The sequence below is a fragment of the Phyllobates terribilis genome, unplaced genomic scaffold (genome assembly GCF_046119375.1).
Source record: "Phyllobates terribilis strain yellow unplaced genomic scaffold, ASM4611937v1 Scaffold_3__8_contigs__length_932513732, whole genome shotgun sequence".
In the NCBI taxonomy this organism is placed as follows: domain Eukaryota; kingdom Metazoa; phylum Chordata; class Amphibia; order Anura; family Dendrobatidae; genus Phyllobates; species Phyllobates terribilis.
The window spans coordinates 172,040,195-172,328,552 of NW_027362763.1; the positions used below are offsets into that span (position 1 = coordinate 172,040,195).

The following is a 288,358-nucleotide window of genomic DNA, read 5'->3' on the forward strand; positions in this document are numbered from 1 at the left end:
AGCCTGGGCCGACACCTCTGGAATAGCATCAGAAGGGAGTATAATTGTTATTATTTTACTGGACGGAAACACAGGGATTCAGAAGGGTTTGTCTAAGTAGTGGACAACCTCTTTAAGACCTTTGTGCCAGTTCTGAACTATTATGAAGTACTGGCATAAGCCCAAAACATCTGTTTCCATTACGCTGGCTAAAATGATCAGTATTGGTTCCTGAAGACCACCGAATTACAGGTTTCTCCCATGAAATAATGCATATGTATCACCTAGGTCTTACTATACTCACATTAATTAAAAGTAAAAAAAAATAAAACTCCAACCCCTCTTAACCAGGTAGGCAGTAGTTTGTCTACTAAGTGTATGTGCACACGTTAACTATTTGCTGCATTTTTGTCTCTCAGATTTGTCACAATAACTGAAGGATTTCCTAGTCCCAGCAAAGTGCATGAGATTCCTGAAGTCTCATGCACACAATGCTTAGTTTTCTTTCTTGCGGATTTGAAGCAGTTTCAAATCCTTCGCCTGTCAATTCTTCAGTGGTTTTACAGCGATTTTCACCTATTTGAATGACTGGGAAAAACTCATCAAAAAGCGTATTTTAAGCTGTATTTTTCCAGATTTTTCTGCTGCAAGTACAGAACGTGTGCACATATCCTTAATATCATTCACTGTCTAGTAATCAACTGCTTCTCGAAATGTGCAGCCGAAGTGGCGGTCTGGAGTCCGTGCCAGACTGTAATGAACGTTCAGCCAAGAAAAGCCTCCGTCTGCAGGTGCCCATGCATCTGACATAACTGGTGGCCAAGTGGTCTCTTGACCAACAGCTCTCTCTCCCGACTTCCCTATATACATTTCCAATTTATGATGGAACGGGCTAGCCTGCTGCCAAACATTTCTTGCAACGCCTTATCTACCTGGATACCAAAATGGTCAGGCATTTGAATACTTACTACCCAATCCTCCTCCTTAAATTTGATGGGGAAGATTCAGGAGACACCCCCATCCACATTAGATGGTCTGCAGGTTTGACCAACTTTAATCTAAAGTGTAAGGGTAAGTGCTTATCAAAACGTACAACTTTGCAATTTACTTCTTAATAAATATCCTCTCCATTTTCAAGAATGGGGGATCTTTTTAATTCTATAGTTAACTGCCTGTGGCCAAGGTTGCCAGTCACCTCTGCAGTTTATCATAGGTGGAAGGCTTCCTATTAAAGCAGCGAGCGATTGTAAACTCTGTGCTTTAGAACTTGCTAGTGTTGCTCAGAAGCTTGGCGCACCCACCCAACTTCTGTGTCCCTGAGATTTTCAGATGCTACAGAGGTAAATTTGCCTCTGCTTTCAAAATGGGAGCATGCACAGTTCAGGCAAGCAGCTCAGCCATGCCACCTAGGCCAGCAGCGAGCGATTGTAAAAGCTTTGCTTTAGAACTTGCTAGCGTTGCTCAGAAGCTTGGCGCACCCACCCTACTTCTGTGTCCCTGTGATTTTCAGATGCTGCAGAGGTAAAGTTACCTCTCCTTTCAAAATGGGAGCGTGCACAGTTCAGACAAGTAGCTCAGCTATGCCAGTGGCCAAAACTGTTACTTAAGAGCAAATCACTCCATGACCAGCAGGAAGCCGGGAGGCTGGGGAGCATTGTGCTCCTGAACACAGGATTCTGAGGCGACCATTTTTAAATATGTCCTGTTAAAACTTTTATTTATTTCAGAATTCCTTCTAATTAAGTATGTAATGATTTATAAGTGCATTAAAATACTTACCAGAGTCTCGTGAGCGCTCCTCTTTATCGGCTCATACAGGGACTTTTGAGAGGATCGGAGCTACGTCAATCAATGTTGGCCTATGGGGCCTAAGACCGGGCTTTCATTGAGACGGGGTCTCCCAGTTCACACAGAAAACCTCTGTGTGAGCCGGTTTGTCTTGTTTTCAGGTCACGTGGGCCAGAAGAGGACCTGGAAACTGGGGAAGATAGTGATTGGTAAGTATTTTAATGCTCTTACATATCATTACATGCGTAATTTGGAGGGATTACAAAATTATAACTTTGATGGGACATCTTCTTTGAAGGTCAACGTTTCACCAGGTTTGTGCCATATAATCTGAGAGCAGCATAATGCAGGGGCAGAGACACTGATTCCAGCGATGTCACTTAATGGGCTGCTTGCTGATGTTTTAATAAAATTAGTTTTTTTTCTGCTGCTGATCTAGCAGTTCTCTGAATGCTGAGCTCTGTATGACCCCGCCTAAACCACGGATTAGCTTTGTGTACACTGTGCCTAGGCAGAAACTGTGTATGTGGGGGTTACACAGAACAGGAGAACTACATGGCACAAGACAACTAGTCCTCTTGTGATAATCTCCTATTGATAAAACACTGATTTTATTGAAACTACAGCAAGCAGAACAGTAAGTGACACTTAACTGGAATCAGGATAAACAATGCAGAAAGGCAGTAGGGTTTTATCCAAGTATTAAAGAGAAAATAAACGGGTAGGGGGTGCTCACCTTAAGGGGTTGTGTGAGACAGAACACCTAGAAATGCATCAATCACAGCTGCTGCAGCTTCCAAAGGATATATGATCAATTGTGCCAAGGGCGATGAAAGTATCCTGCGCTGCTGATAAATGACAAGCCATGATGAAATAAAGAATTATTGGTTTAATGTCAATGCGTTTTGGACTCACTCCGACTCCTTCAGGACAAACCACAAATAATGGCTTGTCATTTATCTGCAGAGCAGGATACTTTCATCACCCTTGGCACAATTGTATATATATCACTGGAATTAGGGTCTCTGTTCCTACATCATGTAGCTCTTAAATTACATAGCAAATACCTGCTGACAGATTTCCTTTCTGAACAGATTCCAGGTTTCATTAGATACACCTGATTGTTGGCCTGCAATTTCCTTTGTATGCTTCAGAGTTCAATATCCTGGAGAATAAGTTCCCTTTAACAAGTAAATAGTATATAAATCCTTGTTTTTACCCTTGATACTTTGTATGATGTAAAGGACCCGGTGGTAGGATGGTAATCTGACAGTTAATGCATGTCAACATGTTGTGTCATTCTGTTCCAGAAGAATACTTTTGGGAGTTAAAAGCTATTTAGGCCTCATGCACCTTACTATAGATCCATGTAGCATGAATATGAATCCGTGTATATATTTTTTTATTTCTGTGTTACAGCCTTGATACTTCTTTACACCTTGTGTAAACTTTCCCTTAAATTGGTTGCCTTTCTGGAGACTGTATATACTTTTACGTAGTACAAGACACGCACCACTTGACATTGATAGAATTTGGCCATCACTTTATAAAATATTTCTCTATAAACTTTCCATACTCCAAGTTTCACTATCTCTACATCTCCACTTTGTCCAAACGATAGCCAGCACTCACATTTGATTAAAAGAATTGCTTTATTAGTCCAGTAGTATAAGAGGCACAAAAAATGGTTGAACACAACAGCAAAAAAAGTTAAAAAGGCAGAAAGGAAATATCTTCTGTGCTCCGAGGCAACATGTTTCAGACCTGCACGGTCCTTTGTCAAACCTGGCCTGAAAAAGGATCATGCAAGTCTGAAACATGTTGCCTGGGAGCGTAGGTGATATTTCTTTTCTGCCTGTTTAATTTTTGTGCTGTTATGTTCAACCATTTTTTGCGCCTTTTTATAATACTGGACTATTAAATCAATTATTTTTGGCTATTGTTTGGACTGTTGCTGGTAAACCAGATTTCTGCATTTTCGATGTCTGTATTCCCTACTTGCTTTTATTTTGTTCCGTACTCTAGTATAGGGCCAGTTTTGGTCCGTACACAAATCCATAGGATTTTAAGTCCGTATTTTCACCCATATTTTTACATAACTGAATATTCCGCATAATCCAATGGATCCTCTTTATTGAGGTCATTAAAGCCTGAAAGAAACATGGTCCATCTATTCTGTGGATCATCATCATCAACAACAATATGGCAGACAAAAATATAAGGAAAATGTGAATACTACAAAAATAACAGCATTTTTATTTCATGCCCTATCTTCTTTATTTTAGTATTTCCTAATGGTGGTTTTGCATGAGGCCCAATATATTGAAGAAAAACACATGGAAAGATATGGAGAACCTGAGATTGTGTATTGTTTTTGAACATATGTATGTATAAAATGATAATGTATTGTTGTCTATGTAATTTAGTGACTTTGAACTTCGTATATGAAAAAAAGCAACAAACGCCAATACAAAAGTTTTTAATTTGAATTTTGAATGAACCCTATACAGTAAAATCGAGAATCCCACTTTAAGTCGACTCAAACCCCTCCCTAATACAGACACCTTTACCTTACTGAAGATCCCCCGAGCATATTACTGTTTCTGCTGTACCTGACCTCGCTGTTACATTGTCTTCTGCGTTTATGAAATCATTTCTAATTCCCCAACATCGACGGAGATCTATAAAGTCTGCAATTTCGAGAAAAGAAGGACCGACCGACCATTGAGAATTAAAGTAATCTTTGTTAATTTGGCATCATGCAATGACTATTGTAGATGTACCAATGGGATAAAAAAAGGCATATATTGGAAACCCGAAAATTATGTGAGACTGTCGTTTTCAGACACAATAAAATTGTTTAGAATTTTACCAAGCCTTTTACCATGTGCTGTATATATATTTTTCGACCCTCCACGCTCCCTTTTCTAGACCAGTTTTGAAATATTTCTCAATGTAATTCTGATGTGAGCAAGATAAAAAGTATAACTTAGAGCGGACCTGTCGCTAGGTTAAGTGTCGCCAGTTCTTATTGTTTCCTGCTACACTCCTGAGTATTTAGTTTTTGTGTTTTGTGTTTTTTTCCCTTTTTTTTTAAATTCGGTATATAATTCCAGAGATGAGGGCCTTTTGGTTTACTGAATCCAATAAGGACATTTTTATGGTCTTTAGAAGGGGGGCGTAGCTTACAGGGTAATAATGCAGAGCCGCTTTAAGACACGCCTCTGAGAATTCCATAAGCCACGCCCTCTTGGTAAAAGATTACCACTATATAAAAACTAAAACATCTCTAGAACAATATGGCGGATTTAACAAAGAAAAAAAACTGAATACTCTGGAGCAGCAGGAATAAAATTAGGGCAAAAACACATGGTGACAGGTCCTTTTTCAGACAGATTTCAACAATGGTAAATGTTGGCCAGGGTTATAAGAGGATGGGCCCAAAATGGATATTTCCATGACAAATACTATGTTGACTAAAATAGACACGTCCGAAGAACTTGTAGGTCCTCTTTTGAGACTGTACATAACTATTACACAATGGCTCTTTTCGGGAATTTTATATTGGATTAAATCCAATCTCAAAGGGGTTTTCCGTTTTTGGGGTTGGGCAACCCCCAGGCTGCTTTTATATTAAAGGGAACCTGTTGCGTGTAAAAAAAAACCTGCAGATATGGGGTAAATCTGCAGGTTAATAGCGTTCTGAACCTGCCCAGCGCCGACACGTAGACTCCCGCTGATGGGAGGAAATTAATTTTATTCCTCCCGGCAGCGTTCGGGTTTCAGTCACGGGGGTTGTGCCGGCACAAGGTTCAGTCACTGCTCTGTATAGAGAGCGGCAGCTCGTCCCCAGGACTGACTGGTAGCAGCTTAGCATTAGGGTCAGCTGTCAGTCAATGCTGGAGATGCGGTTACAGCCACTGCTTCCTATACCCAGTGGTGAGTGAAATTGCGCCGGCCCCAGCCCTGAGACTGAAACCTGAACACTGCCTGGATAAATAAAGTTAATTTCCTCCTCGCAGCAAGGGTCTAAGTGCCGGCGCCGGGTAGGTTCAGAACGCTATTAACCACATATCTGCAGGTTAATTGCATTTTTTTTTTTTCATGTGACCGATTCCCTTTAACAAACTGTGCTGTACACTCCCTCCACTGGTCCAGTGGTGGAGTCTATGCCGCTTCTCCTGGTTCAAGTTACTCTGCTCAGTTATTGGCTGCCGACGTGACATCCGTGCTATAAACAAACTGCATCCAGGGACATGGGTGTGGCAAAACCAAAAGATTATTTTAAGGCCTGCCATACATATTGGACTAAGTTGGCCGAGCCCGCCACTAGGCTAATCTATATGGGGACATCCTCATTTTCTCTCGAGAGATGGTCAGGGGAAAGAAGAAAGAAAGATCCCTTTGTTCTTGGTGAAAAAAGCCAACGCCATAAAAGTCTGGCAGCAACTCTCAAAGATCACAGGAGCGCTTAACAGAACCTAGCGCTTCTGTATATAGAGGAGCCCGGAGAGCGAGAGATCAGCCGAACCATAGTCAATCCTCCAGCATCTATTGTGTATGGGGGCTTTTGTCTGTGAGATCAGAAAAGCCTTTCCCAAATATCCCTCAGACAGTAGTGAAGACTTTTTTTTTTGCACATAATGGTCTTGATTCATTATTTGCGGTTTTCTTTTAAGTCACTTTCCTTTTTTGTCTTGTGGTATTAGTTACCGTTTTTGGCACCAAATAAAACAGTACATGCGATTTATGAATTTGGTGCTAAGTAAAAAACTGACTTTTTTTTTTTCCTGTCTTGAACTGTTTTTTTTGCGACTTTTGTGCCATAATTGCGACAGATATACACCAGGATGGGACTGGAGTGAATTTGCTCCAAATTTGAATCAGTTGAAAACATCTGCAATCTCTAAACTCTCCTCACAGTGGGAAGAAAATAAAACCTGCGAGCAAATATAAAGTAGACCTGAAAAAAGCTGCAAACAGAATAATGAATCAGGTGCAAACAAAAAAAGTATAAAACTAGTCAAAAAACAAGTGCAACGGCGATGGTGAATCTGGGTCATTGTGTAATGGGGGGGGGGGATATATATATTTTTTTAGTAAAATACAAAAATTTCAAATCTATAATCACTTCCATTAGTTAGTGAATGCGCAGTGATCACCCCTAGGAGGGAAGTCGTCAGTTACAGTAAAAACAAAGCTCCGTTCCTGGTCTTTTCGGCCACCCATTAATTCTGATTGAAGTGCTGACAAAGGGAGCGGCTGCTTTTGTGAAGTTACTTTCAGCCCAGGCGTGATGGCGGAGCTGACAGTTTTCTGGTGACATCATGCTATCGCAGCAAGGAAGCTTAATATTCATTATGTAATTGTTATCCAGCGCAGCCATTTGTACAGAGTTTGCAAATTTCTCCTAGTCCTTATAACATGATGTGATTGTGTGCGGTGAAAGCTGCTATGAAGTAATGGACCTAACAAAAATCTCCCCCCCCCTTTATTACTCTGCACAATTGAATGTCTGGCTGATTTAGCTGATGTTACAATTTAATTCCAAAGTGGCCTCTTTTAAACACTCTGCATCCTAATCCCTTAAAGGGGTGGTCCCCTTTTAGAAAACATTTTTCTTAGGCCACGCTAGTCTCCTCAGGTCCAGCTCTGGCTCTCCACCGCTGCCGCAATCTCTCTGCCTGCAACACTTATGTTAGGTGAACGATTAGTGAGTTCTGCCTATGTAGACAGCACAAGCCGCTGATTCAGAGCTGTAGACAAACCGCAGAGGCCAGGCAGCGGCAGGGAGGCGGCACTAGACCCAGGGAGGGTAAGGAATACTCCACTTTTTTTTTTTTTTTTTTGTATAGCTATCTAGACTGTATTCCCATATTGTGGCCTCTGTGTGTTTTTTGTTGACCATGAATTTCCAAAATTGTGGCAAAAATGTAGTTATGCTACAATTGCGGCAAGAAAGCTTTAAGAGGTTGTCCACTACTAGGACAACCCCTTCTCAATTTGAATGTTAGCCCTCATTAAAATAATAACACATACTTCCCTCCGTTGCTGTTCCAGCGGCATCGGAGTCTTATCTCCCTGTGATCGCGTGACATTGGCTGCAGGGATGGTGTGACGTAACAATCAGCAGCCGCTTCACTCTCCATCAGACAAATTGTTTACATTGTAACATCACACAGGGATGGTGTGACGTAACATTGTCACGCCATAACAGGCGGGAAGGTGAAGCTGGGACCGCGTCTGCACTGGAGGGAAGTATAGGAGTTATTTTAATGGGGGAAATCAGGTTGTCCTAGTAGTCATATTTTTATTTTTACCGAGTCATAATCTTTTTATAGTTTCATTGACATTTTTTTTAGTGCTGTTTAGGGGTTACATATAAATTACTTTCCAATTAATATCTTTTTTGTGACGCAAAAACAGGAAAGAAAATTTGGTTTGAAATGTAGTTTTTTATATTTAGTCATGTTACTCACTAAAAAAATCTAGTTAATTATCCAAGTTATAAAAGTCATATGGATACCTAACATGTAGATTTTTGTTTTATATACTTGAAATGCATTTTTTATGAAAAAAAATCCAGATTTTTTTTTCATTTTTTTTTGTGGGAACCTTTTTTTTCCCAGATTTTTTTTTTTTATATATATAATATTATACATATACAGTACAGACCAAAAGTTTGGACACACCTTCTTATTTAAAGATTTTCTGTATTTTCATGACTTTGAAAATTGTACATTCACACTGAAGGCACCAAAACTATGAATTAACACATGTGGAATTATATACTTAACAAAAAAGTGTGAAACAACTGAAAATATGTCTTATATTCTAGGTTCTTCAAAGTAGCCACCTTTAGCTTTGATGACTGCTTTGCACACTCTTGGCATTCTCTTGATGAGCTTCAAGAGGTAGTCACCGGAAATGGTTTTCATTTCACAGGTGTGCCCTGTCAGGTTTAATAAGTGGGATTTCTTGCCTTATAAATGGGGTTGGGACCATCAGTTGTGTTGTGCAGAAGTCAGGTGGATACACAGCTGATAGTCCTACTGAATAGACTGTTAGCTGCTTTTTTCTTGCCATAATACAAATTCTAAGTAAAGAAAAACGAGTGGCCATCATTACTTTAAGAAATGAAGGTCAGATAGTCCGAAAAATTGGGCATACTTTGAATGTGTCCCCCAGTGCAGTTGCAAAAACCATCAACGTTACAAAGCAACTGGCTCACATGCGGACCGCCCCAGGAAAGGAAGACCAAGAGTCGCCTCTGCTTCTGAGGATAAGTTTATCCGAGTCACCAGCCTCAGAAATCGCAGGTTAACAGCAGCTCAGATTAGAAATCAGGTCAATGTCACACAGAGTTCTAGCAGCAGAGACATCTCTGCAACAACTGTTAATAGGAGACTTTGTGCAGCAGGCCTTCATGGTAAAATAGCTGCTAGGAAACCACTGCTAAGGACAGGCAACAAGCAGAAGAGACTTGTTTGGGCTAAAGAACACAAGCAATGGACATTAGACCAGTGGAAATCTGTGCTTTGGTCTGATGAGTCCAAATATGAGTTTTTTGTTTCCAACCACCGTGTCTTTGTGCGACGCGGAAAAGGTGAACGGATGGACTCTACATGCCTGGTTCCCACCGTGAAGCATGGAGGAGGAGGTGTGATGGTGTGGGGGTGCTTTGCTGGTGACTCTGTTGGGGATTTATTCAAAATTGAAGGCATACTGAACCAGCATGGCTACCACAGCATCTTACAGCGGCATGCTATTCCATCCGTTTTGAGTTTAGTTGGACCATTATTTATTTTTCAACAGGAAAATGACCCCAAACACACCTCCAGGCTGTGTAAGGGCTATTTGATCAAGGAGTAGAGTGATGGGGTGCTACGCCAGATGACCTGGCCTCCACAGTCACCAGACCTGAACCCAATCGAGATGGTTTGGGGTGAGCTGGACCGCAGAGTGAAGGCAAAAGGGCCAACAAGTGCTAAGCATCTCTGGGAACTCCTTCAAGATTGTTGGAAGACCATTTCCGGTGACTACCTCTTGAAGCTCATCAAGAGAATGCCAAAAGTGTGCAAAGCAGTCATCAAAGCAAAATGTGGCTACTTTGAAGAACCTAGAATATAAGACATATTTTCAGTTGTTTCACACTTTTTTGTTATGTATATAATTCCACATGTGTTAATTCATAGTTTTGATGCCTTCAGTGTGAATGTACAATTTTCACAGTCATGAAAATACAGAAAGATCTTTAAATGAGAAGGTGTGTCCAAACTTTTGGTCTGTACTGTATATATAATTTTCTCCCCAAGGGATCGTAAAAAAAGAGTTTATGGGAAACATATTTTTTCATTATTGCTAATTATTTCCACCATAGGAGCCACAGTTATAGGGGAAACCTGTCCTCTGCTTTTCCACACACCACTGGCTGAGCTGATCTGGGTCTACTGGGACCCAGCAAATCTGCGATGCCAACAAACTCCAAGCAATACTTCCGTTCACTAAGTTCAATGTAGCCATGAAAATAGAAGACAGATGCGGTAATAAACTGCTTCTGTGTTCTCCCCAGAGTGTCCAGCTACATCTGACAACTGGGGACTGAAGTGTGCTCCTGATAGATTGCATGAATGTGTAGCGTCCCTGCGGGTCCAGTCCCCACAGAGATGCTGCATCTCACCCAGAGGTGTGGTATCTCACGCTCAGGTAAGGAAGGAGTACTGCCTGGGACCCTTACACCTGCATCCAACACTACACTACTACAGACCAGCAGGAGGGGCAAGATGCGTCGCTTCCCTGCTGAGCCCTGTACCTGGCTGGAGTGGGGGGAACCAAAGTAGGGGGAACCATGTAGTGGGTGTGGGTGGAGGAAGAAGTTCAGGGGAGCACTTGTTAGAGATAGGATATAGAGAGAAGCCATCTTGGGAGAGTGGGGGAGTCTGAAAAGAGAAGTAGAGGGAGCAGGAGCTCTGCTCAGGAGGAGGGCCTAGCCAGAGAGGCCCAAGACTGAAGAGAGAGAGGAGCAGGAAAGGCTCCAGGAACGTGGAAGGGACCCCAGGGGTACGCCCGAATCTACCAGGAGGTGGAGGTGTCAGGTCCCACAGAGGGGACCGATCCCTAAACTAGCAGAGTTCTTTAAGCCTCGACTAGGAAACCGGAGGCTGCAGTATTTCAGGTACTGCAGCCACAAGCCACATCTAATCACCAGAAAGGTGGCCATAGAGGACCCAGGGGACAGAAAAGACGTCGCCCGGCAAGGTCTGCGGCCACTGGCCTGAGACACTGGGTGTGAGGTGCAGGGAGACGGCCAGAAGGAACACACAGAAGCAGGTCCCGTTACGTACTCCAGAGAGGCCTGGGAGTTTGCTGAACCCCTCCTTGAGTGAGCACAGAACGCCGTGGGAAGTTACTCTAGTACTGGAAACTGGAAGTCTAAGAAACCGTGAGTAAACCCTGCGGACTGCACCTTACTGTCTCTGTGATCATTATCTGCACCATCCTCTGCACTACACCATAACAGCAACATCTACACTGCCTTGGAGCTAAGGTCTACCTGTGGCGAGCTAAACCAACTCAGCTGCATTCACACCAGCCGCATACCACAGGTGCCATCACGTCCTATATATAAAAACTATAAATCCCCTGTAAATTCCCCTTTTGATTGACCGCCCTGGGTCACGGACAGGATCACCGCCACTGTGACATCTCCCCTAGCAACGACTGGCCCGGCACCGAGTACCTCATGGCCCAGGGGGCGCGTCATCTTTGGCGTCACAAACAGGATATGAACCCACCTGTTATCGCCGGGTATTGTGCGCCTAGATACTGTGTTGTATACTGAATGCGGCGCCCGCCCCAGAAGAACGGGCGCCATTATGTGCGAGACCAAAGACAACAAGAAACCACCTCCCATCGTGGGCCGGGTTCCAGAATGGCGCCAAAAGCGAGGCCTGCCCCGAGCAGCAGTGGCCATGTATGTAGATGTGTCCATCAAGATGGGGGGGCCACCCCTAGGTGTGGCTGACAGCAAGCTGCCGTGGAACCGCCCCCGAAAGGGGAGAGGAGAGAAGAAACCTAGGAGACCGGGCGGAGTCTCGAGCAGTCTAGACAAACCGCACCCGGCAGGCAACATGGAGGAGAGTCCGGAGCAAGCTCCCGTCCATGGCCTGCAGCGACCAGGAATGCCTCTCACCCTGGAGGAGGCAATGGCGAAGTTATCCATGGAGGATACTGAGTTCCTCCATGCCGAAATCCAGGAGCTATGCCGGAGGATGGAGGGGGCCCAGCAGGATGCCATCGCCAGCTGGAAGGAGGAGCTGCTGGGGAAGATTGTGACCCGGCAGCAGCCAGCGCTGTGTTCCACCAGCAGCGCCCCAGCCCCGGAGGAGCCTGAACAGAGCCAGGAGGCAGAGAACGGCACAGGCGCGGCCGCGGGAGCAGGTAAGAGGAGACTCCCTGTCCCGGGCGCTGAGAGTGCTGACCTGCTCCTGGGCCCCCTGGCGGAACCTCCGATCCTAGGCGCCTGCTCCGCCGACCTGCTCCTAGGCCCCCTACCAGAGCCACCTGTCCCCGCACCCGAGTGGGTGTACGGAAGCCCCGTCTACGACTGGTCCGCCAAGTTCTAGGACCAGCAGGGACTCCCCTTGACTCCCACACCTGCACCCCCGGTTACCTGCCAAGGAGGAGAGGAGTTTCGGTGGGACAACCGGGAGGGAGACCTCATGGAGACCCAGGCCCTCAGGAGGGAGGAGTACTGCAGACGGGAGCTCCTGCAGCTGGAGAAGGAGCGTCACGACCGGCAGGTGCGGTGGGAGCAGATGGAGGCCCGGAACATGGCGGCCAAAACCTGGGCCCGCAAGGCGAGATCTACCACACCCACTCCCCGTCTGGAGGGGATAGTGGTGAAGTTTGACCTGGACGCCGCAGACGGATTGGGACATCTTTGTAAATCGGCGGGACGTCGAGCCCCATCTCCAACAGGGGCATCCCGGCCGAGACCTCTACCCAGGTGACCGTGTCACCTTTACCCGACGCAAGGGAGAGCGGGGGTGGTATGCCCTCCAGGTGTACAGAGTGGTGAAGGAGAGAAAGGACATGTCCCCGCAGTGCGAGGCTGATGACCCGGCTGGGTCAGCCTGCAGAAATCAGGTGTTTCCCCGGAGGGAGCACCACTGTTGAACTGTTTAGTTAACAGACTGTATATAGTTACCCGGGAGGGTACAACACTGCTCAAGTTCAAGTTTAAAAATGTATGCTTATTTGCCTAGTATACCCGGTTAAGGCACAAAGAACTAACAGACTGAGGACTGTGAGCATCCAAGAACTTAACTGTAAATAGTTGCACTTCTTAAAGTGCCCCTTATTGGTTTTATATGACAAGACTGACCTCAGAACAAAATCCCGTTTGGCGTGGCCGAAGACGTGGTCCAACACCTGGATCACCTATGCCCTGCAGCCACGCCCAGGGCCTACGTTGAGGGTTTTCGGATGGGTCCCTCATGTTGCTCAAATTGCACCTTACCAGTGGAAAGGACATTCGGCAGTAAATTTCACTGTATTTGATTGAAAATGTTTGATATGAGAAGTGTTTTATCTGCTTGAAAAATGTTTTATATGTGTGAAAAAGAAAAAAAAATGTGTTCTTTAAAAAGTTTTATATAGTAACCTGCAACATTCAAGAAATGTGCCTCCCATAAAGGGAAGAAAAGTTATGATTCTTATATGTGAATGCATTCTAAAAAATTGTGTAAGTCTGAAATACCTTGCTTTTACTCTGTTCCAGCCCGCGGACGTGCAGTGTTTTACCAAGGGGGTATGTGGCGCCCCTGCAGGCTCAGTCCCCACAGAGGTACTGCATCTCACCCAGAGGTGTGGTATCTCATGCTCAGGTAAGGAAGGAGTACTGCCCGGAACTCTAACACGTGCATCCAACACTACACTACTCCAGACCAGCAGGAGGGGCAAGATGCATTGCTTCCCTTCAGAGCCCTGTACCTGGCTGGAGTGGGGGGAACCAAAGTAGGGGGAACCATGTAGTGGGTGTGGGTGGAGGAAGAAGTTCAGGGGAGCACTTGTTAGGGATAGGATATAGAGAAAAGCCATCTTGGGAGAGTGGGGAGTCTGAGAGGAGAAGTAGAGGGAGCAGGAGCTCTGTAGGAGCTTTGCTCAGGAGGAGGGCCTAGCCAGAGAGGCCCAAGACTGAAGAGAGAGAGAGAGAGGAGCAGGAAAGGCTCCAGGAACGTGGAAGGGACCCCAGTGGTATGGGAAGTGCTGGAGGCCACCCATATGCCCGAATCTACCAGGAGGTGGAGGGGTCAGGTCGCACAGAGGGGACCGGTCCCTAAACTAGCAGAGCTCTTTAAGCCTCAACTAGGAAACCGGAGGCTGCAGTATTTCAGGTACTGCAGCCACAAGCCACATCTAATCACCAGAAAGGTGGCCATAGAGGACCCAGGGGACAGAAAAGACGTCGCCCGGCAAGGTCTGCGGCCACTGGCCTGAGACACTAGGTGTGAGGTGCAGGGAGACGGCCAGAAGGAACACACAGAAGGGGGTTCCGTTACGTACTTCAGAGAGGCCTGGGAGTTTGCTGAACCCCTCCTTGAGTGAGCACAGAACGTCGTGGGAAGTTACTCTAGTACTGGTAACTGGAAGTCTAAGAAACCGTGAGTAAACCCTGCGGACTGCACCTTACTGTCTCTGTGATCATTATCCGCGCCATCCTTTGCACTACACCATAACAGCAACATCTACACTGCCCTGGAGCTAAGCTCTACCTGTGGAGAGCTAAACCAACTCTGCTGCATTCACACCAGCTCCAGAGGACCTGCTCCACAGCGGCGGCTCCCTTTAGCCGCATACCACAAGTGGCGTCACGAACTGTATATAAAAACTATAAATCCCCTGTATATATTCCCTTTTATTTACCGCCCTGGGTCACGGACCAGGTCACCGCCACTGTGACATCTCCCCTAGCAACGACCGGCCCGGCACCGAGTACCCCACGGCCCAGGGGACGCGTCAAATGTACAATAGCGTTAGATGAAAGTGCAGGACCAAGCTCCATAAACTTACAATGCTTGGCTGTTAATTTTTTGTAGCCAAAATACTCCATCTATCATCTATACTAAGCACAGGTGATAACTTTTTGTAAGAGGTATGACCTTTGAATTTGTTAGTGTGCCTTAATTTCTGAGTATGTATAACGGGCGCTGAGGCAGTGGGAATGCGAGTACTTTTTGGCCGAAAATGGGTAGTAACAAATTGTATAGTTTATTGGTACGAGTGGTGTTCATTAAAGATTTCCCCTGACCCATAAGTCTCTATAGGTTACGTGCCAATTTGCAACTCAGAACTGATAACGGTCTTGATTTTACAGGTGCTGAAGTGGTGTAAGGTTTGATAATGGACTCAGTGGAATACAGAGCAGTCATCAAGTTCCTTTACTTGAAAGGCTGCACACCAAAGGAGACGTTCGATGAGATTAAAGAGGTTTATGGTGATGATTCCCCATCATATGATGTAGTCAAGAACTGGCATCGTCAATTGAAATGTGGTCGGACTTCAGTGCAAACAGCTCCAATTCCAGGGCGACCCTACTCTGCTATTGATGAACACACCATCCAGCAAGTGGAGGTCTCCATTTTAGAAAATCGCCACGTAACCATTCGCCTTCTAGCCCAAAATGTCAAGATTAGTGTGGGGTCCGTGCAAAAAAATCATCCAAGACATGCATAAGGTATCTGTTTGCTTGGTTTCCCGGGTGCTCACACCTTTCCAGAAGCAGCAACGACTCGAATGCTCTCAGGCTCTATTGATGATGTGCCATGGAAACCAGGAGGACTTTTTCGACAGACTGATCACACAGGATGAAAGCTGGGTCCATCACTATGATCCTGAGACTAAAGTCCAGTCGATGCAATGGAAGCATCATGACTCACCGCCTCCAAAGAGGGCATGTGCCGAACCCTCGGCAGGCAGGTCATGCTCACAGTATTTTGGTACCAGCACAGAGTAGTATTGATGGATTTCCTAGCAAAGGGTACCATGGTCACTAGGGCATACTATGCGTCACTGCTGCGGAAATTTGTGGGAGACCATCAAAACCAAGAGACGTGGCCTGCTCACCAAAGGTGTCCGCCTTCTGCAAAACAATGCACCAGTTCACAACGCACATGTTGCCCAAATGGAAGCATGCTCCTGTGGCTTTGAAATTCTACCACATCCCCCTTATTCACCTGACCTCGCACCATCGGACTTCCACCTCTTTCCAAAAATGAAGTTATTTTCGAAGGGCAAGCATTTTCCAGACAATGAGACTTTGATTTCCGAAGTCACAACGTAGCTTTTGAAACAACCTGTCGACTTCTACAAGCGAGGCGTTTACAGTTGCTTAAAGAAATCGGAGAAGTGTGTGTCCCTAGGTGGCACCTATGTAGAGAAGGACTAATAACTGTGCCAAGTTTCATTGCTCTCACTCCACAGGAAGTGGATCAGGGGAAATCTTTAATGAACGCCCCTCGTAGTTTTCATCTTTGCATGTTAAAGGGAATCTGTTAGGTCACTTTTATTGATCGACGTTGCCCCGTTGTGTTGCTGCAAGCCCCTGAAAATTTATAGTCACGCGCCGGCTAGTCAAACGTACAGTACAGACCAAAAGTTTGGACACACCTTCTCATTTAAAGATTTTTCTGTATTTTCATGACTTTGAAAATTGTACATTCACACTGAAGGCATCAAAACTATGAATTAACACATGTGGAATTATATACTTAACAAAAAAGTGTGAAACAACTGAAAATATGTCTTATATTCTAGGTTCTTCAAAGTAGCCACCTTTTTCTTTGATGACTGCTTTGCACACTCTTGGCATTCTCTTGATGAGCTTCAAGAGGTAGTCACCGGAAATGGTCTTCCAACAATCTTGAAGGAGTTCCCAGAGATGCTTAGCACTTGTTGGCCCTTTTGCCTTCACTCTGCGGTCCAGCTCATAACATACATAAATATTCAGGGGCTTACAGCAACACAACAGGGTAACATACATCAATAAAAATTACATTTCCTGAAAGGGCTGCCCATGCCTTATTTTTCAGCATACTGTTAGCAGGATACACAAAAATTACCTGACAGATTTCCTTTAAGGCCTTATGCACAGGGGCATGCCATGGAAGTTGTAATACAGGCTTTTATGGTACTGTATGGCCCTACTGTGCCTTCTTATACATTTACAGTTATCTGAAAAAGTTTGGGCACCCCTATTAATCTTAAGCTTAATGTTTTATAAAAACTGGTGTTTTTGCAACAGCTATTTCAGTTTGATATATGTAATAACTGTTGGACACAGTAATGTTTCTTCCTTGAAATGAGGTTTATTGTACTAACAGAAAATGTGCAATCTGCATTCAAACAAAATTTGACAGGTGCATAAGTATGGGCACCCTTATCATTTTCTTGTTTTAAATACTCCTACCTACTTTTTACTGACTTACTAAAGCACTTTTTTTGGTTTTGTAACCTCATTGAGCTTTGAACTTCATAGCCAGGTGTATGCAATCATGAGAAAAGTTACTTAAAGTGGCCACTTGCAAGTTGTTCTCCTGTTTGAATCTCCTCTGAAGAGTGGCATCATGGGCTCCTCAAAACAATTGTCAAATGATCTGAAAACAAAGATTATTCAACATAGTTGTTCAGGGGAAGGATACAAAAAGCTGTCTCAGAGATTTAACCTGTCAGTTTCCACTGTGAGGAACATAGCAAGGAAATGGAAGAACACAGGGACAGTTCTTGTTAAGGCCAGAAGTGGCAGGCCAAGAAAAACATCAGAAAGGCAGAGAAGAAGAATGGTGAGATCAGTCAAGAACAATCCTCAGACCACCTCCAGAGAGCTGCAGCATCAACTTGCTGCAGATGGTGTCACTGTGCATCGGTCAACTATACAACGCACTTTGCACAAGGAGAAGCTGTATGGGAGAGTGATGCGAAAGAAGCTGTTTCTGCAAGCACGCCACAAACAGAGTCGGCTGAGGTATGCAAAAGCACATTTGGGGAAGCCAATTTCTTTTTGGAAGAAGGTCCTGTGGACTGATGAAACCAAGATTGAGTTGTTTGGTCATACAAAAAGGTGTTATGCATGGTGGCAAAAAAACACAGCATTCCAAGAAAAACACTTGCTACCCACAGTAAAATTTGGTGGAGGTTCCATCATGCTTTGGGGCTGTGTGGCCAATGCCGGCACCGGGAATCTTGTTAAAGTTGAGGGACGCATGGATTCCACTCAGTATCAGCAGATTCTTGACAATAATGTTCAAGAATCAGTGATAAAGTTGAAGTTACGCAGGGGATGGATCTTTCAGCAAGACAATGATCCAAAACACCGCTCCAAATCTACTCAGGCATTCATGCAGAGGAACAATTACAATGTTCTGGAATGGCCATCCCAGTCCCCAGACCTGAATATCATTGAACATCTGTGGGATCATTTGAAGAGGGCTGTCCATGCTCGGCGACCATCAAACTTAACTTAACTGGAATTGTTTTGTAAAGAGGAATGGTCAAAAATACCTTCATCCAGGATCCAGGAATTCATTAAAAGCTACAGGAAGCGACTAGAGGCTGTTATTTTTGCAAAAGGAGGATCTACTAAATATTAATGTCACTTTTCTGGTGAGGTGCCCATACTTATGCACCTGTCCAATTTTGTTTGAATGCAGATTGCACATTTTCTGTTAGTACAATAAACCTCATTTCAAGGCAGAAACATTACTGTGTCCAACAGTTATTACATATATCAAACTGAAATAGCTGTTGCAAAAACACCAATTTTTATAAAACATTAAGCTTAAGATTAATAGGGGTGCCCAAACTTTTTCATATAACTGTATTTATATTGTGGGCGATTGTCCTAGAGGCACCTTATACAATGGAGAACAAGGCAGGTTTCACATCTGTTTTTTTTAAGGTCAGTGTCTCTTTTTCATATGCAGGAAAACACATATTCGTCTATTTGCATTTGTTCAGCTGCAGGCAGCAGTCATGCTATTCCATAGCCATCCTCTTACATTTTACTGTTATTCATATTGTGTATAGTCTCATTACTCTATTCTTTTGATCATGCAAGTTAACTCTTTCTTTTCATTTATTTATCTTTTTTATTTTTACCATAGACAATCTGTCTGTGCCACCTAGTGGGTTGTTATTTTTTTTCTGTGTGTAATTTTCTGTTGTGTTACGCCTCATAACATCCTAAGTGGGCATGTAAATATTTCCATGTATTCAATTACATAACCGTGTCTTAGCCAGGATTCTGTGCTTTATTTTTTTATTATTTGTGCATACACTTCTACTATTTTTTATTTTAGACAAAAAGCATAAAAGACATTTTTTTTAACAAAACATTAAAAACGAAGGTTTACTCATGTATCATTTTTATTCTGTATACTTTTTTTCGTTACAATTTATTTATTTATTTATTTTACTCACTTATAAATAAACGCCATTAATTCCACAGCGTTTTACAGACTTTGTCATCGCTGTCCTCATAAGGAATCTAGATTGTGAGACCCTATCAGTATGTGTTTGAAGTGTGGGAGGAAACTGGAGAACCCGGAGGAAACCCACACAAACATGGGGAGAACATACAAACTCCTCGCAGACACAATGTACAATTGCAACAAGAAATGATAGTCTGTTGTGTGTATGGTTCTCTTTCAGTCTCAGGTGGTTAAACGAGAAGAACAAAAAAACATCTCTAATCTTTTAAGAGCTGAAAACAATCACGAATACTTAAAAGAAAAAAAAAAAAAAAAATTGCGCCCAACGTGGGGCTCGAACCCACGACCCTGAGATTAAGAGTCTCATGCTCTACCGACTGAGCTAGCCGGGCTTCTGAGCTTCTGGTTTTCATACCATCCTGTGTGTGTACAGGAGAACTGGGCGTGTGCAGATGGGAAAGCAGCTGTTTGAGACGTCAGGAGTAAACACAACCAGACAAGCATTGGTGGTTCAGTGGTAGAATTCTCGCCTGCCACGCGGGAGGCCCGGGTTCGATTCCCGGCCAATGCAGTCAGCATTTTTTTTTCTTTCATTTGTACAAATCTAAGAGGAATTCTTACTGCATGTGAATTGTTATTTTGTACATATGCAGTTCAGGTAATAAAATGTACTTACCAGTTACCAGTGTGCTTTGTACAGGGGTGAGGCTATGTGTACTTGCCAAACCTGCAGGCTGGGGCCGATGATTTTGTTCTTGGCACATAGGCAGCACTGCATCATTTATAATACGTTAGGTAAAATTAAAATTTCCTAAATGAGCCAGAAAACCAGGCGTGGGTATAGGATGATGATTTGGCAGAGCTTATGTACATGTAGTTATAAGGATAGAGAGAAAGGAATGGGACAGAAAACGTGCAGTGTAGCAGCTGTCCCTATATGTCCCAATTGTGGATAGCTGAACTTGATTCCTAAAACTGTTTTTTGTCTGCGTTCACACATTGTGATTTTTTTTTTTCATGAAGCACAGATGTAATAGTTTAACCCCTTGGAGGCAATTTTCCTTTTTTTTGCGCTTTCATCCTGTTCTTTCTTTCTTCCACGAATCATAACTTTTTAAATTTTATTTTTGAATGCCACCGTGTGTATTACAGTGCAGTTTACTGAAAAAATGGCAAAATATCTAAGTGGACTGAAAAATAAACACAATCCTGTGATTCAATGATTTTACCAAAACTACAGCAAGCAGCCCAGTAAGTGACATATCGCTGGAATGTCTCTACATTATGCTGCTCTCAAATCTGTTGACAAATTCCCTTTAAACAAAAAATTCCATACTTTTAGTTTGTGTTGCCATTTTCTGAGGCTCGTAACATTTTAATTTTTTTTCTTGATGCAGTTGTATTAGGACATCTATCTTTGTGTTCTGAGCAGAGGTTTTAATGGATATCACTTGGGGTATATACAATTTTTTTAAATCACTTTTTTTTAACATTTTTGGTGGAAGTAAAACAATAAAAATCAAAAGCATCTAAATGGTTAAACTGCAGCAATCGGAGCTTGCTTCAGTCACTGCCGTTAGTAATAGGTGCCAGCAGTATATCACAGCCGGCACCTGCCAGGTATGATGCGGGCTCACTCCCTGAGCCTGCTCATTACACTCGACGCAGGATGTACTATTATGTCCTATGTTAGGAAGGGGTTAAAGATATTATCAAAGGTCCATATGCGCATTTATCCTGTTCCTCCCACCCCCCCAAAAAAGTAAGAAATCAGACTGCATGGCATTTGCAATCTTTATTATTTTTCTGCCCCGAATTGTCATGAGACTATGTCATCCAATGGATGATGTGCAGCTATGGGTTGAGTTTCATTGTAGTCTACAACGATTGCATGATGTGGTCTGGTGACGGTATATCTGAATATCTCTATAGATTTGAATGTCACCATAGGTTTTGGAAAAATCTATTAATTCAGGTATTAAAATAAATCAGGAATTGGCTGCATCCTAATGGGATTAAATTATTGAAATATAAATTAATAGGAATAAATCCTGGCATTTTATTTTCCGTGCACCATACTATAGAATTATGACGTTTATACACCGCGGTCACTGTTCACCTGTCAGAAATAAATGCCAATATTCATTTTTAGTGTTTACAACTCTACGGACTACGAGCATCGTCTGTCAATACACTGAGTCAACACTAGGGGGAGACATTGACCTAATAATGCAAAAAAAAAAAGAACATGAATTGTGAGCGCTGAATCAGGGGCTTCTAACTAGTATCCCTGCATTTTCCCCAAAGACCCAGACTCACTTGGGTAATCAACCAGACAGGGATACAAGGTAACATCACATGTACGCCAAAGTCTATATAGTCAGGTTGATTTTTAACATCTTTCACACATAAAATATTATCTCTGCCGGAAAGATATTCTGTTTAGACGGACAGGCAAAATCCAGAAAAATATCAGTGTAGGGAAAATCCAATCTAATCAATCTGTTCTTCCAATAATAGCAGCTAAGCTTCAGCCTTACGGTCCCCACAGCTGTAAGTTTATTTGCCAAAATTGCAGTGATCCATTAAAAACTTTATATTTTTCTTTTTATTTACTTCTATCTATGGCACTTACAGGCTCATTTCCAAATGATGGTAATCAATTAAGGCTGCATTTTTGCCACTTTTTTCAGCATGTTTTTGTTTTGCTTCTGAAGAGAATGCAGCGTTTTACAGAACCACCAAAATGAATGAGATTTCTGAAATCTCATGCACAAGCTGCTTATTTTTTTTCTTGCAGATATGAACCTTAAGTCTACGTTCCCACGATGATTTTTTTTTACGCTGAGTATTTTTGAAAAAATTGCAAGAAACCTATTTGACTTAATGAGTGCAGAAATGGTGCAAAAAAAATCTGCAACTTCAAAATTATGGAAACGTTGCCTTAAAGCTTTTTTTTAAATCTTGTTTCTTCTTTCGGTCTTTTTCACCCATTCAAACAAATGGGGGAAAAAATGCATCAGAAATGTGTAAAAAAAAAAAAAAACGCCTGTATTTTACACAACTTTTTTTTGCCAACACTTTGGTCTTTACTGCAGAAAAATTTGCTGCAAATACTCGACATGTGTACATAGCCTTACTGTTACATGCCTCAAGTAGAGATGAGCAGATTGATTCTAAACAAATCCTATTCCCTAGTGAAGTTTCCCCAAATTTTGGATTTTAATTAATCCAAACTTTTGGGGATTTGATTTGCACAAATAGAGCAGGGATGGGTTAAAGAAAAAACAAACACAACTTTTAATCAGCTTTCCCATACCTCTCCCGCTGCCCCCTGTCCTTCAATCGCTTCTCTTTGACGTATCATTAACATCAATGATGTGAATGTTGGCATGGAGCCCGGAACAAGAAGATAGAAGAAAGAGAAGCCGACTAACCGGAGGACAGGCTGGGGCAAGAGAAGGAAAGGGGAGAGCTAGGAGAGGTGAGTACAAGATTTTATCTTCTTTAACCCCTTCCTACAGCTTTGATTTTTATCAAATGTATTTGATGCAAATCGAATTTTCAAGCCAAATTGGAGGAAATCTGTTGAATTCAGATTTTGGCAGATTGTTTCATCTCTATCCTCAAGGGTCTCCTTGTTTTTTTTTTGCTGTTAATACTATTGTAGTGTCAACCTATTCCACAGCGTTGTTCACAGATTATAGTTTAATTTAGCCTCAATATCCCCATGAAAAACTATGGGGGCAATTCATCTAAGCTTTTTTTTTCTGGCAAAAAAATGCTTTGAAATGTTAATTTTTTTTTAGCACAACGTGAAGATGCGCAAACGAATTCATGACGAGCAAATTAATGACGAGCAACGGCGCTCGCTACACCTTAAATCTTACTGTAGCAGATGCTGGAGTCAGATTTGTGGCGCGGCGCACGCCAATGCACACCTCGCCAGCATAGCATGCGCCTTTTAATGAATTGGGAGTGTCCTCTCCAACACACCCTACAATCAAAACTGACAAGAGAATTGCCTGTCTTGATGAATTGCCCCAAAAGTGAGAACATAACCTTTGAATACTTTTTTATGTGGATTTTGAAGCAGACCCTCAATTGCAGTTCAGCAGAACAATTATAAGAACCACTTTCAGATCCGGTCCTAAATTGTATTCACATGCTTATATTTTACCTGTGCAAGTTCTATCCATGACAGACAGAACTCGTACCTATTATAGTCTATGGGGCTGTTCACGTGTCCGTGTATTTTTGTGGACTGAGTGGTCTGCGCAAAATCATGGAGATATGTCTGATTTTGATCTGAGTCTCGGATCAAACTTACCAATGCAAGTATATGGGTCTGGGAAAAAATTGACCATCTGTGTGCTTTACATTTATCACTAAGTAAAATGAGAGGCTGAACAAAGCTCCATCAGCTTTTTTTCATCTGAGAAAAACTGATGAAACTAACAAGACTCTGATGATACAGGCTTACGCACTGACCAGACTCTGATGGTACAGGCTTACGCACTGACCAGACTCTGATGATACAGGCTTACGCACTGACCAGACTCTGATGGTACAGGCTTACGCACTGACCAGACTCTGATGGTACAGGCTTACGCACTGACCAGACTCTGATGGTACAGGTTTACGCACTGACCAGACTCTGGTGGTACAGGCGTACACACTGACTAGACTCTGATGGTACAGGCTTACCCACTGACCGGACTCTGATGGTACAGGTGTACACACTGACTAGACTCTGATGGTACAAGCGTACACACTGACCTGACTCTGATGGTACAGGCTTACGCACTGACCTGGCTCTGATGGTACAGGCTTACGCACTGACCTGTCTCTGATGGTACAGGCTTACGCACTGACCTGGCTCTGATGGTACAGGCTTACGCACTGACCTGGCTCTGATGGTACAGGCTTACGCACTGACCTGGCTCTGATGGTACAGGCTTACGCACTGACCACACTCTGATGAAACTGTGGTCAAAGACACTGTTGAAACTTACTGCTTTTTGAGTATGAGAAAAAGTACTAATGTGTGAATGCGCTCTAACGTGTGTTTTTTTTTTTACGTAGTAGCATATGAAGTTATTAGATGTATCACCATGCACAAGGTCATAGGTGATAATGGATAATAGTTGCATACATTATCGGGATACTTTTGAATACTATTGCATAACTTTAATGGCTCATTCACACGCCAGTGATTTTTCTTGCACTGCAAAAAATGGTCTGAGTTTCATCAGCGTTTTTGATCAGAGTGTCATCAGAGTTTGGCCAGTGCCAGTTTTTTACCATCAGAGTTTGCCCAGAGTTTCATCAGTGTTTCTTATATGCCAAAAAGAAGAATGGTGTAGCTTTCTCAAACTTCTATCAGTTAGTGAATAAAAGACAGCAACCGATGGCATCTGAGTGCTGTCTGATTTTTTCACAGATCCATAGACTTGCATTGGTGAGTTTTATAAATATTGGACATGTCTCCTTGCTTTTGTGCGAACCACAAAAAATTAGATATGTAGACTACGCCATAGACTATCATAGGTATGAGAGTGGTACAACAATAAAAACATGGACATCACTCATGAATGAGTCCTAAATCTTTCCCCGATCAGCGAGAGATGCCAAAATAAGCGCTACACTGTGTTTTCACTACTCTAGCGTACATTGATCAGAAGTGTCTGTGCTCAGAACTTTCTGCTTCCCCTTGGGTTGCCTCTCACCGCACTCATTTCCTCCCTACACAGGAAGATTACAAGGTACATGATTGGTCTGGCGAGAGCAAAACAATATTCTTTGTGGTTGTACCTGCAGTAGTTGTCTGCCACACCTCCGGAGAGAAATTTGTAGATGAAGAACAGGATTTCCAGGTCTCGGAGTGGTGTCAGATATGAGTGTGACCAGTATCTCTGTGCGGTGCTTCCACTGATCAGAGTATGGATACAGAACTCCATCTTACAACTTGTCATGTAACTATATGGCACATCGGTGATGAGAACGGACAATGGGCATGCTCCAAGGATACGTACTTCAAGTGACACTGGTAGTCTTGATTTCTGGCTCCCTCGCAGGTAGGATTGTACACAGAATGTCTTTGTGTGAGATGTGGAGCAGATAGACTAGTTCTCGTTACCTACAAGTCATATTCAGGACTCTCCAAGGTGCTGTGCATGTTCTCAGCTGGTAATACTTATCTCCTGTGTCTAGATCATGACAGTACAACATACCAAAAGGGGAGAACCCCCACTAAATATCCCTCACTAACAGGACCTAGTGTCTTTGTCCCTTCCCCTGATGACGCCGTGTAAACGGGGAAACATGTAGGGGGGACAATATTTTAATAGTTTGTCCTGTTTTGCTACTCTGAAGAACCTAGAATATAAGACATATTTTCAGTTGTTTCACACTTTTTTGTTAAGTATATAGTTCCACATGTGTTAATTCATAGTTTTGATGCCTTCCGTGTGAATGTACAATTTTCATAGTCATGAAAATACAGAAAAATCTTTAAATGAGAAGGTGTCTCCAAACTTTTGGTCTGTACTGTATATATGAAAAAAAAGTTTTAGTTCCTGTTAGTGAGGGATATTTAGTAGGAGTTTTTCCCTTTTGGTATGTACTGTAGAATCCCTCCCAGAACTGTATATACCCCACTGTTTTTTTACATCATGACAGTGACTGCATGTCTGATAATGTGAATAAAATGGAAGGGGGAGAATTGGACCTTTAGCATACACACATGGTGGTACATTTTTTAGTGTATTTTTAATTTGGCCCACCTGTTCACCATATGTATTATTATGTATAGCATTGTACTGTACGATAAGAGGCTGATTCTGGGGCCGGGGTCACACCAGTGACAGAGAATAAGATCTCAGCCAAGAGAATTGGGTCGAATATGCAAATCACCCTCTGATCACAGTGTGATCCAATTCTCTCGGAGGGGGAGAAGATGCAGAACAAAATTTCTCCATTATGTCAGTCCATGAAAATCGGAGTGCATCCAAGTGCAGTCCTATGTTTTCCGCGCACTGGTTGACTTGCATGGCCCGGTGCACTCCGAATATTGGATCAAACTCGTGCATGCTGCAAATTTTTCCCCCCATACTGGCTCTGTTAGAGGAAATAATCGTACGTGTCCACAACCTCATAGAATAACATTGGTCGAGTGTGACCTGATGCTTTGTCGGATTGCACTTGGACCGAAAATACGTTCATGTGCACAAGCCCTAAGACTAACAACCTTCTAGTCAGCTCCAGGATCCTACAGCCATTGATGACCACAGGTAGTTGAAGAGAAATATCATAGTGTCAGAGGGAGCAGAAATTTATATGTTAAAAGAAAGGCACACATTTTGTAAAGTGTAACAAAATTGGGCTTATGGTATGTTAGTTAATGCAGGTCACTGGGCGTGTTAGACACACTTATCCCTGAGCACCGTGTGAGGCCACCTGTGGTTTCTGGTAATTTGTTCCAGCGCTGCTGCGGACCTCTGAGGCAGTTGATAGGAAGCTGGGATGGAACGACTCCCCACAGGTGGAGCGAGCCTCAGGGCAGTGTAGAGTTTGATGGTGGGTAGTAATGCTGGGACTTGTGGTGCAGGAGGGATGGCGCAGCTTGAAATAACTGACGGAGGCAGTGGAGTGCAGTCATCCGAGTTTTACTCACAGTTCTTATTCTAGGTTCTCAGGTACACTGTACGGGTGTCTGCCTCCGCGTCGCACTGCGTCTACCAGACCAGGGGTTCAGCTCTTCCTCAGATGTGTCAGTAGCGCTTGACAGAACACCGCTTTCTTTATGTTCCTAACTAGACCGACTTCCCGCGCTGGGTCTTCTCCCTCCTGCCCTGCGCTTCCCACACACAGTCCCAATCGGGTGCTCTGAAGTCCCTCTGGGCAACCTGCAGTTCCCGGACCTACTTGACCCTCATGGTGACTAGGATGAGACTGTGGCGACTTCACCATGGAAGTGCAGAAGCCTCCGGTTTTTCCAGCTGAGACCTGGAGTAACACGGCTGGTCCAGGGGCTGGTCCCCTTCTTGCGGCCTGATCTCTCTGACACCTGGCAGATTCGGGACGTACGGGTGCCGTCCTGCACTCACTGTACCCCCTGGGATCCCTTCTGTAGAACGGAGCCTTCCTCCTCTGCTCCCCTCCTGGGCCTCTATCGCTAGACCCCACTTATGGAGCAGAGTTCCTAACGAGACTCTGCTCCCTGACTGACTGTCCTCACTGTCTAAACTGCTTCTCCTGCCACCCTAAGATGGCTTCCCTTTATATACCTCCTACAATGGTGCTCCCCTACTCTACATCCTCCACCCACACCCACTATTGGTTCCCCCTACCTTTGGTTCCCCCCACTCCAGCCAGGGACAGGGCTCAGCAGGAGACACAGTGCATCTTGCCCTTCCAGCCGGCCTGGAGCAGTGTAGTGTTGAATGTGGGTGTTGGGGTTCCAGGCAACACTCCGTCCTTACCTGAGAGAAGGAGACACCACACCTCTGGGAGAGGTGCAGTACCTCTGTGGCGACTGAACCCTCAGGGGCGCCACAACCGCACGGCTGGTGAACAGTTAAACCAATGTCTTGGAACAACAATGGTGCACACCTTTTATAAATTACACACATTGCCATTAGCCCAGATTTTATTTTAGACCATTTTCTAAAGTGACAATGCAGCTGAAGAAAGAGTCAATGGCTGGTTTCACAAGTCCCACATTCAGGGACTGAGTACAGACTGTGATGTCCGGACCGGCTTTGGTGCTCTTACATAAACTCAACAGAATCCTATACATCTGTCAGGCCGGATTCACACATCTGTGTTCCATGGTCTGAGTACAGGTATCTGACGCGAACGTGACAGCTTCCTATAGATCGTGTAAAGAGACCAATGTCCAGGACCGTGCGTCAGGATCCGTACTCAGACGGATGTATGAATCCGGCCTAAGACTGTCGAATTAAAGTTGGGTGACCCGCAGCCGGTCTGGACTTAAAGCTCTATGCTCGTAGTGTAAATGTTGAATATGTGAAACCAGCCTAAAGCGCATGAAGCTTTTGTAGCTACGTATATAGGTTGAAAAAAGACAAAAGTTCAACCTTTCTTCATCAATTGTACAATATCCAATCCTTCACCAGCTATAATCATTAAATAAGCCCTTTGCTGATATAGTATCTACCATTAGCACCTCTTGCAGTTGTGTACTCCACATTTTAACGCTCTAACTGTAAAGAACCCTTTCCCACGCTGGTGTCTAACTTTCCTTTCCTTTGCCAGTTCTTTGTATCACACACATATTACTGAATATAAACATATTTTTTTCCAAGCTGAACAAGTTTTCATAAGGCCATATTGAAACGCAGATATTTTCAGTCTGTGTGCAGGATGGACAGCACACTGACCAATGCTAGTCAATAGGCATGTGCATATGAGAAATTTTGCACATGGACCCAAGGTCACTATAGAAAAAAAAATAGAAAATACACTAGTCTAGTCCATTTAGTGAACGAGAGGGCGCCATTTTCAGTGGCAGGCAGCTCATGATCCTCCCTGCGTTAAGCACATGAACCCAGCCTTGTCTCCAATTTTGGATGTGATTGTCATATATGCTTTATTTTTTACAATGTAGAATAATTGATGTACAAAGGTTGAACTTGATGGACCTAGGACTTTTTTCAACCTGTGCAACTATATATGTAACCTAAAAATCTAAAAATGAATCTTATTTTTGAGAAGTGACCTTACAAGTAATTTATAGAGCAGTAATATTACAGAGGGGTAACAGAATTATTATCTCTATTTTTATTGCTTCTAAAATGTCAGATGCTTTTGCAGCTGCTGCTTGGCATTGAGTACTGCTGCTTAACTGACTTGTAGCCAGAATAACAAAGTCCTTCTCAAGTTATGCAGTCCCAAGTAAATTTCCACTCAATGAATATGCGGCAATACGATTACTCTGGCCGGGGTGCATTACCCCACATTTATGAGCGTTAAGCTTCCTCTGCTCTTGCCCATGCAGCCAGCTTGGGTACTTCTATCATACTTCACAGAAATACATTGTACTCCACCTCTTCAGCACAACTTGCTTAGTAACCTTTTTTCTTTCTTATTTTCTACCCTCTGAAAACTTTCTCCAATATTTCACAATATTTGCTTTGTAGTTTGCTTATTATGTCTTATGCTACATTTTATCTAGTTTCTGTCACCTTCACATATCTCCCAGTGATCTGACACCTGCACTATCTCCATGGGACATCAGTCAGGTTTATTTTTTACCTGAGAGTCAAAAACAATACCAAGTTGTGTTTTTCTAAAAGCAGCAGATACCAGATGAAATGAAGGCTTACTGAAGCCAAATGATGGCATTTACCATCAGAAAAAAAGAGCAATAAAATCATTAGGGATGTGAACAGAAGTATTTTTCAGTACATAGACTTAAACTACATTCACACTGGCAGATTGTGATGAATTCCTAGAATTGCTTATTTCAATCACCCGACGAACAAGCAAAACACTTGTTCGTTGGGTGAAATGAATTTTAAGCTTGCTTAAAAAAAATCACCGTTCTCGGTAGCACATTGTCCTATGTAAAGACTTTTACTTCAAGAACAATTACAGATTAGTCACACAGAGCGATCTATTACTGATGGCTCTGTGCACAAAAGAAATACAGTCTCCTGGGTAAGTTAAACAACCAGTGATCAGCTAACAAGTAGCTGATTGGCGTTTGTTTGGCGGTTTAATGCAGAAAGATGGGTGGTGTAAGGAGTCCTCACTTTTCTTTTCTCTACAAAGGCATTGAAGGGTCTGTTCATCATGTACCAATAGTTTTGCCGTCAAAATGACAGAAATCATGAGAGAGCTGCATTGAATCCCATCAAAGGTCAAGGAGCACCTTTCAGATTGTCAGAATTCCTGTTGTCCTTCTACAGTTTGACCACTAGTAGCTGCTATTGTTCACCTTAATAATTGTGCTGCAGTCCCACTTCTTACCACTGGAGGCTGGTGTTGTGCTCTGCAATTGCCCTTTACTATGATGGCAGATTCTGAACCTGTGGGATCCATCTTGTTTCCTGTTTGGGCCTACTTAAAGCCACATGGATCCCTCACTCATTGCTTGAGTATTGTGTCTAGCTGTTAAACTAGTTCCAGTCTCCAGCTCCTGAACATTCTTACCCAGACTGTTCTCACCTATCTATGGATTGTTTCCTACAACTCCTTTTGCTAACTCCAAGAACCTCTACTACCGCTTGCTGTTCCTGCTCGTGCTCCTTCCGCCACTGGTTTCCAGCAGTACTACGTCAGTACCGTAACAGGGATCTGCCTTATGACATCATCATATATGAGAAAGCCATGTCAAAAATGTGATCGTGGCCTTAAAATAAAAATTGTATATTTTATGTGCTTCCCTTTCGATTTGAAGGCTTCATTTGGCACCTACCTTGCAGGTGCTGCCAAAAATATCTGTTCATTTTTTTTTCTCTTATCTCAAAAAAATAGACAATAGTAAAAACGGACAGCACGTGGATGGCGTGTGTGTGTTTTTTTTCTTTGATTTGAATGGAGGAGTTTCATCCGGGATTTGGATCAAAAACAGATATTTCTCTTTTTTTTTTTTTATTTGTGGAGACTGGATCAGCAAAAAAAACAGACTTGTTAACAGCCCAATGTGAAAAACTGAATGTCATAATGTGGTGTTACTATTTTCAAGTATTTTTCATGGAATAAATGAATTTCTATGATCTGCAGAGTGATGTAAACCCTCATCAGTTTACACCAAGGTTCATTGTTCTGTTAATATTACTTTTTCCAGGTTCCATCATGATCAGTTTTCGTTTTACCATGCGGATCAATAGTTTAGAAATTGAAAATGAATTTACTTTTATTCACTTTTTTAATCAATTGATTATTTTTCTCAAGTGTGGCTGTAACCAACGCTAAAGCTACTCCAGTGGTGTGGTTTCGGGACTCAGAGGTATAAATGTACATACTTTCTCAAGATGATATTTCCAGATTAGTAGGAACTAAATTTAACTGTCACGATAATTTGTGATCCCTCACATACAATCTGTATGTGACAATATCCAGCCTGTTGATTTGCTCCATACATTACACATGATTTGGGTGGGAGTTTTACCAGCTTGGCAGGTTTGCCTAGAGAGAACACTAAGCAAAGAATGACAAGGAATTTGGAAAAAACAACTGCCTAACATAAACTATGTGGAGCATAAAGGGCTGACATGTTGCTATACTGGAAAATGGTATGTCATCAAGCAAAATAACCTGAAGGTGAACTTGTTGCAAAACGCACATCGTGTAACTAATATGGCTTGTGGCTGTATGTGAGAAAGTAATATGAGCTAAGGAATAAAGAATGGAAGCCATCTATTCATTGGAGCAGCCATTATTGCAATTAGGCCACGGCCCCACTATCAGTATTGGGTCAGTATTCGGTTAGTATCTTTTCCGATGCTCAGAACCAGCAGTGCCACAGAGGTCCAACAGGAAAAAGGAATGTTCCAATGTCATGATAAAGTTAAAAAAACTTTAGGTTTATTCTAGAAAAATCAATAAAAACATCACCATAGGTCACAAACCAAACAAGAAAATTATTATTTAGAAACACGTGTAAAAATTGCGTATTTAACCACTGCATGATGATTGCATACAATGATTAAAGACGCAAGTCTAAAACGCGTTTGCAAATAATAATTTTCGCGTTAGTAAGGCCGTACTGGGCCCTGCCATTAAAGGGAGGCCAGCATGACAGGGTTTAGGCTGGGAATTAAGTTAGGGATTTGCACTGAGGTGCAGGTGGGGTTAAGAAGTATGTGGGTGAGTTGGGACATAGGGATTGGTGGGACTGAATTGGTGGGAGGAGAGTTTTGGAAGGGGAAGGGGGGGGGCTTATAAAGTCCTAACCAGGAAGGACAGGCAGGCATTTTAGGTTGCCCTACTGAGAAAAGCATTCTCCCACCCACCCTCCCTTGTTGGTTCTATGGTTTTACGGTGTACACCCCCTCCCCCCATTTTTTTTTTTTTGTTTTTAATCAAGGTTTTAGGAAGCAGAGGCTAGGGATACATTTCTGTTGCCATTGTCACTTTCTATTGTTTTTAATAATGATACAATTTCTTTGTCATAGCAACATGGCGTAATGGGGAATGGTCCTCGAAGTTGGTGGTTGGTGAAAAATAATAATCGGTGGGGGGGGGGACACATAAGGTTCTGGACCCCCCAAGTGGACATAAATAAGTGGTGGCGGGTAGTGGAATTCCTACCTTAAGGCTGGCGGGGCCAGCCTTAGTGGACTATGGGTAAAAGCCGGGTTGTTTACCAGGTGCCTCTGAGTTGGTGATATACGGCTAGAGGTAGACGTCAACCCTGAGCAGTTGTGGATAGGCATATATGGACACTGCCCATTGCAGGGCTGAGGCTTCAAGGACCATCCTCCAATGTCAATAGGTTTTATTTGTTTGCTAAATAAATGGCTGCTATGGCCAATTTAATCCACTTCTGGTGTCAGCCTATTATTTCGGGTAAGGGGGGCGGGACGGTATAGGTTTAAGGTAACCCAGCGTATGACTCGCCAATACCCATTGTCATGGTTTGTGACATATGGTTGGTGATGTTTTTATTGATTTTTCTACAATAAACCTATTTTTTTTAACTTCATCCTGACACTGGAACATTCCTTTTTCCTGTTGGACCTCTGCTGCACTGCTGGTTCCGTGCATCTGATTGCCATGAGGGTGAGCGGACATTGTTACTTCGTTTTCTCTACAACCCCCTTAATGTGTCCCATTTGTACACTATAGAATTCTATAAATGTTGCAGACATTAGATATAGATTTATTTTTTCTCTTTATTTTGGATCTTTCATGTGGGTTCATACCTGCACTCTGTACAGATTCTCAGACTGCCATATTTTACTATACATTTCTGTATGGCATTCCATTCAGGTACTGTACAAGTTCCAATCTGTTTCCATGAGTATTTTATCAGTTCGTAAATACACTCCTCAACATTAGGAGGTGTGGAGTAATGTACGGTAGCTGGACCCCTCTAATCTACATCACATTGATTTGGAGGTGGAAGGAATGGTACGGCCATTTCCCCAAAGTGTCCAATAAGTAGTTTTTCAACACTACAACACCAGGCTGCATGTTGCTCGCGCTACTGTGAGCAGCCTGCGGGGTCTAAACGTGCTACCATGGTCTGCAGCGTTTCCGGAGTTGTCTCCTGTCAAGCACAACTGGGACATCACTGGTCAACAATTGAAAGGGAGCTGCCAGCAGTGGATCATGATGATTTGCCCAAGTGCATTCAGCGAGGCAGAACATTCCTCAGACAACCAAATTTTGTTTCCATTTTTCATCATTTCCAAGTCATTAACATGTCTATCCAACCTATGATCTTCATAATTTAGCAACATTTCCTTCCTCCTCTGCAATTTCAATGTTTAGGGAGTGCAAATTGTCTCTTCAGAGAGGAAGAGGACTTGAACTCTATGGCGCCGCCTATTGGAAGCATCAATTCTACAAGTCATTATTGACCCTTTAACGAGCCTTGACATACAGTTATATGAAAAAGTTTGGGCACCCCTATTAATCTTAAGCTTAATGTTTTATAAAAATTGGTGTTTTTGCAACAGCTATTTCAGTTTGATATATGTAAGAACTGTTGGACACAGTAATGTTTCTGCCTTGAAATGAGGTTTATTGTACTAACAGAAAATGTGCAATCTGCATTCAAACAAAATTGGACAGGTGCATAAGTATGGGCACCTCACCAGAAAAGTGACATTAATATTTAGTAGATCCTCCTTTTGCAAAAATAGCAGCCTCTAGTCGCTTCCTGTAGCTTTTAATGATTTCCTGGATCCTGGATAAAGGTATTTTTGACCATTCCTCTTTACAAAACAATTCCAGTTCAGTTAAGTTTGATGGTCGCCGAGCATGGACAGCCCTCTTCAAATGATCCCACAGATGTTCAATGATATTCAGGTCTAGGGACTGGGATGGCCATTCCAGAACATTTTAATTGTTCCTCTGCATGAATGCCTGAGTAGATTTGGAGCGGTGTTTTGGATCATTGTCTTGCTGAAAGATCCATCCCCTGTGTAACTTCAACTTTGTCACTGATTCTTGAACATTATTGTCAAGAATCTGCTGATACTGAGTGGAATCCATGCGTCCCTCAACTTTAACAAGATTCCCGGTGCCGGCATTGGCCACACAGCCCCAAAGCATGATGGAACCTCCACCAAATTTTACTGTGGGTAGCAAGTGTTTTTCTTGGAATGCCGTGTTTTTTTGCCGCCATGCATAACGCCTTTTTGTATGACCAAACAACTCAATCTTGGTTTCATCAGTCCACAGGACCTTCTTCCAAAAAGAAATTGGCTTCTCCAAATGTGCTTTTGCATACCTCAGCTGACTCTGTTTGTGACATGCTTGCAGAAACGGCTTCTTTCGCATCACTCTCCCATACAGCTTCTCCTTGTGCAAAGTGCGTTGTATAGTTGACCGATGCACAGTGACATCATCTGCAGCAAGTTGATGCTGCAGCTCTGTGGAGGTGGTCTGAGGATTGTCCTTGACTGATCTCACCATTCTTCTTCTCTGCCTTTCTGATATTTTTCTTGGCCTGCCACTTCTGGCCTTAACAAGAACTGTCCCTGTGTTCTTCCATTTCCTTACTATGTTCCTCACACTGGAAACTGACAGGTTAAATCTCTGAGACAGCTTTTTGTATCCTTCCGCTGAACAACTATGTTGAATAATCTTTGTTTTCAGATCATTTGACAGTTGTTTTGAGGAGCCCATGATGCCACTCTTCGGAGGAGATTCAAACAGGAGAACAACTTGCAAGTGGCCACTTTAAGTAGCTTTTCTCATGATTGCATACATCTGGCTATGAAGTTCAAAGCTCAATGAGGTTACAAAACCAAAAAAAGTGCTTTAGTAAGTCAGTAAAAAGTAGGTAGGAGTATTTAAAACAAGAAAATGATAAGGGTGCCCATACTTATGCACCTGTCAAATTTTGTTTGAATGCAGATTGCACATTTTCTGTTAGTACAATAAACCTCATTTCAAGGCAGAAACATTACTGTGTCCAACAGTTATTACATATATCAAACTGAAATAGCTGTTGCAAAAACACCAATTTTTATAAAACATTAAGCTTAAGATTAATAGGGGTGCCCAAACTTTTTCATATAACTGTATGATGTAGGATAAAAGTCAAATCAGAAATGCAGGGCATATGTAGAGGCTTTTGTACAGATTACTTTACTTGGATACAAACATGGTGACATATTGAGATGTAGAAATCATACTAGGAGAACATTACTGCTGTAATAAAGCTAGAACTACACAGAAGCGCTCGTTTGGTATGGATCCATAATACTCAGTCCCTACTTAGTATAAAGCTATTACACCTAATATCTATGGTAATGAATTAGGATATATTTTTTACATGCATAAGAAGGCATTGATAGAAAAAACATATCCAGTGCTTGTTCTATTCTATGATAATGTCTGTGAAGCGCTGCAGAATATGATGGCGCTATATAAGAAACACATAATAAATAAATATGCTAACTACTCCAGCCAAGTCATTTAATCACTGCCAGCATGACTCTGGTCAATTATAAAGGGGTTTGAGATGACAATAGTATGACAACAAAAGAAGTAATACCTACCTTACCAGCCTCCTGCTTTCCTGTGCAGACTCTCCACTGTTCTGCCACCTGACTTTTTACACTGTAAGGCTATGTGCCCACGTAGCAGATTTGATGCAGTGCGTTTTTGCCTCTCTCTGGCAGAAACAAATGCATGCGTTTTTTCAGAGTTTTAACATGCGTTTTCGCAAGCACTTTTCCAAGCGATTTTGAGCATCACTTGGAAAGTGCTTGACAAGTTTGTGACACAATATAAATCCATGCAACCGGCATGGATTTATAATGTGTGAACAACTTAGATGCTTTAAATGCGGCATCAATAGTAAAAACAAAAGAATTAAAAAGTTAAAAAAAAAAACAAAAAACTGTATACTCACCTCTCCGGTCTCCTCCCGGCGATGATCCTCTCTCGTCGGCGTCCCGCGGTGTACTGGCAGGACATGCGGTGACGTCATTTAGTCAGCTGATGGTCACGCAACCATCACTTGACCCCCGGGAGGAGACCTGAGAGGTGAGTATACAGGTTTTTTTTATTTTTAACTTTTTTATTTCTTTTTTTCACTGCGTGGTAGCCGGGATGAAGAGGAGTTGTAGTCTCCTCTTCATCCTGGGTACCACACGCACCGCGATTACGCTGCAAATTCGCGGCCATTGAATTTAATTTAAATGCACAAATCCACATATACCTGCGCGTTTGCTGCGTTTCAATGTTCCTCAATGGCCGCGAATTTGCGGTGTAATCGCGGTAGAAATGGTCATGCTGCGTTTTGCAACACAATGCGAATTCGGCGCGCAAATTAGCGTATCATGTGCACAGCACATCCGAATTCACATTGCTTTGCATGGCAGACGGTTTTACAAGCGTTTTCGCGACCTTAAAAACTCTGCAAAAACGCTACGTGGGCACATAGCCTAAGCTGTTTGAAAAAGACTACATGCAGTTGAAAAACCCTTTGACCTCAAAAAATGTCTTTCCAGCTTCTTTGTATGTATTGGGGACAATTCATCAAAGTTTTTATATTACAATGGTGACGTAAAAGCTTTGAAAAGTTGCAAAATATTTACGCAAGGTGGAGTTGCAGAAAAATTTTACAACTTATGTTGTGTTCAGCCACTTTTGGCTCAACTCTGCTAAAATGGGTGAGCTGGTTCGCGATTGGGCATGGCCACGCCATGAAAAGTGCTGGCGTTTTTGAAGCAAGAAATGTTACTCTGTTGTGGATTGGAGTAACATTTCTGGTGTGGCGCACGGAGCCACATGTCACTCAGAAGTGCCAAATTCGTTAAGTGACATGTGGCTCTCAATGGATTTGGCACCTTTTATACTCAGCCAAGATTGGAGTAGCGCGAATGTGCACTATGTCAGTCTTGATGAATCGACTCCATTGTGTCCACACAGGGGCTGAAAGGGCTGAAATGAGGTTTAAAATCAGCCCTTTGGAGTTTTAGCTTTCAGACCATGTGCAGCTGCCAGTGTTGGACGGGGTGCATCGGGCACACCTTTGAGCTATATAAAGATATTGTGGGACATTTATAGAATCTCATTGCTTCTTATATTTTACAATGAGCTTCTAAACTTTTTCTCTGCACTTGTTATTGATCTCTCACATTTTACATTGATGCCCACGCTCCATGATGTGACGGCTTCATTTTAGGCTGCACAGACATTTTTAAAATATTAATAAATTTTAACAAATTGCTAAATGAGACCAACATGCAGTGACCTGAATGAGGAGTATATAGTGGATATACATGAACAGTATCTGACTGTCCATTATTAAATGCTTGTACAAATCGGTAGAAAGGTAAAAGGATGATGACGGGGACCTACTGGTGCTGAGACAATGGTGAGGAGTCTGAGGACACTTGGAAGTGAAATAGCCTCAAAGTTTAGTTTGCTTTAAGAAATAAAATATTTCAGAAATATTAAGAATATACACTCTGTGTGCAGCAAATTCATTACATACCACATGGATCCATAACATATCTCCTTTTTACCTTTCACGGAAATTTTGTTCAGTAAGGATAAATAGGATATTAGTGTAATTATTGGGTGGATAAATAAATATTTTGGTAATCTTTACTACTAAACTTTATCATATTCTTTATAATACCATTATATGCATTCGTACAAACAAGTTAAATTAAAATTAACTAGCGCTGGACCCAGGCGTGAAATTAATACGAAATGCAGTAAAAGGTATAAAATAAAATTCTTTATTAATAAAATTGATTAAAACCAGATTGTAAAAATGAAGTAAAAACAGAGTAATTTATGTTAGATATAGGGTTTAGTAGTAGTGGTAAAAGACTGGTGGTCCTCTGTAGATCTTCTTGAGGCAGGTCCACTAGGAATTGGCTTTTAGATCAGGGTGATTTTCCTGATGGGGAGGAGAAGAAGTGAATCAGAGGAGTCCAAGAAGGTTGTGGGTGACCCAGAGGGATGGTTCACTCTGAAGAGAGGTGTACAAAGTTTAGGAGTTAAAGAGGGAATTGCTGATCATCGATAAGAATAAGTATTTAAGGTGTACCTGCTAGGTTGTCCCAAGATGGGTGGGTAGATGTCCTGGTGGGATAGAGAATTAAATGTGGTCTTTGCAGAAGAGGTACAGCTGGCTCAGACGTATGTTTTGGTTGTTGATTGGTAAGAGGATCAATCTTAGAGAGAGTCTTTTTAAGAAGTATAAGGTGGTACAAGGTAAGTTCCCTGGACTCGATATGTACCTGGTGTTATTGATCCTAAGTCTCTCTGTTAGAGGTAGATGTCCACATAAGTTTGGAGAGGTCCAATGAAGACCTGAACGGAATAATCAATACAGAGTAAGTACCGTGGGGGAACCTTATTTAGGGGTTGCCAATGTGATTTAATGGCTCTATGGCCTATTTACCTCTTTTGTATAGCTTTATTATATAGGAGGCTAGTAAGGGTCTTTTGGATCACGGCATGCCTTTATAGGAGTATTGTCTGTCTCCTAGAGTGCCTCAGATTGAAAGTTGGTAATTGTGTTGTGAAAAAATGTACTGGTCAATTTGAAACTGGTCACCTCACGACGTGAGATGCTGGAATGCAAAATAGGAAAAATGTCGGTGATAGAGGCAAGGTCCGAGGTGTGTACTCTGAGGAGAAAGAGCAGTGATACTCACAAGGACATTGGGTCAATACAAAGAGTCTGCGTGTAGCAGGTCACGATGATTCCTGCGGTATGCAGCTGACGGCAGAGCGGTACAGGAGTAGTGGTGAAGATGGCGGAAGGATGTCCGTGGCTCCGATCCCAGAGTGCCACGTGCCAGGTAGTAGGAAAGTGCCCCGCTGCATCGCGCCGATTAAAGGTCTGTACTTACAGGTCTATACTTACAGATCCGGGTGTGTTTTCAGAGATACTGGTTAAGGTGATTGCAGGGTGCCGTGCTGTGTTTCCGGAGGATGTAGTCCTTAGGTGGGTCATTGCAGACGCTCAGAGGGGAGCGGTCTTTGTGGATAGAGGGGAGGAAGCGAGAGTGGAGTCCCGGCCGGTCACTCAACACTCGGGGAGCTTCTCCTGAGTGTGTGGTAGAAGGATGAAGGAAACAGTCCTCAGTTTCCGACACGCATAGGATTTTGGTCCAACTAGGTACCCGTACTAGCTTGTACCACGTGACTGTCACGTGTCAGTATTCCCTGCAGGTCCTCCTGACGTGCTTCTACCACATGCTCTCTCTGGTAATCTATAATGTAAGATAGGTAGTGTAATGTGTGCAAATGTAAATAGTTGAGTATAGGGTAAGATAGTTAATGTTTGAGACTAGCCCACAGTGGAAGGAGTTAGTGTTGCCGACGAGACAGAGTGGTCTTCCGGAGACAAGTCATTGGAGAGGACTCCTAGCCACGAGACAGTGAACTTGCAACACAGAAGGTAACAGACCTGAGCAGGACTGAGAGATGGGGACTAGTGAAGGGTCTCGAGTGGTAGATCCAAGGTGCCAGTAGTGGAAGAAATTGGACACGGAACTGCTGAGCAAGTAAGGAGACTTGTTGATCAGGGTTGTAGTATTAAAGCAGAGTTGTGGCAAAGTAGGGAGAACAGTGTGCCTTGAAAGCCCAGGAGTAAACTGCACAGGAAAGATGCTGTGTGGAATAATGCTTCATACTGTACCTGCTATCCCTTTTATACAACCCTTACCAACTTACCGTTCAGTAAAGAGTTTATTGTGGAATGACGTGCCCCCTGGGCCGTGTGTGCACGTGTGTGGGATACCCGGAGCCGGGTCTCAGGGGGTTGTAGTCTCCGTGGCGGCGACCCGGTCCCGTGGCTCAGGGTGGTCAAACCATAGGCAGTCTTTATAGGGTTTTTGTGGTTTTAATGTCCAACTACGCCACCCGTCCCGTGGATTGCGGTCAATGCGAACCGCCGCTGCAAGGCAGACCGCTGGGGCTGATGGTGTATGCAGCTGAGGTAGTGTAACTCCCCACGGGAAGAGTGCGGCCCCAGGGCAGTGTAGTAGATGGTGGGGGTGATGGTGCGCGGGCGTCCCAGTACTAGTAGTGCTGTATGCGGTGAGAAAGCAGGAACGACTCAGAGTCTTTGCGGTGCAGTTCAGGGTCTTTACTGATGATATTAAGGCAGACCCTCCCGGGAGTACTGGCTAGCATAAGGGGCCTGGTCAGTCTGCGAGCAAGCAGGAGTTCCCCTGGCCCTGAGTATACTGTGTGGTGCTCACCCGTATGGCTGGTGACTTGGGGCCTTCTGATAGCCTCCACTCCTCGATGGCGGTGCTGGTCACTTCCTTGTGACTGAGCCTCCGTGCTTCTATGGCCAGAGGACCTGGAATCCCCTGCCGGCTGGGTTCTGCTGCTGGACTTAGAGGTTCCCACAGCCTCGGACTCCATTGTCCGGTAGTAGTCTCTTCAGCCAGGATGAGCAATATATCTGCTTCCAGTCCCTGGCACTCAGCTCCTGCTCCTACAGAGCTCCTGCTGCTTCTTGCCCTGTGTCTGGAACTTCACTCCAGGCTCTGACTGAACTAACCCCGCCCCAGACCCAGTTTATATAGGGCAGGTTCCTCCCCTATCTGGTCTGTTACAGGAGGTGTTGCATGTTTAAGGGCTCCTGACCAGGAAACCTCCCACTTGCTCTCAGACGTGATATTTCTATTACTGTGGTGCCACATTCCCCCCTAGTAAATTTTAGTACTCCGGGACTAAACACATTTTTAAGAAAACACAAATAAAGGGTATAACAATAACATAACATATGTACAAGGACATTTTGTCTTTAAGGTCACGGCGCTTCCGTAACCGGGTGTCCATATCACCCAAGGTGAAGTTTTAGAACAGAGTAGGGGACCTGTCCAAAGCAAACCCCAAACGTTGGCCCTGGGCGTGGCTGCAAGGCGAAGCGAACTACATTGGACCACACGGGCCACGCCAGACAGGGTTTTCTTCCGTGGCCGTCTTCGCAAGAGGCACCAAGGTGCAACTATCTACAATTTAGTTCCGGTTACTCAGCTTCCATAACCTGTCAGTCCAAATAAACCTGCAGGGTAACTAGAGAAACATAATCAATGAACAGGCAACAAAAACATAAACCTTTTTCAGCATTTACGTATGTACAGGTAAATATATACTTGGCATTAGACTCTCCAGCGAGCGGGCATCTGTCCTCTAGTGCTCCTGGTGGACCTACGTAACCCACTACCTGGTTCTGCACTACAGGGTGTAGGAGGTGTTGTGGGTAGGCCTGGCAGCTTTCTGCGTACTTTTTGGCTTACTAGGGGCACGGCAGGCTCACTACTAGCAGAGGGTTGATTCTCCTAGGCTGCTGGTATGGATTCTTCTGCCTCCTGGGCCAGCTGCTCTTCTGACACTACCTGTTCTTCTGTAGGCCCTAGAGGGGCTGGCTGGAGAAAGGTGAGGACGGGTACCACGACTGCATTGTTGACTTAGTTCCAGGACCGGAGAAAGTCTCCGAGTACGGTACTGATCATTTCTTCCCTTTCCTCTGCGTGTTGAGGGTTCTCTTGATCTTCGTCAGGGCTTTTCAGCTGCTCGGGACACTTTTTCAGGTGGTCTCTGAAGACAATGGCTGTTGTCTCTCCTCCATCCTTACTGATTACACAGACTTTTGGGTTATCATGACTTGAAGGCAGTACTGTGTACGGGTCTTTCTCCCACTGGTCGTCCAACTTGTGGAGCCGCCTTTTTCTCTTCAAGACCTGCTCTCCAGGTACCAGGGGAACAGCGGGAGCATGCTGGTTATAAGTCTTCTCTTGCCTTTCTCTTGCTTGAGACAGACTTCGCTCGACGCTCTCCTGTACCTTCCGATACTGCTGCTGCCGTTCTCTATCCCAGACTGCCTCTGGCGAGGTGTCCTCAGGTGTCAGGACTCCCATATCCAGGTCAATAGGCAGCTTACCAGGTCTTGCTCTCATTAAGTAAGCCGGGGTACAGTTGGTGGAACCTACAGGGATGTGATTATATAAGTCCACCAGATCAGGCAGTTTTTCAGGCCACAGACTGCGTTCCTCCAGGGGCAACGTTTTTAGCAAGTCTATCACCACCTGGTTCATTTTCTCACATAGTCCATTGGTCTGAGGGTGATAGGGCGTTGTTCTTATCTTCCTGCAGCCATACAGGTTGCAGAACTCTTGGAAGACCTCCGCTTCGAAGGCTGGTCCTTGGTCCGTCAGCACTTGCTCCGGATACTCGTGTGGACGGCAGAAGTGCTGCTGGAAGGCTCTAGCTGCTGTTTGAGCCGTTAAGTCCTTGACAGGGACCACCACCAGGAACCGGGAGTAGTGATCTACGATTGTGAGGGCGTAGACGTACCCAGATTTGCTTGGAGCCAGTTTCACATGGTCCAGGGCTACCAGTTCCAGTGGCTGTCTGGTGATGATGGGCTGCAGGGGAGTCTTCTGGCTGGCACGGTCCTTCCTTCTTAGGTTGCATGGGCCACAGTCTCGGCACCATCTCTCGATGGCTCCTCTCATGCCTACCCAGTAGAACCGTTCACGCAACAGAAACTCCAGCTTCTTCCATCCGAAGTGTCCTGCTCCGTCGTGGTATGCCTCCAGAACCATAGCCGCATCTCGTCTTGGGACCACTACCTGCCAGGTCAGCTCATGTGTTCGAGAGTTGACCATTCTCCGGCACAGCTTCTCCTTGTAAAGAAACAGCTTACTTTTCTCTTTCCACAGTTGCTTGGTCTCCTCCGGAGCGTCTGGGTCAAGACGGGCATCAGCCTGTGTCAGCATTTCCTTCACCAGACGGACTGCGGGATCACTCTCTTGTGTCTCCGCCCAGCTGTAGTGGGGTAAGGGATTGAACGTAGCAGAGCGCCTGTCCCTTACACGGTGGGAATACAGGGTAATCCCATGACAGTGGAACGCAGGGAGCTCGACTTCTTCCAGTTCTTCTGGATCTTCCCCTACGTCCGGTAAGTTTGGCATTCTGGACGGGGCATCCGCATTGGCATTTGAGCGTCCCGCCCGGTATTTGATAGTGAATTCATAGTTGGACAGGTGGGCCATCCATCTCTGCTCCAGGGCACCAAGTCTTGCAGTGTCCAGGTGTGTCAACGGGTTGTTATCCGTGTACACGGTGAACTTGGAAGAGGCAAGGTAATTCTTGAAACGTTCGGTCACTGCCCACACCACTGCCAGGAACTCTAGCTTGAATGAGCTATAATTCTCAGGGTTTCTCTCTGTGGGCCGTACTTTTTGGCTGGCGTAAGCGATTACCCGTTCTTTCCCCTGCTGGTTCTGGGACAGTATGGCTCCTAGCCCAATGTTGCTCGCGTCTGTGTGGAGGATAAAGGGCTGGCTGTAGTCAGGATACGCCAGGATTTCATCCCCCATGAGGGCCATCTTCAGCTGGCGGAAGGACTCCTCTTCCAGCTTTTCCCACCTGAAGGGCGGCTTCTGGTTTTTGGCCTTCCTGGATTGACCTATCAGGAGGTCCTGCATAGGAGCTGCCATTTTGGTGAAACCGGGAATGAATCTTCGGTGGTAGCCTACCAACCCGAGGAACTGCCGCACTTCCTTTATGCTGGAGGGTCTTGGCCAGTCTTTAATCACGGTGATCTTATCGGGGTCGGGAGCCACTCCGTCAGCACTCACCACGTGTCCCAGGTACTGCACTTTTGGTTTCAGCAGGTGACACTTGGAGGGTTTCACCTTTAGGCCGTAGCTTGCCAGGGCGTCAAACACTTCTGCCAGGTGTTTCAGATGGTCTTCGTAGGTTTTGGAATAAATGATGACATCGTCCAGATATAACAGGACTGTCTCGAAATTCCGGTGTCCCAGACAGCATTCCATCAATCGCTGGAAGGTTCCTGGTGCGTTGCAGAGCCCGAACGGCATACAGTTGAATTCGCTGAGACCCATAGGGGTGGTGAATGCAGTCTTCTCCTTGTCTGCCTCTGCTACAGGAACCTGCCAGTACCTGCTAGTAAGATCCAAAGTGGAGAAGAAGTTAGCAGATTTTAATGCAGCTAAAGATTCTTCTATTCTAGGTAACGGGTATGCATCTTTGTGTGTGATACGGTTGACCTTTCTGTAGTCCACACACTTTCTCATTGTGTTGTCCTTCTATTTCACTAGAACTAGTGGAGCTGCCCAGGGGCTACAGCTGTCCCTGATTACCCCAGCCTCCTTCATGTCCCGCAACATCCCCTTTGCATGCTGATAGTGTGCAGGGGGTACAGGTTGGTATCTTTCCTTTATGGGTGGATGGTCTCCTGTGGGGATGTGATGCTCTACCCCCTTTATTCGCCCGGAGTCTAGCGGGTGTTTACTAAAGACTCTTTCGTACTCCTGAACTACCCGGTAGACTCCCTGTTTTTGGTGTGAGGGAGTGGAGTCAGTACCCAAATGCAGTTGCTGACACCAGTCCTCCATTTGTTTCTTAGAGCCGTTACCTTCCTCTGGTTGAGATGGAGGCAAAGGTTCTATGGCCTTTACAGAATTTTGGTTTATGGTGAACAATTTGGCTAGCGTGGCATACCGGGGCAGGTGTACTTCTCTCTCCCCGATATTTACGATGCGGACAGGTACCCTCCCATGGCGTACATCGACCACTCCCCGTGCTGTCAAAATGGTGGGCCTACTGTCTGAGTAGACGGGCTCTACCATTGCTTGGTAGTCTCTACCTCTCAGACCAATAGCTGCCCGGCACCAGATCATCATCTCACTTTTCAGGGGGCATGGCAATAGGGAACGGGTCACACATTCTCACGCTACCAATCTCACCACCAGATAATTCCACCTGTTGCCGTTTCATCAGTGCCCGGATCTCTTTTTGGAGGACACGCTGCTGGCTGGAACTGGTGTTCTTGGCAACCTGCTGTAAAATGAGAATCACCTCTGCAAGACAATTTTCAATCGCGTTAGTTCCCAAGGTTATTCTAGGGTGACTCTCATGACGGTCAATGTCCACAACAATCAGGCCTTGTGCCGCCAGTTCGACCTTACCGACCTTAATGGTCACCTCTTTGAACCCCACCTGCGGCACGGGCTGACCATTGCTGGCGATGATACTCAGGTCGTCATCTGGGTAGCGGGTTATGTCCGAGTCATTCCAGTACCGCTTAAAGAGCACGTACGGGATGGTAGTCACCTGTGACCCAGTGTCTAGTAGGGCACTCATAGGAATGCCATCCAGTACCACAGGCAAGACCGGACGTCCCGCTACTAGTGTTGAGCATTCCGATACTGAAATATCGGGTATCGGCCGATATTCGCGGTATCGGAATTCCGATACTTAATTCCGATACTTTTACAATATCGAATACCGGAATCGGAAGTTCCCATAATGCCTGTGCTCTGCAGTCTCTCTGAAGTATGACAAGCTGGATGGCAGCGCTCAGCTGAGATCCAGCCTGTCATCAGAATGCCATCCCAGCGTGGGAGAATTCTCCTGATCGTTTAAAAGCCGGCGGGCGGTAAAAAGCCGCCGGCTTTTAAACAATCACACAGCCCCATACTGCTTCCCCGCAGCCTCCCACCCCGATCCTCCGCTCCCCTCGCCACCTCCCATCCTGATCGTAAGTTAGGACCGGGCGGGGAGCGCAGCACCAAGGAGCGGGGAGCGAAGGACCCGGGCGGGGAAGCCGGCAGTGAAAAGACTTCACCGCCGGCTTTCCAGTTCTGTGCTGCGCTTTCCCGCCGGTTATTTCAAGTGAACAGCTGAGGTATCAGGTGATGCCGATCAGCTGTTCATTTGAAGTCGCCGCGGTGCCCTCAGAGGGTTCATGTGAGTTCATGCTTGACTGCATTGCATGAACTCACATGAACTTTCCCACGGTCGCACAGGTCAGCCACATCTCCCAGACCATCAGCCCGTCATGATTGGTGTGTGCGGGTGTCTGTGCGTGTGTCTGCGAGTGTGTGTGCGGTGTCTGTGCGATGTCTGCGGGTGTGTGCGGTGTCTGTGCGATGTCAGCGAGTGTGTGCAGTGTCTGTGCGATGTCTGCGGGTGTGCGCGGTGTCTGTGCGGTGTCTGTGCGATGTCTGCGGGTGTGTGCGTGCAGGCAGACATAGGCCGATGTGACACTACTACTCCCATCGGCCTATGTCTGTCCCCCGTCCTCTCGTGCCAGCAGGATCAGCTTGATGGGAGCAGTAGTTCCCATCAGCCTGATCCTGCTATATAAATTGCCCTACTGTGTCCCCAATAAATTTTAAATACATGTCATTGGTGGCCAGTGGTTGCCTACAATAAATTAGTTTATACATTACCTGTCCCCGCCGATCGCCACCTAAAATAAAGTAAAAAATAAAAAACTACACCTATACTCACCTAGACACCTAATTCCCCGAAGCCATCGATCTCCTGTAATAAAATATAAAATAATAAACCACAACCTTATCCTTACCCCTCCGTAGTAGTCCACGAGTGTCCCACGATGATCTCCAGTTCAGAGCAGCCACATAGAATGTGACCGCTCTGAACCGCTGCCGCCGCTAGAATGACGGGGCCGTAAAGCAGCCCCGTCACTGCATAAGCGGGTTCGCCAGAGTTCAGGCAGCGCTGCTCCGGTCAGCTCCTTTACGGCTCTGCTGTATCGTGAGAAATTCCCACGGTACAGCAGTGCCGTAAAGGAGGTCTCCGGAGCTGCGCTGCCTGAATGCACTCCGGTGACCTCAGTCAGTGGCTCCCGCTGCCAGGAGCGGACGTGTTCCCGGCAGTGTGAGCTTACAGCAGCCATGCACAGCTGTCACCATCTCCAGATGTGACAGCTGTGCATGGGAGATCAGCGCAGGAACGTGGACAGGTAACTATTTTTTTTTAGTAAACTAAGAATTAAATAAAATGGTGTGTTTTATTTCCAATAAATTATTTTTTTCTGGGTGTAGTGTGTTTTTTCTTTTTAACACTTTGTAGGTTAGTAATGGGGGTGTCTTATAGATGCCCATCATTACTAACCTGGGCTTCATGGCAGCTGGCGCTGACATGAACCCCAGCCCTATTACCCCCTGCCACCGCACCAGGGCAGAGCGAGGCTAAGTGCCAGAATTGGCGCATCCTATGGATGCGCCATTTCTGGGGCGGCTGACGGCTGGTGTTTCTAGCCTGGGAGGGGGCCAATATTCATGGCACCCTTCCTGGGCTATTAATATCAGCCCCCAGCTGTCTGCCTAGCCTTTGCTAGCTATTAAAATAGGGGGGACCCCACGTCATTTTTTTGGGGGGTCCCCCATTTTAATAGCTAGTAAAGGCTAGGTATTCAGCTGGGGGCTGATATTAGTAGTCTGGGAAGCTCCGTGGGTATTACCCCCTTCCCAGGCTTCAAACATCTGCCCCAGCCGTCTGCTTAACCTCCGCTAGAGACTAAAATTATGGGGGATCCCATGCCAATTTTTTTTTTAAATAAATCCTTTATTTTAACACTAAATGACATTTGAGGAGTTAATAAAGATGCAGTCCCTAAATTATTATTTATTTTTTAATTAATTTTTCCCAAAAATTTTGACGTGGGCTTTGCCATATTTTTGTATGCCAGCCAGGTACAGCATCCAGCTTCTATGAACGCGCCATTTTCCGGGGTGGCTGCGGACTGCAATTTGCAGCTGGGGGGGGGGGGGGGCAGAAAGCTTGGGCCTCCCTGCGCTGCAGATTCCATCCCCCAGCTGCCTAGCTGTACCTGGCTGGACACAAAAATAGGGAGAAGCCACACGTATTTTTTTTTTTAATTATTTCATGAAATTCATGAAATAATAAAGAAAAAAAGGGCTTCCCTATATTGTTGTGACGGCCAGGTACAAATAGGCAGCTGGTGGTTGGGGGCAGCCCGTTCCTGCCTGCTGTACCTGGCTGGACACAAATATAGTGCGAAGCCCTACGTCAATTTTTTTTTAATCATTTCAGGAAATTCATGAAATAATTAAAAAAAAATTGATGTGGGGCTTCGCCCTATATTTGTGTCCAGCCAGGTACAGCAGGCAGGAAAGGGCTGCCCCCAACCACCAGCTGCCTATTTGTACCTAGCCGGACACAACAATATAGGGAAGCCCTTTTTTAAAAAAATTATTTCATGAAATAATTAAAAAAAAATTGATGTGGAGCTTCGCACTATATTTGTGTCCAGCCAGGTACAGCAGGCAGGAACGGGCTGCCCCCAACCACCAGCTGCCTATTTGTACCTGGTTGGACATAACAATATAGGGAAGCCCTTTTTTTCTTAATTATTTCATGAATTTCATGAAATAATTAAAAAAAAAAATACGTGGAGCTTCGCCCTATTTTTGTGTCCAGCCAGGTACAACTAGGCAGCTGGGGGCTGGAATCCGCAGCGCAGGGAGGCCCAAGCTTTCTGGGCCCCACCCGCTGCAAATTGCAGTCCGCAGCCGCCCCGGAAAATGGCGCGTTCATAGAAGCACCATCTTCTGGCGCTGTACCCAACTCATCCAGGGCCCTGGTGCGGTGGCTCACTGGGTAATAAAGGGGATAGGGCCAGCTTGGCATTATCAGCTGGCCCTAAGCTCGAAATTCATGGGGTCATGCCAATATTAGACATGACCACCATGAATTTCTAGTAAAGTATTTAAAAAAAACACAACACCCAGAATAAAGTCCTTTAATTGAAATAAAGACACAATTCTTTATTGTTCTAAATTAAACTATACTTACCATCACGCCCATTCCAGCTGAAGCCAACGATCTCCTGCAATAAAAGAAAAATAATAAACCAACCTCATCCTTACCTTCCCATGGATCCCACGACAGCTTCAGCTCTGCTACATCGAGATGACAGGTTGGACCGCAGCAGAACGCTGCCATCCAGCCTGTCATCCCGCAGACACTGAGAAGCGCAGGCATGCTTGCGCTCCTCAGTGTCTCTCTGTGACGGCATCCAGATGAGCCGACAATGAACTCGGCTCACCTCATGCACGTCACTGACAGCGTGGGAGAATTCTCCTGCACTCAGCGCTTCAGCGTGAGAATTTTCCCACGCTGTCAGTGACATGAATGAGGTGAGGTCATGTCCAATGAACTCAGCTCACCTCATGCACGTCACTGACAGCGTGGGAAAATTCTCCTGCACTCAGCGCTTCAGCGTGAGAATTCTCCCACGCTGTCAGTGACGTGCATGAGGTGAGCTGAGTTCATTGGACATGACCTCACCTCACGTACGTCACTGACAGTGTGGGAAAATTCTCACGTTGAAGCGCTGAGTGCAGGAGAATTCTTCCACGCTGTCAGTGACGTGCATGAGGTGAGCTGAGTTCATTGGACATGACCTCACCTCATTCATGTCACTGACAGCGTGGGAAAATTCTCACGCTGAAGCGCTGAGTGCAGGAGAATTCTCCCACGCTGTCAGTGACGTGCATGAGGTGAGCCGAGTTCATTGTCGGCTCATCTGGATGCCGTCACAGAGAGACACTGAAGAGCGCAAGCATGCCTGCGCTTCTCAGTGTCTGCGGGATGACAGGCTGGATGGCAGCGTTCTGCTGCGGTCCAGCCTGTCATCTCGATGTAGCAGAGCTGAAGCTGTCGTGGGAACCATGGAAAGGTAAGGATGAGGTTGCTTTATTATTTTACTTTTATTGCAGGAGATCGTTGGCTTCAGCTGGAATGGGTGTGATGGTAAGTATGGTTTAATTTAGAACAATAAAGAATTGTGTGTTTATTTCAATTAAAGGACTTTATTCTGGGTGTTTGTGTTTTTTTTTTAACTTTGACTATGGGGTTAGTAATGGGGGTGTCTTATAGACGCCTCTCCATTACTAACCTGGGCTTGATGTCAGCTGGCATTATAAGCTGACATCAACCCCAACCCTATTACCCCACTGCCACCGCTACAGGGCAGTGGGAAGAGCGAGGCTAAGTGCCAGAATTGGCGCATCCTATGGATGCACCATTTCTGGGGCGGCTGACGGCTGGTGTTTCTAGCCTGGGAGGGGGCCAATATTCATGGCTCCCTTCCTGGGCTATTAATATCAGCCCCCAGCTGTCTGCCTAGCCTTTGCTAGCTATTAAATTAGGGGGGACCCCACGTCATTTTTTTTGGGGGGTCCTCCATTTTAATAGCTAGTAAAGGCTAGGTATTCAGCTGGGGGCTGATATTAGTAGCCTGGGAAGCTCCGTGGGTATTACCCCCTTCCCAGGCTTCAAACATCTGCCCCAGCTGTCTGCTTAACCTCCACTAGTGACTAAAATTAAGGGGAACCCCACGCCAATTTTTTTTTAAATAAATCCTTTATTTTAACACTAAATGACAAGTACAGTAATCAACACTGTCACTGTACTTCATATATATGTGACTGACATGTTTCTATCTATCTAATCTATGTATGATTCTCTATTCCTTCTATTCTAAATTGTCGGGTACCACTGCTGAATTGCCGGCCGGCTTTCTTAAAGAGACGGTGCATGAAAACACTATTATTTTTTTAAATAAATCCTTTACACTAAATGACAAGTACAGTAAGCAACACTGTCACTGTACTTCATATATATGTGACTGACATGTTTCTATCTATCTAATCTATGTGTGAAGCTCTATTCTGTCTGTTATAAATTGTCGGGTACCGCTGCTGAATTGCCGGCCGGCTTTTTTAAAGAGACGGTGCATGAAAACACTATTATTTTTTTTAATAAATCCTTTACACTAAATGACAAGTACAGTAAGCAACACTGTCACTGTACTTCATATATATGTGACTGACATGTTTCTATCTATCTAATCTATGTGTGAAGCTCTATTCTTTCTGTTATAAATTGTCGGGTACCGGTGTATGCGCTGATGAATTGCCGGCTTTTCGCATAATACATTCTACATTATTCTTAGTTGTTTTACTTCATGTAGAATTAACCTACAAGGAAAGAAAGGGTTTATTTTCATTCCGATATTAGTGTCCCATTGACTTGCATTGGTTTCCGGTATTGGAATCGGCGATATCCGATACTTTTTGAGTATCGGTCCGATCCAATCCGATACAATATTTCCTGATATCGGAAGGTATCGCTCAACACTACCCGCTACGTATTTATCTCGCCAGTTCGATGGGCCTCAGGATCTTATGCCTGGGGGTTGGCCCTCTGCCCCAGGTTGTGCCCGTTTAAATGACAGTACCTTGCCATATGTCCGGGTTGATTGCAGCGGCGGCAGATGGGTTGTCCGTCCTCGTATCTGTCTCTGGGTCTTCCTCTAGACGATGGGATCCTCCTCTGTCGGTGCCACAGGACGTCCTCCGGACTGGTGGCCAGCTTGATCCTTCCTGGAGGAGAGACCTGTAAAGACTGCACAGTTCGGGTTAGCGCGGCTACGCTTTTAGTTAGCTCTTGGACCTGATGGTGCAGGTCTGTAGCAGGGTTGTTGTCCAAAGCCTGGGCACCAGCTCCTATAGGCTCTGCAGACAAGGGCGCCGCCTCCTGATGATAGGTAATAGCAGGGCGCCGGTGGGTTACAGCGCTACCCGGTGCCGGTTCTTGGAGCACCCGGATGGCCCTGTCTTTGAACTTTGCAAAGTCTAAACCAGGGTTCTGCAAGGCCATTGCACGCAACTGGGTTCGGTGGGCGTTGGACAGCAGACCCTCAATGAATTGCTCAGTTAACAGTTCATCTGCATTCCGCACACTGTCAGGGTCTGCCTGTTTAATGGCTCCCAGGGCCTCTTGCAAACTCAAAGCATAGTCTCTTATACTGTCTTGGGCCCGCTGCTTGCACCCATAAAATCTCATTTTGATCTCGGCTGAGGTGCGGGTATCAAAAGTGTCCTTCAGATGGGCCAAGATCTCCTTTACGGTCTCCTTATCCCGGACTGACCAGGACTTTACTTCACGCTGGGCTGCGCCGGTTAGCTGACCTATCAATATGCTCACTTTCTGGCCCTCCATCAGGGGGTATACCTTAAATAGGCTGTACAGTCTCTCTTTAAAGTCGCTTAGGGTATGCGACTCCCCTGAGTATTGGGGCAGCCAGGCCGCTCCGGGGATGTATGGCATTGTGAACGGCCTTACTGCGGAAGTGGCCGCGCTGGTGGTAGAGGGTCCCTCCGTGTCCGTCATCTTCCTCCCCCCTAGTTAAGTGTGGCCTACCTTCAGACGATTCTGTAGGCTGCGGCTCCGCTGGTGCTGCTCCAGACGAGGATGGCGGGAAAACGACTGCGAGTGGTGGGAAAACAGCTGCGGATGGCGGGAAACTTCTGAAGATGGCGGGGAACGGCTCCGGATGGCGGGAACCTTCTCCACGGCAGGTATGACAGTCTTTTGAAGCCACGTAGTACCCGGTGGTTGCGGGCACGAAATCCTGCCGACTACGCCAAAGTTGACGCGCCCCCTGGGCCGTGTGTGCACGTGTGTGGGATACCCGGAGCCGGGTCTCTGGGGGTTGTAGTCTCCGTGGCGGCGACCCGGTCCCGTGGCTCAGGGTGGTCAAACCAGTGGCAGTCTTTATAGGGTTTTTGTGATTTTAATGTCAGACTACGCCACCCGTGGATTGCGGTCAGTGCAAACCGCCGCTGCAAGGCAGACCGCTGGGGCTGATGGTGTATGCAACTGAGGTAGTGTAACTCCCCACGGGAAGAGTGAAGCCCCAGGGCAGTGTAGTAGATGGTGGGGGTGATGGTGCGCGGGCGTCCCAGTACTAGTAGTGCTGTATGCGGTGAGAAAGCAGGAACGACTTAGTCTTTGCAGTGCAGTTCAGGGTCTTTACTGATGATATTAAGGCAGACCCTCCCGGGAGTACTGGCTAGCATAAGGGGCCTGGTCAGTCTGCGAGCAAGCCGGAGTTCCCCTGGCCAGGTGGAGTTGTAGGCCTCCTCGTCTATCTGCACTCTTCCTGGCTACCTTGCTGTAAGCGAGTGGAAGTAGCCCACGTCCCTGAGTATACCGTGTGGTGCTCACCTGTATGGCTGGTGACTTGGGGCCTTCTGATAGCCTCCGCTCCTCGATTGCTGTGCTGGTCCCTTCCTTGTGACTGAGCCTCCGGGCTTCTATGGCCAGAGGACCTGGAATCCCCTGCCGGCTGGATTCTGCTGCTGGACTTAGAGGTTCCCACAGCCTCGGACTCCGTTGTCCGGTAGTAGTCCCTTCAGCCAGGACGAGCAATATATCTGCTTCCAGTCCCTGGCACTCAGCTCCTGCTCCTACAGAGCTCCTGCTGTTTCTTGCCCTGTGTCTGGAACTTCACTCCAGGCTCTGACTGAACTATCCCCGCCCCAGACCCAGTTTATATAGGGCAGGTTCCTCCCCTATCTGGTCTGGGACAGGAGGTGTTGCATGTTTAAGGGCTCCTGACCAGGAAACCTCCCACTTGCTCTCAGACGTGATATTTCTATTACTGTGGTAACCAGACCCCTGGGGTGCCACAGGAACAGAAGTCTTTCTCATTGAACTGTGAAACACCTGTTCCTGCCCAGCACACAACACTGGCTACATGCGGCCTTCACGGGAGTAAGACCCTCACAGCACAGGTTCACATGCCCAGCCTGGACCCACACTTTCATGTAATGTGCCGGGGTGCTACCGGGACTACCGGGGCGTGCCATGTTACACTTCAAGCACTTCCTTCCCTAATCAAGCAATTTGTGGATGCAGGCTGTTAAAGGGGTTGTCCGTTCATATGATATTAATATCAGATTGAGGGTGGTCTGACAATCATCACCCCCCTACACGATCAGCTCTTATTATCTCTAGTGGCAGCTGGATATAAACACTGAATGGAACTCAACAGCACGGCTCAATTTAATGTGTTGTGGCCGCTGCCAAGTACTGAGCACCAGCATCTATCTACGGTGGACGTTTTATATTGAACTGAGCTTTTTTTTTTTTTTTAAAACTCCATTCAGGGCACGCTGATCATCATGCGGTGTTGTCAATTTGTTACATTGGATTTCATTGCATTTTTTAAAGTCCGCACAAATCTGCAGCTAAGCCCAATATTGCCTGGCATACTGCGGCTTTTCTTTAAATTTGTTGCCAAATTGGAACAGGTTTTTTTCTCCTATGTTTATATATCACTTTAGTAACCAATTAATATAACAATTGATGAGTGTCTGCATCTAATTTAATACATTATTTTCAAATTTTTCATTTTAGACCAACAATCTCTTCCAATTCCAGAAAATATCTCCATCGTCTCTGTCAACTTGAAGCATTTTCTACACTGGGATCCAGTAACAATTCCTGGAAATGTGACTTACTCTGTTGAATCACAAGGGTAATGACTGATTTACATATTGTTATTTACTGACTTCTGATTTCTTTGGGCGGTAAGGAAGTGTCTCTGAAGATCTTCTATGAGTCAGGCTTGTTATTTGAGATGACACAGCCTGCATCCAGATATCTTGTTGTTCATAAACTGAATATGACTTTCCAGTGCTGAATTTTTGAGGATACGGTATAACGCCATAGACATAAATTGTTATATAACCCCCTGACTCTCCCAGTATAGCCCCCAAAAACCTCTTGAAGTTCTCCCGTGCTGTATGTCAATCCTGTCGGTTTGGTTCAATAGGCGTCCTTTCTGCGTTCTATATCCCTCTTTCCTTCTGCTGATTGCCATCCTCCTGCTTTGATTTACATGGGTGACGCCTCCTGCGTCATTCAGAAGCCGGGTGAAATCTTACGCTGCACAGAGAAATCACCGGCTCGAGCCTGCACACCATGCTCTGCCCTACTGCCAGCAGAGCAGAATACTTAAATGCGCATGCGCCGGCACGCAAAATAGTTCCGGTTCTGGAAAGACGTGTGCGGACACATGCGCACTTAGATTTTTGGCTCAGCCCGCAGTGGGGCAGAGCATAGTGCGCAGGCGCAAGTTGGTCATTTCTATGCACAGGCGCGAGATTTCACCCGGCTATGTAGATGACGCAGGAGGCGTCATCCATGTCAATCAAAGCAGGAGGACGTCGATCAGCAGAAGGGAGGAGGGATAGAGAGGACGCCTATCAGACCGGACAGACAGGATTAACATACAGAGTGGGAGAACTTCAAAAGGTTTTTGGGGGCTATACAGGGGGAGTCAGGGGGTTATATAAGCATTTATGGAGTGCAGCACAGGCGCTGATTAAGATCATAGTTTTAGTTGACACATGACGAAACTGGTGACAAGTTCCCTTTAAAGTCAGTAAGGGACATGCAGTGTTTAAAGGTATCACTTGCTTAAACAATCAGGAAAAACAACTTAATGTAGGCCGGAGAGTTGTGAAGCAGCGCAGGTGAGGCAGGCGTTCCACAGCAGGGTGAGGGTCAGTTAGACCAGCATTGAGAAGACTGAGGAGGCAGCAGCAGAATACGGGCAGGCAAAGGAAACAGTGATGACCACACATCCCTGCTCTAGGACATACACATGTGGACAAAGTTTTTGGTTCCGTTCTGACAAAGAAAGAAAAACTCACAATGTTCACTGAAATTACTTGAAACTGACAGAAGTAAATTTCAACTTAAATTTACTGAATATCATCTAATGAGAATCAGACATTGCTTCTCAATTGTGGTTCAACAGACAAAAAACTAATTAAAATAGCCTGGACAAAAATTACATTACTCCTAGAAAAGATTGAAAATAACTTGACCATAGGGGTATATACAAAATCTAAGAACATCATGTTCGAAACGCGTCTGGTAACCCATTAGCACTATACCCCCTGTGCCCCCTCCCAGAGTTAGAAGAACATTTTTTGAATTACAATGTGTTTTGGATCTGCATCTATTTTTATCCAGGAATCAAATAAAAGCTGGATTTTAACTATTCTGGTCTCCGGTGAGCTGAGTCAATCCTTTGTCCAGTCTATTATGGTGTGTACCACACTGAACATAGACCTAAGAAAGCTGAGGAGAGAGTTGTCTCAGGAGATTCGCAAGAAAATTATAGACAAACGTGTTAAAAGTAAAGGCTATAGTTCCATCTACAAACAGCTTGTATTACTGCAGTTGCCCATATTACTCAGAAGTTTAAGGTCTATGGGACTGTAGCCGACCACCCTGGATGTGGCCACATGAGGAAAATTAATGACAAATGAAAAGATGGATAATCTGAATGTTAATCAAAGAGCCCACAATAACTTCCAAAGAGATAAGAGGTGAACATCAAGGTCAAGGTCCGTCAGTGTCAGATCGCACCATCCATCCCTGTCTTGGCCAAAGTGGACGTCATGAAAGATGACCGAGGAGAGAACCATGGTTGGAAGCAAATCATAAAAAAGCAAGACTGAAATTTACCAAAATACCCGCGGACAAGTGCAGAAGTTTCATTGAGAATTCCAGAAATCGTCTGTTTGCAGTGATTGCCTCTAAAGGTTGTGCAACAAAATTTTAAGTTAAGGGTACTATAATTTTTTTCCAGGCCATTTTCATTACTTTTGTTTTTTCTTTATTTTTCTGTTGAACCAAAATTCAAACGCAATGTCTGATTTTCAGTAAATTTAAATTGAAAGTTACTTTTGTCAGTTTCCAGTGATATCTGTGACCATTGTGGGTTTTTCTTACTTTACCAATAGGGTATTAACAATTTCGTCCACGTGTGTTTGTGGTAGAGAAGAGCCTGGAGGGCAGTCAGAACTTCTACTATGAATTATCTTGTAAGTGCTCCGCCAGTGACCAGTTCAGCAGCCCAATTCTCAACATCTCAACACCAGCAACATTCCAATTAGTCTCCAAAACAGCTGATTGCCATTCTCTTACTAGCTATAATAAATGATGTTTCTTTTATTTACATAGACACTGAGTTTTTCCATTTTTTTTGCCTGCTACAGGGCATACAACTGCCCTGTGGCTTCATTGTGCACCCTTAGTCAATGTGTGGTCCCATTTTCTCAATAATTCTATTCCGTACAGCCTGGAGTTTCGCAGGAAGGAAAGGGCAAATTTTTATTAGTTAACTATGGTCACAATTCGCTCATTCTAGATCTGAATGATCGTCGGCCAATGTAAATGCAGAATCATTGATTTTCTTCAGCCATCGTTATTAAATATACAGTATTGTTTTACAATTAATTTGAAGACACCAAGCGAAAAAGGATTCACAAATGGCTAAATTAAATAATAATGGTAGATACATAAGAGTGAATACAAAAAAAATATAAGATATCAAAAGATGTATAAAACATAAAAAATGTTAGCAACAGCTAACAAGACAATAACATTAAATATGTATTATAATCAGCCTCCATATCTGGGGGAGCCCCCATCCCTACTATACAGCAGAGGCCCAGATAGATGAGCGCAGACTTCTTACTGCATCTTCCAGTCTTATTTGGACTCAACTCTTCTTTATCTAATAGCGCTATACCCTTCTCCTAGCATCTCTGATGTATACGTTCAGAAAATTAAGATAGGCAGAGACTAGAGCTAAGCAAATTGATTCAATATGTATTGAATTCATGTCAACATTTTTAGAAATTCGCTGAACCTGGTGAATTTAAACAAATTGGAATTGATTTGCAAATCGCCTTCATTTTATACATTGCAGATGATTGCATCACCCAGAGAAAGCTGAAATGATGTTAGGAGCAGCTTGGATTTCCCTTAATGACTTGCAACTTTCACATCACATGATATAGCACAGCCAATCGTGAGGCACTATCATAGCCTGTATAAAAGCCGAGGCAGGGAATGCAGCAGCAATTTTGTGATGAATCTGGATGAATGCATGTCACAGCTCACAGCTTTGCAATAGAACACTGAAGAAACAGTACAAACAGCGTGTGACAGCACAGAAGTGAAGAGCAGTTAGCATCCATTTATCCATAGCCAAATATGTTGAGGTCACTTCAAGATTACTAAGTTTGTGTTGGCAGTAAAGAGCTTGAAATGAGTTGGTACAGACATAGGAGACTGAAGGGCAATTGAAGTACTTTTGATTTGCAGCAAATTAATTTGCTGCAAATCAATTTTTTGGGAAAAAGTCAGAGAAGCTGGTGAATTCATATTTCAAAGTATTTGCTCATCTCTAGTGCTCATCTCTAACATAGAATAAATGATGTTACAAAGCAAGCTTTCAAGACTTCTTAGGTCTCGTCTCATTCTCAGGCATGGAATAACAAAATATCTGAAGGAACACAAATATATGCACAAAAAAAGCAGAAGCATCTACTATATAATTGTCTTATCCCGTCTGCCTGTCTGTCTTTCTGTCTGTCTGTCCTGGAAATCCCGGGTCGCTGACTGGTCCGCCGCGGCCAATCAGCGATGCGGCATTTCTGAAAAACATAGCGGCCGTTAGCGGCTCATGTGCGGCACGGAGGTCAGCGGCGATGCAGCCGGGAGATGCAGCCGGCTACTCGCAGCATAAGTCCCCCGACCGCAGGCGCCGCTGACCTACATGCGGCTATCGTCGGGAGATCAGCGGCTACGGCCGCTTATCTACCGAGGACAAGTGTGACGCCCCTCCCCTCCTCTCCCCTCCTCTCCTCTCCTCTCCCCTCCCCTCTCCTCCCGTCCCTCCCCCCGCTCGATCAGGACCCCGGCACCCGGCGTCATACTTACCCCTCCCCTCCTCTCCCCTCCCCTCTCCTCTCCTCCCGTCCCTCTCCCCGCTCGATCAGGACCCCGGCACCCGGCGTCATACTTACCCCTCCCCTCTCCTCTCCTCCCGTCCCTCCCCTCTCCTCCCGTCCCTCCCCCCGCTCGATCAGGACCCGGCACCGGCATCATACTTACCCCTCCCCGTGCCTCCGCAACAGCTCCTGTGTCTTCCGCTGATGCTCTGTGACGTCTCAGGTCAGAGGGCGCGGTGACGTCTGTACACCGCGCTCTCTCCTGACCGGTCACAGCGCACAGCGTCAACATGCCGGCTACGCTGGAGTCCAGAGGAGCAGCTGAGAAGGGAGGTCAGTATTGGATTTTTTTTTTTGTATGGGGCCATAGGGGACCTGCATGGGGCACTATGGGGGGATGGATATACAGGGGATATGACGTCCTGCATGGGGCATTATATGAGGGGGAGAGGTGACATCCTACATGGGGCATTATATGGGGGGGGAGAGGTGACATCCTACATGGAGCATTATATGGGGGAGAGGTGACATCCTGCATGGGGCATTATATGGGGGGAGAGGTCACATCCTACATGGGGCATTATATGGGGGGAGAGGTCACATCCTACATGGGGCATTATATGGGGGGAGAGGTCACATCCTACATGGGGCATTATATGGGGGAGAGGTGACATCCTGCATGGGGCATTATATACGGGGGATGTGACTTCCTGCATGGGGTATTATATACGGGGGATGTGACTTCCTGCATGGGGCATTATATGCGGGGGATGTGACTTCCTGCATGGGGTATTATATACGGGGGATGTGACTTCCTGCATGGGGCATTACACTGTGTTCCAAATTATTATGCAATTAACATTTTCTCAGATTTTCCCAAATTACCTATATGAATTGCAGTCATTGCAATTTTCCAGTCAAATAACTATTAGAGTACAATTGAAAGGTTTTTGTACAAACTGCCTATGATAACAGTATATTTTTAAAAAAATAAAAAACTCAAACTGCACTCAAAATGCATGTTCCAAATTATTATGCATAGCAGAGTTTTCAACCTTTTCATTTTAATAAAGAACAAAAAAATGGTCATTTTTGAAATTATAAGCATTAGCAGGTTATTACAAACTGAAATTAAACAGTTTTCATCTCAAAACTTTATTCTAGGTGGTTACATTTGCACATAGGACCCCTTGTTCGAAAGGAGCTTCTGAACTCTCTCGTCCATTGAATTTGTCAGGTTTTGGATGGTTTCTGCTTTAATTGTTTTGCATGAGGACAGAATACCCTCCCAGAGCTGTTGCTTAGATGTGAACTGCCTCCCGCCATCATAGACACTCCTTTTGATGATGCTCCAGAGGTTCTCAATGGGGTTGAGGTCAGGGGAGCATGGGTGCCACACCATAAGTTTGTCCCCTTTTATGCCCATAGCAGCCAGAGATGCAGATGTGTTATGTGCAGCATGAGACGGGGCATTATCATGCATGAAAATGATCTTGCTGCGGAATACACGGTTCTTCTTCTTGAACCATGGAAGGAAGTGCTGTTTGGGAAACTCAACATACATTATGGAGTTCATCTTTACCCCTTCAGGGATCCTAAAAGGGCTGACAATCTCTCTCCCAATGATTCCAGCCCAAAACATTACTCCACCTCCTCCTTGTTAGCGCCGTAGCCGTGTTTGCATGGGGTGTCCATCAACCAGCCATCCTCCACTCCATCCATCTGGACCATCGAGATTATTTCATGCATGATAATGCCCCGTCTCATGCTGCACATAACACATCTGCATCTCTGGCTGCTATGGGCATTAAAGGGGACAAACTTATGGTGTGGCACCCATGCTCCCCTGACCTCAACCCCATTGAGAACCTCTGGAGCATCATCAAAAGGAGTGTCAATGATGGTGGGAGGCAGTTCACATCTAAGCAACAGCTCTGGGAGGGTATTCTGTCCTCATGCAAAACAATTAAAGCAGAAACCATCCAAAACCTGACAAATTCAATGGACGAGAGAGTTCAGAAGCTCCTTTCGAACAAGGGGTCCTATGTGCAAATGTAACATCACCTAGAATAAAGTTTTGAGTTGAAAACTGTTTGATTTCAGTTTGTAATAACCTGCTAATGCTTATAATTTCAAAAATGACCATTTTTTTGTTCTTTATTAAAATGAAAAGGTTGAAAACTCTGCTGTGCATAATAATTTGGAACATGCATTTTGAGTGCAGTTTGAGTTTTTTATTTTTTTTAAAAATATACTGTTATCATAGGCAGTTTGTACAAAAACCTTTCAATTGTACTCTAATAGTTATTTGACTGGAAAATTACAATGACTGCAATTCATATAGGTAATTTGGGAAAATGTGAGAAAATATTATTTGCATAATAATTTGGAACGCAGTGTATATGCGGGGGATGTGACTTCCTGCATGGGGTATTATATACGGGGGATGTGACTTCCTGCATGGGGTATTATATATACGGGGGATGTGACTTCCTGCATGGGGCATTATATGCGGGGGATGTGACTTCCTGCATGGGGTATTATATACGGGGGATGTGACTTCCTGCATGGGGTATTATATACGGGGGATGTGACTTCCTGCATGGGGCATTATATGCGGGGGATGTGACTTCCTGCATGGGGTATTATATATGGGGGATGTGACTTCCTGCATGGGGTATTATATATGGGGGATCTGACTTCCTGCATGGGGCATTATATGCGGGGGATGTGACTTCCTGCATGGGGTATTATATACAGGGGATGTGACTTCCTGCATGGGGCATTATATGCGGGGGATGTGACATCCTGCATGGGGTATTATATACGGGTGATGTGACTTCCTGCATGGGGCATTATAAAGGAGGGTCAGGAGACATATGCTAGAATACCCGATGCGTTAGAATCGGGCCACCATCTAGTGGCATAATAAATGTCAAAATTGTCCATTTATTATGCCATGCCTCTGCTTTTTTGTGCATATATTTTGTTATACCATGCCTGAGGAAGAGACCTAAGAAGTCTTGAAAGCTTTCTTTGTAACATCATTTATTTTATTTTTGTTAGCCATTAAAAGGTATCATCATAACTACAAGATTATCTTGTTTTTCCCACTGACAGCAATCTTTTTTCAACTGGCTAACATGGTACCAAACCCTTCTTTTCTTTTAGCATAGAATAGTAACAAGTATCTGTGTAGTGAGCATGTCCTAAAGTAATTACCGTATATTCCGGCGTATAAGACGACTTTTGAAGACTGAAAAATCTTCTGTCTAGTCTGGGGTCGTCTAAAACGCCGGTAATGTTTTTGAACTTTCAGAAATTGACATGCGGGGATACTCTGGGGGTGTTAATAAGCTGCCGTGGCCGTATCCCTGCCATGTGGGAGTTAATATAAGGTGGAGGGAGTTAAAATACGGCGGCGGTAGGTCCAGACAGTCAGCGCTTCTGTGCTGAAACTGACACATCGCTGCGCTGTGTCTTCTCAGGCCTGGGACACAGCGCAGCGTATTCCCAGCAGCGGAGACAGACAGAACCTACCGAACTTTTCTGACACATCGCAGTGTCTTCCCAGCTCCGGACACAGCGCAGGGCTTCTGTGCCGACAGCTTTCACTTGTCACAGAAGCGCTGCGCTGTGTCCGGAGCTGGGAAGTTCGCATCGCTTCTGTGACAAGTAGTGTTGAGCATTCCGATACTGTAATATCGGGTATCGGCCGATATTCGCGGTATCGGAATTCCGATACTTAATTCCGATACTTTTACAATATCGAATACCGGAATCGGAAGTTCCCATAATGCCTGCGCTCTGCAGTGTCTCTGAAGGATGACAAGCTGGATGGCAGAGCTCAGCTGAGATCCAGCCTGTCATCAGAATGCCATCCCAGCGTGGGAGAATTCTCCTGATTGTTTAAAAGCCGGCGGGCGGTAAAAAGCCGCCAGCTTTTAAACAATCACACAGCCCCATACTGCTTCCCCGCAGCCTCCCACCCCGATCCTCCGCTCCTCTCGCCACCTCCCATCCCGATCGTAAGTTAGGACCGGGCGGGGAGTGCAGCACAAAGGAGCGGGGAGCGAAGGACCCGGGCGGGGAAGCCGGCAGTGAAAAGACTTCACCGCCGGCTTTCCCGTTCTGTGCTGCGCTTTCCCGCCGGTTATTTCAAATGAACAGCTGAGGTATCAGGTGATGCCGATCAGCTGTTCATTTGAAGTCGCCGCGGTGCCCTCAGAGGGTTCATGTGAGTTCATGCTTGACTGCATTGCATGAACTCACATGAACTTTCCCACGGTCTCACAGGTCAGCCTCACCTCCCAGACCCGTCATGATTGGTGTGTGCGGGTGTCTGTGCGTGTGTCTGCGAGTGTGTGTGGGGTGTCTGTGCGATGTCTGCGGGTGTGTGCGGTGTCTGTGAGATGTCTGCGAGTGTGTGCGGGTGTGCGCGGTGTCTGTGCGATGTGTCTGTGCGATGTCTGCGAGTGTGTGCGGGTGTGCGCGGTGTCTGTGCGATGTCTGGGGGTGTGTGCGTGCAGGCAGACATAGGCCGATGTGACACTACTACTCCCATCGGCCTATGTCTGTCCCCCGTCCACTCCTGCCAGCAGGATCAGCTCGATGGGAGCAGTAGTTCCCATCAGCCTGATCCTGCTATATAAATTGCCCTACTGTGTCCCCAATAAATGTTAAATACATGTCATTGGTGGCCAGTGGTTACCTACAATAAATTAGTTCATACATTACCTGTCCCCGCCGATCGCCACCTAAAATAAAGTAAAAAATAAAAAACTACACCTATACTCACCTAGACACCTAATTCCCCGAAGCCATCGATCTCCTGTAATAAAATATAAAATAATAAACCACAACCTTATCCTTACCCCTCTGTAGTAGTCCACGAGTGTCCCACGATGATCTCCAGTTCAGAGCAGCCACATAGAATGTGACCGCTCTGAACCGCTGCCGCCGCTAGAATGACGGGGCCGTAAAGCAGCCCCGTCATTGCATAAGCGGGTTCGCCGGAGTTCAGGCAGCGCTGCTCCGGTTAGCTGCTTTACGGCCCTGCTGTATCGTGAGAAATTCCCACGGTACAGCAGTGCCGTAAAGGAGGTCTCCGGAGCTGCGCTGCCTGAATGCACTCCTGTGACCTCAGTCAGTGGCTCCCGTTGCCGGGAGCGGACGTGTTCCCGGCAGCGTGAGCTTACAGCAGCCATGCACAGCTGTCACCATCTCCAGATGTGACAGCTGTGCATGGGAGATCAGCGCAGGAACGTGGACAGGTAACTATTTTTTTTTTAGTAAACTAAGAATTAAATAAAATGGTGTGGTTTATTTCAAATAAATTATTTTTTTCTGGGTGTAGTGTGTGTTTTTTCTTTTTAACACTTTGTAGGTTAGTAATGGGGGTGTCTTATAGACGCCCATCATTACTAACCTGGGCTTCATGGCAGCTGGCGCTGACATGAACCCCAGCCCTATTACCCCCTGCCACCGCACCAGGGCAGCGTGGAAGAGCGAGGCTAAGTGCCAGAATTGGCGCATCCTATGGATGCGCCATTTCTGGGGCGGCTGACGGCTGGTGTTTCTAGCCTGGGAGGGGGCCAATATTCATGGCACCCTTCGTGGGCTATTAATATCAGCCCCCAGCTGTCTGCCTAGCCTTTGCTAGCTATTAAAATAGGGGGGACCCCACGTAATTTTTTTGGGGGTGTCCCCCATTTTAATAGCTAGTAAAGGTTAGGTATTCAGCTGGGGGCTGATATTAGTAGTCTGGGAAGCTCCGTGGGTATTACCCCCTTCCCAGGCTTCAAACATCTGCCCCAGCCGTCTGCTTAACCTCCGCTAGAGACTAAAATTAAGGGGAACCTCACGCCAATTTTTTTTAAAATAAATTCTTTATTTTAACACTAAATGACAAGTACAGTAATCAACACTGTCACTGTACTTCATATATATGTGACTGACATGTTTCTATCTATCTAATCTATGTATGATTCTCTATTCCTTCTATTCTAAATTGTCGGGTACAGATGCTGAATTGCCGGCCGGCTTTTTTAAAGAGACGGTGCATGAAAACACTATTATTTTTTTTAATAAATCCTTTACACTAAATGACAAGTACAGTAAGCAACACTGTCACTGTACTTCATATATATGTGACTGACATGTTTCTATCTATCTAATCTATGTATGATTCTCTATTCCTTCTATTCTAAATTGTCGGGTACCGATGCTGAATTGCCGGCCGGCTTTTTTAAAGAGACGGTGCACGAAAACACTATTATTTTTTTTAATAAATCCTTTACACTAAATGACAAGTACAGTAAGCAACAATGTCACTGTACTTCATATATATGTGACTGACATATTTCTATCTATCTAATCTATGTGTGAAGCTCTATTCTTTCTGTTGTAAATTGTCGGGTACCGGTGTATGCCGCTGATGAAAATGGATGATAGTAATGTTGTTGCTGTATGCCTTATGTTTATGAGTGACAGTTTTCCTGCTATATACCTGCATGTCATAAGAATTTAAATTAAAAAAGGACCATGTTAAATTCAAATCTGTTTTTTTTTTATTTTTACCGGTGTTTGGTATGCGTTGGAAAAGGGGTAGTCTTATACAGTGAATATATCCTAAACTCTATATTTTAACAGGAAAGTAGGGGGGTCGTCTTATACACCAGGTCGTCTTATACGCCGGAATATACGGTAGTTAGGAATGTGACCTTGTACCTGACGTTCCCTGATGCCTGCCTTCCCGAAGGCTTAGCCAAACCTGAAAATAAGAAAGTAGTAGAATCAAACAGCATTATCAAATGAACCTTTCCTGGTACAAGTGTCAAACTGGGGTTTCTTGGGCCCATTAAATTGATATTAGTGCAAATTGCATAGCAGGATCTTCCATTTAAAACAGTAAAACACTATCAAGATATTTTTTTAGTTTTTGGATTACTCTAAACATTACATTGTTTTTAAAAAAAGCAAATGGCTGATACAGTGTATCTGATAACTTGTTCATTATCCTGAATCTGAGTGATACTTTTCACTGATTTTGTGGTTATAATGTTCTTTCATTCTTGGTGTTGCTTTAGCCCGGATGTACTCCGTAAACACTTTCCCCTCCTGGAAGAATTATGTGTAAATTTTGTAACAGGTCAGGATTTGTACTAAAACAGCTCCAAGAAATTGCAAAACTGCTTCCATACTGAGAAAATGATGTAGACAATTTGTTTCAGCAGTTACATTATCAGTCTCACAGCAAGAAACAACCCACTTGTCATTATGTCATTGGAAAAAGTCTGGTGCATTGGAGCAGACGCTCTTCAAGCTCCGAATAAGTGGTTGGTTCTTTAAACAAAAGTGTATCCAGAAGAACGAGGGTGAGGCAGTCATACATATCCTGCAAGATGTCTCCTATTTGCATGCGGAAAAAGGTGTCTGCACCGCGAACACTGCATTTGGCAGGAGCAGACCCTTTATATATATTTTTTTAATAGTGAAATATCCTACCATGATAGAATCTAATTAAATCTAATTTAAGATGTCCTACATGGGAGTTGTGAAAACTCTATCTAGTGATTTCTACCATGTGGCACCAGCCAGAATTTAACATTCTTTACTCTGGCTCCATATACTGAGCTTCTTAGGCAACCTCCATCTTTAGGCTAGGCCTCTGACAGTAGCACCTCCTTCACTGTAATGATGGTGGTTCTGTCCTTGATGGCCCATTGTGTACATCCATACACACCACAGATTTGAAGACTATAGATTTGGACATATTTTTTTATCTCCATGCATGTATTGTCAGCTAAAAATTTTTGCAATAAGGCTTTTTTGAACCATTTTGTTTCTACAGCCTCTATTTGTTACGGTACATAGCAGACTGAGGAATGAATGAAATCCATCACTAAGCTTGTCTGACAGCTCAGGTCAAGAACCTTTATCTCTCTACCCTGAACAATCTTCTAAGCTGATTTATTACTATCTGATAGTTGAACTCTGATGATAATCTTTTGATAAATCAGGTTAGAAGATTTTTCATGACAAGAGAAGGGTTACAAACCCTGCTGACAAATGGAGGAGCTCACTGACCGACTCAGTTTACTCATTCTATGCACTACTAGGATATATAGAGTTTGTAGAAGCCAATCTGCCCAAAGCTGGTAAGAAATTGTTTTAAAAAATACATCCATTTGTTTAACAAAGTGCCACTTAAAGACCACGGCCCCACTATCAGTATTCGGTCAGTATTTTTTCTCAGGAGTGGGAGCCAAAACCAGGTGAGGAACAATCAGAGAAAAGGTATAATAGAAACAAGTCACCAATTCTGCATTTATCACCCACTCCTGGTTTTGGCTCCCACTCCTGAGAAAAAAATTACTGACCGAATACTGACCAAATACTGATAGTGGGGTCGTGGCCAAAGGGCAGGGGCGGACCTACCGCCCGTGCAGCCCATTCATTGAATGGGGGCCCCGAGGGAGAGAGGGCCCCTCCAGCCTCCAGCAGGGCCGCCATCAGGGCATGGCTGTCCTGACTCCAGTATGGGGCCCGGCCAGTCGGGGCCCACTCGGAGCCCTGTTGGGGCCCCCCTTTTGTGCGTCTCCTCATGGGGCCCCCCACAGGGCCGGCGTCAGCACCCGGGCAAATGCCGGGGCCCTGAACAGGCGGGGGGCCCTCACCATCGGGCACCCCACGCGCTATGGGACCCGTGAGCGGAGGAGAGCGGTGTCTGCGCCGCTCCTCCCCCCTCGCTTGCTCAGGACCCCGGCACCCGGCACAATACTTACCCCTCCCCGTGCCTCCGCAGAAGCTCCTGCATCCTCCGCGGCTGCTGCACTGTGACGTCTCAGGTCAGAGGGCATGGTGACATCTTTATACCGCGCTCTCTCCTGAGCATTCACAGGCAGCGCAGAGCGGGATGAGGCCGGCGACTCTGGAGTCCGGAGCAGCAGCAGCAGGTGAGACGTAAGGTGAGTATTTGATTTTTTTTTTTATTGTATGGAGGCCTGTGGCAGTATAAGGGAGGGGGATGAGGTGGGGGTGTGTGACATCCTGCATGGGGCATTATATGGGAGGGGAGGTGTGTGACATCCTGCATGGGGCAGTATAAGGGAGGGGGGTGTGTGTGACATCCTGCATGGGGCATTATAAGGGGGGGTGTGTGTGACATCCTGCATGGGGCATTATAAGGGAGGGTGGTGTGTGACATCCTGCATGGGATATTATAAGGGAGGGCGGTGTGTGACATCCTGCATGGGGCATTATAAGGGAGGGTGTGTGTGACATCCTGCATCGGGCATTATAAGGGGGGGGGTGTGTGACATCCTGCATGGGGCATTATAAGGGAGGGGTGTGTGACATCCTGCATGGGACATTATAAGGGAGGGGGGTGTGACATCCTGCATGGGGCATTATAAGGGAGGGGGTGTGTGACATACTGCATGGAGCATTATAAGGGAGGGGGGGGTGTTTGACATCCTGCATGGGGCATTATAAGGGAGGGGGGGTGACATCCTGCATGGGGCATTATAAGGGAGAGGGGTGTGTGACATCCTGCATGGGGCATTATAAGGGAGGGGGGTGTGTGACATCCTGCATGGGGCATTATAAGACAGGGGGGGGTGACATCCTGCATGGGGCATTATAAGGGAGGGTGTGTGTGTGACATCCTGCATGGGGCATTATAAGGAAGGGGGTGTGTGTGTCATCCTGCATGGGGCATTATAGGGGGGGTGACATCCTATATGGGGGGAACAGCCTGCATGGGGCATTATGTGGGGGGAACAGCCTGCGTGGGGCATTATGTGGGGGGAACAGCCTGCGTGGGGCATTATGTGGGGGGAACAGCCTGCATGGAGTATTATATGGGGGCCAGTATTCCGTATGGAGCGTTATATGGGGGCCAGTATTCTGTATGGAGAATTTTATGGGGGCCAGTATTCTGTATGGAACATTATATGGGGGCAGTATCCTTTATGGAGCGTTATATGGGGGCCAGTATTCTGTATGGAGCATTATATGGGGGCCAGTATTCTGTATGGAGCGTTATATGGGGGCCAGTATTCTGTATGGAGCATTATATGGGGGCCAGTATTCTGTATGGAGCGTTATATGGGGGCCAGTATCCTGTATGGAGCATTATATGGGGACCAGTATCCTGTATGAAGCATTTTATGGGGGCCAGTATTCTGTATGGAGCATTTTATGGGGGCCAGTCTCCTCTATGGAGCATTTTATGGGGGCCAGTATACTGTGTGGAGCGATTCGCTGGTTTCTGAGCTATTGTGGAATTTACAATAGATATAAGTCATGTAATGTAAGAAGTGAAATCTTTGCATTGTATTATATATATATTTCTCTTCGGTATCTGTGCATCATGAATTGTGGTATGTGTTAAAGGGGCCCACTAAGACTCTTTCGCCCGGGGCCCACAAAACCTGGAGCCGACCCTGGGTCCCCGGCCCCATGCTGAGCACTAAGCACCGGGACATCTCAGCGCTGCTTTCCTCTGTCACATGGCCGGAAGTCAGGAGAACCTCGTGGCAGCGACGTGGACGAGCGCCAGGATTCTGCAGGGATCGCATGGGGGTAAGTATAACAAGTTTTATTTATTTTTAAATACAATTAATTAACTAGGAGTGGGGGGAATCAGAGATGCACAGGGGGATGAGAGATGCACGGGGGAATGAAATGCACGGGGGGGGGATGAGATGCACTGGTGGGGTGAGATGCACGGGGGGATGAGATGTACGGGGGGGATGAGATGCACGGTGGGGTGAGAGCTGCACATGGGGGGGATGAGAGCTGCCCATGGGGGGTTTATGTTTACATAACTTTGTTGCCCTATGAAGGGCAGGGGGGCGGGGGGGCAAAAATTTCTTGCACAGGGGCCCACTACAGTCTGTGTCCGCCCCCGCCAAAGGGATATTGTTAAGTTGTCTTTTTAGTAGCTCAGAGCTATGCAGTCTCTCCTTACTTCCTGGTAGAATGGGGGGCAGCTGCTACTCCATGAGTGACAGTTCTGGTGAGCAGCTTTATCAGCTTTATTCTTCTACTAAATATTAACAGTGTTTGTTCTGACTGTAAACAGCAATCACTATATTTATACATAGAGATAACTGGGTATTTGAACAAAGACACAGCTCAGGAAAGTGAGAGCTGTGATTAGGAGAACTGCTGTGGAAACTGCCAATGCAAGTTACGGGATTGTAATTCTACAGGACTGATAACAGCTCTGTCAGGAGCTGAGAGGAAGGAAGAGGGAGGTGAGCAGCCAACTGCTGTATTGAAATCATTTGGCTGGACAGAGCTGACTGGTATGTTAGGAGTAAACTCCTCTCCTGGAATGTAACTGCTGTGCACTCTTCACCAGGGTCTGAGCAGGCACTAGTGGAAACCAGCTGAAAGATATGAAAAATAAAAGCTCTCACAGTAGGAGAATGACAGCAGATAGAAATAGCAAGTCATTTGCAAACTTGCTTATTTTCATGCTGTCTAATAAGCTCTCCTGTATTATGAATTAATATGCATATTAGCTAACTGCTTCTAGAATATACCCAAGTATATGTCAGATGTTCGATATTTTCCCCCACATTGTAAGACAAAACAACTTCTAAGAAGTCTGATTATAAATGCTTCTAACTAACTCTAAGGTCTGTGACACAGTCACTAGTGTCATATGCGAGGGGAGGTATGTGTCACTACAGCTGCTAGCCTGTGTGAACTGAACCTACAACTTTTCCCCAGCATGTTATATGTTGGGGGTGTAATCACCATTGTGAAGGGAGTGGTTTTGTGTGAATGGCATAGAGATTGGGTGGGAAGTCATTCACCCTACCTCCCCTCAGGGTGTGACTGATCGACCTTAAATGGTCAGGCACTATTTTTTTGTCGGTGGTATGATCTGGAGAGTGAAGTCACCAGGCTGTGTGTGGAAGCTAGAGAGCTCCACAAAAGGACTTTTGCCTGAACGGCTTGTGATACCGATAGCGGGCGGAAACCGGTTACTTATGGACTGTGCTAAACTTGATATTTTTGCTTTGCCATTACGCCGGAAAGGCCATGTTTATTTTGACGAATCTGCAGCGCTTATGCCGCTACAATAAACCTGCAGAGGAAACCGTGTCCTGAGTCTATTTCTGGAAGCAGCCAAGTGAATCGTCTTGCCACAGGCCTCATCCCACATCAGTATGTTTGATCAGTATTTCATCAGTATTTGTATGTCAAAACCAGGTGTGTCTCCAAAACACAGAACAGGTGTCAATTTTTCAATTACAGTTTTTAGCAATTAAGTGTTATTTGGATTTGGCATAAAAACACTCATGAAAAAAATACTGACGCGTGAATGATGACTAAGAAAGGGCATTCAAGGACACATGCAACCCAGGAGACGTTTTATAGAAGTAACTGAAACCTGATTTTACAACTGAAATTAGTGGTAAGGTCTCATCACACATCAGTATTTCATCAGTATTTGTATGCCAAAACCAGGAGGGAACTTACAGAGTAAAACTATAATTGAAAGATCGATACCTGTTCCATGTTTTGGGCATACAAATACTGATGAAATACTGATCAAAAATACTGATGTGTGAATAAAGCCTTAAGCTGTATATATCCCAGACCCCAATGCACTTTTGCATGTGGATTCAAAGCTTGATGTCTCAGCACTCACACACTAGGCTACTAGAACAGTTATCGAGACAGGTTCCATTTAAATATATCTGTTGGATAACTCCATCTCTCAGAATATTTATAAATACTTACCTGACTTGCACTCATTTGTTCACCACAGCTTTACTTAAAGGGGTATTCCCATCTCCAAGATCCTATCCCAGTATGTAGTAGATGTAATAATAATAATATTAGCAAATGCCTCCAATTACAAATGTAGCATAGTTCTCCTGATTAGCTATGTCGCTTATCTCATGTGCAGGGCATTGCAGTAGCTTAGATATCCATTGCTATGACCACTATTATCTACCTAACTAACTGTCACTATATGAGCGGTCATAACCATGGGTACCTAAGCTACTGCAATGCCCTGAACATAGGGTAAGTGACATAGTGAATCAAAAATCAGAAGAACTATACTAAATTTCTCATTGGAGGTATTTGCTAATATTATTATTATTATAAATACTGCATATTGGGATAGGTTCTTGGAGATGGGAATAACCCTTTAGTTCCAGATGACAGTTCGGACTAGCAGTATTGTTGCATCACTGGCCAGTACTGTGTGCTCGCCCATATTGTAAGCAGAACCAGCTTTACTCCTGCAACATTAGATGAGTACAGGAGCACTGATGCTGGTCATATCCAGCAATTTGGCCAGCTTCAGAGCAGCGCACACAAGCTGTACAGCTGTAAGAGCGTGTAAGTACTGTTTACCTTGTATGCGTAAAACGATCCATCTGTGATAGACTGCAGCAGTGGTCGGTGCCCTTGCCAATAAGCAGTAAACAATAAAGTGTAATATTCTCTTCATATGAATGGAGGAGAATTTAAAAAACAAGTAAATTGCAAAGTTGACTGGTTTTCCAGCACTCTGCAGTTCTGACCATTTAAAGGGAATCTGTTACCAGAGTTTTACTATCTAATCTGAGAGCAGCATGATGTAATGTTTGAGACCCTGGTTCCAGTGATGTCTCACTTGCTGATCTGCATGCTTTCATTTTGATACAATCACAGTTTTCTCTACTGTAGATCTAACAGTACTCAGAATGCTGAGCTCTGTATAACCCCACCCACACCACTAATTGACAGCTTTCTGTGTACACTGCACCTTGACAAAAAGCTGATAATCAGTGGTGGGGGCGGGGTTACACAGAACAAGTTGACTAGGAGGCTCAAGATACCTAGTCCTGTAGTGATAATCTCCTGCTGATAAAATACTGATTTTATTGAAACAACACACAGACTAGTAAATGACACATCACTGGAATCAGGGTCTCAGGCAGGGCCGGCTCCAGGTTCTTGTGGGCCCTGGGCGAAACAGTCTCAGTGGGCCCCTTTAACACATACCATGATTCATGATGCACAGATACCGCAGAGAAATATAGATATAGTACAATGCTGAAGAGAAACCGGCAAATCCTCGCAGCGCACAGTGCAGACAGTATAGTCCTCCATACAGTATTATGGGCACCATATGTTGATCCATGCTGAACACTGGTCCCCATATAACGCTTCATACAGGATACTGGTCCCCATATAACGCTCAATACAGGATACTGGTCCCCATATAGCGCTCCATACAGGATACTGGTCCCCATATAATGCTCCATACAGGATACTGGTCCCCATATAACGCTCCATACAGGATACTGGTCCCCATATAACGCTCCATACAGGATACTGGTCCCCATATAACGCTCCATATAGGATACTGGTCCCAATATAACGCTCCATACAGGATACTGGTCCCCATATAATACTCCATACAGGATATTGGCCCCCATATAACGCTCCATAGAGGATACTGGCCCCCTTATAACGCTCCATACAGAATACTGGCTCCCACACAATGCCCCATGCAGGATGTCTCCCCCCCTTATAATTCCCCATGCAGGATGTCACCTCCCCCCCATATAATGCCCCATGCAGGATGTCACCTCTCCCCCCCATATAATGCCCCATGCAGGATGTCGCCTCTCTCCCCATATAATACACTATGCAGGATGTCACCTCTCCCCCCCATATAATGCCCTATGCAGGATGTCACCTCTCCCCCCATATAATGCCCCATGCAGGATGTCACCTCTCCCCCCCATATAATGCCCTATGCAGGATGTCACCTCCCCCCATATAATGCCCCATGCAGGATGTCACTTGTTTCCCCCCCATATAATGCCCCATGCAGGATGTCACTTGTTCCTCCCCCCATATAATGCCCCATGCAGGATGTCACTTGTTGCCCCCCAACATATAATGCCCCATGCCTCCATACATATAAAAAAAAATCAAACACTGACCTCACTTCTCACCTGCTGCTGCTGATCCGGACCCCTCACTGGCGTCTTCCTGCTCTGCGCTGCCTGTGACGGCCCAGGAGAGAGCCCGCGCCCTCTGACCTGGGACGTCACAGTGCAGCAGCCGCGGAAGAGACCGGAGCTGCTGCGGAGGCACAGGGAGAGGTAAGTATTGTGCCGGGGCCCTGAGCAAGCGGGGGGGGGAGCGGGTGCTAACACTGGCACTGCACCGCTCACGGGTCCCATGGCGCTCCGGGGTGCCCGACGGTGAGTGGGCCCCCCTGCCTGCTCAGGGCGACGGCACTTGCCCGGGTACTGATGCCGGCCCTGGTCTCAGCCCCTGCATCATGTAGCTCTCGGAATACATAGTGGAAACTTGCTGACAGATTCCCTTTAAGATGTTGAAAAAATCCTTTTACGAGGCATTCCAGCCAAGAATACATATAACGTTTCCACTGGATAGGTGATGAATATTGCATCATTGGGCATCCAACCAATCAAACCCCATCCTATTTTTAGAATAGGTAAACTTAATCCCCATCTTTCTCAATCACAGATATGCCAAAAGGAGGGGTTTAAATTAAAAAATGGTTTAGCATAAGTGATGACACTTTGATTAAACCCTATGGGAATGATAGTAACAGCCCAATGCAGGGATTAAATATTGTGCAAGGGTAACATGGAAGAAGGAATGTGCAACCATGAGTTCTCAGTAAGTCCAAAAAGTAGAGTATTGTATTTAATTTTACCAAAAGTCAAAGCTAAATATACCCACGCCTAGACCATTGGGTACTATATTCTATTTATCGCTTGTGTGGACCCATTGGAAGATAATTAACTATGAGGCTTTGTGTTTAATAGTTGTATATAGTGAAGGTTGACTAAAGCCATGTAAGTAGAACGAACACACATGGATAGTGTATCGCCTAATAATCATAGCATTATATCCCTAAATAATATGAATCCTGGTGAGAACTAATGGATTTGTCATATGGTTTTGTTTTATTAGGGAATTTGAAAGTTTATATATGAACCATTATTGGCACAAGACTGAGAATTGTCAGAAAATCTCCGTTCTCCGGTGCAATGTGACTGCTGATGTGTCTGCCAGTGTCTTGTATAAATTTCGGGTTCGGTCAGAATTAGGAAACCTGGAATCTTCTTGGGCAGAACTTGAGCCACCATTCCACAGAAATACAAGCAAGTACTATTTCTACTGGTTAATTGTTTCCTATATGTTATTTAATTCACACGGAAGAACCGACAAATACTGTATGTTTTATAGTTAATAGAAAAGCTGTACATAGAGTATATACGGTAGGTGATATTTAATATGCAGACCCCTGAAGATTTTCACAAAGTAAAACATCTCATGAAGAAAAATTTAAAGTAGAAATGTTACAAAACAAGACATACAAAGCAGCTTTAAAATGGATTAATAGATTACTGGAAAATGAAATTATCAAAGGCTGGGAAGTAGCGATTGTGACTACACGCAGCCCGTGTTTTAGGTGGGCGCAAAGTCCTCTGTGCGACATAAGAAGAGAACTCCACTATAAATGGCACATGATGGTTGAGGGGCCTTGAAGCACCTGTGATGGTTGAAGTTACCATTCTTTCATGGAAAGTTCACCTGAGTTAGTCTACAACTACAGGTTGGTTCAGCATAGTTTAGTACAGAAAAAAAAGTTTGAGGTGTCAGTTATTTTGTAAAATATAGATTTTTTTTATTTTATTCATGGAGGACCAGTCATCAGGTCAAAAGTGGTCATGTTTTGATGTTATTTTATTTCCGCTCCGCTGCTCTCCTAAGGATTTTTTTTTTCACCCGAGTTCACTCAGTTCATCACTTGAACTCTTCTTCTGTTAAGCAATGCTAAAACAAACTGAATGGTTCTTTGTCACCATTTTGACCAGAATGTACTGTATAAGCCAATGTGGTTGTGACGCTCGCAAGCCCTGCCCTGGGAAGATGGGGGTACTCGGAGCCGGGTCAGATGTTGAGGGGGATGCAGTCGTGGCCTGGACCCGTTCCGTGCCCAGGGCCGTCACATTAAAAAGGATGTAAGGGCTTTCCGGGTTGAGTGGTAATTGTCGACTACGCCACTTGTGGTGTCTGGTGATGCGCCACCAGCGCCGCTACAGTCCGCTGAGGCCCGGTGTCATGGCGGCTAAAGTTCTCGTTGCTCCCCACAGGGCGGAGCGCGGCCTCAGGGCAGGCAAGACAGGATGGAGGGGGAGTAGTAGTGTGGGAGTGCGGGCACCGCGTCGCGTGGTATGGCGCGTAATGAACAGTCCGGAGGCCATAGGGATGAATTTCCAAGGCTTTACTCACAGTTCTCATAAGCAGCGCAAGGCTTCTCCCTGCTCCTCGCGGAGTCCTGCGGCCACCAGGGACGGGGGTCCGACTACCTCCGAGGAAGTCCAGTGTGAGGTAGCATCCCTACACCAGAGTGTTCCTGCACTACAGACTTTACCCCTTCCCGTCTGTGCGTGTGTAGATAGGCCGGGTCTCCCTCTGAGCTCCTCTCAAGTGTATGGCTCGGGTGGCAATTCCTCTCCATCCCAAGCCCGGCGGGATCCTCAGGGCCTAACCGGGCTTTCCCATCCTGGACATAGAGTACGAGGTCGGGTGTCGGGGGCCGGTTCCCCTTTTGCAGCCGGAATCCCTCTGAATAGATCAGGTAGGCGAGGACAGGTGGCGTGCTCCGCTCCGTCTGCATCCTCCCCGGGACCCATTTGCTAGGGAGCCACACTCTAAATTTCCCGGGCCTTCTTGATCCTGGTCCTTGGCCGGGTTGAGACATTCCTTGTCTGCAACCTCCCTCTCGTCCCATAGATCGGGGTACGAGGGCTGTGTCCCATACCGGAGCAGGCCCACACAGGATCTGCGCTCCCGGAGGGAAGTCACATTACACACAGTAGTTTAGACCGCTTTGACAGCCCAAGAACAACGAAGAACCAAGATCAAAGATGGCATTCTATTAAATATGAAATGAGAAGCGTCACTAACTAACTGTTCCTCCACCCACACCCACTAACTGGTTCCTACCACTTTGTGTTCCCCAGTCTCCCTGTAACCAGGGGAGCAGCACCTAGTGCATACTAGCTCCCTCTGGTGGAAATGTGGTGTTGGATGCAAGAGGCTAGGTAACTACCATCACACCGAACTTACCTCAGAGGAGGAACACCACACTCCATTGGAGAAGTGCAGCATTCCTGTGGCGGTCGAACCCTCAGGGGCGCCACATTCCCCCCTGGTAAAACACAGCACGTCCGCGGGCTGCAAAGGAATAGCACCCAGGAAAATTTCTTTTTTTTATATAAACAAGTAGAACTATCATCCCTTTATGGGAGGCACATTTCTTGTAACGTTGCATAACAGTTATAAAAGTACAAAAGTGCAAGAGTATAAAATTATAAAAACACAGAGATACAAAAGTGCAAAATTATAAATTAAGACAAGAGACTTTTTGATCAAGACAGCGGACTGCTTAAAGGTGACGACGGTCAGTTCAGTAGCAAGATCGCAAGAAGGACCTGCCCTAAACCCTCTACGTGGGCCCTGGGGTGGCTGCAGGGCATAAAGATCCGGAGCTGGACCCCCACACAAGCCACTCCAGACAGGTTTTGCTTCTGAGGTCTGAGGTAGAAAGTAGGCACGGTTTTGTATAAAACCAATAGGGAGCACCTAAATAGATGCATAACTCTTTACAATGCAGTCCGCCGCCTGCCATAGTCCGCAGGGACCAAAGTCTCTATAAATGAAGGAACACACAAAAATAGCAGCAATAGTCAAACTTCAAACAATAACTACAGCAGCCGGGGCTACTTTAGGCTTGGGGCTCGCGAGGAGGGAAGGGCTCATTCCTCCCGACAGAGGCTAGCCGGTCACCTGAAGTTGAGGACGTGGTGGCGTCACTCCCAGACACTTTGCGAACGTCCAGGGCGTACCACCCACGCTCCCCCTGGTGGCGAGCGAATGTCACAGTATCGCCCGGGAAGAGGTTCCGGCCGGGGTGTCCCTTCTTAAGGCGCGGCTCGACGTCCCGCCTGCTGACAAACACATCGTCTCTGAAGAGGGGACACCTGATAAACCCCCACCTCTCCTCGTGGTGAAACCGAACGACCTTGCCTTCATATCGGGGACTGGGACGGGTGGCCTCCTCCAGTCGCGCGCGAGTCTTTGTAGCCTTGGTCCTGACTTCGAGGCGCTCGCAGCGTTGCTCCCGCCGACGTTGCTCCCGTGCCAACTGGAGGACCTGATCGCTACACCATTGGCTCCTCCTCTGCGCTTCAGATCTGGTCTCCCTCGGGAAGCCCATAAGGTCGCCCCCCTGGTTTTCCCAGGCCCACTCCTCAGCCTCGGGCCAGGTTACCGCCGGTGCAGGTAGCGGGGTCAGGACGGGTTGCTGCAAGTCCTCGGAAGATGCGGACCAGTCCGGGTTGGAGCCGGTAGCCTCCTCCGCAGTTCCAGGCACCTCCGTTACCGAGCTCTCGTGACAGCGTAAGTCCCCACCAATAGCTGCCGTTTGCAGCTCAGAAGCTAGTGCTTGCTCCCAGGTGACTGCGTAGGGGACTATGTACTCCGCCATGAGGTCCAGGATCGTCTCTGATGGCTCCGCAGCTGGGGCAGGGGTTGCACTCTCACCTGCCTCTAGGTCACTCTCGACTTCGACCTCCGGGCCGACTGGTCCTGGAACCTCCTCTCCTCGACGGCGGTCTCGGATCCGCTGCAGCATCTCCGCTTTCCACGCAGCCGTCACCGCCTCCTGGGCCTCGTTCTGCCTCCTTGCAAGTCCCGGAGCTTCCGAGTGGAGAAACTCAATATCTCCCGGTGTTAATACGCCGCCACTTCGCTCTCTGCCGGGTGAAGGGCCTGGACCGGGTTCAGTGGTCACGTGGTCTCGCTCCCCAGAGTCATCCATGTCCGCCTCCGTTGACTGCCAAGCTCCGACTGACATGGCCGCACCTTGTTGCTTTCCTTCTTCTTCCTCCTCTTTCGGGGCGGTTTCTGGGCAGCATGCTGACAGGCCCACCTTCGTTCAGCCCATCCTGTTTGACGGGCATTACCCTGCGGACAGTCTCTGATGGAAGGGGCAGTCCACATTTTTGGCGCCAAGTGGGAGCCCAGCCCACGATGGGAGGTGTACAAGGACAGTCTTTTCACAGCATTATGGCGCCTGTTCTTCTTGGGCGGGCACCATTTTTAAGTGCAAAACAACAGTCCAAGGTGTAAGGCAAACAGTACCCGATAGCAATGGGCACTTTTCTCCGTTGCTGCGGGCACGATATCTTGCCGACTACGCCAGTGATGTGACGCTCGCAAGCCCTGCCCTGGGAAGATGGGGGTACTCGGAGCCGGGTCAGATGTTGAGGGGGATGCAGTCGTGGCCTGGACCTGTTCCGTGCCCAGGGCCGTCACATTAAAAAGGATGTAAGGGCTTTCTGGGTTGAGTGGTAATTGTCGACTACGCCACCTGTGGTGTCTGGTGATGCGCCACCAGCGCCGCTACAGTCCACTGAGGCCCGGTGTCATGGCGGCTAAAGTTCTCGTTGCTCCGCACAGGCGGAGCGCGGCCTCAGGGCAGGCAAGACAGGATGGAGGGGGAGTAGTAGTGTGGGAGTGCGGGCACCGCGTCGCATGGTATGGCGCGTAATGAACAGTCCGGAGGCCATAGGGATGAATTTCCAAGGCTTTACTCACAGTTCTCATAAGCAGCGCAAGGCTTCTCCCTGCTCCTCGTGGAGTCCTGCGGCCACCAGGGACGGGGGTCCGACTACCTCCGAGGAAGTCCAGTGTGAGGTAGCATCCCTACACCAGAGTGTTCCTGCACTACAGACTTTACCCCTTCCCGTCTGTGCGTGTGTAGATAGGCCAGGTCTCCCTCTGAGCTCCTCTCAAGTGTATGGCTTGGGTGGCAATTCCTCTCCATCCCAAGCCCGGCGGGATCCTCAGGGCCTAACCGGGCTTTCCCATCCTGGACATAGAGTACGAGGTCGGGTGTCGGGGGCCGGTTCCCCTTTTGCAGCCGGAATCCCTCTGAATAGATCAGGTAGGCGAGGACAGGTGGCGTGCTCCGCTCCGTCTGCATCCTCCCCGGGACCCATTTGCTAGGGAGCCACACTCTAAATTTCCCGGGCCTTCTTGATCCTGGTCCTTGGCCGGGTTGAGACATTCCTTGTCTGCAACCTCCCTCTCGTCCCATAGATCGGGGTACGAGGGCTGTGTCCCATACCGGAGCAGGCCCACACAGGATCTGCGCTCCCGGAGGGAAGTCACATTACACACAGTAGTTTAGACCGCTTTGACAGCCCAAGAACAACGAAGAACCAAGATCAAAGATGGCATTCTATTAAATATGAAATGAGAAGCGTCACTAACTAACTGTTCCTCCACCCACACCCACTAACTGGTTCCTACCACTTTGTGTTCCCCAGTCTCCCTGTAACCAGGGGAGCAGCACCTAGTGCATACTAGCTCCCTCTGGTGGAAATGTGGTGTTGGATGCAAGAGGCTAGGTAACTACCATCACACCGAACTTACCTCAGAGGAGGAACACCACACTCCATTGGAGAAGTGCAGCATTCCTGTGGCGGTCGAACCCTCAGGGGCGCCACATTCCCCCCTGGTAAAACACAGCACGTCCGCGGGCTGCAAAGGAATAGCACCCAGGAAAATTTCTTTTTTTTATATAAACAAGTAGAACTATCATCCCTTTATGGGAGGCACATTTCTTGTAACGTTGCATAACAGTTATAAAAGTACAAAAGTGCAAGAGTATAAAATTATAAAAACACAGAGATACAAAAGTGCAAAATTATAAATTAAGACAAGAGACTTTTTGATCAAGACAGCGGACTGCTTAAAGGTGACGACGGTCAGTTCAGTAGCAAGATAGCAAGAAGGACCTGCCCTAAACCCTCTACGTGGGCCCTGGGGTGGCTGCAGGGCATAAAGATCCGGAGCTGGACCCCCACACAAGCCACTCCAGACAGGTTTTGCTTCTGAGGTCTGAGGTAGAAAGTAGGCACGGTTTTGTATAAAACCAATAGGGAGCACCTAAATAGATGCATAACTCTTTACAATGCAGTCCGCCGCCTGCCATAGTCCGCAGGGACCAAAGTCTCTATAAATGAAGGAACACACAAAAATAGCAGCAATAGTCAAACTTCAAACAATAACTACAGCAGCCGGGGCTACTTTAGGCTTGGGGCTCGCGAGGAGGGAAGGGCTCATTCCTCCCGACAGAGGCTAGCCGGTCACCTGAAGTTGAGGATGTGGTGGCGTCACTCCCAGACACTTTGCGAACGTCCAGGGCGTACCACCCACGCTCCCCCTGGTGGCGAGCGAATGTCACAGTATCGCCCGGGAAGAGGTTCCGGCCGGGGTGTCCCTTCTTAAGGCGCGGCTCGACGTCCCGCCTGCTGACAAACACATCGTCTCTGAAGAGGGGACACCTGATAAACCCCCACCTCTCCTCGTGGTGAAACCGAACGACCTTGCCTTCATATCGGGGACTGGGACGGGTGGCCTCCTCCAGTCGCGCGCGAGTCTTTGTAGCCTTGGTCCTGACTTCGAGGCGCTCGCAGCGTTGCTCCCGCCGACGTTGCTCCCGTGCCAACTGGAGGACCTGATCGCTACACCATTGGCTCCTCCTCTGCGCTTCAGATCTGGTCTCCCTCGGGAAGCCCATAAGGTCGCCCCCCTGGTTTTCCCAGGCCCACTCCTCAGCCTCGGGCCAGGTTACCGCCGGTGCAGGTAGCGGGGTCAGGACGGGTTGCTGCAAGTCCTCGGAAGATGCGGACCAGTCCGGGTTGGAGCCGGTAGCCTCCTCCGCAGTTCCAGGCACCTCCGTTACCGAGCTCTCGTGACAGCGTAAGTCCCCACCAATAGCTGCCGTTTGCAGCTCAGAAGCTAGTGCTTGCTCCCAGGTGACTGCGTAGGGGACTATGTACTCCGCCATGAGGTCCAGGATCGTCTCTGATGGCTCCGCAGCTGGGGCAGGGGTTGCACTCTCACCTGCCTCTAGGTCACTCTCGACTTCGACCTCCGGGCCGACTGGTCCTGGAACCTCCTCTCCTCGACGGCGGTCTCGGATCCGCTGCAGCATCTCCGCTTTCCACGCAGCCGTCACCGCCTCCTGGGCCTCGTTCTGCCTCCTTGCAAGTCCCGGAGCTTCCGAGTGGAGAAACTCAATATCTCCCGGTGTTAATACGCCGCCACTTCGCTCTCTGCCGGGTGAAGGGCCTGGACCGGGTTCAGTGGTCACGTGGTCTCGCTCCGCAGAGGCATCCATGTCCGCCTCCGTTGACTGCCAAGCTCCGACTGACATGGCCGCACCTTGTTGCTTTCCTTCTTCTTCCTCCTCTTTCGGGGCGGTTTCTGGGCAGCATGCTGACAGGCCCACCTTCGTTCAGCCCATCCTGTTTGACGGGCATTACCCTGCGGACAGTCTCTGATGGAAGGGGCAGTCCACATTTTTGGCGCCAAGTGGGAGCCCAGCCCACGATGGGAGGTGTACAAGGACAGTCTTTTCACAGCATTATGGCGCCTGTTCTTCTTGGGCGGGCACCATTTTTAAGTGCAAAACAACAGTCCAAGGTGTAAGGCAAACAGTACCCGATAGCAATGGGCACTTTTCTCCGTTGCTGCGGGCACGATATCTTGCCGACTACGCCAGTGATGTGACGCTCGCAAGCCCTGCCCTGGGAAGATGGGGGTACTCGGAGCCGGGTCAGATGTTGAGGGGGATGCAGTCGTGGCCTGGACCTGTTCCGTGCCCAGGGCCGTCACATTAAAAAGGATGTAAGGGCTTTCTGGGTTGAGTGGTAATTGTCGACTACGCCACCTGTGGTGTCTGGTGATGCGCCACCAGCGCCGCTACAGTCCACTGAGGCCCGGTGTCATGGCGGCTAAAGTTCTCGTTGCTCCGCACAGGCGGAGCGCGGCCTCAGGGCAGGCAAGACAGGATGGAGGGGGAGTAGTAGTGTGGGAGTGCGGGCACCGCGTCGCATGGTATGGCGCGTAATGAACAGTCCGGAGGCCATAGGGATGAATTTCCAAGGCTTTACTCACAGTTCTCATAAGCAGCGCAAGGCTTCTCCCTGCTCCTCGTGGAGTCCTGCGGCCACCAGGGACGGGGGTCCGACTACCTCCGAGGAAGTCCAGTGTGAGGTAGCATCCCTACACCAGAGTGTTCCTGCACTACAGACTTTACCCCTTCCCGTCTGTGCGTGTGTAGATAGGCCAGGTCTCCCTCTGAGCTCCTCTCAAGTGTATGGCTTGGGTGGCAATTCCTCTCCATCCCAAGCCCGGCGGGATCCTCAGGGCCTAACCGGGCTTTCCCGTCCTGGACATAGAGTACGAAGTCGGGTGTCGGGGGCCGGTATCCCTCTTGCAGCCGGAATCCCTCTGAATAGATCAGGTAGGCGAGGACAGGTGGCGTGCTCCGCTCCGTCTGCATCCTCCCCGGTTCCCATTTGCTAGGGAGCCACACTCTAAAGCTCCCGGGCCTTCTTGATCCTGGTCCTTGGCCGGGTTGAGACATTCCTTGTCTGCAACCTCCCTCTCGTTCCATAGATCGGGGTACGAGGGCTGTGTCCCATACCGGAGCAGGCCCACACAGGATCTGCGCTCCCGGAGGGAAGTCACATTACACACAGTAGTTTAGACCGCTTTGACAGCCCAAGAACAACGAAGAACCAAGATCAAAGATGGCATTCTATTAAATATGAAATTAGAAGTGTCACTAACTAACTGTTCCTCCACCCACACCCACTAACTGGTTCCTACCACTTTGTGTTCCCCAGTCTACCTGTAACCAGGGGAGCAGCACCTAGTGCATACTAGCTCCCTCTGGTGGAATTGTGGTGTTGGATGCAAGAGGCTAGGTAACTACCATCACACCGGACTTACCTCAGAGGAGGAACACCACACTCCATTAAAGAAGTGCAGCATTCCTGTGGCGGTCGAACCCTCAGGGGGACCACATGGTCATTGTCACCACAGAGCACTTTGCCTGACAAGTTAGGGACTCACTAAAAAATTTGCCGTGATGTGACAGTGGGCTTATACTTTTTGATCAAAATGTTAACTAAGAACCTTGTGTTCAGTTTTCTAAATTTTGTTCAGCCACAGTTATTTTAAACATTATGTACTATACTGTACAAATACACAATGTATTACACTTTAGAAGAGGGGTGGGGAACTTCTGGCCCACAAAAGGGACCGCAGTGCTTGGGCCGGCAGCCCCTTTTGCTGGCCCTTTAATACCTTCCTGCACCACGAATACACGCACACAGTGTTCACTACTGAACACTGCGACACATGCAATGAAGGATTACGTCTTGATACTGGACGTAGTTTGTGGATGGAGTTAGCACGATGCGCGCCAGCCCCACGGATGATGGCAGCACGGGCAGCTTCAGTGTCTCCTGTAATGTATGTGCTCTAACCCAAATGTCTCCTTTTGTATATACTCAGGTCCTAATTTTAACTCTGATGTATATGCTGCAGCTCCAGCGTCTCCTGTTGTATATATTCCAGCTCCAGTGTCTCCTATTGTATAAGCTCCAGCTCCAGTGTTTTCTATTGCTAATACTCCAGCCTCAGTGTCTACTATTGTATGTGTTCTAACCCCAGAGTATCCTATATGATGTATATGCTGCAGCCCCAGTGTCTCTTATGTGATGTATATGCTCCAGCCTTAGTGTATCCTACAGTGCCTTGAAAAACTATTCATACCACGTGAACTTTTCCACATTTTGTCATGTTAAACCCATAAACTTAAATGTATTTTATTTGGTATAACAACATGAAGTAACAAGTATTTGTAAAGTGTAAGGGAAATATTTTAAAAATATAAATCTGAAAATTGTTACATGCATTTGTAGAGTGGTATTGGGTGGCAGTCGTGGGTGAGGGGAACATTATTCATGCCCTGCAATGCTACATGAAAATGGGTGTCCTGGCTAGGTGTGTGTGCTGATGTTACCTTGTCAATATGCATCTGCAGACCTCATGCTGCCGTTTGACTTGGCAGGCCAGGACCAGATGAGGTCGAGATGAATGAGGGAGACCAAAGTGCAAAAATAAACTTTACTTTATTTAACAAGAACTTGATGAGAAGTACCGTATTTTTTGGATTATAAGACCCATTTTTTCTCACCAAATTTGGGAGGAAAATGGGGGTGCATTTTAAAATCTGAATATAGCTTACCGTCTATGGTGGAGTGGGGTCACAGGAGGCAGGGTCGCTGCTGCAGGAGGCCAGCAGAGGCATGAATGGGGTGATCCTGTGGGCCACAGGCTGGAAGGAGTGGGTGTCCCAGTGAGTCCCACCCCTGCCACCCCTGCCAGCTTTTTGCAGCTGTGACTCTGCCTCCTGTGACCCCGCTCCACCGCAGCCAACCCCCGGGTAAGCTACCATAAAATTGGACTATAAGATGCACGACCATTTTATTAAAAAAAAATATATTTTTCCCTATTTTCTTCCCCAAAATTTGGGGTGCGTCTTATAGTCCGGTGCATCATATAGTCCGCAAAATACATTGATGAGCAAAAGTGCAACAATGTTTTGAATAGAGATGAGCGTTGTTCTACTCGAACTGTTCGCCAATCTCAAATTCGAGCTGTTTTGGGCGGTGTTCGAGCCGTTCGGCGAACACGAACAATTTGAGAAAAATTTGGCTGTTCGAGGTTATGTTCGATAACTGTTCGTGCACCAAAATCATAACTGGATTTTTTCTCAGTAATGATGAAAATTAATGTTAATACGCAGTTTGAGTGTACAGCGGGGTGGGGGGAGGGGCAGGGGATGGATCTCTGCAGGAATAATGAAGATCTCCATTTTTTTTTCTCTTTCCCGCATTTACAGTGGGGAGGTGCAATCTGTCAGCCTATCAGCAGCGCACACACGGAGCGAAGTGCTTTTTTTCACACAAGCAAGGGCATGTGTTATTGGCAGTGTATGTCACATGTCCTTGCCCTATAAGACCAAGCCATTTTCCCCGTCGCCACCATTTTCTCACTGCTGCAGCTGCGTGTTAGACGGCACCGCTGTTGCTGTGTGCGCTATACCTTGTTAATTTCAAGCCAATTTTCGCACAAATCTACAGATAGCTTGGGAGTAGGGAATAGTTGTGATTGCAGTCCTTTTAAGGACTAGGTTACAGCATTTCCTACGACTTTTATCAGGCAGGTCTGTGCTCTTAAATAGATAGATTGTGGGAGTAAAGACTAATTGTAATTGGAGTCCTTTTCAGGACTAGGTTACATCAGTTCCTATCAGTTTTTGCCAGGCAGGTCTGTGCCAGTGCTGTGCAAGTTTTTTTCACAGCATTTGGCTGAATCTAGCAAAGCTAATCCTTTTTGGCCTATTGCAGAGTGTGTTAGTCAGTGGAGTAGCCTATCTGTGTTGCAAGATATACCACCTGTGTATAGAATACCAATTTTTTTACTGCACCTAGTGAAGTAAAATCTTTTGGGCATAGCATCATTCTATTAGTCCATCTATACTGACCTCCATCAGGTTGCAAATTGAATATAATTTTTATCTGCATCTAGCTCTGAAAAAATATTGGGCTTCTAGCTGTGTGTGGGACTTGTTGTATTAGTCCATCTATACTGACCTCCATCAGGTTGCAAACTGAATATATTTTTTCTGCATCTACCTCTGAAAAAATATTGGGCTTCTAGCTGTGTGTGGGACTTGTTGTATTAGTCTATCTATACTGACCTCCATCAGGTTGCAAACTGAATATATTTTTTTCTGCATCTACCTCTGAAAAAATATTGGGCTTCTAGCTGTGTGTGGGACTTGTTCTATTAATCCATCTATACAGACCTCCATCAGGTTGCAAACTGAATATATTTTTTTCTGCATCTACCTCTGAAAAAATATTGGGCTTCTAGCTGTGTGTGGGACTTGTTGTATTAGTCCATCTATACTGACCTCCATCAGGTTGCAAACTGAATATATTTTTTTCTGCATCTACCTCTGAAAAAATATTGGGCTTCTAGCTGTGTGTGGGACTTGTTCTATTAATCCATCTATACAGACCTCCATCAGGTTGCAAACTGAATATATTTTTTTCTGCATCTACCTCTGAAAAAATATGTGGCCTTCTAGCAGTGTGTGGGACTTTCTCTATTAGTCCATCTATACTGACCTCCATCAGGTTGCAAACTGAATATAATTTTTTTCTGCATCTAGCTCTGAAAAAATATTTGGCCTTCTAGCAGTGTGTGGGACTTTCTCTATTAGTCCATCTATACTGACCTCCATCAGGTTGCAAATTAAAAATAATTTTTATCTGCATCTACAGTACCTCTGAAAAAAATATTTGGGCTTCTAGCTGTGTGTGGGACTTGTTCTATTAGTCCATCTATACTGACCTCCATCAGGTTGCAAATTGAATATAATTTTTATCTGCATCTAGCTCTGAAAAAATATTTGGCCTTCTAGCAGTGTGTGGGACTTTCTCTATTAGTCCATCTATACTGACCTCCATCAGGTTGCAAATTAAATATAATTTTTATCTGCATCTAGCTCTGAAAAAATATTTGGCCTTCTAGCAGTGTGTGGGACTTTCTCTATTAGTCCATCTATACTGACCTCCATCAGGTTGCAAATTGAATATAATTTTTATCTGCATCTACCTCTGAAAAAATATTTGGGCTTCTAGCTGTGTGTGGGACTTGTTCTATTACTCCATCTATACTGACCTCCATCAGGTTGCAAACTGAATATATTTTTTTCTGCATCTACCTCTGAAAAAATATTGGGCTTCTAGCTGTGTGTGGGACTTGTTGTATTAGTCCATCTATACTGACCTCCATCAGGTTGCAAATTAAAAATAATTTTTATCTGCATCTACAGTACCTCTGAAAAAATATTTGGGCTTCTAGCTGTGTGTGGGACTTGTTCTATTAGTCCATCTATACTGACCTCCATCAGGTTGCAAATTGAATTTAATTTTTATCTGCATCTAGCTCTGAAAAAATATTTGGCCTTCTAGCAGTGTGTGGGACTTTCTCTATAAGTCCATCTATACTGACCTCCATCAGGTTGCAAATTAAAAATAATTTTTATCTGCATCTACAGTACCTCTGAAAAAATATTTGGCCTTCTAGCAGTGTGTGGGACTTGTTCTATTAGTCCATCTATACTGACCTCCATCAGGTTGCAAATTGAATATAATTTTTATCTGCATCTAGCTCTGAAAAAATATTTGGCCTTCTAGCAGTGTGTGGGACTTTCTCTATTAGTCCATCTATACTGACCTCCATCAGGTTGCAAATTGAATATAATTTTTATCTGCATCTAGCTCTGAAAAAATATTTGGCCTTCTAGCAGTGTGTGGGACTTTCTCTATTAGTCCATCTATACTGACCTCCATCAGGTTGCAAATTAAAAATAATTTTTATCTGCATCTACCTCTGAAAAAATATTTGGGCTTCTAGCTGTGTGTGGGACTTGTTCTATTACTCCATCTATACTGACCTCCATCAGGTTGCAAACTGAATATATTTTTTTCTGCATCTACCTCTGAAAAAATATTTGGGCTTCTAGCTGTGTGTGGGACTTGTTCTATTAATCCATCTATACTGACCTCCATCAGGTTGCAAACTGAATATAATTTTTTTCTGCATCTAGCTCTGAAAAAATATTTGGCCTTCTAGCAGTGTGTGGGACTTGTTCTATTAGTCCATCTATACTGACCTCCATCAGGTTGCAAATTGAATATAATTTTTATCTGCATCTAGCTCTGAAAAAATATTGGGCTTCTAGCTGTGTGTGGGACTTGTTGTATTAGTCCATCTATACTGACCTCCATCAGGTTGCAAATTAAAAATAATTTTTATCTGCATCTAGCTCTGAAAAAATATTTGGCCTTCTAGCAGTGTGTGGGACTTTCTCTATTAGTCCATCTATACTAACCTCCATCAGGTTGCAAATTAAAAATAATTTTTAACTGCATCTAGCTCTGAAAAAATATTTGGCCTTCTAGGAGTGTGTGGGACTTTCTCTATTAGTCCATTTATACTGAACTCCATCAGGTTGCAAACTGAATATATTTTTTTTCTGCATCTACCTCTGAAAAAATATTGGGCTTGTAGCTGTGTGTGGGACTTGTTCTATTAATCCATCTATACAGACCTCCATCAGGTTGCAAACTGAATAAATTTTTTTTCTGCATCTACCTCTGAAAAAATATTTGGGCTTCTAGCTGTGTGTGGGACTTGGTCTATTAGTCCATCTATACTGACCTCCATCAGGTTGCAAATTGAATATAATTTTTTTCTGCATCTAACCCAGCCAATAGTTTTGGCCTAATACCACAGTTTGGCCACTCAGCTCTGCTCGGTTCCCATCCATTGTTTTTTTGTGCAAACAACTCCAGAGTTGTGAATTAGTTAACCACCAAAATGAGTGGAAAAAGGCCTGCTGCTGGTGGAAAGGGGAATAGGCGTGTTGGGAAGGGGAAAAAAGGTTGTGTCCGTGGGGTAGGTGTTAAAGCAACAGTAACATCTGCAGAAGAAAGACCATCTTCCAGCCAAACTAAAATGTCTACTTCTTTTAGCGGACAATGTGATAAGATCCCTTTCTTACGGCCACGCCAATCGCTACAAATTCCAGATGAGGCACAAAAACAGCAGGTGCTTCAACGGATATCAAGTGCTCCTTTAAGTGGGCTCTCCTCCACATCAACTTCAACATCACAAATACTCCAGTCCTCAAAGGTGTCACCCCAATCGCACTTGCCTCCTCACAGCTCCCAAATCTCCAGCTGCCCGTCTGAGTATGAGGTAGAACAGATGGTTGAGTCTGCAGAGCTGTTTACTCATACTATAGCCTGGGAATCAGAGGTCGACTCCAGCGCTTCTGTGAATCCAGACGAGGAAATGATCTGCACTGATGCCCAGAATCTTTATGAGTCAGATCCAGGACCAGACGCAGAAGGTTCTGACCGTAATGTAGACCCTCATTCCCAAACTGTAACTCCTGTTGGTGGAGACAATGAGGAAGACGATGATAAGACTCAAATACCTGATTGGAGCGACAACTTTAGTTTTTTGTCAGGGCAGGAACAGGTTGGCTCTGAGGACGACGGGTGTGATGACGCACATGGTGATGATGATGAGGTTGGAGATCCCACTTACTTTCAACCCACAGTCAGCCAAGAGATGAGGTCAGCAGAGGAGGTGGAGGAAGATGCTAGTGACGACGAGGTCAGGTTGCGCCTTTCTGGACAGAGACGTAGTACTGGAAGCACGTCAACAACTGCATCCTCAAACACAACTCTGCCTCTCACCACAAGTCGTGGTGGCTCTTCAGGTCGCATGGGTGCTAAGCCTTGCATAGCCTGGGCATTTTTTCAGATCGATAAAGATGACCCAACTCGTGTTATCTGTAACATTTGTCAGCAAAAGCTAAGTAGAGGCCAAAAAATACATAGTTTGAGTACTTCATGCATGAACCGGCACATGGACATGAAGCATAAGTTGCAGTGGGAAGCTCAGTGTGCTACAATGCGGCCTAGCCGGCCGGGCCAACCACCGTCTGCCATATCTTGTGCATCCGCGGCCTCTTCATCCTCTGTGACTGGGGGGACAGCAGTCACACCTGTTTTGGGGCGCAGACCTGCCACCTCTTTACCCGCAACAGCCAGCGTGATTGGCTGGTCATCATTTTCTTTGGAGGTGGTAACACCAGCTGGTGTTGAGTGCTGTCCGACATCGATAGCACCACCTTTGGATCAAGGCAACCTAACATGTCCGCCTGCATCTTCCTCACAGACCGGCAGTTTGCCGGGGACACCCTTATCAACCCCGTCTAAGCACAATAGCCAGCCCTCGGTCCCTCAGATGTGGACAAGTAAAAGACCATTTCCTCCTAGCCATGAGAAAGCTAAGAGGTTGAATTTCACCATCTGCAAGCTCTTGGCTACAGAAATGCTGCCTTTCCGCCTGGTGGACACAGAGGATTTTCGAGACCTTATGTCCGTCGCAGTGCCCCAGTACCAGATGCCCAGTCGGCACTACTTCTCAAAGAAAGGTGTGCCTGCGCTCCACCAGCATGTCGCACACAACATCACCGCTTCTTTGAGAAACTCTGTGTGTGACAGGGTGCATTTCACCACAGACACTTGGACGAGTAGGCATGGACAGGGGCGTTACATGTCGCTGACTGGGCACTGGGTAACTATGGTGACAGCAGGACAAGGGGCTGCTGTCCAAGTCTTGCCGTCCCCACGAGTTGTGCGTCAATCCTCTTTATGTCAAAGTTCCTCCACTGCTTCTGCCTCCTCAACCTCCTCTCGGTCTTCCACCTGCACCCAAAGCCTGTCTGGTCATGCCACAAGCTTTCTAACTGCGCAGAAGGGATCCTGCACACCTCCTTACTATGCTGGCAGTAGGGCTCAACGTCATCAGGCGGTTTTTACATTGAAATGTCTGGGAAATGTGAGTCACACAGCTGAGGAGTTGTGGTCAGCTCTGGAGAACCAATTTCATGAATGGTTGTCTCCACTGGACCTGAAACCAGGGAAGGCCGTGTGCGACAATGCTGCAAACCTGGGTGCGGCCCTTCGCCGGGGCAATGTCACACACGTGCCTTGTATGGCTCACGTGTTGAACCTGGTTGTCCAGCAATTTTTAGCCCACTATCCCAGACTAGATGGCCTTCTGCAGAGGGCACGGTCGCTGTGTGCTCACTTCCGCCGTTCGCATCTCGCAGCTCAGCGACTTACATCTCTACAGAAGTCGTTGGGCCTGCCACTTCACCGGCTAAAATGCGATGTGCCTACCCGGTGGAATTCAACTCTGCACATGTTGCAGCGACTGTGGCAGCACCGACAAGCCCTGGTGCAATACGTTCTGACGTATAGCCTGGGGCAACGAGATCCAGAGGTGGGGCAAATCACGCTGGAGGAGTGGTCTCAGATCAGGGACCTATGCACCCTTCTGCACAGTTTTGAAATGGCGACGAAGATGTTTAGTGCTGACGATGCCATTATCAGCATGACTATTCCGGTGATTTACATGCTGGAGCACATGTTAAACAGAATTCGGAGTCAGGTGGTGGCACAAGAGGAGGTGGAGGAAGTAGAGGAGGAGGAGTTGTATGCGGAAGGGCTAACATCTGCAAGGTCCAGACGGTCGGCAGCACCAAGGCGGCAGGCATGTGAGGGTGGGGGAGATGGTTTTACCAGGGCGCATGGTAGCAGCCAAACTAGTGAGGAAGGTGCAGGAGCCCAGGAAGAAGTGGAGGACGAACTGATGGAAGACTCATCAGATGAGGGAGACCTTGATCACATTTCTGTTGTGCGAGGTTGGGGGGAGAGGACAGAGGAAGGAAGCATGATTGTTACCTCGCCACCAACACAACAGGGACTTGGTGCTCCTGGATGCGCAAGACACACGAGTGCCTTCTTGCTGCACTACCTGCAACATGACCCTCGAATTGTGAGAATTAGAAATAATCCTGACTACTGGGTTGCCACACTGTTAGATCCCCGGTACAAAAGTAAATTTGCAGAAATTATTCCTGCCATAGAAAGGGATGCACGCATGCACGAGTATCAGCAGAGACTGTTGCAGAATCTTACATGTGCTTTTCCACAAAATACCAGTGGTGCACGTAGTGAATCTCACAGTTCCAACTTGCCAACCGTGGGACCGTCAAGTGTTCAGCACTCAAACCGTAACAGAACCACAGTATCTGCTGGTAACATCAATTTTGCGGAATCATTTCACCACTTTTTTAGCCCATCCTTTGCAAGGCCACAGGAGACAAGAAGTCTGACACATAGTCAACGCCTAGAGACGATGGTACAGGAGTATCTCCAAGTAAACATTGAAGCCATGACTGTCACTGGACCCTTGCTCTTTTTGGGCTTCCAATCTGGATAAATGGCCGGAGCTAGCCACTTACGCCTTGGAGATCTTGTCATGCCCCGCAGCCAGCGTTCTGTCTGAACGTGTGTTCAGCGCTGCTGGTGGTGTGCTGACAGATAAGCGCACGCGGCTCTCCACTGATAATGTAGACAGACTCACGTTCATAAAGATGAACAAATCATGGATCCGAAACGACTTTTCTACCCCTGTGTCATCCTGGGGAGAGTAAAAGCTTGATGATTGGTTAAAATCACCCTACCAACCGTTTTAAGCTTTCAAATTACTAATCATGTTTATCTGTATCTTGGCTGGAAAATAATTTGGGCTTTGTAGCAGTGTGCAGCACTGATTCTATTAGGCCATCTATAATAAGCTCCACCAGATTTAAAATTACTAATCATGTTTATGACTTGCCCCCTGGGCCGTGGGGCACTCGGATCCGGGCAATAGGGGGAACGATGGGAGTAGTAGTGGCAACCCGGTTCCGTGGCTCAGGGTGGTCAGGCCAGTGGTAGTCCGTTATGTGTTGTTGATTATGTCCGACTACGCCACCCGTGGATTTGCGGTCATTAGGAACCGCCGCTGCATGCAGACCGCCGGGGATGATGAGGTGTGCAGCTATGGTAGTGTGACTCCCCACGGGAAGAGTGCGGCCCCAGGGCAGTATAATGGATGTTGGGAGTGATGGTAGTGAGAGTCCCGGTGCTGATAGTGCTGGAGGAGCAAGGAGCACGCAGACAACAAGTTGCAGTCCAGGGTCTTTACTGAAACAGGCAAACTGACCCATAAACAGTCCCAGCTAGGAGGGGACCTGGATGTCTGAGAGCAACGGGGAAATTGGCCCTGGTCAGGGTGAGGGTGTAGGCCTACCGGGCTTTCTACGCTCCCTCTGGCTATCTCCTCCTGATAGGGTAACAGCCCACGTTTCCGAGCATCCGTGCTTTCTCGCCTGTATGGCCTGCGACGTGGGTTCCTTTCTGCTCCCAGCCTTGTACGGCTTTACTGGTCCCTTCGGTTGTGGCAGGGCCTCCAGGCTTCTTAGGCCAAGGAATGTACAGTCCCTTGCGGACTGGTTCTCTGCTGGGGGATGTGGAATCCTTCCAGCCTCAGACACCAAAGTCTGGTAAAGTTAAGTCTTTTCTCTGCCAAGACAGGCTCTCTTCGCCTCTTGTCTCTGGCTTGTGGCTCTCCTCCTGCCACACTTCCTCTTAGGTGCAATCAACTTTCTGTCCCTGCTCCACTCTGGGACACGTCTCAGTGCTGAGACAGGCTTTCCAGTTCTCTCTAACCCTGTCCCCAGTACCAGCTTTTATAGGGGCAGCCTGCTCCCCCTACTGGCCTGAGACAGGAGGCATTGCATGCTAATGTTCCCCTAACCAGAGAACCTCCCCCTTGCTCTCAGACACAGCTTTATTACACTTGTGGCATCCAGGTAGGGTGACACATTCCCCCCTAGTGAAATTTAGTACTCCGGGACTAAACAATAAACAAAGACAATATGCACAACAATAACACATTAATAGACAGACGACGCACAAATTGAGTTCTTTAGGTCACAGTGTGGCCTGTGACCGGGTGTCCATATCACCAATACAACGGGGAGCCTTAACCAGGTGGGGGTCTGTCCTACCCCAAGTCCTTCACAGTCTTAGTTCATTCCTGGGTTAGGCTCAGAATGCAGTCCATACAAGGTCCCGGTTATAAAAAAGTCCATAACCTTTGAGTCCTTACGGTAGCTGCAAGAAACCGAAACACACTATTAATAAACATGCAGGTAACTTGGCAAACATTTCAACATTTGACAACAGGTTATTTACACTTTTAGTACACTCTATATTCTCCAGCGAGCGGGTATCTGCCCCTTTGTGCTCCTGGTTGACCTCCTTAACCCACTGTCTGGTGGTGGACTAACCTGGCTTTCCCCACTAGCGTTAGGGGTACAGCTACCAGCTGGGTGTACAGGTAGGGCAGGCAGCTGTCTGCGGGTCCTTTGGCTTACCGCAGGCATGGCAGGCTCACTGTCAGCAGAGGGTTGACTCTCCTGGGCTGCTGGTACAGGCTCTTCTGCCTCTGGAACCGCTTGCTCCTCTTCACCTTCCGGCTCTGGTGTTGGTTGTTGCTGTGCCGGTTGCAGGAAATGCAGGACGGGTACCACTATGGCATCATTTATGTGAGTCCAGGACTGAGGGAACTCTCCGAGAACGGTGCTGATCATTTCTTCCTTGTCCTCTGCGGGTTCAAGGTCACTCTCATCCTCTTCTGCACTGCGGAGTTGCTCGGGGCACCTTTTGAGGTGGTCTCTGGAGACGACACTAGTGGTTTCTCCTCCGTCCTTGGTGATCACGCACACCTTTGGGTTGTCGTGGTCAGACTGCAGTACGGTGTAGGGTTCCCTTTCCCACTGGTCGTCCAACTTATGTAGCCTTCTTTTTCGCTTTAGGACTTGCTCACCAGGTTCTAGGGGACTAGCAGGGGCGTGTTGATTGAAGAGTCTTTCTTGCTTCTCTCTCACCTGGGCCAGGCTCTTCTCCACACTCTCCTGTACCTTCTTGTACTGCAGTTGCCTTTCCGTATCCCAGTCCGCATCCGGGGAGGTGTCCTCAGGTATTAGGACTCCCATCTCCAGGTCTACGGGCAGCTTACCCGGTCTGGCTCGCATCAGGTAAGCCGGGGTGTAGTTTGTAGCGTTCACCGGGATATTGTTGTACATGTCTACCAGGTACGGCAGTTTTTCTGGCCACAGGCTGCGTTCCTCCAGGGACAACGTCTTCAGGAGATCAATGACTATATTGTTCATCTTCTCACACATCCCGTTGGTTTGGGGGTGGTAAGGCGTTGTCCGAATCTTCTTACAGCCATAGAGGGGACAGAACTCCTGGAAGATTTCAGCTTCAAACGCTGGACCCTGGTCTGTCAGGACCTGTTCTGGATACCCGTGTGGACGGCAGAAGTATTGCTGGAAGGCTCGGGCCGCTGTTTGGGCTGTCAAGTCCTTTACCGGGACCACCACTAGAAAACGGGAATAGTGGTCCACGATTGTCAGGGCGTAGATGTATCCGGACCGGCTTGGAGCCAATTTGACGTGGTACAGAGCTACCAGCTCAAGAGGCTGCGTGGTGACGATGGGCCTCAAGGGTGTCTTCTGGCTGGTGCGGTCCTTCCTCCTCAGGTGACAAGGGCCACAGTCTCTGCACCACTTTCTACTGCTCCTCTCATGCCGACCCAAAAGAACCTTCCTCTTAGTAGGAACTCCAGTTTCTTCCAACCGAAGTGTCCCGCTCTGTCATGGTAAGCTCCCAGGACCATAGCTGCATCTCGCCTTGGGACCACGACTTGCCAGGTCAGCTCGTGCGTCCGGTGGTTGACAATCCTTCTGCACAACTTGCCTTCGTAGAGGAACAGCTTGCTCTTCTCCTTCCATAGCTGCTTGGCTTCCTCTGGGGCATCTGGAACTAGGCGGGCGTCTTCCCGGGTCAGCAGATCTTTCACCAGGCGGACAGCAGGGTCACTATCTTGGGTTTCGGCCCAGCTGTGGTGAGGTAGGGGATTTATCATCACAGTTGTTAGATCCTCCTCCTTCACACGGTGAGAGTGTTGAGCGGCTCCATACCGGTGAAACGCGGGGAGTTCTACCTCTTCCAGCTCTTCTGGGTCTTCGTCACCTTCAGGTAAGTGAGGCATTCTTGATAGGGCGTCCGCGTTGGCGTTGGTTTTGCCTGCCCGGTACTTGATCACGAAGTCATAGTTGGAGAGACGGGCCATCCACCTCTGTTCCAGGGCACCCAGTCTTGCATTGTCCAGGTGTGTCAACGGGTTGTTGTCCGTGTACACGGTGAACTTTGCGGAGGCCAGGTAATGCTTGAAGCGTTCCGTCACGGCCCACACCACCGCCAAGAATTCTAGCTTGAAGGAGCTGTAATTCTCCGGGTTCCTTTCGGTGGGCCTCAGCTTCCGGCTGGCGTATGCGATCACCCATTCTCTGCCCTGTTGGTTTTGGGACAGTACGGCTCCCAGTCCCACATTACTGGCATCTGTGTGGAGAATGAAAGGCTGGCCATAATCAGGGTAGGCCAGGATCTCATCCCCAGTGAGGGCCAACTTTAGCTGGCGGAAGGACTCCTCTTCCGGTTTATCCCACTTGAAGGGTGGCTTTTGACTTCTGGACTTGGACTGTCCGATCAGGAGGTCCTGCATAGGAGCTGCCATCTTAGTGAACCCGGGGATGAACCTTAGGTAGTAGCCTACCAACCAGAGAAACTGTCTCACCTCTTTGATGTTCGAGGGGCTTGGCCAGCTCTTGATTGCCGTGACCTTGTCAGGGTCGGGGGCCACTCCTTCCGCGCTTACCACGTGCCCTAGGTACTGGACCTTTGGTTTCAGCAGGTGACACTTCGATGGTTTTACCTTCAGGCCATAGCCTGCCAGGGCTTCGAACACCTCGGCCAGGTGCTTTAGATGGTCCTCGTAGGTTTTCGAATAGACGATCACGTCGTCCAGGTAAAGGAGGACCGTCTCGAAGTTTCGGTGCCCTAGACAGCATTCCATCAGCCGCTGGAAGGTCCCTGGTGCGTTGCAGAGCCCGAAAGGCATACAGTTGAATTCGCTCAGTCCCATCGGGGTGGTGAAGGCGGTCTTCTCCTTGTCAGCCTCTGCCACAGGAACCTGCCAGTACCCGCTAGTAAGGTCCAAAGTAGAAAAGAAGTTAGCAGATTTTAGTGCGGCTAAAGACTCTTCTATTCTAGGCAGCGGATATGCGTCTTTGTGGGTGATACGGTTGATTTGTCTATAGTCCACGCACATTCTCATGGTGCCGTCTTTCTTTTTCACCAGAACCAAGGGGGCTGCCCAGGGGCTACAGCTATCTCTAATGACCCCAGCTTCTTTCATTTCCCGCAGCATACCCTTGGCGTTCTGATAATGTGCAGGGGGTACAGGTCTGTGCCTCTCTTTTATTGGTGGGTGGCTCCCTGTGGGGATGTGGTGTTCTATCCCTTTTACTCTGCCGAAGTCTAGCGGGTGCTTACTAAAGACTCTCTCGTACTCCTGTACCACCCGGTAGACTCCTTGTTTTTGGTGCAGGGGAGTGGAGTCAGCACCCACGTGGAGTTTCTGGCACCAGTCCTCCTTTTGTTTCTGGGAGCCATTACCCTCCGCCTGTGGAGATGGAGGCAAGGGTTCCACGGCCCTGATAGGTTGGTGTTCGACGACAAACAGTTTGGCGAGTGTAGCGTACCTTGGTAAGTGTACTTCCCTCTCCCCAATGTTGAGGATGTGGACGGGCACCCTCCCATGACGGACATCAACCACCCCCCGGGCTGTCAAAATGGTGGGCCTGCTGTCTGAGTACACGGGTTCTACCATGGCTTGGTAGTCTCTACCTCTCAACCCGATTGCAGTCCGACACCAGATCATCATTTCACTTTTGGGAGGCATGGAAATGGGGAATGGGTCACTCAGTCTTACGCTACCGAACTCACCACCAGACAGTTCTACCTGCTGCCGTCTCATCAGGGCTTTTATCTCTTTGTTGAGGACTCTCTGTTGGCTGGAACTAGCATTCACCGCCACCTGTTGTAGAATTACAATTACTTCTGAAAGACAATTTTCAATTATGTTAGTACCCACAGTTATTTTAGGGTGACTTTCATGATGGTCAATGTCCACAATAATCACTCCCTGTGCCGGCAGTTCAACTTTACCAATTTTAATGGTCATCTCCTTGAACCCCATCTGCGGCACGGGTAAGCCATTACTGGCGATGATGCTCAAGTTACTGTCTGGATACCGTGTGATATCAGCATCAGTCCAATACTGCTTAAAAAGTACATAAGGGATTGTGGTTACTTGCGACCCAGTATCCAGCAAGGCGCTCATGGGGATACCGTCCAGCACCACGGGTAAAACCGGGCGCCCCCCAACGTACTTATCACGCCAATTATAAGGGCCTGGTGATCTTATGCCTGGGGGTCGGCCCTCTGCCCCAGGTTGGACCCGTTTAAATTACAGTACCTGGAAATGTGTCCGGGCTGGTTGTATCGACGGCAAATGGGCTGTCCATCCTCTGCGTAGCGGTCTGTGGGCCTCCCTCGGAACGACGGGATCCTCCTCTGTCGACGCCATGGGACATCCTCCGGACTTGAAGCCAGCTTGATGGGTCTTGACGGGTCCACTTGCAACGCCTGGACGGTCCTGGTCAACGCCGCGACGCTCCTGGTCAGCTCCTGGACTTGGTGGTGCAGGCCTTTCGACGGGGCTTGGTTCAGGGCCTGTGCATCAGCCTCCACGGAGTCCATAGAAGAGGGCGCCGCCTCCTGGTGGTAGGTGATAGCAGGGCGCCGGGGGTTTATAGCGCCACTGGTTGCAGATTCACGGAGCACCCTTATGGCCCTGTCCTTAAATTGGGCAAAGGTCAGGTCGGGGTTCTGGAAGAACATGAGGCGCAGTTGGGCCCTGTGGGCGCTAGACAGCAGACCCTCTATGAATTGTTCTGTTAGCAGCTTATCGGTTTCCTGCACACTGCCAGGGTCAGTTTGTTGAATAGCCCTCAAGGCTTCCTGCAGATTTAGGGCATAGTCTCTGATGCTGTCCTGTGCCCGCTGCTTACATCCATAGAACCTCATTTTAATTTCAGCGGAGGTACGTGTATCAAAGGTACCCCGCAGCCGGGCCAGAATACCCTTCACAGTCCCTTTCTCCTCAATGGGCCATGATTTTACCTCCCTTTGGGCTGCGCCAGTTAACTGCCCTGTCAATATGCTGACCTTCTGTTCCTCTGTCAGGGGGTAAACGTGGAACAAACTATACAGTCTTTCCTTGAAGTCAGTTAGGGCATGGGGCTCCCCTGAGTATTTGGGCAGCCAGGCCGCTCCAGGGATGTAGGGCAGGGAAAAGGGCATCACCGCTGCTGCAGCTGCGTTGGTGGTAGTGGGCGCCTCTGTGTCCGACATCTTCCTCCCCCCTAATGAAGTGCGGCCTACCTTCCGACGATCCTCTTCTGTAGGCCGCGGCTCCGCTGCTGCTCTGGACGAGGACCTGGCGTCGCACTCCGATGACGTCAGCATCGCTCTCTCTCCCTTCCAGGACCTTGCGCAGCGTCGGTGCGTGGGGCGGAGCTTCGGATCTCGCGCGGTTTTGACGTCCACGCCCCTCTTCTTCCCGCGCAGCGTCCTGAAGATGGCGTCCGATGGCGGGAAGACGGCAGAAGACGGCGGGAAACGGTCCAAGATGGCGTCTGATGGCGGGAATCGGCTCCGGATGGCGGGAAACGACTCCGGACGGCGGGAAACTTCGCCACAGATAAGTTACAAAAGTCTTTTTTCAGGCACGCAGTACCCGGTGGTTGCGGGCACGAAATCCTGCCGACTACGCCAAAGCTGACTCGCCCTCTGGGCCGTGGGGCACTCGGATCCGGGCAATAGGGGGAACGATGGGAGTAGTAGTGGCAACCCGGTTCCGTGGCTCAGGGTGGTCAGGCCAGTGGTAGTCCGTTATGTGTTGTTGATTATGTCCGACTACGCCACCCGTGGATTTGCGGTCATTAGGAACCGCCGCTGCATGCAGACCGCCGGGGGTGATGAGGTGTGCAGCTATGGTAGTGTGACTCCCCACGGGAAGAGTGCGGCCCCAGGGCAGTATAATGGATGTTGGGAGTGATGGTAGTGAGAGTCCCGGTGCTGATAGTGCTGGAGGAGCAAGGAGCACACAGACAACAAGTTGCAGTCCAGGGTCTTTACTGAAACAGGCAAACTGACCCATAAACAGTCCCAGCTAGGAGGGGACCTGGATGTCTGAGAGCAACGGGGAAATTGGCCCTGGTCAGGGTGAGGGTGTAGGCCTACCGGGCTTTCTACGCTCCTTCTGGCTATCTCCTCCTGATAGGGTAACAGCCCACGTTTCCGAGCTTCCGTGCTTTCTCGCCTGTATGGCCTGCGACGTGGGTTCCTTTCTGCTCCCAGCCTTGTACGGCTTTACTGGTCCCTTCGGTTGTGGCAGGGCCTCCAGGCTTCTTAGGCCAAGGAATGTACAGTCCCTTGCGGACTGGTTCTCTGCTGGGGGATGTGGAATCCTTCCAGCCTCAGACACCAAAGTCTGGTAAAGTTAAGTCTTTTCTCTGCCAAGACAGGCTCTCTTCGCCTCTTGTCTCTGGCTTGTGGCTCTCCTCCTGCCACACTTCCTCTTAGGTGCAATCAACTTTCTGTCCCTGCTCCACTCTGGGACACGTCTCAGTGCTGAGACAGGCTTTCCAGTTCTCTCAAACCCTGTCCCCAGTACCAGCTTTTATAGGGGCAGCCTGCTCCCCCTACTGGCCTGAGACAGGAGGCATTGCATGCTAATGTTCCCCTAACCAGAGAACCTCCCCCTTGCTCTCAGACACAGCTTTATTACACTTGTGGCATCCAGGTAGGGTGACACATTTATCTGTATCTTGACTGGAAAATAATTTGGGCTTTGTAGCAGTGTGCAGCACTGATCCTATTAGGCCATCTATACTAAAGCTTCACCAGATTTAAAATTAATAATAATTTTTAGCTGCATCTAGCCCGGAAAATAATTTTGGGGCTCCGAGATGCGCAAGACACATAAGTGCCTTCTTGCTGCACTACCTGCAGCATGACCCTCATATTGTCAGAATTCGAAGTAATCATGACTACTGGGTTGCCACACTCTTAGATCCCCCAAACTTTTCGATCAACCTTTTCATTTTAATAAAGACCAAAAAAATGGTCATTTTTGAAATTATAAGCATTAGCAGGTTGTTAGAAACTGAAATCAAACAGTTTTCAACTCAAAACTTTATTCTAGGTGATGTTACATTTTCACATAGGACCCCTTGTTCGAAAGGAGCTTCTGAACTCTCTCGTCCATTGAATTTGTCAGGTTTTGGATGGTTTCTGCTTCAATTGTTTTGCATGAGGACAGAATACCCTCCCAGAGCTGTTGCTTAGATGTGAACTGCCTCCCGCCATCATAGACACTCCTTTTAATGATGCTCCAAAGGTTCTGAATGGGGTAGAGGTCAGGGGAGCATGGGGGTCACACCATAAGTTTGTCACCTTTTATGCCCATATCAGCCAGAGATGCAGATGTTTTATGTGCAGCATGAGATGGTGCATTATCATGCAAAAAAATGATCTTGCTGTGAAATACACGGTTCTTCTTCTTGAACCATGGCAGGAAGTGCTGTTTGAGAAAATCCACATACATTATGGAGTTCATCTTTAGCGCCTTCAGGGATCCTAAAGGGACCGACAATCTCTCTCCCCATGATTCCAGCCCAAAACATTACTCCACCTCCTCCTTGTTGGCGCTGTAGCCGTGTTTGCGTGGGGTGTCCATCAACCAGCCATCCTCCACTCCATCCATCTGGACCATCGAGCGCTGCACGGCACTCATCCGTGAACAAAACAGTTTTGAAATCAGTCTTCATGTAATGTTTGGCCCACTGGAGCCGTTTCTGCTTGTGTGAAGTGGATAGAGGAGGTCGACAGGATGGCGTATGCACAGCTGCAAACCTCTGAAGGACCCTGCATCTTGTTGTTCGGGGGACGTTGGAGGCACCAGCAGCTTCAAAAACTTGTCTGCTGCTATGACAAGACTTTTTTGCCGCTGCTCTTTCAACCTGACGTAATTGCCTGTAGGAAAGAGTCCTCAATTTGCCCTTATCAGCACGCACACGTGTGTACTGTGAATCAGCTACATACTTCTTGATTGCCAAGACACCTCATCCTGATCATCGCACAATGTTGATTGTAGTCATGCCTTGACCTAAACACTCCACAATTTGTTGCTTCTCAGCAGCCGACACATCCTTTTTCTTTCCCATTTTGGCAGAAAATGTAGGCTGCTTAATAATGTGAGACAGCCTTCTTAAGTAGTCTTGCCTTTCATTGGACACACCTGCCAAACTAATTAGCACAGGTGTCTGCAATTGCTTACAGTGATATAAAGAGCCCTGACACACATCACCATCAATGAGTTTAACTGACAAACAAACAAATTCTTCCCTTATCACTCCTAAACACTTTTTGCATAATAATTTGGAACACAGTGTACATGTGCTTTTCCACAAAACACCAGTGGTTCATGTAGTGAATCTTACAGTTCTAACTTGCCAACCGTGGTCTGTATGGAGTTGTTCAATAAAGGGCCCAAAATTAAGATAACATAGATGGGAGAGGTCTCTATGAATAGGAATTCCTAAGTATTTGATACCCTGTGAGGGCCAGGCAAAGGGAAAGTTGGACTGGATGGAATCCTATACGGATTTGGGGAGGGAGACATCGAGGGCCTCAGACTTCGCTGCATTGATTTTAAAATTTGACCATGTAACAAAGTGATCTATTTCAGCCATAACAGCATGGATGGATATATGTGATTGAGTGATATATACTAGGACATCATCAGCAAATAGAGAGCACTTGTACTCGGTGCCTCCCACCTCAATCCACCTAATATTGGGGTTATGGCGAATTGATGAGAGCAGGTGCGCCGTCACTAGGATGTATAAGAGAGGGGACAGAGAACATCCCTGCCTTGTCCCATTGGTGATTGTGAAAGGTGATGAAAATGTTCTGACGCGCCCCCTGGGCCTTGGGACACCCGGAGCCGGACCCTTTTTGGTGGATGCTGGTGGTTGTAGTCTCCGTGGCGGCGACCCGGTTCCGTGGCTCAGGGCGGTCAAACCAGTGGCGGAACTATTTATGTGGTTTTGATGTTTAAATGTCCGACTACGCCACCCGTGGATTGCGGTCAGAGTGAACCGCCGCTCCAGGGCAGACCGCTGAGGCTGGTGTTGTGGGTGCAGCAGAGCGTAGCATAACTCCCCACGGGAGGAGTATAGCCTCAGGGCAGTGTATGCGGAGGATGGGGGTGATGGTGCAGGGCAGCAGCAGTAACGACACGGAGTCAGTGATGCAGTCCAGGGCCTTTACTCACAGTTCTTATTATCCAGACCACGTCTGCAGGTAACGGCTGCCCACGTCGTACTGTGCTCACCAGGTGAGGGGCTCAGACAACTCCCAGATAACTTTGGAGCGCTTCACAGGACCCCCTTTGTGTGTCCTTTGTCTGGCCTTTCTTACCAACCCTTCTGTCCGGCTGCCTCGGGCCTCCTCTTGGTAAACTTGGCGCCAGTTTCCCTGACCCTATGTGGTGCCTTCCTAGCGGGTGTAGCGAGGGTCTGCGCCACATAAAATGTCACAGCCTCCTGTTTCTAGCTGTGGGTCGTTTCCTGCCTCCACTAGTTTCGGGGACCGGTCTCCCCCTTTGGCCTGACCCCTCCACGCAGGAGGATTCGGGCGTGCGGTGGCGACTCGCCCGTCCGCACCCCTGGGATCCCTTCGTTCCTCGTTCCTGGAGCCTTCTCCACTCCTCTTCCTTCCTTCTCCCTCTTCCAGGCCTGGGCCTCTGTTACTAGGCCCGCCTCCGGAGCAGAGCTCATGCAGAGCCCCTGCTCCCTGCCACTTCTGCTCAGACTTCTCTGCACTGAACTAAGATGGTGCCCACCTTTTATACTCCCTTCTCAATGCACCCAGGAACTGCTTCCTCCCTGCTCCTGCACTACAGGGTTCCCCTTCCTCAGTGTTCCCTCCCCCCACTCCAGCCAGGGACAGGGACTGTCGTGCCCATCTCAGGGGCATATTGGTCGCCCTGCCCCACGGCAATGTGGTGTAATGCATGCAGGTGTCGGGTCCTGATCCACACTACATCCTTACCTGAGAGTGAGATATCACACCTCTGGGTGAGGTGCAATACCTCTGTAGCAACCGAGCCCTCAGGGTGCTACAGTTCCATTTATCTTCAGCCTAGGTGACGTATTGCGATACAGGGCCGTGATTTTGGCTATAAAAGGGTCCCCTAGACCCCTACCCCAAGCTTTTTAAGAGAATCATATATGGCGTGCCAGGAGACTCTATGGAATGCTTTCTCAGCATCCAACGAGAGTATCTAATTACAAATTTTTAACTGCATCTAACCCAGGAAATACTTTGTGCCTAGTAGCAGTGTCTGCTAGTCAGCGGATTATCCCGGCTGTTAAGCAAGCTACACCACCTGTAGTTTGGACACTTAATTTTTTCAAAGGAAATGCTTCGGGACCACGGGATACTCAGTGAAGAGCATCAGGAGGCACCCCAAGGCATAGGGGCTGGGACTGGCAGTAGGATGCCTTGCGGTGGACAGCCGAGCTCGATCCTTATAAAAGCTTTTTAACTGCAGCAGCTTTAGTGGACGCTACTGGAGCTGGAATTACGCGGCTGCTGGCATGAGACTTGCCCTCCAATAGATCCTTGTAAATGGATTTAAAGTGTATTCATTCAAATTAGAGCGACAATTTAAATTAAAAAGCTTAGAAATGCCTCCACCACAGGGGGGCTCGCTCGACCCACCAGCGGACAGGCACCAGTATTGGGAGAGGGGGGCTGGCCGTCAGGGTTCACCGCGGCTCTGGCACAAACCCGGCGACGCGGAGGTGGCACGGGCAGGAGCGGACTGAACGTGTCGGCTTCTCACTTTTTGGATTTTAGAAGGGCATGACATGCCTATATCTGTGTCTCCCCCTCCTTTTACTCCTCCACCTCTTTTCTTTTCGCATGACTATATGTACTTGTCACTTTTCCATGTGTTAGTTGTGTCTTCTGAGCAGTTTGTCAGCTTTTGGACACCTTTGAAGGTGTTTTCTATGTGTTTCTATGTGTTTTTGTTTGCCTGCCATTGGTTTTAACGGTGTTCGAAGGTGTTCGACGAACAGTTCGACGAACAGTTCGGCGAACACACGGGTGTTCGACGAACCGAACCGAACTCGAACACTACGGGGGTGGCTCAACACTAGTTTTGAACTTTTGACTTTCAAGCTCCATATCTCACCATCCAGTGCTGCTTCGAACGTGAGACTTCCATCATTTTATAGACAATCATCTTGGCTATATCATACATAAATTTCACTTGCAACTATTTAGCATATGATTAGTTATGCAGATTATTGTCATGTCACTGCATTGTTACTGTTTTACTCTTAAAAATATAAATTTTAATTTTTAGTATTTTGTCAGTATTTCGTAAATCTACCTTTGACATTCAACACTTCTTGAATCCTTCTGGGCATGCACTCGATTAGACTCACTGTTGCTGGGCAGAAAATAGATGAAACATCATTGAAAACATAGCAATGCATTATATAGTCATAAAATCCTCAAGGGGAAGTGTGGGCAGCTTCTCCACTCCTTCACACATTTGCATTCAGCTCCTTTAGTCGGAAATCCCTAAATAAAATCCTGAGTGACCAATTCCCTCCAGAAGTCACATAATTAGTAAATGAAGGCCACCTGTGTGTAATTTATTCTCAGTATAACTACAGCTGTTCTGTGAAGAAGTCAGAGGTTTGTTTCAGAACATTAGGGATCAAACAGCATCATGAAAACTAAGGAACACACCAGACAGGTCAGGGATAAAGTTGTGGAGAAGAGTAAAGAAGGATTAGGTCATAAAAATAACCCAAGCTCTGAACATCTCATGGAGCACTGCTCAATATGTCATTAAAAATGGAAGGAGTATGGCATAACTGAAAACTTGCCAAGACATGGCCGTCCACCTACACTGACATCCCAAGCAAAGAGAGCACTAATTAGAGAAGCAACCACGATCCCATGGTCACTCTGGAGGAGCCGCACAGATCCACAGCTCATGTGGGAGAATCTGTCCACAAGACAACAATTAGTCATATAATCCACAAATTTGGCCTTTATGGAAAAATGTCTCACATAAATTCAAGAAAAATATCACAGAAAAAGAAACAGCCTTACTAGCATCAGGTCAGATTACCGATGCACTAGCAGGATGCAGCAGACCCCTACTGATGAAACAAGCCTCTCAAACCTACCATGAAGGAGGGGGGATTTCCCAGTATTAACAATGCAGACAGATGAGACTTGCATAAGGCGCCAATCACACAGGTACATATGATGCACAGTGTCTGGCTTACAGCCTATTGATGATGCCCATGCTATTAGGTCAGGCGCGCTGCCCAGCAAGAAAAATCTTGCAGAAAAAGAAACAGCGTTACCAACACCAGGTCAGTTTACCAATGCAGTAGCAGGATTCAGCATACTCCTATGATAAAGGCAGGAGCAACACAGGACATAAATTCAAGAACAAATTCACAGAAAAAAACAGCCTTATGAACACCGCTAGTACATTGGTAATCTGACCTGGTGTTGGTAAGGCTGTTTCTTTTTCTGAAAGCTCTTTACGGAAGAGTGGCAAGAAGAAAGCCATTTTTGAAAGCAAGCCATAAGAATTCCCGTTTGCAGTTTGCAAAAAGCCATGTAGGGGACACAGCTAGCATGTAGAAGAAGGTGCTCTGGTCAGATGAGACCAAAGTAAAACTTTTTGGGCTAAGTGCAAACGTCACCCTGAAAACACAATTCCAACTGTCAAACATGGTGGTGTCAGCATCATCTATATGCTCCAGCCTCAGTGTCTCCTATTTGATGTATATGTACCAGTCTCAGTATATCCTATGTGATGTATATGCTCCAGCTCCGGTGTCTCCTATGTGATGTATATACAGCAGTCTTGGTGTCTCCTATGTGATGTACATTCAGCAGTCTTGGTGTCTCCATTGTGATGTTCTATGCAGCAGTCTCAGTGTATCATAAGTGAAGTATATGACAACCTCAGTGTCACTTATGTTATGTATATACAGCAATCTCAGTGTCTGCTATGTGATGTATACACGGCAGTTTCAGTATCTCCTAATGTGATATATACGGCAGTGTTGGTGTCTCCATTGTGGTGTATATACAGCAGTCTCAGTTTATCCTATGTGATGTATATACAGCAGTCTCGGCGTATCCTATGTGATGTATATACAGCAGTCTCGGTGTATCTTATGTGATGTATATGGAAGACCTCCCACTGCTTGAGTTCTATAAATGTAACATGGGCGGCACGGTGGCTCAGTGGTTAGCACTGCAGCCTTGCAGCGCTGTGGTCCTGGGTTCAAATCCCACCAAGGACCACATCTGCAAGGAGTTTGTATGTTCTCCCTGTGTTTGCGTGGGTTTCCTCCGGGTTCTCCGGTTTCCTCCCACACTCCAAAGACATACTGATAGGGAATTTAGATTGTGAGCCCCGATGGGGACAGCGACGATAATGTATGTAAAGCGCTGCGGAATATGTTAGCGCTATATAAAAAATAAAGATTATTATTATTATTATTATTATTATTAACATGAGCAGTGATGAATTTCCCACCTTGAGGAGAAATGCAGTGTAATATGCATCTGTGTTTGGAACAAATTACTGCTGCGATCAGTTCATTACAAAACGTATCATTGCATAGAGATGACTGCGCTCCAGACCGACACAAATCTGGAAAAGCAGTTGCAAGTAGCAACATCATCATTATCACCTATCATCAAAAAGAAGCAGCTCCAGCCATCACATTAAGGGTGAGTTAATTAATTGTTTGACCAAGTACAGCAGGATAATTTTTAAGCTGATAATTTTATACGGCCCTCGGATGGTGTTATAAATATTAAAATGGCAATTGGCAGAAAAAAGGTTCCCCACCCCTGCTTTATAAGAACACTATGTAATGTACTCTACAAGCACGCTAAGTACTATATTTTACAAGTACACTTGCTACACTCTACAAGTATATAGTCATTATTCACAATGACTAATGGTGGCTACATGCCAGAAACATGTCAGATGTTTTCTATGGAATATACGCAATAATACGACATGCTGTTTTTTTTAATCAAGATGGAATAAAATTTGGATTTTTTTTTATACAAAGAATTAGGATGTGCAGTTTTCTCTACTTTTTCCACTCTATAATTATGCTATGTATTACACTCTGCAAGAACACTATGTACTACACTTTGCAAGCATACTAAGTGCTATACGCTACAAGTACACTATGTACTACACTTTACATGCATACTAAGTGCTATACGCTACAAGTACACTATGTACTATACTTTACAAGCGTACTAAGTGCTATACGCTACAAGTACACTATGTACTACACTTTGCAAGCATACTAAGTGCTATACGCTACAAGTACACTATGTACTACACTTTACAAGCATACTAAGTGCTATATGCTACAAGTACACTATGTACTACACTTTACATGCATACTAAGTGCTATACGCTACAAGTACACTATGTACTATACTTTACAAGCATACTAAGTGCTATACGCTACAAGTACACTATGTACTATACTTTACAAGCATACTAAGTGCTATACGCTACAAGTACACTATGTACTATACTTTACAAGCATACTAAATGCTATACGCTATGTAAGGCAGCGCTAGTCATCATACTGGGGGATACTCGCTGCACCGGGTCAATTAGTGCACACCAGCAATGTCTTTTCAGTATTTCAGAATGCAGCAGTTTATTATTTTATCATAAACCGCAGTTCACACATATAATGTCCACGAGCCCCAAGTGGCAGACAGGCCCACTTGGCTCCAGGTACAGCCTTCAGCAAGGTAATAATATAGCAATGTCCATATCAATGTCCATATAATGCAGTGTATTACCTTTGCCGGGTTTTTAGCTGCTTCAGTCCATTTGGTTTGCCACCACTGTGGCTTTGCGGCTTCCCAGATGGGGGTCTCTAGCCGTCGCTCCCTCTAAGGCTACTGGTATGCTTACACCGCCAACATCCAGCCTGCGCCTTTCAGGACTCTTCACCCAGCCGGCTTTCCCTGCAAGGCCACTAGCATCCACACACGGGATCCAGGCTCGACCTATCAGTCTGCCAGGCTTCACTCGGCCTCACTAGGCCTCACACGAAGGGTGTCCCACACACGGGGAACAGGCCTCACGCCTATCACACTGTCTCAAAACTACCAGGGTTTATATATCCTGTAGCACACACACACATACACAGACAGGACCTTAGCTGATGTCACAGTCATGTGTTCAGACCTTCTGTGTGCAAAAGGACCTGTGTGATGTCACAGTCATGTGACCAGTCAGCTGAGGGGGAGTTACCTGGTCGGCCAAAACATACCCTGGACCATACAGTAATGCCAAGCAAGGCGCTGCATTACAGCTACAAGTACACTATGTACTATACTTTACAAGCGTACTAATTGCTATACGCTACAAGTACACTATGTACAATACTCTGTAGCAAACATCACTTGCTCATGACACACGTGTCTCGGATTTGACTGTAAAGGGGGTCTCCGCTTCCCACTCACTTGTCATCTCACCAATCGCAATAGGCCAAGAATGAGCAAAGAGTGCCCCACAGACGGTCCCCACATCCATGCCACACTTTATGCTGCCACCATTCGCCATTTTACCAGGCCAGCGGGATGCCTGCACTGGGCAACACACTAGTATACAAGCACATCCAGCTTTCCCAAGCTCCCGAATGGTCACTACTTGCACTCTGACTACAAGGTAACACAACTAAGTTATTTTCTCTCCTTGAGATCGTGGGTACGTTAGAGCAATGAGGGACAAACATATTAAATTCTTGATTTAATATACAAAAAGAAGTACAGCGCTTAAAAGAGGTTACAAAAGGTGAAATAACAAAAATACATACATACTGGCAAAAACTCTATAAAATAAATGAAATAAACTACAGATATAGCTTACAAATTGGATCCGTGAGGGGTTCTGGCAGAAGAGAACGCCGCAGAAATCTGGACAGATCTGCCAGACTCGTTGCTTCTCCTGGAGTCTGACTTGGATATTCCTTAGATGAGAAGATATATGGGGTCTTACCAGACTCCTCACTCTTCCCTCTGCTGAGGGAGGAGGGGACTGCTGATTAGATGTGATTCTAATTCAGTTTTAGGCCTCATTCTGCTCTGGGCCATATTTTCCCCTAGAAACCTCCTAGAGAAACAATATGGCTGTCATCTACCTGAGCATCCTTCAATAATTCTATACATGCCGCTCATGATATTACCTGCTAGTTATACCGCCACAGGATGGTGTGGATATCAGGCTGAGGGACGCATCCTGTAGCGGTATAACTAGCAGGTAAAAACCTTCCTTGACATTAATAGTTTTACCTACTTGGCCAGCAGCACAATGACACTTTACACAAAGCATACAACGGTCCATGATTTATCTGTGATTTGGATAATGTGATTTATTTAGCTGGTAGTACAATGTAACATTAAATATTTTATACTTACTGTCATTGACCATAAATTACAATGTATTTAAACATAAGGTACTTTAATAGGAGATAAGCTTGATCATTACAACCTCCCAGTATATTATACTTGGTGGAAGAGGTTAAAGCATACATGTCAAACTCTGGCCCGTGGGCCAAATCTGGCCCGCAGGGTGATTAGATTTGGCCCGCGACACAAGAACCACCACCCCTATGTGGGACCATTATTCTGTAGGGTAATCACTACCATTTGATCTATTTAATAATTTATTAATAATTTTTCTAGAAATCACAATATACGGTTTGTATATATTATGGTCATGAGCAGAATGCAGATAACCAGGGGTCATTACTATATGCTTTATTCTATTATGTGATTTCAATGGAAAAAAAACATTATTTATTTTGCCTTATTGTCAGCCAATAATCTATGATTCAAACATGTAACTGCAATCTCATAGATGAATTGTGCATCTATTTATATACAGTAGATCATTAGAACCTGTGTCCCTAGTGTCAGCAGCACCTCTCTGATTTTTTAAGTGTTTAAAATTGTCTATTAAAAGATTTATTTTTATGTTATCTTGGGTTCCACTTCTCTTTACTGTCTACAAGTACAATATGTACTAAATTCTACAAGTACACTATGTACTGCTCTCTACAAGTACACTATGTACTGCTCTATACAAGTACACTATGTACTGCTCTCTACAAGTACACTATGTACTGCTCTCTACAAGTACACTATGTACTGTTCTCTACAAGTACACTATGTACTGTTCTCTACAAGTACACTATGTACTGCTCTCTACAAGTACACTATGTACTGCTCTATACAAGTACACTATGTACTGCTCTCTACAAGTACACTATGTACTGTTCTCTACAAGTACACTATGTACTGCTCTATACAAGTACACTATGTACTGCTCTCTACAAGTACACTATGTACTGTTCTCTACAAGTACACTATGTACTGTTCTCTACAAGTACACTATGTACTGTTCTCTACAAGTACACTATGTACTGCTCTATACAAGTACACTATGTACTGCTCTATACAAGTACACTATGTACTGTTCTCTACAAGTACACTATGTACTGCTCTCTACAAGTACACTATGTACTGCTCTATACAAGTACACTATGTACTGCTCTCTACAAGTACACTATGTACTGTTCTCTACAAGTACACTATGTACTGCTCTATACAAGTACACTATGTACTGCTCTCTACAAGTACACTATGTACTGTTCTCTACAAGTACACTATGTACTGTTCTCTACAAGTACACTATGTACTGTTCTCTACAAGTACACTATGTACTGCTCTATACAAGTACACTATGTACTGCTCTATACAAGTACACTATGTACTGTTCTCTACAAGTACACTATGTACTGCTCTCTACAAGTACACTATGTACTGCTCTCTACAAGTACACTATGTACTGCTCTATACAAGTACACTATGTACTGCTCTCTACAAGTACACTATGTACTGTTCTCTACAAGTACACTATGTACTGCTCTCTACAAGTACACTATGTACTGTTCTCTACAAGTACACGATGTACTGCTCTCTACAAGTACACTATGTACTGCTCTCTACAAGTACACTATGTACTGCTCTCTACAAGTACACTATTTGCTAATATTCTAAAAGTACACTATATGCAAAATTCCACAAGTACACGATGTACTGCTCTCTACAAGTACACTATGTACTGTTCTCTACAAGTACACTATGTACTGCTGTCTACAAGTACACTATGTACTGCTCTCTACAAGTACACGATGTACTGTTCTCTACAAGCACACTATATGCTAATATTCTAAAAGTACACTATATGCTAAATTCTACAGGAATACTATGTACTGCTCTCTACAAGTACACTATGTACTGCTGTATACAAGTACACTATGTACTGCTCTCTACAAGTACACTATATACTGCTCTCTACAAGTACACTATGTACTGCTCTATACAAGTACACTATGTACTGCTCTCTACAAGTACACTATGTACTGCTCTATACAAGTACACTATGTACTGCTCTCTACAAGTACACTATGTACTGCTCTCTACAAGTACACTATGTACTGCTCTCTACAAGTACACTATGTACTGCTCTCTACAAGTACACTATGTACTGCTCTCTACAAGTACACTATGTACTGTTCTCTACAAGTACACTATGTACTGTTCTCTACAAGTACACTATGTACTGTTCTCTACAAGTACACTATGTACTGCTCTCTACAAGTACACTATGTACTGCTCTCTACAAGTACACTATGTACTGCTCTCTACAAGTACACTATGTACTGCTGTCTACAAGTACACTATGTACTGCTCTCTACAAGTACACGATGTACTGCTCTCTACAAGTACACGATGTACTGCTCTCTACAAGTACACTTATGTACTGCTCTATACAAATACACTATGTACTACTCTCTACAAGTACACTATGTACTGCTCTCTACAAGTACAGTATATGCTAAATTCTACAAGTACATTATATGCTAAATTCTTCAAGTATACTATGTACTGCTCTCTACAAGTACACTATGTACTGCTCTCTACAAGTACACTATGTACTGCTCTCTACAAGTACACTATGTACTGCTCTCTACTAATACACTATGTACTGCTCTCTACAAGTACACTATATGCTAAATTCTACAAGTACACTATATGCTAAATTCCACAAGTACACGATGTACTGCTCTCTACAAGTACACTATGTACTGCTGTCTACAAGTACACTATGTACTGCTCTCTACAAGTACACTATGTACTGCTCTCTACAAGTACCCTATGTACTGCTCTCTACAAGTACACTATATGCTAAATTCTACAAGTACACTATGTACTGCTCTCTACAAGTACACTATGTACTGCTGTCTACAAGTACACGATGTACTGTTCTCTACAAGCACACTATATGCTAATATTCTAAAAGTACATTTTATGCTAAATTCTACAAGTATACTATGTACTACTCTCTACAAGTACACTATATGCTAAATTCTACAAGTACACTATATGCTAAATTCTACAAGTATACTATGTACTACTCTCTACAAGTACACTATATGATAAATTCTACAAGTACACGATGTACTGCTCTCTACAAGTACACTATGTACTGCTCTCTACAAGTACACTATGTACTGCTCTCTACAAGTACACTATGTACTGCTCTCTACAAGTACACTATGTACTGCTCTCTACAAGTACACTATGTACTGCTCGCTACAAGTACACTATGTACTTCTCTCTACAAGTACACTGTGTACTTCTCTCTACAAGTACAATATGTACTGCTCTCTACAAGTACACTATGTACTTCTCTCTACAAGTACACTATGTACTGCTCTCTACAAGTACACTGTGTACTGCTCTGTACAAGTACACTGTGTACTACTCTCTACAAGTACAGTCTATGCTAAATGCTACAAGTACACTATGTACTGCTCTCTACAAGTACACTATGTACTGCTCTCTACAAGTACACTATGTACTGCTCTCTACAAGTACAATATGTACTGTTCTCTACAAGTACAGTATATGCTAAATTCTACAAGTACACTATGTACTGCTCTCTACAAGTACACTATGTACTGCTCTCTACAAGTACACTATGTATTGCTCTCTACAAGTACACTATGTACGGCTCTCTACAAGTACACTATATACTAAATTCTACAAGTACACGATGTACTGCTCTCTACAAGTACACTGTGTACTACTCTCTACAAGTACAGTATATGCTAAATTCTACAAGTACACTATGTACTGCTCTCTTTAAGTACATTGTGTACTAAATTCTACAATTACACTATGTACTTCTCTCTACTAGTGATGGGCGAGCACTAAAATGCGCAGGTGCTCGATGCTTGGGTCAAGCAAATTGAAATGCTCGGGCAGGGGTGGATTAAGAGTAGCAATGGCCCTGGGCAGTTTAGAAGGCGCGGCCCCCCCCCCCCCCACACCTGATGTATCACGAGACATGTCACATGATGCTCTGTGATAGATCATGTGATATTTCACGTGAAATTAATTTGGCACAATATTATTATATTAATTATAATAATTTTTTTACATTAATTATATGACTTAATATTGAGCACAATTAAGTATGCTGAGATCCCCTATATACAGTATGAGATCCTACACACAATATGATCTACCACAATCCTCCCATACACAGCAGGAGGCCGCACATAGCCATCTATACACAGCGGGAGGCCACACATAGCCATCTATACACAGCAGGAGGCCGCACGTAGCCATCTATACAACGGTGCCATCTGTACACAGTGGGAGGCTGCACATAGCCATCTATACACAGCAGAAGGCCGCACGTAATCATCTATACACAGCAGGGGGCCGCACAGTGCCATCTATACACATCGGGAGGCCACACGATGCCATCTATACACAGCGGGAGGCCGCACGTGGACATCTATACACAGCAGGGGGGCCGCGCGGTGCCATCTATACACAGCAGGAGGCCGCACGGTGCCATCTATACACAGCAGGAGGCCGCACGGCACCATCTATACACAGCAGGGGGCCGCACGGTGCCATCTATATACAGCAGGGGGCCGCATGGCGCCATCTATACACAGCGGGAGGCCGTACGGCGCCCCCCAGATACAGCGGGAGGCCGCACAGCGCCCCTCCAGAGACAGCGGGAGGCCACACGGTGCCCCCCCAGAGACAGCAGGAGGCCACACGGCGCCCCCCCAGAGACAGCGGGAGGCCGCACGCAGTCACGCACACACACACAAACATGTACAGACATATACATACATACATACAAGCATAAACATATTTGAAACACAAAAATACATATAAACAGACATCACACAATGATATCTGCACACACACACTCACACACACACACACACACTCACTCACTATCCCCCGGCTCCCGTCGTCCAGCTCCTCTCCGGTGGCAAGTAGCAGTGCAGGGCACACACTGCGTGATGTCACACTAGCAATCACAGCCGTGCACAGGGCCGTGTCTCCTAGCTGTGACGCGGCCGCGCCAGCACACAGGGAAGTTAACAGGTGCAGTGCTGGCCTGGCCGAAGAAGAAGCAGCGGCAGTGCGCCGCTGCTGGGGGAGCGGTCCGGGGGCCCCCCGCCTCTGACTGCCGGTATGTGCCGCTGCGCCGCACATATTATAATGAGGGCAATCTGCCCATGGACCCCCTGGGCCCCCTGGAGCCCCGGGCAGTAGCTCAGATTGCCCTCATTATAATCCGCCTATGTGCTCGGGTGAGCGACTGAGCAATGAGCCCAATGTAAATCTATGGGAAACTGAAGCATTTTTCCGGCTGTTCCCTCGGCGGTCTGCAGAGGGCCTAAAAATTGCTCAAATCGATGGGAACAGTGCTCAAATGACATGGGAACAACATGGAGAAGACCCCTGGAAGCATTTCTGACTCCCAGGTCACTGCTGTCAACAACATTGTCAGAGGTATTACGCCACTATTACGAACTCATAATAAAACATACAAAAACGAAACCAAAATGGATTTTCCTGGGAAATATGTTAAGGAACATCCTTTCCAGGGTAATGACTTGTATATAAGGCAAAATAAATAACCAAAAACAAAAATACTCCTCTACACCTTGGGCTATGTTCACACGTAGCGTTTTTGATGCGTTTTTGCACTTTTGCATTGTTTTCAACCGTGACAAATGCATTCACTGGGAAATGTCATTTTAACATTTTACAACCTTATCTGGCCATGTGCTGTGTGACACATCATAAGACACATCCTGTTTCATTTATGAAAGAGGGACTCTGAAAGTCACAAAGCTTATTTTTATAGGGCCATCAGGCGGCCTTTACTATTCTTATAGAGCCATCAGCCGGCTATGCTTTGTTGTTCCCATTACTAAAGAGTGCGCCTCCTATACTGTTATTGCGCATGCTGTGAGTGGCAGGTCTGCCCAAAATTTGGATGCACCCCAATACCCTTTTGAAAATTTGGATGCACCCCAATACTCATTTGAAGAGACTTAGCGGATGGCCTCCTGAAAACAATGTTCCCATTATTAGGAAGTGGGTCTCCCATACTGTTTGCCTATGCAGTGAATGCAAGGGCTGCCAAAAATTTGGACCTACTCCAAATACCTACCTACCTATTAGCTTCAGCCTGTTGCCACTTGGCTGAAGCAGTGCTGCAGTGCTTCCAGCTTGTGACTGATGTGTTCATTTCAGAGATGGAGGCTGAAGAGGAGGAGGAGGCTGAGGAGGATGAGTTGCAGGAGCTGTAGACTGTGGGGGCAACCCTGACTGACCTAGAGCCCGCAATCCTCGGCGGCGGGAGGATGTGTTCCGTCCCAAGGTCCGACTGGGCCCCGACTTCCACTATGTTAACCCAGTGTGCCGTTAGCGAGATGAACCGTCCCTGCCCACAAGCACTTGTCCACGTGTCCGTGGTTAGGTGGACTTTCCCAGTAACTGCATTGTTGAGGGCACGGCTAATGTTATGGGACACGTGCTTGTGTAATGCGGGGACGGCACACCTGGAGAAATAATGGCGGCTCGGGACAGCCGCCGCCATCAGGTTGTGGAAAGCTTCCGTCTCCACGAGCCTAAAAGGCAACATTTCGACTACAAGCAGCCGTGAAATGTGGGAATTTAGTAGTGTGGTCTGAGGGGCGTTAACTGCATATTTGCGCTTGCGTTCCAAGGATTGGGGTATGGACAACTGAACGCTGCGCTGGGACAAGGAAGTGCTTGCTGATGGGCTAGTTGAGAGTGTGCAACGACAGGTGCAGGGCAGGAGGCATCTTCGCATGCATTATGAACAGGGGATTGGCTTGCATGCACAACAGCGAAAGAAGCAGTGTTGTCACCAGCAGACACTGTTCCTGGACCCTGGGGTTCGGCCCACAAAGTCGAGTGCTTTGTTGCCATGTGCCTAATTATGCTAGTGGTGGTCAGGCTGGTAGTTTTGCTACCCTTGCTGATGCTGGCCTGGCATGTGGTGCAAATGGCCTTTTTGGGGTTATCGGCAGAGTCTTTAAAAAACAACCAGACTCGGGAAGACCTAACAGTTGTACTGGCAACTTCCGTCGTGTTGGTGTTACGGGGAGCGGTTGCCTGCCTTCTGTCTGCGGCCACCACACTGCTTCTTCCTGTCTGTTGGGGTGCCCTGCATCCCTTCCCCTGTGTGCTGTTGTCCTCGCTCTGTATGTCCTCCTGCCAGGTTGGGTCAGTTACTATATCATCCACCACCTCGTCTTCCACTCTGGTCCTCCTCCTGACTTTCTGGCTATTGTGTCTCATCATCGTCCACCTGTTGTGGCACTTTCCCACTGTCGCCAAATATTTGGGCATCGCTACATGCGATCTCCTCTTGCCAGGATTCAAGTGGACCAGGCGAGAAGCCCGAATCTATAAATGGAAAAGTGAACAGCTCTTTGGAGTGTCCAAGTGTGGGATCAGTTGTCTCTGGGCACTCGGCATGGTGGGCGGAAGGAGGATCAGAGTGAGGAATATGCAGTCCAGACTCATGGCTACTGAGACTTGACCATGGTGGTGGCGGCTAAGTGACTGGAAGCATTATCTGCTATCCAACCAATAACCTTTTCACACTGCTCTGTGTTCAATAGTGGTGTTCTGCGGTCCCCTATTAATTGGGACAGGAAGGTCGAGCGAGAGGATGTGGGTGTTTGTTGTGGAACAATTTCAGCTTGCCCTCGGCCTCTGCATGCACCATCACCATCATGTCCAGTTCCCCATCCCTTGCCACGCGCCTTGCCCATTTTAAATGAAGGACAATATCTTCCACGCTCACTACAAATGGCTGAATTTGGAACGAACTTATATGTGATCTGTGTGACCGACCAACCGCAGTTTTAAATAGCTGGCCTGTAGGTAACTATTTTAACACCAAACTAGTGTCAATAACTTCGCTGACACACTGAAACAAAATTTTAATGGAGGCCAGAAATGGCAGAATTTTCAGCGCAATTATATGTGATCCGTGTGACGGACAAACCACAGTTTTAAATAGCTGGCCTGTTGGTAACTATTTTTAACAGCGCCGACCTCGTGTCAATAAGTTCACTGACACACTGCAACAAAATTTCAATTGAGGCCAGAAATGGCAATATATTCAGCGCAATTATATGTGATCCGTGTGATGGAGAAACCAGTTTTAAATAGCTGGATTTTTAGCGCTAGAATATGGAAAGGACCTGGCTGTATTCTGCAGTGCCAACAAGCAAATGGTGCAGAAAAACTGTGTTCTCTAGCTTGATTTTTAAGCACTGCAATCTGCTATATACCCTGCCTGCCTGCCTGCCTAGCATTGATATCTCTGCAGCTGCATTAGTCCTCAGAAGGACTGTTAGTTCAGATGGATATGTGGAGAATCTTGTAGAATACCTACACTAACTAATAAACAACCAAATCTTTCCCTAGCTCAGTAGCACCTCTCCCTACACTGTCTGATTCCAGAGTGACTGTGACGAGCATGGCGGCGCCAGGTCTGATATAGGCCTGATGACGCTGTGCGGCCAGCCAATCACTGTAATGCCACAACCAACATGGCTGTGGCATTACAGTGTGTGGCAGACAATCCCTGCATGTTGATTGGCGCTCTAAAGAACGGCAAACATGCAGGGAGGGGACCCAAGCTCCCGCCGAGCAACCCTGGAAATACTCGGCGAGCGCCGAGCATGTCGAGCTGTGAGATGCTCGGGCGAGCACCGAGCAGTAGCGAACGTGCTCGCTCATCACTACTCTCTACAAGTACACTATATGCTAAATTCTACAAGTACACTATGTACTGCTCTCTACCAGTATACTATATGCTAAATTCTACAAGTACACTATGTACTGCTGACTACAAGTTCATTTTGTAAAAGATTCTACAAGTACACTATGTATTCAGTACTTCAAAAATGCATGCCTTCTATATTTCCAGCAGATATTTTTTTAAAGAGTCTCTTTAGAAGGTCCTGCATTTATGAAATCATGTTTGAAGACCTACCATCCTTTATTACCATTGTGTACTTAGATAAATATATTATTTTAGCCCTACCTAGAAATCTGCTATGTAATGGTGGACATAACGGTGATCACTCAGCTTTCTTAAAAATGTATACCTACCTTTTACATCAGTATATACTGGTGATATTTTTAGGGGTAAAACTTTAAAAAATTGATATGCACCCAAAAGTCATCTTCTGGCAAGTCATAGAGATTTGTTAGAAGTTCATCCATTGACTTCCTACCATAGGGAGCCCCAAATTTCATGCACAACATTCTGGATAAAATGCAATTCAAATCAGTGAAGCTTTGTTTATGATATTGTATCCGCAACTTCTAGTAAATTAATTGTTTCCTAAGGGGCTCAATGTCTCTATAGAGTACTCCAGACAATCTGTTCAAGTAATTGATGGAGGTCACAGTCTTCTCTAATGTCCACTTCTGTGCACCTATAGCATGTCAAAAGACCATTTATTACTGAATTTCCCCTCCATGTTTAGGTCTTTATTCTTATTAATGTGGAATGTCAGTGGTAAATTATGGATGTCAAATATGTGTTTTCTTGTGTGCTATATTAATAAGCATCTGTAACCCAGGAACAAGTTCAAACTCAATATTACTTCAGTGACTCCACCCAAACTTGCTCGGCCACTTTTATGGAAGCAGTTTATTTTTGATGCCACTGTAGCAAATGATTCAGGAGCTTGGCATCAAACTGTGAATTATGGGTAGGCACCACATCTAGCGAAAATACAAATAGGATGTTGTAGACACTATTCCAGTAGCCTACAGTTTCTCAAGATGGAGTCTTTTTGGGTTACTTGTGTAATATAATTGATTGCTTGTTCCAGGTATGGTGCTAAAGCTGGCCAAACATGCTAGATTAATGTTGGCCAAACCACCAATTTCTTTGGGACTATTTGACTCCTGTGTATGGGTCCGTCAAAGTCTTCCCCAACAGATGATGTCTGAAAGAAATAAGAAACCAGCATGTTTAATTTCAACACCCAGTCTTTCCTTCATCCTCAGGAAAGTTCAACTACTGTTAGAGGTTTCTGTCAACAGCTCATTTCTAAAAATTTAGAAGACATTCAAACAAATATTTGTAACTGTCGGCCACAGTGTGGTTACTTGAAGCTTTTGGCTTCAATGCAAAATCTCTAACTATCACGGGGCTTTAATAGTATTGGTCTTCTCGTGTCGGACAAAGGGACCTCCAGACAATTCTCAGTTTTAAAAATCCATGGAAATGATGAAGGTTAAATGGGTTGTCGATGATTATAAGGCCAGGGTACTTTCTTTCTGAAACCAAGCTACACATGTCCATGGGTTATGTCTGGTATTACTGCTCATCTCCATGAAAGTGATTGGGACTAAGCTTCAATACTACATAAAATCTGAAAACTAGAGCCGCACAGTTATCAGACATGTTTTTTTAAAGGGGTTCTCTGGCCTTAGTCTACAAGTCTGCAGTCACTCCATGTGACTGTAGACTTCACATTGCGCACAAAACACGCTGTAAGGATTGTCTAGTGCCATTGCTGTGAGCAGTCATGTGACCACAAGAATGCGATTTGCATGAGCGGGCCACATTCCGATTAGATTTGTCTGGTCTCGCTCAATACACATGCATGAATGCATATCGTATACGTACGGTCACGCGCCCGCCGTTCCTGGCTCCAGCACTAGAGAATCCTCCCAGCGCGCAGTTCACCCAATGTAAGAATTCTCAAGTCTTGTATCCTGGGACCAGAAAACCCCTTTAAGCTTAGTTAATACCCTTAAGCAAGGAATTGCTGTTTTTTTTGTGTGAATTTTCCATATAGAGTTTTTTTTTAACTGTTTTCTATGTGATCAGAATCCAGAGTTCCTAAATAGACTATTTCCAATGTGTATAAGCCGAAATAAGGTTTTCCTACATCTGCCTTGAGACAACAATTCCCACCTTGATTTATATGATCAACGAATAATAGTTTGGTAGCCGGATGACTGTCTGCTGATTATAGTTGTGGACTCATATGTTTCACAACTACATAAATAACAGCTCTCAATAAAGCAACAATAAAGATTTTCCGACAGGTCTACCTATTTATGACTTGAAAATCACTTAAAATACCCTGACTTACATACATGAAAAATCATCATAGTCATAGTTTGCATCACAATGGACATTTAGCTTGGTGAATAGTACAGCAGATGGATCTATGTTAGGCAGCACCTAACATTATGATGTAGAGCTGATCTGGGACTGGCTGTTTCTGTCAGGACTGCGGACCGCAAAGTCCGGAGCAGAGTGTCGGGGGAACAGGAGCAAGGTGAGAATGTAGCGTGTTTTTTTTTTTAATATGTGAATGTGTGGGAGCAGCTCTCCATTTGGGGAGAGGAGATGTGCGTGCTTATATTGTATACAAGTAATCCGAGTTCCGAAACAAATAAGTTTCGGAAGCTAGAAAAGTGTGCTCTATATCAGTGATTTTCAACCTTTTTTGAGCCGCGGCACACTTTTTATACTTAGAAAATCCTGGGGCACACCACCAACCAAAATAGCACAAAATGACACTAAAACAGTCATATTATACATATAGTTAATAATATAGATTCTAAATTTATTTTACTCACTCAGTGTGAAACCTGGGCCTGTTTCGATAAACACAAAAGGGATATCCTGGCAGGAATGGTGGAAAGACACACACGAAGCTCTTCCTCAACAGTTCTCAGTTTCTCCCTGTTTTTAGTTTTTATCGCAGTCAAGCTTGAGAAGCCCAGCTCACATAGATATGTGGTTGAAAATGGGAGCAATGTCAAAATAGCTTTGTTGGCCAGAATGGGGAACTCCTTGGCAACAGATAACCAAAAACTGTCCAAAGGAAGATCAGCAAACTTTAGCTTTAAACCGCGATCTTGCTTCAGTTCAACGAGTTCCTCTTGCTCCTTTAAAGTCATGTCCTTTCCAGCAACGAATAATGAGCTGTATGGGTCCCTAACCCAGTCAAGGCATTCTGTGAAGGCTGAAGAGAAATAGAACGATAACTTCTCCTCAAGAGTTTTCAAATGTCTGCCAATCGCTTCGCACATTGCAGCAGCATTGTCATCATGCAGTTTCTCGGTGAGTGGGAACATCTGAAGGTTGCCACCCTGCACATGTTGTTGCCAGAGCTGCACCTTTAAACGGAATCCGTTCATTTTATCAGTGCTTGTAAGCAGGTTTTCATTTCGACCTTGCATCCGTGTGTTTAGTTCATTCAGATATTGAAATATATCAGCCAGGTATGCCAGCTTTGCACACCACTCATCACTTGCAAGCAGCTTTGAATAATCGGACCTCTCGTTTATAAGAAATATTTTAAGTTCCTCTCGCAACTCATACACACGGGCCAGCACTTTGCCGCGTGACAGCCACCTGACCTCCGTGTGGAGCAATAAGATTTTATGTTCCGCTCCCATTTCTGTACACAAAGACGCAAATAAGCGACATCTCAAAGGTCGCGTCTTCACAAAGTTCACTATGCGCACAACATCATCCAACACAGGAGCTAGATCTGCTGTTAAGGTCTTTGCAACGAGGGCCTCACGGTGCAAGAAACAGTGGGTAGCAAGAACATCTGGGTTTCTTTCTTTAACCCTACTTACAAAGCCTTTGATGCGCCCGACCATGGCTGCGGCTCCATCAGTGCAGACACCTGTGCAGTTTTCCCATGTAAGTCCACTTTTATCAAGATATTCCGATGTGACTTGGAATATTGCCTCTCCTGTTGATTTTTCTGTCAGTGCCTTGCAAAATAGGAAGTTTTCTCTAATGGCTTCACCATCCACAAAACGCACATTGGCCAACAACTGACAATGTCCACTGATATCCGTCGACTCATCAAGTTGCAAGGCAAATTTCTTACTGATGCGCACCTTTTCCAAAACAACTGTTTCAATGTCCGCAGACAAGTCATCAATCCGTCTGGCAATTGTGTTATCAGAGAGAGGCACTTTAGCTATCTCTTTAGCTGCTTCAGGGCCAAGCATCTCATTTACAATAGCTTTACAAGCTGGTAGTATTAATGTTTCTGCCACAGTGTGGGACTTTTTTGATTTAGCTATGAGTTCAGCAACAAGGTAGCTAGCTTTGAGGGCTCTCTCATTTACCTTTGTGCTTTTTCTCAAAAAAGTTGCCCCTTTCTCATTGTTTGTACGTAAGCGTACAAAATACTCCATCGGTTTATTTTGAACGGAAGGGTGTTTCGTTTGGAGATGGTGTTTAAGTTTGCTTGGCACCATAGCGCTATTGGAAAGCTTCTCACCACACACCAAGCACAGTGGTGTTGGTGCTGTCGCATCCCCAGTGGAAGTAAATCCAAATGAAAGATAGCTTTCACTGTATTGCCTTGAGCTCACCGTCTTGTCTTTTTTCTTTTGTCGAACTCTCATACTAGGGCCTTCATTTGGGTTAGAATTGTGTCCAGGGTCCTGTTCGGCATTTGCCTTTTCCATTCTCAAATACTTCTCCATCACTGCTGAGATACTGTGCGCAGCCACACACTAAAATAGAAGAGTATTACATTATCTGCCACACTTAAAGGACCTCTGCTAGGCATATTTCATTCCTGAGGGCTTAAAAAGCAGCTCTCGTGGTGACAAGAAGCTGATTTAAACCCCCCAAGAGTGAACTTCGCGAGAGCTGTATGTGTGTGATAATAACTTCTATTACTACGGTCTGCATTTCCTGCTTGAATTGACACTAGTGACGTAGCACTCAGCTTTCTCTATAAGTAGAATAGAGCCGGCTGCCAAGTGCTACGCCACTAGAGTCAATTCAAGCAGGACATGACTGCTGAAGAACGGTACTAATATCATTTATTATTCCATACATACAACTCTCACGAAGTTCACTCTTGGGGGTTTTAAATCAGCTTCTTACCACCACAAGAGCTACTTTTTTAGCCCTCAAGAGTGAAATATGCCTGGCAGAGGTCCTTTCATAAATTATTTATTTTAAAAAAGTGAAATAAAAAAGGATAACCCCCTCATATATTCAATCCCATGTAACCTCATAAATACAGTCCCACGTATATGAGCACATGATTATCAGCATCATATACTGTAGTGATGTGCACTGTACAGCGCCACAGTATATGGTGCTGATTATTATGTGGCTCATATACTGCAATATAAAGGGGTACAATGAGAAGTACTATGGCCATGAGGCCAGAGTACAAGTGCCAGCTCATATACTCAGCATATGAGCTGGTACTTGTAGTACTCCAGCCTCATGACTATAGTATTTCTCATTTTACATTTCTCATTGTTATATGCAGTATACTGCTGGAGTACTAAAAGTACCAGCTCATATGCTGAGTATTCTGCCAACAGTTCATATACTCAGGCAAAAGCTCATATAGTCAGCATTATTGGCGGGCATTACCTTGGCGGCGGGCAAATGCGAGAGTCTCTCCGCTCTCAGGATGACGCGCCGGCCTCGGTGACGTCATTAAGTCGCGCGAGGTTCAAAGCTTGCGCATGTGTTATTGTACACGTCTCCTACATTGTAAGAAGGCGTGACTGCGCATCGAGCGCATTGCCGGGAAACAAAACACAGGGGGCACCATAGTTTGGGGAACTTTCCCCGCGGCACACCCAAGCATGTGTCGCGGCACACTAGTGTGCCGCGGAACACTGGTTGAAAATCACTGCTCTATATAATAAAAACTGACTTAAATTACCAATGTCTATTTACTTTCAGCCTTTTTACACGATAATTACCGTAATAAATTAGTAAATGGCATTACGGAAAACAAAAATAAAATTTAGAAGATTACAGAGACTTTCGCCAATTCAAAAAGTGAATTGCCCAGGGCAGATGGCGTGGAAATCTCTCTGTATGCTGCCCCTCTGGCTTACTGAGGTAGGATAGGTGCAGTTTTTTAAAAAAACTAATTACATTTCTGGATTCCCCGCATTTATATACATATTTCATCAGTAGGTTGATTCTATGTTGTAGCATTAAGTTTTGAGTTAATCAGAAAAGCAGATCAGTAGAAGCTATTGTGGCGCCCCTGAGGGTTCAGTCGCCATGGAGGTACTGCACCTCTCCCAGAGGTGTGGCAGCTCCTTCTCTCAGGTAAGGATGGAGTACTGTCCGGGACCCTAACACCTGCACTCAACACTACACTACTCCAGACCGGCTGGAAGGGCATTATGCACGGCTTTCTGCTGCCCCGTCCCTGGCTGGAGTGGGGGGAACCAAAGTGAGGGGGAACCATGTAATGGGTGTGGGTGGAGGACACAGACCAGGGGAGCACTTGAAGAAGATATATATATATATATATATATATATATATATATATATATATATATATATATAGGGAAGCCATCTTTTAGAGAGTCGTACGGAGGGAGAAAGAGTGTGAGGACGAAGGGAGGAAGGGAGCCTGTCATGCCCAAGACTGAGAGAGGAATGGGAGCAAGGGAGGAAGGCTCCAGTAACAGTAGGGATCCCAGGGGGTACGGTGAGTGCAGGACGGCACCCGTACGCCCGAATCTGCCAGGCGGTGGAGGGATCAGGCCGCAAGAAGGGAACCGGTCCCTGGACTAGCCGAGTTACTTTAAGTCTCAGCTAGAAAACCGGAGGCTTCTGCACTTTCAAGGTGCAGTTGCCACATCCGCACCTAGGCCGCCGAAAAGGACACCAAGTAAGGTCCGGGAATTCCAAGTTGCCCAGAGGTATCTCAAGGTACCTGATCGGGACTTTGTGTGGCGGGGCGCAGGGCAGGAGGGAGAGACCCAGCGCGGGAAGTCGGCTAAGAAAGGAACATAAAGTGAGGGGTTCCGTTAAGTGCTCTTGAGATACTTGAGTGAGTGCTGAACCCCTGCCTGGTAAACGCAGCGCGATGTGGGAGACGGTCACCTGTATAGTGTTACCTGAGGAACCTAATAACTGTGAGTAAACTCGGATGACTGCACCCCACTGTTTCTGTCAGTTATTTCTACCACGTTATCGCTCCTGCACTATAACGCCCAGCATCACCATCTGCACCTACACTGCCCTGGAGCTGTGCTCTGCCTGTGGAGAGCCGCACCAAACCAGCTGCCCCAACATCCGCTCCAGAGGTCTGCAGCAGCGCCGGTACCCATTACCAGGAACCACAGGTGGCATCACGAGACAAAACTGTTATTCATCTCTTCAAGCAACAACCCCTTTTAAAGAGTGACCCCAGGGTACGGGCCCAGGAGCCGACCGCCGTGACATCCCACAGAAGGTCAAGGCCTGGGTACCGAGTTTCCTCCATATCCCCCTGGGCGAATCACTATGTTGGTAAGTTAATGTTATTGATTATAATAAGGTTTAACATCTCATTCACTTTGCTGCTATTGGAATCTGATGCAGATTTTTAATCCTCTAATCCAGGCAGAAAGTTAACAGCAAATCCCCAATGTGTGCATAAGCCCTTAAAGGGGTGGTCAAAAGGCAAAGCATTTTCTCCTCACTTCCTATCTATTTAGCCCCATAATTCTAAGCTATTTTCTTATATAGTTGCTTTAAAAATTCCCTACCATTCCCTAACTACAATATCTAACTGCTTTTGTATTTTTTGCTATTTCCTGTCTCTGCTGTTTGCTTACTACTATTCATCTATACAGATAACAGGCCGGATGCTGCGCTTTTTGCACAGGGCACTGGGGGACACTGCACAAGGGAGACTCTCAGGGATCCAGCAGGGTCAGCACCGCCCCTGAAACGAGCGTCACTGATGATGCTTTGTTTCAGGGAGGGGGCAGCGGCTGTGACAGTGACCACAGACTCTGCCCCCCTGATGATGCTTCATTTCAGTATCCCAGCATGCACTTGTAATACTCAAATGAATTGTCATCAGACAGGAAACAGGACAAAAAAATACAAAAGCAGTTAGATAGTGTAGTTAGGGAATTTTTAAAGCAAGTATATTAGAAAAGAGCTTAGAATCATGGGACTATATAGATAGGGAGTTAGGAGAAAAATGCTTTGCCTTCAGACCACCCCATTAAATTTAGAGTAAATGTGGCCCTATTATTGCCCAGCATAAAAATATAGTCGACTTTTACACAGCGGTTTGGAGATTGAAGAATGAGATTTGATTGAATGCTATGAGTATGAGCCAATGGGTCTGACTTGTCCTCCAGTGGACAGGAGAATCCTCTGATGGGTTTAGGCCCTCACATAATAAAAAACATGAAGCACATAGGTTGATCACCACTCCAAATTACATACTAAAATTTCTTGTGTGCACCTTCTAATGTGCATAGTCAACTTTGCTTATACATACAATACAATAGGAAAAATAAGTGAATATTGCACCAAGTAATATGTTGCAAAATCAGGTATTAATTTTAATTTAGTATTGCAACATTTTGGCCAAACACAGTCTTCTTCAAGCACATAATAATAAGAGATTCTGGTCACAAGCTGAATATAGTAATCTATTTAGTATATGGTGGACCCTCGTCACATCTTCATTTGTGATCAAAGCAAACAAGAAATACATTAGTGATGTACACTCTTAAAATAATCAAATAATTTTTTGATACAAAATTCAATAACAACCCTATAAAACCATAAAAATGTTCATGCCATGTATGGAATACATCTTTACACCACTTGGGCTCAGCTGTTTTATCCATTGGATTGTGTCCCCTACTACTCTCGATCCTTTAGGGATTTCCTTGCTCATCATGCTATGTAGGTAATTTTATTGCATACTTTCTGCTCCTTGGGGGTGAAGTGTACGGGTTATACCCATTTTCATACTATGTGCTTCTATTGGTGTATAGAGATTGGGTTATTGGCTATGCTGCCACAGTGTTTTATGATGGGATACATGGTAATTATGACTATTGTTATTGACATTATATCTTATATGTTTCTGTCCTTTATTGTGTACATAACATATTGAGTCTTTTGTATTATATTAGCATTTGATAACTTTTCATTGCCCATTTTGCACTTTATTGAGTGTCTGTCAAGTTTTGGCATGAATATTTTTATGGTTTTATAGTGTTTTTATTGTATTTTGTATCAATAAAGTCTTTGATTACTTTAGGAGTGTGCATCACTATTGTGTCAGGGTTTCACAGAGATGACACCAGGGAGATCACACAATATCTCACCGTTGCCATCACTGTGTCCGGATTTCATCAGGGATTCGCGAGCACATGAACCTGACTACTCACTACAGAGCTATCGACAAGCGAGCTAAAAGCGTATGGCATCACACCTCCGGATTCCAACGCATGGAATATATGTATATGCCCTGTACGGTTACTGCCAGCTTCACAATAGCCCAACTATTATTATTCACTGCCACCACTGGCCAGATTTGAAATATAATACAGGCCTGGCCGGATGCCTGCATTATGGTAGCGTATATGGCTTCGGGGGAGCGAACCATTACAGAGCAAAAGAATCAGGACTATTAAATGTTATATTTAATCCAAAAGGGAAGCAGTGTTTAAGAAAAATATACAAAGATTTTACAAAAGTGGACAATACAATACATATACATTAAAGCTGAAACTTTGATTGATGATTAAAGCAGAAACTTACTATAAAATCACTGAGACGATTCAATATATGTGGAGGGGAGACACTCTGCTTTATTAGACTGTTATCGAACAAGATCCTTTGCTATAATAAATATATACTCCCGGCAATGAATACTACTCCAACCTCAGTGGATTCTTTAATGCCTAAGGGGAGACCTGCCCACACACCCCCTGTGCTGACATCACCTGGGCTAGTTGCCAGTCTTCATATTTTTATTAAGATATCTGTTTTTTGTCATAACTCATCGTTGGTTGATCCTAGAGGCCCGGAAGTGATACCATCTTTTCCGTTATGAATTTACCTTCCGGTAGAGACCACGCATGACACCGGTGCGGTCAACTACTTTGTTACTTTAGCGCCACAGAGCCCCGGAGGGGCTTACAGCGATGGGAAAATATCCATATTGTTCCCTAAACTGACCCCGCCACTCAGAATATGGGCCCCATTACTATCAGAATTATGGAACTCACAATATTCAATATTTCCTGTCGGTGCCCAAAAGTCTGGAGATTTGCAGCTGGGACTTGTGACTGTGTTTGAATTTAACAAGCTGCGTCCTCCTCAGCTAGGTGTAAATTTCTCCCAAGCCTGTGTCTAATTATCCCCGGCCTCTGCCAAGTGGAAATACACTCGTATGCTGATTGTGTTTGTAGCACCTTCTGTACCAGCATTTGTTTACAAGTCACTTCTGTTTCCAAGACTTTTCCTGTGCTGTGCGTGTTCTCTAGAATGCTCTACCCCAGATAATCTAATTCATTCCCAGTATTTAGTGTTTTAAGCATACCCTAAAAACATATCTCTTTAGGCAGACCTATCACATCACTTCACTAATCTAACTGTTCTCCCTTCCTATGTATTGTTCAGAATCATGTCCTTTGTATCATCTGTACATACTCCATGCACTCAATAGCACTTTGTATCTGTACATACTCCGATACTGGCTGATGACCGGCTCATGCAGCTTTACATGAATCACAATATTTATCATAACGATGACTGGACCGTACATTAAATGCACTTTTACCTTTTGTGTCACCCCTTCAAGATTGTAAGCATTCGTGAGCAGGACCCTTACTCCTTATGTGTTAGTCTGTAATGTTTGAAATTGTTTGTACATATCCCCTCTGAATTGTAAAATGATGTGGCATATGTTTTCGCTATATAAATAAAATTATTATTATATACTGTTATCCCCTCTTGTTTGCTCCTGTCCAGTCCTAACGTCTCTGCAGTGAAATAGAATCTTGTTATCTGATGGGCTTGTTGTTGTACAAATATTATCAGTGTTGTGTTGGTTGATCCTCAGGCACCAGTATACTGTAGATGTTTTGTATTTTAGATGATAAAAATGGCAGATAAACATGGTGATAGATTTTCTTCATATTTGTACATTGAGACATAAGACTACAGCTTCTGCAGAGCAGACTTGGGACTAAGTGACTTAGGACAAGTGTTTTGTCTAGATGGCCTTTGTTTTTCGTAGAATTCAATATACTATATTTTATTGATTTATAGTTGTGAGTACATTGAACTTGACACTTTATTACTTTGACTTCTTCTACTATACTTGATGCAATCCTTACAGTGTGTTCACACTGGCTGAAATGTTCGAAGTTCCACACTGAAAAATCCACAACTGTTTACATGCATGTGGAAGAGATTTCCAAAACCTCATAAGCAGGCAGCAGAAAAAAAAATTGCACACAATTCATAGCATGCTGCAGATTTTCGAAGACGTTGATAGTTTTCAGCTGTGGCAATGCAGAGGGTGAAATCCACTACAAAGTGTTACTTTAAATACATCAGTAGAAATATTGGATGGATTTTGATGCACTACGTTCTCATTCTTGTAGGTTGTATCTTTCTGAGTAGGAATTACTTGAAACAGTTGTCTTATGTTATTGAACAAGAGTGCACCACTCCCATGCCTATCCAGCGTCCTGCTTGCCCAAGGTGTCGAGGACTGTACACTTCTTGATTGATAGATCGGGCAATGGTCATGCTTGTGCCACTGGCCGAACAGTGTGCTCTCTGATGATGCAGGCTTTGCCTCTGCAGGTTCCACTCAATTTCAGCTTCCATCTAACAGGCAGACAGGGTTACAATACCGCAGAGCTGTGAGAGCTGCAACAAATGTGTTTGTAAAGAGACAAACTTCAGTTCTACTGTTTTGTGTTAGTTACATGTCTCACACTGGTAACTCCCCTATTTAAAATAATTTCCGGAGGCAGATTCTCCTGCAGATCTGTGTCTGGCCCATAGATTTGAGCAGCTGATTTACATATATGAAGAAAGTGAATTTCTCTGCAATAAAACATTGGATGGCCGATATCAAGGCATCATTTTATTCAGCTTCCTATGACTTACAAGCCCATGCAGACAGCCTAGGGGGGTTTATCCGACTAACAAATTCCTTTTAAACAAGAATAAGAGAGTCGTTATTATTTCAATTCAAGTTTGGAGACTGCTATCGCAACAACTTGGTCCTGGTGTGCACTGAAGAGAGAGTTGTGTTTCAGATCCATTTGTTGGACTAATGCTTCCTGTAGTTATTGCGGTGTTCAACTGCATCTTGTGTGAGTGCAATGTTGGTTAAATCATTATTGCTAAGCAAGGCAAGTCTGATGTCTAGAATATTCCAGATGGCCACCAACATCAGTCCCTTCCCACATTACCGTTGTGGTAGGACGACTCACTCGGCTGCTCGGCTTCCAGAGCTAGACACAGGAACGTTTTCCTCTGCAGGTTTATTTAAATAAAGCACTGCAATTTCCACAAATTAAACATAGCCTTGCTGGCCTAAAGGCAAAACAAAAGATAAACGATAGCGCAGTCCTTATATATGCGAGATTCGCCCACTTTAGTTGCAGCACACAACTTCCACAGTCTGGAAACTTCCTTCTCCAAACTCACAACAGTGAAAAAAAAACAGTGACTGATCATTTAACTTGCCCAGCTACAACCTTGAGGTGGAGATATGCTGAATGACCTCCCACCCTTCTCAATGTCATTCACAAAAAAACACTCCCTTTTAAAATGGTGGTTTAACCCCCAACACATAACATGCTGGAGGAAATTTGTAGGTTTAGTTCACTGAAGCTAGTAGCCGCAATGAAGCATATCTCCCCTCACATATATCACCAATGGCTCTGTCACACCGTATATACAGATATTAATACTTTTTGTCCTGCTATACCAAAGAATAGATGGAGTTTTTCATATGTGACTGTCTTTACATGAGTGTCATTGAATTGCTTCATAAAGGTTTAATTTTGATACAAAATCTCCAAGAGCCCCGACCTTCCATTCGCCATTTATAACACTGGCATCTTCTTACTGGGCAGAGGATCCTTTCGGCCCCCCTCTGATATTATATTACAATCACAATACAGTATATGTTCAACTAAAATACATTCCAATCTGAATGGACTTTTTTTTCAATGTAAAAATGTAAAAAATTTACTATTTTGCTCTTTACAGCTCGTCTGATTCCCCCAACGGTGGACCTCCAAGTCAGTGGACTTAACCTGGTAGCTTACATTGAAGACTATGGACCAAATTTTCAGTTTTTCATCTTTTATTGGCAAAAAGGGAAAGAGGATAATGTAAGTATACATGGACTGATGAAAGAATTGTGACTGAGCTGGACTGTTGGATAAAAGGGCAAAGGATTTGGAGATATTGTCCGTGATGTAGGAATTATGACTGATATATTTTCTTTGCAGTTACCAGCACATCACACAACCTCAACCTTAGGCTAGGTCCACATTCATACAGTACACGGCTGAGCAATACGTTGTAGTTTCTGTTGGAACACCCAAAAAACATGATACTGAAGGGAAGTCCTACAAAGGCACAATGCAGCCTTTCACTTCAATGAATGCGAAGGAGTCACTTTAGTATTAATTTTTTTCAGACATGCACAAAAACATAGCATCCTCTTTTGGAGGGGATTTGGGGGCCGTTGGAACCCATTGGCATTATTCTAATGTGTTTGGGGGCCTCAATTTTTATGAAGGCAGCCTGAGTATTGGTCTAAATTGCCCCAATTGTCAAAACTATGCCGGAATGTCAGAAGAACAAAAGGCCTATGCATAGGACCGAGGAGCTGAATGGTGATGTTAGGAGTAGTGTTGAGCCACCCCCGTAGTGTTTGAGTTCGGTTCGTCGAACACCCGTATGTTCGTCGAACTGTTCGTCGAACACCTTCGAACACCGTTAAAACCAATGGCAGGCAAACAAAAACACATAGAAAGACATAGAAAACACATAGAAAACACTTCAAAGGTGTCCAAAAGCTGACAAACTGCTCAGAAGACACAACTAACACATGGAAAAGTGACAAGTACATATAGTCATGCGAAAAGAAAAGAGGTGGAGGAGTAAAAGGAGGGGGAGACACAGATATAGGCATGTCATGCCCTTCTAAAACCAAAAAAGTGCGAAGCCGACACGGCCAGTCCGTTCCTGCCCGTGCGACCTCCGTGTCGCCGGGTTTGTGCCAGAGCTGCGGTGGACCCTGACGGCCAGCCCCCCTCTCCCAATACTGGTGCCTGTCCGCTGGTGGTTCGAGCGAGCCCCCCTGCGGTGGAGGCAGGTCCAAGCTTTTTAATTTAAATTGGCTCTGTAATTTGAATGAGTACACTTTAAATCCTTTTACAAGGATCTATTGGAGGGCAAGTCTGATGCCAGCAGCTGCGTGAATTCCAGCTCCAGTAGCGTCCACTAAAGCTGCTGCAGTTAAAAAGCTTTTATAAGGATCGAGCTTGGCGGTCCACCGCAAGGCGTCCTACCGCCAGTCCCAGCCCCTGTGCCTTGGGGTGCCTCCCGATGCTCTTCACTGAGTGTCCCGGGGGCCCAAGCATTTCCTTTGAAAAAATTAAGTGTCCAAACTACAGGTGGTGTAGCTTGCTTAACAGCTGGGATAATCCGCTGACTAGCAGACACTGCTACTAGGCACAAAGTATTTCCTGGGCTAGATGCAGTTAAAAATTTGTAATTAGATACTCTCATTGGATGCTGAGAAAGCATTCCATAGAGACTCCTGGCACGCCATATATTATTCTCTTAAAAAGCTTGGGGTAGGGGTCTAGGGGACCCTTTTATAGCCAAAATCATGGCCCTGTATCGCAATACGTCACCTAGGCTGAAGATAAATGGAACATTTTCATCACCTTTCATAATCACCAATGGGACAAGGCAGGGATGTCCTATGTCCCCTCTCTTATACATCCTAGTGACGGAGCACCTGCTCTCATCAATTCGCCATAACCCCAATATTAGGTGGATTGAGGTGGGAGGCACCGAGTACAAGTGCTCTGCATTTGCTGATGATGTCCTAGTATATATCACTCAATCACATATATCCATCCCTGCTGTTATGGCTGAAATAGATCACTTTGTTTTATGGTCAAATTTTAAAATCAATGCAGCGAAGTCTGAGGCCCTCGATGTTTCCCTCCCCAAATCCATACAGGATTCCATCCAGTCCAACTTTCCCTTTGCCTGGCCCTCACAGGGTATCAAATACTTAGGAATTCCTATTCATAGAGACCTCTCCCGTCTATGTTATCTTAATTTTGGGCCCTTTATTGAACAACTCCATACAGACCACGGTTGGCAAGTTAGAACTGTAAGATTCACTACGTGAACCACTGGTGTTTTGTGGAAAAGCACATATACACTGTGTTCCAAATTATTATGCAAAAAGTGTTTAGGAGTGATAAGGGAAGAATTTGTTTGTTTGTCAGTTAAACTCATTGATGGTGATGTATGTCAGGGCTCTTTATATCACTGTAAGCAATTGCAGACACCTGTGCTAATTAGTTTGGCAGGTGTGTCCAATGAAAGGCAAGACTACTTAAGAAGGTTGTCCCACATTATTAAGCAGCCTACATTTTCTGCCAAAATGGGAAAGAAAAAGGATGTGTCGGCTGCTGAGAAGCAACAAATTGTGGAGTGTTTAGGTCAAGGCATGACTACAATCAACATTGCCAAGACACTTCATCCTGATCATCGCACAATCAAGAAGTATGTAGCTGATTCACAGTACACACGTGTGCGTTCTGATAAGGGAATATTGAGGACTCTTTCCTACAGGCAATTACGTCAGGTTAAAAGAGCAGCGGCAAAAAAGTCTTGTCATAGCAGCAGACAGGTTTTTGAAGCTGCTGGTGCCTCCAACGTCCCCCGAACAACAAGATGCAGGGTCCTTCAGAGGTTTGCAGCTGTGCGTAAGCCATCCTGTCGACCTCCTCTATCCACTGTACACAAGCAGAAACGGCTCCAGTGGGCCAAACAATACATGAAGACTGACTTCAAAACTGTTTTGTTCACCGATGAGTGCCGTGCAACGCTCGATGGTCCAGATGGATGGAGTGGAGGATGGCTGGTTGATGGACACCCCATGCAAACACGGCTACGGCGCCATCAAGTAGGAGGTGGAGTAATGTTTTGGGCTGGAATCATGGGGAGAGAGATTGTCGGCCCCTTTAGGATCCCTGAAGGGGTAAAGATGAACTCCATAATGTATGTGGAGTTTCTCAAACAGCACTTCCTGCCATGGTTCAAGAAGAAGAACCGTGTATTCCGCAGGAAGATCATTTTCATGCATGATAATGCACCGTCTCATGCTGCACATAACACATCTGCATCTCTGGCTGATATGGGCATAAAAGGGGACAAACTTATGGTGTGACCTCCATGCTCCCCTGACCTCAACCCCATTGAGAACCTCTGGAGCATCATCAAAAGGAGTGTCTATGATGGCGGTAGGCAGTTCACATCTAAGCAACAGCTCTGGGAGGGTATTCTGTCCTCATGCAAAACAATTGAAGCAGAAACCATCAAAACCTGACAAATTCAATGGACGAGAGAGTTCAGAAGCTCCTTTCGAACAAGGAGTCCTATGTGAAAATGTAACATCACCTAGAATAAAGTTTTGAGTTGAAAACTGTTTGATTTCAGTTTCTAATAACCTGCTAATGCTTATAATTTCAAAAATGACCATTTTTTTGTTCTTTATTAAAATTAAAAGGTTGATCGAAGAGTGTGGGGGATCTAAGAGCGTGGCAACCCAGTAGTCAGGATTATTTCGAATTCTGACAATCTGAGGGTCATGTTGCAGGTAGTGCAGCAAGAAAGCACTCATGTGTCTTGTGCATCTAGGAGCCCCAAAATTATTTTCCGGGCTAGATGCAGCTAAAAATTATTATTAATTTGAAAGCTGGTGGAGCTTAGTATAGATGGCCTAATAGAATCAGTACTGCAAACTGCTACAAGGCCCAAATTATTTTCCAGCCAAGATACAGATAAACATGATTAGTAATTTTAAATCTGGTGGAGTTTAGTATAGATGGCCTAATAGAATCAGTACTGCAAACTGCTACAAGGCCCAAATTATTTTCCAGCCAAGACACAGATAAACATGATTAGTAATTTTAAATCTGGTGAAGTTTAGTATAGATGGCCTAATAGAATCAGTACTGCAAACTGCTACAAGGCCCAAATTATTTTCCAGCCAAGATACAGATAAACATGATTAGTAATTTCAAAGCTTAAAACGGTTGGTGAGGTGATTTTAACAAATCATCAAGCATTTACTATCCCCAGGATGACACAGGGGTAGAAAAGTCCTTTCGGATCCATGATTTGTTCATCTTTATGAACGTGAGTCTGTCTACATTATTGAACGTGAGTCTGTCTACATTATCAGTGGAGAGCCGCGTGCGCTTATCTGTCAGCACACCACCAGCAGCGCTGAACACACGTTCAGACAGAACGCTGGCTGCGGGGCAAGACAAGATTTCCAAGGTGTAAGTGGCGAGCTCCGGCCATTTATCCAGATTCGAAGCCCAAAAAGAGCAAGGGTCCAGTGACACAGTCATGGCTTCAATGTTTACTTGGAGATACTCGTGTAACATCGTCTCTAGGCGTTGACTATGTGTCAGACTTCTTGTCTCCTGTGGCCTTGCAAAGGATGGGCTAAAAAAGTGGTGAAATGATTCCGCAAAATTGATGTTACCAGCAGATACTGTGTTTCTGTTACGTTTTGAGTGCTGAACACTCGACGGTCCCATGGTTGGCAAGTTGGAACTGTGAGATTCACTACGTGCACCACTGGTGTTTTGTGGAAAAGCACATGTAAGATTCTGCAACAGTCTCTGCTGATACTCCTGCATGCGTGCATCCCTTTCTATGGCAGGAATAATTTCTGCAAATTTACTTTTGTACCGGGGATCTAACAGTGTGGCAACCCAGTAGTCAGGATTATTTCTAATTCTCACAATTCGAGGGTCATGTTGCAGGTAGTGCAGCAAGAAGGCACTCATGTGTCTTGTGCATCCAGGAGCACCAAGTCCCTGTTGTGTTGGTGGCGAGGTAAGAATCATGCTTCCTTTCTCTGCCCTCTCCCCCCAACCTCGCACAACAGAAATGTGATCAAGGTCTCCCTCATCTGATGAGTCTTCCATCAGTTCGTCCTCCACTTCTTCCTGGGCTCCTGCACCTTCCTCACTAGTTTGGCTGCTACCATGCGCCCTGGTAATACCATCTCCCCCACCGTCGCATGCCTGCCGCCTTGGTGCTGCTGACCGTCTGGATCTTGCAGATGTTAGCCCTTCCGCATACAACTCCTCCTCCTCTACTTCCTCCACCTCCTCTTGTGCCACCACCTGACTCCGAATTCTGTTTAACATGTGCTCCAGCATGTAAATCACCGGAATAGTCATGCTGATAATGGCATCGTCAGCACTAAACATCTTCGTCGCCATTTCAAAACTGTGCAGAAGGGTGCATAGGTCCCCGATCTGAGACCACTCCTCCAGCGTGATTTGCCCCACCTCTGGATCTCGTTGGCCCAGGCTATACGTCAGAACATATTGCACCAGGGCTTGTCGGTGCTGCCACAGTCGTTGCAACATGTGCTGAGTTGAATTCCACCGGGTAGGCACATCGCATTTTAGCCGGTGAAGTGGCAGGCCCAACGACTTCTGTAGAGATGTAAGTCGCTGAGCTGCGGGATGCGAACGGCGGAAGTGAGCACACAGCGACCGTGCCCTCTGCAGAAGGCCATCTAGTCTGGGATAGTGGGCTAAAAATTGCCAGACAACCAGGTTCAACACGTGAGCCATACAAGGCACATGTGTGACATTGCCCCGGCGAAGGGCCGCAGCGAGGTTTGCAGCATTGTCGCACACGGCCTTCCCTGGTTTCAGGTCCAGTGGAGACAACCATTCATGAAACTGGTTCTCCAGAGCTGACCACAACTCCTCAGCTGTGTGACTCACATTTCCCAGACATTTCAAAGTAAAAACCGCCTGATGACGTTGAGCCCTGCTGCCAGCATAGTAAGGAGGTGTGCAGGATCCCTTCTGCGCAGTTAGAAAGCTTGTGGCATGACCAGACAGGCTTTGGGTGCAGGTGGAGGACCGAGAGGAGGTTGAGGAGGCAGAAGCAGTGGAGGAACTTCAAGATAAAGAGGATTGACGCACAACTCGTGGGGACGGCAAGACTTGGACAGCAGCCCCTTGTCCTGCTGTCACCATTGTTACCCAGTGCCCAGTCAGCGACATGTAACGCCCCTGTCCGTGCCTACTCGTCCAAGTGTCTGTGGTGAAATGCACCCTGTCACACACAGAGTTTCTCAAAGAAGCGGTGATGTTGTCTGTGACATGCTGGTGGAGCGCAGGCACACCTTTCTTTGAGAAGTAGTGCCGACTGGGCATCTGGTACTGGGGCACTGCGACGGACATAAGGTCTCGAAAATCCTCTGTGTCCACCAGGCGGAAAGGCAGCATTTCTGTAGCCAAGAGCTTGCAGATGGTGAAATTCAACCTCTTAGCTTTCTCATGGCTAGGAGGAAATGGTCTTTTACTTGTCCACATCTGAGGGACCGAGGGCTGGCTGTTGTGCTTAGACGGGGTTGAGAAGGGTGTCCCCGGCAAACTGCCGGTCTGTGAGGAAGATGCAGGCGGACATGTTAGGTTATTTATTTCACAAGAAGAAGACTCTCAGAAATAAGAGCGCTTATACGACCAGAGTTTTTCAGAAAAAATTGATACTTTATTTAAACATAGCATATTAAAATATTATGGTGCTGCAAGAAGAGGGCACAGCTAGCTCACACATTATTCAAGGATTACATAAAGATATGTCAGGGGTATATTAATCCAGCGTCATTGAAATGTATACAAAATATACCAAAAATACATCAAAAGTACATGATTAGCTATGGATAATATATATCCTTCAACAGCAATATGGAATCCGATCGATATTTCAATATATCGAATTAAAGTGAACAGTGCATAGTGCGTAATGTAAGCTTCACTATCTTATTGAACTCACATATAGCCAATCAATTTATAGTAACACATTCGTATGCCTATAAATCTCATATTAAGTCACTCTGACATTGAGGCTATACCTGGCATTAGACCCAATATAAGGTTCTGCCTCTATAGTATCCACACCGTCATATATTAATCAAAAGCACTTACTTGTGGAGGTGAATGAGTATCGCTCGTGCCCTCATGCCCCTACGCGCGTTTCGCCCTCGCTTCGTCGGATGTTGTTTTTTTTTTGGACATGTTAGGTTGCCTTGATCCAAAGGTGGTGCTATCGATGTCGGACAGCGCTGAACACCAGCTGGTGTTTCCACCTCCAAAGAAAATGATGACCTGCCAATCACGCTGGCTGTTGCGGGTAAAGAGGTGGCAGGTCTGAGTCCCAAAACAGGTGTGACTGCTGTCCCCCCAGTCACAGAGGATGAAGAGGCCGCAGATGCACAAGATGTGGCAGACGGTGGCTGGCCCGGCCGGCTAGGCCGCATTGTAGCACAGTGAGCTTCCCACTGCAACTTATGCTTCATATCCATGTGCCGGTTCATGCATGAAGTACTCAAACTATGTATTTTTTGGCCTCTACTTAGCTTTTGCTGACAAATTTTACAGATAACACGAGTTGGATCATCCTTATCGATCTGAAAAAATGCCCAGGCTATGCAAGGCTTAGCACCCTTGCGACCTGAAGAGCCACCACGACTTGTGGTCAGAGGCAGAGTTATGTTTGAGGATGCAGTTGTTGACGTGCTTCCAGTACTACGTCTCTGTCTAGGAAGGTGCAACCTGACCTCGTCGTCACTAGCATCCTCCTCCACCTCCTCTGCTGACCTCATCGACTGGCTGACTGTGGGTTGACAGTAAGTGGGATCTCCAACCTCGTCATCATCACCCTGTGTGTTATCACACCCGCCGTCCTCAGAGCCAACCTCTTCCTGCCCTGACAAAAAACTAAAGTTGTCGCTCCAAACAGGTATTTGAGTCTCATCATCGTCTTCCTCATTGTCTCCACCAACAGGAGTTACAGTTTGGAAACGAGGATCTACATTATGGTCAGAACCTTCTGCGCCTGTTCCTGGATCCGACTCAAAGATTCTGGGCATCAGTGCAGATCATTTCCTCGTCTGGATTCACAGAAGCTCTGGAGCCGACCTCTGATTCCCAGGCTATAGTATGAGTAAACAGCTCTGCAGACTCAACCATCTGTTCTACCCCATATTCAGACGGGCAGTTGGAGACTTGGGAGCTGTGAGGAAGCAAGTGCAATTGGGGTGACACCTCTGAGGACTGGAGTATTTGTGATGTTGAAGTTGAGGTGGAGGAGAGCCCACTTAAAGGAGCCCTTGATATCCGTTGAAGCACCTGCTGTTTTTGTGCCTCATCTGGAATTTGTAGCGATGGGCGTGGCCGTAAGAAAGGGATCTTATCACATTGTCCGCTAAAAGAAGTAGACATCTTAGTTTGGCTGGAAGATGGTCTTTCTTCTGCAGATGTTACTGTTGCTTTAACACCTACCCCACGGACACAACCTTTTTTTCCCTTCCCAACACACCTATTCCCCTTTCCACCAGCAGCAGGCCTTTTTCCACTCATTTTGGTGGTTAACTAATTGACAACTCTGGAGTTGTTTGCACAAAAAACAATGGATGGTAACCGAGCAGAGCTGAGTGGCCAAACTGTGGTATTAGCCCAAAAGTATTGGCTGGGTTAGATGCAGTAAAACAATTTTATTACATACACAGGTGGTGGAGGTTAGTATAGATGGACTAATAGACCAAGTCCCACACACTGCTACAAGCCCAAATATTTTTCCAGAGCTAGATGCAGATTAAAATTATTTTTAATTTGCAACCTGGTGGAGGTTAGTATAGATGGACTAATAGAACAAGTCCCACACACTGCTACAAGCCCAAATATTTTTTCAGAGCTAGATGCAGATAAAAATTATTTTTAATTTGCAACCTGGTGGAGGTTAGAATAGATGGACTAATAGAACAAGTCCCACACACTGCTACAAGCCCAAATATTTTTTCAGCGCTAGATGCAGATAAAAATTATTTTTAATTTGCAACCTGGTGGAGGTTAGAATAGATGGACTAATAGAATGATGCTATGCCCAAAAGGTTTTACTTCACTAGGTGCAGTGAAAAAATTGATATTCTATACACAGGTGGTGTAGCTTGCAACACAGCTAGGCTACTCCACTGACTAACACACACTGCAAGAGGCAAAAAGGGATTAGCTTTGCTAGATTTAGCCAAATGCTGTGAAAAAAACTTGCACAGCACTGGCACAGACCTGCCTCGCAAAAAGTGATAGGAACTGATATAACCTAGCCCTCAAAAGGACTGCAATTACAATTAGTCCCTACTCCCAACCTTTCTATTTAAGAGCACAGACCTGCCTGATAAAAGTCGTAGGAAATGATGTAACCTAGTCCTCAAAAGGACTGCAATCACAACTATTCCCTACTCCCAAGCTATCTGTAGATTTGTGCGAAGATTGGCTTGAAATTAACACTGAAAGTATAGCGCACACAGCAACAGCGGTGCCGTCTAACACGCAGCTGCAGCAGTGAGAAAATGGTGGCGACGGGGAAAATGGCTGGGTCTTATAGGGCAAGGACATGTGACATACACAGCCAATGACACATTCCCTTGCTTGTGTGAAAAAAAGCAGTTCGCTCCATGTGTGCGCTGCTGATAGGCTGACAGATTGCACCTCCCCACTGTAAATGCGGGAAAGAGAAAAAAAAATGGAGATCTTCATTATTCCTGCAGAGATCCATCCCCTGCCCCTCCCCCCACCCCGCTGTACACTCAAACTGCGTATTAACATTAATTTTCAGCATTACTGAGAAAAAATCCAGTTATGATTTTGGTGCATGAACAGATATCGAACATAACCTCGAACAGCCAAATTTTTCTCAAATCGTTCGTGTTCGCCGAACGGCTCGAACACCGCCCAAAACAGCTCGAATTTGAGATTGGCGAACAGTTCGAGTCGAACAACGCTCATCTCTAGTTAGGAGTGAGGTGAGGTGTAAGGACAGTATGTGTTTTTGTTTGTGGCCCTCAAAAGATCCAATGGCGGCCAATCGATTATTGAAAAATTCTGATTCGCTAGAAACCGACAAGTTCCATGAAATTTGTAACAAATTCGATTTGTTATGGATTAATTCTCTCCTATTCACTCAGATTATATGGTAGAAAAATGTACATTCATGCTGTTGATATGATAGAAACCACAATGGAACGGCAGTATCAGTGAGGTCGAATGGTAAGTGTACAATAAATGTTGCGCCCAAGCGTCTATTGTAAATGACAGCCACGGTATAGATAAAAGCAGAGTCTTTAGGTGGCTATATACATTAGATAAAACTTGGATAAATGGCTGATTTTCATTGGGGGGAAAAGTATCAGGGTGGTCGTGAGTGGAGAAATTGCTGTTCACCGAATAAGCGCTTGACAGACAGATATTACCGGTGTATGGCCAGCTTTATTCATATGTTCTGTGTTATAGTCTGCATTATAGCCTAGAGCTGCATGCACAAAGTTGGTTGTGCTATATCAACAGGCTAAAAGTTTGTGGACAGACAAGAACAAAAACACTACACTAACAAGAAAGTCTTGTTTTTCCAACAATAGAAAACTGAGATATACAGACTTCCTTTAACAATAAAATAGTGAAGTGATGATTTTTTTCCTCTACATATTCTTTTGTATTCAGACTGATGGATTTTTTCTTTAAAAGGGAATCTGTCATTAGGATTAACCCTCCTAAGCCGTCTATATGGTTATGTAGGTCATAGGAAGCTGGATAAAATGATATCTTGATATCTGTGATCTGATGTCTTATTCCAGAGAAATCCACATTTTTTTTGAATATGTAAATGAGCTGTTAAGATCTATGGGCAGGACATAGATCTCCCTGAGAATCTGCCTCCAGAGCTTGTTTTATATGAAAGGAGGTGTTATCAGTGTGAGACATGTAATGACTGACAGTCCTGATCTACATATCTCACACTGGTAACTCCTCCTTTCATTTACAATAATCTCTGGATGCAGATTCTCAGAGAGATCTATGTCCAGCCTGTAGATCTTAACAGCTCATTTACATATTAAGAAAAAAGTGGATTTCTCTGGAATAAGACATTTCTCTGGATTGTATATATCAATGTATCATTTTATTCAGCTTCCTATGACCTACATGTCCATATAGACTGCTTAGAAAGGTTAATCCTACTGACGGATTCCATTTAATCAATCTACAGTATTTTCAACAGCCAATCCACCACTCCGATAATTGATAGATTGAATATTGAAAGCTCCGTTGTGGACTTGACAAATATAAGAGGATTTAAGCTATATTCATGTGTCACCCTGGCCTGGATGCCACAAAGGGAGGTTCTCTAGTCAGGGGAACATTAGCATGCAGTACCTCCTGTCTCAGGCCAGTAGGGGGAGCAGGCAGCCCCTATAAAAGCTGGTGCTGGGGGCAGGGTTAGGGAGAACTGGATGACCTGTCTCAGTACTGAGACGTGTCCCGGAGCAGAGCAGAGACAGAAAGTTGTATTGCACCTAAGAGGAAGTGTGGCAGGAGGAGAGCCACAAGCCAGAGACCAGAGGTGAAGTGAGCCTGTCTTGGCAGATAAAGGACTTAATTTACCAGACTTTGGTGTCTGAGGCTGGGAGGATTCCACATCCTACAGCAGAAAACCAGTCCGCAGGGGACTGTATATTCCTTGGCCTAAGAAGCCTGGAGGCTCTGCCACAGCAGAAGGGACCAGTAAAGCCGTACCAGGCCGGGAGCAGAAAGGAACCCACGTCGCAGGCCATACAGGCGAGAGTACACGGTAAGCTCGGAAACGTGGGTTGTTACCTTATAAGGAGGAGATAGCCAGAAGGAGCGCAGAAAGCACGGTAGGCCTACACCCTCACCCTGACCAGGGCCAATCTCCCAATTGCTCTCAGACATCCAGGTCCCCTCCTAGCCGGGACTGTTTATGGGTCAGTTTACCTGTTTTAGTAAAGACCCTAGACTGCAACCTGTTGTCTGTGTGCTCCTTCGCGCCTCCAGCACTACCGGTACTGGGACTCTCACCACCATCACTCCCACCATCCATTATACTGCCCTGGGGCCGCACTCTTCCTGTAGGGAGTCACACTACCCTAGCTGCACACCTCATCAGCCCCAGCGGTCTGCATGCAGCAGCGGTTCCTAATAACCGCAATCCACGGGTGGCATAGACGGACATAATCATCAGCACATAACGGACTACCACTGGCCTGACCACCCTGAGCCACGGAACCGGGTTGCCACTACTACTCCCATCGTTCCCCTACTGCCCAGATCCGAGTGCCCCACGGCCCAGGGGGCGAGTCAGCTTTGGCGTAGTCGGCAGGATTTCGTGCCCGCAACCACCGGGTACTGCGTGCCTTCAAAAGACTGTCAAACCTGCCGTGGTGAAGGTTTCCACCATCCGGAGCCGTTTCTCGCCATTTCCAGCCGTCTCTCGCCATCTTCCATCGGTTCCCGCCATCTTCAGCCGTTTTCCCGCCGTCGGATGCCATCTTCAGGACGCCGCGCGGGAAGAAGAGGGGCGTGGACGCCGAAAGCGCGCGAGACCTGAAGCTCCGCCCCACGCACCGACGCTGCGCAAGGTCCTGGAAGGGAGAGAGAGCTACGCTGACGTCACCAGGACGCGACGCAAGGTCCTCGTCCGGAGCAGCATCAGCGGAGCCGCGGCCTACAGAAGAGGATCGTCGGAAGGTAGGCCACGCTTAACTAGGGGGGAGGAAGCTGTCGGACACAGAGGCGCCCACTACCACCAACGCAGCTGCAGCAGCGGTGATGCCATTTTCCCTGCCCTACATCCCTGGAGCGACCTGGCTGCCTAAGTATTCAGGGGAGCCCCATGCCCTGACTGATTTTAAGGAAAGGCTGTACAGTTTGTTCCAAGTCTACCCCCTGACAGAGGAACAGAAGGTCAGCATACTAACAGGGCAGTTAACTGGCGCAGCCCAAAGGGAGGTAAAATCATGGCCCACTGAGGAGAAAAGGACCGTGAAGGGTATTCTGGCCCAGCTGCGGGGTACCTTTGACACTCGTACCTCCGCTGAAATTAAAATGAGGTTCTATGGATGTAAGCAGCGGGCACAGGACAGCATCAGAGACTATGCCCTAAATTTGCAGGAAGCCCTGAGGGCCATCCAACAAGCTGACCCAGGCAGCGTGCAGGATACGGATAAGCTCCTAACAGAACAGTTCATAGAAGGTCTGCTGTCTAGTGCCCACAGGACCCAGCTGCACCTCATGTTCATTCAGAACCCTGATCTGACCTTTGCCCAATTCAAGGACAGGGCCATAAGGGTGCTCCGTGAATCCGCAACAAGTGGCGCTATAAACCCCCGGCGCCCTGCTCTCACCTACCACCAGGAGGCGGCGCCCTCCTCTATGGACTCCGTGGGGGCTGATGCACAGGCCCTGAACCAAGCCCCGTCGAAAGATCTGCACCACCAAGTCCAGGAGCTGACCAGGAGCGTCGCGGCGTTGACCAGGACCGTCCAGGCGTTACAAGTGGACCCGTCAAGACCCATCGAGCTGGCTTCAAGTCCGGAGGATGTCCCGTGGCATCGACAGAGGAGGATCCCGTCGTTCCGAGGGAGGCCCACAGACCGCTACGCAGAGGATGGACAGCCCATTTGCCGTCGATGCAACCAGCCCGGACACATTTCCAGGTACTGTAATTTAAACGGGTCCAACCTGGAGCAGAGGGCCAACCCCCAGGCATAAGATCACCAGGCCCTTACAATTGGCGTAATAAGTACGTTGGGGGGCGCCCGGTTTTACCCGTGGTGCTGGACGGTATCCCCATGAGCGCCTTGCTGGATACTGGGTCGCAAGTAACCACTATCCCTTATGTACTTTTTAAGCAGTATTGGACTGATGCTGATATCACACGGTATCCAGACAGTAACTTGAGCATCATCGCCAGTAATGGCTTACCCGTGCCGCAGATGAGGTTCAAGGAGATGACCATTAAAATTGGTAAAGTTGAACTACCGGCACAGGGAGTAATTATTGTGGACATTGACCGTCATGAAAGTCACCCTAAAATAACTGTGGGTACTAACATGATTGAAAATTGTCTTTCAGAGGTAATTGTAATTCTACAACAGGTGGCGGTGAATGCTAGTTCCAGCCAACAGAGAGTCCTCAACAAGGAGATAAAAGCCCTGATGAGACGGCAGCAGGTAGAACTGTCTGGTGGTGAGATCGGTAGCGTAAGACTGAGTGACCCATTCCCCATTTCCATGCCTCCCAAAAGTGAAATGATGATCTGGTGTCGGACTGCAATCGGGTTGAGAGGTAGAGACTACCAAGCCATGGTAGAACCCGTGTACTCGGACAGCAGGCCCACCATTTTGACAGCCCGGGGGGTGGTTGATGTCCGCCATGGGAGGGTGCCCGTTCGCATTCTCAACATTGGGGAAAGAGAGGTACACTTACCCAGGTACGCTACACTTGCCAAACTGTTTGTTGTCGAACACAAAGCTATCAGGGCCGTGGAACCCTTGCCTCCATCTCCACAGGCGGAGGGTAATGGCTCCCAGAAACAAAAGGAGGACTGGTGCCAGAAACTCCATGTGGGTGCTGACTCCACTCCCCTGCACCAAAAACAAGGAGTCTACCGGGTGGTACAGGAGTACGAGAGAGTCTTTAGTAAGCACCCTCTAGACTTCGGCAGAGTAAAAGGGATAGAACACCACATCCCCACAGGGAGCCACCCACCAATAAAAGAGAGACACAGACCTGTACCCCCTGCACATTATCAGAACGCAAAGGGCATGCTAAGAGAAATGAAAGAAGCTGGGGTCATTAGAGATAGCTGTAGCCCCTGGGCAGCCCCCTTGGTTCTGGTGAAAAAGAAAGACGGCACCATGAGAATGTGCGTCGACTATAGACAAATCAACCGTATCACCCACAAAGACGCATACCCGCTGCCCAGAATAGAGGAGTCTTTAGCCGCACTAAAATCAGCTAACTTCTTTTCTACTTTGGACCTTACTAGCGGGTACTGGCAGGTTCCTGTGGCAGAGGCTGACAAGGAGAAGACCGCCTTCACCACCCCGATGGGACTGAGTGAGTTTAACTATATGCCCTTCGGGCTCTGCAACGCACCAGGGACCTTCCAGAGGCTGATGGAATGCTGTCTAGGGCACCGAAACTTCGAGACGGTCCTCCTTTACCTGGACGACGTGATCGTCTATTCGAAGACCTACGAGGACCATCTAAAGCACCTGGCCGAGGTGTTCGAAGCCCTGGCAGGCTATGGCCTGAAGGTGAAACCATCGAAGTGTCACCTGCTGAAACCAAAGGTCCAGTACCTAGGGCACGTGGTAAGTGCGGAAGCCCCCGACCCTGACAAAGTCACGGCAATCAAGAGCTGGCCCAGCCCCTCGAACATCAAAGAAGTAAGGCAATTCCTCGGGTTGGTAGGCTACTACCGAAGGTTCATCCCCGGGTTCACTAAGATGGCAGCTCCTATGCAGGACCTCCTGATAGGACAGTCTAAATCCAGAAGTCAAAAGCCACCCTTCAAGTGGGATCAACCGGAAGAGGAGTCCTTCCGCCAGTTGAAGATGGCCCTCACAGGAAATGAGATCCTGGCCTACCCTGATTATGGCCAGCCTTTTATCCTTCACATAGACGCCAGTAATGTGGGACTGGGAGCCGTACTGTCCCAAAACCAACAGGGCAGAGAAAGGGTGATCGCGTACGCCAGCCGGAAGCGGAGGCCCACCGAGAGGAACCCGGAGAATTACAGCTCCTTCAAGCTAGAATTCTTGGCGGTGGTGTGGGCCGTAACGGAACGCTTCAAGCATTACCTGGCCTCCGCAAAGTTCACCGTGTACACGGACAACAACCCGTTGACACACCTGGACAATGCGAGACTGGGTGCCCTGGAACAGCGGTGGATGGCCCGTCTCTCCAACTATGACTTCGTGATCAAGTACCGGGCCGGCAGAACCAATGCCAACGCTGACGCCCTATCGAGAATGCCTCACTTACCTGAAGGTGACGAAGACCCAGAAGAGCTGGAGGAGGTAGAACTCCCCGCGTTTCACCGGTATGGAGCCGCTCAATACTCCCACCGCGTGAAGGAGGAGGATCTAACAACCGTGATGATCAATCCCCTACCTCACCACAGCTGGGCCGAGACCCAAGATAGTGACCCTGCCATCCGCCTAGTGAAAGATCTGCTGACCCAGGAAGACGCCTGCATGGATCCGGATGCTCCAGAGGAAGCCAAGCAGCTATGGAAAGAGAAGAGCAAGCTGTTCCTCTACAAAGGCAAGCTGTGCAGAAGGATTGTCAACCACCGGACCCATGAGCTGACCTGGCAAGTCGTGGTCCCAAGGCGGGATGCAGCTATGGTCCTGGGGGCTTACCATGACAGAGCGGGGCACTTCGGTTGGAAGACACTGGAGTTCCTGCTAAGAGGACGGTTCTTTTGGGTCGGCATGAGAGGGGCTGTAGAGAAGTGGTGCAGAGACTGTGGCCCTTGTCACCTAAGGAGGAAGGACCGTGCCAGCCAGAAGACACCCTTGAGGCCCATCGTCACCCAGCAGCCTCTTGAGCTGGTAGCTCTAGACCACGTCAAATTGGCTCCAAGCCGGTCAGGATACATCTATGCCCTGACAATCGTGGACCACTATTCCCGTTTTCTAGTGGTGGTCCCGGTAAAGTACTTGACAGCCCAAACAGCGGCCAGAGCCTTCCAGCAATACTTCTGCCGCCCACATGGGTATCCGGAACAGGTCCTTACAGACCAGGGTCCAGCGTTCGAAGCTGAAATCTTCCAAGAGTTCTGCAACCTCTATGGCTGTAGGAAGATTCGGACAACGTCTTACCATCCACAAACCAACGGGATGTGTGAGAAAATGAACAATATAATCATTGATCTCCTGAAGACGTTGCCCCTGGAGGAACGCAGCCTGTGGCCAGAAAAACTGCCGGATCTGATAGACTTATACAATCATATCCCGGTGAATGCTACAAACTGCACCCCGGCTTACCTGATGCGAGCCAGACCAGGTAAGCTGCCCGCAGACCTGGAGATGGGAGTCCTGACACCTGAGGACACCTCCCCGGATGCGGACTGGGATACGGAAAGGCAACTGCAGTATAAGAAGGTACAGGAGAGTGTGGAGAAGAGCCTGGCCCAGGTGAGAGAGAGGCAAGAAAAACTCTTCAACACGCCCCTGCTGGTCCCCTAGAACCTGGTGAGCAAGTCCTGAAGCGGAAGAGAAGGCTACATAAGTTGGGGGACCAGTGGGAAAGGGAACCCTACACCGTACTGCAGTCTGATCACGACAACCCGAAGGTGTGCGTGATCACCAAGGACGGAGGAGAAACCACTAGTACCGTCTCCAGGGACCACCTCAAAAGATGCCCCGAGCAACTCCGTAGTGCAGAAGAGGATCAAAGTGACCTTGAACCCGCAGAGGACAAGGAAGAAATGATCAGCACCGTTCTCGGAGAGTTCCCTCAGTCCTGGACTCGGATAAACGATGCCATAGTGGTACCCGTCCTGCATTTCCTGCAACCGGTACAGCAACAACCAACACCAGAGCCGGAAGGTGAAGAAGAGCAAGCAGTTCCAGAGGCAGAAGAGCCTGAACCAGCAGCCGAGGAGAATCAACCCTCTGCTGACAGTGAGCCTGCCATGGCTGCGGTAAGCCAAAGGACCCGCAGACAGCTGCCTGCCCTGCCTGTAAGTCCAGCTGGTAGCTGTACCCCTAACGCTAGTGGGGAAAGCCAGGCCGGTCCACCACCAGACAGTGGGTTAAGGAGGTCAACCAGGAGCACAAAGGGGCAGATACCCGTTCGCTGGAGAATATAGAGTGCACTAAAATTGTAAATAACCCTGTTACCAAATGTTGAAATGCTTGCCAAGTTACCTGCGTGATTATTAATAGCGTGTTTCAGTTTCTTGCAGTTACCGTAAGGACTCAAAGGTTATGGACCCTTTTATAACCGGGACCTTGTATGGACTGCGTTCGGAGCCTAACCAAGGAATGAACTAAGTCTGTAAAGGACTTGGGGTAGGACAGACCCCCACCTGGTTAAGGCTCCCGTTGTTCTGGTGATATGGACACCCGGTCACAGACCACACTGTGACCTTAAGAACTCAAGCTGTGTTACTAGGGGGGAATGTGTCACCCTGGCCTGGATGCCACAAAATATATTAAAGCTGAGAGCAAGGGGGATGTTCTCTAGTCAGGGGAACATTAGCATGCAGTACCTCCTGTCTCAGGCCAGTAGGGGGAGCAGGCTGCCCCTATAAAAGCTGGTGCTGGGGGCAGGGTTAGGGAGAACTGGATGACCTGTCTCAGTACTGAGACGTGTCCCGGAGCAGAGCAGGGACAGAAAGTTGTATTGCACCTAAGAGGAAGTGTGGCAGGAGGAGAGCCACAAGCCAGAGACAAGAGGCGAAGTGAGCCTGTCTTGGCAGATAAAGGACTTAATTTACCAGACTTTGGTGTCTGAGGCTGGGAGGATTCCACATCCTACAGCAGATAACCAGTCCGCAGGGGACTGTATATTCCTTGGCCTAAGAAGCCTGGAGGCTCTGCCACAACAGAAGGGACCAGTAAAGCCGTACCAGGCCGGGAGCAGAAAGGAACCCACGTCGCAGGCCATACAGGCGAGAGTACACGGAAATCTCGGAAACGTGGGCTGTTACCCTATAAGGAGGAGATAGCCAGAAGGAGCGCAGAAAGCACGGTAGGCCTACACCCTCACCCTGACCAGGGCCAATCTCCCAATTGCTCTCAGACATCCAGGTCCCCTCCTAGCCGGGACTGTTTATGGGTCAGTTTACCTGTTTTAGTAAAGACCCTGGACTGCAACCTGTTGTCTGTGTGCTCCTTCGCGCCTCCAGCACTACCGGTACTGGGACTCTCACCACCATCACTCCCACCATCCATTATACTGCCTTGGGGCCGCACTCTTCCCGTGGGGAGTCACACTACCCTAGCTGCACACCTCATCAGCCCCAGCCGTCTACATGCAGCGGCGGTTCCTAATAACCGCAATCCACAGGTGGCGTAGTCGGACATAATCATCAGCACATAACGGACTACCACTGGCCTGACCACCCTGAGCCACGGAACCGGGTTGCCACTACTCCCATCGTTCCCCTACTGCCCGGATCCGAGTGCCCCACGGCCCAGGGGGCGAGTCATTCACACATCATGATTTTCTTGGCGTCAATTTTCTGCAGCAAAATCTGATCTCTCAAGGGAGATTTGTTCAGGATTTTTCTTGCAGTTTTGGTGATTTTTTGGTGCATTTTTTCAGAGTTTTTTTCACTGTCCGTCTGTCTCTTTTTATGCATGTACATGAAGTTCAGTGAAAAAAAAAAAACATTCTATTTTGGCATCACCACCCATTACTTATGGGTGAAAAAACGTTGAAAGAAGTGACATGCTCTATTTTCCAGAAAGCCATGCTAGGCACAAAATCCTGAAATAAAACCCATGATGTGTGAACTAAGAATTCTGGAATCTCATAGACTTTGCTGGTACTGCAAAACGCAAATGAAAATTTGCATAAAAAAACGCTGAAAAAACCATGATGTGTGAACATACCCTTACCATCTAACACAACTTTAGTGCAATTTTACAAGTTTTTAAGAAGTTTAAGAAAAGTTTTATCATGACTTGAAATACAGTATAAAGCTCATGTAAACAAACCTATTTGGGATCCATATCATACTGATGTCAAATATTGCTACCAGATTGGAACACAAATATTGCAGGATGTGTAGTTTTTTTTCCTGGTACTAAAGTAAATAAGTTATCAGGATAACATATATACAATGAAGCAATAAAATCACATACAAAGTATTTTCTGAAGAATGTAATGTAATATTGCAGTGTAGAGCGCCCTCTGCTGGCTAGTAAAATACTGCATTCCTAAAAAGAACAATAATACTACCTAATGTGTGTGCGCTTGTAGATGGGGCAGAGTGAGTGTGCGAGTGTGCCGTACCGCACGGTGTGCGAGAGAGACCTGTTTAAACACCAGACTAAGTATAGGGCTGAGTTCAGCCATCAAGGAGCGATCTGGTGGGCTGAAAATGTGACAGTGAGTGACAGAAGATTAGGAAAGATCAGATCCCCTGTACTTTTCTTGTAATATGGTGCAACTACACACGCCAATTTCAGGTCATTTACACAAGCACCAATCTACTATATACAAGTTGTTTTGCACACATTTATGATGAAGACACAACAATCATTAATTTGGCTTCATACACATTCCTCAAACTTTGAAAAAGTAGAAAGCAGGACGCATAGGTGGCATTTTTTTACGCCAAGTATAATGTTCCACAGTTTATTCACTCACACACAGTATGATGTCCCCCACAGTACGTCCCCCCACACAGTATGATGCCTCCACAGACCATCCACAGTATGATGTCCCCACAGTTTACACACACACACATTACTGGAATCAGGGTCTCTGCCTCTACATTATGATGCTCTCAAATTAAGTGGCAAAAAACCCAGTGACAGATTCCCTTTAAGGTGCATCTTCTGTTAACTCTGCATTAGAGCTCATTCATACATTAGTAATAATAATCCGCTGCGTAAATGCACAAAAAACACACATGCGGTTTTTACTCATGCGGATTTTCCTCATCTAATGCAAGTCTATGGGGAAAATCCGCATGCGTTTCCACAAGAGAAATAGACATGCTGCAGATCTGAAAAACGCACCTCATGTCAGATTCTGCGGGTGATCCGCAGGTGCACAAAACCACATAGTGGGCTTGGGATTTCTAGAAATCCCATCCACTATGCTGTAACATCTGGCCGCTGCAGTTTTGACCCAGCATAAAAAAGCAGGGTCAAAACCGCAGCAAATCCGCACCGTGTGCACATACCCTAATGATTGGTACACCTGGAAAAAGAGTGTGAATATCCCACACAAATTATAATAGATATGATATAGATCAATGATAGATATGCTCAGTGTTGGACTGGGGTACCAAGGGCCCACCAGTAACCAACTCCAGGGCCCCACTTTTCAGCTTCATACAAATGTGACTTCATCCTCAATCACAAATCTATATAACAATGAACTGGGTAGATTGTTAAATGAATAAGATGCCACCTTTCTCTGTACATAGTGATTCAAATATTATGTGCCAAGTACTGCTCATATAAGAGGGTGGTGGACCACTCCTGCACAGGGGCCCACCAGAGGATTCTCCTGTTCTGCTGTGGGCCAGTTCAAGCCTGGAAATAGTAATCCAAAAGATCATCTATATTATACATTATTAAATATCTCCAAAAATTGCATGTATAATGCATAATGCAATGCAAAAAAAAAAAAAAAGAGCATGGACCGCACCTCCAAAAAATCATACATTGATCTAATGCCTCTTGCCAAAAATATATATAACTGAACATGAGGTTTTAGTGTAACATTCTGATCAGACTGTATGAAGCCCACTGCCACGTCACGGCAAACCTCTTAGTGGGTCCTAACGTTTCCTGTCTAAAAGAAGTGGCGCCGTGCACCAACCACCACCGCAGCAGCAATGCACGAGCAGGGCGGGCGGCCTGGTACCTCACAGCACCCATGCTGCAAGACCGAGTCCCCATGACTCCAGGCCATGCCGCCCCACAAGCACAAAGCCACAGCAACAATGGTTGACACACTGCACCAACACCACATGAAAGGAGCATTGTGACTCACCTTCCTCAAGCTCTCAAGTGAGAGCAAAAATAGGCTAGACCCTCTTTGCAGTCTCCTGCTAATTAAAATCACCTGTGCCAAATGGGAGGAGTGCTGATCCAAGAAAGGAAAAAGAACATGTGCACTCCTCCCTTTTGGCATTTGGTGTGGAAAACATTCTGCATAGCAAGTATGCTTTAGAACATAAAAGTGTTAATAGTTCATTTTTATTAACTAACAAAATGCATAGGGAATGAAAGAAAAAATAAATTTAAATCAGATCAATATTTGGTGTGACCGCCCTTTGCCTTCAAAATATCATTAAAACATCAATTCTTCTGAATTTACTTACACACAGTTTTTGGAGGCACTCGGCAGCGAGGTTGTTCCAAACATCTTGGAGAACTAACCACAGATCTTCTATGGATGTAAGCTTGTGCAAATCCTTCTGTCTCTTCATGTTATCCCAGACAGACTCGATGATGAGATAAGGACTCTGTGGGGCCATATCATCACTTTTGGGACCCCTTGTTCTTCTTTACTCTGAATATAGTTCTTAATGACATTGGCTGTGTGTTTGGGGTCATTGTCCTGCTGCCTTATTTGACCTCACGTCAACAGAATAGCTCTTCCTCTTCCGACCTGTTCTGTGGAAAGAGCGTCACTGATAATGTGATGCTGTTGGACAATCGGCTCCCCAGAGTTAGGCAGCGGACCTCCAGCTGTCAATTGGAATGAAATTGGCAGTGATGTCCTACCAACAGAGTAAAGAGGAAGAGAAAAAGCTGCTCAGTTGATGTGACGTTAATGGAAACTGCAGAATCGACAGAGGAGCAGTCCATGACCTCTCTGAGCTGGCAAAAGATTGGCTCTGGGCAAAACAGGGAGGTAGTTAGCAACCACCTGCCTGTGAGTTCTTAGACCATAAGAAAAAAATACAAAAGTCCCAGATAACCCCTTTGATAAATCTATCTGTAAGTTAGTGGTTAGCCTGTTCCTGATACTCTACACCAGCTTTTTTCCCACAGTTTACCAGCATGGTAGAAAAATGTAAAAATTTAACCATCCTATGATTTTTTTGTAAAGATTTTGTGGCTTTTTTGGTCCTTAGTTAAGATCCAGACTGGCACAATCTCCTTGATAAATGTGGGACATTCAACTCTACCATGTGTTGTCCTACTGTTATATAAATAAAAAAGAGGTGATGGCCCCAACTATACCTTTAATTGAAACTGTTGACCACAGTGGTTGTGCAAGTGTTGGGCGGTGTACACATTTGTACATTCACAGACAGGGGTGTTTAGAAGATAATTACAGCGAAAGTTGCTTGCTAGCAGTTGTGAGGACACACAAAGCTGCTAAATAAGGCAATTTTACAACACTTTATAGAATAGCACACTATCAAAAACTCTGCATTAGAGCTCATTCTTACATTAGTAATAATAATCGGTCTGAGTTTCGTCAGTGTTTTTTTTTTTATCACAGTTTGTCAGAGTTTATCAGAGTGTCAGTTTCTTCCATCAAAGTTTGGTTTGATTCTCATCAATTTATCTCAGATCTGTATCTTTTCCTGTCTAGCAGTCCGTGCAATGGACGGCATTCGGATGGCATCTGACTGCTGTCCCATTTTCTTCGCTGACCTATAAAGTTGCATTGCAGATTCTAATCCGACACTCGGATCAATATCAGACATGTTTCTGTATTTTTGCGTGGACCACTCATTCTGCGAAAAATCATGGACATGTGAATAATCCCGTACGAATGCTATGCGTGAAGACATGGCTGGCTCTTGTACGCAATAAACGAATGTCTGGATGAGCCCATACAATATATTCTCTTTTTTTTTTTATTGCAGATGAAATATAAAAAAACAAGCAGCTACGATTCATCCATATTTTTAGAGAAAGCAGAGGAAGGTAAAGAGTACTGTGCACAGGTCATCGCATACGCAAGTTCCATCAATAAGAATAGCAGCAACAGTCAAACAGTCTGTATCCAGGTACAAGGTAAGATTAACATAATGGTAGATGTAATATTAATATACTCAAGTTATTAGACTTCAAATCTGACTTTATTTAAAACTTAAAGGGAATCTGTCTTCAGATTTTTACCAACCAAACTGAGAACAGCAAAATGTCAGTGCAGAGACTTTGATTCCAGAGATGTGTCACTTGCTGGTCTGCTTGCTGTCATTTTTATAAAATCACTGTTTTATCTGCTGCAAATCTAGCAGTTTTCTGAATGCTGAGCTCTGTATAACCCCACCCACACCTCTGATTGACAGCTTTTTTTCACATCTACTTTGTATACAGAAAGCTGCCAATCAGTGGTGGGGGCAGGGTTATACAGAGCTCATGAATATGGAGGACTACCTGGCAGTAGGTTTACTGGTCCTCTAGTGATGATCAGTGTTTTTATCAAAACTACAGCAAGCAGCCCAATAAGTGACACATTACTGGAATCAGGGTCTCTGCCTCTACATTATGATGCTCTCAAATTAAGTGGCAAAAAACCCAGTGACAGATTCCCTTTAAGGTGTGTCTTCCGTTAACACGAATATACTATTTCCCCGTTCAAGGACAAAAGCTCCCAAGGCAATTATAGCAAATTGTACCCATCCAGTCATTAAATAATACTGCCAGAGATTGGCAGAGAATACTTTTATGTAATAAATATAGTAATCATAATACATACAAACCTGCAATATTAGTATTACTATTACTACTACTAGTAAAGTTGTAGAATTTTAAGTACAACAGTATTCAAATTATCACTGTACATGAATAAAAAAAAATACAGTACCTAAATAATACTGCTCTATTGAGCCCAAATAATACATTATACGGAATATATAAAATGCTGCTCATCCATTTATCAAATATTACTGCCATACAAGGATCAATAATACCATCATAATGTGACTAAACAATTCTATCATAAAGTGTCCAAATCATGCTGCCATATAGTGCTCAATTAGTACCATCATGCAGTATATACAGTATATATTATGTTACCATGCAGTATATATGTGTGTGTGTGTATATATATATATATGTGTATATATATATATATATATATATATATATATATACAGTACAGATCAAAGTTTGGACACACCTTCTCATTTAAAGATTTTTCTGTATTTTGATGACTATGAAAATTGTACATTCACACTGAAGGCATCAAAACTATGAATTAACACATGTGGAATTATATACTTAACAAAAAAGTGTGAAACAACTGAAAATATGTTTTATATTCTAGGTTCTTCAAAGTAGCCACCTTTTGCTTTGATGACTGCTTTGCACACTTTTGGCATTCTCTTGATGAGCTTCAAGAGGTAGTCACCGGAAATGGTCTTCAAACAATCTTGAAGGAGTTCCCAGAGATGCTTAGCACTTGTTGGCCCTTTTGCCTTCACTCTGCGGTCCAGCTCACCCCAAACCATCTCAATTGGGTTCAGGTCTGGTGACTGTGGAGGCCGCTCATCTGGCGTAGCACGACATCACTCTCCTTCTTGGTCAAATAGCCCTTACACAGCCTGGAGGTGTGTTTGGGGTCATTGTCCTGTTGAAAAATAAATGATGGTCCAACTAAACGCAAACCGGATGGAATAGCATGCTGCTGCAAGATGCTGTGGTAGCCATGCTGGTTCAGTATGCCTTCAATTTTGAATAAATCCCCAACAGTGTCACCAGCAAAGCACCCCCACACCATCACACCTCCTCCTCCATGCTTCATGGTGAGAACCAGGCATGTAGAGTCCATCCGTTCACCTTTTCAGCGTTGCACAAAGACACGGTGGTTGGAACCAAAGATCTCAAATTTGGACTCTTCAGACCAAAGCACAGATTTCCACTGGTCTAATGTCTATTCCTTGTGTTCTTTAGCCCAAACAAGTCTCTTCTGCTTGTTGCCTGTCCTTAGCAGTGGTTTCCTAGCAGCTATTTTACCATGAAGGCCTGCTGCACAAAGTCTCCTCTTAACAGTTGTTGAAGAGATGTGTCTGCTGCTAGAACTCTGTGTGGCATTGACCTGGTCTCTAATCTGAGCTGCTGTTAACCTGCGATTTCTGAGGCTGGTGACTCGGATAAACTTATCCTCAGAAGCAGAGGTGACTCTTGGTCTTCCTTTTCTGGGGCGGTCCTCATGTGAGCCAGTTTCTTTGTAGCGCTTGATGGTTTTTGCAACTGCACTTGGGGACACTTTCAAAGTTTGCCCAATTTTTCATACTGACTGACCTTCATTTCTTAAAGTAATGATGGCCACTAATTTTTCTTTACTTAGCTGCTTTTTTCTTGCCATAATACAAATTCTAACAGTCTATTCAGTAGGACTATCAGCTGTGTATCCACCAGACTTCTGCACAACACAACTGATGGTCCCAACCCCATTTATAAGGCAAGAAATCCCACTTATTAAACCTGACAGGGCACACCTGTGAAGTGAAAACCATTTCCGGTGACTACCTCTTGAAGCTCATCAAGAGAATGCCAAGAGTGTGCAAAGCAGTCATCAAAGCAAAAGGTGGCTACTTTGAAGAGCCTAGAATATAAGACATATTTTCAGTTGTTTCACACTTTTTTGTTAAGTATATAATTCCACATGTGTTAATTCATAGTTTTGATGCCTTCAGTGTGAATGTGCAATTTTCAAAGTCATGAAAATACAGAAAAATCTTTAAATGAGAAGGTGTGTTCAAACTTTTGATCTGTACTGTATATATATATATATATATATATATATATATGAACATATTATATATATATATATATATATATATATATATACACACACACATACATACACACACATATATATATACAGTATATATATTGTGATAGATCGGCTCACTCGGCTGCACACAGCGGTAGACACAGGAACACTGTCTCTTTAAGTACTTCACTGGTTTATTATATACATGCGGCATAAACCATGGCTAAGTAAAAATAAACACGGCCCTTTGGACAGAACAGGAAAACAAAACAAAATGGTATAGCAGAGATCATAGGCCTGCGGGGAACCGCCCGCTCAGTGTTAGCAAAACACACGGTTCATTTTAGCACAAACACAAGCACCTCTCTGGAGTTAGCCTCTCCAGACACACTGAACACCTAATAACTCAAAAGGCTGGCTATTTATATCCCAGACCACACCCTGGGGTGGAGATAAAGTGAACACCCTCCCACCTGCTCTACAGCTGTTCACATAAAACCTAACCTATTAAAAATGGCCAATTAACCTCTCTCATCACTTAGTGTGCTGGAGCAAATTTCTAGGTTTCTAATAGCCTCAGTGAAACATATCTCCCCTCCAGTACTTTGCCAGTGACTTTGTCACAATATATTATAGACTTTCAGCACTCTGGTAGCAGTTTGGATACACACCGGCACAAGGTTTTTCTATCAAAACAGCATAAAGTTTATTGTTCATCATAAACTTTCCAGCTCCAGTCCAAAGACCGGCTTTCTCCAATACAAATGAACAACACAAACAGTCCTTTCCTCAGGCACAATGAAATAAAGTAAATGTAGCAGCCTCGTCAATCTTTGTATTCCAGTCAGTATTAGCTCAAGCAGTTTAAACATGTTCACTACTGTTGAGTAGTCTTGAGCAAATTTGTTTGGCATTTCAAATTCGGGTTCGTGTTCGGGGTTCCGAATTTGAAATGCCGAACAAATTCGCTCAACACTAATGTTGAGCACACTTGTTACTTGAGTTTGCCGAGGTGCTTAGGTGACATGTTCAGGTCACAAAACATGCGTGGATTGCTTTTCAAACACGAGCAATCCCCACATTTTATGGCTGTCTAACAGCTGCGAAACATACGGCCACGGGGATGCGAACATCTCACTCGAGCACCTGCTCTAGTAATAATGGACCCGAACAAAAACAGATGCAAAATGAAAACCAAAGCGTGGTATTTTAAATTGATCCAGTTTTTTTTTTTTACGACAGATCACTTTAATAATAATAATTTTTATTTCTATAGCACCAACATATTCCGCAGCACTTTACGTTACAGAAGGAACTTGTACAGACAATAAAGACATAACAGATACCAAGAGGAGTGGGGGTCCTGCTAGCAAGGTTACAATCTATGAACCGAAACTTTGATTTTCAATTTGCATGTGTTTTTGCTCCATTTGTGACCGATGCATTTTTTTTATGCTGGATCCCCAACAAACTCATGAAAAAAGCCTTCTGCACTGCTTTTGAGGGGCAATTATCCCATTCACAAGTTGAAGACAAAATACAGTATATGTCTACAGCTGACTTATAGAGGAATATGATAATGTGCCTGAATAACTGTGACCCTCCTCTCTATTCCTGTAGAAGTTAAGCAATCGGGGCTGTACATCGGGCTTCTGTGTGTATTTGGAGTAGTTCTGGCATTTGTACCAATAGTTTTAGCAGTCTGGAAGTCTGCCACTGTGATAAGATACTTCTGCTGTCCAGATGAAGATATTCCTGATGTATTGGTAAGAAAATGCAGTTTATATCACTCTACCTATTTTTGTAACGAGGATTATCAAGTGATTGATGGGGTGAAATTATTAAAATTTTCCATTAAAATGTATAATTTTCTTAAAAATTTAAAGTCATTGTTACTGCATAGAGAAATCACTTAATTTTCCATTTCATAGAAAACAGAGGGACTGATCTCTTTGCACATATAGAAAACACTGCGCCACATCATGAACTTGACAAAAAGATCTCGGTAACAGGAAGTAGTAAATCTTTTAGTTTTGCTTTCTCTTCTGGGATTCACTACTATTTCTCTCTCTATATATACATACACACACACATATATGTATATAGATATATATACTCCTTCGTATATACAGTGGCATGTAAAAGTTGGGCACCCCTGTTCAAAATTACTGTTATTGTGAACAGTTAAGCAAGTTGAAGATTAAATGATCTCTAAAAGGCCTAAAGTTAAAGATGACACATTTCCTTTGTATTTTAGGCAAAAACATATATATATATTTTCAGCTTTTACATTTTAAAAATTACAAAAAGGAAAATGGGCCGATGCAAAAGTTTGGGCACCCTTGGAGATTTGTGTGCTCACATAACTTTGACCAAAGTTTCAGACCTTATTTAGCCTGTTAGGGTTATGGCTTGTTCGCTATCATTGTTAGGAAAGGCCAGGTGATGTAAATTTCCCAGCTTTATAAAAACCCAGCCTCCTCTAACCTCTAAACAGCAGCCATGGGTTCTTCTAAGCAGCTGCATAGTACTCTGAAACTGAAAATGGTGGAGGCCCAAAGCAGGAGAAGGCTAAAATAAGATAGTAAAGTGTTTTCAAGTTGCCCTTTCCTCAGTTGCCATTAGGCTATTAATAACAGCTCACAGCTGTTTGTTTAGCCGCAACGTCCCCATGATCAGCAACCAGCAGCGCTTTGGACTCAGAGTATTTTAGCTGCGTCCAAAATGTTGTGTTCTAATGCCACACTTTTGTTGTCAATACATGCGAATCCACAGTATGCAATGACACTTCAATCAGTGAAAATCTGCAGTGGAGACGCTACAGAAATTGACATGCTGCGGGTGAGATTGGGTACATGCCCACAATCAGGAGTCGCTGCAGGTTTGAAGCTGCGTGTTTATGAAGAGTCAAATCCGCAGCGTCCAGATGTTACAGCATAGTGGATGGGATTTCTAGAAATCCCATTTCCACTATGTGTGCATCTGAGGCTGTGGATCACCTGTGGACACTGACATGCGGCGCGTCTTTCAGGACCACAGCATGTCAAATTCTCTTGCAGAGTCGCTAGTCTCCGCAACAGAAATTTGACCACTAGAATGTCTTGAATGTATGAACCCATGTGGATTTACATGCGTTCAATAGAATGCAGCGTTTTGGACGCAGCAAAAATATGCTGCGTCCAAAGCGCTGCTACGCCTGGATTGTGGGCACATAGCCTAAAATAAAATAAAAATGGCGTGGGCTCCTGCGTCATTTTCATAATCAGTAGAAGGAAAGCCGACCACTGGGAGCTGATGTTAGTAGTCAGGGAAGGGGCCACTAGCCAAAAATGTTCCCTGGCTATTAATAACAGCCCACAGCTGTTTGCTTGGCCTTTACTGGCTAGATTACAGGGGGACCACAGAACAAAAAAATTGACGTAGGGTCCCCCTATAAAATCTAACCAGCAAAGGCTAAAGCAGACAGCTGTGGGCTGATAGTAATAGCCAGGGAAGGGGCCATGGATCCTGGCCCCCTCTGCGGCTAATAATATCAGCTCTCAGCAGCCCCAGAAATGGTGCCTCCATAAGATGCGCCAAATCTGACGCTTAGCCTCCGCTCTTCCCACTGCCATGTAGAGGTGGCGAGTGGGGTAATAAGGTTGGGGTTCATGTCAGCCTTGTATTGGTGGCTGACATGAAGCTTAGGTTAGTAATGGATGTCGTCTATAAGACGCCTCCATTATTAACCCCGTAGTAATGTTTTCGACCTTTTTTCAAATAAAGTCATGGCCAGAATAAAGTCTTTTATCCAAATAAAATTCCACACGGTTTTAATCTTTTATTTAAAAATAAAAAACACCGTATACTCACCTAACGCCCAATCCCCGAAGCCCTCGTCTCCTGTAAAAAAATAAAAAAAATAAAAAACAATCATATCCCTCCCCTGTGCGCTGTTATGACTTAATCTGAGTGTCCCATGATGATCCGGGTCACTTCTACAGCAGTCACACCAGCAATCACTGATGTCACTGTTGTAGAAGACAGCATTCTATACACTGACAGGAGTGTAATCACTCCTGTCAGTGTACATTGCTGCACTGCTGGGGCTGAGTTTACCAGAGTTCACCAGCTGAAAATCAGCTGATAGCTCCGGTGCCCTCACTTACTGCATCAGTGTTGTGTGGGAAAATTCCCATGCAGCACTGATGCCGTAAGTGAGGTCCGGGAGCTCGTCAGCTGATCTTCAGCTGATGAACTCCGGTGAACTCAGTCCCAGCAGTGCAGCGATGTACACTGCCGGGAGCGATCGTGCTCCCGTCAGTGTACTGCCGGCTGCCGGGTGATAGGGTCGTCGTGGGACATCGGGAAGACGGCGGACAGGTGAGAATAAAAGGTGTTTTTTATTTTAATATAGATTTTTACTTTTTTTTTAAACACAGCACACAGACGCCGGCTGAGGAGACTACTTCTCCTCTCAGTGGCGCTTACTCCCGCTGTCATCAGCGGGAGCGGCCATCGGATGATGGGAGGAGTAGTCTCCCGCGGTCCATTCTTTGTGCATTTTTGCGGCGTTTTTGACTCATTAACTTGAATTGAGTCAGTCAAATACGCAGCAAACATCCGCAGCAACTAAATTTATACCTGCGGTTTTGCTGCGGATTTGACTGACTCGATTCAAGTCTATGGGAGAAAAACACTGCAGAAATGCACAAAGAATTGACACGCTGCAGACTTAAACGCAATGACAATCCTGACAGGAAAATTCCTGATCATGTGCACAGCACTTCAGGATTGTCACTGCATTAGCTGGCACACGGATTACCTAGTATTTCTGGTGCTTTTCCGAGCGTAAAAACCACTGAGAAAACACATCAAAAACGCACAGTGTGCACATAGTCTAAGGACGGTTTGACTGTTTGAAATAGTTTGAGTTTTTTTACTGTTTTGTGGAGATGCAGGAAGATTTTAAACATGTAAAATAAAGATTTAAGGGAATGCTGGAACTTGTTTTTTCGCTATGAGGCACAGATAATGTTTCACTTTGGATACATGTCTATAATGGAGTAGGTTAAATGAATCAAAACTAATATGAATAGTAAAATATAATAAATGTAATTTACACAATGTGTATCTATGTTTTTCTCTCCAGAAAGAGCCTTATGTGGGTCAGAAAATGCTTACAAACTATTCCTCAGGCAAAGATAAAAGTAAAGAAGTCAACAGTGTTGAGCTTTATGAAGAAATACTCTCAGAGGAAAAGAATTACTTCACTATCAAAATGGAAAAACTGTGACATAATATATGATAAAATCATTCTTATATGTGGTTTATTCACATGATGGTGACCTGGACTCCAGGTGCAACATGGCTGTAAGTCGTCCACTGCCTCAGTGATTACTATTAGATCTCATTACCATCCATCTATGGAGCAAAAAGACGGAGCAACTCGCTACACATGAGAATGGTGTCAGCCATATATGATATCAAATACTTTAGGAATTACAACATTGTATAAAATGTATAAATGAAAGTATGTTATTTTAATATTGTGTTAGGTTAAGTTACCATGATGAGTTGGTGAGTTTTTAACGCTGCACAAAACACGCAGCGCCTTACAGTTCCAGCAAAGTGGAAAGGATTTCTAGAAATCTCACACCAATTGTGTTTTTTTACGCATAGTAAACTGACCTGCGGTGTGCGTTTAAAATCCGCAACCTGTCAATTTCTGAGTTTTATGTGCAGATTTTCTCCATAGAATTTGATTAGATGCAGAAAATGTGCAGGTATAATATATCGCGCTAAAACTGCATGTAATCCGAACATGACTTTGTCAATAAAGCTTTATCAAAGCCAAATACCCGGAAGTATCAAAAACAAAGCTGCTTTATTTAACGCGACAAACCAAAAACAGACAGAAACCGCAAAGCCAAAAACTCACATAAAAAACACAAGCAACCTTATTTAGCTAATTAATACATTAATTAATGCGGTATTTAGCTAATTAATGCATTAAGTAATGCATTATTTAGCTAACTAAGTGCTGCAGAGGATCTGTAAGGTCATAAACTCACCAAATACTGATTGTAGCCTCCGGCCATGACCCCACTATCAATATTTGGTCAGTATTCGGTCAGTATTTTTTCTCAGGAGTGGGAGCCAAAACCAGGTGAGGAACAATCAGAGAAAAGGTATAATAGAAACAAGTCACCAATTCTGCATTTATCACCCACTCCTGGTTTTGGCTCCCACTCCTGAGAAAAAATACTGACCGAATACTGACCAAATACTGATAGTGGGGCCGTGGCAGGTCATCTCTCACTTAAAGGCCCCAATACACATTAGACTAAAGTTGGTGAACCTGCCGATATTGGACTTTTTGGCAGATTACAGAGGTTATACAGGACCTTTTTTATTTTTGTGTTTGGGGCTAGAAACTAAACAGCAGTTAGCTGATAACTATCTTCCTGTTCTGCACAGTGACGCTCTCTTCCGGCTCAGTCAGCGATTACCCCGCTTCATTTCACCTCTCGTCAGCAGAGCAGCTCTTCCTCTTCCTCTCTGCTCTGGGGCGTCACTGCAGATGTCATGCTGATTGACAGCTGACTCCCTACACTCAGGCAGCCCTGAGCCAGCTGTCAATCAGCATGACCTCAGCAGAGACGCCCCATCAACAGAGCAGAAGAGAAGAAGCTGCACTGTCAATGTGATGTCAACAGAAGTCGCAGAAGCTGCCCATGACCGCTCTGAGCCGGCATAAATTGTCGTCAGTCAGAACAAGCAGGTAGCTACTAACTACCTGCCTGTTAATTCCTAGCCCCATATGCAAAAATAATAAAAGTACCGGATAACCCCTTTAAAAAAAGATTCCAGAAAGTGATGTTTGGGTGACATTGGTATAAAATTTGTATTTATTTTCTACCTGAGCATGACTTGTTATGCAGATGTATATTTTTAGTTTAATGTAACCTTACAGGGATGATGTCGATATTAACCCTGAATATTGAACTTACAGTATGTCAGTCAATGATGCTGCTGATGCTGACATGTTATTTTTATATATTTTTTTACATTTGTGTCATATATGACTGCATATATACTGCCAAACAACAGTGCCAATAAAACCCTTCCATACTGTGCACATAATATTATACAGTGAATGCATAATAGTGCGTAATAACATTGCTTAGTAGTTCTCTGATAATAATACTATAAGTTCCTAGAGGTCTGGGGGTGAATGCCTTTTTTGATTGTTTTTCCTTATTGAAAAGGCTTCTCATTGAGTCCAGCAATTTAAAACTGATAACCAAAAAGTGGCTTTGCTAGACATGTGGGGCATTATTTTGCAGGGGGGAAGTACTCATGTTTGAGTTGGAAGTGGCTGCTCATGTGAGTGGGCTACATGGTCAATTACCCTGTTAAAATTTTACTTTATGACGACATCTCACTTTTAGCCTGACCATTGAAGGGAACCTGTCATGTAAAAAAAACGCTATTAACCAGCAGATATTGAGTTAATCTGCTGTTTAATAGCGTTCTGAAGCTATGAGAGCCCCGCTGCCAGGAGGAAATGAACTTTATTCCTCTCGACCGTCTTGGACTTTCATTCATAGGGCTGCAGCTCTACTGGTTTCTGTCACAGTGCTTTTTCACCAGTTTTTTCCTCTGCATGCTCTATCTCGAATTTGCAACCCACTGTGAGCTATTCTATACCATAAAGAGACAAGCTACAGCAGCATGGAGGAATTTAAACCGCAGAGTTGAGCAGCCTGGTTGTGAACCAGCTCTGGGATGAGGTGAAAGACTTGTTAGAATGCTCACCTCAATCTTTCTATTCTTCCTTTGCCTATTTCCCCTTCCAGCTGCTCACTCCTCGTCCTCCCTCCCCTCTCCATAGAGTATAATGGGCTGCTTCACATGGAAGCAAAGTGGGTCTGCAGTCTGTCTTATCTGAGCAAGATGGATTTAAGCTGATATTTCCAGAGTGGATGATGAATTCAGGAGTTGGGGGAGGGGAAGAAGTGAAGTGGGGAAGCAAGCTAATTTCTGTCCTATTGATTTAGGCTATGTGCTCACGATGCAGAAATGAAGCAGAAAATTTCTGCAGCATTTCTGCATCTCCCTGGCAGAAAAAACGCATGCTGATTGTGCATGCGTTTTTCCTGCAGAATACATGAGGATTCACATGCGTTTCCGCATGCAGATTGACAAGCGCTTACCAGGCGATTTTAGCATCACTTGGAAAGTGCTTGACAACTAGGTCACACTACATAAATCCATCCGCACATTGAAACGCGTGGATTCTGCATGTACAGATTCAGTGATGCGGATTCCATGCCTTCCAATACAAGTCAATGGCGGCGAAAACGCTGCGCTTCCGCAAAATAATTGGTAGTGCTGTGTATTTTTCCACAATGATAATCCGCAGCGGAAATTTCCGATGCATGTGCACAGCACATGCGGATTATCATTGGGGAACATGGCAGACCTTCTACCAAGCGTTTTTTAAGCGTTTCTGCAGCAGTATTGCCGCTGCGGAAACGCTAAAAAAACGCATAGTGGGCACACAGCCTAAGCACTGTTTTTGATCAAAAATAGTATGAAAGCTATCCCACCAGTGACAAAGTGAACCCGTTCGGGATAGAACCTACTCTGTCAATGCAAAATATACAAAGAAAAAAACACAAAATTTGATAGCTGGTGGGATAGCTTTCATATTATTTTTGATCAAAAACAGTGTTACTAAGAACTCTATTTTATTTAAATGCACTTGCTTTTTATTTACAGCAGGGTTTATTTTCATTTTGCTTCTTGTAGGTTTATCCAATTTAAATAATTGTTATATGACCTTTTTATTATTTGTAAGTATTAAAGGGCAACACCGTACAGCACATAGCGCATTGTGATCCATATTGTTTAAAGGGAATCATTCTTAAACATTCTTTAAAAGCCAGCAGGGAACGAGATGCACAAGAGACTAGTTGGACAGGCGGGTCCCTGGCGGCTTCTCCCCACCTGCTTACCATGACTGACAGGTCTCTCCCTGCGTGCGTGTGTAAAGAGAGACCTGTCACTCCAGGGGAGTGGGTGGGGATAAGCCGCCAGGAACACACCTGTCTGACTAGTCACTCGGGCAGCTTTTAAAGTCTGTTTCAGAGTCAAACATACTTTGCTGCAATCGTACAGCCAATGCCTGAAACAAGCTACCCATGGATCGGACACCATGTATCAGCTGTCAGGTTCCCTTTAATATAGGGCAAATCCAAGCAAGGACAATATCTGTATAGAGTTTGTATGTTCTCCTTTGTTTTTGTGGGTTTCTTTTGTAAAGGTTGCCTAAAATTGTATCTAAATTATTTTTGCTGGTTGTTTTCTGTTGCAAACTAGAAGACCTATAATAAATTGTATTTAGTAATTTTATTGAATTATTTATATTTTGTATGAAAGTAACAGATAATAAATGAAAGCTATAGACTCTATCTTATAGTTAAATAAAGATTAAATGATTTTATTAGAATTTTGTTTTGTTTCTTATATACTTTTCTGGAATTTGAAGCCACTCTCCTGGCTTCCTCTTCCTAAGGTCCGTCGTTCACTGACAACTCACTGACACATTACACTATTTGGAGCTATTCATGTGTCAGTTTTTTTTGTTTTTTTTTGCTCGCTGACATAAATATTTGGAGACATCCAACTAAGGTCCGATTTTCAAGTCATAAGCAAAATAAGCAAAAAAAAAAAAAAGGATTGCATCTGTCAAAGGTAGGCTCCAAATGTGATGAGAACACAGGCTTATGTTTAATTAATCTAAATAAAGAGGTATGAACTTTATTCCACCCGGCAGCCTCTGGCTTTCAGTCATCGGCTTCAGGCACTGCTCAGTACATAGTGAGCAGCGGCTGTAACTGCGCCCCGGCACCGACTGACAGCCGGTTCAGCAGTGCATCAGTACAGAGCCGGCTGTCAGTCAGTACTGGGGTGTGGTTACAGCTGCCACTCATTATGTACTGAGTAATGACTGAAGCCGCGCCAGCCGCGCCTTTATGACTGAAAGCTGGAGGATGCTAGGATTAATAAACTTAATTTCCTCCCGGCACCGGGGCTTTCAGTACAGTGGCCAGGCAGCATTGGAGTGCTACTAACCTGCAGATTAACCCGTATATGCAGGTTTATAGCATTTTGGGACGTGACAGGTTCCCTTTAACCCCTTTACAACCCAAGGTGGTTTGCACGTTAATGACCAGGCCAATTTTTACAATTCTGGCCACTGTCAATTTATGAGGTAATTACTCTGGAACGCTTCAATGGATCCTCCTGATTCTGAGAATGTGTTTTCGTGACATATTGTACTTCGTGATTATGGTAAAATTTCTTCAATATCACTTGTGTTTATTTGTGAAAAAAATTTGGTGAAAATTTAGAAAACTTTGCAATTTTCAAAATTTGAATTTTTATGCCCTTAAATCAGAGAGATTTGTCACACAAAATAGTTAATAAATAACATTTACCACATGTCTACTTTACATCAGCACAATTTTGGAACCAAAATTTTTTTTTTATTAGGGAGCTATAAAGGTTAAAAGTTGATCAGCGATTTCTCATTTTTCCAAGAAAATTTACAAAACCATTTTTTTAGGGACCACATCACATTTGACGTCACTTTGAGGGGTCTTTATGACAGAAAATACCCAAAAGTGACACCATTCTAAAAACTGCACCCCTCAAGGTGCTCAAAACCACATTCAAGAACTTTATTAACCCTTCAAGTGCATCACAGGAATTTTTGGAATGTGGAAGAAAAAAATTAACCTTTTTCACAAAAATGTTACTTTAGACCCAATTTTTTTTATTTTTGCAGGGGTAACAGGAAAAAATGGACACCAAAATTTGTTGTGCAATTTCCCCTAGGCATGCAGATACCCCATATGTGGGGAAAAACCACTGTTTGGGCACACGGCAGGGTTCGGAAGGGAAGGAGTGCCATGTTGCGTTTGGAGAGCCCCTGATGTGCCTAAACAGTGGAAACCACCCACAAGTGACACCATTTTGGAAACTAAACCCCTCAGGGAACTTATCTAGATGTGTGGTGAGCACCTTGAACCCCCAGGAGCTTCACAGAAGTTTATAACATTGAGCCGTAAAAAATTTTTTTTCACATTTTTCCCACAAAAATGTTTTTCAACCCCCAATTTTGCATTTTCATAAGGGTAACAGGAGAAATTGCACCATGCAGTTTGTTGTGCAATTTCTCCTGAGTTAGCAGATACCCCATATGTGGAGAAAAACCACTGCTTGGGCATACAGCAGGGTTCGGAAGGGAAGGAGCACCATTTGACTTTTTGAATGTAAAATTTGCTTGAATAATTAGTGGCTGTGCCCTTGATATGCCTAAACAGTGGAAACTCCTCACAAGTGACACCATTTTGGAAACTAGACCCCTCAGGGAACTTATCTAGATGTGTGATGAGCACCCTGAACCCCCAAGTCCTTTACAGAAGTTTATAACATGGAGCCGTGAAAATAAAAAAAATCAAACATTTTCCACAAAAATGATGTTTTAGCCCCATTTTTTTATTTTCACAAGGGTAAGAGGAGAAAATGGACCCCAAAAACTTTTTTGCAATTTCTCCTGAATACGCCAATACCCCATATGTGGGGAAAATACAGTGTTTGGGCGCACGGCAGAGTTCAGAAGGGAAGGAGCACTGTGTAACTTTTTGAATGCAAAATTGGAATCGAGAGCGGATATCATGTCTCGATTGGGGAGCCCCTGATATGCCTAAATAGTGGAAACCACCCACCAGTGACCTCGTTTTGGAAACTACACCCCTCAAGGATTTTATCAAGGGGTATAGTGAACATTTTGAACCCAGAGGTACGACACAGAATTTGATAACATTAGGTCATCATACTGAATAAGTTGTCATTAGTCTTGAGCGCTAGTGCTTGCTACTTGAGTTTGCATCGGGTATTCAGGTATGCACCATGTATCACGGGTGCTCGAGTGACATGCTAAAGTCCCCGCCCGCATGTTTCACGGTTATTAGACACCCCCCAAAAAACATGCAGGGATCGCTCGTGCATGGCAGGCAATCCCCGCGAGGTTTTTTTTGGCCGCGAAGCATATGGGGCAAAGACTTGAGCATGTCACTTGAGCACCCACGATACTCAAAGCATACCCGAGCACCCGATGCAAACTCAAGTAGCGAGCACTTGCGCTCAGCACTAGTTGCCATATCGTCATCCTTTTTTTTTTTTTTTTTACTTTTAAACAAAAATCCCAACCCTAACCCTAGCCCAACCCTAACCCCAACCCTAACCCTAGCCCAACCCTAACCCTAACCCTAGCCCAACTCTAACCCCAACCCTAACCCTAGCCCAACCCTAAACCTAACCCAACCCTAACAATAACCCTAGCCCAACCCTAGCACAACCCCAACCCTAACCCTAGCACAACCCTAACCCCAACCCCAACCCTAACCCTAGCACAACCCTAACGCTAACCCGAGAGTTTATTTTTTACGCCGTTCCTTGTGCGGTATACACTACCGTTCAAAAGTTTGGGGTCATTTAGAAATGTCATTATTTTTGAAAGACAAGCACATTTTTTTTCAATGAAGCTAACATTAAATGAATCAGAAATACACTCTATACATTGTTAATGTGGTAAATGATTATTCTAGCTGCAAAAGTCTTGTTTTTATTGCAACATCTGCATAGGTGTAGAGGCCCATTTCCAACAACCACCACTCCATTGTTTTAATGGTACATTGTGTTTGCTAACTGTGTAAGAAAACTAATAGATGTTTGGAAAACCCTTGAAAACCCTTGCACAAATATGTTAGCCCAGCTGAAAACTGTTTGGCTGATTTGAGAAGCTATAAAATTGACCTTCCTCTGAGCTAGTTGAGAATCTGCAGCATTACATTTGTTTGTTCTATGAAACCCTCAAAATCGTCAGAAAAAGAGAACTTTCATGTGAAGCTCGACAGTCTATTCTTGTTCTTAGAAATGTATGCTATTCCATGAGAGAAATTGCCAAGAAACTGAAGATTTCCTACAACGGTGTGTACTACTCCCTTCAGAGGAGAGCACAAACAGGCTCTAACCAGAGTAGAAAGAGAAGTGGGAGGCCACGCTGCGCAACTGAACAACAAGACAAGTACATTAGAGTCTCTAGTTTGAGAAATCTACTCCTCACAGCTCCTCAACTGGCAGCTTCATCAAATAGTACACCCAAAACGCCAATGTCAACGTCTACATTGAAGAGGCGACTCCGGGATGCTGGCCTTCAGGGCAAAGTGGCAAAGAAAAAGCCATATCTGAGACTGGCTAATAAAAGGAAAAGCTTAATATGGGCAAAAGAACACAGACATTGGACAGAGGAAGATTGGAAAAAAGTTTTATGGACAGATGAATTAAAGTTTGAGGTGTTTGGATCACACAGAAGAATATTTGTGAGACGCAGAACAACTGAAAAGATGCTGGAAGAATGTCTGACGCCATCTGTCAAGCATGGTGGAGGTAATGTGATGGTCTGGGGTTGCTTTGGTGCTGGTAAAGTGGGAGATTTGCACAAAGTAAATGGGATTTTGAATAAGGAAGGCTATCACTCCATTTTGCAACGCCATGCCATACCCTGTGGACAGCGCTTGATTGGAGCCAATTTCATCCTACAACAGGACAATGACCCAAAGCACACCTCCAAATTATGCATGAACTATTTAGGGAAGAAGCAGGCAGCTGGTATTCTATCTGTAATGGAGCGGCCAGCGCAGTCACCAGATCTCAACCCCATTGAGCTGTTGTGGGAGCAGCTTGACCGTATGGTATGCAAAAAGTGCCCATCAAGCCAATCCAACTTGTGGGTGGGGCTTCAGGAAGCATGGGGTGAAATTTCTCAAGATTACCTCAGCAAATTAACAGCTAGAATGCCAAAGATCTGCAATGCTGGAATTGCTGCAAAGGGAGCATTCTGTGACGAAAGCAGAGTTTGAAGGAGAAAATTAATCTTTCAAATAAAAATCATTATTTCTAGCCTTATCAATGTCTGGATTATATTTTCTTTTCATTTTGCAACTCATTTGATAAATAAAAGTATGAGTTTTCATGGAAAACACAAAATTGTCTGGGTGACCCAAACTTTTGAACGGTAGTGTAAGTGATTAGACGACTTTATTCTTTGGGTCGGTGTGATTACAGTGCTACCAGAATCATATCGGGTTTTTATGATTGACAGCTGTCACACACTAAAAGACGCATTTTTTTTGCAAAATCTAGTTTTTGCATCGCCATATTTTTAGAGCTATAATTTTTCCATATTTTGGCTGACAAAGTCATGTGATGGCTTGTTTTTTGCGGGATGAGTTGACGTTGTTATTGGTGCCATTTTCAGGCACGTGACATTTTTTGATTGCTTTCTATTCCGATTTTTGGGAGGCAGAATAAACAAAAAACAACAATTCAGGAATTGGTTTTTTTTAAATTTTTTTATTCTGTTCCGCGTGTGGTAAAATTGATAAGGCAGCTTTATTCTTCGGGTCAGTATGTTTACAGCGGTACCACATTTATATTGTTTCTCTATGTTTTGGCGCTTTTACATAACAAAAGCAATTTTATAGAAAAAATTCGTTTTTTGCATTGCTTTATTCTGAGAGCTATAACTTTTTTATTTTTCGGCTGATGGAGCTGTATGGCAGCTTGTTTTTTGCGGGACAAGATGAAATTTTCAGCGGTACCATTTTTATTTATATTCGTCTTTTTAATCGTGTGTTATTCCATTTTTTGTTTGGCAGTATGATGATAAAGCATTGTTTTTTCCTTAGTTTTTTTTTTTTTTTACCGTGTTCACTGAAGGGGTTAACTAGTGGGACAGTTTTATAGGTCAGGTTGTTCCGGACGCGGCGATACCAAATATGTGTACTTTTATTGTTTTTTTTTTTTCATAATAATATTTATTGATGGGTACATTATATTTTTATTTTTGGTGGATTATTTCTTATTTTTTTATATTTTTACAATTTTTTTTTTTCACTTTCTGAGAGTTTTTTTTACTTTTATACTTTGTCCCGCTATGGGACTTTCACTTTTTTTATTCTTATCGCCTGCATAGCATAGGGATGAAGCACCATCCCTGTGCCATACAGGCTGTCAGCGCTGCAGATGCAGAAGATACTTTGGTCATGCACTGCGCATGATCAAAATATCTTCCTGCTGTCTGGTGACCCGGATGTTGTCATGATGGCAACATCCGGGAAGCCGCAGCAGACAGCGCTGGAGGCCGGAAGAGGAGGTGAGTATTGCGATCACCTCCCCCTGCAACCGCAATGCTGCGATCGACTTCGATCGCAGCATTGCGAGAGTTAATGTGCCAGGAGCGGTGTGGGACTGCTCCCTGCACATAGTACTGGGTGTCAGCTGTTACAATCAGCTGACACCCGGCGGCGATTGTGCCTGCACAGCCTGTGTGCGGGCGCGATCGCAAAGACGTACTAATACGTATCAGGCTCTCAAAGCCCAGGGCGCAGATACATATTAGTACGTCTTGGGGTTTAAAGGCGTTAAAAGAATTTGTTGCTAACTATAAGGTCATAGAATCATGACTATGCCTGGACAACATACAGCTGCAGTCCAACGCAACCCTCACTGCAAATTAAGTTTATTAGCAAAATGTACAAACTTTATGCTGTTTGCAAAAAACAAATGGAACAAGAACAAAGTAAATTTCTCAACACAACTAACATAACAAGTGGTTTCTCCAAATTGAGTTTCAGTTTTACAGAATTTAGCACTTAGTAGTGTGTCTTTAGCTGTTATAACCTGTTGCAAATGTGATGTATAACCCGACACCAGCTTCTGGCACCAATCGTGAGGAATTTTGACCCATTCCACATGGGCACTATCCTCCAGGTCACTAATTTTTTGGGGTTGTCAAGAGATTGGTCCAAAAAGTGAAGAGAAGAGATCATTGCCTTGCACCAACAAGGAAAGGGACACAAAAAGACACCAGGGAATTGGATGTTCCTAGAGATGCAGTTCAAAGATAAATGAGCTCTGTCAACATTACCTGGACATGGTAGAAAGAGGAAGCTGTCATCGGTGGCCACCAAATTCTTGAGAAGGCCGGTGATCAAAACCCTTTGAGTGACTGCAAAAGACCTGCAGCGAGAATTGACTAGTTGGAATTTTTTATTCTTTTCCTCTAATTGAACTTGTGTGTATATATATATATATATATATATATATAAACATTTATATTTATATTCAGCCTACCCTCATATGCATGGGGGAGATCAGTATTTGTTCTGTGTTAAAGTTTATGAAAGTTACTATAGCAGTTCACATTTTCTACATGTTTACTTTATGTCCTTATTACAAATGCGTGCGTGGCTTATACCCCATAACTCCAGCATTGACCTTATTGTAGCCTGAATATAAATGCCTTCTCTTTCCTATAATTCACCTGCTTTTTTGTAACTGGTTCCTGAAAGAAGCGAATGAATACCATTTCACTTTTCCCATTTTTTTTTACATCTGACCCAAACCAGAGGGTTTCTCTCCGCTATGACAGTCTTTTGCCGAATTTGCTGAATATTTATCTTTGGCTACCCACTTTTAGACCACATTCAAGCCTTATTCTTATGACGTTAAGAAAGCATTTGCATAGACTTTTAATCTAATTTGAGATACAAGTTCACATTTCCCATGCGGGCAGCATCTCATGTATATTGCTTTTGTATAATTTGCTTAGGAATTACTATACAGTACTTGTAAGTATTAAAGTTGGCACTAGAGGGCAGCACAGGACTGTGTAATCCTATACCATTACTGCGGTTTGGCTATCATTGGCGTAATGGACAATCATACACAGGAGACCTGACGAGCGGTGGGCCAGTCTATGAAAGTGGAGCTGTTTGTACCAACATGGAGCCCACCTGTAGAGGAATACAGTACATGCTCCCAAAAAAGAACAGTACTTCACCTTATGATGTCCTTTTTGGTATTTGTTCTAGCTAACTACTTTTTATGATAAAACTAATAAATGAGGTATTGAAAGTCATTATTACCATAACACATGTGATGCTGTAAGTGCCACAGAAGAGTGTGGGTGTCCATAAGGAGCCATAAGTGGGGCCATGCGTCCTTAATGTCCCTTTTACATGGGCCAATCATAGGATCAAGCAAACATGGGAGCAATTAGATAAAGAACAAGCAAACAGCAGACTGTATCTTTTATATGGGCATAAAAATTATTGTATCTCAGCAGCACATCCCTTTATATAAACAGAGGACGTGCTGCCGACAATATGCAAACAGTATGGGAACAATTGTTTGTGTCGACCCATGTAAAAGGGCGTTTAGAGAGAACTTCCAATTTTTCTTATTTTATTCCCAATGCCCCCTGATTAAGCGTCTTTTTTTTAATTCACTGTCCGGTTCCAGAGATATGGCCCTCTTTATTTATCGCAAACTTTTATAGTCTTTACTAAGAGGGCGTGGCTCACAGGGGATGCAAAGCAGCCTAAAACACACCCCCAGAAAATCCTGTGAACCACGCCCCCTTGGTAAAGCCTTTAAAGATTAGCACTGAATAAAAAGGCCAACATCTCTGGAACTGTATGGCGGATTTACAAAAAAAGAAATTAGGAATACAGAGGAAAGCAGTGAGATTAAAATAAGAGCAGCACCTGGCGACTTTTGATTTGGTGAAAGATTCCCTTTAAGCAAGTGGCATTATACTTGTTATATTGTTGATAGGCACATGTTATGGCTTATATAAAAGTACAGTAGCTTGAGAAGAGGGTAAGGGGTAAAGTTTGTGTTGAGGATAGGAAGGGAGTCTGGAAGGGTTTGGAATAGAGATGAGCGTGTTTTTAGTAATGAGTTCATATTACTGACAGTATGAATTTCTCCTGCAATGACTTAGTCCGGCCATTAGGGGTCAGCAAGAAACAAGTAAAGAAAAAGCCCGGGGATCTGTAAAAAGCCCGGGAAACACAGAACCAAGAAGTCCTCCGAGGAGACGGCACGGGTCTGATGCCCAGGGGGACGTTTGGGAGCTTGTACAGACTGCAACCAGACGGTGTGTCCAAGAAGAAGCTGTGCCTTGTGAGTAACTGAGATATGTGACCGGTCACCAACTGTGTAGTCAGTTAGGGAAAGCTAGTTAGTGATTCCAGTAGTGCTGAGAACTGCCTGGTGTATATCACTACTGATGGACTGATCATGCTTTATCCAGAGATTGTGAAGGATCTGGTATACTAAGACTCTGTGTATGTGGATACTGCAAAGGAGCCCTGTTGTGAACTACACTTTGAGATTGAGATTGATTCTAATTCCTGCTTACACCTGGATGTGCTGGAGAGCTTGGTGAGAAGGAGAAGCAGATCAAACCCTGTGGCCAGAGATTAGGGTCTAATAAAAGGTTTAGTTTGTTAACTATTTGTATATGTATTAAGTCTGAGAGATTTCTCTTTGCTCTTGTAAGAAAAGAAACTGTACACTGTATAGGTAACGCGTTGGCTAAATATATGTATGAGTGTTCTCTAAGGGGAAAACAAGGGTACCCAGATCCCATTGTATTAGTGTGGGAAGGGAGGTGTAAGGTTATATTCCTGGGAGGACCACGTGCCACGTCCGCGGTAGGCCCTGTACTGAATAAGGGTGGGAACGGCATAGCCCAGGGTTAGTTTGGCTCATTCCCGCGACATTGGCACTTGGGCTCTCTCGGGCTGCATAACTTGTATTTTGTGTTAGTGGCTGTTGTGGCCCATATTTTGTAGAATCGTTTAACCCTGTCATTTGTGTGACCAGTATAAAGAAAGTTATTTGCCACTATTCGAGGTCGGAGTCATTCATAGCAGCGCCGTATCCCTCATACACATTCGACCGGCGTTCCGGTCGTTACAAGTGGATGTGACAAAATTCGAATTCAGCAAATCACATGGATTTTACAATAAAATTTGATTTGCAGTGAAGTTATTATCCGCAAATTGTATGTTCCCTATAATGCTACGGGGACTCTCTATTTTTGTGGCGCAAAAGCTTTGATGAATCCACCCCATTATCTTTACTGTAAAGGGATTAGCCACTACCTCAAACCATTATCCAAACCTACACTGAATGGCATTTTGATTATACCCCCCATCCACCTCCAGATACTTTTTCCAGTTCTCTGGCTGCTCTTATGGTCTTTTTAGGCTACCTCCCCAGGCTACAAACAAGCACCAAATCCCAAGAATCCTTGCCCTGGCTTACTAGCCAGCAGTGATCAAAGAGCACTCACATGGTAACCGGTCTTCTTCTTTCCATGCTGAAGCTCAATATTGCCCCTGTAGCACTATTTCAATGCAATCTTCTTTGGAGGAGAGTGCTGCAGACAAGTCACCAACCATGGCATCATATGCAGATATCAGGCCCAGCTTGCCAGCATAGGAGAGACCTGACAGTGCCGCTGTGGAGTGAGCATGTGTGCCACAGGAACAGTGTGTCTGCAGCACTCATGCTCAGAGTCAGTGGAGTAAGTGACATCTGGAACCAGGAGCAACATCCACCCACAGACAGTAAAAGCACATGTTTGTGACATCCAGTCAAAATCCGCAGCCTGTAAAATGGGGGAATCTAATGTAACATCAGAGGATTCTCGTCCTGAAAGTCATGATTCCAAGATCGCAAAATCGTAATCTGAAGTCACAGCAAGATTCGGGACTGAAAAGTAATTGCAAAAGTGTGCAACGGAGGCAGTTATTTCACTTGGAATCATCCTTAGGGCTCGTGCACATGACCGAATATATCGGACGAGTGCTATCTGTGGATTTCACGGGTAGCGCTTGTACCTATATTATTCTATGGGGCTGTGCACATGTCCAAATTCTTTCCTTGGACCAAGTGGCCCAAGGAAAAAAAATCGGTGACATGTCTGATTTTGATCCAAGTGTTGGATCCAAATCTGCAATACAAGACTATAGGTCAGTCAAAAAAATCGGACCGCACTCGGATGACATTGCGGACTGACAGAATGGAGAAGGAATAGAAACCTTTCATTTTTTTTCTCCACCTCCGAGAAATACTGATCCGGCTTTGATAAACTCTGATCAGAAAAATTGGACCATTATTCTTGGATGCAGAGAACATGGTCATGTGCAGCTACCCTTAAAGGGCACATAGAAAGTGCTGGAAGTCCCCATTAACAAATATAACATGATGTTATGGCCCTTACTAATATTTAATTATTACAGGTTCTTCTGCACTTGTTAGTGCCAGGTGAAAACACGGACTGAAGAGGTGTCCTGTGAAAGAACGATATATGGGCCCTTTGCAGCCTGTTATAATGAACAATTCCACCTAGTCTGAATGTGGATGTGGCCCCCTAACCTCTTGAGCCCCTGTGTGGCTGCACAGGCTATGCCAATGGTATGTCCACCCCTGGATAGCGCATCATTCCAGCCCTCCTGCTCTCATAATGTAGGTGCGTATGACAAGACCTGTCCATCAGCCTCCGCTCTCATGTGCAGCATTTTTCAACTAGAGTCTAAGGGTTTTTATAGGGTTTTCTCCATCTCATCCCTTTATGACCCAAGTGGGAATAACCTTAGGTACCGACCACCAGAGGTGGGCAGCCGAGTGCAGGCAGCTATGTTGCGCTATTTTTGTGACTTCCATAGACGTTAATGGTAATGGCATAGGACAGCGAGCTACACTGTATCTGTATCAAAACCTAGAAGAAGGACCAGCACATCTGTTAGTATATGTGTAATGTGTAGGTGCACATACACACTGTGGCTGTTAACCTAGAATAAAAACAATGTGTAGAAACACACCAGTAAGTAAATAAATTGTAACACGTAAAAAACATAGGGTACCTAATTAACATTTTTTGGATTGAATGTGTTACTATTTAGTCACTGCAGAGTTTCTTTTTATTCAATGTTACTTAAGTTTTTATATCTCTGAGAACCGGTGGTTGGTTAGACCCTGAGGATGATAAAGGTTGGTCCATTTTGATGGAGCAGTTGCACAAAAATTTTGCGATTTTTCCAAGCAATTTACTCCAGAATTGAAAATATGCCGCCCTTTAGAGACAGGGAGCAGTGTTCTCAGTCTGACTCATTGAGGACGCAATACAGTGTAATCTACAGAGCTCCTTTAAAGGTGTTGTCCAGGTTTTTCATGAAAGTCTGTTGCTACATTTTGATAAGTGAATTGCGCGGTCTCGCACGTCTTGTCTAAGGCTATGTGCCCACGATGCAGAAATGCTCCGGATTTTTCCTGAGCGTTTCTGAATCTCACCTGTCAGAAAAAACGCATGCGGATTGTACATGCAGATTGTACATGCGGATTGTACATGCGGATTGTACATGCGGATTGTACATGCGGATTGTACATGCATTTTTCCTGCCAGGGACATGCAGATGTGAAGCGTTCTTCACATGCATTTCCGCATGCGGGTTGACAAGCACTTTCCAAGCGATTTTAGCTTCACTTGGAAAGTGCTTGTCAACTTGGTCACACTGTATAAATCCATGCAAAAAGCATGGATTTATATAGTGTGACCCCAAAGAATGGTTAAAAATAAAAAAATAAATCTATACTTACCTTCCGATGGTCCCGCAGTCTTGCTTCACCGTCCCGGCTGCTGGCACATCGCGGTACACTGAAGGACCTGCCGATGTCAGCGTCGCGTGACCCGTCACATGACTATGACATCAGCGCAGGTCCTTCAGTCCATCGCGATCTGCTAGCATGCGAGGAGGAGCACACCGGGGGCCGCCAGAAGGTAAGTATATATTTATTTTTTATTTTATTCTTTTTTTTTTACAGTTTCTATGGTACTCGGGTCCTGAGGAGAGTCTCCTCTCCTCTAGACCTGGGTACCATCCGCACATTGAAACGCTTGGATTCCGCATCTACATATACAGTGATTCAATGCAAGTCAATGGCAGCGAAAACGCAGCGCTTCCGCAAAATAATTGGTAGTGCTGCGTTTTTTTCCGCAATGATAATCCGCAGCGGAAATTTCCGCAGCATGTGCACAGCACATGCGGATTATCATTGGGGAACATGGCAGGCCTTCTACCATGCAGTTTTTAAGCGTTTCTGCAGCGTTATTGCCGCTGCGGAAACGCTTAAAAAACGCATCGTGGGCACACAGCCTAAATGTGGCCAGGAGTATGCATATCGCATACTGGCAGCCACATGACCACTTGGTTTCACCACCACCAGAGGATCCACACAGCACATGCTTGATTTATTTGACTGTGTCTACATGTCCTATCTCCTGACACAATGTACAAACATACAGGATATTCGGCTTCATGGTCTTATAGCTGTATATGATTCAATATACTGATATCAGATAATGACATCACACCTTTATCAGTGTTTTCCAATCTCCAGTCCCCACAGCCTCCAACACATCATGTTTTCAGGATTACTAATTATTGCACAGGTGAGAGAACCTGTGGCAGTTTCTGATGGCTTGATAATGATTCCATCACCTGTGCAATACTAAGAATACTAAGGAAATCCTGAAAACATGCTGTGCTGAGGGCCGCCATGAGGACTGGAGTTTGGGAAACACTGGCTTCTATGGTCAACTTTCCCTAAATGCCAGTGATTTTACGCACAGACAGGGGTCATGGTCATGGTTGCGACTGGCCCCGTGTGGGACAGATGCCCACCGATGCCAGCGCTTTTTTCAGCTCGATGTGCATCCGATGATGCACATTCAGTTGAAGTACGTTGCATAACAGGGACCAGCTGGCTCCTTGCACCAGGGCTGTGAAGTCGGAGTCTGAATTGTGTAGTCGGAGTCCATTTTGGTGGTGTCTGAGTCGGTATAAAATGGACAGACTCTGACTCCTAAAATATATAATAAATTGGGTTCAGTAGAACAATGCAGGATGCGCTGTAAATTTTTTATTAAGAATTTGGGAAAATTATGAAATGTCCTATAACTGTCTGTTCTATTTGTGACCTAATGATCTAGGCTTTTAGTTGAGATGAATCTGTGCTGCACTTTATGTACATGTGTCGCGCCCCCGGGGGGCCTTACTGTTTGGGGACAGTATATATATATATATATATCACGGTGGCTGGCCCAGGGCGGACAGTGCACAAAAGGGGGTAGCGATTATTAATAAAGTTCAGAGAAATTCGTGATGCCACCTGTGGCGTCTGGTGAAGGTCACCAGCGCTGCAGCAGTCCTCTGAGGCAGGTGACAAGGCAGCTAAAGATGGTACAGCTCCCCACAGGTGGAGCGGGCCTCAGGGCAGTGCAGATAGATAGATGATGGAATGGTGTGCTGGGCATTGTAGTGCGGGTAGAGAACGCAGCAGGAGTAACGGACAGAGACAGGGGGTTTTGCTTCATTACCTTTACTGGTACAGCTGGTAGATACGGTCCAGGGTACTCTAGGTGAAGGGCGCACTTTTGGACTTCTCCCCAGGGAGCGGGTATAAGGCCTCCTGATCCGTGTCTGCCTCTGTGTAAGCTCCTGGCCAGCCTGCAACTGTGCCTAGCTTATGTGTCTTGCTTTTTCTACTCCACCTGTTGCTCTGAAGTAGGACCTCCGGTTGGTAACCACTTTCCCTGGACGTCGGGGCCTTCGTGGTTCCTGGTCCTGTATGTGTCTAGCTTCAGGTTTGCCAGGGACTTGTAGTCCTCCTGGGATTCCGGTCATCCCTACTGGGTGTAAAGGGTCCCTGTAGGCTCGGACCCGGTGTCCGGTATATATACTGGGGTGAGCCTGGTATGCTCCTCTGCCCCCTTTATCACTCCTTTCTTCCACTCGCTTTCGGCCACGCTCGGGGCCCTCACTAGGCTTCAGTGCTGCTGGAGGACAAGCTTGCCTCACACTGCATCCTACGTGCTGCTCTCACTCTGTCTGAGCACACTGTAGCTCTAACTAGAAACTGAGCTGCCTGTCTCCACCTTCCCTTTATATATCCCTAACAGGGCTCACTCTGCTGCTTTGAGGTGGAAGGTGGAGGTGTTTGCATGTAGCGAGGGCCTCTTGTGGAGAAATCCGTCCATGCACCCTTCTGGGTTCTGTGGCACCATGCGCAGCAGGGCGCCACACATGCTCAGTAGGGAGGCAGTGCTGTGGAGTCGGAGTAGTGGAGTCAGGGTCGAGAGTCAAGGAAATTGAGGAGTCGGAGGTTTGGCTTACCGACTCCACAGCCCTGCCCTCCACTGCAATACATGCTGCCGCCCAATCTAAGGCCGGTAGCTGACGTCGACATGCCTGTAATGAGCGGTGCATGGCAGTGATGTCATACATTCTACATCTGGGCAAGAAAAACAAACATTAAATTTACAGAATGGGAGGAATAGAACTGAGCAACAGCACATGTGAAAAAGCCTTGGGTAAACTAATAGATTACAGACTGAGCATCTGAGTCAACAGTATGATGAAGCAGAAAATAAGGTAAGCACAATTCTGGGGTGTATTAAGAGAAGCATAGAGTCTAGATCACGTGAAGTAATTATCCTCCTCTACTCCTCCTTGGTCAGACCTCATTTGGAATACTGTCCAGTTCTGGGCAGCACAGTTTTAAAAAGATATCGAAGATGAAGAAGAAGAGCTACCAGGATGGTGAGCGGACTGCAAACTATGTCCTACGAGGAACTGTTAAAGGATCTGGGAATGTTCAGCTTGCAAAAAAGAAGGCGACTTAATAGCTGTCTACAAATATCTGAAGGGCTGTCACACTGTAGAGGGATCATTCTTATTCTGATTTGCACATGAAAACATGAGAAGCAATGGGATGAAACTGAAAAGGAGAAGATACAGATTAGATATTAGAAAACACTTTCTGATCATCAATGAGTAGAACTGGCAGCCATGAGAAGTGGTGAGTTCTTCAATGAAAGTCTTCAGAGGCTGGACAGGCATCTGTCTGAGATGGTTTAGTGACTCCTGCATTGAGCAGGGGGTTGGACATGATGACCGTGGAGGTCCCCTCCAACTCTAACATTTTATGATTCTATGGTACACCGCCTATGGCTGGCACGCTGAAATCAGCTGCAGTCTACAGAAGAAGACACCCACATTGAATGAGTGAAGTAAAGTAAGAAGAATCATTTAAGTTTTTAAAATGTGTTGGAAAGATAGGCAGAATGACATTATACCAGTAAGGGGTCCAGGATGTGGGTCATAATACCAGGATGGGGGTCATTATACCGGGAAGGGGCCCAGGATGGAGAACAATGCACCAGGAAGGGACCTAGAATGGGGGTCATTATACAAGGATGAGGGTCATTATACCAGGAAGAGGTCCAGGATGGAGAACATTACAACAGGAAAGGGCCAAGCATGGGGGTCATTATACCAGGATTGGGGTCATTATACCAGGAAGGGACCCATGATGGCGGACATTGTTTTAGAATGGGGGACATTGTTACACAAGGTGCCAGTATAGGGGACATTATTACAGTAAGGGGTCCAGGACAGAGGACATTATACCAGGAAGGGTGACAGGATGGGGGCCATTATAAGAGGAAGAGGCCCAGGACAGAGAACATAATAACAGGAAGAGGCACTGCGCTCTGTGAGGATTCAATAATCGGGAGTCACATACAATGACTGAAGATTTGTACCCTATGGACGATCAACCCCTTTAATGAATGAAGTCTAATAAAAAAAAGGCATCTGAGAACCGTCCACTTTTTTTCACAGACCCATAGACTCGCATTGCCATCAAGATCTGACATGTCTCTGCAATTTTAGTTCTACAAAAAAAATCATGGACGTTTGAACAAATCCATTCACTATGTTAAGCATGAGTGCTATCTGTGAAAACATCGATAGCACTCGTACGAAAAAAAATGAATGTCTGAATGAGCCATTAGTGATGTCACTGAACATCTCAAAGGTTTATTTTTTTTACATTTTTTTTCTTTTTTGTCAATGCTCAAAGTCAAAGTTGCTGATCACTGGGGCCTGTAGGTAGAAATCATGACTGTTGATGGCATTTTCCACATGTTTTCTTGTTGACCTATGTCAGTGATTTGAAAGCTGATTATAAGGGGTCATGAGAAGCAATTGTGTGTTCTCAAAGTAACTTTTGTGTTTCTCTCACAGCGGCTGCTGCCCTTTCAATGTAAATCCAATCTTTTTCTAAAGACTTATGGACTGAGTATATAGCCTGAGGCCATACTGACTCCTTCCACCTTACGCACACATCCCATATGGAAGGCAAGTTTCATCTGAGAAACCTAAAGCCCATGCTCACATGTATAGGAAGGTTCCTGGCTGTTTTAACAAATTGATAGCATAGTGCATACATTTTAAACCAGTACCAATAAGTTAGAGAGAAGTTAAAATTACAAACCACAGCAAAAGAGTGGTGAGGAATTAAGGTCCATAGAGCAAAAACCGGGGTTCATTGAACATCAGTGAGGGGTCGCTATGTGAGGAGCTCCTGCATTAACCATTCCTGTAAAGTTACTTGGTTTATTCAAGAAAGGAAGAATGTGAGCTCGTTAGTAGAGGTAAAAGATGGAGTCCAGAGAGTAATACTGAGAACTACATGTGTGTGGATGGGAATAAGAGTGGAGGGAAATGGGGACAATGCATTATAAATAAGAACATTAGGGATTGGTGTGGGTGGGGTGCATTATAAAAAGACTGCCTTGGACTTGTTCCTCCCAAGTCCCTTAGAGTGCACTGTACATTCTGTTACTGATCTGGCATCTATATTTTTTTGAGGGCCTGTATTCTATATTTTGTACTTCGTTTACACTTGGCTATAATTTTTAGGGCATCAGGCTTATGTAGGGAGTCTGGTCTGGGGTCCATATTTATTTAGGGAGTCTGGTCTGAGGGCTGCATTTTTTAGGCCGCCTGGTTTGGGATCTGTACTTTTTAAGATGTCTAGTATGGTGTCTGTATTTGTTTAGGGGGCTGTATTTATCTAGAGAATAAAGTTTAGGGGCACTTGTTTGGGCTTCTTATCAGTTTAAAGGGGATGTCCACTACTAGGACAACCCCTTCTTAAACTAAATGTTCTGCCTGGATAAAATAGAAACATCTATACTCACCTCCCGTGCTTACTCCGTTCCAGCGGTGTCGGCACTCGTGGTCCCGGGACTGTTATGCGTTGGAATGACATGTGGTGCCTGGTGCCCAATCAGCTCTGGCGTCACTGTCCCTACCTTTGTACGAACTGAACATGAAGAGTAAGCCAGGACTGCAGCTTACTTCTTCTTCATGTTCAGTTTGTCCGAAGGCGGGGACAGTGACGCCAGCGCTGATTGGGCACCAGGCACCACATGTCAATCCACCGCATCACAGCTCTGGGAGTGCTAGTGCCGACACTGCTGGAACGGTGCCAGTACGGGAGGTGAGTACAGGTTTCATTTTTTAATTGGGACAGAACATTTAGTTTAAGAAGGGGTTATCCTAGTAGTGAACAACCACTCATTGGGGTCTAGGCAAATATGCCTTTAGCTTTGCATCTGTATTTTTTTAGGGGTCTGTATGTGTCTGGTCTGTATACACTTTGGGTGTGGTGAAGCGGGTCTATGTAGCATTTAGAATGCAAATGCCATAGGAGCATGTCTTATACATTGAGTAGGGAATAAAGCCCTAAAATGGTCTACCATGCACTGAGCATGCCATTGCCTATTACCAGCTTTAGAATCTCTCTGATTCTCCCTTTTTAAAAACTGTCAGATATGATAACAACATGTGACAGCATTGGATGTAAATGCATGTAAATATTACACCAGTGCTCAGTTCATATACTGTACATTTCATACAAAAAGTGTCCCCATTGTAGCCATGTTCTCCTGTGTCAGTATGTAGGTGGCTGCCGACATGGCTGTACAACCAGTATTGCTGAAAGGATTCATGCTGTTTCTCTGAATAAAGCATGGGGCCCAGCGATCTACACACTGTCCCACAGCACACTGCTGCCGTGTGTCCTGCAGCATGGAGAAGAGAGGAGACTTCTTGCTCGAGGCTCCTCTCATGCACTCTGCTCACAGGATAAACAGGGAGAGGAGGGAGGCTGACTGCAGGCAAGGGAGGGGAACCAAGTAATCAGTAACAATGAAATTAGCAAAATCTTTCTATTTTTCTATATCATAAAATGACATGTACACCATGGCTGCAACCTAACATACACACTTATACAGTATATATACATATATAGTGCAACAGCACTCTGCAAACATGAATCACACTATTGCTAGTCACATAAAAATGTCAGGTATACAATGCATATTTTGCTCAAAGTATGTGAGCCCATCTGCCAGTGTCTGGTTGATCTCTTTTGGAGGGGATCCTATACTAAACAAATGGACTTCATTTTCTGTTTAAGCCTCAAATTAACTAGTGAAATTTAGGATTAAGCTATACTTTGTTTTATATATTAAAATGAATACAGAGAATTGGACCAAGGAGTCCACAGTTTAAGAGTCAGTGGCAGAGAACCAAAAAGTCAGAGATGTAGAAATTTGTTACAGGGCACCAAGATGTAAGGAATGTAAGATTTAGCAGTGGGGAACATAAAGTCAACTGTGAAAAATCTATTGGTGGGTTCAGCATCTGAAGAGTGAGCAACAGTCAGAAGCAATAGATGAAGTGCCTGCAGAGGGAAAATACACTGCTCCGTTCAGACATTGAGAGCCTGCATGATGTTTCATGGCTGCAAAGTAAGAGCCAGAAGTGCCATGCTCATGAGGCCTAGAAGTTTTAGTAAGGCCCTGAGGCTAGAAGGAGCGAGGAGTGCCTGATATGAGTTGATTCCATTGACCCATTATGGAGGAGATTTAACCTTTGAGAAGAAGACATGGCTGACTGTACAGTTGGAATGAAAAAGGCTATTTTGGTGAGTATGAGTGTGTGACAATGAGCCATCTGGTGCCTGACGGAGACCAATAACTCCTCTGCCACATAAGAGATCACTAGTACTAGGTTCCTAGCCATCAACACTCAGTACGTTTGGAGTCATGATTTTTCAATAGGTTGGAGACCATTGTTTAGGCCACGGCCCCATTATCAGTATTTGGTCAGTATTTTTTCTCAGGAGTGGGAGTCAAAAGCAGGTGAGGAACAATCAGAGAAAAGATATAATAGAAACAAGTCACCAATTCTGCATTTATCACCCACTCCTGGTTTGTCTCCCACTCCTGAGAAAAAATACTGACCAAATACTGATAGTGGGGCCATGGCCTAAACGATGGTCTGCAACCTATTTAAAAAGCATGACTCCAAACGTACTGAGTGTTGACAGCTCCTAAAAGCTGTAACGCCACATATTGGATGCCCCCACTGTAAACCCTTGCTAACCTTTCTAAAAAGAAAGGAACTAAACTAACAAGTAGATGAAAAGTGTAGGTTGAATGTGAAAAAAAAAAGAGAATTTTTACACGTGAAACCACTTGTGGCACCCATACATTACTACAATTTGTCCCCAATGATGCATTTGTAAATGTTTTTGTCTTTCTCAATGTCACGATAATTCACAAACTTAGGAAATTGCGTCTATGGCATCTTTACAGCTTGAATTATGATATTTAAATTAACGTTAACATCTTATACACAGAAATAACTTTGAACAGTCTTTATAGGGTTGAAATGCTCTCCACAATGTATAAAATATGTGTTTTGCAAATAGAACATTAAAATAAATACAATATATATATATATATGTATATATATATATATATATATATATATATATATATATATTGAACTGGACGGCTCCTTCAGATTCAGCAAGTTCCCATCCAGCGTCTTATCAGGTTATAAAAGCTTGATCAGCTTTCGTGAGGAAGCAAAATTGCAGTTGGGTCCACTGCATAGAGCCGGCAATTTGGTCCCTTTTGTGGCTGATAATTACCCAGCACTCAACAAACCCTCACTTCTCAGCACCGGCTTTTCAACTGGGTGCAATTTGCTGCTTTTTTATCTCTTGTGGCAGCAGCAGCAGCAGAATCCAGGCTCGCTCTCCCCCTCCTCCATACAATTACCTCTTCCGATTAATAAGGAGTGTGTCCGCTTGACAGAGAGGGGCTATTCTGCAGCGGACAATGTCCTCCTTACACAGAGCGGGTGGCTATTTTGGAAACGCATTAGATGCTGCTTCAGCCCTTTATACTCAGGTGGATTTATGCAATGCTCTCTGCCATTTCAAAATCCCATTTATTATTTGTATTTTAGTCCATTCCATCCCCACCTAAACTGTATGACCCTATTATTTTCCTGACTGGTAATTCAAAGCCGCAGATGATTAAGTGACTTAACCTGTCCCTTTCAGCACATTTTACTCTTACGCTGGGAGATTGATACGATTGCTGATAATAAAATCATGTATGTGCTTAAAATGATCAAGATTTTGTTATCAGCAAGTCCCGCTATCAGCGGTGGCGGCTTTAGGTGAAGTTCTCTGTTAATTCACTCCAGTGTCATTCATTCGCTCCTAGTACAGTAATTGTGGACAGGTGCTGCTAAATATGAATTATTAACCATTTCCTCTTTAAAAGTGAAAATATTTAAAAGAAATCAGTTTTGTACACTGTTATGAAAGTACTGAAATGAACGTATATGCAGTCAATAGAGTTGAACAAAAAGATTTGCAGAACCCAGATCTGGCATCCACACTCGGTGACATCCAGACTAGGGCAGTGCGAACTTCCATGCTGACACTCGAATGATGGCATCATGTGCGCCTTTTATTACTCCTGTGATGACATGATGTCTTTTCGTGACGTACGTCATGACATCTCAGAGGAATAGTAATTACAAGAAGCTCCCAGGATGGCATCACTTGAGTGTCAGAAAAACTGTAGGGGCACAAAAGTGCACAAGATCATCAGGTGATTTACCTTCCTTATACCCAAAAGGTATAAGGAAGGTAAAAGTAAGGTGCTCACTTTAGTGGGTTGGGTGCAGGCACAACTCCCATGAAAGCCTGAAGATATCAGCTGCTGCTGCCTTGTGGATGGGGGATGATCTCCTCCAGAAGAGTTGACCAATTTGGCCGATAACACGATATCCGTCTGCACTGCTGTAATGAATGAAACTGCACAACATATTGTAAGGCCCATTTTATCCTGCTACCCTTTTGAAAATTCTAAATTTGGGGCTAAATCAATATTTTGGTGGGAAAAAAGTAAAATTTTAGGTGTAGTTTTTAAAATGTTTTCATATTTAGGCGTTTTCTGTCACATAGGCAACTCAAAGTCACTTCAAAAGAGTTGTGGTCCCTATAACTATCTGGTTTAAGGGCATGAAGATTTAAAGTTTGAAAATTGGTACATTTTCAAATTTGTTGTAAAATTTTTGATATTTTCATAAATAAACTCAAATCATGTTAACCTAAATTTACCACTAATATGATGTACAACATGTCAAGAAAAAATATTCTCACAATCACTGGGATATGTTGAAGCATTCCAGAGTATTAATGGGCAAACCCAGGGATGTACATAGAAATCATGGGGCCCCATAGCAGAAGTTCTAATTGCCCCCCCCCCAAATGAAAAAAAAATTTAAATAATTGTCGGGGTCACAGAAGAGCATATCTCACCACTTTGCAGCCTTTATATAGTAATTTTCCTTGTGCTGAAATCCTAGATTCCTCTTTCATTGCCCCCATAAAGTATTATGCAAACAAACGTGCCCCCCAAACACAGCATGATACCCCCATGGTGAATTCCTCCACATTAGTCTCTATATGCACAGTATGATGACCCTACTGTACCCCATCTCAACTCCCAAGGCAAAGTATGGTGACCCCAACACAGTATGATCCCCCAACTGTGACCCCCACACAGCTCTTCATGCAGTATAAGGGCCTTCATACAGTAGAATGGCCGGCACTAGCCCTCCAAACAGTATAATGGCCCCAACACATTATGAATGAACCCACACAAACCTTCACACTGTATAATTGCATGCATACAGTATAATGGACCCCCACATATTATAATGGCCCTACTAGCCTTCCATATAGTATAATGCACCACCCTAATCCTCCATATAGTATAATGCACTCCCCATGGTCCTCCATAAAATATAATTAACTCCCCATGGTCCTCCACGCAATATAATGTACCCCACCATGGTCGTCTATACAAGTACAATGCACCCCTATGGTCCTCCATATATCATAATGCACCCCCTTGGTCCTCCATACAATATAATGCACCCCCCATGGTCCTCCATACAGCATAATGCACCCCCAATGTCCTCCACACAGTATAATGCACCCCCATACTGTATTATGGCCACCTGCTCGCCGGACATCTCAGAGCAGCGAGCGCCCTGTAATGATGTCATAAGTAGAGGAAGAATGATGGGGGTGGAAACGTCTTCTGACGCTCCCTCTTCTATCATCATGGCTCACACTGGACCCTCCCTCCGGCCGTCAGTGGGAGCAATGATGATGGAGGAGGGAGCGTCAGCAGACGCTTCCACCCCCATCATTCTATGTAGGTGGGCGGTAAAGACGGTGAAGGCCCGCTGAGGGCCCCCTGGCTTACGGGTCCCATAGCAGTAGCGTGGCCTGCCGCCATTGGTGGTACATCATTGCGTATATGCATATATATACACACACATATATATATATATATATATATATATATATACAGTATATATATATATATATATATATATATATATATATATATATATATACAGTGGGTACGGAAAGTATTCAGAACCCTTTAAATTTTTCACTCTTTGTTTCATTGCAGCCATTTGGTAAATTCTAAAAAGTTCATTTTTTTCTCAGTAAAATACACTCTGCACCCCATCTTGACTGAAAAAAAACAGAAATCTAGAAATTTTTGCAAATTTATTAAAAAGGAAAAACTGAAATATCACATGGTCATAAGTAACATAGTAACATAGTTTTTAAGGCTGAAGGAAGACTAAGTCCATCTAGTTCAACCCATAGCCTAACTTGTTGATCCAGAGGAAGGCAAAAAAAACCCATGTGGCAACACCAAGCTCCACATTGGAGAAAAAAATTCCTTCCTGACTTCATACGGCAATCAGACTAGTTCCCTGGATCAACACTCTATCAAGGAATCTAGTATATATAACCTGTAATATTATACTTTTCAATAAAGGCATCCATGCCCTTCTTAAATTTTAATAGTGAAACACTCATTACAACATCATGCGGCAGAGAATTCCATAGTCTCATAGTAACTAAGTATTCAGACCCTTTACTCAGACACTCATATTTAAGTCACATGCTGTCCATTTCTTTGTGATCCTCCTTGAGATGGTTCTACTTCTTCATTGGTGTCCAGCTGTGTTTAATTAAACTGATAGGACTTGATTTGGAAAGGCACACACCTGTCTATATAAGACCTCACAGCTCACAGTGCATGTCAGACCAAATGAGAATCATGAGTTCAAAGGAATTGCCCAAGGTGCTCAGAGACAGAAATGTGGTAAGGCAAAAGAATTTCTGCATTACTCAAGGTTCCTAAGAGCACAGTGGCCTCCATAATCCTTAAATGGAAGAAGTTTGGGACCACCAGAAGTCTTCCTAGACCTGGCCATCCAGCCAAACTGAGCAATCGTGGGAGAAGAGCCTTGGTGAGAGAGGTAAAGAAGAACCCCAAGATCACTGTGGCTGAGCTCCAGAGATGCAGTAGGGAGATGGGAGAAAGTTCCACAAAGTCAACTATCACTGCAGCCCTCCACCTGGCCTTTATGGCAGAGTGGCCAGACGGAAGCCTTTTCTCAGTGCAAGACATATGAAAGCTCGCATAGAGTTTGCTCAAAAACACATGAAGGACTCCCAGACTATGAGAAATAAAATTCTCTGGTCTGATGAGATGAAGATAGAACTTTTTGGTGATAATTCTAAGCAGTATGTGTGGAGAAAACCCGGCACTGCTCATCACCTGTCCAATACAATCCCAATAGTGAAACATGGTGGTGGCAGCATCATGCTATGCGGGTGTTTTTCAGCTGCAGGGACAGGACAACTGGTTGCAATTGAAGGAAACATAAATGTGGCCAAGTACAGAGATATCCTGGATGAAAACCTCTTCCATAGTGCTCTGGACCTCAGACTTGGCCAAAGGTTCACCTTCCAACAAGACAATGACCCTAAGCACACAGCTAAATTAACAAAGGAGTGGCTTCAGAACAACTCTGTGACCATTCTTGACTGGCCCAGCCAGAGCCCTGACCTAAACCTCATTGAGCATCTCTGGAGAGACCTGGAAATGGCTGTCCACCAAGGTTCACCATCCAACCTGACAGAACTGGAGAGAATCTGCAAGGAAGAATGGCAGAGGATCCCCAAAATCCAGGTGTGAAAAACTTGTTGCATCATTCCCAAGAAGACTCATGGCTGTACTAGCTCAAAAGGGTGCTTCTACTCAATACTGAGCAAAGGGTCTGAATACTTATGACCATGTGATATCTCAGTTTTTCTTTTTTAATAAATTTGCAAAAATTTCTACATTTCTGTTTTTTTTCAGTCAAGATGGGATGCAGAGTGTACTCTAATGAGAAAAAAAAGGAACTTTTTAGAATTTACCAAATGGCTGCAATGAAACAAAGAGTGAAAAATTTAAAGGGGTCTGAATACTTTCCGTACCCTATATATATATATATATATATATACACACACACACATACACACACACACATACACACACACACACTCTGACTTACCCTCTCTGCAGATGATTGCACGATGCATTTCTCTCTAGTGCAGTCTCCCAGGGCCCGACTGCAGAGCTTTCTTGCTAATTGCAGGGCTGAAGGCAGGAGGGGGAGAGAGAGCGGAGCAGTACAATACAGAGCAGGGCAGGCAGGGAGAGCAGTAGCCATGCTGTGATCAGCTTCTCTGCTGGAGGCCGGAGCTGGTGGGTGGAGCCTCCTCTCCTGGTCTAACAGAGCAGACACCAAGTCATCGTGCAGGGAAAGATGAAGAGGTGAGTCCTTCTCCTGACTCCGGGCCCACCGAATCCTAGTCTGGAGGTTCTGAACAAGCCTGGTTGTTTTCAACTGTATCTACATCCTGAGGATACTGTTGAGAGTGTGATGCGGGATGGGGGGTCCAATGCTATTTCACATCGGGCCCTCCTTGTCTCACGGGCCCCATATCAGCTGCGTGGGCTGCCGCTATGAACTGTACGCCCCTGGGCAAACCCATGGATGTTCAGGTCCGGCGGGTTCAGCCGAACATTTAAAAAAAGTTTGGTTTGAATACCAGAATGGTAAACGAACTCAAATGCAGACCCCATTCAAATTCACCAAACATCTGGTGTTTCCCATGCTGTTGCCTCCATGATAGTGTGGGGAACACTGGCTCGGTTCGACTGTAAGCTCGATACCGCCGGTCAGAGCACTGCGGTACCCACGCTGTCACACAGATGACAATGTGTGAGCCAGCAGCTCTGACCGGCAGTAAAAAAGGTTCCCGCTGTCACAGGTGTCAGCTGATGAGAGCACTACTCTCATCAGAGTACTTCTGGTCTTGCTGATAGCAGCAAGAGCAGGCGAGGCTAATGAGAGCATTCACCAGTCGGCACCTGTGCAATAAATAAAATTCTTTTTTAAAAATGGTGACGCGCCCCCTGGGCCGTGTGTGTGTGGGGATACCCGGAACCGGACCTTTTGTGGACGCTGGGGGTTGTAGCCCTTGCGTGGTGGGGACCCGGTCCCGTAGCACAGGGTGGTCAACCCAAATGGCGGTCTATTTATAGGGTTTTGTGATTAAATGTCCGACTATGCCACCCGTGGATTGCGGTCAGAGTGAACCGCCGCTGCAGGGCAGACCGCTGAGGCTGGTGTTGTGGGTGCAGCTGAGGGTAGTATAACTCCCCACGGGAGGAGTATAGCCTCAGGGCAGTAAATAGGGATGTTGGTGGTGATGGTGCGCGGGAGCAGCAGTAACCACACGGAGTCTGTCATGCAATTCAGGGTCTTTACTGTTGGTGGTATTAAGGGACCCGTCCGGAATACAGGTTAACAATGGAGGCCTGGTCAGTCTGAGAGCAACTGGGAAATCCCGCTGGTCAGGGGAAGTTTGTAGGCCTATCATGCTGACTTCACTCTTTCTTGGCTATCCCACTGTAGTGTGGTGGTAGCCCACGTCTCTGAGTGTACCGTGTTGTTCTCGCCCGTATGACTGGCGACTCGGACCTTCCGTACTTCTCACCCCTCCGGGGCAGTAGTGGTCCCTCTCGTGTGGCTGAGCCTCCGGGCTTCCTAGGGCCAGAGGACTTGAAGACCCCCGCGTGGTGGTTTTCTGCTGCTGAACTTATAACCCTCACAGCCTCGGACTCCAGTGTCCGGTTTTGTAAGTCTCTAGCCAGGATGAGCTCTGCTAGCTCCCCTCCTGGCCTTGTGTTCCTCCTCTGCCTATAGGGACTCCTCAGCCTGCTGCTGACCTGTCACTATCTGCAACTTCTCTGGAACCTTGTCTGGAACTTGTCTCCCTAACCCCGCCCCAGACCCTGTTTATAAAGGGCAGATTTCTCCCCTCCCTGGACTGAGACAGGAGGTGCTGCATGCTAATTGTCCCCAACCAGGGAACCTCCCACCTGCTCTCAGACATGACATTGCTGCCACTGTGGCGACCAGACCTGGGGTACCACATTTCCCCCTAGTGAAATTTAGTACTCCGTGACTAAACATTTTTTATTTTTAAGGAAAACACAACATAACAGAGAATAAGCAATAACATAAACATATATACAAGTACATTTAGTTTTTATAGGTCATGGCACTTCCGTGACCGGGTGTCCTTGTCACCCAAGATGCACTTTGAGGGACCCGTCCCAAACCCTCCACGTAGGCCCTGGGGTGGCTACAGGGCTTTGATGATCCGGAGTTGGACCACGTCTTCAGCCACCTCCACGGGTTTTGTGTTCTGTTGTCGTCTTCAAAAGAGGGCACCTTACCAGGTGCAACTATGTACAAGGTACAGTTCCGGTTATTCATTGTCCATAACCTGTTAGTCCATTGAACTAGAAAAACATAATTAATAACCAGGTAACACAGACATTAAACATTTCCAACTTTTGCATCTATACAGGTAAATACGACATATTAGATTCCCCAGCGAGCGGGTACCTGACCTTTAGTGCTCCTGTTGGACCTACGTAACCCACTGTCTGGTGGTACTCTATTCCGGTCCCCTGTTTCCAGCCCCTGTGTACTGGGTGTGCTCGTGTCTGCACTAGAGGTGTTTGCAGATGTTACGGGTAGGTTGGGCAGCTTTCTGCGTACTCTTTGGCTCACCACGGGCATGGCAGGTTCACTACTAGCAGAGGGTTGATTCTCCTGAGCTGCTGGTATGTACTCTTCTGCCTCCGGGGCCACTTGCTCTTCCAACACTACTTGCTCTTCTGCAGGCCCTTGAGGGGCTGGCTGGAGAAAGGTAAGGACAGGTACCACTATAGCGTTGTTGATTTATGTCCAGGACCGGGGAAATTCTCCGAGCACTGTACTGACCATTTCTTCCCTTTCCTCTGCGGGTTGAGGGCTATCTTGGTCTTGCAGCTGCTCGGGACACTTCTTCATGTGACTCTGGAGACAGTGGCTGTGGTCTCTCCTCCATCCTTACTGATAACTCATACCTTTGGGTTTTCATGGCTTGAGGGCAGTACGGTGTACAGGTCTTTCTCCCACTGGTCATCCAACTTGTGGAGCCATCTCTTCCTCTTCAAGACCTGCTCTCCAGGTGCCAGGGGAGCAGCAGGAGCATGCTGGTTGTAATTCCTCTCTTGCCTCTCTCTTGCTTGAGATAGACTTCGCTCCACACTCTCCTGTACTTTCCGGTACTGCTCCTGTCGTTCTGTGTCCCAGTCTGCTTCTGGTGAGGTGTCCTCTGGTGTCAGGACTCCCATCTCGAGGTCAATTGGCAGCTTACCAGGTCTTGCTCTCATTAGGTAAGCTGGGGTGCAGTTGGTAGAATTTACTGGGATATGGTTATACAAGTCCACCAGATCCGGCAGTTTCTCAGGCCACAGGCTGCGTTCCTCCAGGGGCAACGTCTTGAGCAGGTCTATTACTACCTGGTTCATTTTCTCACACATCCCGTTGGTTTGGGGGTGGTAAGGCGTTGTCCTTATCTTTTTGCAGCCATACAGGTTGCAGAATTCCTGGAAGACTTCAGCCTCGAATGCTGGACCTTGATCAGTCAACACTTGCTCTGGATACCCGTGTGGGTGGGAGAAATGCTGCTGAAAGGCTCTGGCGGCCGTCTGAGCTGTTAAGTCTTTGACAGGAACCACCATTTGGAACCGGGAGTAGTGATCTACGATTGTGAGGGCGTAGACGTATCCCGATCTGCTTGGAGCCAGCTTTACGTGGTCCAGGGCCACCAGCTCAAGGGGCTGCTTTGTGATGATGGGCCGCAGGGGAGTCTTCTGGCTGGCGCTGTCCTTCCTCCTTAGGTTGCACGGGCCACAGTCTCTGCACCATCTCTCTATAGCCCCTCTCATGCCTACCCAGAAGAACTGCTCACGCAAGAGGAACTCCAGCTTCTTCCATCCAAAGTGCCCTGCGCCATCATGGTATGCTTCTAGGACCATAGCCGCATCCCGCCTTGAGACCACTACCTGCCAGGTCAGCTCCTGTGTTCGAGAGTTGACGGTTCTGCGGCACAGCCTCTCCTCGTAGAGAAACAGCTTGCTCCTCTCCTTCCACAGCTGTTTAGTCTCTTCTGGAGCATCCGGATCAAGGTGGGCATCAGCCTGGGTCAGCATCTCTTTTACCAGGCGGACTGCGGGGTCACTATCTTGTGTCTCTGCCCAGCCGTGGTGGGGTAAGCGCAGTGGCAGAGCACCTCTCCTTTACGCAGTGGGAACACTGGGTGATCCCATGACGGTGGAATGCAGGGAGTTCAATTTCTTCCAGTTCTTCTGGATCCTCTCCCCCATCCTGCAAGTGAGGCATTCTGGACAATGCATCTGCATTGGCATTTGCGCGCCCTGTCCGGTATTTGATAGTAAATTCATAATTGGACAGCCGGGCCATCCATCTCTGCTCTAGGGCACCAAGTCTTGCAGTGTCCAGGTGTGTCAACGGGTTGTTGTCCGTGTACACAGTGAGCTTAGAAGAAGCCAGGTAATGCTTGAAGCGTTCGGTGACCGCCCACACCACTGCCAGGAACTCTAGCTTGAAGGAGCTATAATTCTCAGGGTTTCTCTCTGTGGGTCTCAGCTTTCTGCTAGCATAAGCAATTACCCATTCTCAGCCCTGCTGGATCTGGGACAGTACGGCTCCTAGCCCCACGTTACTGGCGTTGGTGTGGAGGATAAAAGGCTGGCCGTAATCAGGGTAGGCCAGGATCTCATCCCCCGTGAGGGCCATCTTCAGCTGGCGGAAAGACTCCTCCTCCAGCTTGTCCCACTTAAAGGGCGGCTTCTGACTTTTAGTCTTTGACTGACCTAACAGGAGGTCCTGCATAGGGGCTGCCATTTTGGTGAACCCGGAGATGAATCTTCGGTAGTAGCCTACCAACCCGAGGAACTGCCGCACTTCCTTTATGCTGGAGGGTCTTGGCCAGTCCTTAATCACCGTGATCTTGTCAGGGTCTGGGGCTACTCCGTCAGCACTCACCACGTGTCCCAGGTACTGTACTTTTGGCTTCAGTAGATGACACTTGGAGGGTTTCACCTTTAGGCCGAAGCCTGCCAGGGCATCGAACACCTCTGCCAGGTGCTTTAGATGGTCCTCATAGGTCTTGGAATACATGATGACATCGTCCAGGTAGAGTAGGACCGTCTCGAAATTTCTGTGCCCCAGACAGCAGTCCATCAGCCTCTGGAAGGTCCCTGGTGCGTTTCAGAGTCCGAACGGCATACAGTTGAATTCACTGAGACCCATCGGGGTGGTGAAGGCGGTCTTCTCCTTGTCTGACTCTGCTACAGGAACCTGCCAGTACCCGCTAGTGAGATCCAAAGTAGAGAAGAAGTTAGCAGATTTTAATGCAGCCAAAGACTCCTCTATCCTATGTAACGGGTACGCATCTTTGTGTGTTATTCTGTTGACCTTTCTATAATCTACACACATCCTCATCGTGCCATCTTTCTTTTTTGCAAGAACTAGAGGAGCTGCCCAGGGGCTACAGCTATCCCTGATCACCCCAGCCTCCTTCATTTCTCGTAACATACCCTTGGCATTCTGATAGTGTGCAGGGGGTACAGGCCGGTATCTCTCTTTTATGGGTGGATGGTCTCCTGTGGGGATTTGGTGTTCTACCCCCTTTACTTGCCCAAAGTCTAGCAGGTGTTTGCAAAAGACTCTTTCGTACTCCTGAACCACCCGGTAGACTCCCTGTTTCTGGTGTGGGGGAGTGGAGTCAGTGCCCACGTGCAGGTTCTGGCACCAGTCCTCCATTTGCTTTTTGGAGCCGTTACCTTCCTCTGGGGAAGATGGAGGCAAGGGTTCCACGGCTTTTACAGAGTTTTGGTTAATGGTGAACAATTTGGCTAGAGTGGCATACCGGGGCAAGTGTACTTCTCTTTCCCCAATATTTAGGATGCGGACGGGCACCCTCCCATGGCAGACATCAACCATCCCCCGTGCTGTCAAAATGGTGGGCCTACTGTCTGAGTAAACGGGTTCTACCATAGCTTGGTAGTCTCTACCTCTTAACCCGATTGCAGTCCCGCACCAGATCATCATTTCGCTTTTTGGGGGCATGGCGATAGGGAACGGGTCACTCATCCTAACGCTACCAATCTCACCACCAGACAGTTCTACCTGTTGCCGCTTCATCAGGGCTCTGATCTCTTTTTGTAAGACACGCTGCTGGCTGGAGCTGGCATTCATTGTAACCTGCTGTAATATAACAATTATCTCTGAAAGACAATTTCAATAACGTTAGTACCCAAGGTTATTTTAGGGTGACTTTCACGACAGTCAATGTCCATAATAATCAGTCCTTGCGCCGGCAGTTCAACTTTACCAATTTTGATGGTCACCTCCTTGAACCCCACCTGCGGCACGGGCTGACCATTGGCGATGATGCTCAAGTCATTATCTGGGTAGCGGGTAATATCCGTGTCATTCCAGTACCGCTTGAAAAGTACATAGGGGATGGTGGTTACCTGTGACCCGGTGTCCAACAGTGCACTCATGGGAATGCCATCCAGTACCACAGGCAAGACCAGTTGTCCCCCCACATACTTGTCACGCCAGTTTGACGGGCCTGATGATCTTACGCCTGGGGGTTGGCCCTCTGCCCCAGGTTGGGCTCGTTTAAATTACAGTACCTCGCAATAAGGCCTGGCTGGCTGCAGCGGCTTCCAGCAGCAGCAGATGGGTTATCCATCCTGGTCGTAGCAGTCCATTGGTTTCCCTCTGGACGGTGGGATCCTCTTCTGTCGGTGCCACGGGACGTCCTCCGGACTGGTAGCCAGCTGGATCTTTCCTGGAGGGGATGCCTGTAACGACTGCACAGTCCTAGTTAGTGCGGCAACGCTTTTGGTCAGTTCTTGGACCTGATGGTGCAGGTCTGTAGATGGGGTACTATTCGCAGTCTGTGCATTGGCTCCTGCAGGTTCTATAGACTGGGGTGCCGCCTCCTGGTAATAAGTGAGAGCAGGGCGCCTGGAGGCCGCAACGCCACTGGGTGCGGGTTCTCGGAGTACCCGGATGGCTCTGTCCTTAAACTGTGCAAAGTCTAACTCAGGGTTCTGCAGGGCCATTAGGCGTAACTGGGTTCGGTGGGCGCTGGACAGCAGACCCTCAATGAATTGTTCAGTCAGCAGTTTATCTGCATTCCGCACACTGTCAGGGTCTGCCTGCTTAATGGCTCTCAGGGCCTCTTGCAAATTCAAAGCATAGTCTCTTATACTGTCTTGGGCCCGCTGCTTGCACCCATAAAATCTCATTTTGATCTCTGCTGAGGTGCGGGTATCAAAAGTGTCCTTTAGACAGGCTAAAATCTTCTTCACGGTCCCCTTGTCCATGACTGACCAGGACTTTACTTCTCGTTGGGCCGCGCCGGTTAACTGGCCTATCAGTATGCTCACTTTTTGTTCCTCCATCAGGGGGTATACTTTGAATAGGCTATACAGTCTCTCTTTAAAGTCGCTCAGGGTATGCGACTCCCCTGAGTACTGGGGCAACCAGGCCGCTCCGGGAATATAAGGCATCGTGAACAGCATTACTGTGACAGCGGCCGCGCTGGCGGTGGCAGTTCCCTCTGCTTCCGACATCTTCTTCCCCACTAGTCAACCGTGGCCTACCTTCCGTTGGTTTTCTTCTGTAGGCTGCGGCTCCGCAGGCGACCGTCGGGGTTGAGGACCTTGCGTCGCATCCTGGTGACGTCAGCGTCCGCTCGGCTCCTTTCAGGACCTTGCGCAGCGTCCGTGCGTAAGGCGGGGCTCCAGTTCTCGCGCGCTTTCGTCGTCCACGCCCCTCTTCTTCCCGCGCGGCATCCCAAAGATGGCGCCCGATGGCGGGAAAATGGCTGTGGATGGCAGGAAACTCCACCAAGGTAAGTAATACAGTCTTTCTTCAGGCACGCAGTACCTGTTGGTGGCGGGCATGAAATCCTACCGACTACGCCAAAAAGTTGACGCGCCCCCTGGGCCGTGTGTGTGTGGGGATACCTGGAACCGGACCTTTTGTGGATGCTGGGGGTTGTAGTCCTTGCGTGGTGGGGACCCGGTCCCATGGCTCAGGGTGGTCAACCCAAATGGCGGTCTATTTATAGGGTTTTGTGATTAAATGTCCGACTACGCCACCCGTGGATTGTGGTCAGAGTGAACCGCCGCTGCAGGGCAGACCGCTGAGGCTGGTGTTGTGGGTGCAGCTGAGGGTAATATAACTCCCCACGGGAGGAGTATAGCCTCAGGGCAGTAAATAGGGATGTTGGTGGTGATGGTGCGCGGGAGCAGCAGTAACCACACGGAGTCTGTCATGCAATTCAGGGCCTTTACTGTTGGTGGTATTAAGGGACCCGTCCGGAATACAGGTTAATAATGGAGGCCTGGTCAGTCTGAGAGCAACTGGGAAATCCCGCTGGTCAGGGGAAGTTTGTAGGCCTACCGTGCTGACTTCACTCTTTCTTGGCTATCCTACTGTAGTGTGGTGGTAGCCCACGTCTCTGAGTGTACCGTGTTGTTCTCGCCCGTATGACTGGCGACTCGGGCCTTCCGTACTTCTCACCCCTCCGGGGCAGTAGTGGTCCCTCTCGTGTGGCTGAGCCTCTGGACTTCCTTGGGCCAGAGGACTTGAAGTCCCCCGCGTGGTGGTTTTCTGCTGCTGGGCTTATAACCCTCACAGCCTCGGACTCCAGTGTCCGGTTTTGTAAGTCTCTAGCCAGGACGAGCTCTGCTAGCTCCCCTCCTGGCCTTGTGTTCCTCCTCTGCCTACAGGGACTCCTCAGCCTGCTGCTGACCTGTCCCTCTCTGCAACTTCACTGGAACCTTGTCTGGAACTTGTCTCCCTAACCCTGTCCCAGACCCTGTTTATAAAGGGCAGATTTCTCCCCTCCCTGGACTGAGGCAGGAGGTGCTGCATGCTAATTGTCCCCAACCAGGGAACCTTCCACCTGCTCTCAGACATGACATTGCTGCCACTGTGGCGACCAGACCTGGGGTGCCACAATGGCATTGGTTCCTCTCTATTTTTGATAACCAGCACTGATAAAGCTGACATCTGCGGGATGCAGCACCCAGCTGTCAGCTTTATATTTGCTGGTTATCAAAAATAGAGGGGTTCCCAGCAAGTATTTTTTAATTATTTAAATAAATAATTTAAAAAACAGTATGGGGTCCCCCTTATTTTTGTCAACCAGCCAAGCTAAAGCAGACAGCTGGGGACTGGTATTTTCAGGCTGGGAAGGAACCATGGATATTGGCCCTCCCCAGCCTAAAAATAGCAGCCCACAGTCGCCCCAGAAAAGGGACATCGATTTGATGTGCCAATTTTGACGATTTGCCTGGCTCTTCCCATTTGCCCTGGTGTGGTGGCAAGTGGTGTAATATTTGTGGAGTTGATGTCAGCTTTGTAATGTCAGCTGACAACAAGTTCACAGGTTAGTAGTGACATCATTGAAGTTACCACATATCACAGGCTGCGGTTCCCATGGGCAACTCAGTGTGAGCAGACCGATGAACTGCGGTGACCTCATTGAGATCACCACTAACACCATGAGAAATTTCTGCGCTCTTACGATCAGCTCAGTGTCTCCTGGATTCATGGCTGAGTGGTCACATCATGCCACCGTTCAGCCACGAAATCCAGATGAAACAGAGTTGGATTACATTGTGGGACATATGGATTATTGTTGGACAAGTGAGGAATATGGTGTTTTATTATTTTTAATTTTACATTAATAAATAAGTGAAAGAGGGTGGGGAGTGTTAGTGAACCAAGCAAGTGTAAGGTGCCTGAGCGAGCTGCATCTTCTGCATGCTCTGGCACCCTACAGGAAAATCGTGTCCCAGTACCGGTGTTCTGCTATGTGTGGAGTGCATCACACCTACTTGTGGCCCATAGACCTCCAATGGCATCTTCCAGAACTGCAGCACATATTCCAGGGGATACGGAATGCTTGATAACAGTCAAACCTTTACCGAGCAGTTTACGGTTATTACAATAAAGCATGTAGGATAGGGCACAACAGGTTACAGTCTTTCCCACAGGTACTGGACATAACTTCAGCTCTAGTTCTCGGTCTGGGTTGAGCATCCCTCTTGCTAACTCCTCTAGCACTAGGAATTCTTTTCCACCTAAGGCAGTGCACCCGGATTCCATTATCTTCTGCCTCCGAGAGTCTGAGTCCATCTTTCCCTGCAACACCACAGGCTTAGTGTGCCCAAAGACCCCGACGTCCATCCCGAGGTCCACAGGCTGACAGACGGATCTGCAAGGACTGGTTCTATGGCAATCCAATGGCCCAAGTAACAGCCTCATGTTGGTTCAAGCAGCCCACTACATATGACCACTGCTATCATTTCACCACATTTTCTCCAAACTGAAATTGACACATCCTGAACTTGATAGTAACTCTCAGTTCCACCTCCTGAATCTGGGCCAGCTGTTACTGTTAACCCTGTATAGGCTATACTGCAGCCCCAGGGGTTTTTGCTTTCAGATAACATACATTACTATAACATACATTTAACCACTTGGGGTGTCACAGAGTGGAAAGCCATCTTCACCACTCCTACATTAGCTGAGTCAGAGCCGAGAGCGAGATGATTAGGCCGCAGTGGAGGGATGTTTGTTTGAGCCGTCGGTTCCAGTGTAGATATATGGTACAAAGTGGGGACCAGGGCCATGCTTCAGGGAACAAAGGTGGACGAGTGGGCTGAGTAACTCGCCAATCTTGGATTTGCGGCCCAGAGAGCACCATCATCGACTCCCGTTAAGGTCTGTGTGACATTATGCATTGCCTAGAGAGTGACGGGCTTAGTAGTGACAGTGATGCCCTTTGGGTTTAGGTATTAGGAGGACCAAGACATCACTAAAGATAGCAGTTATTTAGTGGTAATAATAGAATTAACATCCTAACAAAAAATAATTTATGCTTCAAAAATGATGCTAATGCAAAGTAGACGTAGTAGACATTATTATCTATTTTGGGTGGTATAAACATCTGGTTTAAGGGTATATAAATTTAAAGTTTGAGAATTGCTAAATTTTCAAATTTTTGGCAAAATGTTTCATATTTTCATAAATAAGTGCAAATCATATCAACCTAAATTAACCACTAATATGATGTACAACATGCTTAGAAGAAATATTCCCAGAATCACTGGGATATGTTGAAGCATTCCAGAGTATTGATGGATGAACCTATGGATGTTCGGGTCTGGCGGGTTCAGTCAAACATTTAAAAAAAGTTTGGTTCGGGTACCAGAATGGTACCCGAACTCGAACCCGGACCCCTTTCAAATCCATGAACATCTGGTGTTTCCCATGCTGTCGTCTCCGTAAGTTCGATACCGCCGGTTAGAGCGCTGCAGTTCCCACACTGTCACACAGATGACAGCGTGTGAGCCAACAGCTCTGACCGGCGGTAAAAAGGTCACAGGTGTCGGCTGATGAGACTACTACTTTCATCAGCGTACTCCTGGTCTTGCTGGTAGCAGCAAGAGCAGGCGAGGCTAATGAGAGTATTCACCAGCCGGCGCAATAAATAAAATAATTTTAAAAAAATGGCGTGGGTTCCCCTCTTTGTTTGATAACAAGCGCAGGTAAAGCTGACAGCTGTGGGATGCAGCACCCAGCTGCCAGCTTTATATTTGCTGGTAATCAAAAATAGAGGGGTCTCCATGCAGTATTTTTTAATTCTTTAAATAAATAATTAAAAAATGGTGTGGGTGTGACGGGAGCTCGTTACCCCATCCGCAGATGTCCAATCTTCTTTTGCAGGCCCCTGACATGGAAAGGCTTTTCTTACACTGGGATATATAAAATATGACTATCGCACAGTGTCTCCAAGATGAACTTAACTTTTATTCTCACAGGCAGGTTTTATAGAGAATCACACATGCTATTTTTAGCACCCATTGTTCTCACCAAATAATACCCATAGTAGGCTCCCAGACAGCAGTTATGCAACAACCCATTAATCAGCACATTGTTTGTTTGCCACTGCTAAGTGAGTACAGGAAGGTGGGGGCAAAGAGTGCTTCGGTCACATCACAGAATGTCCAACAATATGCGATCCACAATATTCACCCCACTTTATAACATTATGTCCCATTAGCTGCAGAGGCGCTACGACAACCCCGATGTGGCAAAATCTTGGAGTACGGGGTTGATCCGTCACAATGCTCCCCCTTCCAGGACAGGATCTGCCTACCCAGTCTGCTCCCTGACGGATCAGCTGGAGGAGGTCCACGAATTATGAGGTTGGTAGCAGGTCAGTTTGTCAGCTTAGTCCATCGGCGTTACCATTTTGCTTGCCGGGTCTATAGTGGATGGTGAATTCTAACGGTTGTAGCGCCAAACTCCACCGTAGTAGTCTGGCATTGTCCCCGGAGACCCGATTAAGCCATACCAGGGGGTTATGGTCCGTTATGAGGGAAAACTGTCTTCCATACAAATATGGTTGGAGCTTCTTGGCAGCCCATACTTCTGCCAGGCATTCCTTTTCGACGGCCGCATAGCTGACTTCTCGAGGCAGTAATTTCCGACTCAGATAAGCTATTGGGTGTTCTTGGTCCCCGGGCCCGACTAGGCTCAGTACTGCCCCCAACCCAAACATAGATGCGTCTGTGTGAAGAAGGAAACGTTTAGTTGGATTGGGTGCGGCCAATATCGGGGCATTTGTGCGTCCTTTAGCTGACGGAAGGCTTCCTCACACTCGGGGGTCCAGGTTACCTGGCGGGGGAGGTTCTTACGTGTCAGATCAGTGAGGGGCTTGGCAATGCTGCTTTAATTAGGGACAAATTTCCTATAATACCCCGCTGTCCATAGAAAGGCCATGAATTGGGTTTTAGTATGTGGGGTGGACCACTTGGCTACGGCCTCAATCTTGGCGGGTTCCGGTCGTTGTTTTCCACCCCCCACCCAATGTCCTAAATACTGCACCTCTGCTTTGCCTACCTGACACTTGTTGGGGTTCAGGGTGATTCTGGCTTCGTGGATCCTATCCAATACTGTCTCTAGGTGATTTAGATGCTCATCCCATGTCGCGCTGTAGACGGCGATGTCATCCAGGTAGGCACAAGCATAGTCCTGGAGACCATCCAGAAGCCGGTCAGCCAGCCTCTGGAAGGTCGCGGGGGCATTCTTCATCCCAAATGGCATAACCTGAAACTGGAATAAGCCAAACGAGGTGACAAATGCAGACTTGGGAATAGCATCAGGACTTAGGGGGATCTGCCAATAGCCTTTGCATAGATCGATGGTGGTCAAATACTTTGCCCCAGCCAGCCGGTCTAACAACTCGTCCACACGCGGCATGGGATACGCATCCGTCACAGTTTTCTCATTTAGCTTGCGATAGTCTACACAAAACCGGGTAGTCCCATCTTTCTTAGGCACTAACACTACAGGGGATGCCCAGGGACTATCTGACTCCTCAATGACCCCTAAACGCAACATCTCCTGTATCTCTTGTCGCATCCCTTCTCGTACAGACTTCGGGACGCGGAAAGGGGGTTGTCTCAGGGGGGGGCTGATCTTGTGTCTCAACCTTAAGTTGTGCAAGTCGGGTGAACCCCGGTCTCTCTGAGAACATCCTTTGCCGCTGCCTCAGCAATGTCTCGGCCTGCTCTCTCTCCCGGGCCCCTAGGTTTTCTCCTAAGTGTACCTGGTCCCAGGTTTTCGACTGAGTCCTCTCACCTAAGACATCAGGCAAGGGGAGTTCGGCTAAATCCTCTGCTTCGGGTGCGCAGATGGCAGCTACCTCTTCAGGGCGCTCCCGGTAGGGCTTCAGAATATTCACGTGGAACATGCGAATAACCCTGGGGTCGTCACAATCGGCGACATTGTAGGTGGTGTCGGCTATTTTCCCCACTACCCGATAAGGCCCCTGCCATGTGGCCTGGAATTTGTTCTGCCTAACCGGTTCTAGTACCAGGACCTTCTGTCCTATCTCGTAGGTGCATTCTCTAGCCCTCTGATCGTACCATACGCGCTGCCCGAACCTGTATCAGGGCGGATGTACTCTACAGCGAGCTGGCTTATAGCAGTCATTCTGAGAGACCAGACTCGAGTGAAGACTCGAGAGGACCAGACTCGAGTGAAGACCCAAGAGAGATCAGACTTGAGTGAAGACCCAAGAGAGACCAGAGCTGGGAGAGTTGAACCAAGTGAGTGTAAGGTGCCTGAGCGAGCTGCTTCTTCTTCATGCTCTGGCACCCTCAGGAAAATCGTGTCCCAGTACCGGTGTTCTGCTATGTGTGGAGTGCATCACACTTACTTGTGGCCCATAAACCTCCAATAGCTCCAGGCTTCCATATTCCAGAACCGCAGCACACAATCCTGGGGATATGGAATGCTTGATAACAGTCAAACTTTCATTGAACAGTTTATAGTCATTACAATGAAGCATGTAGGATAGGGCACAACAGGTTACAGTCTTTCCCACAGGTACTGGACATAACTTCAGCCCTAGTTCTCGGTCTGGGTAGAGCATCCCTCTTGCTAACTCCTCTAGCACTAGGAATTCTTTTCCACCTAAGGCAGTGCACCCGGATTCCATTACCTTCCGCCTCCGAGAGTCTGAGTCCATCTTTCCCTGCAACACCACAGACTCAGTGCGCCCAAAGGCCCCGACGTCCATTCCGAGAGCCCAAAGCTGACAGACCAATCTGCAAGGAATGGTTCTATGGCAATCCACTGCCCCAAGTAACAGCTTCATGTTGGCCCTAGCAGCCCACTGCATATGACCACTGCTATCATTTCACCACATTTTCTCCAAACTGAAATTGACACATCCTGAACTTAACAGTAACTCTCAGTTTCACCTCCTGAATCTGGGCTAGCTGTTACTGTTAACCCTGTCTAGGCTATACATTTAACCACTTGGGGTGTCAGAGAGTGGAAAACCATCTTCACCACTCCTAGATTAGCCGAGTCAGAGCTGAGAGAGAGACGACTAGGCCGCAATGGAGGGATATTTGTGTCTCGCCCAGGGGGATATAAGGGGGAAACTCGGTACCCGGGCCTTTACCTCCTTGGGATGTCACGGCGGTCGGCTCCCGGGCCCGTCCTCTGGGTCACTCTTTTAAAAGGGGGGTTTTAGTGTTGACAGTTTGTCTCGTGACGCAACCTGTGGTTCCCGGTAATAAGTACCGGCGCTGCTGCAGACCTGATGGGATGGCAGCTGGGATGTTTCTGCTCCCCACAGGCGGAGCGGGCCCCCGGGGCAGTGTAGGTGCAGATGGTGATGCTGGGCGTTGTAGTGCAGGCGCGGTGGGGTGATGGAAATAACCGACAGAGACAGTGGAGTGCAGTCATCCGAGTTTACTCACAGTTCTTTTTAGCTTCCTCGGGTACACTGTCCAGGTGTCAGACTCCCGCGTCGCGCTGCGTTTGCCAGGCAGGGGTTCAGCACTCCTTCAGGTATATTAGAAGCACTTAACGGGACCCCCTGTCTTTATGTTACTTACGTGGCCGACTTCCCGCGTTGGGCCTTCTCCCTCCTGCCCTGCGCTTCCCCACAGAAAGTCCCGATAGGGTGCTCTGAAGTCCCTCTGGGCAACCTGGAGTTCCCGGACCTACTTGCTGCCCTCCTCAGCGACTAGGGTGAGGCTGTGGCAACTGCACCATGGAAGTGCAGAAGCCTCCAGTTTTTCCAGCCGAGACCTGGAGTAACACGGCTGGTCCAGGGACCGGTCCCCTTCTTGCGGTCTGATCCCTCTGACGCCTGGCAGATTCGGGCGTACGGGTGCCGTCCTGCACTCATCGTACCCCCTGGGATCCCTTCTGTTACCGGAGCCTTCCTCCCTGACTCCCCTCGCACTCCTGGGCCTCCATCTTACTAGGCCCCTTTCTGGAGCAGAGCTCCTGAAGAGACTCTGCTCCCCTCCTCTCCTTACTACTCATTTCACTGCACAGTACTGCACTGCCACCCTAAGATGGCTTCCCTTATATATACCTCCTATCAAAGTGTTCCCCTGTTCTCCATCCTCCACCCACACCCACTACTGGTTCCCCCTCTTTTTGGTTCCCCCCACTCCAGCCAGGGACAGGGCTCAGCAGAACCCAGCGCATCTTGCCCTTCCTGTCGGCCTGGAGTAGTGTAGTGTTGGATGCAGGTGTTGGGGTCCTGGGCTGTACTCCATCCTTACCTGAAAGAAGGAGATGCCACACCTCTGGTTGAGGTGCAGTACCTATGTGGCGACTGAACCCTCAGGGGCGCCACATTTGTTTAAGGCGAAGGTTCAAGTGTAGATGTATGGTACAAAGTGGGGACCAGGGCCATACTTCAGGGAATAAAGGTGGACAGTGTGACGAGTGGGCCGAGTAACTCGCCAATCTTGGTCTTTCGGTTCAGCGAGCACCATCGTCGACTCCCGTTAAGGTCTGTGTGACATTATGCATTGCCTAGAGAGTGACTAGGGTGATTTGGCTAGTAGTGACAGTGACGCCTTTGGGTTGAGGTATTAGGACCAAGACATCATTGAAGATAGTAGTTATTTAGTGGTAATAATAAAACAATAGTGTGTTAAAAGCGTAACGACTACGTCTCGATGGTAGCAACCTAGCCCATTCTGGTGGGGGGCCTGCCGACACCAGCACAATCTTCAACTGGATGTGCATCCTTGGATGCACATTCAGCTGAAATATATAGCGGCGTAGAGATCTGTCAGGTCCGTGCACAGCAATACACGCTGCCGGCCAATCAGAGGCCAGCAGCTGACGTTGGCATGCAAATGACTGTGAGTGCATGGCAGTGACGTCATGCGCTCCCATTGCTTGCATGCTGAAGTCAGCTGCTAGCTTCAGAAGAGGAGGCCGCACGTCGTGGGAGTGGAAGGAAGGTGAGTATAATGGTTTATTTTTTTCTATGCATTAAAGAACAGCGGCAGATTGGGGGACATATATACCAGGATGGGAGATTGTGTATATCAGGATGGGAGATATATATGTGTCACCCTGGCCTGGATGCCACAAGTGTAATAAAGCTGTGTCTGAGAGCAAGGGGGAGGTTCTCTAGTCAGGGGAACATTAGCATGCAGTACCTCCTGTCTCAGTCCAGTAGGGGGAGCAGGCTGCCCCTATAAAAGCTGGTGCTGGGGGCAGGGTTAGGGAGAATTGGACGACCTGTCTCAGGACTGAGACTTGTCCCAGAGCAGAGCAGGGACAGAAAGTTGTATTGCACCTAAGAGGAAGTGTGGCAGGAGGAGAGCCACAAGCCAGAGACAAGAGGCGAAGTGAGCCTGTCTTGGCAGATAAAGGACTTAATTTACCAGACTTTGGTGTCTGAGGCTGGGAGGATTCCACATCATACAGCAGATAACCAGTCCACAGGGGACTGTATATTCCTTGGCCTAAGAAGCCTGGAGGCTCTGCCACAACAGAAGGGACCAGCAAAGCCGTACCAGGCTGGGAGCAGAAAGGAACCCACGTCGCAGGCCATACTGGCGAGAATACACGGAGAGCTCGGAAACGTGGGCTGTTACCCTATAAGGAAGAGATAGCCAGAAGGAGCGCAGAAAGCACGGTAGGGCTACACCCTCTCCCTGACAAGGGCCAATTTCCCCATTGCTCTCAGACATCCAGGTCCCCTCCTAGCCGGGACTGTTTGTGGGTCAGTTTACCTGTTCTAGTAAAGACCCTGGACTGCAACCTGTTGTCTGTGTGCTCCTTGCTCCTCCAGCACTAACAGCACTGGGACTCTCACCACCATCACTCCCACCATCCATTATACTGCCCTGGGGCCGCACTCTTCCCGTGGGGAGTCACACCATCCCAGCTGCATACATCATCAGCCCCAGCGGTCTGCCTTGCAGCGGTGGTTCCTAATGACCGCAAATCCATGGGTGGCGTAGTCGGACATAATCATCAGCACATAAGGGACTACCACTGGCCTGACCACCCTGAGCCACGGAACCGGGTTGCCACTACTACTCCCACCGTTTCCCTTTTGCCCGGATCCGAGTGCCCCACGGCCCAGGGGGCGAGTCAGCTTTGGCGTAGTCGGCAGGATAGTAACCAACCCGCCACAAACGGGTATTGCGTGCCTGAAAAAGACTGTACACGCACCTGAAAAGAGGTTTCCTGCCATCCGGAGCCGTTTCCCGCCATTTCCACGCTGTCTCCCGCCATCTTCCATCGGTTCCCGCCATCTTCAGCCGTTTTCCCGCCATCGGACGCCATCTTCAGGACGCCGCGCGGGAAGAAGAGGGGCGTGGACGTCCAAGTGGCGAGAGACCCGAAGCTCCGCCCCACGCACCGACGCTGCGCAAGGTCCTGGAAGGGAGAGAGAGCGACGCTGACGTCACCAGGATGTGACGCAAGGTCCTCATCCAGAGCAGCATCAGCGGAGCCGCGGCCTACAGAAGAGGATCATCGGAAGGTAGGCCGCGCTTAACTAGGGGGGAGGAAGATGTCGGACACAGAGGCGCCCACTACCACCAGCGCAGCTGCAGCAGCGGTGATGCCCTTTTCCCTGCCCTACATCCCTGGAGCAGCCTGGTTGCCTAAATACTCAGGGGAGCCCCATGCCCTGACTGATTTTAAGGAAAGGCTGTACAGTTTGTTCCAAGTTTACCCCCTGACAGAGGAACAGAAGGTCAGCATATTAACAGGGCAGTTAACTAGCGCAGCCCAAAGGGAGGTAAAATCATGGCCCACTGAGAAGAAAAGGACCGTGAAGGGTATTCTGGCCCGGCTGCGGGGTACCTATGACACACGTACCTCTGCTGAAATTAAAATGAGGTTCTATGGATGTAAGCAGCGGGCACAGGACAGCATCAGAGACTATGCCCTAAATCTGCAGGAAGCCTTGAGGGCTATCCAACAAACTGACCCTGGCAGTGTGCAGGAAACGGATAAGCTACTAACAGAACAGTTTATAGAAGGTCTGCTGTCTAGCACCCACAGTACCCACCTGCGCCTCATGTTCTTTCAGAACCCTGATCTGACCTTTGCCCAATTCAAGGACAGGGCCATAAGGGTGCTCCGTGAATCCGCAACAAGTGGCGCTATAAACCCCCGGCGCGCTGCTCTCACCTACCACCAGGAGGCGGCGCCCTCCACTATGGACTCCGTGGGGGCTGATGCACAGGCCCTGAACCAAGCCCCGTCGAAAGATCTGCACCACCAAGTCCAGGAGCTGACCAGGAGCGTCGCGGCGTTGACCAGGACCGTCCAGGCGTTACAAGTGGACCCGTCAAGACCCATCGAGCTGGCTTCAAGTCCGGAGGATGTCCCGTGGCGTCGACAGAGGAGGATCCCGTCGTTCCGAGGGAGGCCCACAGACCGCTACGCAGAGGATGGACAGCCCATTTGCTGTCGATGCAACCAGCCCGGACACATTTCCAGGTACTGTAATTTAAACGGGTCCAACCTGGGGCAGAGGGCCGACCCCCAGGCATAAGATCACCAGGCCCTTATAATTGGCATGATAAGTATGTTGGGGGGCGCCCGGTTTTACCCGTGGTGCTGGACGGTATCCCCATGAGCGCCTTGCTGGATACTGGGTCGCAAGTAACCACTATCCCTTATGTACTTTTTAAGCAGTATTGGACTGATGCTGATATCACACGGTATCCAGACAGTAACTTGAGCATCATCGCCAGTAACGGCTTACCCGTGCCGCAGATGGGGTTCAAGGAGATGACCATTAAGATTGGTAAAGTTGAACTGCCGGCACAGGGAGCAATTATTGTGGACATTGACCGTCGTGAAAGTCACCCTAAAATAACTGTGGGTACTAACGTGATTGAAAATTGTCTTTCAGAGGTAATTGTAATTCTACAACAGGTGGCGGTGAATGCTAGTTCCAGCCAACAGAGAGTCCTCAACAAGGAGATAAAAGCCCTGATGAGACGGCAGCAGGTAGAACTGTCTGGTGGTGAGATCGGTAGCGTAAGACTGAGTGACCCATTCCCCATTTCCATGCCTCCCAAAAGTGAAATGATGATCTGGTGTCGGACTGCGATCGGGTTGAGAGGTAGAGACTACCAAGCCATGGTAGAACCCGTGTACTCAGACAGCAGGCCCACCATTTTGACAGCCAGGGGGGTGGTTGATGTCCGTCATGGGAGGGTGCCCGTCCGCATCCTCAACATTGGGGAGAGGGAGGTACATTTACCCAGGTACGCTACACTTGCCAAACTGTTTGTTGTCGAACACAAAGCTATCAGGGCCGTGGAGCCTTTGCCTCCATCTCCACAGGCGGAGGGTAATGGCTCCCAGAAACAAAAGGAGGACTGGTGCCAGAAACTCCATGTGGGTGCTGACTCCACTCCCCTGCACCAAAAACAAGGAGTCTACCGGGTGGTACAGGAGTACGAGAGAGTCTTTAGTAAGCACCCGCTAGACTTCGGCAGAGTAAAAGGGATAGAACACCACATCTCCACCGGGAGCCACCCACCAATAAAAGAGAGACACAGACCTGTACCCCCTGCACATTATCAGAACGCCAAGGGTGTGCTGCGGGAAATGAAAGAAGCTGGGGTCATTAGAGACAGCTGTAGCCCCTGGGCAGCCCCCTTGGTTCTGGTGAAAAAGAAAGACGGCACCATGAGAATGTGCGTAGACTATAGACAAATCAACCGTATCACCCACAAAGACGCATATCCGCTGCCTAGAATAGAGGAGTCTTTAGCCGCACTAAAATCAGCTAACTTCTTTTCTACTTTGGACCTTACTAGCGGGAACTGGCAGGTTCCTGTGGCAGAGGCTGACAAGGAGAAGACCGCCTTCACCACCCCGATGGGACTGAGTGAGTTCAACTGTATGCCCTTCGGGCTCTGCAACGCACCAGGGACCTTCCAGAGGCTGATGGAATGCTATCTAGGGCACCGAAACTTCGAGACGGTCCTCCTTTACCTGGACGACGTGATCGTCTATTCGAAGACCTACGAGGACCACCTAAAGCACCTGGCCGAGGTGTTCGAAGCCCTGGCAGGCTATGGCCTGAAGGTGAAACCATCGAAGTGTCACCTGTTGAAACCGAAGGTCCAGTACCTAGGGCACGTGATAAGCCAGGAAGGAGTGGCCCCCGACCCTGACAAGGTCACGGCAATCAAGAGCTGGCCAAGCCCCTCGAACATCAAAGAGGTGAGACAGTTCCTTGGGTTGGTAGGCTACTACCGAAGGTTCATCCCCGGGTTCACTAAGATGGCAGCTCCTATGCAGGACCTCCTGATCGGACAGTCTAAGTCCAGAAGTCAAAAGCCACCCTTCAAGTGGGATAAACCGGAAGAGGAGTCCTTCCACCAGTTGAAGATGGCCCTCACGGGGGATGAGATCCTGGCCTACCCTGACTATGGCCAGCCTTTTATTCTCCACACAGACGCCAGTAATGTGGGACTGGGAGCCGTACTGTCCCAAAACCAACAGGGCAGAGAAAGGGTGATCGCGTACACCAGCCGGAAGCTGAGACCCACCGAGAGGAACCCGGAGAATTACAGCTCCTTCAAGCTAGAATTCTTGGCGGTGGTGTGGGCCGTGACGGAACGCTTCAAGCATTACCTGGCCTCCGCAAAGTTCACGGTGTACACGGACAACAACCCGTTAACACGCCTAGACAATGCAAGACTTGGTGCCCTGGAACAGCGGTGGATGGCCCGTCTCTCCAATTATGACTTCGTGATCAAGTACCGGGCAGGCAAAACCAATGCCAACGCTGACGCCCTATCGAGAATGCCTCACTTACCTGAAGGTGACGAAGACCCATAAGAGCTGGAGGAGGTAGAACTCCCCGCGTTTCACCGGTATGGAGCCGCTCAATACTCCCACCGCGTGAAGGAGGAGGATCTAACAACGGTGATGATCAATCCCCTACCTCACCACAGCTGGGCCAAGACCCAAGATAGTGACCCTGCCATCTGCCTGGTGAAAGATCTGCTGACCCAGGAAGACGCCCGCTTAGGTCCGGATGCTCCAGAGGAAGCCAAGCAGCTATGGAAAGAGAAGAGCAAGCTGTTCCTCTACGAAGGCAAGCTGTACAGAAGGATTGTCAACCACCGGACGCACGAGCTGACCTGGCAAGTCGTGGTCCCAAGGTGGGATGCAGCTATGGTCCTGGGGGCTTACCATGACAGAGCGGGGCACTTCGGTTGGAAGAAACTGGAGTTCCTGCTAAGAGGACGGTTCTTTTGGGTCGGCATGAGAGGGGCTGTAGAGAAGTGGTGCAGAGACTGTGGCCCTTGTCACCTAAAGAGGAAGGACCGTGCCAGCCAGAAGACACCCTTGAGGCCCATCGTCACCACGCAGCCTCTTGAGCTGGTAGCTCTGGACCACGTCAAATTGGCTCCGAGCCGGTCAGGATACATCTATGCCCTGACAATCGTGGACCACTATTCCCGTTTTCTAGTGGTGGTCCCGGTAAAGGACTTGACAGCCCAAACAGCGGCCAGAGCCTTCCAGCAATACTTCTGCCGTCCACATGGGTATCCGGAACATTTCCTGACAGACCAGGGTCCAGCGTTTGAGGCTGAAATCTTCCAAGAGTTCTGCAACCTCTATGGCTGTAAGAAGATTCGGACAACGCCTTACCATCCACAAACCAACGGGATGTGTGAGAAAATGAACAATATAGTCATTGATCTCCTGAAGACGTTGCCCCTCGAGGAACGCAGCCTGTGGCCAGAAAAACTGCCTGACCTGATAGACTTATACAATCATATCCCGGTGAATGCTACCAACTGCACCCCGGCATACCTGATGCGAGCCAGACCAGGTAAGCTGCCCGTAGACCTGGAGATGGGAGTCCTGACACCTGAGGACACCTCCCCGGACGCGGACTTGGATACGGAAAGGCAACTGCAGTACAAGAAGGTACAGGAGAGTGTGGAGAAGAGCCTGGCCCAGGTGAGAGAGAGGCAAGAAAAACTCTTCAACCAACACGCCCCTGCTGGTCCCCTAGAACCTGGTGAGCAGGTCCTGAAGCGAAAGAGAAGGCTTCACAAGTTGGACGACCAATGGGAAAGGGAACCCTACACCGTACTGCAGTCTGGTCACGACAACCCGAAGGTGTGCGTGATCACCAAGGACGGAGGAGAAACCACTACTACCGTCTCCAGAGACCACCTCAAAAGATGCCCCGAGCAACTCCGTAGTGCAGAAGAGGATCAAAGTGACCTTGAGCCAAAGGACCCGCAGACAGTTGCCTGCCCTACCTGTACACCCAGCTGGTAGCTGTACCCCTAATGCTAGTAGGGAAAGCCAGGTCGGTCCACCACCAGACAGTGGGTTAAGGAGGTCAACCAGGAGCACAAAGGGGCAGATACCCGCTCGCTGGAGAATATAGGGTGCACTAAAATTGTAAATAATCCTGTTGCCAAATGTTAAAATGTTTGCAAAGTTACCTGCATGATTATTAATAGTGTATTTCAGTTTCTTGCAGTTACCGTAAGGACTTAAAGGTTATGGACTTTTAATAACCGGGACCTTGTATGGACTGCGTTCGGAGCCTAACCAAGGAATGAACTAAGACTGTGAAGGACTTGGGGTAGGACAGACCCCCACCTGGTTAAGGCTCCCCGTTGTGTTGGTGATATGGACACCCGGTCACAGACCACACTGTGAACTTAAGAACTCAATCTGTGCGTCGTTTGTCTACTGATGTTTATTGGTCATGTATATTGTCTTTGTTTATTGTTTAGTCCCGGAGTACTAAATTTTACTAGGGGGGAATGTGTCACCCTGGCCTGGATGCCACAAGTGTAAAAAAGCTGTGTTTGAGAGCAAGGGGGAGGTTTTCTAGTCAGGGGAACATTAGCATGCAGTACCTCCTGTCTCAGGCCAGTAGGGTGAGCAGGCTGCCCCTATAAAAGCTGGTGCTGGGGGCAGGGTTAGGGAGAATTGGACGACCTGTCTCAGGACTGAGACTTGTCCCAGAGCAGAGCAGGGACAGAAAGTTGTATTGCACCTAAGAGGAAGTGTGGCAGGAGGAGAGCCACAAGCCAGAGACAAGAGGCGAAGTGAGCCTGTCTTGGCAGATAAAGGACTTAATTTACCCGACTTTGGTGTCTGAGGCTGGGAGGATTCCACATCCTACAGCAGATAACCAGTCCGCAGGGGACTGTATATTCCTTGGCCTAAGAAGCCTGGAGGCTCTGCCACAACAGAAGGGACCAGCAAAGCCGTACCAGGCTGGGAGCAGAAAGGAACCCACGTCGCAGGCCATACAGGCGAGAATACACGGAGAGCTCGGAAACGTGGGCTGTTACCCTATAAGGAGGAGATAGCCAGAAGGAGCGCAGAAAGCACGGTAGGCCTACACCCTCACCCTGACCAGGGCCAATTTCCCCATTGCTCTCAGACATCCAGGTCCCCTCCTAGCCGGGACTGTTTGTGGGTCAGTTTACTTGTTCTAGTAAAGACCCTGGACTGCAACCTGTTGTCTGTGTGCTCCTTGCTCCTTCAGCACTAACGGCACTGGGACTCTCACCACCATCACTCCCACCATCCATTATACTGCCCTGGGGCCGCACTCTTCCCGTGGGGAGTCACACCATCCCATCTGCATACATCATCAGCCCCAGCGGTCTGCATTGCAGCGGCGGTTCCTAATGACCGCAAATCCACGGGTGGTGTAGTCGGACATAATCATCAGCACATAACGGACTACCACTGGCCTGACCACCCTGAGCTACGGAACCGGGTTGCCACTACTACTCCCACCGTTTCCCTATTGCCCGGATCCGAGTGCCCCATGGCCCAGGGGGCGAGTCATATACATAATACCAGAGTGGGGCCCAGGATAAGGGACATATATACCAGGATGGGGATATATATATTAGGATGGGGTCCAAGATAAGGTACATATATACCAGAATGGGGTATATATATACCAGGATGGGGCCCAGGATAAGGGACATATATGCCAGGATGTGGGATATATAAACCAGGATGAGGCCAAGGATGAAGGACATACTGTATATACCATGATGGGGGATATACAGCATATACCATGATGGGACCAAGAAGAGGAATGTATATGCCAGGACGGAGGACATACTGTATATATATATATATATATATATATATATATATATATATATATATATATATATATACAGGGGGACCCAGTCCAAATCTTGCACAAGGGTCCATCACTGGTAAAAAGCACTTTGTCAACATCGTGTTCATCTGAATTACTGTATTCTTCTTGTAACGTAACTTCTCATATCCCCTGATATTGTGCACTCTGTTAGGCATCAGTCTGGTGCTGGATTCGAAATGGGTCCCTAGCTGCAACCCAATGTTAAGCCTGGGTTGCAGATGGAGACAGGGCTTGTGAAATCTAAGTCCAGGATTTGCCTCACTGAGCATGTCCGTGACCTGACGGATCATGATTGGTGGTCTGGTACCCACCTGACCCAGTGACCTGGCACTGCCTGATTGGTCCACGGGTAACGTCACCAATGGCGCGTCGGTGGGCAGGGCTTAGTCTTTAAAAGGCCCGCCCACAAACATGGAGACGCGCTCAGATCATTTTAGCAAGTGTTGCTGTTGTGTGGACGAGTGTATTCCACGTGCTTCCTAGCTGCTCTCTCCGTGACCTGCCGATGCCAGAGTTCGCTCGGCTGATTAGCACAGGTCACTCAGGCAGGCTTAGATTTGCTTAGGCAGGTAGCTACGTCTTGCAGCCTGGCTCAGCCAAAGGGGTCGCCTAACACCTCGAGCAGCCTGCAGATGCCCTGTCCACGGCTATCGCCTGTCAGCCACGTGGAGTAGTACCCTTCAGTCCGGTGGCACGCCGGCTGGAGGCACGTGTACCCGTCGCGTAGTCACACACGCACACTAGCGCCAACTCCTATTGCGTAGCACCTGTATCGCAGACAGGGCTACTGCTTCTCCCCCGGTCACACGTCTCCCTGCGGTTCTTGGAGATTGTGTGAACCGTTATACCCGCTCCGTGTGCATTAACACGGAGGGGTTAATCTGTTAGGTGCGTCTCCGGTCGCTCATCTCCCGTGCAGTTAACGGAGATAGAGCATACCGCTATACCCGTTCCTCTGTGGTGAAACACGGAAGGGTTTAGTATTTAAGTTGTCGTTTTCCTTTCCACCCGGAAAGTGTTCGGCAGCAGCCTCTCAGGCTGCATTGCGGACCCCGGGGTCGGTTGAATTCCATTTTAATAAAGTTGTCTGCAACCGCCCTCCTAACACACTCCTTTCATTGTGTTAATCGAATAAATACAGGTTGGGCCATTTATATGGATACACCTAAATAAAATGGGAATGGTTGGTGATATCAACTTCCTGTTGGTGGCACATTAGTATAAGGGAAGGAGGAAACTTTTCCAGATGGGTGGTGACCATGACGGCCATTTTGAAGTCAGCCATTTTGGATCCAACTTTATTGGGAAGAGGATCATGTGACACATCAAACTTATTGAGAATTTCATAAGAAAATCAATGGTGTGCTTGGTTTTAGAGTAACTTTATTCTTTCATGAGTTATTTACAAGTTTATGACCACTTATAAAATGTGTTCAAATTGCTGCCCATTGTGTTGGATTGTCAATGCAACCATCTTCTCCCACTCTTGACACACTGATAGCAACACCACAGAAGAAATGCTAGCACAGGCTTCCAGTATCCGTTGTGTCAGGTGCTGCACATCTCGTATCTTCACAGCATAGACAATTGCCTTCAGATGACCCCAAAGATAAAAGTCTAAGGGGGTCAGATTGGGTGATCTTGGTGGCCATTCAACTGGCCAACGACGACCAATCCACTTTCCAGGAAGCTGTTCATGTAGGAATACTCGGACCTGACACCCATAATGTGGTGGTGCACCATCTTGTTGAATAAACTCAGGGAACGTGCCATCTTCAGTGCATAAAGAGGGCAACACATGATCATGTAGCAATTTCAGATATCCAGTGGCATTGAGGTTTCCATTGATGAAGAATGGCCCCACTATCTTTGTACCCCATATACCACACCATACCATCAATTTTTGTGTTCCAACAGTCTTGGAGGGATCTATCCACTGTGGGTTAGTGTCAGACCAATAGCGGTGGTTTTGTTTGTTCACTTCACCATTCACAGAAAAGTTTGCCTCATCACTGAACATAATGTTCTGTGTAAACTGAGGGTCCTGTTCCAATTTTTGTTTTGCCCATTCTGCAAATTCAGTGCACCAATCTGGGTCATCCTCGTTGAGATGCTGCAGCAGCTGGATTTTGTAAGGGTGCCATTTGTGAGTAGCTCCAGTGACATGCGGCAAGTGCTATGCTGTGGGCTCTTGCTGAATGAAGCTAGGACAGCCACTGATGTTTTTTCATTAGTGACAGTTTTCTTGCTTCCACATTTTGGCAAATCCAACACTGAACCTGTTTCACAAAATTTGGCAAGCAGTTTGCTAACTGTAGCATGAGAGATGGGTGGTCTCGTAGGGTGTCTTGCATTGAAATCTGCTGCAATGACCCGGGTACTGCGTTCACCAGACATCAACACAATTTCTATCCGCTCCTCACGTGTTAACCTCTGCGACATGTCTGTGGCACCCCTGCGGGGGATTACCACAGGATCCATAGATGCAGGGAGAGATTTACACTTGGGCACACACAACACCTTCCACCCCAGGTCTGAGGGGAGGAGTCAGTTTCCAGGGAGACAGCAAAAGCGGCAGTTAGTTTAGAGACGGGTGAAGGAGGAGAGAGATAGAGAGAGCTGTTGGCCGAGGACCAGTTAAGCCCTGAACTAGGAAACAGGTCTGTGTTGTGAAGCGCCCCAGAGAGAGGGACGGAGGCTAGAAGGAGAAAGAAAGAGATAAAACTATTATCCCTTTAGCTCACCCAGACACTGGAGTCCGAGATTGCTATTAATTCAGGAATAGCATAGAAAACCCGGACAGATCAGGAGGATCTACTCCCCCTGAAGAAGAAGGGGAAAGAATTGCCAAACTTGACCAAGTATAGGACCAGGGGCTCAAAAAGAGAATTGGTAGCCCCAAGGAAAGGTCCTCATTGTCAGTTGTGGAGAAGGACCCCAAAGAAAGTAAAAGGTGGCAGGTTCAGCTTAAGGCAGGACTGATCACAAACAACGCACACATTGTTAGAGGAGGCCTCACAAATCTCCGGAGTGAATATCTCTACCTGCACCGAAAACCTGGTTACCCTCCTGAACTGTACCTGTTACCGGACATCAGTAAAAGAAAGGTACTGAAACAAAGACTTAATGTGTGTGTGTGCCTACTTTGACATTACTGCCTATAGTGACGCACCCCCTTGGCCAGTGCTGTTTGGGGATTACCCGGAGCCGGATCAGATGGGGGTTGTAGTCTCCGAGTGGCGGCGACCCGGTCCGTGCCCAGGGTGTCAAACTCAGTGTGTGGCAGTCTTTACAGATGTTATTGGTGTTCTTAATGTCGACTACGCCACCCGTTGATTTGCGGTTAAAAGGCCGCCGCTGCAGAAGGGTCCGCTGAGGCTGGTGGTATGTGTGCAGCTGTGGTAGTATAACCCCCAACGGGAGGGGTATAGCCTCAGGGGGTCAGATGTAGAGGATGGTGGTTGTGAAGGTGCAGGATGAATCAGCAAGAAGACTCAGAGTCGGGCTGTGCAGTTCAGGGTTTTTTTTACTTACGGGTGTTCTTATGGTCACTCTGGCCTGAAGCGACCACCCGAGCCGTGCTGCGTCCACCAGGTCCTGGACTCGGCCAACCCCCAAGTAATTCTGGAGCGTGGTCCTGAGCTCCCTTTCTGACTTTCCCTCTCTTCTGGCCGTTCTCACTAGGGATCCACTTATGTCCGGCTCCCTCGGGTCTCTTGGTGGGTACACCTCTTCTGGGTTCCCTGACCCTATACTTGGTATGCCTTCCTAGTGGATTTAGTGAGGGTCGTGGCAGATCCTGCCCACAACCTCCGGTCTCTGGCTGAGGATTAGTGGCCTCCACCAGCTTGGGATCCGATACCCTGGGTGCCAACCCTTCACCCTGCTGTTTGTATTCTGGGGTCTTGGGGTTTCTTCTTCTCTCTGGGTCCTTCTGACTCCTCTCTCTCTCTCAGACTTGGCCTTGGAGCTGGGCCCAGCCGGAACCACAACTCCCTGTCAGCCCTTCCGGATGAGCTTCTCTGCTCTGCTCCTCTGACTCTACAAAGGCTGACTCACTCTACAAAAGACCCTGTCCTAAGATGGTGCCCACCTTATATACTCCCTCTATGTGTGAGCTCAGGTGACCAGCACCCAATGAGCTCCTAGCCTTACCCAGACTGCTCCCCCTATCTGCCCCTACACTACTGGGATGTTCCACCCCCCTCCCACTCCAGCCAGGGACAGACACTATCGTACCTGCACATATATTGGTGGGAGTACCGTCGATCTGTCCCCCGGAAATGGGATGTATGTAGTGCATGCAGCTATCTGAGCTCAGTTCCACACTCCATACTTACCCGGGAGTGGAATACCACACCTCTGGCTTGAGGTGTAATACCCCTGTAGCAGCCGAGTCCTCAGGGTGCTACAATAGCGTTCGTACAAGCCGTATGCCGATCACCTCAGCAACCATACACAGCGCTGGTGACCGATTTTACCAGTTACCACAGGAGGCATCAGGACACAATACTCCCATCATCCTCACCCCCATCCCTTTACTGACGATCCAGGGCACGGAACCGGGAAACGACCATCCATGATCCCCACAGAAGTAACCCATCCATCCCGGTATCCGAGTACCCCTACCCCTGTCGACTGACTCAGTTTGGCGTCACGAACAGGATACCGGGCCCGGTAGAACCGGGTACTGTGTGATTAAATTGGACTTTATTGAAAGTTTGTGTACTGTAATACGGGCCATCATTACTCCGTCATAGAGAAATTAAACTGCGTCACAGAGCGGAGAGAGTCGCGGGGGCGCGGCTAAAGGAGCGCGAGGATAGCCCCGCCGTTTTTTTTTTTTTAAGAGTCATCGGTTACTGAAGGAGTTAATTGTAGCGGCTGGCAACGGTTAACTAGGGGGGCACCGTCATGAGTGAAGCAAACAATATCCGAGACCTTGAGGGAGGGGATGCCCAAGACGCAGCAGCAGCCGGTTCCTCGGCTGGTGAGGGAGCCGCAGCATCTGGAGCTATGGCCCCGATAATGCCAATTGCCTTACCGTATGTACCGGGGGCCAAATGGTTACCGACGTATGAAGGTAAACCCGGTACCTTAGCAGCTTTCAAACGTAAAATGTGTGCTGTGCTGGACATGTATGCAATGACAAGAAAGCAGCGAGCCTCCGTTGTGCAGGGACAATTAATAGGTGCAGCGGAGCTAGAAGCTGAGACTTGGAGCGATGCTGATGGAGACTCTATAGAAAATGTGTTTGATAAGCTCAAAGCTGCTTTTGAAAAACGCACACAGTCTGAACTAAGGATGCTATTCTACCAATGCAAGCAGAGACCGCAAGATACCATCAGAGACTTTGCCCTACGTTTACAAGCGGCACTCCGTTCCATAAAACAGGTAGATCCAGCAAGTGTGCAAGACGAAGATAAATTGCTTGCAAAACAGTTTATGAATGGGTTGAGATCAGACTTTCACCGTCAGCAGGTGCACATGTGGGTCCTAGATCATCCAGATGTGGATTTTAATACCTTAAAGGACCGTGCTATAACTGTACTACGAGACCCATTACCTGCAAAACCTGCAATCCCATCCTGGCAGGTTAATACCTCTCACATGAACTTAGAGCCTACCCCTAAAGACTCTGTAAAAGCGGTAGGACAAGATGTCGCACCCGAGTCTGCTGATGACCTACGTAATCAAGTGTTACAACTAACCAAAAACATGGACTACGTGCTAAAACTCTTGCAAGCCAGACCGGAGGCACAACCACCAAGCAAAATCCAGTTAGCTGAATCCCCTGAGGATGTTCCGTGGATGAGGAGAAAACTCATGTCACCCGTGCAGGGGACCAACACACCATTCCGACGCAGAGCCATGTCGCCCGTGGAGGGGATCAACAAGTCGCCCGTTCAGGGGACCAACGCACCATTCCGAAGCAGAGCCACCGACCACACAGATTCTTCAGGACAACCTGTTTGCCTTCGTTGCAACAAACCGGGCCACTTTGCAAGAGGATGTCGCTTAAACCAGTGATTCCTGGGTCCGCGGGCCAATCCCCAGGAATAAAACGGCAGGGCCTATATGACTGGCGTAGTCGGTATGTGGGAGGCCGCCCGTACCTCAACATTACGCTAGAAGGAATCTCCACTAGTGTTGAGCCACCCCCGTAGTGTTCAAGTTCGGTTCGGTTCGTCGAACACCTTCGAACACCGTTAAAACCAATGGCAGGCAAACAAAAACACATAGAAACACATAGAAAACACATTCAAAGGTGTCCAAAAGCTGACAAACTGCTCAGAAGACATAACTAACACATGGAAAAGTGACAAGTACATATAGTCATGCGAAAATAAAAGAGGTGGAGGAGTAAAAGGAGGGGGAGACACAGATATAGGCATGTCATGCCCTTCTAAAATCCAAAAAGTGAGAAGCCGACACGGCCAGTCCGCTCCTGCCCGTGCCACCTCCGTGTCGCCGGGTTTGTGCCAGAGCCACGGTGAACCCTGACGGCCAGCCCCCCTCTCCCAATACTGGTGCCTGTCCGCTGGTGGCTCGAGCGAGCCCCCCTGTGGTGGAGGCAGCTCTAAGCTTTTTAATTTAAATTGTCTCTCTAATTTGAATGAATACACTTTAAATCCATTTACAAGGATCTATTGGAGGGCAAGTCTCATGCCAGCAGCCGCGTAATTCAAGCTTCAGTAGCGTCCACTAAAGCTGCTGCAGTTAAAAAGCTTTTATAAGGATCGAGCTCGGCTGTCCACCGCAAGGCATCCTACTGCCAGTCCCAGCCCCTATGCCTTGGGGTGCCTCCTGATGCTCTTCACTGAGTATCCCGTGGTCCCGAAGCATTTCCTTTGAAAAAATTAAGTGTCCAAACTACAGGTGGTGTAGCTTGCTTAACAGCCGGGATAATCCGCTGACTAGCAGACACTGCTACTAGGCAAAAAGTATTTCCTGGGCTAGATGCAGTTAAAAATTTGTAATTAGATACTCTCGTTGGATGCTGAGAAAGCATTCCATAGAGTCTCCTGGCACGCCATATATTATTCTCTTAAAAAGTTTGGGGTAGGGGTCTAGGGGACCCTTTTATAGCCAAAATCACGGCCCTGTATCGCAATACGTCACCTAGGCTGAAGATAAATGGAACTGTAGCACCTTGAGGGCTCGGTTGCTACAGAGGTATTGCACCTCACCCAGAGGTGTGATATCTCACTCTCAGGTAAGGATGGAGTGTGGATCAGGACCCGACACCTGCATGCATTACACCACATTGCCGTGGGGCAGGGCGACCAATATGCCCCTGAGATGGGCACGACAGTCCCTGTCCCTGGCTGGAGTGGGGGGAGGGAACACTGAGGAAGGGGAACCCTGTAGTGCAGGAGCAGGGAGGAAGCAGTTCCTGGGTGCATTGAGAAGGGAGTATAAAAGGTGAGCACCATCTTAGTTCAGTGCAGAGAAGTCTGAGCAGAAGTGACAGGGAGCAGGGGCTCTGCATGAGCTCTGCTCCGGAGGCGGGCCTAGTAACAGAGGCTCAGGCCTGGAAGAGGGAGAAGGAAGGAAGAGGAGCGGAGAAGGCTCCAGGAACGAGGAATGAAGGGATCCCAGGGGTGCGGACGGGCGAGTCGCCACCGCACGCCCGAATCCACCTGCGTGGAGGGGTCAGGCCAAAGGGGGAGACCGGTCCCCGAAACTAGTGGAGGCGGGAAACGAACCTCAGCTAGAAACTGGAGGCTGTGACATTTTATGTGGCGCAGCCCCTCGCTACACCCGCTAGGAAGGCACCACATAGGGTCAGGGAAACTGGCGCCAAGTTTACCAAGAGGAGGCCCGAAGCAGCCAGACAGAAGGGTTGGTAAGAAAGGCCAGACAAAGGACACACAAAGGGGGTCCTGTAAAGCGCTCCAAAGTTATCTGGGAGTTGTCTGAGCCCCTCACCTGGTGAGCACAGTACGACGTGGGCAGCCGTTACCTGCAGACGTGGTCTGGATAATAAGAACTGTGAGTAAAGGCCCTGGACTGCATCACTGACTCCGTGTCGTTACTGCTGCTGCCCTGCACCATCACCCCCATCCTCCGCATACACTGCCCTGAGGCTATACTCCTCCCATGGGGAGTTATGCTACGCTCTGCTGCACCCACAACACCAGCCTCAGTGGTCTGCCCTGCAGCGGCGGTTCACTCTGACCGCAATCCACGGGTGGAGTAGTCGGACATTTAAACATCAAAACCACATAAATAGTTTCGCCACTGGTTTGACCGCCCTGAGCCACGGAACCGGGTCGCCGCCACGGAGACTACAACCACCAGCATCCACCAAAAAGGGTCCGGCTCCGGGTGTCCCAAGGCCCAGGGGGCGCGTCAGAACATTTTCATCACCTTTCATAATCACCAATGGGACAAGGCAGGGATGTCCTCTGTCCCCTCTCTTATACATCCTAGTGACGGAGCACCTGCTCTCATCAATTCGCCATAACCCCAATATTAGGTGGATTGAGGTGGGAGGCACCGAGTACAAGTGCTCTCTATTTGCTGATGATGTCCTAGTATATATCACTCAATCAGATATATCCATCCCTGCTGTTATGGCTGAAATAGATCACTTTGTTACATGGTCAAATTTTAAAATCAATGCAGCGAAGTCTGAGGCCCTCGATGTCTCCCTCCCCAAATCCATACAGGATTCCATCCAGTCCAACTTTCCCTTTGCCTGGCCCTCACAGGGTATCAAATACTTAGGAATTCCTATTCATAGAGACCTCTCCCATCTATGTTATCTTAATTTTGGGCCCTTTATTGAACAACTCCATACAGACCACGGTTGGCAAGTTAGAACTGTAAGATTCACTACGTGAACCACTGGTGTTTTGTGGAAAAGCACATGTACACTGTGTTCCAAATTATGATGCAAAAAGTGTTTAGGAGTGATAAGGGAAGAATTTGTTTGTTTGTCAGTTAAACTCATTGATGGGGATGTGTGTCAGGGCTCTTTATTAGTGTTGAGCCACCCCCGTAGTGTTCGAGTTCGGTTCGGTTCGTCGAACACCCGTGTGTTCGCCGAACTGTTCGTCGAACTGTTTGTCGAACACCTTCGAACACCGTTAAAACCAATGGCAGGCAAACAAAAACACATAGAAACACATAGAAAACACCTTCAAAGGTGTCCAAAAGCTGACAAACTGCTCAGAAGACATAACTAACACATGGAAAAGTGACAAGTACATATAGTCATGCGAAAATAAAAGAGGTGGAGGAGTAAAAGGAGGGGGAGACACAGATATAGGCATGTCATGCCCTTCTAAAATCCAAAAAGTGAGAAGCCGACACGGCCAGTCCGCTCCTGCCCGTGCCACCTCCGTGTCGCCGGGTTTGTGCCAGAGCCGCGGTGAACCCTGATGGCCAGTCCCCCTCTCCCAATACTGGTGCCTGTCCGCTGGTGGCTCGAGCGAGCCCCCCTGTGGTGGAGGCAGCTCTAAGCTTTTTAATTTAAATTGTCTCTCTAATTTGAATGAATACACTTTAAATCCATTTACAAGGATCTATTGGAGGGCAAGTCTCATGCCAGCAGCCGCGTAATTCCAGCTCCAGTAGCGTCCACTAAAGCTGCTGCAGTTAAAAAGCTTTTATAAGGATCGAGCTCGGCTGTCCACCGCAAGGCATCCTACTGCCAGTCCCAGCCCCTATGCCTTGGGGTGCCTCCTGATGCTCTTCACTGAGTATCCCGTGGTCCCGAAGCATTTCCTTTGAAAAAATTAAGTGTCTAAACTACAGGTGGTGTAGCTTGCTTAACAGCCGGGATAATCCGCTGACTAGCAGACACTGCTACTAGGCACAAAGTATTTCCTGGGCTAGATGCAGTTAAAAATTTGTAATTAGATACTCTCGTTGGATGCTGAGAAAGCATTCCATAGAGTCTCCTGGCACGCCATATATGATTCTCTTAAAAAGCTTGGGGTAGGGGTCTAGGGGACCCTTTTATAGCCAAAATCACGGCCCTGTATCACAATACGTCACCTAGGCTGAAGATAAATGGAACTGTAGCACCCTGAGGGCTCGGTTGCTACAGAGGTATTGCACCTCACCCAGAGGTGTGATATCTCACTCTCAGGTAAGGATGGAGTGTGGATCAGGACCCGACACCTGCATGCATTACACCACATTGCCGTGGGGCAGGGCGACCAATATGCCTCTGAGATGGGCACGACAGTCCCTGTCCCTGGCTGGAGTGGGGGGAGGGAACACTGAGGAAGGGGAACCCTGTAGTGCAGGAGCAGGGAGGAAGCAGTTCCTGGGTGCATTGAGAAGGGAGTATAAAAGGTGGGCACCATCTTAGTTCAGTGCAGAGAAGTCTGAGCAGAAGTGGCAGGGAGCAGGGGCTCTGCATGAGCTCTGCTCCGGAGGCGGGCCTAGTAACAGAGGCTCAGGCCTGGAAGAGGGAGAAGGAAGGAAGAGGAGCGGAGAAGGCTCCAGGAACGAGGAATTAAGGGATCCCAGGGGTGCGGACGGGCGAGTCGCCACCGCACGCCCGAATCCACCTGCGTGGAGGGGTCAGGCCAAAGGGGGAGACCGGTCCCCGAAACTAGTGGAGGCAGGAAACGACCCTCAGCTAGAAACCGGAGGCTGTGACATTTTATGTGGCGCAGCCCCTCGCTACACCCGCTAGGAAGGCACCACATAGGGTCAGGGAAACTGGCGTCAAGTTTACCAAGAGGAGGCCCGAGGCAGCCGGACAGAAGGGTTGGTAAGAAAGGCCAGACAAAGGACACACAAAGGGGGTCCTGTGAAGCGCTCCAAAGTTATCTGGGAGTTGTCTGAGCCCCTCACCTGGTGAGCACAGTACGACGTGGGCAGCCGTTACCTGCAGACGTGGTCTGGATAATAAGAACTGTGAGTAAAGGCCCTGGACTGCATCACTGACTCCGTGTCGTTACTGCTGCTGCCTTGCACCATCACCCCCATCCTCCGCATACACTGCCCTGAGACTATACTCCTCCCGTGGGGAGTTATGCTACGCTCTGCTGCACCCACAACACCAGCCTCAGCGGTCTGCCCTGCAGCGGCGGTTCACTCTGCCCGCAATCCACGGGTGGCGTAGTCGGACATTTAAACATCAAAACCACATAAATAGTTCCGCCACTGGTTTGACCACCCTGAGCCACGGAACCGGGTCGCCGCCACGAAGACTACAACCACCAGCATCCACCAAAAAGGGTCCGGCTCCGGGTGTCCCAAGGCCCAGGGGATGCATCAGAACATTTTCATCACCTTTCACAATCACCAATGGGACAAGGCAGGGATGTCCTCTGTCCCCTCTCTTATACATCCTAGTGACGGAGCACCTGCTCTCATCAATTCGCCATAACCCCAATATTAGGTGGATTGAGGTGGGAGGCACCGAGTACAAGTGCTCTCTATTTGCTGATGATGTCCTAGTATATATCACTCAATCACATATATCCATCCATGCTGTTATGGCTGAAATAGATCACTTTGTTACATGGTCAAATTTTAAAATCAATGCAGCGAAGTCTGAGGCCCTTGATGTCTCCCTCCCCAAATCCATATAGGATTCCATCCAGTCCAACTTTCCCTTTGCCTGGCCCTCACAGGGTATCAAATACTTAGGAATTCCTATTCATAGAGACCTCTCCCATCTATGTTATCTTAATTTTGGGCCCTTTATTGAACAACTCCATACAGACCACGGTTGGCAAGTTAGAACTTTAAGATTCACTACGTGAACAAATGGTGTTTTGTGGAAAAGCACATGTACACTGCGTTCCAAATTATTATGCAAAAAGTGTTTAGGAGTGATAAGGGAAGAATTTGTTTGTTTGTCAGTTAAACTCATTGATGGTGATGTGTGTCAGGGCTCTTTATATCACTGTAAGCAATTGCAGACACCTGTGCTAATTAGTTTGGGAGGTGTGTCCAATGAAAGGCAAGACTACTTAAGAAGGTTGTCTCACATTATTAAGCAGCCTACATTTTCTGCCAAAATGGGAAAGAAAAAGGATGTGTCGGCTGCTGAGAAGCAACAAATTGTGGAGTGTTTAGGTCAAGGCATGACTACAATCAACATTGTGCGATGATCAGGATGAAGTGTCTTGGCAATCAAGAAGTATGTAGCTGATTCACAGTACACACGTGTGCGTGCTGATAAGGGCAAATTGAGGACTCTTTCCTACAGGCAATTACGTCAGGTTGAAAGAGCAGCGGCAAAAAAGCCTTGTCATAGCAGCAGACAAGTTTTTGAAGCTGCTTGTGTCTCCAACGTCCTCCGAACAACAAGATGCAGGGTCCTTCAGAGGTTTGCAGCTGTGCATACGCCATCCTGTCAACCTCCTCTATCCACTTCACACAAGCAGAAACGGCTCCAGTGGGCCAAACATTACATGAAGACTGATTTCAAAACTGTTTTGTTCACGGATGAGTGCCGTGCAGCGCTCGATGGTCCAGATGGATGGAGTGGAGGATGGCTGGTTGATGGACACCCCACGCAAACACGGCTACAGCGCCAACAAGGAGGAGGTGGAGTAATGTTTTGGGCTGGAATCATGGGGAGAGAGATTGTCGGCCCCTTTAGGATCCCTGAAGGCGCTAAAGATGAACTCCATAATGTATGTGGATTTTCTCAAACAGCACTTCCTGCCAAGGTTCAAGAAGAAGAACCGTGTATTTCACAGCAAGATCATTTTTTTGCATGATAATGCACCATCTCATGCTGCACATAAAACATCTGCATCTCTGGCTGATATGGGCATAAAAGGGGACAAACTTATGATGTGACCCCCATGCTCCCCTGACCTGTACCCCATTCAGAACCTTTGGAGCATCATTAAAAGGAGTGTCTATGATGGCGGGAGGCAGTTCACATCTAAGCAACAGCTCTGGGAGGGTATTCTGTCCTCATGCAAAACAATTGAAGCAGAAACCATCCAAAACCTGACAAATTCAATGGACGAGAGAGTTCAGAAGCTCCTTTCGAACAAGGGGTCCTATGTGAAAATGTAACATCACCTAGAATAAAGTTTTGAGTTGAAAACTGTTTGATTTCAGTTTCTAACAACCTGCTAATGCTTATAATTTCAAAAATGACCATTTTTTTGGTCTTTATTAAAATGAAAAGGTTGATCGAAAAGTTTGGGGGATCTAAGAGTGTGGCAACCCAGTAGTCATGATTACTTCGAATTCTGACAATATGAAGGTCATGCTGCAGGTAGTGCAGCAAGAAGGAACTTATGTGCCTTGCGCATCTCGGAGCCCCAAAATTATATTCCGGGCTAGATGCAGCTAAAAATTATTATTAATTTTAAATCTGGTGAAGCTTTAGTATAGATGGCCTAATAGGATCAGTGCTGCACACTGCTACAAAGCCCAAATTATTTTCCAGTCAAGATACAGATAAACATGATTAGTAATTTTAAATCTGGTGGAGCTTATTATAGATGGCCTAATAGAATCAGTGCTGCACACTGCTACAAAGCCCAAATTATTTTCCAGCCAAGATACAGATAAACATGATTAGTAATTTGAAAGCTTAAAACGGTTGGTAGGGTGATTTTAACCAATCATCAAGCTTTTACTCTCCCCAGGATGACACAGGGGTAGAAAAGTCGTTTCGGATCCATGATTTGTTCATCTTTATGAACGTGAGTCTGTCTACATTATCAGTGGAGAGCCGCGTGCGCTTATCTGTCAGCACACCACCAGCAGCGCTGAACACACGTTCAGACAGAACGCTGGCTGCGGGGCATGACAAGATCTCCAAGGCGTAAGTGGCTAGCTCCGGCCATTTATCCAGATTGGAAGCCCAAAAAGAGCAAGGGTCCAGTGACACAGTCGTGGCTTCAATGTTTACTTGGAGATACTCCTGTACCATCGTCTCTAGGCGTTGACTATGTGTCAGACTTCTTGTCTCCTGTGGCCTTGCAAAGGATGGGCTAAAAAAGTGGTGAAATGATTCCGCAAAATTGATGTTACCAGCAGATACTGTGGTTCTGTTACGGTTTGAGTGCTGAACACTTGACGGTCCCACGGTTGGCAAGTTGGAACTGTGAGATTCACTACGTGCACCACTGGTATTTTGTGGAAAAGCACATGTAAGATTCTGCACCAGTCTCTGCTGATACTCCTGCATGCGTGCATCCCTTTCTATGGCAGGAATAATTTCTGCAAATTTACTTTTGTACCGGGGATCTAACAGTGTGGCAACCCAGTAGTCAGGATTATTTCTAATTCTCACAATTCGAGGGTCATGTTGCAGGTAGTGCAGCAAGAAGGCACTCATGTGTGTTGCGCATCCAGGAGCACCAAGTCCCTGTTGTGTTGGTGGCGAGGTAACAATCATGCTTCCTTCCTCTGTCCTCTCCCCCCAACCTCGCACAACAGAAATGTGATCAAGGTCTCCCTCATCTGATGAGTCTTCCATCAGTTCGTCCTCCACTTCTTCCTGGGCTCCTGCACCTTCCTCACTAGTTTGGCTGCTACCATGCACCCTGGTAAAACCATCTCCCCCACCCTCACATGCCTGCCGCCTTGGTGCTGCCGACCGTCTGGACCTTGCAGATGTTAGCCCTTCCGCATACAACTCCTCCTCCTCTACTTCCTCCACCTCCTCTTGTGCCACCACCTGACTCCGAATTCTGTTTAACATGTGCTCCAGCATGTAAATCACCGGAATAGTCATGCTGATAATGGCATCGTCAGCACTAAACATCTTCGTCGCCATTTCAAAACTGTGCAGAAGGGTGCATAGGTCCCTGATCAGAGACCACTCCTCCAGCGTGATTTGGCCCACCTCTGAATTTCGTTGGCCCAGGCTATACGTCAGAACGTATTGCACCAGGGCTTGTCGGTGCTGCCACAGTCGCTGCAACATGTGCAGAGTTGAATTCCACCAGGTAGGCACATCGAATTTTAGCCGGTGAAGTGGCAGGCCCAACGACTTCTGTAGAGATGTAAGTCGCTGAGCTGCGGGATGCGAACGGCGGAAGTGAGCACACAGCGACCGTGCCCTCTGCAGAAGGCCATCTAGTCTGGGATAGTGGGCTAAAAATTGCTGGACAACCAGGTTCAACACGTGAGCCATACAAGGCACGTGTGTGACATTGCCCCGGCGAAGGGCCGCACCCAGGTTTGCAGCATTGTCGCACACGGCCTTCCCTGGTTTCAGGTCCAGTGGAGACAACCATTCATGAAATTGGTTCTCCAGAGCTGACCACAACTCCTCAGCTGTGTGACTCACATTTCCCAGACATTTCAATGTAAAAACCGCCTGATGACGTTGAGCCCTACTGCCAGCATAGTAAGGAGGTGTGCAGGATCCCTTCTGCGCAGTTAGAAAGCTTGTGGCATGACCAGACAGGCTTTGGGTGCAGGTGGAAGACCGAGAGGAGGTTGAGGAGGCAGAAGCAGTGGAGGAACTTTGACATAAAGAGGATTGACGCACAACTCGTGGGGACGGCAAGACTTGGACAGCAGCCCCTTGTCCTGCTGTCACCATAGTTACCCAGTGCCCAGTCAGCGACATGTAACGCCCCTGTCCATGCCTACTCGTCCAAGTGTCTGTGGTGAAATGCACCCTGTCACACACAGAGTTTCTCAAAGAAGCGGTGATGTTGTGTGCGACATGCTGGTGGAGCGCAGGCACACCTTTCTTTGAGAAGTAGTGCCGACTGGGCATCTGGTACTGGGGCACTGCGACGGACATAAGGTCTCGAAAATCCTCTGTGTCCACCAGGCGGAAAGGCAGCATTTCTGTAGCCAAGAGCTTGCAGATGGTGAAATTCAACCTCTTAGCTTTCTCATGGCTAGGAGGAAATGGTCTTTTACTTGTCCACATCTGAGGGACCGAGGGCTGGCTATTGTGCTTAGACGGGGTTGATAATGGTGTCCCCGGCAAACTGCTGGTCTGTGAGGAAGATGCAGGCGGGCATGTTAGGTTGCCTTGATCCAAAGGTGGTGCTATCGATGTCGGACAGCGCTCAACACCAGCTGGTGTTACCACCTCCAAAGAAAATGATGACCTGCCAATCACGCTGGCTGTTGCGGGTAAAGAGGTGGCAGGTCTGCGCCCCAAAACAGGTGTGACTGCTGTCCCCCCAGTCACAGAGGATGAAGAGGCCGCGGATGCACAAGATATGGCAGACGGTGGTTGGCCCGGCCGGCTAGGCCGCATTGTAGCACACTGAGCTTCCCACTGCAACTTATGCTTCATGTCCATGTGCCGGTTCATGCATGAAGTACTCAAACTATGTATTTTTTGGCCTCTACTTAGCTTTTGCTGACAAATGTTACAGATAACACGAGTTGGGTCATCTTTATCGATCTGAAAAAATGCCCAGGCTATGCAAGGCTTAGCACCCATGCGACCTGAAGAACCACCACGACTTGTGGTGAGAGGCAGAGTTGTGTTTGAGGATGCAGTTGTTGACGTGCTTCCAGTAGTACGTCTCTGTCCAGGAAGGCGCAACCTAACCTCGTCGTCACTAGCATCTTCCTCCACCTCCTCTGCTGACCTCATCTCTTGGCTGACTGTGGGTTGACAGTAAGTGGGATCTCCAACTTCATCATCATCACCCTGTGCGTTATCACACCCGTCGTCCTCAGAGCCAACCTGTTCCTGCCCTGACAAAAAACTAAAGTTGTCGCTCCAATCAGGTATTTGAGTCTTATCATCGTCTTCCTCATTGTCTCCACCAACAGGAGTTACAGTTTGGGAATGAGGGTCTACATTATGGTCAGAACCTTCTGCGTCTGGTCCTGGATCCGACTCATAAAGATTCTGGGCATCAGTGCAGATCATTTCCTCGTCTGGATTCACAGAAGCGCTGGAGTCGACCTCTGATTACCAGGCTATAGTATGAGTAAACAGCTCTGCAGACTCAACCATCTGTTCTACCTCATACTCAGACGGGCAGCTGGAGATTTGGGAGCTGTGAGGAAGCAAGTGCGATTGGGGTGACACCTTTGAGGACTGGAGTATTTGTGATGTTGAAGTTGATGTGGAGGAGAGCCCACTTAAAGGAGCACTTGATATCCGTTGAAGCACCTGCTGTTTTTGTGCCTCATCTGGAATTTGTAGCGATTGGCGTGGCCGTAAGAAAGGGATCTTATCACATTGTCCACTAAAAGAAGTAGACATTTTAGTTTGGCTGGAAGATGGTCTTTCTTCTGCAGATGTTACTGTTGCTTTAACACCTACCCCACGGACACAACCTTTTTTCCCCTTCCCAACACGCCTATTCCCCTTTCCACCAGCAGCAGGCCTTTTTCCACTCATTTTGGTGGTTAACTAATTCACAACTCTGGAGTTGTTTGCACAAAAAAACAATGGATGGGAACCGAGCAGAGCTGAGTGGCCAAACTGTGGTATTAGGCCAAAACTATTGGCTGGGTTAGATGCAGAAAAAAATTATATTCAATTTGCAACCTGATGGAGGTCAGTATAGATGGATTAATACAACAAGTCCCACACACAGCTAGAAGCCCAATTTTTTTTCAGAGGTAGATGCAGAAAAAAATATATTCAGTTTGCAACCTGATGGAGGTCAGTATAGATGGACTAATACAACAAGTCCCACACACAGCTAGAAGTCCAATATTTTTTCAGAGGTAGATGCAGAAAAAAAATATATTCAGTTTGCAACCTGATGGAGGTCTGTATAGATGGATTAATAGAACAAGTCCCACACACAGCTAGAAGCCCAATATTTTTTCAGAGCTAGATGCAGAAAAAAATATATTCAGTTGCAACCTGATGGAGGTCTGTATAGATGGATTAATAGAACAAGTCCCACACACAGCTAGAAGCCCAATATTTTTTCAGAGGTAGATGCAGAAAAAAATATATTCAGTTTGCAAACTGATGGAGGTCTGTATAGATGGATTAATAGAACAAGTCCCACACACAGCTAGAAGCCCAATATTTTTTCAGAGGTAGATGCAGAAAAAAATATATTCAGTTTGCAACCTGATGGAGGTCTGTATAGATGGATTAATAGAACAAGTCCCACACACAGCTAGAAGCCCAATATTTTTTCAGAGGTAGATGCAGAAAAAAATATATTCAGTTTGCAACCTGATGGAGGTCAGTATAGATGGACTAATACAACAAGTCCCACACACAGCTAGAAGCCCAATATTTTTTCAGAGGTAGATGCAGAAAAAAAATATATTTAGTTTGCAACCTGATGGAGGTCTGTATAGATGGATTAATAGAACAAGTCCCACACACAGCTAGAAGCCCAATATTTTTTCAGAGCTAGATGCAGAAAAAAATATATTCAGTTTGCAACCTGATGGAGGTCTGTATAGATGGATTAATAGAACAAGTCCCACACACAGCTAGAAGCCCAATATTTTTTCAGAGGTAGATGCAAAAAAAAATATATTCAGTTTGCAACCTGATGGAGGTCTGTATAGATGGATTAATAGAACAAGTCCCACACACAGCTAGAAGCCCAATATTTTTTCAGAGGTAGATGCAGAAAAAAATATATTCAGTTTGCAACCTGATGGAGGTTAGTATAGATGGACTAATACAAAAAGTCCCACACACAGCTAGAAGCCCAATATTTTTTCAGAGGTAGATGCAGAAAAAAATATATTCAGTTTGCAACCTGATGGAGGTCAGTATAGATGGACTAATACAACAAGTCCCACACACAGCTAGAAGCCCAATATTTTTTCAGAGGTAGATGCAGAAAAAAATATATTCAGTTTGCAACCTGATAGAGGTCTGTATAGATGGATTAATAGAACAAGTCCCACACACAGCTAGAAGCCCAATATTTTTTCAGAGGTAGATGCAGAAAAAAATATATTCAGTTTGCAACCTGATGGAGGTCTGTATAGATGGATTAATAGAACAAGTCCCACACACAGCTAGAAGCCCAATATTTTTTCAGAGCTAGATGCAGAAAAAAATTATATTCAATTTGCAACCTGATGGAGGTCAGTATAGATGGACTAATAAAATGATGCTATGCCCAAAAGATTTTCCTTCACTAGGTGTAGTAAAAAAATTGGTATTCTATACACAGGTGGTATATCTTGCAACACAGATAGGCTACTCCACTGACTAACACACTCTGCAATAGGCCAAAAAGGATTAGCTTTGCTAGATTCAGCCAAATGCTGTGAAAAAAACTTGCACAGCACTGGCACAGACCTGCCTGGCAAAAACTGATAGGAACTGATGTAACCTAGTCCTGAAAAGGACTCCAATTACAATTAGTCTTTACTCCCACAATCTATCTATTTAAGAGCACAGACCTGCCTGATAAAAGTCGTAGGAAATGCTGTAACCTAGTCCTTAAAAGGACTGCAATCACAACTATTCCCTACTCCCAAGCTATCTGTAGATTTGTGCGAAAATTGGCTTGAAATTAACAAGGTATAGCACACACAGCAACAGCGGTGCCGTCTAACACGCAGCTGCAGCAGTGAGAAAATGGTGGCGACGGGGAAAATGGCTTGGTCTTATAGGGCAAGGACATGTGACATACACTGCCAATGACACATGCCCTTGCTTGTGTGAAAAAAAGCACTTCGCTCCGTGTGTGCGCTGCTGATAGGCTGACAGATTGCACCTCCCCACTGCAAATGCGGGAAAGAGAAAAAAAAATGGAGATCTTCATTGTTCCTGCAGAGATCCATCCCCTGCCCCTTCCCCCACCCCGCTGTACACTCAAACTGCGTATTAACATTAATTTTCATCATTACTGAGAAAAAATCCAGTTATGATTTTGGTGCACGAACAGTTATTGAACATAACCTCGAACAGCCGAATTTTTCTCAAATTGTTCGTGTTCGCCGAACGGCTCGAACACCGCCCAAAACAGCTCGAATTTGAGATTGGCGAACAGTTCGAGTAGAACAACGCTCATCTCTACTCTTTATATCACTGTAAGCAATTGCATCACCTGTGCTAATTAGTTTGGCAGGTGTGTCCAATGAAAGGCAAGACTATTTAAGAAGGCTGTCCCACATTATTAAGCAGCCTACATTTTCTGCCAAAATGGGAAAGAAAAAGGATGTGTCGGCTGCTGAGAAGCAACAAATTGTGGAGTGTTTAGGTCAAGGCATGACTACAATCAACATTGTGCGATGATCAGGATGAAGTGTCTTAGCAATCAAGAAGTATGTAGCTGATTCACAGTACACACGTGTGCGTGCTGATAAGGGCAAATTGAGGACTCTTTCCTACAGGCAATTACGTCAGGTTAAAAGAGCAGCGGCAAAAAAGCTTTGTCATAGCAGCAGACAAGTTTTTGAAGCTGCTGGTGCCTCCAACGTCCCTCGAACAACAAGATGCAGGGTCCTTCAGAGGTTTGCAGCTGTGCATACGCCATCCTGTCGACCTCCTCTATCCACTTCACACAAGCAGAAACGGCTCCAGTGGGCCAAACATTACATGAAGACTGATTTCAAAACTGTTTTGTTCACGGATGAGTGCCGTGCAACGCTCGATGGTCCAGATGGTGGAGTGGAGGATGGCTGGTTGATGGACACCCCACGCAAACACGGCTACAGCGCCAACAAGGAGGAGGTAGAGTAATGTTTTGGGCTGGAATCATGGGGAGAGAGATTGTCGGCCCCTTTAGGATCCCTGAAGGGATAAAGATGAACTCCATAATGTATGTGGAGTTCCTCAAACAGCACTTCCTGCCATGGTTCAAGAAGAAGAACCGTGTATTCCACAGCAAGATCATTTTTATGCATGATAATGCACCGTCTCATACTGCACATAACACATCTGCATCTCTGGCTGATATGGGCATAAAAGGGGACAAACTTACGGTGTGACCCCCATGCTCCCCTGACCTCTACCCCATTCAGAACCTCTGGAGCATCATCAAAAGGAGTGTCTATGATGGCGAGAGGCAGTTCACATCTAAGCAACAGCTTTGGGAGGGTATTCTGTCCTCATGCAAAACAATTGGAGCAGAAACCATCCAAAACCAGACAAATTCAATGGACGAGAGAGTTCAGAAGCTCCTTTCGAACAAGGGGTCCTATGTGCAAATGTAACATCACTAGAATAAAGTTTTGAGTTGAAAACTGTTTGATTTCAGTTTCAAATAACCTGCTAATGCTTATAATTTCAAAAAAGACCATTTTTTTGTTCTTTATTAAAATGAAAAGGTTGATCGAAGAGTGTGGGGGATCTAAGAGTGTGGCAACCCAGTAGTCAGGATTACTTCGAATTCTGACAATCTGAGGGTCATGTTGCAGGTAGTGCAGCAAGAAGGCACTTATGTGTCTTGCGCATCTCGGAGCCCCAAAATTATTTTCCGGGCTAGATGCAGCTAAAAATTATTATCAATTTTAAATCTGGTGGAGCCTAGTATAGATGGCCTAATAGAATCAGTACTGCACACTGCTACAAAGCCCAAATTATTTTCCAGCCAAGATACAGATAAACATGATTAGTAATTTTAAATCTGGTGGAGCTTAGTATAGATGGCCTAATAGAATCAGTACTGCACACTGCTACAAAGCCCAAATAATTTTCCAGCCATGATACAGATAAACATGATTAGTAATTTGAAAGCTTAAAATGGTTGGTGAGGTGATTTTAACCAATCATCAAGCTTTTTCTCTCCCCAGGATGACACAGGGGTAGAAAAGTCGTTTCAGATCCATGATTTGTTCATCTTTATAAACGTGAGTCTGTCTACATTATCATTGGAGAGCCACGTGCGCTTATCTGTCAGCACACCACCAGCAGCGCTGAACACACGTTCACACAGAACGCTGGCTGCGGGGCATGACAAGATCTCCAAGGCGTAAGTGGCTAGCTCCGGCCATTTATCCAGATTGGAAGCCCAAAAAGACCAAGGGTCCAGTGACACAGTCATGGCTTCAATGTTTATTTGGAGATACTCCTGTACCATCGTCTCTAGGCGTTGACTATGTGTCAGACTTCTTGTCTCCTGTGGCCTTGCAAAGGATGGGCTAAAAAAGTGGTGAAATGATTCCGCAAAATTGATGTTACCAGCAGATACTGTGTTTCTGTTACGGTTTGAGTGCTGAACACTCGACGGTCCCACAGTTGGAAAGTTGGAACTGTGAGATTCAGTACGTGCACCACTGGTGTTTTGTGGAAAAGCACATGTAAGATTCTGCAACAGTCTCTGCTGATACTCGTGCATGCGTGCATCCCTTTCTATGGCAGGAATAATTTCTGCATATTTACTTTTGTATCGGGGATCTAACAGTGTGGCAACCCAGTAGTCAGGATTATTTCTAATTCTCACAATTCGAGGGTCATGTTTCAGGTAGTGCAGCAAGAAGGCACTCATGTGTGTTGCGCATCCAGGAGCACCAAGTCCCTGTTGTGTTGGTGGCGAGGTAACAATCATGCTTCCTTCCTCTGTCCTCTCCCCCCAACCTCGCACAACAGAAATGTGATCAAGGTCTCCCTCATCTGATGAGTCTTCCATCAGTTCGTCCTCCACTTCTTCCTGGGCTCCTGCACCTTCCTCACTAGTTTGGCTGCTACCATGCACCCTGGTAAAACCATCTCCCCCACCCTCACATGCCTGCCGCCTTGGTGCTGCCGACCGTCTGGACCTTGCAGATGTTAGCCCTTCCGCATACAACTCCTCCTCCTCTACTTCCTCCACCTCCTCTTGTGCCACCACCTGACTCCGAATTCTGTTTAACATGTGCTCCAGCATGTAAATCACCGGAATAGTCATGCTGATAATGGCATCGTCAGCACTAAACATCTTCGTCGCCATTTCAAAACTGTGCAGAAGGGTGTATAGGTCCCTGATCTGAGACCACTCCTCCAGCGTGATTTGCCCCACCTCTGGATCTCGTTGGCCCAGGCTATACGTCAGAACGTATTGCACCAGGGCTTGTCGGTGCTGCCACAGTCGCTGCAACATGTGCAGAGTTGAATTCCACCGGGTAGGCACATCGCATTTTAGCCAGTGAAGTAGCAGGCCCAACGACTTCTGTAGAGATGTAAGTCGCTGAGCTGCGGGATGCGAACGGCGGAAGTGAGCACACAGCGACCGTGCCCTCTGCAGAAGGCCATCTAGTCCGGGATAGTGGGCTAAAAATTGCTGGACAACCAGGTTCAACACATGAGCCATACAAGGCACGTGTGTGACATTGCCCCGGCGAAGGGTCGCACTCAAGTTTGCAGCATTGTCGCACACGGCCTTCCCTGGTTTCAGGTCCAGTGGAGACAACCATTCATGAAATTGGTTCTCCAGAGCTGACCACAACTCCTCAGCTGTGTGACTCACACTTTCCAGACATTTCAAAGTAAAAACCGCCTGATGACGTTGAGCCCTACTGCCAGCATAGTAAGGAGGTGTGCAGGATCCCTTCTGCGCAGTTAGAAAGCTTGTGGCATGACCAGACAGGCTTTGGGTGCAGGTGGAGGACCGAGAGGAGGTTGAGGAGGCAGAAGCAGTGGAGGAACTTTGAGATAAAGAGGATTGACGCACAACTCGTGGGGATGGCAAGACTTGGACAGCAGCACCTTGTCCTGCTGTCACCATAGTTACCCAGTGCCCAGTCAGCGACATGTAACGCCCCTGTCCATGCCTACTCGTCCAAGTGTCTGTGGTGAAATGCACCCTGTCACACACAGAAGAAGCGGTGATTTTGTGTGCGACATGCTGGTGGAGCGCAGGCACACCTTTCTTTGAGAAGTAGTGCCGACTGGGCATCTGGTACTGGGGCACTGCGACGGAGATAAGGTCTCGAAAATCCTCTGTGTCCACCAGGCGGAAAGGCAGCATTTCAGTAGCCAAGAGCTTGCAGATGGTGAAATTCAACCTCTTAGCTTTCTCATGGCTAGGAGGAAATGGTCTTTTACTTGTCCACATCTGAGGGACCGAGGGCTGGCTATCGTGCATAGACGGGGTTGATAAGGGTGTCCCCGGCAAACTGCCGGTCTGTGAGGAAGATGCAGGCGGGCATGTTAGGTTGCCTTGATCCAAAGGTGGTGCTATCGATGTCGGACAGCGCTCAACACCAGCTGGTGTTACCACCTCCAAAGAAAATGATGACCTGCCAATCACGCTGGCTGTTGCGGGTAAAGAGGTGGCAGGTCTGCGCCCCAAAACAGGTGTGACTGCTGTCCCCCCCAGTCACAGAGGATGAAGAGGCCGCGGATGCACAAGATATGGCAGACGGTGGTTGGCCCGGCCGGCTAGGCCGCATTGTAGCACAGTGAGCTTCCCACTGCAACTTATACTTCATGTCCATGTGCCGGTTCATGCATGAAGTACTCAAACTATGTATTTTTTGGCCTCTACTTAGCTTTTGCTGACAAATGTTACAGATAACACGAGTTGGGTCATCTTTATCGATCTTAAAAAATGCCCAGGCTATGCAAAGCTTAGCACCCATGCGACCTGAAGAGCCACCACGACTTGTGGTGAGAGGCAGAGTTGTGTTTGAGGATGCAGTTGTTGACGTGCTTCCAGTACTACGTCTCTGTCCAGGAAGGCGCAACCTGACCTCGTCGTCACTAGCATTCTACTCCACCTCCTCTGCTGACCTCATCTCTTGGCTGACTGTGGGTTGACAGTAAGTGGGATCTCCAACCTCATCATCATCACCCTGTGCGTTATCACACCCGTCGTCCTCAGAGCCAACCTGTTCCTGCCCTGACAAAAAACTAAAGTTGTCGCTCCAATCAGGTATTTGAGTCTCATCATCGTCTTCCTCATTGTCTCCACCAACAGGAGTTACAGTTTGGGAATGAGGGTCTACATTATGGTCAGAACCTTCAGCGTCTGGTCCTGGATCCGACTCATAAAGATTCTGGGCATCAGTGCAGATCATTTCCTCGTCTGGATTCACAGAAGCGCTGGAGCCGACCTCTGATTCCCAGGCTATAGTATGAGTAAACAGCTGTGCAGACTCAACCATCTGTTCTACCTCATACTCAGACGGGCAGCTGGAGATTTGGGAGCTGTGAGGAAGCAAGTGCGATTGGGGTGACACCTTTGAGGACTGGAGTATTTGTGATGTTGAAGTTGATGTGGAGGAGAGCCCACTTAAAGGAGCACTTGATATCCGTTGAAGCACCTGCTGTTTTTGTGCCTCATCTGGAATTTGTAGCGATTGGCGTGGCCGTAAGAAAGGGATCTTATCACATTGTCCGCTAAAAGAAGTAGACATTTTAGTTTGGCTGGAAGATGGTCTTTCTTCTGTAGATGTTACTGTTGCTTTAACACCTAACCCACGGACACAACCTTTTTTCCCCTTCCCAACATGCCTATTCCCCTTTCCACCAGCAGCAGGCCTTTTTCCACTCATTTTGGTGGTTAACTAATTCACAACTCTGGAGTTGTTTGCACAAATAAACAATGGATGGGAACCGAGCAGAGCTGAGTGGCCAAACTGTGGTATTAGGCCAAAACTATTGGCTGGGTTAGATGCAGAAAAAAATTATATTCAATTTGCAACCTGATGGAGGTCAGTATAGATAGACTAATAGAACAAGTCCCACACACAGCTAGAAGCCCAAATATTTTTTCAGAGGTAGATGCAGAAAAAAATTATATTCAGTTTGCAACCTGATGGAGGTCAGTATAGATGGACTAATAGATCAAGTCCCACACACTGCTAGAAGGCCAAATATTTTTTCAGAGCTAGATGCAGAAAAATATTATATTCAATTTGCAACCTGATGGAGGTCAGTATAGATGGACTAATAGACCAAGTCCCACACACTGCTAGAAGCCCAAATATTTTTTCAGAGCTAGATGCAGAAAAAAATTCTATTCAATTTGCAACCTGATGGAGGTCAGTATAGATGGACTAATAGAACAAGTCCCACACACAGCTAGAAGCCCAAATATTTTTTCAGAGCTAGATGCAGACAAAAAAATATTTTTAATTTGCAACCTGATGGAGGTCAGTATAGATGGACTAATGGAACAAGTCCCACACACTGCTAGAAGCCCAAATATTTTTTCAGAGGTAGATGCAGAAAAAAATTATATTCAGTTTGCAACCTGATGGAGGTCAGTATAGATGGACTAGTAGAACAAGTCCCACACACTGCTAGAAGGACAAATATTTTTTCAGAGCTAGATGCAGATAAAAAATATTTTTAATTTGCAACCTGATGGAGGTCAGTATAGATGAACTAGTAGAACAAGTCCCACACACTGCTAGAAGGACAAATATTTTTTCAGAGCTAGATGCAGAAAAAAATTATATTCAATTTGCAACCTGATGGAGGTCAGTATAGATGGACTAATAGAACAAGTCCCACACACTGCTAGAAGGCCAAATATTTTTTCAGAGCTAGATGCAGACAAAAAAATATTTTTAATTTGCAACCTGATGGAGGTCAGTATAGATGGACTAATGGAACAAGTCCCACACACTGCTAGAAGCCCAAATATTTTTTCAGAGCTAGATGCAGATAAAAATTATTTTTAATTTGCAACCTGATGGAGGTAAGTACAGATGGACTAATAGAAGAAGTCCCACACACTGCTAGAAGGCCAAATATTTTTTCAGAGCTAGATGCAGACAAAAAAATATTTTTAATTTGCAACCTGATGGAGGTCAGTATAGATGGACTAATAGACCAAGTCCCACACACTGCTAGAAGGCCAAATATTTTTTCAGAGCTAGATGCAGGCAAAAAATATTTTTAATTTGCAACCTGATGGAGGTCAGTATAGATGGACTAATAGAACAAGTCCCACACACTGCTAGAAGCCCAAATATTTTTTCAGAGCTAGATGCAGAAAAAAATTATATTCAATTTTCAACCTTATGGAGGTCAGTATAGATGGACTAATAGAATGATGCTATGCCCAAAAGGTTTTACTTCACTAGGTGCAGTAAAAAAATTGGTATTCTATACACAGGTGGTGTATCTTGCAACACAGATAGGCTACTCCACTGACTAACACACTCTGCAATAGGTCAAAAAGGATTAGCTTTGCTAGATTCAGCCAAATGCTGTGAAAAAAACTTGCACAGCACTGGCACAGACCTGCCTGGCAAAAACTGATAGGAACTGATGTAACTTAGTCCTGAAAAGGACTGCAATTACAATTAGTCTTTACTCCCACAACCTATCTATTTAAGAGCACAGACCAGCCTGATAAAAGTCGTAGGAAATGCTGTAACCTAGTCCTTAAAAGGACTGCAATCACAACTATTCCCTACTCCCAAGCTATCTGTAGATTTGTGCGAAAATTGGCTTGAAATTAACAAGGTATAGCGCACACAGCAACAGCGGTGCCGTCTAACACGCAGCTGCAGCAGTGAGAAAATGGTGGCGACGGGGAAAATGGCTGGGTCTTATAGGGCAAGGACATGTGACATACACTGCCAATGACACATGCCCTTGCTTTTGTGAAAAAAAGCACTTCGCTCCGTGTGTGCGCTGCTGATAGGCTGACAGATTGCACCTCCCCACTGTAAATGCGGGAAAGAGAAAAGAAAAAGGAGATCTTCATTATTCCTGCAGAGATCCATCCCCTGCCCCTCCCCCCGCCCCGCTGTACACTCAAACTGCGTATTAACATTAATTTTCATCATTACTGAGAAAAAATCCAGTTATGATTTTGGTGCACGAACAGTTATCGAACATAACCTCGAACAGCCGAATTTTTCTCAAATCGTTCTTGTTCGCTGAACGCCTCGAACACCGCCCAAAACAGCTTGAATTTGAGATTGGCAAACTGTTCGAGTCGAACAACGCTCATCTCTAATCCCCACATCGGCCCTATTGGACACTGGGTCACAAGTCACCACCATCCCACATATCCTTTACAAGCAATTTTGGTCTGATGCTGATCTTAGCCCCCCAGACTCTAGTCTTGTCATTTTAGCAGCTAATGGTCAACCACTGAATCAGGTGGAGTTTAGAGAAGTGACAATAAAGCTGGGGAGGGTGGAGTTGAGAGGCCAAGGGTTATGTGTGGTAGAAGATGACCCCAATAACAAATGTCCTTACATGGTGCTTGGTAGTAATGTGATTGAAAACTGCCTTGACGAAGTGATGTACTTTTTACTCCAACAGATTACAGAGACTGCTAGCATTGGGCAGAGGAGAGTCCTTCAAAGAGAAATCCGTGCCTTAATTTACAAGCAACAGGTAAATCTGTCTGGGGGGGGAGATTGGCAGTGCGCGGGTAACAGACCCATTTCCCATTGTATTACCACCAAACAGTGAAATGATGATATGGTGTCAAGCAGCTATGGGTATCAGAAGAGAGGAATACCAGGCAATTGTAGAACCGGTATATTCAGAGCATAGACCTACACTGCTGACAGCTAGAGGGGTGGCGGATTTACGCAGGGGAAGAGTACCAATCTGTGTGTTGAATTGCGGGGAGGAAGAAGTGAAACTACCCCGGTATGCTACTGTAGCATAGCTGTACACTGTCAGTAATAACAACATACAGACACTAGAGCCCTTGCCCCCGTCAAGTCAGGCGGAGGACAACAACCCCAAGGGACAGCTGGAGGAGTGGTGTCAGCAGTTGCACATAGGGACTGATGCCAGTCCCGACCACCAGAAGCAAGGAGTTTACTGGGTAGTACAAGAGTTTAGCCAAGTATTCAGTAAGCATCCATTAGATTTTGGGAGGAAAAAAGGGGTACGCCATCACATACCCACAGGAGATCATCCCCCGATTAAAGTGAGACGTAGACCCATCCCACCAAACCACTACCAATGTGCTAAAGAGATGCTGCAGGACATGAAGGAGGCCGGGGTTATAAGAGATAGCTGTAGTCCCTGGGCGGCCCCCTTAGTCTTAGTCAGAAAGAAGGATGGCACTATGAGGATGCGTGTGGATTACAGGGAGGTCAATAAGATCACTCACAAATATGCTTACCCGTTACCCCGGATAGAGGAGTCTCTTGCTGCATTAAAGACTGCTAAGTATTTCTCCACATTAGATCTCACTAGTGGGTATTGGCAGGTCTCCGTTGCAGAAGAAGACGGAGAAAACAGCATTCACAACACCAATGGGCCTATGCAAATTCAATAGCAGGCCATTTGGGTTATGCAATGCACCGGGGACGTTTCAGAGACTCATGGAGTGCTGCCTGGGACACCGGAATTTTGAGATGGTACTTTTATACCTGGATGACGTCATAGTGTATTCCAAAACCTATGAAGAACATCTGGAACACCTGGTGGAGGTATTTACAGCTCTAACAAAATATGGAATGAAGCTCAAACCATCTAAATGTTACCTGCTGAAGCCAAAAGTCCAATACTTAGGCCATGTGGTCAGCGCGGATGGCTTAGCAGCAGATCCGGAAAAAGTGACAGCTATCCAGGACTGGCAGAGGCTGACCACCATCAGAGAGGTACGTCAGTTCTTAGGTTTGGTTGGGTATTACAGAAGATTTATTAAGGGCTACACGAAGATGGCAGCGCCCCTACAAGATCTTCTAGTAGGCCAAGCTAAGAAGAGAAGGTCTGCAGAGCCGCCGTTGGAATGGGGAAAGAAACAAGAAGACTCCTTCCAACAAATGAAACAGGCCCTGACCGGTGAAGAAATCTTGGCGTACCCAGATTATAACCTACCATTTGTCCTCTACACGGATGCAAGTAATGTAGGCCTGGGAGCAGTACTGTCCCAAATACAAGAAGGCAAGGAAAGAGTAATTGCCTATGCCAGTAGAAGACTTCGACCTACCGAGAGGAACCCGGAAAATTATAGTTCCTTTAAGTTGGAGTTCCTGGCCTTGGTCTGGGCAGTCACGGAGAGGTTCAAGCATTACTTAGCAGCTTCAAAATTTACCATCTTTACGGACAATAATCCGCTAACACACTTGGATACTGCAAAGCTTGGTGCATTGGAGCAGCGCTGGATGGCCCGGCTATCGAACTTCGACTTTACCATCAAGTACCAAACAGGCCGTAGAAATGCAAATGCTGATGCCCTCTCCAGAAACCCTCAAGTACATTTGCAAGGGCTTGAAGAAGAAACAGATGACTTGGAGTAAATAGAACTTCCAGCTTTCCATAAAAGTAAAAAATGGAAAATGACAGAAACCCATATCTACCAGAACAGTCAGGATGTTGCACTAAACCCGCTGCCTCATTATGGATGGAAAGAAACCCAAGACAGCGATCCGGCAGTGAGCCTAGTGAAGAGGCTGGTAACCCAACCGGATTCCAAAATTGAGAAGAATGCTCCCCCAGAGGCCCAATACTTGTGGAAAGAAAGAAGCATGTTATTTATCTATAAAAACCAATTGTGCAGACGCTATATCAATCCAAGGACACATGAAATGGTATGGCAAGTTGTGGTTCCAAAGAGAGACGTCCAAATGGTATTGGAAGCGTACCATAATGGAGCAGGACACTTTGGGTGGAGAAAACTGGAAATACTGTTACGTGAGAGGTTTTATTGGATTAGCATGAGGTCTTCCATAGAAAAATGGTGTAAAAATTGTGGCCCATGCTCATTAAGAAGAGGAGATCGTAACAACCAGAAAGCACCACTCCAGCCTATCATAACCAAACAGCCCTTGGAACTAGTAGCCTTGGATCATGTCAAACTCACACCCAGTAGATCAGGCTATACTTATGCTCTTACCATGGTGGACCACTATTCCAGATTCCTAGCGGTAGCTCCTGTGAAGGATTTGACAGCTCAGACAGCAGCAAGAACCTTTCAAGCTTATTTCTGCAGGCCACATGGATATCCAGAACAGGTATTGACAGATCAGGGTCCTGCGTTTGAAGGGGAAATATTTCAAGAGTTCTGTAGCTTGTATGGATGCAAGAAATTCGTACCACGCCTTACCATCCCCAAACTAACGGAATGTGCGAAAAAATGAATCACGTGGTAATAGAATTGCTGAAGACTCTGCCCTTGGAAGACAGAAACAGATGGCCAGAGAAATTACCAGATCTGATTGACATCTATAACAACATCCCAGTAAGTTCAACTAATTTCACCCCGGCATACTTGATGAGAGCGAGACCAGGAAAATTGCCAGTGGACTTTGAAATGGGCATTGTAGTTCCTGAGGAAGACCATTCAAGTGCAGATTGGGATACTAGAAGAACAGAACAATACAAGAAAATACAAGCGTGTGTTGAGAAAAGTCTAGCAAAATCCAGAGAAAGACAAGAAACCAATTTCAATAAAAACGCACAAGGAATCCCGTTAACCCCCGGAAAATTGGTTTTGAAAAGGAAAAAGAGACTTCATAAGCTAGATAATCAATGGGAAGAAGAACCATACACTGTATTACCATCCAATTTTGACAACCAGAAAACCTGTCTAATCAGCCAGGATAACGGAAAAACAACAGCAACAGTGTCCCGAGACCACTTAAAGAAGTGTCCTCAACCCCTACAACAAAAAGAATATATCCCTTGTCCCATACCAGAAGAAGAGACGCCAAGGACAATTAAGACAATCTTAGGAGAGTTACCCGCAGATTGGCCCCAAATAGAAGGAGCATATTTAATTCCCATGTTGACATTCCCACAACCAGTAGAAGGATCAAGAGCAGAAGAACCACCTGCTGCAGCCGAGGTAGGGAATCCTGCAATCGGTGTACCTGCCATTCCCACTAGGGGAGTGGGAAGACACTCCAGCATACCTGTGCTACGTGGACCAACACATGAGTCAGTAAGTAGTGTTCGCTCCACACCAGGCTTACGCACCAGTGGGATACCAGTTTTACGGAGGTCATCACGTATTAATTTTGGACACCCACCACTCAGATACAGGGAGTAAACCATAACAAAAGGGAAATGTAAATAGGTAGTTAAAGTCAGTATATAGAAGGGTGACGAGTAGACCAAAACAGGTTACACCAGGTACACAACACAAAAAAAAGGGTGAGTAGAGTTGGCATAAGAAGCTGTCTAGGTAGAGCAAAATCTTGGCCAATAGGTGATCCCAGGGCCAAAGGGCCTACAGTGCTTATGACCAGGAAAGGCCCCTGCAGTACCTAGGACCCTTGCGCCGAGGCACACGTAGTAAATGTTTTGTTGTGTATTGTGAATTATTAAGTCTATTTGAATCTTTAAGCCTACAGAGACTTTACCTGTTTGGACATCTGAAACTTTTTGCAAATTTTTAAAAATGGACCGAAGCCACAGGACTGGTGGTGGCAAAAAGACTTTCCCTTTAACAGCCTGCAACAGATTGACTAGCGTTGTATGGACTGGTTATCCATCTTTCCCATTATCCCTGTTTTTTGTAAATTTTATTTTTGAGACTCTGTTCAAATTACAAATATAAATGTTAATGTTATGTTATCTTTGTTAAAAAAAAAAATGTTTCAGTCCCGGAGGACTGAAGTTAACTAGGGGGGAATGTGGCACCCCTGCGGGGGATTACCACAGGATCCATAGGTGCTATGAGAGATTTACACTTGGGCACACACAACACCTTCAACCCCAGGTCTGAGGGGAGGAGTCAGTTTCCAGGGAGACAGCAAAAGCGGCAGTTAGTCTAGAGACGGGTGAAGGAGGAGAGAGATAGAGAGAGCTGTTGGCCGAGGACCAGTTAAGCCCTGAACTAGGAAACAGGTCTGTGTTGTGAAGCGCCCCAGAGAGAGGGACGGAGGCTAGAAGGAGAAAGAAAGAGATAAAACTATTATCCCTTTAGCTCACCCGGACACCGGAGTCCGAGATTGCTATTAATTCAGGAATAAATCCAAAGGCGGTGAAAGTAGAGATATACGTCCGCGCTGCTGAAAGATCCTCAAGTCAGGAACATGTAATAATATCCTTGTTTATTGGTAAATGCCTACGCGTTTCTGGGTGTTCCACACCCCTTCATCAGGGCACCAACAGATATATCCTTTTACGTCCGCGCCGCTGAAAGACCCTCAAGTCAGGAACATGTAATAATATCCTTGTTTATTGGTAAATGCCTACGCGTTTCTGGGTGTTCCACACCCCTTCATCAGGGCACCAACAGATATATCAATGTATGCACTGAAACACTCCATTTATATACAGACAGCAAATGAAAAAAAAAAAGGGTTCAAAAAGGAAGAGCAGAAAAAAACCAAACATAACCTTTGCACCTGAGGCCGTGTGCAAAAGAGAGAAAAAAAGAAAGAGAAAAAAAGAGAAAAAAAAAAAAAAGGGGGCAAAAAGATAATGTTGTACAGAAAAGTATAAATAATCAAAGGTATCAGTCAAATGGAGTAATTACATAAAAGCAATATTACTTACTAACAAGTAAGTGTACACATTAGGTAAGAACAAAATAAATATGTGTATAACATTAAAAACTCTAATGAGAATACACCCATCAGATATCGTTCCATAAAGGGAGATGGAACTGGAAAGAACAAAATAAAAAAAAAATAAAAAATAAAAAATAAAAAGTACCCCCATATAAAATATAGCTAGTAGTATCCTCTGTCAACGGAGGAATAGTGCAAGGAACAGGTTATCTGACATATGTCATGTAGTGACGTAGAGACCTAACGTGTAGTAATAGGATCCTGAGAAAACGCCGCAATGTAGTATAAAGACTGCGGCTTAAATACAGGAGATACACAGACAGGTAGTGAATCACCTGACGTGCGGTGGCGTGGAAGGAGAGAGGTGTGTGATAGTAGCATCCAGCAGAGCGCTGCGATGCGGGTTCGAATTATACTACTCCCAGAAGGAAAACATAAAAGAGGGAATATTTATAATAGCGTACATGATTTTAGAGGAACACCATATTTGTGTCAAAAAACTATGATATATGTAAAACCAAGGATTTATGTGTATATATGTGAAAAACAATATTATTTATAGATCTTGTGAATAACACAATAAAAAGGAATAGTAATACAATAAGGAAGTAATTATGAAAATAGAAAACTTATACATTAACTATAAAAAAACTTCAGAAACATCATTCAGACCAAAGGGCTTAAGAGTATTCAGTCTGTAAATCCAATAAATTTCCTTTCTGTTTAGTTCTTGGAGCCTATTAGGATAATTCTCGGGAATTTGATCAATAGGGCTGATTTTTAGATTCAGAAAGTCTTTATTATGCACCATTGTGCAGTGTCTAGAAAGACCTTGTTTTAAAAACCCTTTAAGAACATTATGCCTATGGGAGTTGAGGCGTAGGTGGAGGGGCTGTATCATTCTCCCCACATATTGTTTATTACAACTGCATTCTATCAGATAAATAACAAAGGTAGAATTGCAGGTGAGATATTTATTGATCTCAAAACTCTCCATATTAGTATTTGATTGAAAGTGAGTAAGACCATGTGTAATACTTTTACAGCATAGACAATTTTTGTTGCCACATTTAAAAACCCCTTTACGGGATGTTACAGGAGTCATACTGTTGTTCTTTGTCGTATCCCTTATCCTACTCGGAGCTATGATATTTCTTAGTGTGGGGGCACGCCTAAAAGTAATACCCGTTTTTTTAGGCAAGATCTTTTTCAGTATGGGATCATCTAGAAGAATTTTCCAATTATCTTCTAGTATTTTTCGTATTTGTCCATGAGTTTTGTTGTAGGAAGTAATGAAATTCAAGGAATAATTACTCTCCTTGGTATTTTTAGTTTTTTCTTTACCTATCAATAGACTATCCCTATTTTCTATATTTAAAGCCTCCAGATATGCTTTTTTGATTAGATTACCGGGGTATCCTTGGTTTTTGAACCTGTTAATAAGAGTGCTAGATTGCACTATAAAATCATCTTTGTGAGTACAATTCTTTCTAATCCTATAGAATTGGTTTCTAGGAATATTTTTTAGCCATTTAGAGTAATGGCCGCTTTTAAAATTAATATAGCTGTTTGTGTCAACATCTTTAAAATATGTTTTTGTGCAAATATTCTCTCCTATTGGAAATAATGTGAGATCCAAAAAATTGATAGTCTCAGGATTAACATAGGGTGTAAAAGAGAGACCCCAAAGGTTTCCATTCAGATGATTTAGAAACTCAGCCGGACCAACAAGTTCAGCATCCCAGATAATGATCAAGTCATCAATGTACCGTTTATAAAAAATGATGTTCACAAAAAAAGGGGAGTTATAAATATATATTTTTTCGAAGAGACCCATAAAAAGATTAACGTATGTAGGTGCTATTTTAGACCCCATCGCTGTACCTGATACCTGATGATACATTTTATCTCTAAAAGTGAAATAGTTAGTGTTCAATATAAACGACAACCCTTCAAGTAAAAAATCCTTTTGTGTAACCATAAGCCTATTATCTAGATCTAAGAAGTGCCTAAAAGCCGCAAGGCCAATTGTGTGTTCTATATTGGAATATAAAGATGCTACATCTAAAGTGATGAAAGTATAAGTGTCTTTCCATTTGATCTCTTTTATTAAATTAATCAAATGTGCGGAGTCCCTAAGGAAGCTATCCAGATGCAATACATGTATTTTCATAATTTTATCAATGCATTCAGACAATTTACTCGTAAGCGAGCCAATACCTGAAATAATGGGTCTACCAGGGGGATTTTTTTGATTTTTATGTAATTTGGGTAGATGGTAGAAGAAGGGGGTATTGGGACTCCTAATGGTCAGGAATTTTTTCTCTGTTTCATTAATGCTCTTGTTAGCAAAGGCCTGATTAATTCTTGTAGTATATTCCTTAATTAAATCAAAGGAGGGATCAATATGAATATTTTTATAATATTTAGTATCTGACAAAATATTGTTGGCTTCTTTGACATAATCATCATAATTCTGTATAACAATAGCCCCCCCTTTGTCTGCTGAACGAATAATGATGTCTTTATTCTCCCTGAGAGATTTAATGGCCATTTTTTCTTTTTTTGAGATGTTTATTTTATCGTTTTTTAGAAAAAAAGGTTTATCATTAATCCTTTTGAACTGACTAATCAAAAGATCACTAAAGGTACTAAGATGGTGTGTTTTACTCTCTAGAGGATAAAAATGTGATTTTCCTCTCAAATCCAGATGTAAACCTCCTTCAATTTCACTTTCTTTTTTTATAGTCATATTTTTATCCGGAGCTATTGCAGCTTTTATTGCAAAGTGTCTTTTAAGGGTTAATTTCCTTATAAAGACTTGAGTGTCTAAAAATAAATCAAAGTCTTTGGGAGTGTTAGTTGGACAGAAGGAAAGACCCTTACTTAAAATGAGTTTTTCATCATGTGTGAGTGAATATGAGGACAAATTAAAAATGTTTCCAAAATCCATGGTCTTGTCTAATTCCTTGGATCTATTTTTCTTTCTTTTTTCCTTTGCCCTCCTCTACACCCTCTTCGGATTTTTTTCTTTTTATAGTCTTTTTTGGAAAAAAATGATCTATCCTTCCTTTTATGGGCAGTGCTGAGGGTAAAAAAGGCACTGAGCAAGTTGCCCCTGTTTTGGAATTATCGACAATATGATCCCTGGTAGAGGGCCCAGGGATCTCGGTATCTGGGGGGGGGTGTTGCTGAGGTCAATATTTTCATGTATAGAGAAGTCCAGTAATTCTCCAATTGGAGGGTCCTCCCTTGCAGGTGAAAGGGATAAGGAAGTATCAGATGCCGCATACACGGGGAGTGTAAAAGAAGAGGATTTCCTCCTTTCCTCAGTAATTAAATTAATTTGGGCAATAACCTGTTCGATATTAATGTCAGGACCCTTGTTAAGGGGAGTGATTACATCAGGTACATTAGACGGTGACGGCACTGTAACAATATTGTTCGGCTCAAAAGGCGCAACTCTAATACTGTCTAAAATATCTGTTGGTGCCCTGATGAAGGGGTGTGGAACACCCAGAAACGCGTAGGCATTTACCAATAAACAAGGATATTATTACATGTTCCTGACTTGAGGATCTTTCAGCGGCGCGGACGTATATCTCTACTTTCACCGCCTTTGGATTTATTCTGGTCCTGTGGGACACCCATTGGAGATCCGCTGCAGCTGCTTTTTATACGTTATGGTGGTTGTGTCCTTACACAACCAAACCAGGTGAGCACCACCTTTTTATTATTCATTCCTATGTCTACAGGTGAAACTCTATTGGTCTTTGCGCTCTCTCTCTCTTTGTATTCATTAATTCAGGAATAGCATAGAAAACCCGGACAGATCAGGAGGATCTACTCTCCCTGAAGAAGAAGGGGAAAGAATTGCCAAACTTGACCAAGTATAGGACCAGGGGCTCAAAAAGAGAATTGGTAGCCCCAAGGAAAGGTCCTCATTGTCAGTTGTGGAGAAGGACCCCAAAGAAAGTAAAAGGTGGCAGGTTCAGCTTAAGGCAGGACTGATCACAAGCAACGCACACATTGTTAGAGGAGGCCTCACAAATCTCCAGAGTGAATATCTCTACCTGCACCGAAAACCTGGTTACCCTCCTGAACTGTACCTGTTACCGGACATCAGTAAAAGAAAGGTACTGAAACAAAGACTTAATGTGTGTGTGTGCCTACTTTGACATTACTGCCTATAGCGTTCGTACAAGCCGTATGCCGATCACCTCAGCAACCATACACAGCGCTGGTGACCGATTTTACCAGTTACCACAGGAGGCGTCAGGACACAATACTCCCATCATCCTCACCCCCATCCCTTTAGTGACGATCCAGGGCACGGAACGGGGAAACGACCATCCGTGATCCCCACAGAAGTAACCCATCCATCCCAGCATCTGAGTACCCCTACCCCTGTCGACCGACTCATGTCAATGGCTGTAAACAAAGAGAAACTTGTAAATAACTCATGAGAGAATAAAGTTACGTTAAAACCAAGCACACCATTGTTTTTCTTATGAAATTCTCAATAAGTTTGATGTGTTACATGACCCTCTTCCCATTGAAAAAAATAAAGTTGGATCCAAAATGCCAGAATTCAAAATGGCCACCATGGTCACCACCCATCTGGAAAAGTTTCCCCCCTCCCATATACTAATTAATGTGCCATAAACAGGAAGTTGATATCACCAACCATTCCCATTTTATTTAAGTGTATCCATATAAATGGCCCACCCTGTATATACAGTGCCTTGTGAAAGTATTTGGCCCCCTTAACACTTTTCTACCTTTTGCCACATTTCTGGCTTCAAACATAAAGATATAAAATTCTAATTTTTTTGGGAAGAATCAACAACAAGTGGGACACAATAGTGAAGTGGAACGAAATTTATTGGATATTTTAAACTTTTTAAAAAAATTAAAAACTGAAAAGTGGGGCGTGCAATATTATTCGGCCCCCTTGAGTTAATACTTTGTAGCGCCAACCTTTTGCTGCGATTACAGCTGCAAGTCGCTTGGGGTATGTCTCTATCAGTTTTGCACATCGAGAGGCTGAAATTCTTGCCCATTCTTCCTTGCAAAACAGCTCGATCTCAGTGAGGTTGGATGGAGAGCATTTGTGAACAGCAGTTTTCAGCTCTTTCCACAAATTCTCGATTGGATTCAGGTCTGGACTTTGACTTGGCCATTCTAACACTTGGATACATTTATTTTTGAACCATTCCATTGTAGATTTTGCTTTATGTTTGGGATCATTGTCTTGTTGGAAGATAAATCTCCGTCCCAGTCTCAGGTCTTTTACAGAAGTCCATCCATGCACCCTTTTGGGTCCTGTGGTACCTGTGAACAGCAGGGTGCCACACTGCCACCACCATGTTTGACAGTGGGGATGGTGTTTTGAGGGTGATGAGCTGTGTTGCTTTTACGCCAAACAGTTAGATTTTGGTCTCATCTGACCAGAGGACCTTATTCCACATGTTTGGTGTGTCTCCCGGGTGGCTTGTGGCAAACTTCAAACGAGACTTTTTATGGATATCTTTGAGAAATGGCTTTCTTCTTGCCACTCTTCAATAAAGGCCAGATTTGTGCAGTGTACGACTGATTGTTGTCCTATGGACAGACTCTCCCACCTCAGCTGTAGATCTCTGCAGTTCATCCATAGTGATCATGGGCCTTTAGGCTGCATCTCTGATCAGTCTTCTCCTTGTTGGAGATGAAAGTTTAGAGGGACGGCTGGGTCTTGGTAGATTTGCAGTGGTCTGATACTCCTTCCATTTCAATATGATCGCTTGCATAGTGCTCCATGAGATGTTTAAAACTTGGGAAATCTTTTTGTATCCAAATCCGGCTTTAAACTTCGCCACAACAGTACCTCTTACCTGCCTGGTGTGTTCCTTGGTCTTCATGATGCTCTCTGCACTTGAAACAGAACCCTGAGACTATTGTAGCACCCTGAGGATTCGGCTGCTACAGGGGTATTGCACCTCAAGCCAGAGGTGTGATATTCCACTCCCGGGTAAGGATGGAGTGTGGAACTGAGCTCAGTAGGCTGCATGCACTACATACATCCCATTTCCGGGGGACAGATCAACGGTACTCCCACCAGTTTATGTGCAGGTACGATAGTGTCTGTCCCTGGCTGGAGTGGGAGGGGGGTGGAACATCCCAGTAGTGTAGGGGCAGATAGGGGGAGCAGTCTGGGTAATGCTAGGAGCTCATTGGGTGCTGGTCACCTGAGCTCACACATAGAGGGAGTATATAAGGTGGGAACCATCTTAGATCAGGGTCAGACAGGCAGACAGCTACTAGTCAGTCTGTTGTAGAGGGTCAAGCAGTCCTGAAAGAAGAGAGAGAGGAGTCAGAAGGACCCAGAGGGGAAGAAGAGGGAACCCCAAGAGCCCAAATACAAGCAACAGGGTGAAGGGTTGGCACAAGGGTACCGGATCCCCAGCTGGTGGAGGGCACTAATCCTCAGCCAGAGACCGGAGGTTGTGGGCAGGATCTGCCACGACCCCCCACTATATCCACCCGAAAGGCAGACCAAGTATAGGGTCAGGGAACCCAGAGGAGGTGTACCCACCAAGAGACCCGAGGGAGCCGGACATAGGTGGATCCCTGGTGGGGAAGGCCAGAGAAAAGGAACGTCAGAAAGGGAGCTCAGGATCACGCTCCAGAATTACCTGGGGGTTGGCCGAGTCCAGGACCTGGTGGACGCAGCACGGCTCGGGCAGTCACTCAAGGCCGGAGTGACCAGAAAAACAGCAGTAAGTAAACACCCTGAACTGCACAGCCCGACTCTGAGTCTTAATACCATCCTCACTGCACCACCACAACCACCACCCTCTACAACTGACCCCCTGAGGCTATACCCCTCTCGTTGGGGGTTATACCACCAGAAGCTGCACACACACCATCAGCCTCAGCGGACCCTGCTGCAGCAGCGGCCATATTGACCGCAAATCAACGGGTGGCGTAGTCGACACTAAAGAACATCCAGCAACATCTGTAGGACTGCCACACACTGAGCTTGACACCCTGGGCACGGACCGGATCACCGCCACTCGGAGACTACAACCCCCATCTGATCCGGCTCCGGGTATCCCCCAAACAACACTGGCCCAGGGGGCGCGTCACTATCACAGAGCAGATGCATTTATACGGAGACTTGATTACATGCAGGTGGATTCTATTTATCATTACCAGTCATTTAGGACAACATTGGATCATTCAGAGATCCTCACTGAACTTCTGGAGTGAGTTTGCTGCACTGAAAGTAATGGGGCTGAATAATATTGCACGCCCCACTTTTCAGTTTTTAATTTTTTAAAAAAGTTTAAAATATCCAATAAATTTTGTTCCACTTCACGATTGTGTCCCACTTGTTGTTGATTCTTCCCCAAACAAATTAGAATTTTATATCTTTATGTTTGAAGCCAGAAATGTGACAAAAGGTAGAAAAGTGTAAGGGGGCCAAATACTTTCACAAGGCACAGTATATATATATAAGGATGGGGTTGTCCAGTCCAAATCTTGCACAAGGGCCGATAGGACTCTGGTTCCGCCACTGGTAAAAAGCACTGTGTCAATATCCTGTTCATCTGAATTACTGTATTCTTCTTGTAACATACTGTAACTTCTCCTGTCCCCTGTTATTGTGCCAAGGGCAATTAATTGTGTTAGGCTATGTGCCCACGATGCAGAAATGCTCAGGATTTTTTCCTGAGCGTTTCTGCATCTCCCTGGCAGAAAAAAACGCATGCGGATTGTACATGCAGATTGTACATGCAGATTGTACATGCGGATTGTACATGCAGATTGTACATGCAGATTGTACATGCGGATTGTACATGCAGATTGTACATGCAGATTGTACATGCAGATTGTACATGCGGATTGTACATGCAGATTGTACATGCGGATTGTACATGCGGATTGTACATGCGGATTGTACATGCAGATTGTACATGCGGATTGTACATGCGGATTGTACATGCGTTTTTCCTGCCAGGGACATGCGGATGTGAAGCGTTATTCACTGACATTTCCGCATGCGGATTGACAAGCACTTTCCAAGCGATTAGCATCACTTGGAAAGTGCTTGACAACTAGATCACACTATATAAATCCATGCAAACAGCATGGATTTATATAGTGTGACCCGAGAGAGTGGTAAAAATAAATAAATAAACCCATACTTACCTTCCGATGGCCCCGAGACTTGCTGCGCTCCTTCCTGTCTGCCAGCTGATCACGGGACACTGCACTGAAAGACCTGCTGTCACATGACTGTGACATCACCGCAGGTCCTTCAGTCCTGCCCGCAAGCACAGGGAAGGAGACCAGGGACCATCGGAAGGTGAATATAATCTTTATTTTTTATTTTATTCTTGTTTTTACAGTTTCTATGGTACGTGGGTGTGGAGGAGAGTCTTCTCTTCTCCACACTCGGGTACCATCCGCACATTAGAACGCGCCAATTACGCAAGTACAGATGCAGTCTTGCGGAATTGGCGCGTTCCAATGCAAGTCAATGGCGGCGAAAACGCAGCACTTCCGCAAAATAATTGGTAGTGCTGCTTTTTTTTCCACAATGATAATCCGCAGCGGAAATTTCCGCAGCATGTGCACAGCACATGCGGATTATCATTGGGGAACATGGCAGGCCTTCTATCATGCGTTTTTAATGCGTTTCCGCAGCGTTTCCGCAGCTGCAAAAACGCTGCGGAAACGCATTAAAAACGCATCGTCGGCACACAGCCTTAATCAAATAAATAGTTGTTGATTCAAGTACCACTGTCTACTCATTGTCTGCGCTGTTCATCCGTATACCTGTTAACACATGCACAACTTTGATCCGTATTCTGGATCAGACTTGGCCATTATAAGTCAATGGGTGCATACAAAAGCAGATTACATATGGGTCACAATCTTTCTGTCAAGCATTTTTCACAGATACATTACAATTATGAAGGCAGGAAACTGTATTTGACCTTTATTATTAAATTGTACATGTAAAAAATGGATGCCATATGTACAAAATGGACACGTGCATAGCATACTGAAGTAAGAATGGATGCATGGGTCACATATGGAGTCAAAATGGACACATGGATGGCATACAGATGTAAAAATGGACACAGAGATGGCACATGGATTATAATGTGGATGAAAAATAGTTTTCTTTCTCTGGTCATAAAATGGACGTTTTATAAGCTCATGTGAACCAGGCCTTATGCTCATGATGATGCCCTATAGAAAGCTGCTTTTTAAACACCGCACAACTCTTCAGTAATTCACATGATGGACAGATTGAAAGGTTTTTATGCATCTACAAGCTCATTAAGCAAAGGCTCATTTTCATGTAATTACGGAAAGAAAGCTACGAGAATGACCGAAGGCCAAGTTGCATGAGAATACACACGGGAGCTGGCATAATTCTTGTAGACATAATAGTTTGCACTTTTCCTTGTGCACAGTTTTGGAGGATTACTCAAGTACTAAAGTAAAGAAAATGTTACCTATAATTTATATTGTTATATACTCCTCTACCTCTAACACATTGCTTGTAAATAGATTATGGATTCTCGCTGAGTAACAGTTGAAAGCAGATTTTTAGGGAACTGTAACTAGGCAGTAGAGATGATCAAATTTATAAGATGCGAATTTGAACATTTTTTAATTTGATTCTCGTAACTAACAAAAAAAAATGACTGCCGTCTTTTTATATATTGACCTCAAGCATGACCAAACAAGCTCTTCCCTATAATGCCTTGCAGCTATTACTTTGCATGGTATAGCGCAGCCAATCATGAGGGACTATCATAGCCTGTATAAAATCCTAAGCAGGGAATCCAGCAACTATTTTAGGGTGATTTTAGGATAGTGAGAAGACGTCAGAGTTCACAGCTCTGCAATCAAGATAAGAAGAGAAAACCCTAAAACATTGATCAAATACTCCAGGCAGTAATGTGTTGTACAACTGCAGAAGTGAAGAAGATAAAAATCTTAATCTGTGAATAAGATTCAATTGACGAGGAGAGAGAAACAGAGAGAGAGGAAAGGAGAGGTGTATGCAGCAGTGCCAAATTTAGTGTGTTTGATCAGTGACATGATGTAGTTGGCATTTTGTCCTGCAGCATTTGAATTACAATTACAGATTTATTTTCTTTCTTTGCATTGGATGTTTAAAGGGGGAGGAGTAATTATTATTTTTTTAAATACTAAATAAAATTCCCCAAAATCCAGACATTTAACTGTAACAATCCACCTTACAATGTGTGCAAGTAGCAAACTTTGTATTATTTTTTGTATATCTGCTGTACTTGCAAACTTTTCATTTATCTACTCAACACTAGTCCACCTCCCTGTTGCATGTGTTGGCTTTTTGGTTGTGTAACTTCTTAACATTTCGTAGTACATTATTTTTGGGAAGGGAGTTGAATTTGGTTGAATAAAATGGAGAAAAAAATGTAGACATTTAACTGTGCATGTCCAATTTGACAACAATCCATGCCACACCTACACGGCAGCGTGCTGCCACATTTTGCTTTCTGTTAGTGTACAGTACAGACCAAAAGTTTGGACACACCTTCTCATTTAAAGATTTTTCTGTATTTTCATGACTATGAAAATTGTACATTCACACTGAAGGCATCAAAACTACGAATTAACACATGTGGAATTATATACTTAACAAAAAAGTGTGAAACAACTGAAAATATGTCTTATATTCTAGGTTCTTCAAAGTAGCCACCTTTTGCTTTGATGACTGCTTTGCACACTCTTGGCATTCTCTTGATGAGCTTGAAGAGGTGGTCACCGGAAATGGTCTTCCAACAATCTTGAAGGAGTTCCCAGAAATGCTTAGCACTTGTTGGCCCTTTTGCCTTCACTCTGCGGTCCAGCTCACCCCAAACCATCTCGATTGGGTTCAGGTCTGGTGACTGTGGAGGCCAGGTCATCTGGCGTAGCACCCCATCACTCTCCCTCTTGGTCAAATAGCCCTTACACAGTCTGGAGGTGTGTTTGGGATCATTGTCCTGTTGAAAAATAAATGATGGTCCAACTAAACGCAAACCGGATGGAATAGCATGCCGCTGCAAGATGCTGTGGTAGCCATGCTGGTTCAGTATGCCTTCAATTTTGAATAAATCCCCAACAGTGTCACCAGCAAAGCACCCCCACACCATCACACCTCCACCTCCTTGCTTCACGGTGGGAACCAGGCATGTAGAGTCCATCCGTTCACCTTTTCTGCGTCGCACAAAGACATGGTGGTTGGAACCAAAGATCTCAAATTTGGACTCATCAGACCAAAGCACAGATTTCCACTGGTCTAATGTCCATTCCTTGTGTTCTTTAGCCCAAACAAGTCCCTTCTGCTTGTTGCCTGTCCTTAGCAGTGGTTTCCTAGCAGCTATTTTACCATGAAGGCCTTCTGCACAAAGTCTCCTCTTAACAGTTGTTGTAGAGATGTGTCTGCTGCTAGAACTCTGTGTGGCATTGACCTGGTCTCTAATTTTAGCTGCTGTTAACCTGCGATTTCTGAGGCTGGTGACTCGGATAAACTTATCCTCAGAAGCAGAGGTGACTCTTGGTCTTCCTATCCTGGGGCAGTCCTCATGTGAGCCAGTTACTTTGTAGCACTTGATGGTTTTTGCAACTGCACTTGGGGACACTTTCAAAGTTTTCCCAATTTTTCAGACTGACTGACCTTCATTTCTTAAAGTAATGATGGCCACTCATTTTTCTTTTCTTAGCTGCTTTTTTCTTGCCATAATACAAATTCTAACAGTCTATTCAGTAGGACTATCAGCTGTGTATCCACCTAACTTGTGCACAACACAACTGATGGTCCCAACCCCATTTACAGGGCAAGAAATCCCACTTATTAAACCTGACAGGGCACACCTGTGAAGTGAAAACCATTTCCGGTGACTACCTCTTGAAGCTCATCAAGAGAATGCCAAGAGTGTGCAAAGCAGTCATCAAAGCAAAAGGTGGCTACTTTGAAGAACCTAGAATATAAGACATATTTTCAGTTGTTTCACACTTTTTTGTTAAGTATATAATTCCACATGTGTTAATTCATAGTTTTGATGCCTTCAGTGTGAATGTACAATTTTCATAGTCATAAAAATACAGAAAATCTTTAAATGAGAGGTGTGTCCAACTTTTGGTCTGTACTGTACCTACCCAACATTTCTTATTATGTCTTTTTTGACAAACGCTGAAAAGTTAATTACAGTGTTGTATAAGATGTACGTTCAAAGAAATAGTGGCAATGGTATTGGATAGGGTAGTAAAAGAAAAAAAAACCCATACCCCTGCTAAGAATGTGGGAGCTGAACTGTTATCAGCAGCAGAAGCACCACCACCGCTGGCACCAGCCGCCCGAGCAGTAGTACTACCAAACTCAGGCCACAATTATAATCTTTATTTTTATATAGCGCCAACATATTCTGCAGCGCTTTACATACATTATCATCGCTGTCCCCATTGGGGCTCACAATCTACATTCTCTATCAGGATGTCTTTAGAGTGTGGGAGAAAACCAGAGAACCCAGAGGAAAACCCACGCAAACACCGGGAGAACATACAAACTCCTTGCAGGTGTTGTCCTTGGTGGGATTTGAGCCCAGGACCCCAGCGCTGCAAGGCTGCAATGCTAACCACTGAGCCATCATGCTGTCCATTTGAAAAGGATCCGTTTTTTGCTTACTGGATCAGTTTCAATTGGAGCCAAACAGATAGTTATGTAACTGATCAGTTTCCATAGACTTCAATGTTAAAAAAGCGGATTTAGTCCAAATCAGCTTCTTTTTAGGTAGACAAAAAAGTTGTATCTGTACAACCTCCTTGTCAGCAGACTACTGCTGTATCCGCCCCACCGATGACCACTCGACATGTGAACATAGACCAATTTTGTCAATCGAAAGGAGCCACAAGTCTGCAGTATACATAAAACTGCCTTTATATTACTTCTATGTCCAGTTAATTTCATCTGTGCTTGCTTGTTGTTTGGCTTATTGTATTGATTCTTATTTGCTTGATTGCCCCTTAATTTATTGTACGGCTTCTTGTTTGTTTGGTTGTCGCTTGGTTTATTGTACGGCTTCTTATTTGCTTGATTGTCCCTTGGCTAATTGTAATTGGCCTCCTTTGCCAAAAGTATTATTGGGGAGGTAGTAGGGGGCGTTATGAAATATGGCATATCTATTGTCTCAGTCACAGCCAGAGTGATGTTACCACTAGCAGCGACACCGTCAGTTTAAATCAGTGTTCTGCAAAGAAATGGGCTGTTGGTTACTACCGGATTGCCATCCATTTCTATGGTGAGTTCACTTTGACATTAATAAAGCTGTATTTGTGTTAAAGAGATTGAAAGGGGTTGGGATACAGTCCTAGGAGATCTTGAAATTGTCATACACATCTTTTCTAAGCAATTAGAATGAATGTGATTTGTGGTGAATTCATTCGCTGCAAATCAAATTTTTGGGGAAAATTTGCCAAACTATTAGAGTTCCAAACGATTCAGTCATTTATATTAGGCAGTTAAAAGAGCGCTGCAGCATTGTATTTTGGAGAGGAGGCAAAATTAAGTAATGAAGTATATTGCACAGGTTGTATGTTGTATTGCATCTCTGTCCCATTTGCTTCAATAGTTCTGAGCTGCAATACCTGTCACAACCCTTGGACAGACATGGAGCTGTTTCAGGCCATAAGCAAACATGTTTTTTTTTTTTAATCCTAAAAAATATTCCAGGGCACAGATTGCATTTAACTGAAATGATTGTGTTGTAGAAGTATAAAATGATAATACAACTCTGATACTCCAGCACGTAAGCCATCTATGATAACATGCCGTAACGCTGCAATATCTATCAATGTTGATCTAACCTGCCCTTCCATTTCTAATCTCCACATTCTTGCTGACACTTGCAAATGACAATTACAACTTATGTTAACATGATTCGCCCAATTGACTTTCCTTCAATGAATGTTAAGATGTTAAGAGCCATTCATTCCTCTGTCAATATAATGTAGGAGCCCTGCATTGTGTGGTAGACATCAGATGATGGCACTGGGCATTGTGAGCCGTTCATCTGATGACTCTGCTGCCTCTGGAATTTTGCTGCTCCTCTATTATATTTTCATATACTGCTGGGAATGATCTTAACCAAATATCACTGGTACAGCTGGCAACTGTTCTACCATCTTGCCAGGAACTGTTTTATCTACGACTATTAAAAAAAATTAAACTGATTTTGTCAGGATTCACACTGAGCGTTTACGTGTTGTATTTTATTGTGTACAACTTTTTTTTTTTCAGCCATTTTTTACAAACCACAAATGTATGTTATTAGTCTTTAGGAGCATACTGTATGTACATATATTGTAGCTACAAACACAATGTTTTGGTTTGTGGCATTTTTCTGACAATTTCTTTCAATGCTCCTAGATGTGATGTTTTTTATGTTTTATTCCAGAAACATCATTAGGCTTAAAAATCGCATGAAAAAAAAACAAGTAAATCAGGACATTACTTAGAGGGCCTGTCACTTTTTCAAAATTATTGAGCTCCCTAGTCCTGACACGTCCAATAATGCCTATAGGCTGGAAGAGGCCAGAATCCACAAATTGACTACTTTAGTATGGACCATACGGTAGTGTGCCCGCTGCTGTCAATCCTCCATATCTTCCCCCCACACACACGTCTCACCTCACTGACTGACTTTCCTAACTGACTAAAACAAGGCCGCCAAAACACCAACTGTCACTAAGGGCGGTTCAAACCAGTTAACCCTATGAGCCCCAACTGCCATAAGAGCAAAGTAATATAAAACTGTGACTGTGCTGCCATCTTATGGCCGTCCTATAAATAACACATTTTATATTACACAGATATCCTAAAACAGCTTTAGAGGGGAGTAGGACTCCTACCACCCCCTCACACTCACCTGATAATGCCACTCTTTTCTGTTCTGTGCTGTGCTACTCCATTGCTGTGATATTCACATTTGTTTCTTCTGGAGCACAGTATGTGAAATCTCTGCTTTAAGACAAACTGCCAAACCACATTCATATGGGTAACATACAAACCAAGTGTAAACATAAATCCTCTAAAAACAAGTTTACTTATATACTATTAAAAGACACCAAATAATCCCATGTGATAAGGAAAATCCAATTCCATCACTAACCGTGACTGGACAAAATAGAAGAATAATAAAAAAACAGCAACCCAACGGGATTTGGTTATGCCCAAATGGCGCGAGTTATGAATGATATACTTAAAGTCTCCCTATTTATAGCCTGAGAAGATCCTGCCTAAGATGGGGGTTGACACCCTAGATGCGATTTTGGCGCCTCTGTTCCTCGGCGGCTGTCCCTCACTTGCCCTATTATGCCCTATGATGGTGAGCTATACACAGGAATGAGTGACTGCCTGCGCTAATACAAAGTACAAACTACGTTTGATATCATTTAATATGATTGAATTAATCAGGCCCAAAACAAGAGGGGGGAACCTTGATAAATCAATCCTCAGGAAGAAAACCAAATGGATTTTCTGATTACAATCAGTGTCCCCAAAAGGACTGAATGAACAGCTCTCATACGTGTGTTTTCTATAAAGTATTGTTCCCTTTTTTGTCTCACTTCTATATATGTCTCCCCGCTAGCGTTCTGGTCCCATGGATCTGGCCGCCTAGTCAGAACTTGGTTGCTTTCTTTGCTCAAGCTTCAATATGGGTTAACCTGGTTTGAGTTGCCTTTCTCTATTCCTCCAGTCTGGAGGATTCCCATTGTTGGAATAAATCTATATCTCTGTTTGCTTTCAATGTATATCCCTCCCTTTGTTTAGGGGTATGCGATATTTCCAGCAATTCAGATAAGATTGGTCGTGCATTGTCCCCGTCTCATATGCCTCAATATTGGGACTATGGGGTTATACAGAATGTCTACTTTACCATAAATTGATTCCCATACTGTTCCTTTAGGCACTATACAACACTAGGTCTAGGTTTATAGCATATTTTATCTATATCTCTATAACAGAGACTTTACACTAAAGATCTATGATTTAGGGCAATATCTCCCTAATACTTTCCTCATAGACAGGATATAGCACAATGCCTATATGACCTTATAGAATGTCTCCCGTGGTTTGAAAATGACTCCTATCCTTGATGTATTGGGACACTATTAAGGCAATCGCTGTCTACACGCTTTAGCCATCTGTAGCGCCACAGGGTTGCTATGTTGAAACCATGATGCCTGGGCTTGTGCTATCATCCCGGAAGTGACGCTTCCCCGCTGGCGCTGTGGAACACTACACTTGGGCTCCACAGTGGAACGCGTATGTCACTTCTGGTTCGGAGGTGACGTATCGGCGCATGCGCAGTAGGCCTAAACACGCAACCTCTAGTGTTTGTAATGGCCTGTCATGTGCATTAGATTCCTGAAAGACAGGACGTTCTCTTACTGGGAATATATATCTATAGCAAATGGGCGTATGTGATTAAAAATTATCCAATCGCTAAGCATATATAATGCAGCCGGTCTGATAAACCATTACAGCCTGCCACCATCCATCATGCATCTTTGATCCTCTCTGGACACTCCGATATCTTGCCTCCTGAGGAACCGACAGGACGGGGAAATGCGTTGAGGCAGTCTCCAGACTTACGAGATAAGCTTGTTTATCATATCTTACTTATCTTTTCTTTTATCAAACGTAGTTTGTACTTTGTATTAGAGCAGGCAGTCACTCATTCCTGTGTATAGCTCACCATCATAGGGCATAATAGGGCAAGTGAGGGACAGCCGCCGAGGAACGGAGCGGAGGCGCCAAAATCGCATCTAGGGTGCCAACTCCCATGTTAGGCAGGATCTTCTCACTCTATGAATAGGGCGACTTTAAATATATCATTCATAACTCGCACCATTTGGGCATAACCAAATCCTGTTGGGTTGCTGCTTTTTTATTATTCTTCTATTTTGTCCAGTCACGGTTAGTGATGGAATTGGATCTTCCTTATCACATGGGATTATTTGGTGTTTTTTAATAGTATATAAATAAACTTGTTTTTAGAGGATTTATGTTTACACTTTATATTGGCTCCATCTATACGTATACTGTGCTTGGTACTTTAACGTACAAACCAGGAAGATAAATACCTGAACCTGAAAGCACAGTTCACACTGGGAAGAAACTCTTCTCTGACCCTGGTCTGTCCCTGCCTGACCACAGAGGCTGGCTCCCTAAGATAACATAATGGTGCCCCCGCTCAATGGCGGCTTACCCTGAATCTCCTTAGCAGCTCCTAGTATTGCTAGAGTAGCAGTTCCTTAAGGAGTACAGGAATCACACACAGAAGTACTGCAACCAATACAAACTACAGCACAATGAATGACTCCATTAAAGTCTATCACCAGCAGGAAACGCCAATACAGGAAGGTATTTAAAGCTGAACCCAAAAGATGATATGACAGAGAAACAGAGTAAATGAAAAACATCTGTTACCAAAAATCGACAGAAACAAAGATGTAGCACCCTGAGGATTCGGCTGCTACAGGGGTATTGCACCTCAACCCAGAGGTGTGATATTCCACTCCCGGGTAAGGATGGAGTGTGGACCTGAGCTCGGTAGGCTGCATGCACTACACACATCCCATTTCCGAGGAGCAGACCGACGGTACTCCCACTTAGAAATGTGCAGGTACGACCGAGTCTGTTCCTGGCTGGAGTGGGAGGGGGGTGGAACATCCCAAGTAGTGTAGGGGCAGATAGGGGGAGCAGCCTGGGTAAAGATAGGAGCTCATTGGGTGCTGGTCACCTGAGCTCACACATAGAGGGTGTATATAAGGTGGGCACCATCAAAGAACAGGGTCAGTCTGTCATCCTTTTGTCAGAGCAGAGCAGAGGAAGAGGAGCAGAGCAGCCCCAGAGAGAGAGAGAGGAGAAAGCAAGAAAGACCCAGAGGGGGAAACAGAAAAGGAACTCTGAGAACCCAAAGTCCATCAGCGGGTGAAGAGTTGGCAAAAGGGTACCGGATCCCAAGCTGGTGGGGGCAAAAGCACACCCTAGCCAGAGACCGGAGGCCGTGGGCAGTGTCTGCCACGGCCACCCACCACATCCACCCCGAAGGCATACCACGTGGGGGGTCAGGGAACCCAAGGCCAAGGGTGTCCCAACAGAAGGCCCGAGGGAGCTGGACCTGGGTGGATCACTAGTGGGGACGGCCAGAGGAAGGGACAGAAGGAGAGCTCAGGGTCACGCTCCGGACTTGTTTGGGGGTTGGCTGGATCCAGGACCTGGTGGACGCAGCACGGCTCGGGTGGTCACTTGAAGCTGGAGTGACCGGAACATCAGCAGTGAGTAAATACCCTAAACTGCACAACCCGACTCTGTCTTCATTTTACATCTGCGCTGCACCACCACAACCCCCATCCTCTGCACCTGACCCCCTGAGGCTATACCCCACCCGTTGGGGGTTATACCATCACAAGCTGCACCTACACCATCAGCCTCAGCGGACCCTGCTGCAGCGGCGGCCATAGTGACCGCAATACAACGGGTGGCGTAGTCGACAATAAAGAACTTAATAACATCTGTAGGACTGCCACATACAACTGAGTTTGACACCCTGGGCACGGACCGGGTCACAGCCACTCGGAAGACTACAACCCCCATCTGATCCGGCTCCGGATATTCCCCCTAAAAGAATATGGCCCAGGGGGTGCGTCAACTTTGGCGTAGTCGGCAGGATAGCGTGCCCACAACAACCGGGTACTGCGTGCCTGAAGAAAAGAATGAGTTTACCTCAAAAAGAAGTCTCCTGCCGGTTCCGGAGGGTCCCCGCCATCGGACCCCATCACCAGTCGATTCCAGCCGGTTGTCCGCCATTAACAGCGTTTTCCCGCCATCTGCAGAGTTTCCCGCCAAGGGGAAGCGATTCCCACCATTTCCAAAGGTTTCCCGCCTTGGAAGAGCGGACGCCATTATGGGCGTGCCAGAGGGTGGCAGGAGGCCACCTCCCATCGTGGGCCAGGACCGAAAATGGCGCCAAAAGTGGAAACCGCCCCCACCAACAGAGACTGTGATGCTAGAGGTGTCTGTCAGCGTGAAAGAACTGCCCCTGGAGCTGACAGTCACCAAGTGGCCCCGGGACCGCCCTCGAGGGGGGAGGAGACGAAAGGAGAGAACAAAGATGGGTGCCGCTTGGAGCAGTCTAGAGCGAGCGCACCCGGAGGCAAGAAGCCTGGAGGAGAGTATCGGAGGAGCTTGCCCGGAGATGGCGAGAAAGCAGAGCAGCACCGGCCCGTTGGCCAGGAGCCTGCTAGAAACCGAGGAGGGAGAGCAGAGCAGCACCGGCCCGCTGGCCAGGAGCCTGCTGGAGACGACTGTAGGAGAGCAGAGCAGCACCGACCCGTTGGTCAGGAGCCTGCTGGAAACAACGACCCCACTAGGCCTAGTGGAGGTCCTAGCACAGCTCCCCCGAGACCGGGAGTGTGCACAGACCGCTCTGGAGGGCCTCGCAAGGAGGATGGCCCGGGTGCAGCGAGGGACGTTGGCGGCGTGGAGCCGTGAGGTGGCCCAGAAGACCGAGACTCGTCAGCGGAGCACGCCACCCGAGACGAGGAGACAGACCGCCTCTGAGGATGGCGCAGGAGGACTGAAGGCCGGAGACGGCGCCGAGAAGGGAGCCGAACGAGTGGAGGCAGGTAAAGGGGACGTCTATACCCCAAACCGGGAAACCGCGCACCTGCCCCAGCTCCCCGTCGCAGAGCCCGAAGTCTATCCTGCCGTGCCCGTCGCTGCAACGTCACCGCCGCAGACTAGGCCTCAAACGGGAGCCGCGACCCCTGTGACGTCACACGCCTCGACCCCGAGCGTGACCAAGCAGGAAGTACCACCAGCCTGGTCGCAAGGCCTAGTACCCCCGGGCGCCGCAATACCAACAGCGCCCCCTACCTCCGCGGAGTCCCCGGCCTGGTCGCAGGGCCAAGTAGCCCAGGGCGCCGCCGTCCTTACGGTGCCCTTCACCTTCCAGATACCCCAGGCCTGGCCGCAAGGCCCGGGCAACCCGGGCGCTAGCACCACCGCGCCCATAAAACCAAGAGTGCCGCACCTGGGTGAAGATCTATTTGCCCAGCATACGGACCCGGACGGGTCTGAAGCTAAAGGAAAACATAAAGAAAGAGCAGGAGGACGTCGTCGTTAAGTACAGCGAAGCAGAAGCTGTATATAGTTGCCCGTCGGGGCACCGTGAACTGTTACTGCTGCTAATATAGTCCCCGTTGGGACCAGCATGTGTGAACTGTTTACCCGTTTATCCCTTAAATCCCACTGACTGAGGACTGAGAGCGGTCATTCCTCCCTAATACCTGGCCGAGGACTGAGAGCGGCCATACCCCTTGTAAATAGTTGCGCGTCCTAAAGCGCCCCCTACCGGTTTTATAGGAAAGCCACGAGTTCCAAAGACTGTCGCACTTTACCCGGTCACACGTTGCACAGTGACCGGAGGGAGGAGCCAGAGGCGACGAGAATGTTTTATATGAAAAGTTTATTTGATATATATATATATATAATGTTTTATATGTTTTATATGTTTATGAAAAATTTTGTATGTTTTGGTGTTGTTTATGTCTTACAGCCCGAGGACGTGCTGTGATTTACCAGGGGGGAATGTAGCACCCTGAGGATTCGGCTGCTACAGGGGTATTGCACCTCAACCCAGAGGTGTGATATTCCACTCCCGGGTAAGGATGGAGTGTGGACCTGAGCTCGGTAGGCTGCATGCACTACACACATCCCATTTCCGAGGAGCAGACCGACGGTACTCCCACTTAGAAATGTGCAGGTACGACCGAGTCTGTTCCTGGCTGGAGTGGGAGGGGGGTGGAACATCCCAAGTAGTGTAGGGGCAGATAGGGGGAGCAGCCTGGGTAAAGATAGGAGCTCATTGGGTGCTGGTCACCTGAGCTCACACATAGAGGGTGTATATAAGGTGGGCACCATCAAAGAACAGGGTCAGTCTGTCATCCTTTTGTCAGAGCAGAGCAGAGGAAGAGGAGCAGAACAGCCCCAGAGAGAGAGAGAGGAGAAAGCAAGAAAGACCCAGAGGGGGAAACAGAAAAGGAACTCTGAGAACCCAAAGTCCATCAGCGGGTGAAGAGTTGGCAAAAGGGTACCGGATCCCAAGCTGGTGGGGGCAAAAGCACACCCTAGCCAGAGACCGGAGGCCGTGGGCAGTGTCTGCCACGGCCACCCACCACATCCACCCCGAAGGCATACCACGTGGAGGGTCAGGGAACCCAAGGCCAAGGGTGTCCCAACAGAAGGCCCGAGGGAGCTGGACCTGGGTGGATCACTAGTGGGGACGGCCAGAGGAAGGGACAGAAGGAGAGCTCAGGGTCACGCTCCGGACTTGTTTGGGGGTTGGCTGGATCCAGGACCTGGTGGACGCAGCACGGCTCGGGTGGTCACTTGAAGCTGGAGTGACCGGAACATCAGCAGTGAGTAAATACCCTAAACTGCACAACCCGACTCTGTCTTCATTTTACATCTGCGCTGCACCACCACAACCCCCATCCTCTGCACCTGACCCCCTGAGGCTATACCCCACCCGTTGGGGGTTATACCATCACAAGCTGCACCTACACCATCAGCCTCAGCGGAGCCTGCTGCAGCGGCGGCCATAGTGACCGCAATACAACGGGTGGCGTAGTCGACAATAAAGAACTTAATAACATCTGTAGGACTGCCACATACAACTGAGTTTGACACCCTGGGCACGGACCGGGTCACAGCCACTCGGAAGACTACAACCCCCATCTGATCCGGCTCCGGATATTCCCCCTAAAAGAATATGGCCCAGGGGGTGCGTCAAAGATAACAGAACTAAAACACTCAAAGGAAAAGGTGTATCTGATGTGGCTCAGCAGAAAGAGACACCAACCTCAGAACACAGAATGTAAGGATTTGAATCCAGAAGCTTTACAAGAAGACTTTGTAGAAATGCCCCATTGGGCTTTAAGCAGAGATTTCACATACTGCGCTCCACAAGTAACAAATGTGAATATTTTTGCAATGGAGCAATGGATGTTGAAATTGAAAAGAGCAGCATAATTGGGGAACTTCAGGGATTTTAAAAGGTATTTAATTATTTTTTTTTCTTAGCATGTGACAGGTCCTCTCTAATAAATGCCATAAAACTCTACTAATGTTTTAATGCATTATGAAAAGAATTAAAAAACCCAGTGTACACTCAGAATAGAGGGTTATTCTCATCTTAGCCTTCCTTTGCTGAGATGGGAATAACAGAATCCATTCGACACCTATGGGAGTTGTCGCAATGGATTCAACTAAGTGATGCTGCTTTGTGCTTTTTTCATTAAATAAATGGGAGTAATGGAAACAGCCTCATTGATCTTAGGGAGGAACTGTGGCATTGTTTTAAGTTAGAAAATAGATTTAGGTTTCTTCTTTCTGTCATTCTTCTGCTGCAGAATCCTTCCATAGTTAGCTTCACCTATGCTACTGGCCATCAGGTTCTTTTCGGTTCATAAATAGACTTCTAGAATTATTTCTCATTCATTTGTCCATTTAAGTCGTCTGTCAGTTACCATTTTTCCACTTTATTGGTTCTATTCACGTCTCGTTTTTTTGCTGACCGATTTTCCTCATAAATATAAACAAAAACATACAGAAAAACTGACCAGCACATATAAACTAGTGTGTACAGGTGCCAGCTAAGACAATAGTTCTAAGAGAAAATCTAGCTTCTCTCTGAAATGCTAAGAACAATAAATTTAGAAAATTGGACTTGCATTACTGCCATAGAAAATAGGTAACTGCTACATTATGTACATATGGAAAATGAAACTGGAATACTGCTATAGAAAAATAAGAGCAAAAAGAAGGTACTTAGCACATAAATTGGCCAATAAATGTGAGCCCAATAGCCATTGTCAAGGCATACCTCATTGTGGGTCCCTGTCCTGATAAGACACCTCTCCTGGATGAAAAAATGCCTACAATTTATGGGACAGGAAGGAACTAGCTAATTAAAACCACTCCCATCTGCCTTAGGTGGTTTTAACTAGCTAAGTACATTTATGTGCTAAGTACCTTCTTTTTACTGTAATTTTTCTATACCAATATTGCAGTTTAATTTTTGCCAATATTCCATATGTACATAATGTAGTGCTTACTTATTTTATATGGCAGTAATGCAAGTCCAATTTTCTAAATTTACTATTCTTAGCATTTCAGAGTGCAGCTATATTTTCTTCTATAAACAGAAACACGTCTCTCTGTGGTCCGATAAGAAGACCAAACTCACCCCATTGCATTCACCTGTTGTCTGTTTTTCACTGACCTGTTGCTAGGAATAGCTCAACACAGTCACAAAGCGTATTACATATGTATTCCAGTCTCCTACCTTGCGTAATCACTCAACATATACAGTACAGACCAAAAGTTTGGACACACCTTCCCATTTAAAGATTTTTCTGTATTTTCTTGACTATGAAAATTGTACATTCACATTGAAGGCATCAAAACTATGAATTAACACATGTGGAATTATATACTTAACAAAAAAGTGTGAAACAACTGAAAATATGTCTTATATTCTAGGTTCTTCAAAGTAGCCACCTTTTGCTTTGATGACTGCTTTGCACACTCTTGGCATTCTCTTATAGAATCATAGAATCATAGAATGGTAGAGTTGGAAGGGACCTCCTGGGTCATCTGGTCCAACCCCCTGCTCAAAGCAGGATTCACTAGATCATCTCAGACAGATGTCTGTCCAGCCTCTGTTTGAAGACGTCCATTGAAGGGGAACTCACCACCTCTCGTGGCAGCCTGTTCCACTCATTAATCACCCTAACTGTCAAAAAGTTTTTTCTAATATCTAATCTGTGTCTCCTCTCATTTAGTTTCATCCCATTGCTTCTAGTCTTTCCTTGTGCAAATGAGAATAAAGATGATCCTTCTACAATGTGACAGCCCTTGACATATTTGTAGACAGCTATTAAGTCTCCTCTCAGTCTTCTTTTTTGCAAGCTAAACATTCCCAAATCCTGCAACCGTTCCTCATAAGACATGGTTTGCAGACCAGTCACCATTCTGGTCGCTCTTCTCTGAACTTGCTCCAGTTTGTCTATGTCTTTTTTAAAATGCCCAAAACTGTACACAGTATTCCAGATGAGGTCTGACCAAAGAGGAGTAAAGACCGATAATGACTTCACGTGATCTAGACTGTATGCTTCTGTTAATACATCCCAGAATTGTATTTGCCTTTTTTGCTGCTGCATCACACTGTTGACTCATGTTCAGTCTATGATCTATTAGTATACCTAAGTCTTTTTCACATGTACTGTTGCTTAGCTCTATTCCTCCCATTCTGTATATGCTTTTTTCATTTTTATTGCCCAGATGTAGTACTTTGCATTTTTCCCTGTTAAAAACCATTCTGTTGGTTGCTGCCCACTGCTCCAGTTTATTTAGGTCTTTTTGAATCCTCTCTCTCTCTTCTCTAGTATTAGCTATCCCTCCTAGCTTTGTGTCATCAGCAAATTTAATCAGCTTACCCTCAATTCCTTCATCTAAATCATTGATAAAGATGTTGAACAATACAGGTCCCAGGACGGAGCCCTGTGGTACCCCACTTGAGACATTCATCCAGCTGGATGTGAAGCCATTTACAACTACCCTTTGAGTCCGATCACTAAGCCAGTTATGAATCCACCTCACAGTTGCCTGGTCCATTGCATACTTGGTCATTTTTTCAATAAGGATGGTGTGTGATACTTTGTCAAATGCTTTGCTGAAGTCAAGATATACTATATCTACAGCATTTCCCTGATCCACCCAGTCAGTGATTCTGTCATAGAAGGAAATTAAGTTAGTCTGACATGACTTGTTAGTTACAAACCCATGCTGACTCTGGTCTTGATGAGCTTCAAGAGGTAGTCCAACAATCTTGAAGGAGTTCCCAGAGATGCTTAGCACTTGTTGGCCCTTTTGCCTTCACTCTGCGGTCCAGCTCACCCCAAACCGATTGGGGTCAGGTATGGTGACTGTGGAGGCCAGGTCATCTGGCGTAGCACCCCATCACTCTCCGTCTTAGTCAAATAGCCCTTACACAGCCTGGAGGTGTGTTTGGGGTCATTGTCCTGTTGAAAAATAAATGATGGTCCAACTAAACGCAAACCGGATGGAATAGCATGCCGCTGCAAGATGCTGTGGTAGCCATGCTGGTTCAGTATGCCTTCAATTTTGAATAAATCCCCAACAGTGCCACCAGCAAAGCACCCCCACACCATCACACCTCCTCCTCCATGCTTCACGGTGGGAACCAGGCATGTAGAGTCCATCCGTTCACCTTTTCTGCGTCGCACAAAGACACGGTGGTTGGAACCAAAGATCTCAAATTTGGACTCATCAGACCAAAGCACAGATTTCCACTGGTCTAATGTCCATTCCTTGTGTTCTTTAGCCCAAACAAGTCTCTTCTGCTTGTTGCCTGTCCTAAGCAGTGGTTTCCTAGCAGCTATTTTACCATGAAGGCCTGCTGCACAAAGTCTCCTCTTAACAGTTGTTGAAGAGATGTGTCTGCTGCTAGAGCTCTGTGTGGCATTGACCTGGTCTCTAATCTGAGCTGCTGTTTAACCTGCGATTTCTGAGTCTGATGACTCTGATAAACTTATCCTCAGAAGCAGAGGTGACTCTTGGTCTTCCTTTCCTGGGGCGGTCCTCTTGTGAGCTAGTTTCTTTGTCGCACTTGAGGGTTTTTGCAACTGCACTTGGGGACACATTCAAAATTTTCCCAATTTTTCACACTGACTGACCTTCATTTCTTAAAGTAATGATGGCCACTCATTTTTCTTTACTTAGCTGCTTTTTTCTTGCCATAATACAAATTCTAACAGTCTATTCAGTAGGACTATGCCAAGAGTGTGCAAAGCAGTCATCAAAGCAAAAGGTGGCTACTTTGAAGAACCTAGACTATAAGACATATTTTCTGTTGTTTTTAACTTTTTTGTTAAGTATATAATTCCACATGTGTTAATTCATAGTTTTGATGCCTTCAGTGTGAATGTACAATTTTCATAGTCATGAAAATACAGAAAAATATTTAAATGAGAAGGTGTGTCCAAACTTTTGGTCTGTACTGTATATAATATAGGTATTTTGCATCATCATGCAAAACATGCAACTTATTTTGCACCTAAAAGTTGCGAAAAAAGTTAAAGACAAAAATAAAACTATTTTTTTACCTTGTACAAAATCCTTAAACCGTGAGCTTTGGTGTAAAAAACATCAATGACTACCAGCAGACAAAAAAGGAAAAGTAACTTAAAGGCGTTGTCCGGTCACTTTGTGTGAATACTCCCAGCGCACATACTTTGTGCTGCAAGAATTCATTGTTATCTGCTCCAGGAACGGCAGTCAAAAATGCAATATTCATATTCCCAGGCAGAATTCATCCAGTGGGCACGGCCTCGCTCAATACATCTGTAGCCCACTAGACTGGTTCTGCCTGGGAGTTTGCATATCGCATACTTGACCACCGTTCCCAGGGTAGATAATGGCGAATCCTTGCAGTGAACAGTTCGTGCGCCGGTTAGAATTCACAAGTGACTGCAAACTTTTCATTTTCAACTGGACAACCCTTTTAAAAAATCTGCAAATTATGAATTGAGGCCAATGTCTCGTGAATGTAATGTGATCATGTTAATAATATCTGAGTATTTTTCCTGTCAGTGCTTTGCAGACCCAAAATCAAGTACACGTTGTTCATCTACCCTCTCCGGTCCGGACCCCATTCCCCGTGTGGTGTACTGATGGAATTTCGAGACAACCTTAGAAGCTGCATTACTCAGATCCCCAGGGAGATGTAATTGGTGCGGTACTTGTCCCCTTTAAGCAGGGCAAACTTATGCTAAAGGTATCAATAGTTTCCGGCAGGGATGCCCCTTTCACCATACAATGAGCAGACTTCGCTTTGCATTTCTCTCCCCAATAGAAAGAAAAAGCAATTAAAAGAAACACTCCACCCGAATAGCCAGCAGTTATTCAACCTTTATCCACTCGATAATAGCAGTGTTCACCCCTGGGGTTTTGCACTTGCGAGCAATGAATACACTTCCCAGGTGAATGAACATGGAGCTTCTACCCGGTCCCTTCTCCATGCATCAGTGTCCACTTTAAATTAATTTATTTTATTTATAATTTTGTTCAGCCGAGCCTCATTATTTTCCGGGCCATCGGGTGTCAGCTCGGGTCTTATTTCTCAAAGCATCTGAGGACGGAGTTATGACTATTTTGCATAATTCATTCATATTATGTATAGTGCTAACAAATACTCATTGTGCGAGCTATTTCTTCTCTACGGCACAACCGATTTTGCATATCAAGCAAGGGAACAAGGGACTGTTGGTTAATGGTGTTTGCCATGTATAACAGAAGGCCTACTACCATGGGGCTTCTCGGTCAATTCCAGTTTGATATATGAGGTTATTATATGCAGGTAATGAATGCTAAGTGGAGCCTGTCACCTACTCTTTGCCTCAAGGAGCACGAGTCCCCAGATAGAGCTCTGAAGCGGCGCAGCTCAGGGTGTCGCCGCTGATTTGTGTACGTGAGATAGTCAAAGTGTCTCGTTGTTCTACAGACCATAAACACCTGATAGAAATTGATATATCTTTAATGGGGGGAAAGGACTTAAACAATTCATTCTGTTCTGCGGCATTAGGAATAAACATATCATTAATCTTAATGCACTTCCACATTCTTCAGCTCTGAGATGTTTTAATGGTGCATTATGTCCCCGGCAGGACGCTATTGTAATAAGTTTTAGACAATGGCTGAGTTATTATTTCCATTTCAGCTTTTCCTGATGTTCCAGCGTCCTACTTTACCACCACAATTCAACATGACGCTTCATTGTAAATTGCAAGAATATCATTACATTAGATAAACATAATTGTTCAGAATGGAGGAAACTGCAGAATGTAAAACTCTTAAGTCTTACCATGGCTCTGTTTACACCTACATTGTGGTTTCTGAAAGCCACAGTACTATGCCTGGTCCTTTGCACAATAGACACCTGTGGCACACAACAGAACCCATTGACTCATTTTGGGTTCCATGAAATTTAGTCATGGTGGATGTCATTTTTGGGGGAAAATACACCTAGTTGCCATCATTTCAGTAGACATTTAAGTCCATTCTGGAATCCCGACCCACCAGGAACCATGAATTCACTCAAAGAATTAAGATGCTGCGGATTTAGGCCTCCTTCACACATGTTTGCAGTATTTGTGGCATCTGTTTTTTTTCACGGATAGCACATGTAGCCATTATAACCCATGCTGCTGTGTACGTTTGTGTTTTTACACGGGCCGTGTGTCGGCGTAATCCACACTGAGACTGAGACAGGTCTATTTTTTACCGACAGCACGGATGACAGGGTCAATACAAATCTATGGGTCCGTGCAAAACCTGTGCAGCACCTGATGGTATCCGTGTGCCATCCGTGTGCTGAACGTGTTTAACATTGCGAAGTATAGGAGAAACTTTGTAATTTCTTTTTACTTTGCCATCCCAGAAAAACACTGATGACACACTGATCCAAAACACTGATGAGGCCGGTATTGCTTTTTCCGGTACCGGTTTTATTGAGATGTGTGAAGGGGGCCTTAGGTTGAATTCCCATGATGAGTTTTTGGTGAGTTTTTGACACTGCATAAAAATTCATGTAATACACACATGAATGCAGCAATACAGTTTTGTTAAAGCCAAGTACCAGGAAGCGTAAAAAACAAAGCAGCTTTATTGAAAACATGACACTTCAAAAAACGCAATAAAAGCTCTTGTGAAAGAACACATCTTAATTTAGCTACTAGGTATAAAAATGGTACAGAAAATCTGAAACATCAAAAACTCCCCAAAAGCTCATCGTTGGAACATAGCCTAAAAATCCACACTGAGGCCAGTCTACCTACAGAAAATATCCACCATGTGTAGATGAGATCTGTTGTAATTGTGTATTGCAGGACCAGCATTGTAAATTTCAAGAAATCTCAATATACTATGAGGAAATCTGCAGCATAAATTGACCTGCGGTGCAGATTTGAAATTCGCAGCATGTCAATATATAATGTGGATGTCTGTGCATATATCTTTTAATTCAAAAGGTAACTAATGTGAAAAATCCACACTTTTTCTGCAGTATTCTCTGCTGCTGAAATTCTGCATCTAACACATCCTTTGGGAATGTACCATTAACGTTAGAATCTGAATTTGCATCTATAGGACTCGTGCGCATGACCGATTATATGGACGAGTGCTATACATGGTTTTCATGGATAGCACTTTTACCCATGCTATTCTATGGGGTTGTGGACTTGTCCAATTTTTGTTTCCTCTGACCAAGTGGTCCGATGAAAAAAATCAGTGACTTGTCTAATTTTGATCCAAGTGTTGGATCAAAATAATCGGCAATACAGGTCTATGGGTCCTTTGAAAAACATCGGACCTCACTTGGATCCCAACTGAGTGCTGTTCGATTTTCACGGTCTGACAACATGGAGAAGGTGGAAAAATTACTTTTTCTCGCCACCACCAAGAAAAACTGGTGCCACACTAATCAGAAAAATTGGACCTTTTTTCGGATGGGGAGAAAACTGTCGTGTGCACCTACCCTTTCCGCTGGGGAAGTGTGCAACATCCGATGCTAATTCGGTCCTTTTTGTTTTAATAGATGCACTTAATACATTTATAACATAGCTATCCTATAAAATTAAACATCCATAGTGAAATATCAAACATCCCCTAAAAAGTTACTGCACTGTATCTAAATTTGCTTTATAAGCTATAAATGCCATATACTGTGCATAATTGTTCCTGTGCGAATTATATATATGGTGACATTGAGAAAGTACCGAGAGAAGTTCATATGTTCAACTACTCAGGGTGCGAAATTGTGACAATTTTCTCTAAGCCCGATCCACCGAGCCGCACTTATTTCCATTCCCTGGTATCAGGGGTCTGTTGCAGTAATTGGCATGCAGATTGCATCTTAGAAACCTGATATGTGGAATAAAGGACCCTTCTACATAGAATAATGAACCGACACTGTGTTGATGGATGGAGGAATGAAGAGGTGGGGGAGAGTCATCTGGGAAAGGGGGAGGTCAATGGAAATGTAAAATTATATACATGTATATTTCCCATAAATTATGCCTCTTTTGTCCTTGAAGGTCTTTATTTTGCCCTACCATCATTTTTCATCTTTCCTTGAATTTCTTTGCCCAATCATTCTTCCATGTTATATTGTCTTGTTATTACTAAGATTGTTTAATTTCCTTTTTACCGTAAGTTTAATTTCTTCTTCTACTATCTCATCATTCATCATTCTCCTTTTCCTACTACTTCTACCGTATGTTTCTTCCCCTTTATGTCTTTCTCTGATTTTACCTTGAAGGGATATTTGATGGAAGTGACTTCTGGTTTTGATGAAGTGTTAAAGCAAAAGGCAAGGTATTAACCTGGAATCACAGTTCATTAGTTGTACGGCTTCTGGCAGTAATTCTGCAAGATATTAATTACATAGCCGGAATTAATTGGCGTACACTTAAGTGTAGCTTCAATCAATGCTAAATCCTGCAAAGACTTATATAAAATGAGAAGCTGTCATGGTCTGTACTAGGCGCTATGGATCATTCACAGACCGGGATAATCTGCCAGTATGATTTTACTTGAAGCTTAATTCTGATTAATGTTATAGACAAAATTACATTTTAAATATTATTTAACCAATTCTGAGATATGGGGTCATGCTCGTATTAAAAAACAGAAAAAACAATTATTAGATGCCCACAAAGAGCTAAAGAAATTAGTCATAGTTGAGAAAGAAGAAGCAAAATAGTGTAAATGTATTGACTGTGAACATTATTGGAGATGTCCCATTGAACAGGACAATAAAAGAGAAAAGTATTGTCCTGGTATTGACCACCACTGTATAAGATATGATAATCAGCAATTCAAAAAAGATGCTTTGTGATGCTACTATAGTGTGGGAAATAGTACTGGGCAAGTGTTTTTTTTTGCAAATTGTAAATCATTATCTCAAAAATGATTTGAATTTTCGTGAAACTGCAAATTTCAGTAAATTCGACTCAAACTCGATCCTCCTTGGGTCGATCTGCTCGTCACTAATTACTACCTTCTCCATGTAGGTATTGCAGAATTTGACAGCTCTTACAGTAAAGAAATCTTTCCTATGTTGATGATGGAAACACTCCTTGATGTAAGGAATGTAATGATGGTTTCCATAAGTATACGCTAGAGAAAGGGTAAAATTGTGAGTTACTGCCATGATGAATCTCCAATATAAAGGAGGTGAAATAAGTATTGAACACATCACTGATTTTTTAAGTAAATACATTTCTGAAGGTGCTATTGAAATGAAATTCTCACCAGATATCGGTAACAACCCATCCAATCCACACAGGCAAAGAAATCACACCATAGATGTCCATAAATTAAGTTATGTGTAATAACAAGTAATGACGCAAGGAAAAAGTATTGAACACATGAAGAAAGCATGTTCAATACTTTTTCCCTGTGTCATTTTTCATTATTACACATAATTTATGGATATCTATGGTATGATTTCTTTGCCTGTGTGGATTGGATGGGTTGTTCCCGACATCTGGCAAGAATTTCATATCAATAACACCTTTAGAAATATATTTACTTAAAAAATTGGTGACGTGTTCAATACTTATTTCACCCGCTGTACATAAGCATCTGGTTTGCAGTTAATATTTTAGGGGATCTGGTCTCAGGTCTGTAAGTCGGGTATTGGTCTGTTGTCTGTACATTCTTGTATAAGGCTACTACTGAACAGAATCCTGACCACTATTGAAAGCATAAGGTGAGAGAAGATGAGACTTGTGCTAAATTGCTGTCATGTGTTTTGGCTACCAGGTCAAAGAAAAAAATGGATTTCTGATGTATAAGATATTAATTTGTTTATACATTTCTTTTATTCAACTCACCGGTACATCACTGTGGACCTTGGATGTTGGCTCTACTCATCTTACAATATGCTTCCTTTGAGAGTCATCCTTAAGTGAATTTCCAATGGCATACATCCTTATGCTAAAGTGTCTTTTAACAAGAAGTAGGCTCAAAGCCATTCGCTTTATTATAGGTATGACCTTAAAATTCAAATATACAATATTATATATTATTTAATCTCAAACACAAACAATGGATACAAGTGACATGAATAGAAGTGTTGCTGAACATGGCCTTCCGGTAAATATTCTACATATAAGTATGCAACTACTTTGGTCATTTAAATGATGAATAGACACAGATTATTTCAAGGATAAAACCCAACTCTACATTAATATAAATGGAGCGAGTCTGCGTCCACTAGTCAGGTTTTGGCCGGGAGTATGTATAACGCAGACATCACCTCCGTTCACAGCTCAGAAACCGGCGAATCCTCATAGCACACAGTGCATGCACTGGGGGGATTCATAAGCCTGCAGTCACACAGACTTATCAATTTAGACCAGACAACTCCTTTAATGCAGGACACATCTGTATGTGAAGATGCAGAAAAAATGCTGCAAAGTAGGAATGCTTACAAAAATACAAATGTTTATTTTCGTCAATTACCAAAATGCAAAGTGAGTGAACAAAAGAGAAATCTAAACCAAATCAACATTTGGTGTGACCGCCCATTATCTTCAAAATGGCATCTTCTATTTTTGAAAGCATTCTTACTTTGCAACACTTTTTCCAAATTATACTTTCTGGCTTTGTTTTGCTTTAAATGCCTTGTACTGTGTTTTCGATAAACTATTTGTACTTTTCCGCAAATAACTTTTTTGACTTTTTTTTGTCCTTTGTTTTTTTACTTTTCTGCAGAATAATTTTTATTTTTCATTTGTACTTGTAATAATTTATTAAACTATTTGCAAACAACACTTTGAGAGGCAGCACATATTTTTATCTTCTATATTCCCATTTTTTTCCACACTTGCCTAAAACCTTTCTACAATATTGTGTGTTTATATATGTATGTGTGTGTATATATTATGATGAACTATTGGCCCTCTCCTGACTGTGACCGACATTGTATATGTAGCACCCTGAGGATTCGGCTGCTACAGGGGTATTGCACCTCAACCCAGAGGTGTGATATTCCACTCCCGGATAAGGATGGAGAGTGGGACTGAGCTCGGTAGGCTGCATGCACTACACACATCCCATTTCCGAGGAACAGACCAACGGTACTCCCACTTAGAAATGTGCAGGTACGACCGAGTCTGTTCCTGGCTGGAGTGGGAGGGGGGTGGTACATCCCAGTAGTGTAGGGGCAGATAGGGGGAGCAGCCTGGGTAAAGATAGGAGCTCATTGGGTGCTGGTCACCTGAGCTCACACATAGAGGGAGTATATAAGGTGGGCACCATCAAAGGTCAGTCAGTCAGTCAGTCTGTCAGAGTATAACCTGAAGAGCAGAGCAGAGCAGAAGAGCAGCTCCAAGCCCCAGAGAGAGTGAGAGAGGAGAGTCAGAAAGACCCAGAGAGGGAAGAAAAAGGGACTCTGAGAACCCAAATACAATCCCCGGGTGAAGAGTCGGCAATAGGGTACCGGATCCCAAACTGGTGGGGGCAAAAGCACACCCTAGCCAGAGACCGGAGGCCGTGGGCAGTGTCTGCCACGGCCACCCACCACATCCACCCCGAAGGCAGACCACGTGGAGGGTCAGGGAACCCAAGGCCAAGGGTCTCCCAACAGAAGGCCCGAGGGAGCTGGACCTAGGTGGATCACTAGTGGGGACGGCCAGAGGAAAGGACAGAAGGAGAGCTCAGGGTCACGCTCCGGACTTGTTTGGGGGTTTGCTGAATCCAGGACCTGGTGGACGCAGCACGGCTCGGGTGGTCACTTGAAGCTGGAGTGACCGGAACATTAGCAGTGAGTAAAAACCCTAAACTGCACAACCCGACTCTGTCTTTAATCACCATCTATGCTGCACCACCACAACCCCCATCCTCTGCACCTGACCCCCTGAGGCTATACCCCACCCGTTGGGGGTTATACTACCAAAAGCTGCACCAACACCATCAGCCTCAGCGGACCCTGCTGCAGCGGCGGCCGTAGTGACCGCAATACAACGGGTGGCGTAGTCGACAATAAAGAACTTAATAACATCTGTAGGACTGCCACATACAACTGAGTTTGACACCCTGGGCACGGACCGGGTCACAGCCACTCGGAGACTACAACCCCCATCTGATCCGGCTCCGGGTATTCCCCTAAAGAATATGGCCCAGGGGGTGCGTCATATATATGTATATACACAATTGCCCAGGACTTCTGATTTGTCCTAGAATTTTTTCTAAACTTCAGAAATCCCTCCATATATAATCATAACAATTATTGAAATTGAGACGCAAGCATTACAAGCCGAGCCCAGTAAATTGTCTTTTTGCCCATTATGGGGCATATAACTATCTAGACTGATAAAATAGATTCAGTACATTCTCTGATACTCTGTCACTTACTCGCTTATCCATAACTAAAAGGCTGCGTTAAGTAAGAAAGCTCTCATTTACAACCCTGTAATCTCGTCCATGTACCTAATCAGAAGACACATTAACTATATAGTAATTTAGCTTAAACATTAGACAATTTTTATGGTTCTTTAATTCTTCATAGAGTGAAAAATCCATCATAGATTAAAGAGAGAAAAAGCCCTGAACAACTTCATTTGATGTTTTCCAAAGGGTGGTTTTAATTCATTGGGAGCTACTGTTTAATTGAAAGACGCACTAATGTCTGTGCCTCTGTACCGTCGTACAGCCAAGCAGAGTTAGCGAGATGAAAAATGAATATGACAAAATGAAGACAAACGGGGAGAAAGCATATATTTTGACTTTGAAATAGAGTCAAGGAAATTAGATTATTTTACAGCAGCTAGAAACTAGGGAGGTTTCCAGTTTGTCCTAAATACATTCTGTTTCATTTGCATAAGCGTAAGTTTCCAGTATTCCTCATGGTCAAAACTGAAATAAGTAGTGAAACAGGTTACCAATATGCCAACAATTTTGAAATGAGACCTATTTAAACCAACCTCCCTTTTATGTCTCACCAGGTGAGGTGGATTCTTGAAGCCCTTGGTCTGGATAAGCAAAGTAATGCGACATGTGTAGCACCCCGAGGGCTCGGCTGCTACAGGGGTATTGCACCTCAAACCAGAGGTGTGATATTCCACTCCCGGGTAAGGATGGTGTGTGGACCAGGACTCAGTAGCTGCATGCATCACACACACACCCCATTTCCGAGGGACAGCTCAACGGTGCTCCCACGAGACAGGAGTGCAGGCACGACAGCATCTGTCCCTGTCTGGAGTGGGGAGGGGGAGGAAAACCCAGTGGTGTAGGAGCAGATAGGGGTGGGTCTCTGGGCATAGGTAGGAGCCCATTGGTTGCTAGTCACCTGGGCTCACACAGAGAGGGAGGTATATAAGGTGGGCACCATCTTAGTTCTGAGAGTAGAGAAGAAGGACAGTCAGACAGGAGGAGGAGAGAAGGAGTTCAGCCAGAGAGGGCTGACAGGGAGCTGTGGCTCAGTCTGGCCCAGCTCCACGAGGCAGGCCTGGAGTGGAGGCCAGAGCCAGAGGAGAGGAACGGAAACAGAAAGGAACAGAAAGGAAAGTAAGAAGGAACAGAACACCAAGAGAGGCCCAGAGACAAGGAAGCAGAAGGAACCCTAAGGACCCAGGAGATTGCGGGTGACGGGTTGGCAGAACAGGGTACCGGATCCCAAGTTGGTGGAGGCGACTAATCCTCAGCCAAGGACCGGCGGTCGTGACCATTTACTGGTGCGACCCCTCACTACATCTACTAGAAAGGCACACCACATAGGGTCAGGGAAGTGGACACCCAGCTTCCCAAGAGACGACCCGAGGCAGCTGGACAGAAGTAGTGTCACTGGTGGGGCACGGCTGACGAAAGGATAGAAGGGAGTCCTGAGCCACACTCCGGAATTACCTGGGGGTTGACCGAGCCCCCTGCCTGGTGGATGCAGCACGGCTCAGGTGGTCCTATCTGTGCACAAGTGACCAGGATTAGAACTGTGAGTAAAGAACCTGAACTGCAACACCTTGTCTCTGTGCTTTCTCACCGCGTCAGCACTACTAGTACTGGGACGCCCCACACCACAACCACCATCATCGCTCCACATTGCCC

General features: G+C 45.8%; 1 protein-coding gene and 2 non-coding genes across 4 annotated transcripts; 2 read left to right on the forward strand and 1 right to left on the reverse strand.

Annotated features, from left to right (window-relative positions):
- Positions 1-19,575: 19,575 nt before the first annotated feature.
- TRNAK-CUU (transfer RNA lysine (anticodon CUU)) lies at positions 19,576-19,648 on the reverse strand. The gene has a single exon. It is a non-coding gene; the product is annotated as a tRNA-Lys (tRNA).
- A 108-nt stretch (positions 19,649-19,756) lies between these two features.
- TRNAG-GCC (transfer RNA glycine (anticodon GCC)) lies at positions 19,757-19,827 on the forward strand. The gene has a single exon. It is a non-coding gene; the product is annotated as a tRNA-Gly (tRNA).
- A 5,219-nt stretch (positions 19,828-25,046) lies between these two features.
- On the forward strand, positions 25,047-165,488 carry IL20RB (interleukin 20 receptor subunit beta). Of its 2 annotated transcripts, XM_073674286.1 has the most exons (7): positions 25,048-25,333; positions 54,462-54,582; positions 74,840-75,030; positions 132,974-133,098; positions 156,446-156,596; positions 160,927-161,072; positions 164,438-165,476. In XM_073674286.1, exons 1-7 carry the CDS (start codon positions 25,267-25,269, stop codon positions 164,579-164,581), a joined length of 945 nt encoding a protein of 314 aa, XP_073530387.1. In that variant the 5' UTR covers positions 25,048-25,266; the 3' UTR covers positions 164,582-165,476. The 2 variants fall into 2 exon arrangements, with proteins under 2 accessions (XP_073530388.1, XP_073530387.1); XM_073674287.1 differs by lacking the exon at positions 54,462-54,582 and having other exon boundaries at positions 25,047-25,333; positions 164,438-165,488.
- Positions 165,489-288,358: the final 122,870 nt, after the last annotated feature.

What these genes read in the sequence shown, in the direction of transcription:
- IL20RB (XM_073674286.1), top strand. Translation starts at nt 25,267, where the DNA reads ATGGGCATGCTCCAAGGATACGTACTTCAAGTGACACTGGTAGTCTTG. An exon ending in ACCATTCCACAGAAATACAA is followed by an intron (nt 75,031 to 132,973) that starts GCAAGTACTATT and finishes TGCTCTTTACAG; the next exon opens with CTCGTCTGATTCCCCCAACG. An exon ending in AAAAAGGGAAAGAGGATAAT is followed by an intron (nt 133,099 to 156,445) that starts GTAAGTATACAT and finishes TTTTTATTGCAG; the next exon opens with ATGAAATATAAAAAAACAAG.